At 36.6% G+C, this 288,358-nt stretch overlaps 1 non-coding gene and 1 pseudogene across 1 annotated transcript; both read right to left on the bottom strand.

The window, feature by feature from the left end:
• Positions 1–54,455: 54,455 nt before the first annotated feature.
• Positions 54,456–238,602, bottom strand: LOC125921567 (non-histone chromosomal protein HMG-14-like; annotated as a pseudogene).
• LOC125922179 (U6 spliceosomal RNA) lies at positions 66,627–66,730 on the bottom strand. Its single transcript, XR_007457616.1, has one exon. It is a non-coding gene; the product is annotated as a U6 spliceosomal RNA (small nuclear RNA).
• Positions 238,603–288,358: the final 49,756 nt, after the last annotated feature.

Here is a 288,358-nt window from a genome sequence, read left to right as displayed (position 1 = left end):
AAGTCACTTGGTGACTTCTGTGGTATAAGTCTTTTTTTTTTTTTTTTAATGAAATTATCCTGAGAAACTTTCCATCTTGCTTATTATGAACAAAGTGTTTGATTTGGTCTTTTGTCATTAGCAGAAAGTAATTATTCTGAAACCTTCTTCTTGTATCTCACCCAACCAGGGTTGGCCAAAGGATAAGCCTGCTTCTTATGCCACAATTTCCAAAATTCTGGAAGTTCTTTGAGGTAATGATGTGTGTTTCTAAAGTTCCTCTGTTCTACTTCAACTAGGTTAACTGAATGAGAACAACATCAATGTATTAATATCTTGTATATTAATGTATCAATCTGAATACATTTTGGAAACCAGGGGTTTAGTTTGCTTAGGGATTAGGACAATGGTCCAGTAAGCTTTATAGGGAATCTAAGAGTCAAGAAAGGCCAAAATCAAGGTACCTGGAATCTGGGTATTTTGAGATAGAAAGGAAAACACACCTAAAATGTACATACGCTTATAGGCTTAAGATTTCATTTTCTGGACCATTTTCCCTAAATTTAAGAAATGTATATAGTAACCTCATTGATCTAAGAGTGTTGAAATCTAGAATTCAGAGAAAGTCTGCATATTGCTTTGGCAGAAATCACCAGTGGAATTGTCTGTAGGTACCAGGCAGGGGGCTTGAAAATATGGATTGGATTTGGTGAGGCCAGTGGTGAACTGGAGACTATAGACCCAATAAAATATTTTTCCATGGAACAAATTTGGCTGGTGAACCAACCAATTCCTACTGCCTCCTTTCAATAATTGTTACTTCACTTGGATGGATATAGTTAGAGTAGCAACTGATTTTGTTTTCTTTTTCCTGAGCTGAAGGGTAGACTTCACAGGACATCCTACAATTTCCAAATCAATATTCACAGAATTGGAAGCAGTAAATGGCTTATTTTGTTCGTTTACTGGTTAAGTCCCTTTTATTGAATCTTCCACATAGCCAGATATCTCAAACATGATTTTAATCAGATGTAAGATAAGAGCATAGGATGCTATAATAACGAAGAGAAACTATTAGTTTACGAACTTGTGTGTTTGGAAGTAAAAGGTGTGCCTTGACTTTTTAAGAAGGCTACTTGGTACTATCTAGTATTTCATGTTCCATGAAGCTGCACTTCAATCAGTGTGGAAATACTTTTACTTTGCTTTCTTGGAGGCATATCCAACCTTGTCAGTCTCTTTCTTTTTTTCCTTCAAGCAATCTGCAGCAGATACATGGACATCTGAGCTGTAAATGTTTAGTAGCATAACCCAAAACCTAGCAGAGATATTTGAAGGAAAAACTATTTTACTGTAAATACTTCGCTGAGGGATTCTTCATGCATTTCCTTGGCTATTCCATCCAAACTCCAATCCATTTGTCCCCAGAACAGAGAGACAATTGCATGAAATCTCTTTTAATTCCATTGCATTCCCCCTCTCTCTCTCTTTTGGTTTTTACCAATGAGTGGTTTTCCCAAGATCTTACTTTAATGTCACTGCTTAATTAATTGCAAACTTTCTTTCCACAAATCTTTTCTTACAGTGGAAGTGTGCCTCAGCATTGCGGTAGTTAATATCGTCAATAAAGAGCCTCTTAAAGATGTTTTTGAAAGAATAATTCATTGTGATTCCCTTGTGTTTATTTGTTATTTTTGATGTTTCAAATTCTTATGTATAAATAAGTCTTCTACTGCACCACAATTTTTTTACTGATGTGGTAACATCATACTTTAGTAAATAAAGCCACAAGTGTGAGCTGTGTTGAATTAATCACCAGTTTAAGAGCATCATCAGCTACGAGTCAATGGAAAATGCCTAGATTGCAGTTTTGACCCTTTTTATTTTAATTTTTTAATTTTCCTATATATGAATTTCCTTATATACAAGTTTCACTTTGGGTTCCAACAATCAGTAAATTCAAGGAAATGTTTCTTCAAAACTCGAGACACCTGAACAACAAATAATCTGATTTTTTTGAGGTGTCCCTACCACGCTGGGATAATTGAATTTTTTCGTATGTGTCTGGTGCTATTGTATATATGGAAGATTGTAGTACATTTGGTACAGTGATTTTCCATGAAATCCCAAGGCTCTGCCAAATATGAAAGGTGTGGTGTATTAAATATCTTTAGATCTTAAATTAACTTAGTATTGAAACTTACAATTCTGGCACTTCAAAACCCCAGATGGGCTACAGAGTCTCAAAAAGTTTAACATTTTCTGACCTTCTGTGATTGAAAGAGAATTGGACTGGAAGCCAGAATACGTGGGTTCTCATCTTGGCTCTGTTACTAACCAGCTGTGTAATTTTAGACAAGTTAATTTTCTTCTGTGATCCAGGATCTATCCCATTATAAAATGAAGCAGTTAGGCTAAATCATTTCATAGGTCCCTACTGACCTAACCCTATGTTATTCAGGTAATCTCTGGGTTCAAATCCTAGGTATATCTCTTGCTAGCCAAGCCTGCTAGGGTAAATGAATTTCTCTGTTCCTGTTTTATTAATGGAAAAATAATAGTACCGGGTATGGAATAAATGAGCTGTACACACATCTTACCCCACAGTTAGTGTTCAATAAAGAGTAGATTTTATTATTATGGGTCTGAGTCTAGCAAATTGAACACTGAATTTGAGTCACATCCCTTGTATTTGAAGCCTGCAATCTCCAATGCATGTTACCTTGTAAGAAGTCAATTTTGAGAGAAATAACTACACTCTTCTAACCTCCTCCACTTAAAATTAAGATAGCAAACCAAAAGAGGTCTGAGTCTTTAAGAATCCATATACTATATAAACAAAGAAATAATAATCGCACAGTCCTTATGTTCTTTAACACATTTCTTTGTCAGGGTTTTCACATAGTGAAATTACATTTCATGGCAAAGAGGTTGTGGGAGGGTAGTTGGAAGCACAAATTGATCTGTAGATCTTGAAAGTTTTATGCTAAATGCCATGGCATGTCTAACTTAAACTAAAATTAACTCTGTCTTTATTAAAAATCAGAAACCTCTGAAGTTTTTTTCATGCACTTAATGTAAATGTTATAGAACTAGAACTAGGACTCTCAGGAAGAGGGCTTGGGTGGTCAGTTTCTACTTCAATGGTAGTTGTTGACCCGGGTTTCTGTGGAATATACAGAGTAAATAGCCAAAGATGCACTGAAAACACCTAGTTATGTGGCTTCTTAAATATAAATAATGCAAAAATTCTAAAATGGTAAATAATAGTCCCCTACTCTGGCCTCCAGTTCCAGCCCTCCACCCTCTGAAGTGATTTCTTCCTACTCCATTTCCCGACTTAGTTCCTCTGGTGTTTGCCGCAGCAACTTTATTGACCGTGCTACCAAAACTGCTGCTCAATATTCTAACTTTAGAAATTATTATTATTATTATTTTTAAATATTAAATTTATTGTGAAATTGGTTTCCATACAACACCCAGTGCTCATCCCAACAGGTGCCCTCTTCAATGCCCATCACCCACCCTCCGCTCCCTCCTACCCCCCCATCAACCCTCCGGTTGTCAGTTTTTAAGAGTCTCTTATGGTTTGGCTCCCTCCTTCTCTAACTTTTTTTTCCTTCTCCTCCCCCATGGTCTTCTGATAAGTTTCTCAGGATCCACATAAGAGTGAAAACGTATGGTATCTTTCTTTCTCTGTGTGACTTATTTCACTTAGCATAACACTCTCCAGTTCCATCCACGTTGCTACAAAAGGCCATATTTCATTCTTTCTCATTGCCAAGGAGTATGCCATTGTGTATATAAGCTACAATTTCTTTATCCATTCATCGGTTGATGGACATTTGGGCTCTTTCCATAGTTTGGCTCTTGTTGAAAGTGCTGCTATAAACATTGGGGTACAAGTGCCCCTATGCATCAGCACTCCTGTATCCCTTGGGTAAGTTCTTAGCAGTGCTATTGCTGGATCATAGGGTAGATCTATTTTTAATTTTTTGAGGAACCTCCACACTGTTTTCCAGAGCAGCTGCACCAGTTTGCATTCCCACCAACAGTGCAAGAGGGTTCCCGTTTCTCCACATCCTCTCCAGCATCTATAGTCTCCTGATTTGTTCATTTTAGGCACTATTTTTAATGTTTATTTATTTTTGAGACAGAGAGGGAGACAAAGCGTGAGTGGGGTAGGGGAAGAGAGAGAGGGACACAAAATCTGAAGCAGGCTCGAAGTTCTGAGCTGTCAGCACAGAGCCCGACACAGGGCTCAAACCCACGAATCGTGAGATCATGACCTGAGCTGAAGTCAGACGCTTAACCTACTGAGTCACCCAGGCACCCCTAGAATTTATTTTTAAATTTGCCTTCTACTATGTGAGATATAAATGTTCTCATTGACCCATCTCTGTCTCTGACTTATTGCTAAATGTACATTTTACTGGTCTCCATTCCTTCACTTCAACTTCTATCCACATAATTTAAATATTTATTTCTTACGACATCAATCATATAGAATACTTTGCTATTCACCCTGGAATATAAGGACATTATTTCCTTTGCCTATTCTCATCACTTTTACCTAGAAACTTATAATGACCTATGCACAGTCAAGCCTGATGACTTCTGCAATTTGTCTCTAGATTGATATTAAAATTTAAAAAAGGAAAAGTGTGCTTATTCTCATAATGAGAATTAAAACTTGTTCACTATATACCCAAGTCATCTACAAGGATTATGTATCTTTTCTTACAGTTCCAGGGTCACAACGTCTGTGACTCACAAAATATACCAGTCTTGGTATCAATTTCAAGTTTGTTTTTTTTGGTATATGTTTCACCAATCACCCAAACTCATGCTGCTATGTTATAGTTTTCCTTTTGCTTGGACCATACCTTGCTTGTATAGCTGTATTTCTTTTCCTGGGAGTTCTTATTACTTTATTCCTTTTCAGTTTCTGCACTTACAGGATTTTTCTTTTCTTTTTTATTTTTTTTAAAATTTTTTTTTAACGTTTATTTATTTTTGAGACAGAGAGAGACAGAACGTGAATGGGGAGGGGCAGAGAGAGAGGGAGACACAGAATCGGAAGCAGGCTCCAGGCTCTGAGCCATCAGCCCAGAGCCCGACACGGGGCTCGAACTCACGGACTGTGAGATTGTGACCTGAGCTGAAGTCGGACGCTTAACCGACTGAGCCACCCAAGCGCCCCACTTACAGGATTTTTCAAAGTGCTTTGGATGAATGTTAAAAGCCTGATATTCTCTTGGTCGGAGGTATGGTGGTTATTTCTCAAATTGTTATATTTATATGGCAGTATGAAGAACTGGGGTCTTAATGCTCTAGTAACTGAACAACAGCTCAGTAAGGCCAAGGGGCCAAGACCAAAAATAGGATACAAGAGCAATACTTGAAATCTGGGCTCCCCTTGCATCTTGTTGCCAAGACAACTGAGTACTGCCTTACCTGCTGTGGGTACCATCACCACTCAGCCTATCAGAAATCACTATAGAACTCTGAGCCACTTACTTCTAAGAGGTCAGAGGTGAAAATAGATTCCAGGAGACATCATTGTGAAACATTTGGTGCTAAAGCTATTATGATAATAGCAACATGCTTAGAGGGCTTGCTGTTAGTTCATAATACAGGTGTGCCAATATTTTGTCTCTTAGGACTTCTGAACTCTAATTACTTGGACACAACTGTGGGGCCATATTTACCTCTGATCTCTGAATTCTTTGGTTCCTCTTGAATCTTTCTAGAATACCTAAGCAAATGACCTCTGAAAAGAATGTGGGGATGGATTAAATTAAGACGACAGCTGGCTGAGGCATAATTGCCACCTGAATTCAAGGGACATTTAAACATATTAAGGCTGCCAGACAGTGTGTGTTTCAGACTAATATGTTGTGGGATCACTGGAGACAGACACCCTGGTTGTTTCCTGCCTACAGTGGTAGTGGGTAGGTGGGGTGGTAAATGGGCTTGGATGCATTCTAAAACTTTTCTCACCTTAAAAGCTGGGTTCAGGATCTTATTCGAATGACCACAGGTTAAAAGTCTTCATAGTTTTTTTTGCCCAAATAGTGTTTGTTCAATGGAGGTTTGAATACAGAAGTTCAGATTCTCCTGTGTTTTTTCTGAGGGAGAGTACTTGTCGGACAGTGTCCTACCAGATGGTAGGCTTTGGAAGGAGTAGTGTGAGAGAAAAGCATAGCACACCTACCAGTTAGATACATTGGACCACAATGCTGACATTGTAAGTGTGGCAGATATCAAAGCCAGATTATGCTAACATCCAATCCCTGCACACGATCCCCTTTGCCAGCTTTTTAAAAAATATGATGTTAAATAGTTTCAATGGAATTCTGTCAAGCTAACAAAGAAGATCAATAATTACTCAAGCCCCTAGAAGTAAAATGGCTCTCAATCTATGCAGGCTCTGTGGATTACTAGAAGGATATACCAAAATGAGTCCTGATTTCACCTAGGTCAGGGCAGAAGGTTTTCAAGTTGGACTTTGCTACCGCCACGGTCTTGTTATTAACAATTCCATCATTCACCCACAAATGGCTCAATTCCATGTAAAAAATGTGTTCTTCTTCTCAAAAAAAAAAAAAGTTAAATGGAATGAGGTTAGGCAGTCAAATGCCCTAGAGTCCTTTAGCACAGAAGCAATAGAATAGACCAGAATTTTCTTATAAAGGTGAAGTAAATTAATAATGTTTTCTGGGCAATAGATAGTTTTATTCATTCTTATTTTGCCTAGAGGACTCAAATTTTTTTTGCATATTTGAGGGACTTCCGTGTGGAAAAGGGACTTGATTTATTATATGTAGCGTTAGGGAGCAAAAGTCAGACCAAAGGGTGGCCGTTAGAATTCTCAGAGGCAAACTGATGTCCCATTTTTAACAAATGTACAGGATCAAGGACAGTCTTGTATGCAATAATTTACTTCCTGGTTTTCCCTTATTTTCTCTTCCATTTTCTCTGATTTTTCACTTGTTTAATTTAAATTTTATTTTATGGTATTTAATTGTGTACATTTTCCTAAGTAATGAGAGAGCATCAAATAAACACATAAATAGCCAGTGAATGAAACCAGCAGTATGGCAGATTTTCTCTCAGTATTAGGGGAAAAACAACAACAATGAAACTTACTAGTTGTGTGGCAGATGCTGTCGGTTTCCACACAATATGCCCACAACCACAATGATATAGGTACTGAGGTGATGCCCTTTGAGGGTTTTCAAAGATTTAGCAATCTTTTTTATGCTGATGCAAAGTTTTAAAGAATGTCCTATTCTCTACGAATTCTTAGTATAATGAGAAGGAAGAAAAATCTTTTGGAGTATAAAAGGAATGGAAAAAAGATACACCATCAAGATTCCTTCTTGGACATATCATTACTAATTTGTGTTGCTTCTGCTAAAAATGGAAGGATAAGACTGACTTTTTCAGTTGCTTCTAAACTGTCTGGATAACAATCACAAGTGATTATGCTTAGAATTTTGAAGACAGCTGTTTTATAGAGAACGTGTTTTACATCAGCTCATTTATGTTGCAGGCAAAAAATCAAATCGAGGCAGAAAAAGTTGAAGGACTTGACCACAGTGGCCACCAATCAGTAGCCAAGATGGGAAATAAATTTCAGCTTCCTGTTATTCAAGGTAATTTGCCATTTATCAGACACATACTAAGGTGTGGTCACTTTCTAGCTGGTTATGTACCTAAAATGGCTATTTTGATCAGTATTTTATAAAACAAGCCAAATCAAGGATTCACTGCTAATGAAAGATACGTAATCTCATTTCAAACTGGCATTCAGTGGACGCACAGTCCACAAATAGCCATGAGATTTGGTTTAAAAATAAATCCAGTCAGAGCCCTACCTTAGATTTAATCTCTCTATAATCCTGACATAATTATAGCATTTTCTGATACTCCTTTTGCAGAGATAGAACTTTTGCAGGTATAGAACTATCTGTCATCCCATCAGGTTTTCCTGTTTCTCCATTAGTTTTGAGTTAAGAGCCATTATAAGAAGCTCATGGCCCCAATTTACTGAGAGAGAATTCAGTGAAAGGCAGCTGCTGTTTTTGGAAAGAGGGATGCACTGTACAGGACAGAGACCAACCATGTATGGCTACTTGCATCCATGTGGTTTGGAGAAGCACCAAGGAAATGCTATGGGAGATTCAGGACTAAGAATAAAGGATCAAGCAATAGAGTGACACCTGCCTGGCTCAGTGGGTAAAGCACATGACTCTTGAACTCAGTTCAAGCACCCGTGTTGGGTATAGAACTTACTTAAAAAAAAATAAAGTAGAATAAAGGATCAAGCTATAGAAAAGAGAGAAAAAAAGAAAGCTGTAGAGAATAAAGTTTGAGTTTAAACAGTTGGAGATAAAGAAAAACAATTTTTGAAAACTTGAATACGTCATCACTTCCCCCAAATAGAATTACAAGAATTTAATTATAATTCAAAATGCACTGGGGTGCCTGGGTGGCTCAGTCAGTTAAGCGTCTGATTCTTGATTTCAGCTCAGGTCATGCACGATCTCACAGTTTGTGAGTTAGAGCCCCACATCAGGCTCTGTGCTGACAGTGTGAAGCCTGTTTGGGATTCTCTCTCTCCCTCTCCCTCTGCCTCTCCTCCTCTCTCTTCCTCTCTGTCTCTCTTTCAAAATAAGTAAGCAAACTTAAAAAATTTTAGCAATATAGGATGTCCTGTTAAATTTGAAATTCAGATAAATAATGAGTAATTAAAAAAATTCAAAATGCATTTACATTATAATTTTAAAGTTAGAAAATAGGTAGTGTTTAAGAATAATGTGAGATAAGTTTTTAAACTATCAGCTCTCCTCTAAATTTCAAATGTGAGAAACAACCATTCAACAGAAATTATGACTACTCGGTTTTTTGTTTCGTTTTACTTTTCTTTTTTAGTCTTTAAGTTTTATTTAGCTTTATGGTTTTAAGAACTGCTTTAGGTTTACAGTAAAATTGAGAGGCAGGTACAGATGTTTTCCAAATGTTCTCTTTCCTCACACACACATAGTGTCTGCTATTATCAACATCCCCCACCAGAAGGGTACATTGTTACCAAGGGTGAACCTACCCTGATATGTCGTAATCACCCAAAGTCCATTTTTAACCTTAAGATTCACTCTTGGTGTAGATTCTATGGGTTTGGACAAATGTGTAACGACGTATATCCATCATTGTAATCTTAGAGTATTTTCACTGCCTGAAAAGTCCTCTGTGCTTTGCCTATTTCTCTCTCCTCCCACTTCTATGTCTGGCCACCACTGATCCTTTTACTATACCAATAGTTTTACTCTTTCCAGAACGGCATATGGTTGGAATTATGCAGTATGTAGCCTTTTCAGATTGGCTTCTTTCACTTGGTGCATATGAGGGCCCTCCACCTCTTTTCATGGCTTGGTAGTCCATTCGTTTTAGAGCTGAATAGTAATGTATTGTGTGGATGTCCCACAGTTTATTTATCCATTCGCCTACTGAAGGACATCTTGGTTGCTTCCACGTTTTGGCAGTTATGAATAAAGCTGCTATAAATATCTGTGAGCAAGTTTTTGGGTGAATATGTTTTCAACTCCTTTGGGTAAATACTGAGGAGCATGATGGATAGATCATATGGTTAAAGTATGTTGAGTTGTATAAAAACCATTGAACTGTCTTCCAAAGTGGCTGTATTATTTTGCAGTCTTACCAGCAATGAATGAGAGAATTTCTATTTCTGTTGCTCCACATCCCTGATAGTATTTAGTATTGGCAGTGTTCTGGATTTGGGCCATTCCAGTAGTATATAGTGGTATCTCATTGTTACTTTAATTTGCATTTCCCTGACTACATATTTTCATGAGAGCATCTTTATGTGTGTGTGTGTGTGTGTGTATCCATATATATATTTTTTTTCTGTCATTCTTATGTCTTCTTTGGTGATGTGTCTGTTAAAGTCTTTGGCCTATTTTTTAATCAGGTTTTTTGTTTTCTTGTTGAGTTTTAAGAGCACTTTGTATATTTTGGGTAACAGTCCTTTATCAAATGTGTCTCTTTCAAAAAAAGAAAAAAAAAAGAAAAAGATAGGATATCACACTATCTTGATTAGTGGAGCTTTCTAGTAAGCCTTGAAGTTAAGTAGTGTCAGTCCTCCAACTTTTGTTCTCCTTCCATATTATACTAACTATTTTGGGTCTTTTGCCTCTCCCTATAAATCTCAGAAGCATTTTGTCAATATCCATAAAATAATCTGCTGGCATTTTGAGTGGGTCTACATTTAATCTAAAGATCGAATTGGTAAGAACTGACATCTTGACAATATTGAATCTTCATCTCTATGAACATGGAATATCTATTTATTTGCTCTTTGGTTTCTTTCATCAGAGTTTCGTGGTTTTCCTCATATAGATCTTGTATTCGTTTTGTTATATTTATACCTAAGCATTTAATTTTTGGGGGTGTCAATGTAGATGCTATTGTGTTTTTAATTTAATTCCACTTGTTCATTGTTGGAGTATAGGAAAACAATTGACTTGTACACTGACTTTGTATCCTAAAATCTTACTATAATCACTTATTAGTTCTAGGATTTTTTTGTCAATTCCTTTGAACTTCCTACATAGACAGTCATGCCATCTGTGAACAAAGATACTGTATGTTCTATCCCAATCTGTATACCTTTTTTTATTGCCTTAATGCATTATAAAGGATTTCCAGCACAATGTTGAAAAGGAGTGGTAAGAGGAGACATCCTTGCCTTGTTCCTGATATTAGTTTGAAAACTTTGAGTTTCTCAGCATTAAATATGATGTTAGACATGAGGTTTTTGTAGGTAGTCTATATCATGTTGAAAAAGTTTTCTTTTATTCATAGTTTACTGAGAGTTTTTATCATGAATGGACACTGGATTTTGTCAAGAACTTTTCCTGTATTTATATCATCATGTGATTTCTTTCTTTTTCTTCTTTCTTTCTTTCTTTCTTTCTTTCTTTCTTTCTTCTATTGATGTGCTGGGTTACACTGATTGATTTTTAAAAGTGTAATCAGCTTTGCATACCTGAGATAAATCCCAATTGGCTATGGTGTGTTATTCTTTCTATAAATTATTAGATTTGATTTACTAATATTTTGGTGAGGGTTTTTTCAGGTATGTTCATGAGAGATATTGGTTGGTAGGTTTTTCCTTATCTCACTTACTATTTCATAGTAAATTATGACTAGAGGAGAGCTTTCCCAACTTGACATAGACTATCATTTTCTGGAGTTGATATTAGGGTAAGTCTAGCATCTAAAGTAAGAGTTAGGAAGTATTCTCTCTGCTATCATCCTCTGAAAGAGAAAGTTGTATAATTGTAGAAAGTTGTATAATTTATTCCTTAAAGATACACAGGTTTTAAAAATGCATTAATCCCCATACTTATTTGATCATGAGAATAATCAGGAGTATGTGTTAAAAATTTAGGTTTCCAGAATGGACTCTATCTACTGATCAGATTCTCCTGTGAAGTTACTTGGTAATCTGCAATTTTAACAAGCATCCCAAGGTAATTTTTAAGATCTGACGTATTTGGAAAGCAGGGCATAAGGGAATGTTGCTTAAGAGCCAAAGTCATTGGCATAAGCTGTCTATGGAGGGAAATTACTTTGGCTGGATGCCTTGGCCCAACGTGACCCTCACTTCATTGGTCACCCAACATAATCTACTGGTCATAGTAACTTTCTCCCCAAATTCATAGAACATTAGTAAAAACCAAATCTGTTCCAAAATTCACCTTTTCTTGGTTCTCAGTGTTTTCGGAAGAACTGCATTAAAATGACGATCATTGTTATTGTAGTCACTCTTTATAGTCCCTCTTTAGTTAGAAAGAGAAAGTTAAATTAACTTTACAAGCCTCATGAAAGACTTTATTTTAAGCCACCACACACGGCTAATTAACAGCATATGTTGTGTGGAGTCCAGTGACTGCAGCCACAATAGATAATTTATATAACAATGGAAAGGAGAGTCACTTTGAGGCCAATTTCATTTCTTTTCTAGGGCTAAGAACAGAGGAGTAATTGATGCTATCGATGTGAGTACTTTCATTTGTTTTTGCATCTTTATCCATTTTATAGCAAAAAGACTACCACCTGCAAAATTTCAGCTTTTTTATTTTTTAAAACTAGGAACATGAGTGCTATAAAAGAGATTGTTGCTGTCATGAAAATTGCATGGGACCTATGAAGTCAAATTATACCTTATTCAAATTCCTGCTTATGCTTTCATTTGCTGTGTGGAATGGGGCTTTTTATTTAATTTATCAGAGCTTCAGTTTACTCATGATTATGACTGGGATTCTAACACCTCTCTACATGGAGAATAAATGAGATAAACCACCTGTGTGGGTTGAACTGTTCCCCAGTCTTCATTCTCTTCTACCGTGTGGTCTTACAATGTATAAGGGTAAGTGACATATACTGCCGACCCATTGATCTGGATTTCACCATGTGGATCATTTTGGTGGATGGAATAAAAGCAGATGTGGCAGTGTGTGTTAGTTTCAAACTAAAAGAGATTTTAGAGTTTACTCTTTCACTCCTGTGACCTGTCCTAAGAAGAACATAACCTCGGAAAACATTGCCCCTTAGCCTAGAATGATCCCGAATGAATATATGTGGGGAAGTCTTGTATATCTGAACGACTTTGAATCAAGGATGGCCCAACCAACCTACAGACCCAGTGGCAAGAAATACGAATACTCATAAATCACTGAGTTTGTGGTGGTTTGATATGCAAGGTTACTGTAGAAGCAAAAGCTAATTTACTATGTAATACTTCTGATGTACTAGACTCACAAAAGTATCAGATCTCCCCTTAAATATTTTATTTAGTACTGTTTTAATTTAAAATATAAAAATATATAGGGAAGTCTAAGTAGGTATAATCAATAAATGGGTGTCTACTGTTATAGGAATGCTGGTGGGCTACACATGAAAGTGCATGTAGGTACATGAAGGTACAAGTATTAGGAGCATGTAAGAAGTGAGTGGGAAATTGGGGCTTTAAAGGGAGAATCTGGCACAGACTTGATAAGGAAACTATAGAGAAGGATCAATAAAAATAATTAAGGGAGCTAAAAAAGGCAATTCTTTGAACACTGGAAAATAAAATTCAGTTTGGAAAATGTTCCATCCAGAGTTTACTTACTTTGCTGAGGTACCATGGCAGCATAAAGAATTTAAAGACTGAAGTTTATAAGCCCACTGGGGACATAAGACCCACAGTCATGTAAGCTAACACAGTAATGGTGTCACACACAACCAGCACAGTAGCAAATGAGAAAAAATATGTCCACAGTATCTAGCCAGTGTCAAACACAGAATAGATGTTCAATACGTTGTGGTTGCTTTTCTCCCGGCTTGACACAGAAATATTGATGGTTTCTTCCCAATCAGGGACAATATTCTTTTTTCCATTTGACTGTGGTTTTATATATATATATATATATATATATATATATATATATATATATATAGTTTATTGTCAAATTGGTTTCCATACAACACCCAGTGCTCCTCCCAACAGGTGCCCTCCTCAATGCCCATCACCCACTTTCCCCTCTCACCTGCCCCCCAACAAACCTTAGTTTGTTCTCTGTATTTTAGAGTCTCTTAATGGTTTGCCTCCCTCTCTGTTTGTAACTTTTTTTTTTCTCCTTCCTCTCCACCATGGGCTTCTGTTAAGTTTCTCAAGGTCCACATACGAGTGAAAACGTATGGTATCTGTCTTTCTCTGACTGACTTATTTCACTTAGCATAATACTCTCCAGTTCTATCCACATTGCTACAAATGGTCAGATTTCATTTTTTCTCATTGCCAAGTGGTATTCCATTGTATATATAAACCACATCTTCTTTATCCATTCATCATTTGATGGACATTTAGGCTCTTTCCATAATTTGGCCATTGTTGAAAGTGCTGCTATAAACATTGGGGTACAAGTGCCCCTATGCATCAGCACTCCTGTATCCCTTGGGTAAATTCCCAGCAGTGCTATTGCTGGGTCATAGAGTAGTTCTATTTTTAATTTTTTAAGGAATCTCCACACTGTTTTCCAGAGCAGCTGCACCAGTTTGCATTCCCACCAACAGTGCAAGAGGGTTCCCGTTTCTCCACATCCTCTCCAGCACCTATAGTCTCCTGATTTGTTCATTTTAGCCATTCTGACCGGCGTGAGGTGGTATCTCAGAGTGGTTTTGATTTGTATTTCCCTGATGTGGAGTGACATTGAGCATCTTTTCATGTGCCTGTTGGCCATCTGGATGTCTTCTTTAGAGAAGTGCCTATTCATGTCTTCTGCCCATTTCTTCACTGGATTATTTGCTTTTTGGGTGTGGAGTTTGGTGAGTTCTTTATAGATTTTGGATACTAGCCCTTTATCCGCCATGTCATTTGCAAATGTCTTTTCCCATTCTGTCAGTTGCATTTTAGTTTTTTTGATTGTTTCCTTTGCAGTGCAGAAGCTTTTTATCTTGATGAGGTAGGGCCAATATTCTCCTAATCTTTGTGTTCTCAGAACTTCACATAAGAGAAAAGTATGTATAGAAAGCACTCTTTTTCTTCAGAATATAAGCTAACAGGAAAGAGTTAAAAGTCTCTAAAATATGTCCTGAATTAACCAATGGCAATATCCACCACGTAAAAGTTTTAAAAATTCACTCTCTTAAATTATCACTAAGGGTGATTTATGCTTTCCTGTAGCTTTGTTTTTGACAGGTGTAACTGACCTGCTGGAAATTTCTGGTCCCTGATACTGTGATCCAGATACTTGTCAAATTAAAAGAAAAAAAAATCTATTTGTTATGGGGAAAAGTCCTTTAAATAAACACAAGATTTATTTGCTTGATTGATACACTTGTTTTACCTAGACATAAAAGGAACTAATGAGTCTGGTATTCTTCAGTCTTGTTCACTTCTATTGTATTAAAATTTTTTAATGTTTATTTACTTTTGAGGGAGAGAGAGAAAGAGAGAGAGAGAGAGAGAGAGAAAGAGGGAGTGGTGGAGGGTCAGAGGGAGAGGGAGGTCCAGAATCCAAAGCAGGCTCCAAGCTCCGAGCTGTCAGCACAGAGCTCAATGCCAAGAGCTGCAAGATCATGACCTTAGCCAAAGTCAGTCGCCCAACCGACTGAGCCACCCAGGTGCCACAGTCTTGTGAACTTCTAAAATAGAAGACCAAGACCTCAGGCTTCACCTTATGTAGGTCCTATAACAAAATTTACAGAGCATCAATTATGATTTGTGCAATACACTTCATTAAGATCTTTACAGGAAGACCTTGTGTGGAAAAATAAAGCACTGTGCCTCCTCTCAAGGAGATTACAGTCTAGGAAGGGAGGTTAGCAATATACACAAAGATCAAAACACAGAAAAGTAAGATAAAGCTATAAATGGCTTTCAAACAGAGACAGCATTTTGTATTCAAAGAGGGTCCCAGAGAAACCATGTACATGCAGCCAAATAAAGCCAATGAAATAAAGGAATTTACCTAAAATCAGTGCTTGGTTCATCGCTCAGAAACTTGGCCAGAGTTAAGTGGGAAAATTTAATCTTTAATAAGTACTTTCTTAATGGAGCCTCTGAGAGTCTACACAGTAAATACAGAAGAGCATTCTTGGCATACTTTAGCAGGGAAATGGGAGAGTAACCTGATGTACTAATGAATTCTTTAGAAGTCCTTCTAAGCATAGCTGTAGGTCTTGAGTTTAGAAGGCAGTCCTCTCAGCCGCCTCTCTCATGGAGCGGAGCCCCAGGAATCTGGAGGGTTTTTATCTTATCAGGTGGAGGGAGAAGTGTTCAAGGGTTTCCCAAATTGTGGGTCTGTCAGCCTGGAGGCTGCTTGTTTGTGAGGAATGAGCACTGCCTGCATCTATGCTGTGAGTAGGTTGCAGGGAAGATGCTTTAATGTTAAATACATTCAACATTTTCCCCCATTCCCTTTTAAATATCATTCATCTTCCTAAATTCAAATCGCTTATCTTTATCTTCTTATTTCAGGATTTCTCACATTGGAGAATGACAAATGAAACCACATTTGAAGAGCTATACCTATCATAGCCAAACAGATATTAAGCTTATGATGGAACAGATTTTTGTATATGCATGTCAAAACTCATTTATTTTTCATATCCACAAAGAACAGAATAAGGAAATAGGAATATAAGATATTAAGGTAATAAACTTTCCATAACCACTTACAAGGCCGTGAATTTCTCTTCTCCGAATTTAGTCTGCCGGCAGTGTTCCTTTCCGCATCGGTCTAACTGTAGCATAGAGGTGGCCTTAATGATAATTACTTGTTTCTTTAGAGGCGAAAACAAAAATAACAACGTCCACCCAACTGCATCTTAGCAGTGTATGCTGACTGACCTCGGCTGGTACGGGTTCACCAGACTTTACAAATCAGCTGTTAATCACAATTTCATTACTTAAAATGAAATTATATAGTTAAAATTAAATAAATTATACCAAAAACAAAGGTAATAAATTATCAAGCCACACTGCTTTCTGATTATTTCACTGCCATCTTAAGTTTATTTATACCCTTCAAACGTAGAAATGCTAGTTAACGCTGTGCACTGCACAATTCTTTCCAAACCTGAACTAATGATGTCATGTTGGTCGCTGGAGAACCGTCGCGGTGAAAGTACCTATCCCATGGAAATCAGCAAATGCTATGATAAAATCTTGGTTTATTGGTTTTGTTTTTTTTTTTTTTTTTTGATTGTCAAGACTTAAGAAAGCAAGGAAGAAAATGTTAATAATGAAGACTAGAGTTCAAAGTATTTCATGTCTAGTGCTGAGGCTGACAGAAGTTTCAGTTTACCTTAAAGGTAGGGCCAATATTTTTGCACAAAAGTGAGAATTGGCTTCACCGCACATCACATATCACAATAATGACAATAAGGTTATTGGGGAAAAAAAAAATCCCTGGATCGGGATGCAATTCCATTTGTCCAGTCATGGTTGAATTGCCCTAGAGGTTGACTATGCATAAAAGACTGGCAAAAATCACTGACAGCATTCTGTGAGAATCAACTGACGACACGGAATGTGTAATAAATAGTATTTAATATGTTCTTATTTTTTTTTTGAAAATCGTGTGCTATACATCTTAAACTCATAGTAAAATTCCATACACATGCATATGCACACATTTCTTTTTCCCGAGAATTCCTCATTAAATATTTACCAGCTGACCAACTGCAAAAGATTACATGAAAGAAAAATACAATTCCCTCCCATTCAAAATTTTGAATATTTGAATAAAATACTTCTTAACCAAGTCATTATCAAGCTGGGGAATTCTTTAGCTTTTTTGATATTGCGGAAAATAGGGCATAAGGAAAGGGGAAAAAAATCTGTGGATTAAAAACACCATTTAAAAAACACTGAACCAGTGACCCCTCAAGGTCGTGTTTAGTTCTTAAGTGACACTGGTGGCTCAAGTGTGAATGGACTGTAAATTAGATTTGGTACAAGTCTTTTTTTTTTTTTTTTCTCCCTAGTATTTATTGTCTTTGTCATGAAACATGGCTTTATTTTAAAGGTTTTGAATTTTGAATCCCACCCTCTCTGGTGTTTGAGTCAAAGCTTTTAAGCTTAGGATGGGATTTAAAAGGATAAAGGGTCTCCGTTTCATCCACTGAAAGGATGTGGGGAAATCTGACATTTGTGTTTGAGAGGAAAAAATAATTTTTGTCAAAGCCAAAACATGGTGTTAAGCAATAAATTAATTCTTTTAGGCAAGACAATCAATATAGAACTAAAGTAAAAAATGGTTTTCTTTATTAATTATTGATAGGAGTAAGGTCTAATACCTGGTCTTTATCTAACATTGAACAAGAATGCTGATTGACCAAGCAACATAAACATATCTACTAATTTGGGAGACTATTCCTGACATGATTAAACTTTGAATAGCACTCTTGGGGCACCTGGGTGGCTCAGTCTGTTGGGCATCCGACTTCGGCTCAGGTCATCATCTCATAGCTTGTGAGTTCGAGCCCTGCGTTGGGCTCTGTGCTGACAGCTCAGAGCCTGGAACCTGCTTCAGATTCTGTTTCTCCCTCCTTCTCTGCCCCGTCCCCTCTCGTGCTCTGTCTCTTTCTCTCAAAAATAAATAAACGTTACAAAATTAAAAAAAAAACTTGAAAAAGCACTTTTAATTAATGGTATTTGGGTTTTAGGGAAACAAGAGCCAAATTTACTGTTGCATTAATTTAACCCACTGTGTCAATTATCTATTGCTGGATAATAAACCGTCTCAAAATTTAGTGGGTTAAAACAATGTTTTATTATGCTTCACAAGTCTGGGGTCTGCTGCTCTTTCCTGGGATCACTCATGCTTTTCGTTCATTTGAAAGGTCACCTGATGGAGTTGGAGAACCTACTGTATCCTCATTCATATGCCTGAGATGGCTGAAGTCTGAGGCCTTTCTATCCATAGGGTCTCTCATTATTTTGTAGTCTAGCCTGGGCTATTTTTCACAGTGCCGTGTTTTTTTTTTTTTTTTTTAATGTTTATTTATTTTTGAGACAGAGAGAGACAGAGCATGAATGGGGGAGGGGCAGAGAGAGAGGGAGACACAGAATCTGAAATAGGCTCCAGGCTCTGAGCTGTCAGCACAGAGCCTGACGCGGGGCTCAAACTCACAGACCGTGAGATGATGACCTGAGCTAAAGTTGGACGCTTAACCTACTGAACCACCCAGGCACCCCCACAGTGCCGTGTTTTAAGAGTTAAGGTGGAAGCTTCCAGGCTGTTTGTGGCATAGGCTTGGAATCAGCATAGCATGACTTTTGCCCATTTTATTGGTCAAAGAAACCATAAATCCAGTATAGTCACAAGGGGAGAGGGAACAGGAGACTTCTCTTGATGGAAAGAGCTGCAAGGCTGTATAGTAAAGGTTCATAGGAAAGATTATGGTCACTCTCTGTAAACAGTCAACCTCAGTTACATCCCCTGGAAAATCTGTACAGGTTGCTTGATAATATTATTTTATGTGTGAATTTCCATTCTTAGGTGTATCTTAATGATTAAAGCAGCCATCCTACAAATGTTGCCTGAGAGTACATTAACTAATATAATTTTCAATCATAAAAATATATGGCATATTAAGGATGAATTGTTCTGGCTAATAGACAAGATGAAGACCCAATGGTTACCTTGATAATGTGTAAAATGCACATTTGCATTAATTTCAAGTCTCTGGCACTGATGATCATGGAAGGCTGACAGTGATTTTGTAGCTGAGTGTTCAACAGAGTAGAATGTCTTTTCTACCCAAACCCGTTAGATGTTTCTATGTTTGGAATGTGCCTACTATTACTGCTTTTTCTAAAAGCCAAATTCTCTGAACTTAAAAAAAAAAAACACGTTTATTTATTTATTTTGATGAGCAGGGGAGGGGCAGAGAGAGAGAGAGAGAGAGAGAGAGAGAATTCCAAGCAGGGTCTGTGCTGGCACAAACCGTGAGATCATGACCTGAGCCGAGCCGCTTAGAGTGTCCAATACTTAATCGACTGAACCACCTAGGCATTCCTCCCTGACCTTTTAAATAAGAGGAAAGTAAAACACAGTGTCATTGCATTGGCTTGCATGTATTTTGAATATTTTCTTAAGAAAATTTAAAAAAAACCCACAAAAGAGAAGTTTGGAGGTTCTTAGAGTTTTAAAGTGTGTGGTTGTGGTAAGAATTGTCATGGAAGTGATAGTATTTTTTTCCCTCAATAATTAATTCCTCTTCTTGACACTCCTTAAATCTTGAGTTCTAGATCACATTCCTGTGATCCAGGAAAATCAAGACCACTGAGGCAGAATGTTGTGTGGCTGTCACAAGGGAGAGAGAAGAGAACTGACTTCTTTTCTGCGAGGGAGAGAGTGCAAGAACTGGAAAAATCAGAATCAGATTCAGCCCTAGTGTCTTCTTAACCCTAAACTAGTGGGAAGGACATTTTAAAACAGATGTTTCGGTGCTACAGTTCACATGACTGTATGTGGGAGGATGTTATTGCAGGACTCTAGAACGTAGGTTTTTGGACCAGGCAGATTTGCCTTGTATGACCAGTTCTACCAACTGTAGGCACTGGGCAAGTTATTTAAACTTTTCTGGTCTACAGATAATAAATAATAATAATATTTACCTCAAAGGATAATTGTGAAGTTGAAGTAAGATACTGTCAGCGATTAGTATGGCAACTTTCTCCATTGAGCTCTAAATAGCTGGAAGCTACAGTTATTATTAGCTGTAATTAGATATAAAAATTAAAAAAAATATTTTTTTGGAGTTATAAGGGCAAATATAGCTTCAGATGAAACTATTAAATGGACTTATGAGACATTATAAAGCATTATATTTATGTATGTTTTTCAAATTGGTATTCCTTTTGAATATAAATCTGTAACTGTTCAATTTGTATTATTTTAGTAGAATTAGGGTAACAAAAAGGAAAATAAAATTACTGTACCTACTTCAAATTCTGAATATCTCCATTAACTTGAATGCAACTTGAGAGTCCTCTTCTATAAAAGGCATACACAATCTTACAGGGTGGGACAAAGGGTTATACAGAGCTCTCACTTGATTTTAGGTCCCATTCCTTTCTCAGCAAGAGATTTGTTCACTTTTTGTTCTCTTATTTGAAATATTCTTTTAGCTTCTTTTTTTAATGTTTATTTATTTTGAGAGAGAGAGAACGTGAGCCGGGGAGGTGCAGAGAGAGGGGGACAGAGGATCTAAGTGGACTCCGTGCTGACAGCAGAGAGCCTGATGCAGGGCTGGAACTCACAAACCCCGAGATCATGACCTGAGCTGAAGTTGGATGCTCAACTGACTGAGCCACCCAGGCACTCCTCAGATCTTAATTGTCCTCTAGCCGATGTTTTTCTTAAAGCATAGAGTTTTTTTCTACAGCTCTCCTACCTCACCTCACTTAAGAGTTAGCTTGGTAGCATGGGAACTTTCTAAGGCCTAATACAATTTCTGAATTTTCTACTATGATAGTCCTATAAACTTCATCAAGTATATTTCTGACCAGAAAGTTTCTCACAGATTCCTTTTATTTATATTTTTATTTCTTGGTCACTTTACTCCATGTAAAATGACACAACAAGAATGAAATCACAGCCTCTCAGAAGGTTTCTTTTGCAGAGGTGGTTTGTAAAAAATAGTAGAAGTGGCTTTTGAGTCAATCTGGTTATTCCATCTGAAAGTTTGGGCCACTTCCTCACTACAACCCCCAATCTCCAGGCATCTATTGACATGACTCAAAGTGCAGGCAGGAGATAATCTGCTAGGAGGGAATTTAGGGTTAATGTTCCTTGCAGAGAAATAGTGAGAATGGCAGTGTGGTGCTTGGCCAAGGCTCTTCAGCTGCTTCTTATTTAGAGGTGTCTACAGCAGAAGCTGAAAGGCATGTTATCATGCAAGGATGTCTAGTACTTGGGCAGGCATATGCTTGGAATTCACGTCCAAAGGTCCACATAGAGTTGGGGACGTTGGTATTCCCCTCAGTTCTGTGTTGAAATTTGTGTGAGTCTAACGAAGGAGGATTGTTTCAGCTATGTAGCGCTGCATAACAAACCAACCCCCAAATAGTGGTTTAAAGCAATGATGGCATTTCCTTTACTCAACTTTTTTGGCAACTTGAGCAGAGTTTGGCAGGAATAACTCATTGCTGCTCAAGTAGGTGTCGGAGCACCTCCGAAGCTGGGCGTTGGTGTGGCCTGAAGGTGTCTCTTTTCACACATCTTAGAATTGATGCTGGTTGTAGGCTGAAACCTTAGCTAAGGATGCTGGTGGAAACACATGGCCTCTCCATGTGGCTTGTGCTTCCTCACAACATGGTGGCTGGGTTCCAAGTGCCCAAATCCTAAAGAGCCAAGAGAGCCGGGAGAAAGCTATGTCCTTTCTGTGATCTAGTGTTGGAAGTCACACAGCATTGCTTCTGCCTTACTCTATTGTTCGAGACATCCATAAGCTACCCAGGTTCAAGGAGTAGATTCATGTAGAATCTACTTCTTGATGGGGGAGTGGCAAAATCATGGAAGAGCACACTGGACCAAAAGCTATGCTGTGACCAATTTTGGAAAATGCAATCTTCTGTAAAGACTCATGGGGTGGCAGAAGTTCATCAGGGTTAAAGAGTTTTAGAAGTACTGAGGAGATATTAGGCATGGAGGTTTCTCATGCAGCATCCAGGCACCAGTCCTGTCATGAGGTGGGCTTTTCTCCTGACTCTTATGTAGAAGATATCACAGGGGATCCAGTTGCAGAAACAGGAAAGGAACAATGCTGGTCTTACATGCACCACCCCAGGAAACCCTGACATTTTGGAGGCAGTGTTGTGAGTGTGGAATATTAGCTATGGAAATCTGTCTATCAGTGCTAATGTGTGTTCTTTTGGGTCACTGGCTTCTAAGGCCCAGAGCAACGCAGGCTAATGATAATATCCACCAATCACTGAGTAACTTTAATTCAGTATGGTGTTATGCCAAAGATTTTGTTTCTCAGTATCATGGCATTATTTCCCTTCTCCCTGAATCCATCTTCAAAGTGACTCCTTCTTCAAATTGAAACCAAAAATTATTTAATCCTTTTAAGATCAACAAACAAGTGTCTTTGTTACCATAATTTTATAGACATTCATAAGTAACCTGTTAAATTTCTTATTTGAACAACTGGCTTATGTTACAACTGCATTCTTGTCTTATCTCTTGTCCATTCATGTAGAAATGAGATATTCTTTTAACCAGTCCACTTCTCAAAAGAGATTTCAGGGGTGCCTGGGTGGCTCAATCAGTTAAGCATCCAACTATTGATTTTGGCTCTGGTCATGATCTCACAGTTCGTGCTGACAGCATGGAAACTGCTTGGGATTCTCTCTCTCTCTCTCTCTCTCTCTCTCTCTCTCTCTCTCTTTCCCTCTCACCCCCTCCCTACTTGTACATGCTCTAAATAAATAAATAAATAAATAAATAAATGGGGCACCTGAGTGGCTCAGTCAGTTAAGCATCCAACTTCAGCTCAGCCCATGATCTTGCAGTTGGTGAGTTAAAGCCCTGCATCAGGCTCTGTGCTGACAGCTTGGAGCCTGGAGCCTGCTTTGGATTCTGTGTGTGTGTGTGTCTCTCTCTCTGCCCCTCCCTTGCTCGTGCTCTATATCTCTCTCTCAAAATAAATAAATAAATGTTAAAAAAAATAAAAAAATTAAGAAATAAACATTAAAAAAAATCTCAGAGAAATTTGACTTAATTTATGCTTTGACTATTGGTGTAAGTTGACTTTCTAGTGCTTTCATTTTTGCTAAAATCCCAAAGCACCGAAGCTGTGTGATAACTTTTCATGGTTCTGATTTTCTCCACTTACCAAAAGCAGAGTCATTGGCAGATTTAGCAATCAGACTCTATGTCCCTATCAAGTGACCTCCTAAGTTTCAACTCCTTCACATTAAATATGTTGTATTGCACAATGCCAGAACCAATGCTGGATGCCTGGTGTCTAATTATTAACTTCACTCCTGGCCACTTCTGTTCACAAAGACTGCTGCTATAACTTTCACAGCAACTGACAGTATCCTGACCTTTACCCTCCGGTGACTTCTTTCCTTTAGTAATCTGTTATAAGGAAGCTTATCAAAAAGCTTTGTGAAAAACTGAGCAAATATAATTATTTGGTCCCTTATATAGTATGCTATAGTTATATCTTATTTAAAATAGAGGAAATTTGGGGCGCCTGGGTGGCTCAGTCGGTTAAGCGGCCGACTTCGGCTCAGGTCATGATCTCGCGGTCCGTGAGTTGAGCCCCGCGTCGGGCTCTGTGCTGACAGCTCAGAGCCTGGAACCTGTTTCAGATTCTGTGTCTCCCTCTCTCTGACCCTCCCCTGTTCATACTCTGTCTCTCCCTGTCTCAAAAATAAATAAAACATTAAAAAAAATTAAAATAGAGGGAATTTAATAGATTAGAGGCAGATTAGAGGCAGATCTTTTTTCCTTCTCTCTTTTTTTTAATTTTTATTTTATAAAACCTTATGCTATAGACATACTGGCTTGCCCTTAATCTGATTCTCAATCTACTTACCCAAGAATGAAAATTAGTTTTATCAAGTTGTGTTTCTTAAAGTCCTTTGGAGCTCTCATATTTTTATGATATGTGCCACACTAATGGCAGTTTTCAGGCACATAGATTGTGTGTTGAGGGAGGCCATATCTAGCACAGGGATACTGCACTGACCAGGAAAGGGGCTCAGGAGCCACGGTAACTCTGCCCTGGTGTGTTCGGCATCCTTAAGAAATAAGGTGCCTGAAGCAAAAGGGATTAACTATGACCAGAACAAAAGACTAAGCCTCGAAGTCAATTGACTAAGCCAATCACAGACACAACTGTGACTGATGAGGATAAGGTAGTCTCAGTTCCTGTCTGTCTGTTCCATCATGAGAGAGGTGGGGGGCAATGCTTCAGGCCGCGCCTCGAGTGCCCCCTGCCTCCTCCTGTTATAGCTCCACACTGCTGGGATCATAGAGGGGCCCTGCTGCCATTTCTTTGAAGCTGCCCTCCTCAAAATGAGAGCTTCTGCTCCACCCTGGGACAGGGCTTAGTATTATGTTAGATCACTAAGCGTAGGATCTGGTGGCACAATTGATAGCTGAGTCACTGAGTCGCCAGATTTGTCCCTGATCTCTCCCTTCTTCCTGACTCCCTTCCTTGGGTATTTATACCTCCTTCTTTCTCTTTTGCTTAGAACATTGAGAAACTAGCTTTGCCTTTTGTCTTTAGTTCTTAAGTTACGTAGCAGGTCTGTCATGGCTGAAGATTTGACCGCCTCCTGACAGTGGCTTAGGCGTTTACTCCATTTTCCATTACATCTCCCATTTGGAATTGGGTAGATTTTATTTCCATCTGACCTGCCCCTCGGTTGATTCTGAGCTCAGGGCATTGGCCTGAGCTGAGGTCTCAGGAGCTGGATGTGGAGGAGGAGGGGGATGGGAGCCATCCCAGGCAGGAGCTGAAGGGAATAGGATCTAATACCTGAAGAATTAGGGCTGAACTGGGAACTAGAGTGGGTTCAAGATATTAAGTCAAGAGCTTGAAGGTAACTCAAAACAGGACAGGTTTGGTAGACAGAACCTGGCCACATTTACACTCAGCGCACTGGAGAGTGAAGGCCACGTGGAAAACCATAGAGAGCTCTGCCTTCTGCTGCAATAAGCAGTGAAGGCACCTCCCAGGATCATACAGGTTAAGTCTGCGCTTCACCTTGTTCTGGTTGTGCGAACTTTGGTAAGTAAGGTGTTTCCTCTGAGTTTGCATTTCTTTATCTGTAAACTGACAATATTCGCTCACGGTCCACTGTGGATTATAGACAGAGAATGCAAAGTTACTCACAGACGTGGTCTGCCTAAGTCCTCATTATCGGGTCACTATTAGTGTAGCTCTGTCACCTTACCACCTGCATGGGAACTCATTCCACCTTTTTAGGTTCGGAGTCTTGCCCAGTGAATGAAACAGTTAGGTTAGATCATCTCTAAGTCCCCATCCAACTCAAGCATCCTCACATCTATTCTAAACTCCCACATGGCAAAGGAGTCTTGCTTTCCAAAACTATCTTATGGCCACCCAGAGGCTCTGGCCCAAACTCACAAATTAGATTAAATCCCATTATTTTTAAAAACCTCTTTTGAAACATTAAAGCCCACATATATGTTTAAATAACCTTGTCAAATTTGCTCTCCCTGCAGAGGGATTTTCATTATTCTTTTTCATTAAAATAAAAATCCCTCTGGTTGACTTTCTAAATGTGTTTTCGTTAGACCTTCAGCCTGTTGTTAACCATTTTCAACCTAATATTAAACTCTGTCCTCCTCAAGCTGAATGCTCTGCTACTCCCTGAGAAGTCACCCACGATGATGATAGAGCAGGCACTTAATATGCTAAATAATAATAATGTAAAATCTAAATGCGTAGTGATCACAGGCTGCCCATCAGGGGTCTGTCACTCACTTCCTTCATCAGTAATTTTCACTATAAAATTCTTCACTGAAAGGGGAGGGGAAAAAGCTTGTACAGAAAACGTCTGCAGGCTACAGGCTGTGGTAAATAGGGTATCTAATATCTAGAAAATGAATATGCATCCTCCAGAGAAACATATACTGAAAGGGGAAATGGATTCTCAGATTAGGAAGTTTAGTACCAAGGAAGAAAGGGAACTATTTTTCAAGAGAAAAGAATAGATGTAGTTGATTTCCTTTCTACTGATAAACTGTGCTTGGTAGAGTTTTCCTCTTCTTTATTTCAAACGCTTAAGTCAAAGGTTTCGTGTTCCTTTATGTTTCGTGAACCAAGTCATTCAGATAAGCAGCCCTTTGCTCTATCAACTAATTATCTTCTGATTTGCTTTGATCTATTATTCAGGCAGTAAATTCCAGCTTCATTGCACCCATAATGTAAAACCCAAATGTAATCACTGTTGCAAAAGGAGATAACAGGAAGCTGTAGATTTCAAAGAGGCATTTCCTTTGTTTCAAGAAGTATGGTATGTGCTACATACGCTTTCCATGTCATTCAGGGAACTGACCTTGCTGCAAACCCAATCTACATTCTACTGATCTTTTTACCAGAAAACCATTATTTATCATGCTTTGGAAATGTAAGTTATATGTGACACTATTCCTGTATGTTATGATATGCTTTTATGCATCAAATTAAAATGGCTTTTTCTTTTTCTTTTCTTTTCTTTTTCTTTTGAGTGTGGCTTATGCAATCAGTGCTTTATAGTAAAATCTTTATGTATGTTATCAGTCACCACAAATTCTGTTTTTGGCTCAACTGCATTGAGAAATATTTCTGCAGAATTTTATTTTTCCTAATTCATCTGAACAAATTTGGCTTATAAATTAGAATTTGCTTACAATCTATTAAATCCACATCAGTCCATATGTTCAAAGCCAAGAGAGCCATCTATGAGAATGATAAAGGCCACCATGATTACTTCTCTGTGAAAACACAACTCACTATCCATTTGGCTTTAGGAAAAAAATCAATTTTTCCAAAATCCTGTGCAAACAAGGGTTTAACATCTTCAAGTGATTCTATAAAGTAAAACATATTTTGACTACTGGTTTTTCTTTGAAATTTATTATTTTGTTATCTCCTCTCTTTCCCTCTCTTCTTTCTCTCCCTTTCAATATCCTTGCATATGTAGACTGGTGGACTATATTTTCATCCTATGCTCTAGATTGTTTCTGGGAATGGAAGGGATTCCGCAAGACATTAATTCCAAAGCGTTCAGATCTTGTATGGGCAGGCATTTCTCCTTCAGACACTGCCTGGGTAGCTTTTAAGATTCTAGGCACAGTAAGAGAGCAATCGATCTTATTAGATTAGCTCTTCATTAAGCAATGCTCTAACATACATTACTCAAGCTCTATCATTTGGTCTTAGAAATAGCTGATCATCTGCCCTGAATTATCTTTCTTTGTGGTTCTTAAGTAATTTACTCTCCACCATCTCCTTCCTTCCCACTCCCAGCCCCATGTAGCAACTTTTATTACAAATTTTATCTGGTTTCCTAAATTTATCTGCGTTATTATAGAGCATCAAGAGTTCGGTTCAGAATAAAATTGCCATTTTTCTCCTATGTTATTTTACCTGGCAACAGCTTTGGAGCAAGGTGACTTTTGGCCTCCTTTTGAGAGCTAGGGGTTTGATAATAATTAACTTTCTTGATAAGCAGAAGGCTGTTAGGAATTTGAAGGCCATGGTACCTGTTGTATAAACTGGCCAGCCTCCTGGTCACTTGTTTTTTTGTGAAAGGAAAGGAACGATTAAGTTGTATTCTGATCTTTTCTATTGTGAAAGTGTTCCTGGTTTATAAATTGAATTGGAAGGAACCGGTGCAGCACAAATGAAACTAGATGTTTGTAGTAGCTTGTGAGCTTTCTTAGTCTTTGGCTCCTAGGAGCAGAATTTATGACTTTGCAAATAAGGAGGTAGTTGGTATTTAAAGTCAATATCACTACCATAAAAATTAATGAGTGTTCAGATTTTTATACTATGGATAGCTCTTGCTAGTGACAAAACTCGACCTAATTCAACTGCTTTCCAAGTGCATTGCCAAGTGCTTTTGGGTTTGCCTTGTCTGCCTTCTTTATGTAAAAAAAAAATTTTTTTAATGTTTATTTATTTTTGAAAGACAGAGGGACAGAGCATGAGCGGGGCAGGAGCAGAGAGAGAGAGGAAGACACAGAATCTGTAGTAGGCTCCAGGCTCTGAGCTATTAGCACAGAGCCCGACGTGGGACTGGAACTCACAAGCCGTGAGATCATGACCTGAGCTGAAGTTGAATGCTTAACCGACTGAGCCACCCAGGTGTCCCTACCTTGTCTGCTTTCTTACTAGCAGGGATCATCCTTCTGGCTGCTTGACCCTTAATTCTCTGAACAACTTCATTAGTAAAATGGAAATAAGTATAGGTTCTGTGTATTAAGTTGTGGTAGGATGAAATGAGGCCATATGAGTAGATTAGGTGAGATAATATATGTAATATGTTTTGGACAGTTATAGCAAGCACTCAATATGTTTCAGCCATCACTATCAGCCTCATCATCACCATCATCATCGTCTAAGTCATTTAGCTCTTGAAGAATTTCATTTTGGAAAGAAATTGCTCCTCTGAACTTTAGTAATTAGAAGATGGGAGACTTGCTGGGAGTTGTCCTTTTGATCCCTAACATCAGTTTGGTCCATCTAATACTGTGCTCATAGTCAAGAGCACTTGTGAACTCTCCTAGGTAGAAGGAGAGAAATGCTGACAACTATGGTAGGGCTGTATGTTAAGACAAAAACTATCTTTATTCATCCATTTCCCCAATTTTCTTTTCTTTTTTTTTTTTATTTTTTTAACGTTTATTTATTTTTGAGACAGAGAGAGACAGAGCATGAACGGGGGGAGGGGCAGAGAGAGAGGGAGACACAGAATCGGAAGCAGGCTCCAGGCTCTGAGCCATCAGCCCAGAGCCCGACGCGGGGCTCGAACTCATGGACGTTGAGATCAAGACCTGAGCTGAAGTCGGACGCTTAACCGACTGAGCCACCCAGGCGCCCCCCCCATTTTATTTTCTATTGACTTGGCAGAAAGTAGCATAATGGTAGAGCCTTTCCAAATCCATTTGGCTCCACATTCACCTTCTAAATGGTTAGAGCATTCTTGGGTATTTTTATTTTTATCAGATCAACATTTCCTAATTGTACAGTCTGTGGAAGAGCTTATGGAGCAAAATGCAAAAATGCTTTTGATGGTGGCACTCGGTTTGTCCTGTTTTGACCACTTTTGAATGTTTTCAGGGCTCTATTCAGGAATCCTTCAGCGCATATTGCTGAGGTTTATCAGATTATAGAACGTATTCTTCTACTGACGGTAAAACAGGGGTTTTGAATGGTACAGCAGGGCTGGAATTTATCTAGCTCTGGCCACAAGACATCACATTTCCAGGTTGACACCGTGGAACAGTCCGTCTCCTGGTATTTTACCTTCCACTAACTCGGTACAAATGAACAGAAAGGAGAGGTTATGTTTGCAGAGTATCTACTATGTGCAAATAACTTTAAATAAGAAAAGTTAATATCTATTGCGTGTTTTGTGTACGTATTACATGATTCAACTTATTGAATCCTGAGATACGAAGTCTGTGAGGTAATTACTTATTCTTCCTGTTGCACAGAAGAGGACATCGAAACACAGAAAGTTACCTAATTTGCTTCGGTCACTCAGCAAGGAAGAGGCAGAATTGAGACCTGAAGCCAGGAAATCCAGCTCCATACCATCATGCTGGTTAATTCCCACAGCAAGCTGTGGTGTGCATGTCACTTTCTGATAGAGGAGGAACTGGAACTCAGGGAAGTGAAGTCACTTGCACTGGCCTCCTCCCGTCTACCACACTCAGATAAGGAGATAAGTGTCATGTCACGCATACCAGTTGCCAATTCTTTACTGGTCAGAGGGAAACAAAAAGCAGGTTTGGATGTGGTTATCCTGCCTGTGGTTGTTTTCCAGAGCCCTGCATGCTGTCCCCGGGGAGGTCCCATGAAGACGCCCAGGAAAGCTCAGGGAAGGTGTGAGAAACCAATGAGGCCTCTGTCTGGAAGCACATTTTAAAACTACGTTTGCAGTCCTTCTAGCACCCCTGCTGGCTGATTCCAAAGATGTACTGAGTTTGCTCTCTGAGGCTGCAATCCCTGCTGGGCCCATGTCCAGCATGCTGGCAAGAGAGGCAGGGTTAGCATTACCCATCATCCTGAGGGGTGCCAGCAGAGGAAGTTTTCCCCATAGATGGGACTGTCAGACTAACACAAAGGCAGAAGAGGGGGAAGAAGAGAACCAAAACAGGGAAGCAGAAGGTGGGGAAAGACAGGAAATCAAAGAGAATTAAGGAAAACAGGGTAAAGACAAGAAGCCCAGCACTGGAGGAGAGAGTGGCCTATGAGGGGCCCAAGTTTCTTGTTTCCCTGCTTCTGGGGAGAAAGCAGACTCCTTCCTCTCAGGGCTCAGACTCCTGTACCAGCCAAAATAAAATTCATTTGAAAAATTAAATTACGTCTGAGGAGTAAGCACCCCCCAAAAGGCCCTGGAGGTCAGAACAATCAGGATTTAAATTAATTGCTTAATGGAAAAAACATTTCTGAGAACAATGCTGATAATGGGCTAAAACTAGGGTATGTTTGTAACTCTTTGAAACGAATCGAATTGCTGGTTACAAGAATTAATGCTTATAGAGAAATTGTGATTGAAATCCCCGAAGTTAAGTATTAATTCCTTGAAGCAATTGGTAATTAGTGAAGAATTGTGCACTTATAGTCAGTATTCCATTCAGCACTTAATTATACCCTGTCTCCAATTGTTTTCAGTCGTCGCTTGTGTGTGTTAGTCTTGTCTCCCCGAACCTGATCATGAACTCGGTGAGAGCGGCGCTGGGAATCCCTCTTTGACTGGTGTATCTCTCCATCCCAGCACAGCCCTAAACATACACAAATACTCGGAAGTTGACGGATGCTGACTGGGATAAATCTTGGAGCTTAGAAAAAAGGTGGCCTTTTGAAGGGAAATGTATTTAGTTAGCCCAGCAGGCCCAGAGCAGAGCACGCTCCTCAGGAAAGCCAAAGAAGTGAACACAGGATGTCACTTGTGGTTGCATGTGTTACATGGAGTAGAGGATTTGAAAGGAGCCATCTTATTTGAGTGAAAAGAAACTGTAGACCACTTGAGATCAGGCGCGTGCTGTGGAGCAGCTTGATTTGGGTTTTGTTAATTCTACATTTTGCAAAGGCTGAAAACAGTCAATAGGCCTGGAAGGGGATCAAGAACAGAGGGCTCCCGTGTGGCCTGGCTGCCTCATAATTTAGGGGGAAACTCTATACTTTTCAAAAGCTTTGGCTGCCATTTGTTTATTGAAAAAGCAACTGGAAAAGCATGACCTTGCCACGTTCATGACCAAAAAAAAGTATTTACCATTATGTTCACTAGGGGGAAATTGGTTTCTCCATGTGGGAGACATGTAGTCACTTCTGCTCTTAGGAATATTCGCTCATATTTTCATGTCTTTCTGAGCAGGTCTTTCATTTAACAACATTTCATGTGTGCGCCTTTAAGGCAGCTCTCTTTGAAAGAATCTGAAGATTAGTCTCTGTCTCATATGTGTTCATTTTAATTTGTTAGGAAAAGTGGCAGTGGGGATGGAAGGCTGGGAAAATATAACAACTCAATTTTACAATAATTATAAGGTAACTAAGAGACGAGTGTGGGTATTCCTTCCCATCAGTTCCAGGAAAGACTGTTACACTGAGGAACAGCTCTCTATGAACTTCCTGTGTCTGTTTCTCAAACCTCTTTCCCATTGCTCTTCGTGTTACATGCTTTAATCCAGTAACTTCAAATTGCTAATGGCTCCCAGCATACGACACATTATTCTAGTTCTTTGCTTGGCCTAGAAGGCCCTTCTTACTTTCCTCTCTCTTATGTATCCTTTAAGACTTCCTCTGGGAAAACCTCCAGAATGTCCCTCTCCCTAAATCCTCAGATTTGATTGAGTGCTCTATGGATAGATCGCATGACTTGATGCCATTGCTTTCCATATTACATGAAAAATCTGATTCTATGTCCCTCTGTTCCAGCAAATCCACATCTTTCTTCTCCTCTTTCTTCTTTCTCTCCCCCCCACCCCTCTCTCTTTCTTTTTCTTCCCTCCAATGACTAGCATAGTGCCTAGCAGCACGCAGTGCTGTATAAATTTTGGTAGTCATTGCTATTGTTGTTATCAAAGGGCTGATAACAGACTCCTTTTGTGCAGTCAAGGTAAAGAATATTTCAGTTTAGGATTTTTCCAGATTGGGAAGGGTATAAGATTCTTTAATTCTGTGTGTGTGTGTATGTGTGTGTGTGTGTGTGTGTGTGTGTGTGTGTATTACATTATCTAGGACAAATATATGTCTTGAATATTTTCCCCAACAGGATTTCAGAGGAAATAGTGTTATTGGAATTGTTGGCTTTGTGGATGCTAGGATTCTCAAAAATTTGAAAATATTATTATACTTGAAACATGGAATTTTGCATTTAACCTGAAATTTTATACCTCGTGGAGTGTGAGACTATTTAAATGACAGAAGCTTAATAATGACTAAAGGATTCTTTTCAAATCTTCAAAATAGAGCACAGCCACTAACTTTTTCAGAAGGAATAAATGAGTCAAACAATGTAATATAATAGAATGAGTCCTAGAATGAGGTTTGCGTGCCTTAAATTTACCTTTAATTGTCTGAGTGACTATTCCAAGCTGCCTAACCTCTACAGTCCTTATTTGAACAAAACAAGAAAGGTTACCAGAAAAGATCTCAAATTCCACCTTAAATGCCCTGCAGGTGTTATGATACTGCATGAAACCATGTTAGATTATCTAGCACAAATGGAATATATGAATGCAAAGGAGGATGTGAAGAAGGACAGATTAGAATGGAGTGTGCCTCACCAAGGAAAACTTCTGGAGAGAGGTGTGTTCCTAATTCAGTTTTGAAGGAAGAAGTGAAGGGAGGCATGACAAACTAGGATATGAGGGGAGCTGAACTGTCTCTGTGGTTTTGCATCCTTTCATGTATCTCTCACCTGTGGGAAGTCAAGGAAGCAGAAAAGTACACCTGAAGTCAGGCTCAGATGTTCAGACCTTAGACACCAAGGGTAAATGGCAAAGAAGCTGCTCTGACAAGAGGAATGGATTTCCTGTGGTGCCAGGAGGCTTATGATGCTTTGGGGCTCTGTTTTCTCCCCTTACATCTTTTTGAGGAAAAAAAAGTATGTATCTGAATCCTCTGTATATGAAGTGTTATTTTCCCAAGTCTTTTCTCAGCGCCTCTCCCCTCAATCCTCATCTAACCTAACATCTTTTATCTGCTGTCCCTCCTCTGATCGCTCCCACTCTCTTTTTTCTTCCTCTTTCCCTTGCCTTTGGGGTGACCAGGATAAATGCAACAGAATGGGCTTAAAAATAAGTGTCCACTTAAAAATGCAATTAGCTAAAAATGGCTTTATCTTGTCTGTTCCTACATCTGTCATATTTCCTTTTATATTGTTGGTTACTTAAGTATAAACATTCAAACATATGAGGTGCTTTGAGTTGGGGTGTTAGTAGCAGTAAAATATGACACATTGTTCTAGGTTATAGGGAGGGATAGAAAATTATTATTTTTTTCATTGACCTGATCCATAGGGGAGAAAAAAATTATAGGGTCTCTCTGCCTTACTCTATTTCTTTCACAAAAGAAATTCAACATTTTCCTCTGTGCCCTTCAATTCCTTTTTAAAATAGGAACCAAAGAACAGTTACTCAATAATCACAACAATTTTTTTAAATTTGCATAGTGGTATTTTTTTGAGGGAGAAAGAGATAAAAAAGATAGGAAGAAACTATGTTACAATGGAGACAGATAGAGAGCTATAAATATATAGAGACCAGTGGGAGGGCAGGTGTGACAGACATAATGGCAAGAATGGGTGCTTTGTTTCCAAATTGATGTTGACTTTCATTCCAATATGCTACCTTTCTGCTGTGGGACGATTTACCCAATCTATTCCAACGTCAATTTTTCTTTTACTTTTGGGGAATAAAAGTACAGATTTTATTGGGTTACCAGTGAGGTTAAAATGCAATATCCATTCTGTAAATATGTATTGAGTCCTTGAAATGTGTACTTGTTTCTGTTATAACCGTTTGTTTCTGGTCCTTAGCTGAATACAATGCAATTACACGAGTATTGTAATCAATACTTCTTCTTCTGGTCACTGCCTTTTTCCATCTGTCATGTTTTGATTCTCATCTCATGAAAATGTAGGAGACCAGAATAGGCCATCCCACACTATGACTGTAGGGAACGAGAATACCCAAATACACCTTTTTGGTGTAAGGGATATTTTGAGAAAGAGCAGACACAGGAGAAACTCTGCAAACAAAGTAGAAGTTACCCTTTTGCAAGGATATCTCCCGTTTGTAAGGACATCCATTTGTAAGGATAACAGGAAGAGAAGGATGATTCTAAATCATAAAAGAACCTTAGCGTTGGAGAGGCACTTTCTTAAATCTTCATGAAAGGCCTTACTCTTGTCTGCCATACATTTTCCTGATCACCTTTCTGTAACTGGCCTCCTCCACAGCCTTTTTTCTTTGATTTAGCTGAAGATGGTATTTAAGCCTGAATTCTAAGCCACTTCCTTGAGAGTTCCTCACTTCTCTGAGTATCTCCATGTATATATGTGATATACATGTTACAGAACTTCTGTTTGTTTTTCTCTTGTTAATTTGTCTAGAGAGAAAGAGAGAGAGAGTGTTAAAGAAGGTAAACACACTCAAGGGCCTACAGGGAGATAGAGTCCCTGCATATAAATGAACAAGAAAAAACAGACACAGGAGACATGCTTCATAGGTTAAGTACTGCATCTTTGAACACAAAGTTTTGAAAGTCATGTTGCATTTTAACAAATGCCGTAATGACATTCTTTCCCTTTATATTGTGTGTGGATGTGTGGGGGAGGGTACAATATTTTGCAGGGGCTGCTGATTTTCTATGCTTGCTAGAGACAAGGACAGTACAGTAATGCAGACTGAATATCATTTGGTCCTTCAGTGGGTCTTTTGTATGACCTACTGTTTCACATACCTTCTTAAAATTAAATGTTGACATCTGGATGGGATTATTAATACAGCAAAAGTAGGTATCAGCCAATAAAAAGTTCAGGAATCATTCTGCATTCCATTTACTTCTATCTTTCAATTTCTAGTGATATTTTCACTATCTTTGAAGGCATTTTTATGGTAGAATGAATACCTGTGCAGAAATCAAAATAACAGAAATAAATGGAAGAACATCTGGCTGATTCAATCATGTTAAAATTTGAAGTCAAACTTGGCCTTTTAATATTTATGCCTTGAAAATATGTCCTTGGATTTTGTCTAACAGCATCCAGTATGATATGTACTGATTGAGTGATTTGGTGTCTTTTTTTTTAGTTGTTTAAATATTGTGGCTTAAATTTTTTTCGTTGTTTGAAAATAAATAAGTACTTGAAAATTCAATCTATCACTTCTTATTTTTCCCTTTAGGAAAATAACACATCATTTACATATTTCCTCATGTTTACATAAGGCTCAAGTGTGTGATTACAGTAAAGTTGTTAGAAATCAATGTTGTTTGGCTCATGTTAATGTAATATCTTTAAAATTTAGGGCAGTAGTAAGTCAAGGTGATGCACCATGCTTGTATAAAAATATGGAATTAGTCCCTCAATAATTGAAACTATGAATGTGAAAGTTCGTGTCTCTGCCATGATCTGTACTAGCTTCAGATGAGATCTAGAAACAAAGCTTAAAAATATAAATATTTTTTAAAGGGGAGAGAGAGATAGTGAGTGAGTGGGGAAGGGGCAGAGAGAGAAGGAGACAGAGAATCCCAAGCAGGCTCCACGTCATCAGTGCCGAGCCCAAGGTGGGGGCTGGAACAAACTGCAAGATCATGACCTGAGCCGAAACCAAGAGTCAGACGTTCAACTGACTGAGTCATCCAGGTGCCCCAAAAATATATATTAAAGAGAGGTATGAATAATAATTATAATTACCTCTATTGAGTACTTACTTTTTGGCAGACACACTCCTAAGTATTTACATGTATTCTCTCATTTCATACTGTCCACAAATCTTTAGCTATTTTTTATCCCTGATGAAAAGGTAAGGAAACGGAAGCTCACGGACTTTACATAGAAATTGCAAAAGTCTCCTATCTACTAAGTGGAAAGGCTGGGATTAAAATCTGTATTTGTTTGATTCTAAAACCTGAGACTTCTATTGATTAGGTTAATTGACGTTCTAAACATTTTAACTAGATAAAAAGAATTTCGTAACTTTGTTGGCATTTGTCCATAATTTAGTTAAAATACTTTTTTTAAGCAAAAAAGGTATTGATTTTATAAGACTTCATACCTCTTCTCTTTGAGGATAAATTGCAGCCGCTTGTCAGTATGGAGTTCGCTTAGAAGACTTGAAACTCCAGCTCAGAGAATCAACGAAATGTCTGGGACCATATCTCAGGGAAAGAGGGGGGTGTTGAAGGTCTACCTCCAGTTTGCAGACTGCCATCAGAACTGCCCTTCTTGACTTGATTTCAGCTTGATCCCATTGCTTGTCCTTCTGTCTCTGTGCCCTAATCATCCTACTAACCTGAGGATCTTGGACTATGTGTTGGATAAATGAGATAAGTGTTTCCGGTAGAAAAGATACAGTCTCTTAGCAAATAGTGCTGGGACAAGTTGACAAGCAACATGCAGAAGAATGAAACTAGACCACTTTCTTACACCATACACAAGAACAAATCCAAAATGGGTGAAAGAGCTAAATGTTAGACAGGAAACCATGAAAATCCTACAGGAGAAAACAGGAAGCAACCTCTTTGACCTCAGCCATAGCAACTTCTTAGTAGACATGTCTCCAGAGACAATGGAAATGAAAGCAAAAATGAACAACTATTAGAACCTTATCAAGACCAAAAGTTTCTGGGGTGCCTGGGGTGTCTCAGTCAGTTAAGCGTCCAACTTCGGCTCAGGTCATAATCTCACGGTTCTTGAGTTCGAGCACAGCATTGGGCTGTGCTGACAGCTTGGAGCCTGGAGCCCACTTCAGATTCTGTCTCTGTCTCTCTGTCCCTCCCCTGTTCATGCTCTCTCTCTCTCTCTCTCTCACACACACACACACAAATATAAAATAAAACATAAAAAATGTAAAAAAAAAAGACAAAAACCTTCTGCACAGCGAAGGAAACAATCAACAAAACTAAAACACAACCAACGGAGTGGGAGAAGATATTTTCAAATGACATATCAGATAAAGGGTTAGTATCCAAAATCTATAAAGAACTTATCAAAATAAACACCACAAAAATAAAAATCCAGTTGAAAAATGGGCAGAAGACATGAATAGACATTTTTCCAAAGAACACATCCAGATGGCTAACAGACACATGAAAAAAATGCTCAACATCACTCATCATCATGGAAATACAAATCAAAACCTCAATGAGATACCACCTCACACCAGTCAGGATGGCTAAAATTAACTGCTCAGGCAACAACAGATGTTGGCGAGGATGTGGAAAAAGGGGAACCCTTTTACACTGTTGGTGGGAATGTAAACAGGTGCAGCTGCTCTGGAAAACAGTATGGAAGTTCCTCAAAAAGTTAAAAATAGAATTTCCCTATGATCCAGCAATTGTACTACTAGGTATTTATCCAAAGGATACAAAATTGGTGATTCAAATGGGCACATGCACCCCAATATTTATAGCAGTGTTATCAACAATAGCTGAATAATGGAAAAAGCCCAAATGTCCATCAACCGATGAATGGATAAAGAAGATGTAGCATACAAACACACACACACACACACACACACACACACACACACACACACATACACACACACAATGGAATACTACTCAGCAACAAAAAAGAATGAAATCTTGTCATTTGCAACAACAGGGATGGAACTAGAGAGTATTGTGCTAAGTGAAATAAGTCAGGCAGAGAAAGACTTATATCAAATGATTTCACTCATGTGGAGTTTAAGAAACAAGACAGATGAACATAGGGGAAGGGAAGGAAAAATAAGGAAAATAGAGAGGGAGGCAAACCATAAGAGATTCTTAAATACAGAGAACAAACTGAGGGGTTCTGGAGGGGAGGTGGTTGAGAGGATAGGGTAAATGGGTGATAGGCATTAAGGAGGGCACATGTTGGGATGAACACCGGCTGTCATATATAAGAGATGAATCACTGGGTTCTACTCCTGAAGCCTAGACGACACTGTATGTTAACTAACCTGAGTTTAAATAATAACAAAATAGGCACAAAAACATACACATAGATAAATGGAATAGAATAGAAACCCCAGAACTAGACCCACAAAAGTATGCCAACTAATCTTTGACAAAGCAGGAAAGAATATCCAGTGGAAAAGAGACAGTCTCTTTAACAAATGGTGCTGGGAGAACTGGACAGCAACATGCAGAAGCATGAAACTAGACCACTTTCTTACATCATTCACAAAAATAAACTCAAAATGGATAAAGGACCTGAATGTGAGACAGGAAACCACCAAAACCCTAGAGGAGAAAGCAGGAAAAGACCTCTCTGGCCTCAGCCGTAGCAATTTCTTACTTGGCACATCCCCAAAGGCAAGGGAATTAAAAGCAAAAATGAACTATTGGGACCTCATGAAAATAAAAAGCTTCTGCACAGCAAAGGAAACAATCAACAAAACTAAAAGGCAACCAACAGAATGGGAAAAGATATTTGCAAATGACATATCGGACAAAGGGTTAGTATCCAAAATCTATAAAGAACTCACCAAACCCCACACCTGAAAAACAAATAATCCAGTGAAGAAATGGGCAGAAAACATGAATAGACACTTCTATAAAGAAGACATCCAGATGGCCAATAGGCACATGAAAAGATGCTCAGCATCACGCCTCATCAGGGAAATACAAATCAAAACCACACTCAGATATCACCTGACTCCAGTCACAGTGGCCAAAATGAACAAATCAGGAGACTATAGATGCTGGAGAGGATGTGGAGAAACGGGAACCCTTTTGCATTGTTGGTGGGAATGCAAACTGGTGCAGCCACTCTGGAGAACAGTGTGGAGGTTCCTCAGAAAATTAAAAATAGACCTACCCTATGAGCCAGCAATAGCACTGCTAGGAATTTACCCAAGGGATACAGGAGTACTGATGCATAGGGGCACTTGTACCCCAATGTTTATAGCAGCACTCTCAACAATAGCCAAATTGTGAAAAAAGCCTAAATGTCCATCAACTGATGAATGGATAAAGAAATTGTGGTTTATATACACAATGGAGTACTACGTGGCAATGAGAAAGAATGAAATATGGCCCTTTGTAGCAACATGGATGGAACTGGAGAGTGTTATGCTAAGTGAAATAAGCCATAAAGAGAGAGACAGATACCATATGTTTTCACTCTTAGGTGGATCCTGAGAAACTTAACAGAAACCTGTGGGGGAGGGGAAGGAAAAAAAAAGAGGTTAGAGTGGGAGAGAGCCAAAGCATAAGAGACTGTTAAAAACTGAGAACAAACTGAGGGTTGATGGGGGGTGGGAGGAGGGGAGGGTTGATGGGCATTGAAGAGGGCATCTTTTGGGTTGAGCACTGGGTGTTATATGGGAACAAATTTGACAATAAATTTCATATATTAAAAAAAAACAACGAAAAAAAACAACACCAATTTTAACAACAAAATAAATAAATAAATAGAATTAAATAAATAAAATTAAAGAAAAATAATGAGATAAGCCACACATTTTGTAGTTTTTGTTTTTACTTTATTTAAATAGTGCAGGTTACATGGGTGTAATGATGAACAGAATGATCTTCTATTAAAATACTAAAATATTAATATTTAAATTTTTCTCACTTTCTTATCTCTTTATTTTATTTTTTGTTACTTACTGACAGGCAAAATAAAAAGTAAGGAAACAAGTAAAGTTGAATTCTCCTGAATTAATGGTTATATAATAATACCATATTCGTCCAAACATAGTATCTAGAGATACTGCTTCACATATTTTTCCAGCAGTTTCAATCAAGTGTTCTGATTTCATTTTACAAAGGTAATGAGAGGAAAATCCACGGTTAAATCTGTAGTTTTCGTCTGTAGTTCAGATTAGTGCTCAACTGGTAAGAGTCACTTATATTGTTGCAAATAATGTTGCAAATCTAAAAAAACCTTGCAAAGACAGACCTCTAAAATGGCAAATACTAGTCGTGTTATTCAATTCTGCTTCACTGAGCTTAAAATAATGATCAGACTTGAACTGTCACTTCTCATTCCATTTCCAATTTCTTCTCTCATATGTATCTTCATACATACAATCTAAAGCCTATTCTCTCTGTTTAGTGGCTGAGGCAAGTCCTCTACCTTCTGCCTGGGCTCTGTATCCCCACACGCATACAGTGACGGTGCCAGAATTTTTATAGAGGTGTCTTAGTTTTGTCAACACTTTCAAGCTATGTTTGCTATGTTAGCACTTTCTCTTTTCTTAGTTCCTGTGTTTCTTTGGGGAATCCCCGGGATCAAATGGCGAGGGACTATAGCTACTGGTTTGCTATTTGCCTGGACTGAAATTCAAGTAGCTCCTCAAATCGTGGGTTCCTCATTCATAGAGGTCTCTTTTCCCATTTTTATTCTTTGTGTTTTTTTTTTCCCCACAGCAAATATTTACTGAACCCTACACTTGTTTTAAGCACATTATAGGTAATCTGTTTCTGATTAGTTAATGAACTTCTTTCAGGTTATTTAAACCCTGAAATATGGTTCAACTTACACTCTGTTCCCTTCTCCACAGCCGGAAGTTTCTTTGGCTACATTTAAGCTTCTGAGTCCATATCTTATTCCTATTAACATAGATTGCCCGGTGAGATAATCTCTATTGAACAATCATCTTGCTTTAACAGATTTAGATCTTTCACATTCAATTGCCTGGACTGTAGGGAAAAGGGTTTAACAGTATAGTCTTTTAAAAAAGTCAAGAGTAATAATAGCGCACACATTGAGGATCAGCTCTACATCAAAACGTCATCAGCACTTTATACCTTATCTTATTTAATCTTGACTTTGGGCAGATTATTGTCCGCATCTTATCAGTGAAGATACTGAAACCCACAGAGGTTAAAAATTATAAAATGTGTATTACCAGCATTTATTCATGGTTCTGTATTAAGCTTTTCCATGAAGCTAATTACACACGATCTTTTATTGTTCCTTAGAAGCTTCCTGCATTCGGCTTTTTTCCTTTCTCCCAGTTATGTTCTTTGAGGGTAGAGACCATGTTTCATACTTTTTCATTTCCTCACAGCACTCAGTTAATAATTTTCCTTCAAAAAATATTGTTAAATTGAATTATTGTATTTAGTCACACAAACTTCCCTCTACTTTGATCAGCATTTTGCACACTTGAATAGAGTAAATTTTTTCTGTATTCCATTGCTGATCCTTTTCCTGTGGATCAGCAGCTGACTTCAGGATGATACACTCTCCAACGGACCCTGTGCAAGATGGATTAGAAAAATGAATCACTGTTCACTCCCTTACTTTACTCTTATAGTAGGGAAAGGCGTTCATATTTCTTAATTTCTATGCCTTATTTTTCCAAGTCCACATGAGAAAAACATGAATTTTCTTTCCAAATTTTAGTGGTGGGTAGGGAGCAGAGATGGAAGAAATGCATTTTTAAAATTTTTTTAATGTTTATTTATTTTTGAGACAGAGAGAAACGAGCATGAACGGGGGAGGGTCAGAGAGAGAGGGAGACACAGAATCTGAAACAGGCTCCAGGCTCTGAGCCATCAGCACAGAGCCCGATGCGGGGCTGGAACTCACCGACTGTGAGATCATGACCTGAGCAGAAGTTGGACGCTCAACTGACTGAGCCACCCAGGCGCCCCAAGAAATGCATTTTTGAAGTGTAGTAACTCCATTGCTGAGATGGCAATCAAAGGTAGCCGCTGGTCTAAAATAAAGGATAGGGCCTCTTAGCTCCATTTGCCTTAGCTCTTGCATAAAGAACACTTCTGTTTTAGTAGGTCTGGGGACTTCATAGGACCCTATTGAGACCGTCACAAACTGAAGATCACAGCCCTATTATTACCAATGAGGATTTAGGGCTATGGTTATAGATAAGTATGTCCTGCTGATGAGTTAGCTAACCCAGAAGTATCAAACTCCACAGTGTCATAGAATCCTTAAGTAGGTTGTAATAAGGACTCAGCACACATTCCTGAAATGATTTTATAATTGTTTTCCATTGGGAGTTGTCAAAGTCACCCTTTGCCAGTATGACTTCCATTCCCAGCAGGCAGCCTGGAGGCAGTGGTATTTTCATTTTGGGGGTCATGACATCAACAATGTGACAAATTTTGAATCCTTACTCAAAAAGAGGAATCATTTTCCTGACAACACTCTGACTGTGGGGAATGAAAAAGAAAGAAAGCTGTAATGAACATATACCTGTGTCTCCATTCTCTTTTATTTTAAGGATTGACCATTGTTTCTACTCTTATCTTACTTGATAAGTCAAAAGAATAGCTATACTTTCAGACACAGAAGGAACAGCAAAGAGTTTAGCTTTTCTAGGTTAAGTTTCCATAGCAAGAGAAAACATGTGGACATTTGTTGGAAAATTTGGGATCAGAAAGCGAAATATTAAGAACAGCACTCCTGGTGACCAAAACCCAACTCGGCACTCTTTTGGTCATTAAAATCCAACAAAAAAATGTTATGGGAGCGTAAGTAATAGGGGAAAAAATGGGGTGGGGACAAAAGCAGCTTTGGGGATTAGAACTGGGGACTTTACTTGCTGTCAGGGTTCTCTCTTTGTTGCCATCTTGCCTGTCTGCTTTTTTCTGGTTGTTGTTCACATATTCTCTTGTTGCAAATCAGACTTTCTTCATGAGTCAGGGAACAGAGCCACAGCATAATTCCAGTTCAAGTCCCATTTCTACCAGTCTGTAGTTCCTTAAGTAACTATTCTAAGTAATTCCATCTTTAATCATAAAATGCCTAGTATTGTTGCCATTTTATGGATATACCTATTTCTCCATAATGAGATTATGAGTTCTATTAAGTCAGAGCCTCTCTTAATGTTATTTTAATTTTTTTTTTACCTCCCATTTCCTATAGTATAGAGGTAGATGTTCAGCACATTGTTTTATAATCCAAATCAATAGGTTTCTTTCCTCATTTCATAGATGCTTAAATTTATATAGCACTTCATAACTTGCAATGAGGTGTCATCTATTTTTAATCAACACTGATCTTTTCATTCCACATAGTGGCCTTACTTCATTACCCGGAAGTACTTGTGCATGTGGGACGAGGGGAAGCATACATGTGGTGAGTTTACTGTGTATGAGAAAAGACTCTCAGAATGGAAAGCTGGGTGCAGCTTCCAGTAGATCTAAACCCAAGTGGGCTTTGGAAGTTGACAATTCAAATTCTACCATTGCTACACTTACGTTGAGCATAAGGTATAGAGTTTTGGAATCACTATGTTGTACACCTGAAACTAATGTAACATTGTGTGTCAACTCTACTCAAATAAAAAATAAGTAAGCAAATAAATAAATAAGTTTCTACCATCTATTTTAAAAAATAGGTTGTTTACCTGCTATTGCTGAGAATCACATCAGGCAAATCTGAGTAAATTGTGTGATAGCATGTGGTTGAAGAGATTTTGCTTGTAAGTCAGGTATGATTAAAGGCTATGAAGACTCGCAATGAAAATTATAATGTCCACCAGCATTGATTCAGCCTCATTATTTAATGAAAATTCAAGCTGTGCTGCTATGACTCTTGCCTTCTCATCAGAAAGCCTCCTTCACCCACACTACTCAGAACAAACACCTCACTCACTGAGCTCAGCGGGGGAGGTCTGCACAGCGCTGGCAGGGAATTCCCAATGAGGGAATGTGAAAGAAGGATTCAATTTACTCAGTAAAAGGGAACACAAATGCCAGGGATTTGATCATCCATGACCTTGGTCCCGTCGCTTAACTTCTCTGAGTCTCAGTTTACACCTTTGTAAAACGAGGGGCTGGTTGAACAGGTGCTATTCACACATGTTCAGGCACAGAACATCTCATCTCAGCTTAAAGCTATATCTGCCCACTGAGACAGTTGTCAATGTTTTCATCATTTCATAGATGCATAGAATGATAATCAAATTAAACAAATTTGGCTATTTAATAGAGTTAGCACAGGTAGTAAGTGTGGGATGAAGAGACCAGCTCTGAGTTTCTACCTTCAAATACTCACCCCTTACTCTTACCTCAAACTGCTTCACTACCTGTAGTGGAAAGACGACGGGATTGCATGTTATCTTTTTGTAAACCTCAAAAATAATACAAATCCAAATACCTCGTCTTATCAAGTTCAAAATAACTTGAGTTAGTGTTGTCACTATTTTGCTCATGTAGGATCTGTTTTCATCTTCCGTATGCCAAGGATGATGGTAATAAAGGAAGAGACTTATTTTTGTATGATTTTTTTTATAGGTGACAAAGGCAAATTGGAAATATCAAAACTTCTAAAGGGTGAGAATTTAGAATTTCTCTTGTTCTTCATTTCTATTTCACTTTTTAAGTTCACTGTCAAGTCAGCACAAACACATATCTAAAAAGAAAACTTACTGGTCATGACATTATCGCATATGATTTGATAGCAAAATAAAACCAGAGCTGATGTTTTCTATTAGCTGCCAGCCCCGCCACATAAGCTGCAGATGTGGATATGTCTGGGCATGGGAGCTGCATTGGCTACAAAATTACATTCTCAGCAGTACCTGTGAACTTCAAAGGGAATGTCAAGCCACCTATCAATAATCCAGAAATAAGGTATTAGTCATTTACCGAATATTTTAATGGGAATGATTGCAAATAAATACACTTTACAGTCTCCATAAACAAGGAAACAATTTGGTGAAATGTGGCTTGTTTTAGCAGAGAGATTTCTTGACATGTAACATACTTCATAACAATGTATATCAATGTCAAAAACCACCCTGCTTCAATAAGTCATTTTACAGCTTTCGTCTCAGGTATTTTAGAATATTCCTGGCAAAGATGTTACACACCTCCTGATAAAAATGTTTTCCAAATGTGCTCAGGGGGATTCTGAATTTTGTGAAAGTTATACATATTATTGTTGTTTGTTACATGTTTCCTTTTACTGTTACTTTCATATCATCTTTTTATACTTCATCATGTATACAGAAAAGTGCACCAAACATTGTACTCCAGTAATTAACACAAAGAGATTGCTTCATAACCACCACCCAGGTCAAGGAAAATAACACTGCCAAGGGCGTAGAAGCCTCCTGTGGGTCCCCTCCACATCATGACCCTCCCTCCCTTCCTTTCAAAGATAACTACTCCCCTGACTTCTGATAGAATGGTTTAGTTCTGCTTGCTTTTGGAGTCATACACCATACCTTATCTTATGTCTGCTTTCTTGTGTTCAACACTGTGAGATTCATCCTTGTTCCTGAATGTGATTATATTTCATTCATTTTCATTTCAATAATAGTATTTCATTTTATGAACGTACCACAGCTTGTTTATGCATTTACTGCTGATGAACATTGGGGATGTTTTGATTTGGAGGCTATTAAAAAAATACTATGGACTACTGCTTGGAACCAAGATGGGATAATGGGATGGGATGAATCATTCCACCTGAAATAACAACAAAACTGGGCAAGATATCTAACTGTTTTCAAGCCTCTGGAGATCAGGCGATCAAGGGCAGTGATTCCCCCGAGATGGGAACCACATGAGATGGCCGTATGATCACCCTGGATTACTGCCTTGAGAGTTTCCAGTCTGTGATGCAGGAGGGAGATCCCAGGAGGATTCCCTGAGTTTGTAAGGGTGAGGATGGGACAGGAGAGAGTTGCATAGAGAGAGAACTCTGGGAATCTGGAAGGTTCCTTTTGAGCACTCAGAAGAACACTTATCAGTGCATACATGTGAGTAAACTACCTGAGGCAGGAGAAAGAACCACCTGAGTATACTGGGGGGGGGGGGGAATGGACAATACCTTGTACTCAGACAGGGGAAGCATAATACCTGATCCCTCCAGTTTGACTGGAAAATTTGATTCTTCACAGGGTACTGGGGTAGAGTACATTGCTTTAGGTCCCACCTAACACATCTTAAAAGCAATTACATAATGTGCAGACCACAGTGCAAAATGGAAATGCTAGATCCCATGTTCAAAATCATTAAGACTTTTGAATTGGTGAGAGTAGAGTGCTGAAGACTAGTACCTCTATAAGCACTGGGTCCTGCATAAGGTCACATGCTCAGGAAGCAGCCCTGTTTAGAAAGCAAGACCAAAAAGGATCAAGCTGTTTCCAAGTAACTTTGTCTCTTAAACCCTTGTAGATCATTGCTACTGCCTGCTATTTTTTTTTTCTTTCATACGATTCCAATTCATCATGGGCATCATAATTTTTGATTGAATACTAGATAGTATATGTGAAAAATTGCAGAAATAATTTGCAAACTAGAATCATGGTATCTACATCCATAGAGGATATGTGTTTTGTTTTGTTTTGTTTTGTTTTGTTTTGTTTTTTTCAATCTGGGACAGTAGAAAGCTAAAATTTCCTTAACGTATTTTCAGGGATTGAGCTAATTCAGTGATGGCTTTAGTTACAGCAAGGACTGATCTACTTCTGGCTCATTCTTACTTAATGGGGAGTCCTTCTTTGTCCATGCCCAAAGCTTGTAGCTTTTAAGAGGTCTTTACTTGTGCAGGCCCGGGAGTCCAATCTTTTATTTTTATTTTTGTCCCCTTGGTCCTGTTAGTTCTGATCAGCTTATTAGCCTTTAGCTACCTCTTCCTGAATTAGCAACTGCCCCTAGGGAAAACTTCATCCTCATCGCTACCCAAGGATGATTCTAAAAGTCAGTGTAGTTGAATTGAAGCACCAGCTTAATTTTTTAAGAGGAGATAGCAGAATAATTTTCATGGTTTCCACTGTGTTAGATGTTTTACAAATCTCATTTTTATATTTTTGACAACTTTATCAGGTAGGGAGTAGCATCCTCATTTCAGAAAGCTGGAATCCCTTTCTCAGACAGGTTAAATAAAACACCCAGTGCCACACCGTTAGTGAGTGGTAGGTTCACCATTTAACCTGGGTCTTGCTAACTGCAAAGCCTGTCTTCTTTAAACTGGATTCTCTCATTTAACATGATGCAGATTGCAGATTTTACAAGTAATATTTATAGTGTTATGGAGACTGCTAGAACTAAATTTAAAAACTGCATTTAAATGAGTAAAATAGCTGACAGTGTCAATTGTGGTCTTCTGTGATGCCACGCTATTTAAGGATTGATTTTAAAATGTATTCTAGTCGGTTGGTTAAACGATAAAGATTTCTGCCTCTGTGTGGAGGTAGATTGAATACTCAGAGGAAGAAGAGCCTTTTGCGGATACCTTTTCAGTGAATCGCACATACATGTGTGTGCACATGCTCACGTGTGTCTGGTGGAGATCAGAGAAGAAGCAGGTGTCTTGGAATCATTTCAGTCCATCTTTTTGCACTTATCCTCTGTGTTGGGTTGATCTGCTATTTGGAAATAGTAATAACCTGGAGATGCATTACACCTTTGTGCTGTGTTTGAAAGGCTTTGAAGGCCTTACTAAATTCCCAAGAGCTGTGGTTTTATCATAAACTCTGACATGAAATCCAATATGATCTTTGCACAAAAACTTGGCTCTACAGTATCTATCATTTATAAATGTAAGCATATATAGCCAGGCTGGTTCCCTTTTACTTTATGGCCAGTATTAGCATGTTACCACATCCAAAAGAAAAAAAAATACAAACCCAATTTTAAAAGCACTGAAGGTGTTTACAAATGGAGTAATACCCCTCATCACCCTGAAAACATGCCTGAAATTTCCCCTTAAGAATCTCTTTCTCTCCAAATTCCCACTCCTTAGAACAGATATCTAAAGCTCTGTCTCTCTTAACTTTCCCTCCTAGCCCCTCCTCTGGCCGCTCAAGTCTTTGGTATGAAAAGCTGAGGTCACCGCTTCATGGCCAGCAAGCTGAATATAGCCCAGGGGTATTTGTGGCCTTCATGGAGTGTTGAAAAATTTGAATTAGTTGCCAACCTTTGAAAGTCAGAATATGTCATGTTAAAATCCAGATACCTCTGCTTCCCTCGGCAATCCAGAAGATCTGGTGACCCCAGACTTTCTTCCCATATGGCACTTTCCAGTCTATGCTTTAAAACAGTAAACAGTCCCCACGTAGCCCATTCTGAGACACTGAAATTGGCAGCTTCTGTCAGAAAGAGGGCCAGGCTGGATTTTGCTTCTCTTCCTTGCATCCACCTCACTCAACTAAATATACATGAGATACTCGGGGGCTTATATTTCAAAAAAGGCTGAGAGAGGGGAAGTGTAAGTACTTACAATTTAAATGTTTCCATTACATAAAAGCCAACAAAAAGTGCAAGTGTCTGCCTTTTATAATAATCTATGTTATAGCGGAGGACTTAGGTGGTGGGGCCTCTGTCCTCTCTCAGATAGATCGGTGCATTGATTAGTACTCCCTGGGCGAGTTAGGGCAGGGCTTCCTGAAAGGGAGAGAAGCAGGGTTCACCTTTGGCAGTTTTCTGTCTAAATCTGTTTAGCATCCTCTCTATGATATGAAATTCTCCCCCATTGGAGTTGAACCTTTTCATGCCCTTATGTATAGGTAACATCAAGACCTCAATACTTCTGGAGGGTCTCTACAAAGGAGAATTTTCCTATGTTTGCACTCCACATACATAATGTACTGACTTGCTCTGAAGTTCAGCATATCATTTTCTGTCCACAGTTACACTTCTGCTGCATTTTACCAATTAAGTATCTGATGGGTGACTTTTTTCTGAAACAACAAGGAAGTTAAACTTAGACCCAACTGTTGATGAAGGAGAAAGACGCAGAGAACTATAAGCACTTGCCTGGGCCCTTGATAAGAGAAGTAGGAGATACATGGATGTTCTAGGTTAGCAAAAAGGGAATATAAGGAGCTGGGGATAGATAGCAGAATACAAAACATGCATACACATGATTTCCAGCATATGGGTCTCAGAGATAAACAGCAAAAACCAAGAATTTTTAAGGTTTGGAATCTTGTGGACATTTATTTATCAAGCTGCCAGAAGTTAGTGGGTTCTAGATGCAGACTCTGTTTTATTTTACAGAATTTGATCTTCTAGGCAACTATGTTATTACATTCACAATTCCCCACATTACCTACTTTTAAGGTATTTACAAATGTAAAAACATTGCTTTAGAATAGGTGTTTAGATTTAGCAATTTAAATTTATACCAAATTTATCATAATATAAGCAAGCACTTGCTCCCTGAACCATTATGATTTTGCTCTATAATCTATTTTATTTTTTTAATTAAAATGTTTTAATATTTAATTATTATTGAGAGACAGAGAGAGACAGAGCATGAGCAGGGGAGGAGAGAGAGAAGAGACACAGAATCTGAAGCTGGCTCCAGGCTATGAGCTGTCAGCACAGAGCCCAATGTGGGGCTCAAACCCATGAACCATGAGATCATGACCTGAGCCAAAGTCAGACGCTTACCTGACTGAGCCACCCAGGTGGCACCAAATATTAATTGGCCTTTAAATGCAATAATAATGATGCCCTTCATAAAAGAGTTGACTAATTCCTTGATATCTACCTCTGGATATAATGTGATTTCTAAAATATGAAGTAGTGTTTTATTGCACAGTACATAACATAATATTAGTGAAATATCCTTTCAGCATGATTGATTCTGGATATACAAAGTGATAAGAGGACAAATTCACTGGATACCTTTAAAACCAATGTTTTATGTTTCTCTTCCCATTGGCATCTTTCCAATCTCCTGCAGGCTGAAGACATTCTTCCCTCTGCATGTGATTCCTCCAGAATTTTGAGGAAACCTAGACGTGTTGATGTTATCTTCCAAAAACTGGGTCTTTTTTTTTTTTAAGTAAGCTCTATACCCAGTGTGGTTGAACTTGGTCTGAACTCAAGACCCTGAGATCAAGAGTCAAGTGCTCTATGGAGCTAGCTGAGCACCCCAGGGATTTTTCTTTTGCCCCATTTGGCTTCCTTTCCTAGAAACCTAGCTTAGTTCATTTTTTCCCCCTTTTCCTAATTCTTTTTTTATCTAATTATTTCATTCGGATATTCTACAGTTATTTCTTACTCTTTTCTTTTTCTTGATTTTCACATTCAGGGATGGTATTTCTTTTCTTTGCTTTTTGTTCCCTCCTCTTTTCTTTCCTTTTTTCACATTCATTCTTTCACTCATTTATTTACATTAATTACTCATTTATTTTTACTTATTTTGTATCTGTATAAAAAAATTAACTGCCATGGGTGCTGTCCCACAAATTTTTATTAGCCTTAGCAAGATATAGCCTTGAGGGTCAGAAAGGAACTGTGTATGATCAAAGTGTCCCCACCTGCATGGCCTCTGCCCACAAGGAAGTAGGGTCCAAGGTTCCCCAATTCTTCCCCTTCCAAGGATCACCTTCCTCGGATGTGCCATGGTATGCACACACCAGCTCCAGTGGACCTCTGGTGACTGTTTTCTGTTCTCTGTTCTGTGTTGCCCTAAGGATGCACTTGGTTCTGCGCTGCCTTTACTATAAGACTGTTGGGTGTTGTTGGAATTTAGAGAAGGTCGAGGATATGGCAGTAATTACAGCAAAACCAAAAAACATCTTCACCTTTGTGTTAGACATAAATGTACCTGGAAATGTACCAGCCTTTCTCCATCAGTGGGAACTTCTTTTCACGAGCAACGTTTCTTCTGAAGTCCTGAGTTCCCTTGTTGATGTCAGACTTTATTGCATAGGGTTCCGCACCAAGATATTTTAAAATCGTAAATTTCCCTAAGCTAATGTAAACTCAAAGAATGTAAATAGATGTGTGTATTATCAACATAATGTAAATAAAATATGTATCATCAGCATAATGACAGCCTCCTACTTTTGTGCCAATAAGAAAACTCTATTTTCATACTTTACAGAGTAAAAGTAAACTTTGTAATAGTTTAACTTAGTATCCCAGGACAGAGAAGTTTTATTTAATCAATGTATTTTCAATAAATCACTTAATTTTCTGTTCTAAAAAATAAAGCTGTTAGTTTTAATCATCAGAATAAAGTTAGATTTTTAAATTTTATTATTTATTTATTTATTTATTTATTTAATGTTTATTTTTCAGAGGGACAGAGAGAGAGTGGGGAGGGGCAGAGAGGGAGACAGAGAATCCTAAGCAGGCTCTGCACTGTCAGCACAGAGCCTGACGCAAGGCTTGAATTAATGAGTTGTGAGATCATGAGCTGAGCCGAAATCAAGAGTTGGACATTTATCCAACTGAGCCACCCAGGTGCCCCAATTTTTTTATTATCTTAAATTCCACAAAGTAACAATGAATCCAACTGGCTAAAAATATAACTCTAGTTCAGTTTTCAGTATTCCAATATAGCTCAATTTCATTTAAAGATTTTTTATGGTCACAAAGACATTAAGCATTATTTTTTAAAAACCCAAACTGTACCCATAATTCTAACAAAGCATTTTTACTTTTTTCATTCCATATTCACATGCAATTTGATTTAGTTGTCCTGATTGCTTGTTTTCTACTTTTAAAATTATTTTATTGTAAACATTTACACAGATGATGCAGTTAATATAATGATCATAATGGGTATATGGTATTCTATTGAAAAGTATCATTATTCACTTAGCTATTTCTCTGTTGAACATGTAAATGATTTCCACTATCTTGCTCTTTTATTTATTTATTTTATTTATTTTTAAAAATTTTTTTAACGTTTATTTATTTTTGAGACAGAGAGAGAGCATGAACGGGGGAGGGTCAGAGAGAGGGAGACACAGAATCTGAAACAGGCTCCAGGCTCTGAGCTGTCAGCACAGAGCCTGACGCGGGGCTCGAACTCACAGACCGCGAGATCATGACATGAGCCAAAGTCGGCTGCTTAACCGACTGAGCCACCCAGGTGCCCCTAATTTGCTCTTTTAAATAATGCTAAGATAAATGGCTTATCACATTGCTTAATAAATATTTATTGGGTGCCTACTATATCCCAGGCACTATTCTAGGCAATAAAATATAGGCATCAACAGATGGAAATTCCTGCCCTCATGGACCTTATATCCTGGTGAAAGAACACAGGAAATAAATGAGCGAATTATGTTGTAAGCTTGAAAGTGTTGAGTGCATTGGAGAAAAATAAAGCAGGGAAGAGGCTGGACAATACAGAGGGTGGCAGATGTCATAGTAGGATGGTTTAAAAGGCCTGATGAGAAGGTGACATTTGAACAAAGACTTGAAAAGGTGAGAGAAAAGTCTGGGATATCTGGCCGTGGGGCAGAAACATGCCTAGCATTGCTGTGGTCCCAGGAAGAGCAAGCAGTCCCCGTGAATGGAACAGTGGGAGAAGACATCAGACAGGTAACAGAGTCCAGATCTTATAAGGCTTTGACGAATTCAGTACGGCCTCTGACTTTCTTTCACTTTAGATGAAATAGGGAGCTATTGGAGAGTTTTAAACAGAGAAATGATATGGATTGACTTGTTTGCAGAATGCGTCTGACGGGGTAAGAATAAAGGCAGGGAGACCAGTTAGGAAGCTTTACAATTACTCAGGTAAGATGGCAGTGCCTTGGACCATGGTGTAGCTGAGATGCTTATAGGAAGTGCTCAGATTCCACATATATTTTTATTTTTTTAACATTAATTTATTTATTTTGAGAGAGAGAGAAAGAGAGAGAGCACGAGCACCAGCAGGGTGGGGGGAGACAGAGAGGGAAAGAGAGAATCCCAAGCAGGCTCCACACTGACAGTGCAGAGCTCAGTCCCATGAACCATGAGATCATGACCTGAAAATCAAAACCAAGAGTCTGAGGCACCCAGATTTTTAAAGTAGAGCTGGCAGGATATTTACAATGCCACCATCAATACAAATGCAATACAATACAATACTTCCTAAACATGCAGTGTTACATTCCCCACCCCACACCCCCAATTTGCTAATACTTTAAAATTATTCCAAAGTTTACATTTACTTTCACAAACTACCAAATCTGAACATTCTCCCACATATTTGTTAATATTACCTCTTGTATTGATGATCTCTTTCATCTTTACTTGGCTGAATTAGCAAATTTCGTAGGCATTCTAATTTCATATTTTTTCTGTTTTATTTCATAACTGAGATATTATTGGTCATTCTGAGGATCAGCGCACAAACATTTCAATTTGTATATAATTTTTAACATATGTGCTGAACATCTAAAAAACCATGTAGCTTTGATTCTTTTCAAAGTTATTCATGACTTTCTTTTTACTTTTTATTATTTATATATTATTATTTTTGAGAGAGAGAGAAAGATAGAGAGTATGAACAGGGGAGAGGAAGAGGGAGAGAGAGAGGATCTTAAGCAGGCTCCATGCTCAGCAAGGAGCTGATACAGGGCCTGATCTCAGGACCTTGGGATCATGATCTGAGCCGAAAGCAAGAGTCGGATGCTCAACTGACTGAGCTACCCAGATGCCTCTCTTTGTGACTTTCTAACTTAAAATTTAGAGACAAATCTTCCTTGACAGGATATTAAGTACCAATACCTTCAAGTGTTGATACGTTGTGATATTATAAGTCCCACTAATTCACAGTTTATTATCATGTACATTACATATTCAAATTTTCAACCTATCCCAGCACATTAACAAAGTTACTAGGAAAAGCAAGCACCAACCAAAGATGTTACAGAGTGCACAAAATTCTGACAAGAAGAACCAAGATCAAGGAGTAGGTTTTTTTAGGGAACAATCTACCAAAAATAACACAGGAATAAAAATAATTTAAAATATTGAAGACATATTAAATGCACAACTGAATTGTCATTTAGTATGCTTTGTGTTACAGGATAAAAAACTACGTCCATCTATGGAATGTTAAACTGACACCCAAGACAATCAAAACCTCTGGTTCAATATCCTACATTTTTCTGGTTGCACCACAAAATAAACTACAAATAAATGATTTATTTCACTTCTTAAAAAAAAGCATTTACACTTAAAAAATTGGATGAGGTGGGATTCTCTACTTCTTAAAAATGTTTCTAGAGCTACTAAAAACTTGCATTTACAAAACAGTTGGTAAAAATATTCCTGAGCTAAGGACCACTGATATAACATGGCATATGACATTAGTCAGACTTGGCTTCTTTCTCTCCTACTTCATCAGAGGCTGGACTCTCCTTAGCGTCTCCATTTTCTGCAGATAAGTCTTTTTTAGTTTTGTGGTTCACGCTTCCACCTGTTTTCCCTCTGCTCCCCTTTTCCTTTTTGTTTGCACTTTTTTGTCTGAAGATTCATCCTTTCCTGCTGCTTTTTTGGCTTCGTTTCCACTTTTGCAGAAGCAGGTGCTGACAACGGCGTGGATTCCCTCTTGTCCTCCTCCTTTGTTGCCTCCTTGGTGGAGTGGACCTTCTTCTTGGGCACCTGGTGGTGGCTGTGGTGGATGCCTGTGAGTGCCTGGCCACTGCCCCTCTCCCAGCCCCAGACCTTTATATATTAACATAATGGAACACACTTTACTTACAATGCTTACAATCTTGATGCGTTATATAATATTATATAATATCGCGTCCCTTATAGAATACCTGTCTTTGTTTCTCTTTTTCAAAATATGCTACAAAATAACCATGTGATGTTGTAAAACTGATCAACTGACCAAAACTGCACAACGTACTCTTTCAGTTTTGGTGTGCATTGGGGAAAAAAAAATAACACGAAATATTATAGTTTTTTATTCTAAAATGATATTCCCAGGAGGGGAGGATCAGACCCCCTGGAATTCAGTAGCAGCTGCCTTGGCTGGTGTTCTTTGGTTCCATCTGTTGTCACTGGTACGTGATCCTGGTGCTGGGGAGCTCCTGACCACCAGGCTTCACCTGGGCAGAGCCTGTACCCTGTCACTGTGGTCTTTCCTGTGTCCAGAATAGTAGGTGGCCTACCATTGGCACTTAATAACTCATTGTGGAATTAGTTTAATAAATGACTGGACACTAAGCTGAATCATTTCCCTTCCCCTGGCTTAATTTTCCCCATATGTAAAGTAAAGGCAAAGAAATGGTGATGCTAAACAGAGCTTGCTTGCATTAGCTAAGGTTAGTTGAACATGGCCAAGGTTAGGCAGCCATACCGAAATGTGTAGCCTTCCTTTCTACAGGGCTTAGAGAGCTGTGATTAGGCCATAGTCTCTAGTGTGGCTCTGATCAGGTTGGTAGTGGGCTCTACCCTGGAGCTCAGTATCATGCAGGCTCTGAGGAGGGATCCAGCTGACATTGGTAAAGTTCAAGTGTGTAAAATGCCAGGCATGACAAGATAAAAAGATGTGCCGCTGGTGACGAACAGGAGCCAAGAGGCGCAATAGTCAACTTCCATCAATTTATTTCCATCTGTTCATCTTCAGTTAACTACCCTGAGTTTATTTAGAGACAATTATCCATGGCAACAAACTACGGCAGTCCCTCTGAGCAGTTTGTAATTTTTCATAAAAAGACTCAACGAAAATTCAAAACCAAGAGACACCACTGCATAATTCCCAAACTAGTTATTGTTAATTACAAAATAAAATTAAATCTGCCGAAGGGGAGGTAGTGCAACGCACTCCGGTCTCTTATAAAGGCAGCCGGAGGAGGAAGTGTAAATTTTCTCCAAAAGAGACTATCATGTAGAAGATTATGGATGAAGCCAACAGATTATACTTGGCTACTGCTGTGGAAATCCTAAATTTCTTCACCTTAAAGCTGAGCAAAATCAGTATTCGTTACTGTCAATATACGAACAAATCAACGCATTCCCCTCATTGGTGCTTTAGAAACCATTTTTAATGGACATTTTTATGTGACTTTTTTTTCCACCTAAGGTATTTGACAAACTAGTTAGCTGGACAAGAATGTGATACACCTATAATTAAGTTTAATGTACCTTTTAGCAAATACTCAATCCAGTTTGAAGGTTTTACAAGCTTGAAATTTCCCATCTTGCTGGATATTTCAGTTGGGATATTTGCTGGTATCTCAGACTTTGTACCCACCAAGTCCAGCATTTCTTTAGCTCTCTTCCTCGTTCTGCCTTAAATTTCTCTAAGTGATAGGACAATTTCTCCAGGCATCCCAACTAGAAACTTCGATGTCATTTAAAATGTTAATACATGTCAGCATTATAAATCAAGATGACATTGCTCTTTAAAAATGTGTTCTTTACTAGGTTTCAAGTGCCCATTGCTTCTTTTCACTGCATGGTGACCACTGTCATGTGTGTTTTTATCTTACACGTTAATTATTGTAATAGTCCCCTAATTTATGGTTTTCGTCTACCTTACCACATCACTGATTAATCTTCCTAAAAATATTGATTTAATATTCTAAGCACTTTGCTAAAAATATTTCTCTAACTTAGTTTCCTACTTTCTGCCGTGGCAAATTATTTCAAAGTTTTGTTTTCTATTTGTTTGTGTCCATAACTCAGAGTATTTATATTTTACAGGGATGTTACAGATCAAAGAATCCACCTGCTCTTAGATACATAATAAACCTTATATAAAAGCTCAGCATATCAGGCAGATGAAAGCAGAAACACTGTAGTTGAATGGGAAGGAGAGAATAGCATGTGGGAGAGGTCAACCTGCCAGCCATTCTCTAAGACACAGGTGAAGATCACTTCCTTCCTGAAGCTTCCCAGGTTTTTACAGCTTCCAATGATGTGAACTCTCTTTAGTCATTGTGCATCTTATTAAATACCATATCATGATATTGTTTTTACAAATTTTGTTTTCTTACTTGCTTTACAAACTCTGAAGAGTGTTGATATAATGCCATGAAGAATATTGATTGATTATAAATGAAATATGAATCAAAATTTTTATTAGTATTATTTTTTTCAATCAGGCCTTCTGTTTTTTTCTCTACCTTCTCACCCATTTTTGGAAATATTATCAGTTCTTAAATGTTTGGGGTCTTCTCCAGGATAACTTCTCAGCTTTTTTTATCGACTGTTCAAGAAGTCACTCTCTCAGATATGGGTTAGAGTTAGGGTTAGGATTTTAGAGGAAGGGATCTTCTGCATGTCAAGTGATATATATGTATTTATTTACTTACTTATTTATTTATTTAAATATATATTAAAAATATTTACATATATTTAAGTAGTGAGAAGGCGATTATATACTGTAACTCATGAAGAGTCAAGGGGAGTACCTATGTATAGTTTATATACTTAGTCAAATGAAACTTTGAACATTATTGTTCTGACACATGTATAATGTATATTACTGTGAATATGTATAATACAGTGAAGGGTGTAAATGTTTTTTAATTCATGAAATGGGTATAGTTGCTATGAATCTTCCATATTTGAATTACTTTTTATGTTATTTCTCCTAATGCTATAGCCAGTTAATTTACAAGCAATGCACATTAAACACCTACTGCATGCCAGCTAGTGTTGGATATCCTATATAAGTTAATTTTTGTCTCTACTGTGCTCACAGTATCTTGTAGACACACACACAATGCACATCTGAATGCATGGTGCATTTACGCGAGATCAAGCCCTATGTACAAGGCAAAGCCAAAACAGGCACACAGCTATCACTGTAAACATTTAAAACTGAAGAAACTTAATATCAGGAATTGGTTACACAGGTGATAGAATCTCTAGGAATCCAAAAAGCAGATGGCAAGACAACAGAGAGGTTAGCGTCAGCAGGAAGCTCCTATCACCTGCTAGTGAGACGAGGGAGATGGACTGTGGTCCCACAGCAACTGAAACACAGTTGGCCTGTGCAACGGGAGCTGCTGTCACAGAGGAGATGGTAGCCACTGCCAAAAACACCACAAGACCCAGAGAAGGAGGAGAAATACCCCACCTTGCTTGCTTGTCTTGTCCTTCAGTCCTTGGTCACTGCCTTCCAATTGGCTAAGTTTCCCAGAACCCTGGGGGCAGAAGAGCCTGGAAAATATTTCCTCTGGAACCAAGCAGAGCCGGGGAAGGGGAGAAGGTATTACATAGGAGACTGATACTTTTTCAAGTGATGCATGACTGAGACAGGAAGACTTGTAGCTTTATTTGGCCACTCTCGACACTGAAATCCTACTGCATTTGTCGCTGGCTTCCATCTACTGTAGTGTTTTCTTTTTAATTTCTGAAAAGTTGTTTTAGACCACAAAAAGATGAAAATTAATGTCATTTTACAGAATGAACTATATGCTGCTGTTTATTAAATTAAGATGAGCATGATATGCACCATATGCACCCACCTCTTTTATAGACAAATCTGTGATTATTGCTATAATTCTACTGTTTTACTGTGACCTCCTACTAATCAACGACCCCCCTGATCCCCTGTGAAACCCTTACATAGGTGTGGTTAAAGGAAAAGTGTATAGCTCATATATGTATATATATAAAATCTCAACTGAAATGTAGATTTCTTGGGGTGATGAACCTGTGTTTTATTTGTGCATGTGTGTGTGTGGGTGTGTGTGTGCACACACATGCATAAGCAAGACTAGAGCCATGCATTTATTGAATGAATGAACCAGTCTGTGCTCTAGAAGGCAAAGGGGAGCAGGAGCAAAGACTGGGAAGGGCCTGGAAAGGGTGGGTGAGCTTTTGTTTGGGAAGAATAGATTCCAGTTGCAAAAGCTGGTGGTCTGTTCCCTCCCACCAGTTACTGGGAATAGATCATCAGAAGTCACAGTCCATTTCACCTCAATCAACCTCTTCCAAAAGGGAGAAGGGAGTTGAGAATGGAATCAATGTTTGTTTGCTGCCCTCACAATTGCAAGATAAACCACACTCCTTATGATCTTTAATGTTTCTTAACAGTCTTCCAAAATAGATTTCTTGTTCTTGTTCTTGTTCTTGTTCTTGTTGTTCCTCTTCTTGTTCTTCTTCTTCTTCTTCTTCTTCTTCTTCTTCTTCTTCTTTTGCATGTAATTTTATTTTAGTTTTAGTAAACACTGTACCCAGCGTGGGAGGTGAACTCATGACCCTGAGATCAGGAGTCATATACTCTACTGACTAAGCCAGCCAGGTGCCCCTGAGGGAGAATTCTTAAGCCTAATTGGCAGACTAGAGAATTGATACTATGAGAAGTTAAGCAATTTACTTAAGGTTGCATAGGAAGTAACTAGCAGAGTGAGATTTACAACACAGGCACGGAGAGCTGAAAAAATATTATGTAGTGTCTCTTGATTGCTACCTGGGATGCATGCCTACAATAGCTGAAGCTAGTTAGACCGCTCTACTGCACCCCCCAGACCAGACGTCTCTTGCCAAAATAATTATCCAACCCAATTGTTTGAAATGTTCACTGGGAGAGGAGACTATATCTCACAAATAAAGAGAAAGTAAAGCCTTACAAAGAAAATTGAACTGCAATTGGATAAGTATTAGTGTGAATAATTTCAATTCAAAGTAATACTGACTACCTTCAGCTGCAAATGAAAGAGAGGGTGAGCATGCAGAGGGGCTAACGTCATGAGAACAGGGACAGGCCAGACTCCCAAAGAGAGAAAAGGGAAATAGAACAGTGGCATTGTGAGCGCTAAAGACATATTTCAAGACTTCACAATCCCTTCTTAGACGTTCCTTCCAATCTTCAACTGTGGATAGGGAAAGCAAAGTAGTTCCCCCATTGTCTCACCAGGTCACCTACTCACTTCTCTGTTGCTAACATCACACTTTCAGTTGGAATTTGGTTGAAGAAGGGGTTCTTCTGCAAAAGATAAAAATGTTTAAACACCACAAATCCAGAATGTTATTGGTACTTGTAGAAAAAGTACTGAAATGGGGCCCTGGGGGACACAGCTATATTCTAGCTCTGTCTTCTTCCAGAATGTGGGAAAATCATTTAACCTCCAGAACCTCCCTTTATTCATTTTGATTGGACCAGGATCTAACATCTCATTAATTACAGTTCTTCTACCTCCTGCATCCTGTGATACCTGCAAAAGGAGATTAACTTTGCAGCACAAATTGATTCTTATCAGTCCTCCTTTTTTTGCCATCTCTTAAGGAATTATAAACTTCTGGCACCTGTAATATGAGGAGATGATTGAGCATGGTGAGCTGTGGTTAATTACAGGTTAGTAGCATTTTGAGGTGTGGCTGTGAAATGATATAAGCACATATTACTTCTAATTGCTTTATTCTCAGCTGAGTTATGAGAGCTTGTTCTAGGACTTCCCTCTTATGAGGTTACCACATTATTAAATTATATGGGACCAAGATATCCCCATCAGACTCATGCTAATGGGACCCATATAAGTTCTTCACCTTCAGGTCTACTTGGAAGTCTTGGGCTGAGACAATTACCCCTGCTTGTCCAGAGTGGAGGAGGGATCACAGGGATGGGACACAGGTAAGCTAAGGAGAGGGTACCTTTTTGTGCAGTGATTCATCAAATCTACCCAGCAGATACTGTGTCTGGGTCTATACACCAAGGTTTATAGAGCCTTGTCAGCTCCTTGCTTATATGAAGACTTTTTATTTTATCTAAGAATTTTATTCAGTGTGAAATTTCTTGGTAGTGACCTGCATAAATCCTAATGAATTTTTTTTTCCAGGAGCCACATTTATGATAGAAAATAAAACAAGGCTGCTGGTCCAGAGATGCAAATTTAATTATTTTTCACTGATTTTCTTTTTATTTACAAGAATATCCAGAGAGCCTATAATGGGGAATCTTTCTAGGATGTGAGTTTTAAGGGACCTTTTCACCTGCCTGGGATATAGAACACATAAAAAAGAACAAAAATGAAGTATGGGCTTAACTCCAAATGATCATGTTAGACAGTGTCTGCGTTTGGGGTGAGAAATGGTAGGATAGGATCTAGCTCACTGATTGGCTCCTAAGCCCCTCTCAGCCCTGTGACAACAAGAGATATACGCAAATCCAATGGCTTGTTGGTACTCCATTCATGCAACAATTTTTTTTTTTCAGTCTGTTCTATGTGCCAGGCATTGTTTTAGGCTCTAAGGACATAGTGTGAATGAGATATTTGGACAATGTCTCTGCACTCATGGATATTATTATGGGAAAGAAAGTAAACAAATAAACACTCAATTATTGCATAATGTAATGTCAGGTACTGACAATACTCCAAGGAAAAAACAAATGAAGTTGCGTAAGGCAATAGAGTAAGAGGGTTGAGGGTTAACATCATGCAGTGTTACATCATGAGTCCTGCCTGAGGAGATGACATTTCAACAGATATCTGAAAAGTTGGAAAACTGATAATGTAAATATTTGCAAAAAAATATTGAATTTTTCACTATTCTTATTTTAAAACTGATTTGACCACTGTGTTTCCACAGCTACAATATCCTCTCCCTTCTCAAATATTGGTATTTAAGGTCCAGTTGATACACTTTGGCTCTTGGTTCGATCTTGGGAAAAGCCCCCTTTTTGAGTCCAAAGAACCCTTTCTTGACTTTCACTATGCAACTATCAAAAACGTTTTCTCTGTGTTGGGAAAGATAGAATGAATCAATGTGACAAAGTGATTGCATGGGGCTTTTTACAAAATATAAGTCATCCTAGCAATATTTTTGCAAAAGTTTTCTTTGCACCGAAGTTCTTCTTCCTTCATTTGTTAATGTTTATACTAAAGACTAGAAAAAGTCTATCCCACTGTAATAGGCTCAAATGAGGTTACTGCCCATCATGCCTCCATAAGTGGTCTCTACAGAACCATGCTGAGTGTGGCAGGCAGAACCTCACATCTGGACGCGAGGAGGAGTGAATGGATACCTTGAACTTCCTGAACTTTTTTAAGGCAGCTTTTAGAAACTGGTACAAAATACCACATTACATAGCATTTATTATCTTAACCAGTTCTAAGTGTATAGTTCAGGAGTGTTAGATATATTCACATTGTTGTGCAACCAATCTCCAGCGCTTCTTCATGTTATTAAACTTGAACTCCACCCATTAAACAATAACTCCCCATTCTCCCCTCCCCTCAGCCCTAGCAACCACCATTCTACTTTCTGTTTCTATGAATTGGACTACTTTAAATACTGTATGTAAGTAAATTTATACAGGATTTGACTTTTTGCGACTGGCTAATTTTTCTTAGCATAATGTCCTCAAGATTTATCCATGTTGTAGCATGTGTCAGAATATCCTTCCATTTCAAGGCTGAATAATGTTCCACTGTGTGTGTGTGTGTGTGTGTGTGTGTGTGTGTTTGTATGTATAATATACATACCACATTGGTTAATCCACTCAAGAAGTAGTTTTATTGAGGAATAATAGATACAAAACCAACTCCACACATTTAAAACATTCAATTTTATAAGTTTAGACATATGAAGACAGCCATGAAATCAGTAGTACAATCAAGGTAGTCAACATATCCATGCAAAAGTTCCCTCATGCCCTTTTGTAATCTTCCCTTCTGTTCTTCTAGCTCTCTCCCTTCAGGCAACAACCAATTTGCTGTTTGCATATTTTAGAATTGTTTGTCACTCGGTATAACTATTTTGAGATTCATCTATGTTATTGCATACATAAACAGTTCATTCTTTTTATCACTGATTAGTATTTCATAGTACCAACACTCAACACTTTATCTATTCACCTGTGACAGATATTTGAGTTGTTTCTAGTTTTTGTAAATTATACATGCGTAAGTATTACAAGTATAAATACAGATACATGAATGTCATGAGTATTCATTTTTAAGTCTTTGTATGGATATTCCTTTATTTTTCTTGGATAAATATCTGGGAATGGAATGGCAAAATCATATGCTAAATGTATGTCTAATTTTTTAAGAAACTGTCAAACTGTTTTTCAAAGTCGTTAAACCATTTCATAGCCCTGCTAATAACATGTAGTACCTCCAGTTCCTCTACGTTCTTGCCAGTACTTGGTATCATCAGTTTTTTAAATTTTAGTCATTCTAATAAGTGTACAGTGGTGTATCACTGTGGTTTTAATTTGCCTTTTTCCTTAATGACAAATTAAGGTGAGAAAAAGAAAAAAAATGAGCATCTCTTCATGTGCTTTTTGCTATCTACATATTTTCTCTGGCGAAGTGTCTGTTCACGTCTTTGGTTCATTTTTTATTGAGCCATTTGTTTTCCTATTATTAAGTTTGGAGCTTTTACAAATATATTTTGGACACAAGTCTTTTAGCAAATATATGACTTGCAAAAATTGTCTCCCAGTCTGTGGCTTACATTTTCATTCCGTTAACTGTGCCTTGCAGAAAACAAGTTTTTATTTTGATAAAATCTAATTTATGTATTACTGCCTTCTATCAATGATACTCAAAAAATTTTTTTTTAATATTTATTCATTATTGAGAGACAGAGAGACAGAGAGAGACAGAACATGAGCAGGGGAGGATCAGAGACAGAGAACCCGAAACAGGCTCCAGGCTCTGAGCTGTCAGCACAGAGCCTGCCGCGAGGCTTGAACTCACAAACTGGAAGATCATGACCTTAGCGGAAGTCAGACGCTTAATCGACTAAGCCACCCAGGCGCCCCCTATCAGTGATACTTTTGATGTCATTTCGAAGAACTGTGAACCTATTCCAAGTTCATAAAAATTTTCTTCTGTGTTTTCTTTCAGAAGTTTTATAGTTTTAAATTCTACATGTAGATTTATTTTTATTTTTTATATAAAGTGTAGATTCAAGTTTTTTCTGTTGCTTTTTGGTTTTCTCTTGTTTTGTTTGTTTGTTTTCATTTTAGCATAAGCATGTCCAATTGTTCAAGCACTGTTTGTTGAAAGGCTGTTCGTTTTCCATTGACTTGATCTTGCCCTTGGTCAAAAATCAGTTTTCCATTTAGGCGCGTGACTATTTCAGGATTAATTTTGTTCCACTGATTTATTTGCCTATTTTTATGCCAATTATATAACTTGAAGAATAAAATTTAATTATATAATTTGAAGGCTTAAAACCAGAAAATTCTTTCAAAGTTGTTTTAATTCTTCTTAGCCTTTTACATTGCCACATGAATTTTAAAAGTAGCTTGTCAATTTCTTAGAAAATGCTGTTGGGGTTTGGAATGGCACTGTGTTGCATCTGTAGACCAATTTATCAAAAATTGGTTATAAAAATACTGAGTTTTCTGACACATAACATGGTATAGGTCTCTTTCTTTATTTTAAAGATTTTTAATTTCAGGGGTGCCTGTGTGGCTCAGTCGGTTGAGCGGCCGACTTTGGCTCAGGTCAGGATCTAACAGTTTGTGAGTTTGAGCCCCGCGACGGGCTCTGTGCTGACAGCTCAGAGCCTGAAGCCTGTTTCAGATTCTGTGTCTCCCTCTCTCTGCCCCTTCACCACTCAAGCTCTGTCTTTCTCTGTCTCTCAAAAATGAATAAACATTAAAATTTTTTTTATAAATAAAGATCTTCTTTAATTTCAGCAATAAGAATATAGTTTTAAGTGTACAGATCTTAAACTTATTTTGTTAGATTTATCCTTAAGTATTTTATAGATTTTTGATGCTATTGTAAATAATATTTTATAACTGAAATTTCTGATTTTTACTAATATAGAAAAATAATTAAATTTTGTATAATAAAATTTTATTCTGCAAACTTGATAAACTCACTTATTTGTTCTAGTAGTGTTTTTGTAAATTCCATAGAATTGTATACATAGACAATCATGTTGTCTGTGAATAAAGATAATTTTATTTTTTTCTTTTCCAACTGGATGCCATTTATCTATGTCTGTCTGTCTATCTGTCTGTTTGTCTTTTTCTCTTTGACTTATTGCACTGGCTAGGAGAGAGTGAATAGGGCTGGTAAAAGAAAAATATTCTTTTATTTTTCATCATCCTAGGGGGAAAGTATTCAATATTTCATGAGTAAGCATGGTATTGGCTTTATGTTTTTTTGTAAATATTCATAATAAATTGGGGAGGGTCCCTTGTATTCCTTTTGTGCTGAGAGTTTTTATCAGGAATGGATATTGGATTTTGTCAAATGCTTTATCTGCATTTCATGAGAAGATCATGTGGTTTTTCTTTTATTTTGTAAATATGATGAATTTTATTGATTGATTTTTAAATGTTAAAACAAGTTTCCATTCTCAGGATAAACCTCACTTGGATATGACATATATGGCAGGATATGATTTACTAAATTTAAAAAATAATTTAAATATTTATACACATGAAAAATATTGGTCTTATAATTTTCCTTCTTCTCAATGTCATTGTGTGGTTTTGGTATCAGTGAATGTTCTCATGGTAGAATTTCTACTGTTTCCTTCTTAACTCTTTAGTAGAATTCATTAATAAGATCATCTGAGCCTAGAGTTTTCTTTGTGGACAATTTTTTTTTTTTTGCTGTAAAATAAATGTACTTAGTAACCAGGAGGGTACTTGGTTTATTTTTTGATTTGTGTATTTCAAAGAACTTTTCCATTTCTTATAATTTGCTAAATTTATGATCATAAGTTGTGTGTGAAATCTCCTGATTTTCTTTTCAATATATGTAAAATCTTTAGTGATATCACCTCTCTTATTCCTAATTTTTATAATATGTATTTCTTTAAATTTTTCCTCTTCAATCAGTCTGGATATTTATCAATTTTACTGATCTCATAAAATCAGTTTTTTTGTTTGTTTTATTGGTATTCTCTATTGTTTTTCTGCTTTCTTTTTCATTAATTTACCCTCTGATGGTTCCTCTTTTTATGTTTTAATTTTCTAATTTTATAGGTGGATATGAAATCTTTCTTCTCTTCTAACATAATCATCTGGCCCTATGATTTTCCCTCTAAGCAATGCTTTAACTGAATTTCACAAATTTCAATTCATTTTCATTCTCATTCAACTCAAAACACTTCCTAATTTTCCTTTTGATTCCTTCTCTAACCCATGTGTTACGTAGAGATGTGCTATTTGGTTTGAAAATATTTGGGAATTTTCTCCACTTTTTCATTTTTGTTGAGCCTCAAACCTCATCTTCTGCAGGATTACTTTATAGAAGGCACCATGGACTCATCTCTCAGTATTCTGAAGCTTCTGTGTGACTGTTTACATTACCCTTCCTTCCTTCCTTCCTTCCTTCCTTCCTTCCTTCCTTCCTTTATTAAAGAGACACAGAGACAGATAGCATGAGCAGAGGAAAGGGGCAGAAAGAGAGAGAGAGAGAGAGAGAGAGAAAGAGAATCCCAAGAGGGCTCCATGCCTAGCACAGAGCCCAAGGGCCCAAGCTTGATCTCACGACCTTGAGATCATGACCTGAGTCAAATTAAAAAATCCGAAGATTAACCAATGGAGCCACCCAGGTGCCTCTCACTGTTTATATCACAAAAGCTTGTTTATTTATTTTAAAAATAGGGAAGGCTTCATGAATTTGCATGTGATCCTTGTTCAGAGGCCATGCTAATCTTTGTATCATTCCAATTTTAGTATTTATGCTGAGGATGCAAGCACTGTTTATATTTTAAGTTAAAAACAAGGGGTGCCTGGGTGGCTCAGTTGGTTAAGCATCTGACTTTGACTCGCCTCACGATCTCTCCCAGCTCGTGAGTTCAAGCCCTGCATAGGGCTCTGTGTTGACAGCTCAAACCTTGCAGCCTGCTTTGGATTCTATGTCCCACTCTCTCTCTGTCCCTTCCCCCACTTGCTCTCTCTCTCTCGCTCTCAAAAATACATAAATATTAAAAAAAAATTTAAATTAAAAACAAAAGGAGCAGCTGGCTTCTACTTCTAGCTATTCTTTTTTTTTTTAATTTTATGTTTATTTCTGAGACAGAGACAGAGCACGAGTGGGGGAGGGGCAGAGAGAGAGGGAGACACAGAATCAGACGCAGGTTCCAGGCTCTGAGCTGCCAGCACAGAGCCCGATGCGGGGCTCGAACTCACAAACCATGAGATCATGACCTGAGCCGAGGTTGGTCACTTAACCAACTGAGCCACCCAGGCGCCCCTACTTCTAGCTATTCTGGCTGCTATTTTTCTTTCCTACCAAGAAAATGATTAAAGCTGGAATGAATATGTGAAATAGATATTATAAGACATAAGAAAACAGTAAGTTTTTGAAGGCCCATGAAGGAAGTAGTTCCAAGTCAGAAAGAACTTGAGGACCCAAGGTCTTGGAGGGAAGTCATAGCATACACCTTTGGTGTCACACCAATTACCCCAATACACTCATGTTGAAAATATATGCGACTTTCTGCCTAAGATTTTGGTCTTCCTGAGGGAATTCATTTGTCTCATGTGTGGGGAAACTGCAAGCTCTGAATATTCGACTCTCCCAAAGCAGCCTCATCTAGTGATGGCTAAGGAGTTAGTATGGAATTAATGTGGCTTATTTTTTGTTTGGTTAACGTATCCCTGAGTCTTAATCTATATTTTCCATAGTTTCAGATCATACTCAGTGTGCCTTCCAGAACAAAATTAGATTCCCTTTGAAAGAAGATAAAAATCCCCCGAATCTCTACTGTTATTCTTTCCATTTTCTCTCTTCTCCTTCTATCCTTTATTCAAAACAGCCATGCATTTCAGGAAGGAAGACCAGATAGACTGAAAACCAATAAAGAAAAACAGACAACATAAACAGATCCACAAATTATCAGTTTATAATTATTATTAGGCACTGATTTAAAAAGTGATGTAACTACACACTTGATACAAAAGAGGAGAGTAGTAAGGAACAGAAATTCAGGACCAGAGAAAACTTCAAAATTAAAGAGAGACTAAAAGGAAGAAAATACAAAATAAAAGGTAAGAGACTATGGAATATGTGAAAAGGTCCAACACATGTTTAAGTAGAATGCTAGATGGAAAAGAGACAAGAAAATGGAAAGAAGCAATTTTTGAAGAAAGAATGGTCAAGAATTTTCCAAAACTAATGAAAGAAAACCCATAATTTAACAAGTTTACCAAATCCCAGGAAGGACTAATATAAAAAAAAAAATCACATCCCTGAAACTAAAATAAGGGAAGATAATAAATGTAGTCATAGAGGTAGTAAATACTCATTAACTTAAAAAAAAACAAAACAGCATGCCAGCAACATATTCCTCAGAAGAAATAAAGACATTGTGCAATTAAACCATTCTTTTTTAAGCTCAAGATCATATTAATAACAGCTTGTGGTGGTGATGGTGGTGGTGCTGTGTGTGTGCTCTTTTGCTACAATGGCAGAGTTCAGTATTTGTGACAGAAACCAGATGGCCTGCAAAGCTTAAAATATTACTATCTAGCTCTTTATAGAAAAAAATTCTGACCTTTACAGATATTTACTCTTTACAAAGTTAATTAGATGTGATGCCTTAAAAAAATCCTGTCATCAAATAGTTTGAAAGCCATGTTATTTTGTCCCTAGATAGGAGACTAAGGTTAAGGTAAGGGATCTGTGTTGTGGGGCTAGAATTAGATTCTGAAATTAGTGAAGTCTAAGAGATGAGCCCTAGTCATGAACTAGGAGATTCTCTGTTTCTGACTGGCTATTTTCTTGTCTGCAGCTTCTTCTATAAAACAGAAATAGAGTTGCCCTACCTGCTTGTTTTAAGTCTCATATCATGTAACAATTTACATAATGATAATAAAAGAAAAAATATAATAATGAAAATTGTTAGCATCAACACTGCATTCAAATAGGAGAAGATAGGGGTGCCTGGGTGCCTCAGTTGGTTGAGCATCTGACTCTTGATTTCAGCTCAGGATGACCTGATGATCCCAGGGTCAGGTGATTGAGCCCCCCATGGGGCTTTTCCCTGAGTGGGGAGTCTGCTTAAGATTCTCTCTCTCTCTCTCTCTCTCTCTCTCTCTCTCTCTTTCTCCCTCTTCTCTTCTCCCCCCACTTGCATGCATTCTCTCTAAAATAAAATAAAATAATAAATTAAAATAAAATAAAATAGGAATATATATATATGTATGTATATATGGTAGAATGTGAATATAAACCACAAATCTCTACCTAACTTGTAAATTGGTTCTTCTGGTTAATTTATTTCATCCATCTTTGTTGATCTTTTCCACAGTTGATCAGAGTAACTATATAATTAATTTGACCTTTAACAAAATCTCTCATGTTATCCTTTTGCTTCTTTGCCTCTCCTCCTCCATTTTTGGACTATCATGATCGGTGCCATTTATTGAGCACTTACTATGTACCATATACTGTATTAAATATATTATACTCAATATTTAATCCCTACAATAATAATATGAAGTACACATTATTATCCTCATTTTACAGAGGAAGACATTTATATAAAAATTATTTAAATATTGTTGTCCAAGTTTGCAAAATTCTTAAGTAGCAGATCTGAAGTTTAAATGCAAGTCTGTTTGAGTTTATAATATTATCATGCATCTTCTCTCTCTCTCTCTCTCTCTCTCTCTATTGCACCTGTGTTTAGTATTCATGGCTTATCCTTCTCTGTATTTTCCATTCTAGATAAGTGCTCTTCACAGAGAAAGCCATTATAACAATTAATAAAAATTAGTGAAAATTAGTGCTAACTAGTAATGATAAAATTTTAAAGTAAATAAATGAATACAATAGTCTATTTGGGCTAAAAATTACATAATTCTGTGGTCAGGATAGGTTTAGAAAATACTAGGTTGAACAGATTTCCTTAAAGCAGCACTTTTCAAAAAATTTAAGAAAAAATATGTGTTGTGTATCTGATCGATTTGATGTACTGTGGCATGTAGCATTCACGAAGGGTGTTTGAGCACAGAATTGCTTTTGGTAAACACCTTCTTGGACTTTGGAAAGTTTAAGTTAATTTATAAAAAGAAATGGATTTAAAAGCTGGTAATAAGCTGCATTTTTAAGTAGTGAAATATTAGATTTTATTCAGCAATCAAATGAATATTTTCTTCAATTTGGGCATTTTTAGAGCAGAGCATAATTTGCATGAAGTGACAATTTATAAAAGCAACATCGCTATTAAATTTGACCTTTTGACTTTTTGAACAAATTCCTCATTAAAGCCTATGGACTACGTTTTATATTAAATACAAAAACAAAGATATCCTTAATGAGGTGCTGGGAGAGGGACAGGAAGACCTAAAGCAGCTTAATTTGCTCAGAAATTGTGAGGAATGAATGGGGTACAAACCAGTAATTACCACTGTTTGGGGAAAAAACTTGAGCGAGTGATCATTCCAAGTCTGTGACATAATTCCATCTTGGATATAAAAACTCCAATGATATGAATTTATGCTAATTACCTCCCAATTTAATAGGATTACATGTGCTGGAGTAATTGGAAATTTATATTGAAACTTCAATGGTGTAATCAGTTATTTTGAGTAACAATATGATCATCTTAAAAACAAGTGATCAGGATATGTGTATTTGATTTCACTGATGACTGAATCAAGTGATGGTTTTAGTATTGTATGAGGTTAGCCTTAGACATTTGCTATATTGTGAGCTAAAAATGGAAAGACCACGTATGGGGTGGTGGTGAGGCCAAAACTCTGTATAGCAATAACAGTGTACAAAATCTGTGATAGCAGGTACAAATCCTATTTATATATTCATTCACTTAGTTTAATCAGATGTAGTCGTCTGTGTCTGCATAGCATGCTGGACCCAAACTAACTCTCCCTAGGTGCTTCTGATTTTAATTAGGGATGTATGTGCTGTCTTGGCCTCTACAAAACTCAATGATTTAGAGGGAGAAAGAGAGAACTAGAACAATGGATAGAATATTGCCTGTGGTGGTAAGCTTTATGGCAGAGTAAGACAAAACAAAAAGTAGAGGGTCGGAAAGACTTTCCAGGGGAAGTAATACCTGAACTATGACTTGAAGAATGAGTGGAAATCAATGAAGCAGAAAAGGGGAATAAGAAAGTGATAAAGCAAAGGCTTCGGGAGAAATTCCTAGGGGGGAGAAATGTGCTAATAGAAAGATATTACAGAGATGGGTATATTTGAGGATCTCCAAGTAATTCAATATGGCTTAGAAGAGAGTAGGTACTGTGATAGTTAATTTCATGTGTCAATTTGACTAGGCCACAGTACCCAGATTTTTGGCCAGACATTATTCTAGATGTTTCTGTGGAAGTACTTTTTAGATGAGATTAACGTTTAAATCAGCACACTACACTATAAGTAAAGCAGGGTACTCTCCGTAACATGGGTGGGCCTCATCCAATCAGTTGAAGGCCTTAATTAAAAAAAGAGTGACCTCCCTTGAAGAAAAGAGAATTCTAACACAAACCATCTTTGGACTCAAATGGCAACTCCTTCCTAGTCTCTAGCCTGCCGGCCTACCCTGCAGATTTTGGACTTTCCAAGGCTCCATAACTGCATGAGCCAATTCTTTGAACTCTTTTTCTCTATACATTTTATTGATTCTATTTCTCTGGGGAAATAGATTAATTGACTAACACAGACAAATATAGGAGAGAAGTAAAAGATGAAAGGCAATGGAGAATGATCAAATCATTTTTGTTCTTTTGTTCTTTTTATTTTTTACTGACATATAACACATACAGTGAAAAGTAAACATTTATGCATGTTAATTGTCTTTGTAGAAATTCATATGAACACTTACATGTAATCAGGACCTAGGTAGAGACATGGAACATTGCCACCCCCCTCTCCCAGATCCTATCCCAAATTCCCATGAGTAACCACAGTTGACTTCGAAGAGTTTCACACGTTTTTGAATTCTGATTGAACGCTTATACATACAAGCATCTTATTGCTATATACTTTAGTTTGCTTTTTCACATTGCTGTATAATATTTCATTGTGTTCATATGCCACAATCTTTTCATCCATCCTAAAGGTAGACGTTTAGGTAGTCTCTAATTTTTAGCTTATTTGTATAGAGATGTTACGCATGTTGAGTATATGTCTTTTGGTGAATACAGGAATGCATTTCTGTTGGTTATTATCCATAGAAGTGGAGTTGCTGGATTATAGTATATACTATATATCCTGTAGAATCACAGGAATGTAACTGATCAAACTAGTCTTTTATTTTATTATTTTATTTTTAATGTCTATTTATTTTGAGAAAGAGAAACAAAGTGTGAGTGGGGGAAGGGCAGAGAGAGAGGGAGACACAGAATCTGAAGCAGGCTCCAGGCTCTGAGCTGTCAGCACAGAGCCCAATGTGGGGCTCGAACTCACAAGCTGTGAGATCATGACCTGAGCTGAAGTCAGATGCTCAACCGACTGATCCACCCAGGCACTGCTAAACTAGCCTTTTAGATAGATCTTTCACATAGGAAGGAAAAGAATGGATGAAAGAATGATGAGAATAATCTAGGTGAGAATTGCTTAAGGCTTGAACTTATGCATGTAAGTGAGATAGAAATTAAGAGATGGATATGAGAGCTATTTAGAAGGGGAAATGGTTGGAATTGATGGCCTAATTAGACATGGGTGTGAGGCCAGGATGGCTTCCATGTGTCTAGCTGGGTGAATACCAGTGCCATTTGTGGAGAACATTTCCTAGGTTTGTGTATCAATTGGAATGCATTCTAATAATTATGTATGTTAACACCTACATAGAGTAAAAACAGTGCGGGGTTCGAGCTTATCTCTGTCATTTAGGACTCCTATGCCGTTGGGCTAGTTATTTCACATGTAAGAGACAGTTTCTTCACCTGTAACACAGGGATGGTAATATACATCTTCCATGAGTCAATGAGGTCAGGTATGTGAAACATCTATCTATTAATACATAGTGATTTTAAGTAATAGCCATTATTATTATTATGCTTTTTATTTGTTTAATTTATTATTATTATTTCATGCTTTTTTTCCTCCACTTATATTCTCAAATAAAGAGGAGACACCACCTTTTCCTCCCCCTCGACAATTTACCCTAAAATGTGAGCATTTAGATGTTAAGTAAAAAAATTGACGTTGTATGTACCAATCTCTAACAAGGCCCAATCATTGCCCGAAAGTAGCTTCTGATTTAAAGCAAGGTTTTTTGCACTGGTGTCTGATATAATTCTGTTTTTTGCCATTGCCAGACTATTCAATTTTAATGATATTATCTGCGATTTTCACCCCATTTATGAATATCTATCAATCTCTAGCTATCATCTATCTACTTTTATAAAGCCATTTTTCAGATTATATACATAAGGTTATGGATAATTAATATATGGTAATACGTATTAATAATAATAAATTATTATTCGCACTTATCACTTATGAGTATGCTTTCACAGTGTAATGAAAAGCCAGCTTTTCTTTTAATCAAGCTTATTGTAATAATAGGTACATTCATATTACAAAGAAATTTTTGTTGTTTCTTCACTTTTGCCTAAAATGGATTAATAAATTTTTGCATTTTTGGCAATAGAAATGGAATTAACTCAGCTTTCTGATGCAAATTTTGCAAACAGCATCTCTGTAATACATGAAATGGAGATTGATCCCACGTCTTGGAAAGAATGTTAGTAGAGCTAATGAACAGGTTGCTATGTATCTACAGAAGACAGATTTTTTTTGAGGTCACAAAGTCTGGAGCTGAAAAGAGCCAACAGGAATCAGCTGAGTGGCCACAGCTGTTGAACCAGGGACAGACCAGGTGTATATTGAATGAGAACGGAACTGCCACTAATACATGGATTCTTGCTGCTTCACCCACACATGGTAGGAAAGATTGGCATGGTTATTGCTGAAACCTGTCCTGGGATATTGATTTAGGAAGCCTGCAGGTTTTCTGAAAGCTTTACCAAATTTCCACCAAGTGCACTGAAGTTCATTGAATCTATTCATCCTAGTCTAGCTTTTCCCAGACAGATAGTCCCTTGTTCACCATCTCAGTGGCCTAGGGATACACCAGCTTCTGCTGCTAAGGCTCACTTTATAACAATCTATGTCCATGAAAAGTCTAGCCAGAGAGATTAAAAAATAGAGGAAATATTTATTCAATTTCTTTCAAGTCTGCTGCCTCATTTCTTGCCGACTGAATAATTTTGGGTGTTTGGCATGTGGACTAATGTAAAAGGACAAATCAGGAGGAGTCCCAAGCCAGTCATGTATGCATAAACCCTGGGAGCAGGGTTTCTTGACCCTAGTTGCAAAGAATTCCCTGGGGAGCTTTTAAATACTCCTGGCATGGCCTCAGCATGGCCAATTAAGTCACAATCTCTGAGGGTGTGTTCTGGGCACTGGGATTGTTCTAGTTCCCAAGAAGATTCCAATTTGCAGCCAGGTTTGAGGATAATAGCTGTTTTCTAAAGTGATTTAGAGGCGATGAAAAGCACCTTAGTGATCATCTAATCCAATATATGAAATAGATCAAACTAGCTCTGGTTAATCTGGACGGGAGCATTCTAGACTTCTGCCCATTTGCCCTCCTGCAAGGATCAAGGAGGCAACAATTCAGGTTATTGAGTGAAAATAATTATGGAGTTACATGCTTATTATTACCAAAGTGAGAATATAAAATCAGACAATTTAGTGACTGGTCTAAAGTAACACAGCCTATAAAAGATCAGCCATGCCTCCTGACTTCCATTCTGGTGCTCATTTCACTTTTCGATGTTGCTTTAGGCCATGTTAACATGAACTAAGTGGGTTTTATCCCTTAAAAAAACTTCTAGCATTATAACTATGGGAAATTTGACAGCATTGAGCTCAAGCACTTTGTAAACGAGGACTAACTTTGTATTACATTTCCAGTATTTGTAAAAATTGACGTTTTTATTCTGGATTTATTTCTGCCTAGGTCTGAATTAAGTTGCAAGACATACTGTAGTCTCTAATCCTGTGGAAGATTCTCGCCATTTTTTTTTAGAGTTAGTAATTATTTAAAAGGTCATTTGCACCCGTGGCCGTTCTTTTCCCACCTTGTAGGTGCCAAGGTGGAAAGGGCCAATGCCTGTGGTCACTGCAGAAGAAAGGGTGAGAATCCTTGGCTGAGGAAAAGCAAATGAGATAATGGAGCCGAATGTGAACTAAGGCAGCTGCCAGGGGTTCCCGTGATGAGCAAATGGACTCTTTTTTTTATGTAGCCTCTATTCACATTTTTATGTTTGATTTTGTCCTTTGATTGTAATGACAGGTTGTGGTTACATATTATTAGAGATGAATACTAAAGAAGTGACTAAATAAAAGGGCAAGAAATTGAGGATGATTGGTGTCATCCCAGCAGGGAGGGAAGGCAGACAACAATATCATTTTTTTCTTTCTCAGTCTCAGATGCTGCACGTACCTTACCCGCACCTTCTGAAATAACCTTAGAATCTTTGCTTTATTCTGTGGTGCTTTGGTGCTGCTGTCCGTCAAAGGATCGATCAGCAACTATGGCTGGTGGAGGGCTAATGCAGCTCTGCAACCCTGAGGCTATTGAACATATTTATCCATCCATGATATATACATTTTATGGGCATGCTGTGGCACTTATTACTCCATTTCTGAAGTTCTTCTCTCAAAGCCTTCATTCCTTTCCAGGATTCAGCCACAACTGAATCCCTTCTCAGGAGAGAAAACTAATTAGTTTTTACGTCTTGGGAATACTGTGTCTATCGAGACCAATTTGTGGTAGGGAGAGGAATTCTAGAAGTCTTCTGGAATTGGATATTAGAGGCTAAATCTTGTATATAGATACATTATCTAGGTCTCTGTAATAGATTTACTCTCAAATTTCAGATATATTCTTATGAGATACCTATATTTTGCATATACCAGGGGGGAAACTTTTTCCCATGGGAACCAGGAGTCACACACAGGAATGTTCACAGCAGTGAGGTTTATGATAGTGAGATTAGATTGAGAACAATCTAAAATTCCTTCGAGAGGAGAATCATGAAACTGAGATATAATGATACAGTCAAGTGCTATATGACAGCAACAGTGAAAACTACCACTATTTCCAATTAATTATCTTGGACAAAAGTCCAACAATATTGTGCATGAACTCATATGCACCACCGTGAAAGTATCAATTCATATGACCACTTAGGGAAATAATTTATTGTCTCCTACTGTTGGAGATATAATAAAGATTGTGGAGTGTTTACTATGTTCCAGCTATTTTCCTAACTGTACAAATACTATCTGTAAAGTTGTGAGGTATGTACTGCAATCTTAATCACTTTATATATGAAGGAACTGACACAGAGAGGTTGGGTACCTTGACCAAGATCAAACCATCTAACTGGTACACCCAGCATTGAGTTCAGGCAGTCCAGTTTCAGAGTTCATCTTCTTAACTGTTGTGTTATGCTGACCCTTCTAACTAGTAAATCCAGTAATCTCACTTATCGACATGCCCCATAGTAAAATTTTGCTCACAGTGTAAAGAGATAAGCATGCTTACAGCAATTATGTTGATAACAAAAAAATTAAAAATAAAAACCCTAAAAATCCATCAATAAGAAAAATGATGAATAATTGAGATGTAGTCATACAGAATAATAGTATAAAATAATGAAAATGAACTAACTGTATCATGCAAATCAATATCAAAATAACATTGGGTGCCAAAGCAAGGGCAGAAAATATATATCATATATAAGTGTATATGTTCAAATACACACAAAATTAATCAACATGTATTTACGTGAGCATTAAGACTAAAGTTTGCACATCACATTGCCACAGAAAACAGTGGCCAATAACTGTTTGAAAGAAATGTTATACTTCACTGGAATTTTTAAAAAATGCAAAATTAAACACATAGAGTAATATAAATTTTGTCTTTGCTTCTTGAATTGGGAAAATCCTGCGTGTTTGCAAGCGTAATTTTTAATGAGATAATTTGAAAATGTATATTAAAGGTTTTTTCGTGAATTTTCAAAAACAATTTTTTGTAAAAAGTTTGTGTGAAAAATTAGAGATGTACGCAATTTTTTTGAAATAAATTTATTTCTACAATGAAAAACTGGAAATAAAGTGTATTAGTTTACTAATGTTGCCCTAAGAAATGATCAGATTGGGTGCCTGAAAAACAAAATTGTCTGAAACTTCTGGAAGCTAGTCCAAAATCAAGATGTCAGCATGTGTGGTTTTCTCTGAGGTCTGTCCCGTTGACTTGCAGATATGCAGATTGCTGCCTTCTCACTGTGTCCTCAATGGTCATCCTTCAGTCCATGTGGTCTGTGTCCTAATCTCCACTTCTTATAAGAGCACAAGTCATATGGGGCATCTGGGTGGCTCTGTGGGTTAAGCTCCTGACTTCATCAGGTCATGATCTCACCATCTTATAGTTTGTGAGTTCCAGCCCCTCATGTGGCTCTCTGTTGTCAGCAAAGAGCCTGCTTCAGCTCTCTCTCTCTCTCTCTCTCTCTCTCTCTCTCTGCCTCTCCCCCACTTGCACTGTCTCTCTTTCTCAAAAATAATAAAATAAACATTAAAAAAAACCATCTTAAAAAAAGGACACAAGTCATATTGAATTAGGGCCCACACCAAGGATCCCATTTTAACTTAGTTACCTTTTTAAAGGTTCTATTTTCAAATACAGTCACATTCTGAGGTACTGGGGGGTAGGCTTTTGACTATGAATTTGGAGGGGACACAGTTCAGTGCAAAAAGTAAATTTTAAATAATCCAAATTGACGTAATATAAAATAATCTAATATAATGTAGCTAATAAAGAAATAAAAGGCATTAGAAGTTTCCTGAGTGACATGGAACAATGCACATGATATGTGAGGTGAAAATATACAAAATATGAATATATGTATACTGCAACTTTGTTTAGAAAGACTAGACAACAGAAAGATTAACAGAAGTTATGTCTAAGTAGCATCTTGGTTCTTTTTTCTTGTATATATTCAAGGTTATCTATAATGCATATTATTCTATAATCAGGAGAGTTTCTAATTTACTACATGGAGAGGATTACACATGAAAAGCAAGCATTGAGTAACATGTTCTGATTACATGTGTTCGTTTATTAATTCAGCTGATATGTATTGATTGGCCATTTTATGCCTGGCAATCAGGATGGGAGTGGAGGATTTGGAGGATACATAATTATTCCTTCTAATGTTAAATGTTTATGCATCTATATAGCTGTCACCTAGGTTTGCAAAGTTGTGACTCAGAATAAAACTCACACTTCAGAATTTTTTAGGGCAAGTCATCAAATTTTATCATGAACCTGAAGTACAGGAGATAGACATGTGGGAGGATACAAAACAGTAGAGGAGGTTCGTGACGACTTTCTTGAAATATGTGAAAGAATCCCATGTGGAAGAGCATGTGATTTGCAGGCTTATTTTAGGGAATGGAGCTAGGACAAATGGGTAGAAGTTTGATCCCATATATGGAAAAAATTCCTAAAAAGGTAATGTTCTAAAAATATCATAGCTTCTCTTGGAGGTGGTGAGTTTACTGTAATGATAGTGTTAAAGTTTAGTTTGCACTGGCACTTTACTAAAGTTTAGTAGAATTTTCCATGATAATGGAAATACTCTATGCTTCTACTGTCCAATATGGAAGCCACTAGCCACATGTATCAGCTTAGGAGCACTTGAAATGTGGCCAGTACAAATCAAGAACTGGATATTTATTTTACTTTATTTTCATTAATTTAAATGTAAACATCCATACGTGGCTAGTGACTCCTTATTGGACAGTGCGAGTCTAGCAGACCTCTTGGCGGGGGCACAGCTGATTTGAACAGTCAGTGAGTAACACAGATGAAATATGTGACAGTTGGAGGTTTCTTCTAGCCTAAGGTGGTATGCTTTTTTTTTTTTTTTGAACATGAACTTATGGGATAGTTCTTTTTTCTATGGAGCATAATAAAGGAAGTTACTCTGATTGGAAAACGCTGGTAAGCATGCCTTGGATTGTCTGAAGTACCTTAAAAACATGTTTGCCAAATTTGAAAGAGTGGTGAAGAGCAGAGTGTTCAATCCAATGTGAATATCCGGCAGCTGCTGAATGTTTGAGTTGTTCTAATTCAGCTGAAGATGAAAGAAGACAAACATGCTAGACATACAGTGCAGTGCAACCACAATTTTGGATCATTTATACAAATCCCAAAGTTATAAATTAGAAAACTTGAGACTCCAACAGTTTGGGTGACAGAACCCTTGTCTACTAGACTCCTATATAAACTTTTAGGAAGCCCCAGAGTTTAAGAGCAAATTCCCAAGCAATTCTAATTTTAAAAATGGTGAATGTCAGAGTGGGCACTGGTCATCTGAGGGTCCATCCATATTCCACGGTACCACGGCACCCCCTGAAAAAGCACAGGAACCAAGAAGACCCTGTGAACATACCCAGGGCATTAACGCACCTGGTACACTGACAGAGATCAAAGACCTAAAGTTCTAGAGACGTAGCTTGAAACTCCACTTAGTTTAAATAAAATGTGACAAAATATGAAAGAATGAGCAACATGTGGAGGTTAATTTCTATAGACTATCCATGTAACTGAGTAAGCAAGCAGTGACCTGTGTCTTTGACAAGTACCTATAATACGATGGACTTTGAAGAGAGAACCGCAACTTTACGACTAGTTGCCTGGGTTATCACAAGAATTAATGTCAGGAAAATCAATTCAAAAGTGACCTCCACCACTAAGGTTTTGTCATTTATGTGTCGTCACATTCTTCGTCAGCCTCAGTGTGAGTGACACTAACTGTCGACCTTTTGCTTTGCACTGAAAGGTCATTAGGAAAAGTCAAGCCTGCTATGTGTCCACGCACTTCTGAAGGCTGCTATTTTCAACATTCCATTCAAAAGGTTATCAAAGAATGGGGAGAAAAAATTAGGTAAAGGCACGGTGAACTTTTCATCTGCAAACCACACTGAGCACTTCCAACTGCCATCTGCTAGCTAGCTGTACAATCTAAAAAGCCTTCCTTTCAATGTAATCCAAAGACCATACCTCATTTCAATAGCAACAGTATGCTACCTTCGCCAATGTGTGACTGTGTATATTTCTGTACCTTGTATTTAGAAGGAGAATTTCCTGTTTTTCTAAGCATCCTCTTCCGATGGCTCGTCCACATTGAAGATATCTCAGCGAGCCTCTCAAACTGAACTGCTATGTCTTGAAAAAATGTGACAAATACAAGTAGTGAGTGCTATAAAGAGGTTAGGAAAAACGCTAGTAGATACGCATCAGAAAACCTCATTGTAATTTGGGGATATGTTTTAGAACCATGGTTAACCATATGTTAAGAACCATAGATATTACACATATAGGTATTGTGTGTATGAAAAAAATTGTTTCTGATTGGATATTTAAATTACAGAGAGAGGAACAGATAGTGAAATGATAAGTATTCAGCTTGTGGATAATAAAACCCGTGATGTAGTCATACTAAGGCCATTAGTACCAACCTTCAGAAAATCCTTTTACTTTCATTTCTCTGGGTGTAAAGTGAAAAATCTGCTTCAACCTATTTGACCAAGACAATGGGACAATATGTACATCTATAAATGTCTCCAAGTCCTGATGAGAAAAAATACAATCATGATTATAATTAAAGAAGGAAAAAAATGTGTTGCTATATACATGCATTGGCATAAATGGAGTTTTGGGTAAAAAGACCATTCAAGATTCTAGTTGGGCAATAGCATCAGCAACAGTACCTGATTTTACAGGTAGAGTATTATAAAACTCCAAATTCCTAGGTTTAGGAACATGCAGCTTCAAAGGAATAATCTCAACCAAAGACTGTGGGTTAGCTTTTTATGTAAACCTGTAATTTTCTTGAAAGCTGCTACGTTATGAATTATATACAGTAATAAGTATAGGTCTTTGATAATATGTTGTCCTATTTTGGGCTTTAATTTGTACAGCAGTGAGTGTATTTCCATAAAGTGCTCTCTCTATGTGAATACACATACTACATTCAAATGCATCCCTGGGAAGATACCTTTTTATATCTATTTTTAAATATTTCTACTGTTTACTAAAGCAACATAGTAACATGGAAGGAGTATCCTACATAGATTAAAGATGAAATTTATTTCTTCTATATTTCTGGAATTTGCTAGATGTTAGTTTAGGATTAGGTAGCTGGGAAAGCTGTAAGGATGGATTACCACAGAAATGCAGTGTTTTCTTTTTATCATTAAATAGATGCTACTGTAGGCAGTTGGTTTGTTGTTTCTTGGCTCTCCCAGAAAGCCAGTGATTTTTGTGTGCACTCTGTGGGCTAATTCTTAGTCTGACCCTGCTTTTTGGTAAGGTATATTTCCAACTGGTTCTTTGAGAAGGTCATGCACATATTGTCTTGTTGTCAAGTGTAAAGAACAGGTTCATCATAAGAGCCCTGTGGCTTTTAATGAGTTTTACCATCAGACAAGTATTTGAATGTTCAGTAGGCTTGTGTCTCATCATTACATTTTGCCTCAAACTTGGATTAAAGGAGAGTTGCAAGAAAGATCCTGGCAAAGCAATGATATTTACTTTGTGTATAAACTCCTGTAGCACATCAAACTCGAAAATAATATCATGTTTGTTAGTAAAAGCTAATTGGATCCCCACAAACTTCAAGTGTGTTCCTTTAATTTAGCAATCCCAACATAAATGGAGTGGTTATCAACGCGAGAGTGGTCTATTTATCCTGAGATGAGCGAGGGATGGCAGTCAGCAGGAGGGAGGGTGGTTTCTTAGTAGTACGTTCTGCTTGGAAGGAGAGATGGAAATACTGTTAAAAAATAATTTGCTTTTCAGAAAATTTAGAAAATATACTTGTCCAGCTTCAGGGATTTAGAGGTATCCAGGGCTGCTGGCAGGCAGGCTGGCTGAGAGAGAATGTAAAACATGGTGGAAGAGCAATGAAAAGTAGTCCTATGTCCCATCTACTGTGACTTCCTTATTCTTTCTTCTTCTCTGGTGGTCTTAAAGTCATTCCAAAATGGAGGAGTGAAAAGATGCTCACTTGCTGGAATGCTCTTAATGAGGGGGATTGCTCAAACATCTCCTCAGTCGTATGGTAACGAGGAACTCAAAGTAGCCAGAGCCTCTCCGTCTTCATCTATAATACAACAATTTGGTATGCTTGTGCTAGCCCAGACCATTGAAAACAGCACACTTGGGAAAGAAGAAAGTGACCCAGATCCTAGGATGAAAATACATAGTGAACTCACCTCAGTGGAAGAGTTCTCTCTTCCCTTTACCTCCAGCTGGTTCTGCTACAGACACCTAAAGAATCAAGGATTTTTTTTCTTTAGATAACATTATTATTGTTACTACTAAAATGAAAGCAATAACCACCACTGTGACTGCTGCTGATTGTGGTGGTTAATTTTATGTGTCAGCTTGACTGAGCCAAGGGATGACCAGATAGCTGGTTAAACATTGTTTTGGGGTGTGTTTGACAGGGTGTTTTGGGAAAAGATTAGAATTAGAGTAGTGAACTGGCCCTCCCCAATGTGGGTGGGGATCCTATAATCCATTGAGGGCCTGAAGAGAGCAAAAAGGCAAAGAAAGGTTGAATTCTCTCTCTGACTGACTGCTTGAGCTGGAAAATGATCTCCTGCCCTTGGTGCTCCTGGTTCTCAGGCGTTCAGATTACACCACCGGCTTTTCTGGGTCTCCAGCTGGTAGTGTATATATAGATCCTATTGGTTCTGTTTCTCTGGAGAACTCTAACGCAGCTGCCATTTATTAAATAAATGCACTATTAAGATCTGCATTACAGACTTTGCATGCATCATTTTAACCCTCACTACAACCCACATATGCAAGTCACCCACATTATAGGTGAGGAAACAGGTTCAGAAATGTTAAGCATATACAGCAAGTAAATGCTGGATCCAAATCAGTAGCTGTCAGTGTGGTTCAAATACCCAAGTTTAGTCATCATTGAGTCAATTAGTATATAAGAGGAGCTTACTCACCAGTGTAAGGAATTTCCGTTCTATAAATCATATATAGCAAGCTATACGTATAGAGCTCTTTATCTTAATCTCTTGTCTGAGCTTTTTTGTCCCTCCATGGGACAGCCTGGACAGCCCAACATGGGTAACACCAGTCATGGATTCACATGACCACCTAAGTCCCACATTGTTGCTCTGTATTTTTTTCACTTCATTTTAGTTCCGTTTCTCCCCCAAATTTCTCTTTATAATTAAGAACTTTGGCTTTATACTTTTCTTTTTCACAGGAATGACATACTAGCTCTTATTTCAATATCTTTTAATATCAGTTTATTTATTCTTTAAAAATTGAGGGCTTATTATATGTTGAGGAAACCAATATACATATGAACTAGTCCAAACCCTTAGGAAACTTGTAGGCTAATGGAACTTAACTACAGAAAAACAGCTAAATACAATTTAGTGTGATATAAAAATTATAATAATAGGCACATATCAATAAATTGTTAAATTAGGGTAGAGTTATCAGAGGTTTGTCTCTAGAGGGAAGAGTGACTTATTTGAGCATTGAACACCAAGAATGATTTAATTAAGTGAAGATGAAGAAAGATGGTGCTTTTCATAATGAGGAGGTAGAATATAAAAGGTACAATTAAAAGAAAACTGCAATTAATTCTGAATGACTAGAATTTATTTTCTTAAATGTTTATTTATTTTTGAGAGAGAGAGAGAGAGATAGAGCATGAGTGGTGCGGGAGGCAGAGATAGAGGGAGACACAGAATCCAAAGAAGGCTCCAGGCTCTGTCAGCTGTCTCCAGCAGCTGTCAGCACAGAGCTCCATGCAGGGCTCAAATTCATGAACCTCAAGTTCATGACCCGAGCCGGTCAGATGCTTAACCTGCTGAGCCATCCAGGCATCCCTGAATGACTAGGTTCTGGAGTGGTACAAGCATGTGAAGGATATGATTGAAGGAGTATACAGAGAACAAACCATGAAGGACCTTGGCGGTCATAATAAGGAGATGATTTTATCCAGTGGGCATTCCCCAGGCAGTTTTACATACTAATCCAGAAAATGAGTAGTAAGGGCTTGACTTAAGGCAATAAGCAAACCCATCTTGGCCTTGTTATCTGAACCTGTCAGGAACTTTTAGCACATTAGAAGTTGTCATCCCCCAAACTACATGATAGACTACTAGGTTCTAGCTTAGAAGAAGGGGGGTTCAGTAACAGCACCATTACTGGGGTCTGAGTGTGACCCATGGGTAGTGATTCCCTACAGACACAGTTTTCTTTGTATTCTAAACTCCCCGAGAAGGTTAAAAAGTTGTATCTCCCTAACAATTTGAGTTACTGACACTTATTAAAAACTTCTTGTGAAAAAATAAGGACATTTTAACCTGAAGCAGAAACTTAGTAGTTATTTTTGCCTGTATACATGCATGTGTGCATTCTAATTTCTATCAGACTTGGTCATATCCTTGATCTTTTGCAAAAGCAGAGTGATGAGTCTTACCTTGGGGAAAACCTAGGCTATCTTTCTTGGCCAATTGATACTGGAATAGCTTTTAGTATCCTGTCAAGTATTCTGGAAGGTGAATCAATCAACAGTGTATATTTTTTAAGGACATTTTGCTCAGTGCTGTGAAGTGCAAAAGCAGAATATTACTAGTGTCTCTACCCTCACGTTGCTAAAATATAATTGGAGAGAGTTAAAAAAAAACCAAATAATTAATAAGATCTTGAGACAATACCATTGTTTTAAACTTGGTAGTATAGGCTATGAAAGCCATTAAAGAGTAGGTCAAGTCAGGATATGCTTGACTAGTGGTGGGAATATATTTAGAAGGAGGTTCTAGCTGAGCAAAAAGGTGAAAATAAGCTTGGATATTGAGAGTGGAAGGGGCTGGGGCGAAGGTGCAGATATCAAGGACCTTTAACTACAGGCAGAAAATTTAGGTTTTTATTGGATACGTTGTGAATAGAATAATATATTAATGAAAGCTTTTGGGGGAAGAGGCGAACTTTTGCGGCAGTGTATGGATTCTCAGCTATGTGCATCATTGGACTTGGTGACTTTAGTGAAACCTCGCTGTCCTAGCCTGGTTCCCGTAGGAAAGCAGAGGCTGAGACCATGGTTTGCATGGAGGTGGTTTATGTTGAGAAGTCACTTTAGGAAGTAGGAGAGGAGACTGGGATGAGGGAACTAGGAAAGGAAGACAAGCCAATGCAGGGTACAGTACAAGCGGGCAGCAGGGGCTCATCAGCCTGAGAGCTTCTGAGGAGCTGTCTCCCAGAATGCTCACCCAAGGGATGGAAGAGGGAACACTGATTTGCAGTGACTCTTTGGGGATTGACTCCCATGCATTTGTGTGAGCACTTGCTGCTGAATCAGAGAAGCCCAAGAACAGATGTGAGAAATTCAGGTAGAGCTGAAAGTAGTTTATCGTGTTACACTTTCTCAAAGGTGGTGCCCTGAAAACACTGGAGTTGAAGGTGGGCCGAGAAGACTGACTCTGAGAAGAGCATGCGGTGTCTGATATATTTATCATTTCAGCCTGGTAGGAGCAAGGCCTGTAAGAATTTTAAACTATTACAAAATAAATTCCAATTTATCATTGGCATATTGCCTTTCTAATAACCGGTTAACAAAGTACCTAAAAATCACCTGGGTGTATCTTTCAATACAGAGCAGGTGTTCAGTACGATGCATGGAAGAATTCAGTTCATCGATTCATGTAAATAAGGCACTTCAAAATGCACTGAAAATTATATTCTTCCATATAGTTAGGGTAGCAATGGTGTCAAGGAGTGGAGGAGAGGGCTTCTTATTTTAAAAAATTAATTTATTCTGCTAACATTTATAGAGGGCACCAGGGGTAACGATAGCTTACCGTTAAAACAAATGATTTCAAATGATTTCAAAGTTATTTCAAAACAAATTAAAATAATTGATTAGTATTTAAAGTAATGTGTGGTTTATTTTTCCTTCTAAAACTAAACCCCTTAACTATCTCTACCTAAAATGTTCTATAATCTGGAGTGACCAGGAATGGCTTCATGTACAAATGGAAATGAAATTTTTAAAAAGCTACCAAAGAGTTATGCAAAGAATTAATAAAAGGATTATTTTGTAAAATTTCTAATCTGCAAATGTTTCTATATTATATTTGCAAGTATCATGGTAAAGTGAGATATTTTCAAGATGTAGGGTTCTATCTTTTCCATTTTTCTTTGAATGCTTTCCGTGTAGTGAATACATCAGCAAGCAAAAATTTACTGAACAGCTGCTGTGTTTGCACTTAGCACTGTTTGAGTGTCTGTTCCCATCTATGCTTGTACCTTCCCTTACCTGAGGGAGATCATTCACATACTAGGAAGTTCCTAGATGCCACATTTTAATCTTACAACACAGATCTTTGCCTCAAAAAGCTCCCATCATGCTTTGGAAAATCACCTTCTAGTTCTGGCATGTTTTGTACAGATCCTTTTCTGTACTGATAGCAGATGCGTAGGTTTTATGAACTACAGAGCCACGTATGTTTTGGGCAGAGAGTAGGCTCTGGGCCCTTGCTTCTCACCTCAATGGGTTATGAAAAACCAACTCTATTAAATTTTCTGTCAGCCACAGAGCTTTAAATCTGAGTCGTAACTTCTGAGAAATGTTTGTTGGTTTAAATTCTGCATTATTGTGTGGGTTTGTGAGCTACCAAGATTTCCAGTGCCTATAAATATAAGTAATAGCAGATTCTTTTTTCCATGGAGGTTAATTTTAATTTCAAGTCATTTTAATCCTCATAGCAAAAAATGGTTTAATTTTAATTTTTTTTTTCAACGTTTTTTTTTATTTATTTTTGGGACAGAGAGAGACAGAGCATGAACGGGGGAGGGGCAGAGAGAGAGGGAGACACAGAATCGGAAACAGGCTCCAGGCTCCGAGCCATCGGCCCAGAGCCTGACGCGGGGCTCGAACTCACGGACCGCGAGATCGTGACCTGGCTGAAGTCGGACGCTTAACCGACTGCGCCACCCAGGCGCCCCAAAATGGTTTAATTTTAATAAAGCAATTCATGACAGACAAAATATCACCAGGGAACCTGCTGAAAACGGATTCCTTTTTGTCACAGATTGTATTTTGTCAGGATTCTGGAGAAATTAGGAAAATGGGGTCAGAGCTGGCCAGTGACTGTTTACGTAGCATTGTAAAACTCTTAGTCACTCCATATAACATAATTATCTTAAACTTTATATCCCTTTAACAAAATTATATCTTTTCCAGGGCAGGCTCAAATTTTGATGTCAGAAGCCTCATGTTTAAGAAAATTACTGCTTGGCATATAAGAGGTCAGCCCCCAATTGTAAAGTGTGATGTAACAAACCAGCTTTAAATACAGATCTTCCCCTACTTGCATCCAAATATGTTCATAAAAATTGAATGTTGAAAAGTCAAGTGATAGATAAATAGAATTTAGTTCAAGGATAAAAGCCTCGTAGACCTACTTACCAGTATAGATAGCTTCTATCTTTTATCCTCAAGTTAAACTATGCACTTTTGAGAGAAGCTGTTTCTGTTTCTTTCCAGTACCTTCAGGGAGTTGCTTTTTGCATTATGTCCAAGTTTTAGGGTGGTTTTCTGCAAGGAATTAACCCAATAGGGTCTTAGTTTGTCAATTTGTACAAAGAGGCTCTCTTGCTGATGCATCTTCACAGTTTTTGAATCTGCCTTGAAGTCTCCCTTATACAGAGTATTTTGTGTTTTGTTGAATATTAACTATTTTCTAGACAAGAACAGTATCATGTTTATCTGCTGCTGTGGCATACAGTGGATGTTCAATATATTTCTTCTGAGTTTAGCTGAAATTAAATAACACTTACTTAAATGTATGTAATAGAGAAATGATCTACCAGACAAACCGAAGAAGCTTCAAAAATGCTAATTGAGGTATTAAACTTATGCCATACTAATTCCACAGCATAACACTATGTATAAGTCTTATCAGTACAAAATCCTCTCAGATGACCAATTTGTAAATTTTGGATCACTTAGTGTCCTTTTTATTTAACGTGATTCCATCTTTTTAAAACTATAATGATAGAAAATGAAGCATATAATTTTTTCAGGAGTTCAAAAGCCTTTACAAATGAAAGTTGATAGGAAAGGATTAAGGTAGCCCATGTGAACTAGAGAAGAGAGACAATGCATCCAAGGCCTCTACCGATTTAGAAGGAAAATTACCCTCTGACTTCATCAGTGCATCCTATGTTATTATTAATGTGTGAGACACATGAAAACAGAATTTGGGGCCATCAAGAAAAACTGTAGCTTCCTACAATAGTGCTATCAACATGTAGTGGCAAAATTTAGATTTTCTGCTCTCTGTGTTGTAGGACTTCATTTTAAATACAGGAGGTGTATATGCTGAGACATTTGAAAACATTTTCTTGCTTTTGTTACTGTGACATGCAAATGCGCATCCTGACTTCTCATTTGCTTTTCACTGATTAACTTTTTAAGGAAGGCATATGTCTTGGATATATTAGAATTAAATCATTGATCTAAAACTGCCTATACGTTTTGTGATCCAGATGTTTTGTGATCAAAGGTAATGTTTATTCACTCTTTTTTTTTTTATTTATTTTTTTTAACGTTTATGTATTTTTGAGACAGAGAGAGACAGAGCATGAACGGGGGAGGGGCAGAGAGAGAGGGAGACACAGAATCAGAAACAGTCTCCAGACTCTGAGCCATCAGCCCAGAGCCTGACGCGGGGCTCGAACTCATGGACCGCGAGATCGTGACCTGAGCCGAAGTCGGACACTTAACAGACTGAGCCACCAAGGCGCCCCTGTTTATTCACTCTTAAAAAGTTGGAAGCCTTTTGCAAAGTCAGCCTGGGTTAGTCTTTATTTAGACATGGGTTGAGGGGAAGTTTTAGCATTAAAAAAAGAAGAAGATAATGAGAGTAAAAGGCTCTTTGACCCGCAAATAATAGTAAATGTAAGGCTAAAATATCAAGGTATTGAATCCTGGTATGTGAGGTTAGAAAAACTGAGTATAGAAAAACTGAAGTATGATTATATCCTTTAAAATATGGAGAAGGTTAGGGGCCCCTGGGTGGCTCAGTCAGTTAAGCATCTGACTTTGGCTCAGGTCATGATCTCACGGTTTGTGGGACCCACACTGGGCTTGCTGCGGTCAGCACAGAGCCCACTTCAAGTCCTCTGTTCCCCGCTCTCTCTCTTTGCCCCTTCCCCTCTTGTTCTCTCTCTCTCTTTGAAAGTAAATAAATAAACTTAAAAAAAAAAGCATATGGAGAAGGTTAAAAGGCTTAAGACTGGAAAGTTTGCTCTCAACCTGGGCCCAAGAATAATGAACCATTCTTGCCTAGTATAAAGCCTTATAGACCGCTTTGTGAAATTGCCACTTGGGCCAACTCTGATGAGCTCAACTCACAGTATCAACTTTAGGCCACCATAGCGATTTGCCCCTTCCATAATACTTACACAATGAAGTGAACAGTGTGATGCTTTCATTTTGAGTTTTATGATGCATGTAAGAAGATAGCCATATTTGTATTCTCTATTTATGAGGTTTCTGATAGATATAAAGTCCTAATAAATTATTTCACTTGGTGAAAAATTATGAAAAAGAAGTAAATAAATCATTCAATAGTCAAAGACTTTTGAAAGGCTGTGCATGTTTCTCTGTTATTGTTAGCTTAGCTCAAACATACATCATAATAAAATAGGCCTTAATAATTTTATTAGTAAATCTTCCACAATTCACAAGAAACTTAACTATTAGTTCTCAAAGAGTCCCCCATGTCTGTTCTTTTCTCTTTCTCAAAGTTCTTCCATGATACCATTTAACTGACCTTTGAATGGAGTTTTGGTATAAGTTTTGAAAACATTTCTTATAAACTCTATCACTGTTTTTCATATTACATTGACAAATCTGGGTGTTTTGTTTTGGTTTTGTTTGCTGTTTATTAATAAGGATTTCGGTTCTAATCTGCAATTAAAAAATAAGTTAAGTTATCTGACAATTGTAGGAGGGTCCTCTTCTCTTGTTTAGAGCCTTCAGAATAACTGATACTTTTTTGTACTTCTTATGATTTCAAATACAGGGGGAAAAAACAATGTCATATTGTGATATTTTAACAGAATTTTTTTTTTCTTGTGAACACTGACCACTGCTGGAATGTAATTAAAATTAAAGTAGCTTCCAATTTAAGTTACGTAATCATGACCTTTCCCTACCCTTTTACCATGTCCTTTGAAGAAAAAAAAATTACAATTAAACTACATTTAGAAGAAAGTTCACCATAATTACGTCAAATCAAAGGGTATTAAGATACTATATTAAAGAAAGAAAATATAAGTACATTTCATGCAAAATAGTAATCAACTTCTTTGCCTCTCAATAAACAAATGTAAAACTTCCTTATTTATAAATATAAATATATGAAACTGGGAAAACCACTTAAAGTGTAATCTTAAATTGTTTCCAGAATAATTTCATGACTACACAGAGAAATTTTTGAAATGGATTTTATCAATTTGATTTGAGAATGTAATGTACTTAAAAACTCTGAAACTAGATTATAGTAGTCCAATTTATTCTATGTTTGGTTTAGTCTTGTTATACAAATAATAGGTGGAATTAATTAATCAGACAAAAGATATTTTTTGACCCTTCTCCACATTTAAATCCTAGGCACAAACCTCTGTTGGATTCTGTAAGGTTTTTTAAAAGAATAGAAAACTAAATTTCATTCAATCCTTATTTAGGCTAAAATAGTACAAACTTTGACCTAGAATAGATCATTATACTTAACACATATTCCAGGAAACTGAGAATATATTAGTTTTAAGATTTTAACTTGACAATCTCAATTTCTACTTCGATTAGTGATTGTATAGGTAGATAGTTAAGATAGATAAAAGAGAATCAACTTACTTTAATAAATTTATAATTTCAGAAGTGAATATAAGAGCTTTGCTTTTGGATAAAAATCAAAAGAGAAACAAACAAACAAATCCTACATTTAAAAATCTCGCTCAAGAACTAGGTGCACAAATAAGTCTAAAGTAGCTAAACTCCAAGAGGGACAAGCCCTTCCTAAATAAGTAAGCAACATGGGATGTTTTCATGTTTGGTTCCAACTGAGGAGAAAGGAGAAGAAAGACTATCTTTGCTTAGAGAAAAAGAAACCACACAAACTTTTGATGAATCTGTGTTGAATATTGAATTTGAATCTAGAATATTGCCAAACATCAAAATAATCCCCAGTTCATTGTCACATGCATGTGTTTTTCTCAAGTAGCCTTTTCTAAACAATAGCTTGCTTCATCCAAGTGTTCAACACAAGCAGCCAATAGATAAATTCAGCTATAAAGATGGAAGTCACACTCTTTCCATGGAAGTGCTACCCCATTGCCTTCAGAAATTCAGTTGTTTAGAAGCAAGTCACTAACTCAAACCCATACTCAACAGAAGTCATTATACAAGGGCAAGGATGCCAGAAATTAGATATAATTGGGGCCACCTTAGAAGTCTGTGTGCCATAGACCAGACCTTTATTGTTCTTGTAGACACACTACTAAGCATTAAATTACAAAAAAAAGGGGGCGCCTGGGTGGCTCGGTCGGTTAAGCATCCGACTTCGGCTCAGGTCATGATCTCACGGTCTGTGAGTTCGAGCCCCGCGTCGGGCTCTGTGCTGACAGCTCAGAGCCTGGAGCCTGTTTCAGATTCTGTGTCTCCCTCTCTCTCTGCCCCTCCCCTGTTCATGCTCTGTCTCTCTCTGTCTCAAAAATAAATAAACGTTAAAAAAAATTTAAAAAAAAAGAGAAAAAAAAAAGAAGTACAAAAATCAGGAAAATGTCAATGGAAACAGACTGAGAGAACCCAGATAGTGAAATTATGAATCAAGGAATTTAAACAGCTGTCAGAAGTATATTAAACTAAGAATGAGTGAATAGAAGGGACATTCCAGGAGATATTTTTAAAGCAGAAAAAGAAAAATCAACTGAAATCAAAGATCTAAAAATGCACCATCTGAAACTTTTAAAGTATACTGAATGATATTAAAAGCAGATTGAACACAACAGATAAAAGAATCAATAAACTTCAAAACAGGAAATAGCATTCATTTAAACTGAAACACAGATTGGAAAAAACCAAGACTGCGCAAAGGAAACAGAACCTCTGTGATATGTGAGACAATTTTAGGGGATGAAACATTTCTACAATTCGAGTTTTAGAAGAGGAGTTATACAATGGGACAAAACATAGCTTCAAGGAATATTTGGCTAAAATTTTTCCGTATTTGACCAAAACCATCAACCCACTTATCCATGAAGCGCAGAGAATAAATACAAGAAAAACCACAGCGAAGTACCTCATAGTCAAAATTATGAAAATATGAAAGGAAAAACTTAAAGTTGCTGAGGCAGGAAAGCAGAATCTATGTTACACAGAGGATAGCAATGATAAGAATGCTAGGAGATGATTACCTAATTACTTCTTAACATGCCTAGTTGCAGACATGCTGGAAATGAAAAATAAAACTCAAAAAAGCTAAGACCTCAACCCCTGCCAGCCTGTCATAAATAAGATCCCACATGGTAGAAGAGAGGTCATGCATAAACATGTAAAATGATTCTCACTGTGTCAGTAATCATTCAATTGAAATGACACGTCCTTCTTTGTGGATTTTTTTTTTTTTTTTGAGGAAAGAAAAGAAAGATCTTTTGAAGAAAGAACTTTTTATTGGATCTTTTCCTCCTCATGGAGGAACAAGTGAATATGGATTTAAGTCTGCTAATTACAATGGTAATGACTTGAAGGGTCGAGGGCACCAACAATAATTTCCTGTATTATCTGAGTGGGATTCTCTTCAGACGTTGTCTCCTCTTCTTCTTGCCTCCTCTCTTGTGCTGTGTTCTAGTATCCCTAACTTGTAAATTGCTGTCTTAAAATTGTATTTGTGTCTCTGCCTACTTTCTTTAGAATGGCTCCTCAGTTGGATGGTACATCCCTTTTGTCTATACTGTACTGGATCACCCTGATGGCCCATCCCATACCCTGTAGGCAGTCTTTGGCTCCTACTTACCCAAAACAGGAGTCCAGGTCTTGATATTGTCTTCAGTTGTGGTTATTCTCTGGATGAGAAAGTCTATACTAGTGATTACTTTTGAACTAGACATAAAAGTAAGTTCTGAACATTTTTTCCTGAGCCCAGTGGAAACCAAGGAAGAAGTTTAAGCATATATTCTCTCTACCTGCCTCCTCTGGATGATTTTAGTTGGTTTATTTATTTTATTTTATTTCATTTTTTGGAGGGGGTGTAATATTAGATTCTTGGACATGGTCTTTCAACAATTTAGTTTGTCTAAGATTTGTTTTTTCACTTTCTGTATACTAGGCTCTGTCTTAAGCATTAGGAATTAAATGGAGAACAGGACAGACGAGCATCCATGGTCTATAGTTCAGTGGGTGTTTGAGGTTAGGTGGGCCAATTTTCTTCTAGCTTTAATATTTTCAAGTAAAAGAAAAAATTATCAATCTTGAATTTTCTCTACCCTTTTACCAATCTTCCTCAGAGGATGGTGAATGGTTTACCTGATGGGGAGTTTAGGATTGGGTTCTGGGCATGCATGGATTCACTCTACTGGAACCACTCAGATTATAATCTTTCTGCTTGCAGAAAGCAAGCGCTCATATCTGCTCTCTGTCATGTAAAAGGGACATTTTTCACGTAGGCAGAAGCCCATAATTGTCCAACTGTGACAACTAGTAGAGTGAGTGCCATATATCTAACTCAGTGGTGAATTATATCATGACCATTTGCTCAAATACCTTAGCCATACCCTTCATTCCAGTGTTTTCTCTTTTTTGAAAGTCAGTAATAAAACTGACATTTTAAAATGTCCATCTCTTTGATTCCCGTGTCTATCTATCTTTCTTGGGCAAAAAAGAACAATCTATTTATTAAATCCTAAAATTTCAGTAGTGGGAATAGAGACAAGTACAGTATAATTAGTGCTATACTTAGTATATAATGCTATAGTATATAATGCTTAGTATATAATAGTGCTATAATTAGTATTCAGTATAATTAGTGCTAAGATTAAACGTAATAGAGAGTGGAGTAATAGCACAGAAAGGGCACCTCATCTGGACTAGGACTGTGGTGGACAGGAAAAGATTATTTTATGTGTACTCAAAGAATTCTCTGCTTTCTTCAGCTAGTGCCATGTGAAAGCCAGTGCATTCTGGGATATGTACTGGGACTTCATTAATTATGAAACCAGACCACTGAATATAATTTTCAAGTTTGTATCAGACTATGTAATTACACCTTACTTTAGAGCTATCTACTCACTTATTCAGCAATTTATTAAATGTATATCATATGGGATATTTTTCTAGAATGTAGGGATACAGAAGTGGGAAATTTTTTTTTTTTTAATCTGTAATTCAAGGGGGGTGGGTAAAACATTGGATTTCTGGCTGGTTTGAAAAAAATATTGTCCTTAAAACTTCTTTTTGTTTCTTTTTCTTTTTAAAAATTTTTTATTTATTTTTGAGACAGAGAGAGAGCATGAGCAGGGGAGGGGCAGAGAGAGAGGGAGACACAGAATCCAAAGCAGGTTCCAGGCTCTGAACTATCAGCACAGAGCCTGATGGGGGGGCTCCAACTCACAGACTGTGAGATCATGACTTGAGCCAAAGTTGGACACTTAACCGACTGAGCCACCCAGGCGCCCCTAAAATTTCTTTGAATAAGTAAGCCATGCTCATAAATCAGGACCTTTACGTTTGTTTCTTCTGCCTGGAACAATTACCCAGCTATCCATACAACTTGCTCCCTTATGGGTTTTTAGACTTTCTTGACACATCCAGTGTAATATTACAACTGGTCTATCCCACTTCCCTTGTTTATATTTTCTTAGAGCTCTTATCACTATCTGACATTTGATGCATCATCCAAACACCTTGAAGCTTCCCCTCCCCCCGCCTCAGTAAAATTCCAAGCTCCCACCAAGGCGTTCAAAGCCCCCACAATTTGCTCCCAACTCTATTTTCTCGCTGATCTCATCTCTTTCTTCACTCCTCCAGAGTGAGGTTATTCTGGGTAAGATCAAAAGTAGTTTGAGCAAATGAGTTTCATGCCAAGATGTAAAAGGATCTCACTGGCTCCTGGATTGGGGACAGACTGGGATGGGGTGGGAGGAGGGTGGCCAAAATGCGAACCAGAGATACCAGTTAGAAGGCTCTTGAATTAACCCAGGTGAGAGATGACAGTGGTTTGGATCTGGACGTTTACAAACTAGGGTCCAGGAAGTGGAGAGAAATAATTCTAGACATACTTTGAAACGAGAACCGACAGGATTTGCTGAGAGATTGGATTTAGAGTTTGGAGGAAAAGAAGAGTCAGGACTGACTCTAGGGGTCCTTTGAGTTATTGGAAAGGTGGTACCACATTTAATAGATGGAGAATACTGCAGGGGAAACACGTGGGGGTTGGAAACCAGGAATGCAGTAGCACCAAGCAAAGGTGCTGAAGAGGGAGTATGAGGAACATCTGGCTGGAAGTCTGAATTTGAGAGTCTGTGCATACAAAGGGTATTTAATGTTGCTAGACTGAATAAGATTGCCAAGAGAATGAGTGTCCTTAAAGAAAAGATCTGAGGACTGATCCCTATGGCACTTTGATGTTCTGAGGTCAGAGGGATGAGAGGCTGGAAAAAGAGAATGTAAAGGGAAATGAGAAGTGTGGTGTCCTGGAAGCCCGGATAGAAGAAATTCATTAAGTGAGAGTATCAAATTAACCGTCAAATGCTGCTGGTAGGTAAAGTAAGATGCATTAGTAAAAATGCATTGCCTTGATAACTGGAAAATACGTTTGAGCAAATGTCAGCAGGTTAAGTTAAACACCTGCTATCTTTTTGCCACATGAAAAGTAGGGAAGAAAATTTAGGTAAATACCCAGTGGGCGTAAGATTTATTGGTCACAGTTACATCTCAGGTAAACATACAAACATATACACATAAATATATGCATATACTTTCTTCTTATGTTATGATTACTGTAGGTTGACACCTGGAACTCTTAGTGCTCCACAATATAGTATAAGGTGATATCCTGTGGAAACTCCAGGGGCTTTTCATAGGACCCATGATGAGAGAGGGAGATAGGGTAGCGCAAACACGGTTTGTATTTTATCCACTCAAAACTTTCATTAGGCAATTTTCTTTTTTTTATTTTTTAATTTTTTTTCAACGTTTATTAATTTTTGAGACAGAGAGAGACAGAGCATGAACAGGGGAGGGGCAGAGACAGAGGGAGACACAGAATCTGAAACAGGCTGCAGGCTCTGAGTGGTCAGCACAGAGCCCGACGCGGGGCTCGAACTCACGGGCCGTGAGATCATAACCTGAGCCAAAGTCCCGAAGTCGGACGCTTAACCGACCAAGCCACCCAGGCGCCCCATCATTAGGCAATTTTCAAGTTACATTGTACTCATTGTTATATGTCATCTTACCAAGCTATACTGTAAAATCACATGATATTTTACCATATGGTACATTTGGGATTCCATTAATCAACGTGTCTCATTAAGGCATATTTTGTTGTTTTCAGAATGTGTTATGTGAGAATTCCTAAATAGAAATCTCCATAGAGAAATGTCTTTAGATGAGAAGTTCTGTTGATTATTACGATCAGCTTAATTTGCTAATAACTTCCTGTAAGCACATTTTCACACACTCTGATTCTATAAGTGGAAATGACTCTATTATTCTGCGAACCTACAAGGATGTTTCCTAACCTATTACTTTCTAACTTGTTTTCCCAAGTTATTAAAATCATGACCAGTTTGTGTACCCATAGCCAATACAATCTTATTTACTATTAATTTTGCTAACTCAACAGAACAGGATTGCACCTGACTGAAGTCTGTTCGATAGAAATCTAAAATCAAACACAGGTACAACTTGTTTAACCATTTGAATTTTGGGAAATCAAATCATTTTAATGATTTTTTTCCCCCTGTCATTCTGTTTCTCTCAAAAGTCATCAAATGACCCTATCTTTAAACACCTCTTCCTGCCACTAACTATTTGTTTCCCAATTTGTTTCCCAAATTTTTTATATTTCCCAAGTATAAAAAATACTTTTTTGGAGGGTGAAAATTCTCTCTTCCCAATATATTTTATAATAACTTCTCATGCATTAGTTTGTGTTCTTTAATTGTTTTATTGTATCTGCTATATGTTGCCAACTAGGCTTTTAATAAAGTTCTTGAGAGTCAGGGTAATAAAACATCCTAAAGCAACATACTAAAACATACTAAAGTACTAATTTTCAAACATACAGGGAACTTCATACTTCACAAAAAGGTAACATCATTTTGGGACCATTTTATATTTATATCAATGATATTTCTATTGCTTAAAAAAAGTCTTTGCAACTAGTGTTGGAATTGCTTGGAGAGAATAATTTGAATAAAATGAGTAAAGATATCTTTTTTTTTAATTGAAGTATAGTTGACACACAATGATCAGGTGTACAACATAGTGATTTGACAACTCTATAGTTATGCTATGCTCAGCCCAGTGTGGCTACCAACTGTCACCATACAATGCTATTATATACCATTGACTATATTTCCTATGCTGTGCCTTTCATCCCCATGACTTATTCATTCCAGAACTGGAAGCCTGTATCTTCCACTCCTCTTCACCCATTTTGCCCCTCCCTCCACCTCCATCCCTCATCCATCGCTAGCTTGTCCTCTGTATTGATGGGTCTGTCTCTGCTTTTTGAGTAAACAAAGCTTTTTATTCTTGAGTCACATTTTTTCAAAGATACAAAATTATATTATTCAAGCAAACACCCCATCTTTCTCATCACACTGGACTCTGAAAAACAATTGAGTGTTTATTACAATAAATATATCCTCAAATACTATTCTTCCTAAAAATGAAACCAGAATCTGCTGAAGCCTCTTCCACTCGACAGGAAATCAAGAGGACAGAGAAATGTGTTAAATATTGCCATGGGAGTGCAAGCCCCAAAATCCAGCCTGAAAGTCTCAGGACAAAAGAAAAAAACGAAAACAAAAACAAAAACAAAACCTGAACTTCTCAAAAAATAGTTTGCAAGGATAAAATAAAAGGTGATGGTGATAGAACCTATAAATCAAAGAATTTTTTTAAATCTTGGGAAACATATCAACTACTTCCAAAGCATAGATCTTTTGGATTCCTGATTTGAAAAAAAACAAGCAATGAAAAAATGAGACAATGTAATTTGAGCACTGACTAAATAGTTAATGATAATAAGAAATTATATTTAAGTTCCATTACTATGGTATTGTGGTTACATTTTTGTAAAGAATCTTTATCTTTTAGTGATTCAAAAGCTGCAAAAATTAAAAATAAAATGATACAATGCAAGGATTGGGCTCAAAGTAATCTGAAGTTGAAGAAACAGGTCAAGGACAAACCAAGCAAGATTGCCTATGGATTTATAATTGTTGCAGCTGACTGATGGGTGCATGGTGAATCATTATGCTATTCTCTTGTCTTTTGTGTATGTTTGAAATTTTCCATGAAAAGTTTAAATAATAAATATATGTCCTCGGTGTGCCTGGGTGGCTCAGTCAGTTAAGCGCCCTACTTCGGCTCAGGTCATGATCTCACAGTTGGTGACTTGGAGTCCTGCCTTGGGCTCTGTGCTGACAGCCTAGAACCTGGAACCTGCTTCAGATTCTGTGTCTTCCCCTCTCTCTGCTCCTTCCCTGTTTGCACTCTCTCTCTCTCTCTCAAAAATAAATAAACATTATTATTTTTTTAAATTTATGTCCTCAAATGAAGGGAGCATACCATAACTGAAAATATTTAATACAGGGGCTCCTAGGTGGCTCAGTCAGTTGAATATCAGACTCATGATTTCAGCTTGGGTCATGATCTGCCAGTTGTGATCTCATGATCCTGGGATTGAGCCCTGTGTCTGGTTCACAGTGACAGTGTGGACCCTGCTTGGGAGTCTCTCTCTCAAAATAAATAAATAAATAAATAAACATTTTTTTTTTTGAAGAAAATACTCAATACAATGCCCACTACCTCAGAAGGGAGTTTCCAAAGAGCATTTGTAAATATCCTCTGCATTAGAAGCATCATTAGATAGGTCACATCTCGTCTCCTGCTGGGAACCTCTCTTTCCCTTTATCCTTTCCATCCCCATCACAGGTGACTACTTTAGATTGGATTAAATGTGTTGGTACATAAAGATTTCTGGTGCATTTTTCACTAGATGAAGTTTTGCTAATCCTTTATTACTTCTACCTTCATATCCTCAGTGCTGGGCACATGATAGAGTCTTAATAAATACCAGCCTAATGCTTACTGGAAGAGAGGCAGTAGCTGTCTTCCCCCACTGTCACTTCTCCTGGCTCCACCCAAACTCTCCAGGGCTTCATTCATGGAAACAGTCTTTCACTTTATCTCTTGTTCTGATGTCTCTGTAGCAACACACATTTAGGTCATTGTCTTGGGTAAAGTTGCTTTATTATAAGTACAGGGATTTATCAGAGTACACACTAAGAGCCAATGGCTAACAAAAATTAAAGTTATAACAAATTAAATTATGCTCAAATTGAGAGTAAAATGATTTAATCCAGGCCTGTTTGCCTGCTTTTACTTCAGGTCTATGTGTGCCTGGCTCTTTTTATGTGCTCCATAATGTTTGCTGAATTGAACTGAATTGATTTTGTTGCCAGGGGCATATTGAGCCAACTTCTTCCATCCATTCCCACATCCCTTTGCAGGGTCATGGATACCAGCTGACTGTTTTATAGTTTATACATTCCTGCTTGATTTGCTCTATTTGACTTCTTAACCTCTTAGTTGTCCATCTTTACAAACTTTTCTTTTCCCTTTTACCAAAAAAAAAAAAAAAAAATAGGGTCTATATCCTATGATTGGAACTGGAGATACAGAGGTGAATGAAGTTACATGGGTAACTCCTTCAAAGGGCTCAAGAGCCCTTGCCTAGACTCTGAAAACCCTGCCACTGCTTATTTTCATTCAGTTGTCACTTCAGTCTAAGACTTGTATGCTCCTTGGGACACCTGGCTGGCTCATTCTGTAGAGCATATGACTCTTGGACTTGGGTGATTGGTCTGAGCCCCATGTGGGGTGTAGAATTTCTTTAAAAAAAAAAAAAAAAAAGACTTCTGTGTTCCAAACCGTGAGATTTTACTCTGTGCCTCTGTTTCAGGTTATTTATAAGACGTTAGGTAAAAGTGATCCCAGAATTATTCATGAAGAACTGCACTCATTGTCTTTGCTACACATAGAAGTAATCAATTATCCCTAACAGGAATTTGCTCTTTAAAAGCCACTTTTTGAAAAAAAAAAAGTCACTTTTTCTCTGACCAATGACATTTCTCTTTCTCCAATCTCCTTGTGACTAAATTTTGAACAAGTTTTAATGTAATTTAGTCCAAATCTTTACCCCAGCCTAGCTGTGCCACCCCCAACAATCATAGCAAAATATTGTTTTTGTTTTTGTTTTATATTTGCAAACATAATAAACTGAAATTATAAGAAGTTAGGAAAATAGAGACAAGTTTAAAATAGAAAATTATAGTCAGCCATAACCCCAACTTTCTTTTATGCAAAATTCCTCAAAGGACTAAACAAATCATGGCATTGTGATCCTATTAAACTCATATTTGTTTGGTTGCTTTGAGAATGTTTTTCTTTGTTATGGACTCTACCAGCTTGCCTGGTGTGGGAATATAAGATGTACAGTTGTACAGATCACAGAAACCCCTCAAGGCTCTTTTCACATTCAGCAAAAGACAGTGTTTACTCTTTAGGTGTGTTGTGAGGAAATTTTACGTATTTGTATTTCCGAAGTAACTGGACTATATATTTAAATTATAAAGATGTGTGTTTCATGATTTATGAACCAGAATTTAGGTCTTTGATCTTCCCAACTCGGCAGTGTTAAATAACATGGCTTTGGAAGTGAATTTTTTTTTTGTCTGTATTTAAAGACCATTTAAAAGATTTTTGTGGTCTTTTTTTCTCATTTTGCTTTCAATATTTTTTTTCAGAAAGTCATTAGTGTGACCTCATATTCACCTCTGCATTGCACGCTCCTTTCTAACATCTCACTATGCTGATTATCTCCTTTGAAAAAGTCTTCAGAATTGTGAGGGCAAATGAAGCTAATATCAAACAAGCCCCTTTATGGCCTCTGGGCACTAAAATGTTCGATACTTATTAGATAATGTTGATATGTTAAATAAATTATTTGAGAAAATCTAGTGTTTGTGACCCAGAAAAATGCACACAATAAAATGCCAGTTTTGTTTGTCTGTTTTTCTCCATATACCATGAATCAGAGGCAGATCTTTAAATTTCTATTTAAATTAGAAATTGGTCACAAGCACAAATGATCACTTCTGCTAGGAAAGGATTGTAATTTCACAGTGTATAATGAATTTTACAGTTGAAGGCATTTAAATGTGAGAAGAGAAGCCAGACTTGGTTACTTTTGTGATTCTGATTATTACTATTATCATTTAATTATTTCTGGTCAATATTTATCAGGAATTAGTTGATAGCTTTCTTTGCCAAATTTCCTTTGTTTTCCAAGATGCTAAGACTCGAAGACTTTGTATTTATTCATTCTGAAAAAATTACTTAAAAAAATCTTAAATCAAGGATTCATTTCATAGGAGTTTAAATTATAACAATGGCTTTCATGATTTTGATTGATTAAATATGAATTCCAAATTAGATTTTATACAAAATTTAAAAAAATATATGAAGTAATATTAGTAAAACGAAACTGAAGTCCTGAAAGGAGAGCCTTTGGGCCCTTTAAATAAATTTAAAGCTACTGGCTTGGTTTGGAATTGGAAGCGTTCTTCAGAGAATGAAAAAGATTCCAGAAAACTGCAAACAGGCAGTGTGTCTGTAGTATGCAAAAAGGAGAAGTAGGAAGATTCCAGAAACTCAAGGCTGCTAGCGATTGATGACAACCAGTAGGCAATACATACATGAATTCTTGGATTCAGCCATTTAGTAATAATTTACTGAACTCTGATGTGCCAGACATGGTATTTGGTGTTGCAAATAGAGAGATGAATGGAAACTGCCAATCACTTTTAAAGAGTTTATAACTTAGTGGAGATTACATACAAGTAAATAGGCAATTAATATGAATAACACAAAAAGGAACTCAAAAGAGCCTGAAGTGGAAGATTTTAATCTCTTAGCAGAAGTCCCGCTAAGAGATTAAGATGTGTGGTGGAGGGAGGCAGGACAAGTTGGGGGAGGGGAATGGAGAGAGCTATTGTGAAGGAAAAGATAGGGCAGGCCATGACCTGAAGGAAGAAAGAGCATGGTGTAGTTAAGAGGCGCTTTAGGCGTTCAAGAAAGATTCTAGAACAGTTTATTGAAGGATTATTAGGTATCAGTATGATTTCACAAAGAACAAATCAAATCAAGTTATTAATTCAATGTCCTTCTATTTATTTACTTATTTAAAACATTTCCTAACTACTACTACTGTAAATGGATGAGGAAAATGCAGCTGACATACATTTTAGGAATTCGGCAAGGCATGTAATACTAAATCTCTGTGGACCTGGGGCCCACGGGTGGCTCAATGTGCCCCACTGAGGGGGGGGGGGGCTCTGAGCTAAGCATGGAGCCTGCTTGGGATTCTCTCTCTCTCTCTCTCTCTCTCTCTCTCTCTCTCCCTCCACCCCTTACACCTGCTCTCTCTCTCTCTCTCAAAAAACAAAAACAAAAACAAAAACACCAAAAGTAAAAACAAAAACATAAATAAATCTCTACGAACCTGCTTGTGGACCACATGACTGGTTAACTTATCCAAAATGATGTTTTTAGTGGCTTAAACTAAGGCTGAATCCCTAGTCCTGTGAAGTTGAGTCTTTTTATCCAAAATTTGGCTAAAAATTTGTAGACTTTCTTTTTCAGGTCTAGAAATAATATAAAATATATCAAGTAATTGAAACAGTATCCATAAGTTCTTAGGGTGGAATTATGGATTAAATGTGACAAGATAAATTTTGAAAACAAATTTTCCTGATTATGAAGGTAACATATACTTATTGTAAAAAAAATTAGAGCCACATAAAAAGTTATATGCCAGGTGTCATACAATACACACACCCAGTTAACAAATATCTTAATTTATTTAAGTAGCTTGAAACAATCACTTATAAAACTTGATATATATACTTATGATTTTTATATGTATTTATATACATACAAACTCACTTTGTAAAATGAGATCCCATTATAATACTGTTTCTATTGTATTATTTTCTTAATTATTGTCATATTTCTATGTTAATAAATTTCTATCTCATTCATCCTGATGGTGGCTACATAGTATTCCAAAAGGTAGATATACCACATTTAATAACAATCTTCTCCTGCTAATATTTGGTGGCTTGTCATTTATTGTCGTTATAAAAAAAATTCTGATAAACATCCACGTATCCTTATCTATATGTACTTGCCTGTATATATCTTTAAATTTCTGAAAAAAGAAATGCAAGGCCAAAGGGTAAATCCCATCAAATTGTAGTAAATATTGCCAAGTCAACAAGATAAAATTTAACAGACACACCAAGACTCTGGTCAAGCACAGCAGTTTAAGAAGCACTATCTTTGAATACTATTGAAGGATTTGAGACAACGTTATATCACTTAAGTGATATGGCTGCTTCAGTCACTGTGTTTCAAAATTGGTAGCAGAACCTATGTATGTCAAGAGACACTTGGAAATGTGAAGGGACATTTTTGTTGTCACAATACTGGGGACATTGCAGACACTTCGTAGTAGACAATGCAGAGCCCAGCATGATGAAGAGTTGTTCTACCCAACATGCCAATAATGCCATCTTGGAAAAACACAGAGCAACTGCAATCATAGTTTGTAGTAATAGAATAGTGTCTAGGGATAAATAGAATGACATTAATATATTAACTAAAATATATCTGTAAAATTGCTTTTAATTTTATATTCTGAAGTTTAAGGTATAGATTGAGTAGGGCAAATACATTTGTTTTTATTGCCAACTCTAAAGCAATAGCTTAGAAAGTTGTGGTGGAAGAAACCCAGCAACCATGTGCCTAATCGGTGACCAACAAGAGTCAGGTTTGTGAGACAGCAGGTGACAGTACTTATGCTAGGTATTTGTCATTACCAACTGGCCTAAATGTACTCTGTTGGAAAGAAAGACCAGAATTCAAACTGTCTCATGATTCTATGTATATAATCCATTTTGTCAAAATGCTTCTTAAAGCATTTCTAGCTTTGAGCATTCAAAATAGAGGGTAATGATTCTCAGGTCTCTTATGGATGGAATTGTGTTCCCTCAAATTCATAGATTGAAGCCCTAATCCCCAGTATCTTAGAATGAGACTGCATTTGGATTTAGGGCTTTTAAAGAGGCAATTAAGTTAAAGTGAGACAGTCAGGCTGAGCCCTAACCCAATCTTACTGGTGTTCTTATAAGAAGAGGAAATGTGGACGCACAAAGAGACACCAGGGCTATACACAAAAGCCAAAGAGAGAGACCTCAGGAGAAATCAAACCTGCCAACACCTTGATCTAGAAACTGCAGCCTTCAGAGCTGTGAGAAAATTAATTTCTATCATTTAAGCCATCTAGTCTGTGGTATTTTGTTATTGCGGCCCTAGCAAACTAGCACAATGTCCTTATTAATATTTCACTATGTAAATTTAAATATAAAATTTCATTATGATGAAACAAATGGATAATACAACTTGCATTATCATTATACTTGGGACCATCCTTACATATACTACAGTTAAATTAAAGAGCTATTTCATATACTATGTTTGAGGCCCAATCTATCCAAAAACATGACCTTCCAAAAATATGACTTCCAAACCACCTCTTCAACTGTCTTTTCCTTCTGGTTTGAAATTTTCAATTAAAGTCACCTTTTTTGGATAACTGGAAAGAAACACACAAAGTAACCTTTATAACATATGCCATCAGTGAATATCTTTACTTCTTCACTCTCCATCCACCGGAGCAGAGGAATGGATGAGCTTATCAGATTAGCCAATTGCTCCAAAAAGTTCAAAAACAGGCAAATGTGTACATTTAAAGGAAGAAGTGAGTACAAATGAACAAGTGGTGAAAATAAGGAAGTGGAGATTTAAAAAAAAAAAAAAAGCAGCCATAAATTCTGATTCACTAAGAAACCAAATGAAGTCCTAAGCCTGTAGAGGAGAACAGTCATAACAGGAACTTGAGCCAAGTCTCTGAGAATGGTGAGGCCCAGCAGATGCAAAGAAGTCAAACATTTTTTTTTTTGATTATTAACAATAGAGTATGCTTCTCATACTAATCGTTTAGACTTCGACCATGACATTTTCTTCCTTCCTTCCTTCCTCCCTCCCTCCATCCCTCCTATCTTTCCTTTCTTTTCTTTCTTTCTTTCTTTCTTTCTCTTTCTTTCTTTCTTCTCTTCTTTTGTTTTCTTCCTCTCTTGCTTCCTTTTTAGAGGGGAGAGAGGGGCAGGAGGAGAGGGAGAAAGATAATCTTAAGCAGGCTCCACGTTCAGCACGGAGCACTAAACGGGGCTCAGTCCCACGACCCTGGGATCATGACATGAGCCTAAATCAAGAGTTGGATGTTCAGCCTACTGAGCCACCCAGGCACCCCTCCAACCACATTTGCACATAAGAGTTAGTCCTTTTGAAGCCTAAGTTATCCCGGAAAATGCTGTTACACACTGAGGCCGAACTGGGTATTCATTTCCTGATTAGCACCATTTTGTGACGCTGCTTATGGAACAAGTTTCACAACGCATTGCTTTGGGGTGCCCAGGGACATCCAGTGCTTGCTGCATTATCATGCAAGGCTCTAAAGACTGAAAGCTGCTTCCTTGAAAGTGTGGTCCCATCTGTGGACAGCAAGGTGTTTGTGTTGGTATTTCAACAGACAGATGGAAATGTCAGATGTACAATAAAGCAATTCAGAATTTCCTGGTATTTTAACTTGAAAACAGGTGACAATGCCTTTTATTTTTAACCCAATAATCTAGCAAGCCAAGGGATCATAGTCTGTTTGACTTTGCAAGTCTTTCTGCAAGATATGGCATATATTTGGGAGCACTGCAAGGTTGAGTAGACAAAGAAAACGTATTTAAAATTGCAGATGTTATTTCTAAATTGTTCATAAGTAACAGGAAACTGAAAATTGATATTTAACTACTCTGTAGGTAGCAGGCAATTTGCATTTGTAATATCAGCATAATGAGTTTAAGATGTGCATTGATCTCATTTTATTTTATATGGAATGTAACAAAGCATGTTAATGGATAACCTAAAAGCATATAAATCAAGGAAAAATACAAAATGTCAAAAAATCCAGAACTGTTGTAGTAATTGTACGTGTTTGAAACATCCCACTCGAGGTATCCCTGTCTATGGCAATTAATAAAAAAATGTATTTCCAGTGATGGAGAACTGAAGATTTTCCATGAGATACAATGGATGATTTCTTCTAGAGAAATGCCCCACAGTAAAATCTTATATGATTGATAGAACCTTAATTAAAAATGAGATAAGAACTATTTCATAATCATGTTAGTCTTTCTGTCTCAGAAATAGCTGAGAGACTTTGGCCATGTTGCCCTTTCTTTGTTTTTCACTTTTTCATTAATTGAATTTTTCAGATAGTCACAACTCACTTAAATATTCAAAGGGTCATTTTATACCATTAAGTCATGTGGGACTTTACTCATTCTTGTCAATTTTGAGAGGACTATATCACATTATTTCAAAATATTCTTATTTTATTATTTTGTTTTCCTTTGTAGTTGCCAATTATATGAAGAAGGGCAGAAATACATGATAATTGTGAGGATGGGTGCTGTAATACAAGTATGGCACAATGTAAGCAATCACAGATTATTTTTCTGTTTATAAATGGTATTGTTGAGGTCAATTCAGTTACTGCGAGCCTCCAGTCTATAACTAGGTAGGACCACTTATTTTTGTAGCTTACTAGTTGTTCTCTTATGCCTTTACCTGCACACACAACACCTCAAAAAACAACCAAAAGATAAAAAATGTAAAAATAAGGAAACTTTAAAAAGATGCTTGATCCCTTTAGTAATCAGAGCAATGCAAATGAAGTGTAATTGGACACCATTTCACACACTTTTAATTGGCAAAATTTAGGGTCTAATAATATGGTAAGGGTGTGGGGAAATAGCCTGGCTGGTAGGAGAATGAATTCTACCAAAACTTTGAAAAGCAATTTGTCAGAACTCAGTAGAGCTGAATATGCCCATGGCTTCTACTTGATATCTAGAGTAGTAAATGTCCAGATACCTACTCCAGAAAAATTCTCACAAATGTGCAGGAAAAAAATCATTTCAGTATTTTTGTAGTGGAAGAAAAATGAAAACAACCTACTTAATCATCTCTTAATAGGGAAATTAATAAGTGGATAATTTTAACTGATAAAGTGGAATATTGCAGAGTAAGTAAAATGAATCAACCATAAATTCATGTAGCAAAATACATGTATATCTAAAAAAGTCACTAGATTGAATGGTAAAAGGATATAGTTTTTTTTTTAATCTTTTTAAAATTTATTTTGAGAGAGAGAAAGCATAACCAAGTGAGGGAGGGAGGGACAGAGAGAGAGAGAGAGAGAGAGAGAGAGAGAGAATCCCAAGCAAGCTCCACGCTAACAGCACAGAGCCCAACATGGGGCTCATGAACCATGAGATCACCACTGGAGATGAAATCAAGAGTCAGATGCTTAACTGACTGAGCCACTCAGGCACCTCAATAAAAGGATATTTTATAGTGTGATGATATGTATATAAATTTAAAAAATATAATGACAGTATACATATTAAAAAGGTATATAGTTAAAATTAATACACATCAACATCAGAATAGTAGTTACCTCTGGGATGAGAGTAAGAAGGAATAGGAAGTGGGGTCAGAACTGTGTTGTAAGGTTTTACTTTTATATTTTTTATAAAGAGTGATCTGAAAAAAATATAGCAAAATATTAACATTTGGTAAAGTTGACATATAGATAGCCATTATATTATTTTCTGTACTTGAAATAATTCATGTTTAAAAATTTACAGTTAAATTTTAGTTAATACATTGTTGTATTTTGTAATTATACAAACACCATTTACACAAATGTCACTTATAAGCAAAATGCCATTGCACAAGCGGTTCTTTATCTTTTATGTGTATTAACTCTTGATCCACACAGGAACTCTGTTAGGTAAATACTATTGTTACATCTATTTCACAGACAAGGAAATGAGAGCATAGCCCAAGATTGCAGACTGTGAGCTACCATTTGTGTTCCTAAACATGACTCTATTGTCTCTCAAATTTAATAAATTCTCATGCATCATAAATTATATATATATATATATATATATATATATATATATATATATATACTGCTTGTATGCCTCTATACTTTGTCCTGGGATGCTTTCATCTAAGAATACATCTTAAATACTGCCATAAATTAATTAGGGACAGCAGAGTAGATAATAACATGATCCAAGGACTCAAAATGATGAGGTCTAATTTCTGATTCTGTCTTCACCAATGCCATGGTGAGTGAGTTGTAGAAAACCTTTTATTATTCTAAATATTGGCTTCTCCACTTTAAAAACAGTGGATTGAATCTATGTCCCTCCTGCCATGAAGATAAAACAATGGAATGTGTTTGGAAACACACTGAATAATGTACAATTTTTTAGAACCATACAGAATATTGTTTATTTTAATGTTTCAATAAAAATATTACTTATTTTTCACACACAATCTGAGAGAATAGTTTACACACTGTCTTGAATCACTATAAAAATGTAACTTCTTATGAATGAATTATACTTATTTAATAAACAAACATGCATAAAATTCTATTACCGATTTTTGGAGGGGGTCAAAAATTCTGCTCTGGTGGACTTTGACTCAAGCCCTAAAGAACAGCACTTACTTCTAACTTCTGTTATTATTATTATTATTATTATTATTTTAATTTAAATTCAAGTAAGTTAACATATAGTGTAATAAAAATTTCAGTAATAGAATTTAGTGATTCATCACTTCCATATAATACCCAGTGCTCATCTCAACAAATGTCCTCCTTAATGCCTCTCACCTCTTTTTTTTTTTTTTTTTTTAATTTATTTTTGGGACAGAGAGAGACAGAGCATGAACGGGGGAGGGTCAGAGAGAGAGGGAGACACAGAATCGGAAACAGGCTCCAGGCTCCGAGCCATCAGCCCAGAGCCTGACGCGGGGCTCGAACTCACGGACTGCGAGATCGTGACCTGGCTGAAGTCGGACGCTTAACCGACTGCGCCACCCAGGCGCCCCAGCCTCTCACCTCTTTAGCTCTACCTCCCACTCAACACCCCATGAGCAACCCTCAGTTTGTTTTCTGTGTATAAGAGGGCCATATGGTTTGTCTCCCTCTGACTGACTTATTTCACTTAGCATAACACACTCTAGTTCCATCCACATAATTGCAAATGACAAGATTTCATTCTTTTTGATTGCCACATAATATTCCATTGTATGCATATAAATAGATAGATATAGATAGATACAGATATAGATATAGATACCACATCTTATTTATCCATTTGTCCATTGATAAATGCACATAATTGCAAATGACTTGCAAAAGATTTCTTTCTTTTTGATTGCTGAGTAATACTCCATTGTATATATATACCACTCTTCTTTATCCATTCATCCATCGATGGACATTTGGGCCCTTTCCATACTTTGGCTATTGTCGATAGTGCTGCTATAAAGATTGGGGTGCATGGGACCCTTTGAATCAGTATATCTGTATGGATAAATACCTAGTCGTGCAATTGCTGGGTTGTAGGGTAGTTCTATTTTTACTTTTTTGGGGAATCTCCATACTGTTTTCCAGAGTGGCTGCACAAGTTTGCATTCCTACCAGCAGTGCAAAAGTGTTCCTCTTTCTCTGAATCCTTGCCAACATCTGTCTTTGCCTGAGTTGTTAATTTTCACCATTCTGACAGGTGTGAGGTGGTATCTCATTGTGGTTCTGTTTCTATTTCCCTGATGACGTGTGATGTTGAGAATTTTTCATGTGTCTGTTGCCATCTGGATGTCTTCTTTGGAGAAGTGTCTATTCATGTCTTTTGCCCTAATTACTTCACTTGACTATTTGTTTTTGGGTGCTGACTTTGATAACTTCTTTATAGATTTTTGGATACTAACCCTTTATCTGATATGTCATTTGCAAATATCTTCTCCCATTCCATCAGTTGCCTTTTAGTTTTGTTGATTGTTTTCTTCACTGTGCAGAAGTTTTTATCTTAATGAGGTCCCAATAGTTCATTTTTGCTTTTGTTTCCCTTGCCTTTGGAGACATGTCAAGAAGAAGTAAGAAGACCCAGGTGTGGCTGAGGTCTAAGAGGTTGTTGCTTGTTTTCTCCTCTAAGGGTTTTGATGACTTCCTGTCTTACATTTAGTTCTTTCATCCATTTTGAGTTTATTTTTGTGTATGGTGTAAGAAAGTGGTCCAGGTTCATTTTTCTGCATGTCGCTGTCCAGTTTTCCCAACACCATTTGCTGAAGAGACTGTGTTTATTCCATTGGATATTCTTTCCTGCTTTGTCAAAGATTAGTTGGCCATACATTTGTGGGTCCCTTTCTGGGTTCTCTATTCTGTTCCATTGATCCATGTATCTGTTCTTATGCCAGTACCATGTTGTCTTGATGATTACAGCTTTGTAATACAGCTTGAAGTCGGGAATTGTGATGCTTTCAGTTTTGGTTTTCTTTTTCAAGATTGCTTTTGCTATCCGGGGTCTTTTCTTGTTCCATACAAATTTTAGGATTGTTTGTTCTAGCTTTGTGTAGAATTCTCGTGTTATTTTCATAGGGATTGTATTGAATATGTAGATTGTTTTTGGAAGTATTGACATTTTAGCATTATTTGTTCTTCTAATCAATGAGTATGGAATGTTTTTCCGTTTTTGTGTGTGTGTCTTCTTCAATTTCTTTCATCAGCCTTCTATAGTTTTCAATGTATAGCTTTTTCACTTCTTTGTTTAGGTTTATTCATAGGTATTTTATGGTTTTTGGTGCAACTATAAATGGCATTGATTCTTTGACTTCTCTTTCTGCTGCTTCATTATTGGTGTATAGAAATGCAACCGTTTTCTGCACATTGATTTTATATCCTGCAACTTTGCTGAATTCATGGATCAGTTCTAGCAGTTTTTTGGTGGAATCTTTTGGGTTTTCCACATAGAGTATCATGTCACCTGCAGAGTGAAAGTTTGACTTACTCCTTGCTGATATGGATGCCTTTTATTTCTTTGCGTTGTATGATTGCTGAGGCTAAGACTTCCAACACTGTGTTGAGTAACAGTGGTGAGAGTGAACATCCCTGCTGTGTTCCTAACCTTAGGGGAAAAGTTTTCAGTTTTTCCCCTAAGGATGATATTAGCTGTGGGTCTTCTGTATATGTCTTTAATGATCTTGAGGTGTGATCCTTCTATCCCTACTTTCTTGAGAGTTTTTATCAAGAAATGATGCTATATTTTGTCAAATGTTTTCTCTGCATCTAGTGAGCAGATCATGTATTTCTTATCCTTTCTTTTCTTAATGTGATGTATCACATTAATTTATTTGCAGATATTGAATGTCTTTGTATCCCAGGAATAATCTCACTTGTTCTTTTAAAGTATTGTTATATCCAGTTTGCTAGAATCTTGTTGAGAATTTTTGCATCCATGTTCATCAGGGAAATTGGTGTGTAGTTCTCCTTTTTAATTGGGTCCTGGTCTACTTTTGGAATCAATGTCACGCTGGCCTTGTAGCATGAGTTTGGAAGTTTTCTTTTCATTTATATATTTTGGAACAGCTTCAAAAGAATAGGTGTTAACTCTTCTTTAAATGGTTAGTAGAGTTCCCCTGGAAAGCCATCTGGCCCTGGACTTTTGTTTTTTGGGAGATTTTTTATTACTGATTCAATTTCTTTTCTGATTATAGGTCTGTTCAAATTTCTATTTATTCCTATTTCAGTTTTGGTAGTCTATATGTTTTTGAGTTTGTCCACGTCTTCCAGATTGCCCAATTTATTGGCATATAATTGCTCATAATATTCTCTTATTATTGTTTGTATTTCTGTGGTGTTTGTTGTGATCTCTCCTCTTTCATTTGTGATTTTATTTATTTGTGTCTTTTTCTTTTTGATCAATCTGGCTAGGCATTTATGCAAAGAATCAGCTCCTGGTTTCATTGATCTCATCTACTTTTTTTTTTTTTTATATCATTGATTTCTGTTCTTATCTTTATTTTATCCATTGCTGGTTTGGGGCTTTATTTGCTGTTCTTTTTCCAGCTCTTTAGGTGTAAAATTAGGTTGTGTATTTGAGATCTTTCTCTATTCTTTAGAAAGGCCTGGATTGCTATATATTTCCTTTTTATGACTGTCTTTGCTGCATCCGAGAGGTTTTGGGCTATCATGTTTTCATTTTCTTTGGCTTCCATGTACTTCTTAATATCCTCTTTAATTTCTTGGTTAACCACCATTCTTCAGTAGAATTTTCTTTAATCCTCAAGTATTCTTTTCAAATTTCTTTTCAAATGTCTTTTCAAATTTTTTCTTGCGGTTGGCTTCCAGTTTCATAGTGTTGTGGTCTGAAAATATGCAAGGTATTATCTCGATCTTTTTTTACTTGCTGAGGGTTGACTTGTAACCCAGTATGTGATATATTCTGGAGAATCTTCCATGTACCCTCGAGAAGAATGTGTATTCTGCTGCTTTAGGATGAAGTTTTCTGAATATATCATTAAGTCCAGTCCAATGTGTCATTCAAAGCCATTGTTTCCTTGTTGGTTTTCTGCTTAGATGATCTGTCCATTGCTGTAAGTGGGGTGTTGAAATCCCCTACTATTATGTTATTATTATCAATGAGTTTCTTTATGTTTTTAATTAATTGATTTAAATATTTGGGTGTTTTTACCTTGGGGTCATAAATATTTATGATTGTTACTTTTTTCGTGGATAGACCCCGTAATTATGACATAATTCCCTTATTCATCTCTTGTTACAGTCTTTATTTTAAAATCTATTTTGGGGGCGCCTGGGTGGCTCAGTCAGTTAAGCGTCCAACTTCGGCTCAGGTCACGATCTCGCAGTCTGTGAGTTCGAGCCCCGCATCGGGCTCTGGGCTGATGGCTCAGAGCCTGGAGCCTGTTTCCGGTTCTGTGTCTCCCTCTCTCTCTGCCCCTCCCCCGTTCATGCTCTGTCTCTCTCTGTCCCAAAAATAAATAAACGTTAAAAAAAATTAAAAAAATAAAGAAATAAAATCTATTTTGTCTGATATAAGTTTGGCTACTTATATCTTTTCTTTTGACGACCATTAGTATGATAGATGTTTCTCCATTCCCTTACTTTCAATCTTCAGGTCTTTAGGTCTAAAATGAGTCTCTTGTAAGCAGCATATAGATGGGTCTTGTTTTCTTATCCATTCTGATATCTTATGTCTTGATTTGAGCATATAGTTCATTGAAATTTAGAGTGAATACTGAAAGATATGAATTTATTGCCACTGTGTTGCCTGTACAGTTGGAGTTTCTGATGTTCTCTGGTCCTTTCTAGTTTGTTGTTTTTGGTCTTTTTTGTTTGTTTTGTCTTTCTTCTACTCAAAGGGTCCCCCCCTTAAAATTCCTTGCAGGGCTGGTTTAGTGGTGACAAACTCCTTTAGTTTTTGTTTGTCTGGGAAACTCTTTATCTCTCCTTCTCTCTTGAATGACAGCCTTGCTGGGTAAAGAATTCTTGGCTGCATATTTTTCTGATTCAACATGTTGAATATATCCTGTCACTCCTTTGTGACCTGCCAAGTTTCTGTGGATAGGTCTGCAAACCTAATCTGTCTTCCCTTATAGGTTAAGGTCTTTTTTCCCTTGCTGATTTCATAATTCTTTCATTTTCTGTGTAATGTGAATTTGACTATGATATGCCTTGGTAATAGTCAGTTTTTGTTGAATCTAATGGGAGTTCTTTGTGCTTCTTGGATTTTGATGTTTGTGTCCTTCCTCAGATTAGGAAAGTTTTCCACTCTAATTTGCTCACATAAACCTTGTGCCCCTTTCTTTCTCTCTTCATCTTCTGGGACTCCTATGATTCAGATGTTATTCTTTTTAATAATCACTGTGTTCTCTAAGTCTGGTAATGTGATCTTTTCCCGTTGTTTCCCTCTTTTATCTGATTCATTATTTTCCATAATTTTATCTTCTAAATCGCTGATTTGGAGCTCTGCTTCATCCATCCTTGCTATTGTGGCACCATTTGAGATTGCATCTCAGTTATAACATTTTTAATTTCATCCCAACTATATTTTATTTCTTGTATCTCCATAAAAAGGGATTCAATGCTTTTTTCAACGCCAGCTAGTATTCTTATTATCTTGGTTCTAAATTCTAATTCAGACATATTGCTTATATTTGTGTTAAGCCCCTGACTGTAATTTCTTCCTGTTCTTTCTTTTTAGGTGAGCTCCTTTGTTTTGTCATTTTGAAGGAAAAAACAAATTAATAAAATAAAAATGAAAATTAAAAAATTAAAAACAAAACAAAAAATCAAATAAATAAAGCTGGATCCTATGTGTATTGTGGTCTACTTGTTGAAAGAAGCTTGATAGAATAGAGAAAAAAGGGAAAGGAAAGAAAAGAAAAAAGGTTAAAAAATTAAAAATAAAAAAATGTCTAATAAAATAGAGTAAAATGAAATAAAGAAAATTAAATAGAATAAAAAAGTTTTTAAATAATGTAAAAAAATAAATTTTTCTCTTTCTGTATCCAAGAATGACAAAGAAGGAAAGAAAGAAAGAAAGAAAGAAAGAAAGAAAAGGAAAAAAGAAAACAAGTAAAAACAGAATCAAAGAAAAGAAACAAATAAATGAAGCAGCAAACAGAATGAAATCTGAATAAAGTTACATACAGTTTCCCCTAGAACTGAAACTATGAAGTACTCTATAGTGTGTACACTAAGCAGGTGGAGTGACTTGTGCTGATCTTCTAGGGGATGTGCTTGGGGGGTGCATTTGGGTGGGGCTTGGTTTAATGGCTCTGTTTTCCACTAGGTGGTGCTGCTTAGCTTACTGGAATGGATCAGTGTAGCTAGCATGTGCATGCACGGGAGAGGTGAAAATGACTACCCAGCTCCCTAGTCTCTGGCACAGGAACTTTGCATGGACACTGATGGGAGATCAAGCACCCCTCCTTTGTCTTAGGCCTTTATCTTCTCCCTACCTCTACCCTGTACATGTCCAAGGTGTCCTCTTGCCAGGCAGCACCTCCCTCCAGAATTTTATCTCAGATGGTGTTGTCTGTCAAAACCCCACATTTCAGAGACCCCCTGCAGCTTGGATCTGTACCAACTCTCTGAGGGAGGGTATTGCTGAGCAATGGCTGGTGCCATCTTGTCCACACAGCAGCAGAGGTCCAGAGATTGTGGCAAATCACAACAGATAGCCAGCACCAGGTTTCATGGCACTCTGGCGTCTGTCCCAATACCAGCAAATGTGGCTGCTCTCTGGGGTCCACTGGGACCTCTGCTTGTGGGGAGTCCATATGGCCTCTACCAAATGCTCACCAAGCAGGGGAATCGCTTCTCCCCATGTGGTACATGGACTCCACAGTCCCCAGTGCCTGCTCCTGGGGATGCTCCTTGCTTCCTTACCAGAGCACCACCAGGCACTGAGCTCCAGAACTTCATACTCTGATTCTGTTTATAGAATCCTGGCAGAATTGACACCTTCTCCCTTTCTCTCTGTCAATGATTTTGGAGAACAAATTTCTTGTTAAGTCCCCTGTGAGTGTTTTCACTCTTTCTCTCTCTCTCCAGCTACTTTTGGAGGAGTGCTTTTCTTGCATGATCCTGATTCACCATACTCTCCCCTTTTCTCTCTCTCTGTCTTCTCTCAACAAAAACAGCTCCCTACAATCCACAGCTTTTCTCTCTCCAAGTTCACCTCTCCACACAGTGTACCTTCTGAGTTCTGTGGCTCGAGTTATGCAGATTTGTTCATCGTCAGATCAATTTCCTAGTGTTCAAAATGGTTTGGTGCTTATCTAGCTTTGTTTCAGGGATGAGACAAGCTGAGGGTCTCCATGCTGCTCCACCATCTTAACTCTGTCCCCTCCAACTTCTGTTTTGTGACTCTTGCTTTGCTATGTTCACCAGACCCCATGATTTCTATTGTTTTTTAACGTGTATTTATTTTTTTGAGAGAGAGACAGAAAGAGAGGCAAAGAGAAAGGGAAAGACAGAATTCCAAGCAGATTCCATGCTGTCAGCTCAGTCTGATTCCCAGCTCGACTCGATCTCATGAATCCTGAGATCATGACCTGAGCTGAAATCAAGAATTGGACATTTAACTGACTGAGCCACCCAGACACCTCTGATTTCTGTCTTGAAGATACAAAAATCTGTCTCCCTCTGAGCGCAGTCAGAATAGTTGTCAGAAACTACAGTACACAATATTGATCTTTTTCCTGTGAATGAAGCTCAGAACTAACCAGGAGTCAATTATTGCCTACACTAAATTGAAGTTGAAATCACTGGGAATTGCAGGGAAATGTAAAGAAAATGTGTTAATGAAATCAGGAAATAGTAGATTTGGGCTCTCACAAAGGAAATAGCAGAAGCTTCATGTGGTAATCCATATAAATCCAGATGGCAAAACCTTATAAAGATGAGCTTAGATAACCAAATCAAATTAGCTGAGATGTGGAGTCACACCTGGATTTTTAGCATTCTGCTATTACTTGTTCTTTTTGTTTTAGCTTTTATCCTATAAGTGACCTTACATTGTTACTTTCTCAATTTTATTTTTTGACTTGCTTTGTTCTTTGTCTTTTCTCCTGAATCTTCAAAAAGAACTTAAAATGGCAAGTTCAAGAATCCGCATTCTTTAGTTTTCCTTTTGAATTTTTAAAACCCTGTGGTGATGCTTGCCATCCAGCTGTTTTTAAGTTAAGAATCCTAGCTATTTTTTTTTTTTTTTGCACTACATAGATTTGTAGAAACTGCTCCTTCTTACTGATCAAGTTAGGATATCCCTGCTTGACAAGTCTCATGTGGGAAAGACAAATGTATGGACTAACTCTGATAAGTTGGAGGAAATCACGAACTTGAGGCAGTAGAGCTGGAATGAGGACCTATTATGGTAGCCGTTCTTAGGTAAACAAGAGCTATAAATGGGCATAAATATTAAGGTTATTACAGAAAAGGTAACTCAGAATAGAGGTAAACCCAAGATGTGCTCACTTAGGCTGAAATTAAAGCAGGGAAGGTCTGGTTTTGTAGAAGTTCAAGTGACTTTGAGGAGGTTTTTCTGGATTTGAAGTTTGGATGATAAATCAGAGTTTCAAACAGAAAAGTGCCTTTCTTTCTCTGGATGTTGTGATACCAAGAAGGTAGGTTCAGCCTGAGGCTGAGGAAAGAAGTCTCAAGCATGAGGTGGATCTGTTAACTAGAAGAGATAGTAACTTTTTGGGCACACGCAGCTTGTGCCAAACTTGATGAATAACACATACCTGTGTACTTATATCTTAATATGCATGCAGTCTTCACTCCAAGCTGCCCTAATAAAAATGATCATGCCTCCTAAAATGCATTATAACATATTCAAAACTCTGAATTATTTTTGGAATATTTCTTTCTGAGTGATATTCCAAGTAAAAAATCTCAACTGTGTACCTGCTCCTGTGTGTTCTATAGAGCAGAGATACTCCAAACTGATTATCAAGTACTCTGGGGAATTAACAAAAAAAATGTGGACAGATACATGGATAGAGAGATAGATGAATGGCTAGATTTCTGGATCCCTCCTCAGATTTACCAAATTGGAAGCCTTAAGCATAAAGTCCTGCAATCAACAGATGATTCTGACCCTTGGCCAAGCTGGAGAATCATGTAGCATTGTCATGGAGATTGTGAAGGAAGCATATTACATATACAAATAACAACAGCAACAACAGCAACAAAGCAAAGAACTGAGAATTCCAGGGCCTTAGTCTTTAGAGAAATGACCTTCTCTTTGGCCAAAAATGGTAGCATTGAATTCCCAGGAGAAGCTTCCATGGGAATTGCTCTGGTGAAGTCTTCTGTTAGAAGCTACTCTAGGGTGCTGGTTCCATCCTTTGGCAACCAGACTGGCTGAAGGGAAACAAGGGACAGAGAACTAAAGAGCTTCATTTTCACTCAAAGTCTATTACTGATGACCCTGAAAGGTACTAAGGACAATGTTGTGAAGTTCGTTCAAGGAAATAGGGTAAGAATTATAGGGTTAGCTCAATAAAGGCATGCATGGTAAGGATAGACCAAAGATCACACTCATGGTAAGGTGTGACCATGTTAAGAGTGTAACTCCAAGGATAACCAAAGGGTGATCTTTCCAAGTGTGCTAGGAGAGCTCTAGGCCTGAAGCAGAGCTTACATAGCTAAAGATAGGTGGCGGCTATGACCCTACCTTTTCCTTCATGGGAGTCCTATATTTTACTCTGGTAGGAATGCTTATATCTCTTCCTTGCTTCTGATGCCAGAGGTAAAGCATATTTTCTGACTGGCCTGAGATATGCTTACCCAACTCTTGCCATGTCTCTAGTCTTCTCTACCTCAAATATATCATTACAATATGAACAACTTTTCACATATAACACAACATCATCACCTCTTCACACACTACACCATCTCTCCTCACCTCTTGTTAAAAACTTTAAGCATGTAGTTATAACATCTAAATTCTAAAAGAACTAATTCATCTAAATTCTAAAAGATGGGCATCTAAATTCTTAAGCAACAATTACAAGAACAAAGTGTTCATTTTCTTTTCCTACACAGTATGTTAACATGTTGGTATGGTGCAGTTACAAAAATACATCCTTTCTATAAGCCAGAGGCACTTAGACTATTTTAGGGGCACCTGGGTGGCTCAGTTGAGTGAGCACTAAACTCTTCATTTCTAGTCAGATGATGATCCCAGGATTGTGGGATTGAGACCCACATCAGGGCTTAAGGTTCTCTCTCTCTCTCCATCCCTCTTTCCCACTCACACACACTCTCTCTCAAATTAAGAAAATAATAATAATAAAGTTTAAAGTCATACTTTGGGCAGACCAGAGACACTTAACTTTAAATTCCCCTATTGCTTTCTAATTGTGTGACAAGTTACTAAATCTATCTGAACTTTAACTATAAATTGAAGATTATTCTTACTGTATTAGCATTAAATGGGACAAGAATATAAAATATTTAACACTTAGGCATCACTCAACAAATATTAAATATCTTTCCTCCTTCTATCTACATTTACAAATATCAGAAAATTGTTTTTTTTTCCATTTTTTTAATGACTTCCCAAAATGTCCAACATCCTAGATTTAGAATCAAGGGTAAATAATGAGGGATCCTTGAGCTTGTAGGGGTTCTATTTATTGATTTCAAGTGTCAATAATTGTAGGCATGCACATTTATTGGCAAAGGTTTATGTCTCTTTTCAGATTCCAAAGTGGTCTTTGACCTACATACCCACTTAAGATGTTGGAAATCACAGTTTTATTTGCATTATAAATCATACCAATTTCTCCCCTATGTTGGAAATCCCCTGTCGGTGAGCTTCATGGTTCTACCTTCAAATTTCTGTGGGCATATGTTATCAAAGCACATTTCATAGAGTAGGTGTGAGATCAAATGTGATAATGTATAGAAAGTATTTTCTTAAGCTGTAAAACTCTATGTAAATGAAAGACATTATTAGTATTAGCAGCAATCTGTGCTGTATTGTTGCCTTTGTGGCTGTGGGATATCTCCTCCTGATTTGTTATGATAAAAATTATCATAACGATGACAACATTAATCACAATTACATCGCAATCTTATCACAATGCTCACAGCTGAGCAAGTTAATTGAAAACTTGGAAAAATCTAATTGTGCCTATTTATAATTTTTCTTTGGCACCACTTCCTATGAATTTAGAACTGAAGTTCTTTCCTGTGAGCACAAATCTTTGATGCCTTCTAATATAACCTCTGTGTTTAGATGAGGCAACTGGCCCTTGATTCCCAGCTATGGTTATGAGAAAGTGAATTGTCCATAACCATTCAGCTAGTTAGTTGAAAGCACGAAAGAAGATGATCAGGCTGTTTCTCTGCTCTCTTTGATTGGTTATAATAGTAATTTGAATAATTTTTTTCAACTTTTTACAAGGAATAATGTTTAAGGTAAGTTCTGCTTTAAAATATTTGTTGTGGTAGTTAAGGAAGAGAAGTAATATTGTCAAGGAAAAAAAAAATCTGCCTTCCATGGAGTATCTCTCTTTAAAGTATATTTCAATTGGGATGAGCAGAAATCTGCTTCAATTGTATGGTGTTTTCCCCAGTAATAGCAACTTATAGCTCAAATACTGGTGTTTTAGTCCAGATGTTTTGGTACGGACCTCATTGAAGCTAACTTAAATAGAAGGCTATATGGAAGAATAAGAAGCAAATCTCAGCCAGGCCTCACTGGAGACAATCTTTGAGAACCTGGAGGCCTGCAGTACCAGAGCTTTTGTTGGTGTGTCTGTTTTGTTTTCTAGTCAAGAGAGGATACCAGCTTTGTTTCCTTCTCGTTATTGTACATGTAGTCAAAAATGAAAAAGACGGGCACCTGTGTGGCTCAGTTGGTTAAGCCTCCCACTCTTGATTTCAGCTCAGGTCATGATCTCACAGTTTGTGAGTTCGAGCCCCACATCAGGCTCTGCACTGATAGCATAGAGTTTGCTTGGGATTCTCTTTCTTTCTCCCTCTCTCTCTGGCCCTCCCCTGCTTGCATTCTCTCTCTCTCTCTCTTTCAAAAAAAAAATAAATAAATAAACAAACGTTAAAAGAAAATGAAGGAGCAAATCTGAATCTATATGCAGTTTCAGTTCAAATACCCAAACTCATGTTCTAGAGTCTTTATTTATGTTTGAGAGATAGAATCTGATAGCTGAGCTAATGGATTGGCCCCAGGCTCTGGTCTTTCCAATGGCTGGAGGTAAAGTATTATTTTGTTCTATTTATTCAACCAAACCACATTGTTAGTAGAATTAATACAGTGTTTAGAGAAGAGAGAGCTGCCTCTAAGAGGAAACCTAAAACTTAGAACACCAAAATTCTGAAATTCTGACTCTGAAAATTCTAGGGTTCCGTTTCTTTTTCAGAATTATATTTGGGACATATATTTTGATATACAATCTAGCTGTGTAAAGGCCTTTAAAAAACAGATATGGTTCTGTGCACTCTAGGATATATAATTGTTCTATTTCCAATACCAAGGAAATATAGAAAATTCTGTTTCCCTGGGAAAAAGCAATGATCTAAGAAGTTCCTGGGAATTCTAATTGACTATGAGGGAGTCCAGACTTTTATTTCTGTTTAATAGAGAACCACATGAACTAATTGATATAACCCAGTCCCATGAAGGTTATTTCAGGCTATTTTCTAGTTTTTGTCTCTACCTTCCACCCCCAATGCCATTCTTAAGTTAGGGCATAGTATTTACATGGTTACAAAGTATCCATAGAATTTGGGGTTATTCTCCTTTAAGTATTTTCTGAGAAGTTGCATATTTCTTTTCATTTTAGCAGATTTATATGATGTCATTTTTATCAGTTCATATAACTTCTTTAGAAATGCCATCAATCAGTACATATTTTTGAGTGGTTACCATATACATATTTATACATACGAATCCCAAAATATGATCCTAATAATGTGTAACTATTTAGCATTAACTAAACATATAAAAAGCATAATAATCCAGTATATACTGTTAGCCTTTCTTTTATTTTTTTAAAGTAATGGTTATAGTATTAAATATCTTTATTATAATCTTAAAGTCTCAGATTTTCTTTTTTCTTTTTTCCCTCTCTGCTCAGAGAGCAAAACATTACAGAGATAAAAATTAATCTAAAAAGTAATTATCAAAACAGATATTTTACTGTGTGGTTTATATCTTTATTAATAAGAATAAACAACGATATTTAATTCTGTAATTGAGACTGACAGCTAGGAAGCTCAGGCAAGGAATTTCTTTTTTTTTTTTAATGGAAAGTCTGAGGAGAAAGCAGTGATTTATTTCAAGGAGGCAGCTGAAATTTTTAAGAGAACAAAGGAGAAAATCATTTTGGCCACAGAATCTAGTATAAGTTTCCAGAGAAAGCTGTTTTAAGTTTACCAAGATAGGACAGGGAGGGACTAAAGATTTTATTTTATTCATGTAAGAAGGGAAAAGTAGATTTTTAAGTATACTATGAAAAAAGAAACATGAAATTTGACTCAAATGATGCAATAAGTAATTGATACAGAGTCAAAGAAGATTCTTAGATTCCAAATGGGGAAGTAGATGATAAAATGTCAATTTTTACTGCATATTTATAAGGGGCAAGCATTTCAGCAGGGACTGTGAAGGACACAAAAAGGAACCAAATGGGGAGACTTTCATCAAATTGTCAATAGTCAAAAGGAGATATGAGACATTTATAGATTTGGAATAAATGAATGAAAGTGGAAGTCCATAAAAGAAGTACATACAACGTGCTATGGAAGTTCAGGAACATAACTTCAAAATGGAGAATTCAAGGATTTTTTTTAAGCATTTATTCATTTCTGAGACAGAAACAGAGCGTGTGCATGGGAGGGGCAGAGAGAGAGGAAGACACAGAATCCAAATCAGGCTCCAGGCTCTGAGCTGTCAGCACAGAGCCCAATAAGGGGCTTGAACCAACCAACCGTGGGATCATGCCCTGAGCTGAGGTCCGACACTTATCTGACTGAGCCACCCAGGCGCCCCTAAAGGCTTTTTTGTTTTAAATGAGGGAGGGAGATTACCATAGACTTGAGTATGGAAGATGGAGAGTCTGAGCATGCAGAAGTAGAACTAGTGTGAAAAAATATTCCAGAAAACACACAGACACAGAGGACACATAAAGATACATACATAACCCACCACACAGTCGTGTTTATATCTGTATATAGCAAGGACAGTCAATATGTATTATAGTCAGAAACAAATAGCTTGAGGGAAGAGGCTACTTTGTTTATCATTTTATCTTTTTTTTTCTGGTACAAATGTGGGCTCAAAAAATGTTGCATGTTGCCTAGATGACTGGCAAGGCCAACGGAGATGAAATAATTTGACCAACAGTTATTAAAGAAAGAATAACAACAAAATGAAGTAAATGCCTTTTATGTGCTAAAATTTTTATATGCACTTCTGGGGAAAGCACCTATATTTTATTTTATTTTATTTTTCAATATATGAAGTTTATTGTCAAATTGGTTTCCATACAACACCCAGTGCTCATCCCAAAAGAAAGCACCTATGTTTTAAAAAAAGCTAACTATTAAAGCTTTTTGCTTTTTTGAGATGACACAAAGCATACCAGTGGGGAAAAATATCTTCATCCTTTTTATTTCAGACTGTTACAAGAGACAGGAAAAAAAAAGAAGAGAATGTCTAGTTTCTGCCTATTTTTCTGGGCTACTTAAGTTTCAGATTCAGAGTAGATATACTTCTGTTTAGAAAAGCACATAAATAAATCCTTAGAGATAAAGATAAACTTACTGGGAAAAGAGTTTGAAAAATAGAGAAAGAATCAGGAAACATGTTTTGAGCTGATACTTGATAGAAAAAAATGCTGCTGAACAGATCCATGGGTGGGCATCCCTTAAGGACTTAAGAAAAGAAAGGTCTAACATGCAATTTTAATTATGTACATTATTGGACTGTAAATTTCTTCCCTGACCTAAACTTTTAGAGAGTCTTCTAAACATACAAGTGCATTGGGTGAGTGGATTTGGTGAAATCTAGGAAAATTTGTTGTGTCCAACACCTGAGTCAAAACAAAGATAAAGAAGAGATTGATATGTGAATAAAGAAGAGACTGAAATATGGAAATGAAGAGAAGCAGTAACTCAGAGTGAGATGAAATTATGAGAAACTAAATCCCTAGGAGTACACAAAGATCACAAAATTGTGTAGCTTTGCTCAGAGGGAGTGAGAAGAGAGAGAGAGAGAGAGAGAAATTAACAAGGTAGGGGTCACAACTTTTTTGTAGCCTAACCTTGGAAGCGATAGCCCATCACATCTGCTGCATTATCTTTACTAGAAGTGAGTCAATAAATTCAGTCCAAGGGCAGGGAATTATATAAGAGCATAAATGCAGAAGGTAAGTTTTTTGGAAGCAATCTTAGAAGCTACCAGCAACATTTCCCTTACAGGCAAAGCAAAAAATCATTAAAAATTTCAAATTTAAAAATAAATGGACCTCCTGTATTATTTCAGGCACTGCTGTGCTCTAAGGGATGTAAAAATGAATATGATACAGCTTATGGTCTTGCTCAAGAGGTAGGGCTGTGTAAATGTGATCAGTGCTAGAAAAGTTATAGGAGTTGCGGGAACAGGAAGAACTTTATGAGATGTGAGAAAGGTCTTCACAAAGGAGGCAAAACCTGTACTGTGTGTTGAAGGAAAGGGACGAGGTTGATAAAGGTGAGATAATGCACCTGTCAGTACGTGCCTATGAGAATCTTGCTGGGACTACAGGTATTCTGAATGACAAAGCCTGGGTTCTGAACTGGGGGCAAGACATGAGGCTGGATGGAAGAACCAGAAGACGTATTGTGAAGGGCATGTGGAGCCATACTAAGGGCTTTGGACTCTATCCAGTAACTGGAGTAGAAACACTGAAGGATATGACCAGATATACACGGAGTAAAGAGCACTTTAACCAAAGCTCAGTGTGCACTGCCTTGCCGAAAACAAACAAACAAACAAACACAAAAAAACAAAAAACAAAAACAAACAGACCAAAAAGGAAAGGAATATGTCTCATCTCCAATTACGCAACCTCTAAGACTCCCCTGTCAGAATGACTATGTCATAATCCAGGTAGAAAACTCTCTGAGAATTCCTGACTGCAATTCAAATCACACAGCTCAGTGACAATGTACCACATCTCAATGACATGTACTTTCTCACAAGCACCGCCTTTTGTAAAGTAACTGGAAGAATATGATTCATGGTTACTTCCAGAGAAGAACGAAAGAAAATAGTGGTGCTCCTGAATAATGCTAACCATGATGCAGCCCAACCACAGCTTTATTTAGCTTGCTAAATTCAATGAGTCTCTGCACACTTTAATTACTTTCTCCATTGCTTTTCTTCCTTCATGGTGCAAACTCTATGCCTTCTACTTGTTAAAGCCTCCTTTGAAACTCATTTCTCATTTTCCCCCAATGATCCTTAGGCTTTCTGTATAAAAGTGAAAGAAAGCAGTGAGGCGTATAGTCAGTGATACTCAAAACTAGATGAGTCACCCTCAAGGAATGTCTGGACGGCATTGGGAGAGCTCAGCCATGTGCCACAGTCCACAGTTTTGTGAAAATCCAAATAGCACAAAATCTACTGGAGCCCATAATTTCTGCTGTCTAATCTTACTTTTCCATGCCATACTGTCAGAATCCTCAGAACCCAAGGGACTTACCAATATTTACTGACCTTACACCATCATCAAAGGGTGATGACACTGCCTCTAGAGTATATTTTGACCTTTGGTCAAATAGTGCTCAACTGAGTAATGAAGATTTAGACAATTTGCATGTGCCTGGATTCCCGAAAACATTAAGCCTTGCTCCAGTACTTTTCAGAAAAAGAACCCAGACCACTGGGTTACAATTACAAGAAGTGAAATCTGAGTCATCCATATACATAGAAACTATATGTCTCTTATCAAAAATACATAAATAAATAAATAAGCAAATAAATAAATAAATAAATAAATAAAATTTTCTCCATGAAATTTTAACTTCAGAAACAAATAAAAAAGCTGTGATTATCATCAAAAACTTTTGTTCTAGATTACTAAGTTTTACAAATTTATCTACCAGAAGATACTTTTTTTCTTCTTATGTTAGATTAATTTATAAGCAGTCCAGCAAGAAGTTCAGATATCAGAGGCAAAAAATAATTCATTTTATTACCTACTTCATCTTAGCTGGGATCATGTAGGGTTTTATAATTATCATTTAATTATGACTGAGAAAAGGCAAGCTTTGGGAAAGATTAAAGGATCTGGCATGGCCCTTCCGAGAAGCTGATTGCCAGGGTAACTTAGAAAGTATGTATTACACAAATCTGAGTGATGACAGACAGAGGAACTAAGTGACACAGAATGAAGTGACAGAACCCAAAATTAGAGAAGACACTCTCTAGTCCACTGTGGCTTATATTGTCAGGTTTAGGAATGTTTTTAAGACAAAACATTAGCATTTTGTCATCAGATATATGTTAATATAGATACTACCAGAGTTCTAAAATTGTGAACTTAGAAGTAATTAAGAAAATAGAGCCAATTAGAGCACTCATAAAATATCAGTAAGATATTTTGCTATTTTGGAAAGCTGTAATGCCCCAAACGCTTGTGACCATGTTATGGTAGAGAAATGGAAGTATATACAGAAAAAGGAACAGCCAAGTACAGCCAATTCTCACCATAAGGAGTGAATCATTTAATGTATCATTGTTGGATATTTTACTACCAAGACTTTTTTTGAGAAAGAAAAAGGGCGAAGTTGGTTCTCCACAGATATATAGTAAAGATGTGGTAAAACGCAGCTAAGCAGAGTCTTCCCCCATTCCATGAGTGGACAGCTCTGAAGGCCACCACCAAAGGAAGCAGAAATAAACTGCTTCTCCCAAGTCTTTTGTCTTGGGACTTGGATGTTCCATTTTCACTTTCTTCTTGTTCTCTCTACTTACAGGATTTCTTTAGCCTTGCACGTGCCCAGTCCTTCAGTTAGAGTTATTACTAGCAGTAGTAAAAATATTCCTACTCATGACATGTACTCCGTTGTTTCATTTGAACTTCTTACTTTATGCATTAATTTGGATTTGAATACAGTTCTGGTTCCACTTCCCGGTTTACCACTTTATTTCTCTGCCTTGTTCTTGGCCTCAATAAGAACCTCATAACTCTTTGAAGATGGAAGAGCTAAAATTTCTGAATTTTTTCATTCAAATAAGAATATTCTTCAGGTAATCTAAGAGGCTCTCTAATACTCCCTTACAATTACTGCCCAGAGAATCTCCTTTACAGTCTATCCCATAGTTCGGGGATGAGCCACTTTACCAGCCTCTTCTGTATCCCCTGGCTTCCTGGCTCACCTCAGCCTCAGCTAACATCTCTTCAAAGCTTCTCCTTTCTTCTGTGTCAGTGTCTCTCTCACGGTCCCACACCTATTTTCTCATGTTTTCTCTGAACTTATTTCTCCAAAAAAGTAGTCAGCAGCATGTACAATTCTCTACATCTCCCCTTTTTGCCATTTGGATCTTCTAACTTCTGGCATGACTCACTCCTCTTCTTCTCCTTTTTCCCTAAAATGTCAAGTACAAGTTCCCTGACTTCTAGTTCCCTTCTTTAACAAGATGTAAACATATTTGCATTTTGCTTAGATTTGATATGGCTTTGGGTTTCTCTCAAATCACTTTTTCTTAATCTTCCATAATCTTTTTCTTCTTGTTTTATAAGGTTTAAACACTCATAAGGCACACATAATTAATTTCTGTTAAACAACTGGCTTAAACCAAAATCATATTTATTTCTTCTAAATGCACACTTGGTAGATTTAATTTAAATGCAAGCTGCAAATTGACAGTTGATACTATTTGCAATATAAAAAACTATTGGTAATATAGAATGACAAAAGTATAAAGTCATAAGCAAAAGCACTCTGAGTAAAAATATAGGATATGACACAAACTTTATACAAATTATGAAAATATATTTTCTAATAAGTGACATAAGACTTAGTCATAGACTTAAAAGTATCAGTTATTCACAAGTTGGTTACTTCATCTTACTTATGTATCTATATATCATAGAAGTGCAAGGTTTGAAAATAAATTTAAAAAAATAAAATTTTACCTTTTAATGAAAAACGTTTTTTGTTTTGTTTTGTTTTTGCTGCACAAATACTCAACTTATGATTGAAACAGATATGAAGCCACACAGATAATTTTTTTTTAGTTAAAATGAAACAATTTCTACCATTGCTTTTGATACTTGATGAACCAGAAAAGGCTTACATGTAAGAAGTTGAAAAAAACATGTAAGAAGTTGAAAAGTATTGCAAAATGTTCACTTCTTTCTTAAAATGGGAGGATACTCTTCCCCACCCCTCAAAATCTAGAACTAGTCTAGAGGAGATCATAGAGGAGATCAGTCCATTGTCTCTCCGGTGTATGATCAGATATAGCTCACAAAGTTCATCCTTGTGTCTCAAATTTACATTCTTTGGCTGACAAGAATATTCAGAGAAAGTTTCATTCATCCAGTTATCTACAAAGACTGTGCGGTACAGTTCTGCCCTACTTTCAAGAGTTTTCCATGTGACTTGGGATTTATTCATCTCTTTTCTTAGTCTCAGGCCCAAGCAGCAAAGGAGACATTTTATGATTTCTTTTGCAACATAATATATCCAAGAATAGCCACATTTGAAGTCAAACATATTCTCTGGGACCTAAAAGAGGTATGTACAAATGGTTCATGTGATGAAAATGTCTGCCAAGTTCATAGACCAATGTTGTGTGGTCGTGCCTCATTTTCAAAGCATTTCTGCCAAACCTGGTTGGTTAATTTCTTGACAGCACTCCTGCAATTTTCCTTTAGTTAAATACCTTGTTTATATGTCTTTACAGAGTTTTCTGAAATATTCTTAAGTGAAATAGTTTTTGCTTAATAAAACTAACCAATTTTTGACCATCACTCAGGACTTCTGTTACTTCATCTTCAAGAATATTTGACCTCAGCACCTTTTTGGTGTGAAGAAAATAGTATGTTGTGAACACATTCATGACATACTTTTTTTCCCAAGAAAGACATAAATTTCTAATGGAGTACCATCAGTATAGATACCAAGACAGTTCTTCTCCAAAAAATGAAGAAAAAAATATTTTGCCTTTTGCATTTGGGTGACGGCTTTTTGCAACAGGCAAAGAAATATGAATTTCACTATCATTTTCAAATTTCACAGATGCTGAAATATAACATTTCCTGATAACATCTGTTGGCAACTCAACCTATTTAGAGAAGCTATTGGTTTCTAGTTTATGACACAAAACCTCTTTAATACATTGTGACATGTCATCACTAAATTGACTTATCACAGAGTTTGTTATTTGAATTTTTTTCAATGTCTTCATCATGAGCTTTATCAGAATTATGTTAGGGTAGATCTCAAATTCTTGTTTTCCTCTTTATACCTCCTCTTCAAAAACACCACATTGTATATCTTCAGACATGCTTGTAATTCCAAAAATTTTAATGAAATATAGAATCAATATTATTGATTAATGAAATATAAAATATCAAAGGGAATAAAAATAGCTATATGGGAAAATTGCAAAAAATAAAAATAAAAATCATCCCATTACAAGTAATTTCTAATTTATGCAATCTATGTATTACAATATGGCCAGCAACAGAAAAGAGGTAAGTGCACCTGAGTACATCATAATTTTTTCTTCATAGTGAAAATTTCCCTCCAAATTCCGTTACACTGATAGAGCTTGTTCATGCCTGTAAGTCAGTTGGCGATGTGTAATAGGAAATTGAGGAAGGTAATTTGGAAAGGAGAGGTTATTGTCATTAACCTAACATCATCCCCTTCTTCCAACACAGAAAGCACTAATTGTCAAGAGCTTCTCATGCCAAAACCGGAGAATGGAATCTAACAACTAAAGACAATTCTACTGTTTGCTTCTATATGGGGTCAATAATGGCATTCATAGTAGAACTGCCTGGTCACCATCCATTACTGTGAGCACAAGCACTGCACAGTTTCAAAGCTCAAAAATCATGCTTTTTCAACAAAACTTACTATCTGTTGTAGAACCTCTATCAATATCTTGTAGTACCCTAGAGTTCTACAGAACCTAGTTGAGAAACCCACTTTAGGAAGCCAGACTTTTGCAAAGCTTTTACACCTTCCCAGTTATCTATTGCTATATAAACAACCACTCTAAAACTTAGTGGCTTCAAACAAAAATATTCAACTGGAAGGGAATTTGGCTCTACCTCTTGATGGGAGGAAGAGCTAAGATTCTGTAGCCATCTTTAGTCAACCATTTACTAATTTTAACTCAGGCCCCAGATTTGTAGAATTGATTTATGTTTTGAAAACGGAGAAGAAACTGAGGGTTGGAGAATTTGAGTGACTTGCTACCAAGGTCTTTTGGTTAATTAGTGACAGAGAAGCAGAAAGAATTATATATAAATCCCTTAATTCTTTAAGCAGCAGATCCTCCACTTGTAGAGTACTTTTAAAGGGAATACTATATCCCGAATGTTAAATTCTACCAGGATGACATTTTAAAGATTCTTGTTTATGCACATTAGTAGCTTTTGTGCACATGAAATCTTTTCTCAATTTAATGTTTTCTTTTCTCCATCACCAAGTCTCCTAATGTTTTAGTCTCTAATGTTCTAGAGACATGTTACAAAAAGATACTGCACATATAATTGTTTTTGTAGTGATTTTGTTCTAGTGATTCTATAGCACAGAATCACTGTTTACCCTAGTCTTCTGAAAATTAACCTGTAATGTCAAGGAGATATCACAAATATTTGGCTATTGAACACATTTTACTCATGAAAACCCATTTAAATATCAATAAGCAGAAGTTGAAATGTTAGCATCTGTGGATCCACACATTTATTTTAAACTAGTTTATGGAGGGGAGGGGGAGACCAAAAGGTGTTTTCTAGGCTTGTGTGAATCCCCCGGGGAATGAGGCTGCCTTCTTTGCGCCTCCTCCTAGTTTTCTACTGTTTTCCTTCTTACCCAAATCAGTTCTTTTCGTCTTTACTTTTTTTCCAGTTATATTGTGCTACTTTTGGTAGTTCTTCTGGAAGTTTCTTATTTTGTTCATAGACAGAAACTTGATGCTTTTTTGATCAGTTCCTAGTGAATATTTGTTTAGAATTGTCCATTTCGTGGATAAAAAAAATTGTGGTTTATATACACAATGGAGTACTACGTGGCAATGAGAAAGAATGAAATATGGCCTTTTGTAGCAATGTGGATGGAACTGGAGAGTGTGATGCTAAGTGAAATAAGCCATACAGAGAAAGACAGATACCATATGGTTTCACTCTTATGTGGATCCTGAGAAACTTAACAGAAACCCATGGGGGAGGGAAAGGAAAAAGAAAAGAGGTTAGAGTGGGAGAGAGCCAAAGCATAAGAGACTCTTAAAAACTGAGACCAAACTGAGGGTTGATGGGGGTGTTGTATGGAAACCAATCTGACAATAAACTTCATATATTGAAAAAAAAAAAAAAAAGAATTGTCCATTTCGTTCCTGATGATGATGGTGCTAGACAGGTAGCCATTTTTCTGTATTTCTGAATTGTCCCCTAACATGTGTAAAGGCCTTGTGCTTTATCTTTTCTAAACTTTGGCATGGTTTTCAGTATGTGTGTACACATGCATATAAAATGCCTTCATCTGCCAAGTGAAAATGCACACAGTACCCTTCCCAGATATTGCAATCTAGTAGAAACAAACTACCAAATTCTGCAGCAAAATTAGAACTTCTTTGCCTAAAGGACTTTACACTACATTTCTTTGCTAGAAGGAAATTTGTAAAAATAATTATAACTGAATGATAGAGCTTTTTATTTCTGAAGCAACTTTAAATAGGCCATTGTCACTGATTGGAACATCACCCACACAACTGGCCTGGTTCACAAAGCAATTTTCTGGTTATAATTTTATAATAGTTCATGTTAATTTCCTTATAGGAGAAAATTTACTGACTAGCTAATTAGTCTCCCTGTAGTTCTAATTTTCATTTTAAGGTAATATGTTATCATTATGGTCAAGTTTATTGTAAATGTGTTGCTCTGATCCTGATCACCTTTGGGTTTACTGGCAAAATCAAGTTTCCTGGCTTGTAAAGCTATGGAATAAACTCTAGACTCCTGTTTTTTCAACTATTCTAATGGCCATCATTATTAGAATCACCCGGGAGTGCTGTTGAACTGGCAGATGACTTACCTCCTTCCCTCATCCATTGAATAAAACTCTCTTCTGAAAGAAGCTAGGGATTTACTTCTTAAACAAACTCTCCTGGTGATTCTTATACTCAGAAAAGGATAAAAATTACCACACTCTATTCTGTTGACTTCACAAAGGAAAAGGGAAAAATATATAGTAAACTTTTGTTATGTTCAAGGCATTAGCATAGAATGCGGGGAACACATGATTGAATAAGGCAGAGCTCTGTCTTCAAGAAATACATAAAAATGACATACCAGAGGTCAATTATCTAGATACTTCAGTGTCTTTTTGAAGAAAATTCTATCAAGGAATGGGAAAAAGAACAAATAATATTTTTGTTTGTCAGGGAAAGATCTTCTAGGGGTAATAAAATTGAAAGTTCAGAGTCAAGGTCTTGTGGAATAACCAGATTCGAAGCATTATAGATTACAGGAAGACCATACTGCTTCTAATGTAGACAGAAAAATCTCAAGAAATATGGAAGCAAACTATATAGTGGTAGTAGCCTTAAAGAGTTTGAATAATTTCCTGGGAACATAATTAGGTATAGAATGGAAGAAAAGGATCTGGCCTTGAATTCTGAATCAATAAGGAGTGATGCTAGCCATGAGGAGTTGTTAGAATTACCAGGAGGATTTTCCAGTCACCCACGTCCCACATTCTCACCTGCCTCAATGTGAGAATAGTTATCATATACAATGAGATGAACTGGGAAAAGAGATGTTGTAACTTAGTAACATTTTCTTAGGATTTTTATACATACCATTTGAGATCTACTGCTCTAGTAAATAGAGTTTGCTTAATATTTAGGCTGTAAACACTAAACTATCTGATGCAGGTTTCAGACATATATGGTATAGGAAAAATTGCTTAACTATAAGGTAGGAAATTCTCACCATGGTTAGTAGTCAAGGCCTACATTATATTTTTTTTGGTCCTTAATGGGAAAATCTAGGAAATAATCTTTCTGAGCCTTGTGTTCTCCCCATCAACAATGCTTAGAAAGATTTAGTTAACAAGATGACAACCATGGCCAACATCCACCATTAATGTGGTGGTACATAACTGAATTGTAGAATAGCATCTCCCAATAAACTAATTGTCTCTGAAAGTCATATTTTAGTTGCATAGATCCATAAGGTGAAAGCAAATCTTACAGCAAATCCTGTGTCATGCTCTGTGCTCATAGTGCAGAGCCTGCTTGGGACTCTATCTCTCCCTCTCTCTCTATGCCTCTCCACCACGTGTGCACACTCTCTCTCCCAAAATAAATAAACATTTTTAAAAAGTACAATATCCTTTTTTAAAATGTGAACAATGAAATTTGGGTACAATTCATAGAAACTATAATGATAGCTAATATTATATAGTACTTGTATAAAAGATATCAGAAATTACTCTATTTTTATATGTTAATTTATTTAATTATGAAAATAACCTTAATTATTACCATTATTAATCTCTCCATTTTACAGATCAGGAAATGAAGTCATAGAGGTTAAGTAATTTGTGCAAGATCACTTGGTACCAAACATATTACTCACTGTCCCACTTGTATTACAGCATCCCCAACTCCTCGTCATTAAGGTCAATTAAATCTGCAAAAATGTCGATTCCTCATTCATGCCTGTTGGTCTCTTAGTGCACAGAGTCTGAAGTAACTGAGGGACAGCTGTAGCCTAAGACTTAATAGGACTATGAGAACATCCCATAGAACATCACACTTATTTACTACATACATGACATAATGTTAATTAAAATGGATAAGAGAGAAGTGACAGGTATGTTGAGGGCACAGAAACCTCTATAGCTGACACAGGTAAAGAGTTTCTTTGCTGCCATTGAGGCCATCTATTTTTCATATGAATCCTTAATTGGTAATAAATCACCATCAGCTTTTCATTGTCTTTTTAAAACTCATCAATGGCCCCCAACAATAACCATCAAACTCTGTTGCCCTTATAAACACAATTCACTTCATTGCCCTACACATTGCATCTACTACTGCATTTCCTCTAGTATATTATTTCAATTCACAACCAGTAACAGTTTTAACAACTGTACTACTACCACATGCAAAGGGGCTATATCTGTACATTGGCCACTAGTGATAATATTCTCCTTGCTAGCCTAGTTATCAGATGGTCCAGATTCAAAATCTCATTTTAGAGTTGCTTTCTCAGACCCTGAAGCACCAACTGTTTCAGAATGAGTTGTTTTGGAGGCAGCTTCAGAGATGAACATTTGTATGCAGGACATTTACTGGAAAGTTCTCCTAGGATCAACACCTAGAAAGGAAGGGAGTAAAGAAAGCAGGATGGAGCAGAGGGCAAGATTTAACTGCAATGGATTTTTGCAAGAGGCTTTCACCCATACTACTGGAAGCCCTCTTATTGGAATGACCCTTAAAAGTTGCCTGAGATTGGTGAAAGGTTTATGTTCCAGTTATTAACCAGTCATTGGATTTTCACTGCTCTTGGAAATGCAGCATGACTTTGGGTAAGTTGTGAAGATATACTCACCAACACTCTGAGCAGCTTGAGAACAAGAGTTTCAGATCTGTACAGGTAGTACATTATGGGATTCACTGTAGTTATTTTGGTTGCTATGTCTCTTAGATAACTTTCACAGTAAGCTGAGATAGTTGTCTTGGTTCTGGTGGTGGAGATAATAACAGAAAACAGAAATGCCCCCTTATTAAATTAAACGTTTAATTCTTTATGATGACTCAGTGAGAGCACATTTGGAGGATGCCCTATTATAGACCAGGAGAGAGACTCATCAGTAAGTAAAGGAATTATGGTGAAGAGGACTCATCAAAGAAACTAGGGATATATTATGGCTCAGGAATTCTAAATTGTGTGACCCTGAGAAGATGAGTTAAATTCTCTGAATCTCAGTTTAACAAACAATAAAATGGGAATAATAATCCCTTAATTGCATGATTGTTGTAGTGCACCTAGTTATAACTGCCATATGGTATAAATTCAATAAATGTCCTTTCCTTAGAAAAAGATGATAATTTCTTCTCACTAAAAATCCTTGTTGATTTGAAAAGAATTATCTCTGTTAATACTTAAGTCACTAAAAATAACCAGTTTAAGGGGTGCCTGGGTGGCTCAGTCAGTTAAGCGTCCAACTCTTGATTTTGGCTCAAGTCATGATCTCACAGTTTTGGGGATCAAGCCTCATGCTTGAGACTCTCTCTCTCTCTCTCTCTCTCTCTGTCTCTCCCCACTCGCACTCCCTTTCTCTCTGTCTCTCTCTCAAAATAACTAAACTAAAACAAACAAACAAAACAAAACAAAAACAGTTAAGAAAAGGTAATGGAGTATGAAAATGGTAGTACTCCTCCATTGTTTTATATAATATTCAGACGTCCATTGATAAACCTAGGAGTGACAAAAAGTTCAAATATACTATTGTCATAGTTGTATCTAACAATTAGAGAATTAAGTTCACCTTTCTGAGGGAGACTGCTGTTCCTAATCTTAGATGGAAATTCTGGAGCTTCTACTAAACATTTTCAACATTAGCTTCCTCCCTCCTGTCCCCTTCTCTTTTGGTGTCATACCTCTCCTCTTTCTCCCCACCTTCATTTCTCTCTACCACTCCCTCTCCCTCTCTCTCTCTCTTTCCATTCCTTCATTACCCAGTTGATTCTGTTTCCTCCACCTTTATCTACATCATTCTGACTGCTTTTAAAATGAATCTCCCCTCCTTTCTGATCATAAAATAATACATGTTTATTGAAGAAAATAAACAAAATTTATAATACATCCATCACCAAAAATGACCACTCCTACACACTTGGAGTTTTCTTTTTCTAGTGTTTGATTGTTCATTTGCATTCTGTCTCCAAATTGAGCTTTCCATATGTTTGATCATTCTTAAAAAAAAAAAAAAAGTTATATTAGCTTTTCTTCACTTCATACATAGCATTTTTCACTATTATTAAATGTTCTTTGAAAACATGATTTGTGAAATGTGTATAATATTCCTTCTTAAGTGTATAATGTAAATTATTTAAACCAATATTGGACATAAGCATTATTTCTAGCTTTTTTTATTATAAATACTAAAGACTTGAACATCCTCAAATATAATTTGTAAATTTTTTATAACTTTGACTACTAAGCTAAAGGACAGAAATATTAATATTTTTGATTCAATTTTTTCAAAGTCCTGCAAAAGTTGGTGTTAACTTTCACCCTACAAAGTTTAAAAAGTACTTTTTGATAATGATTATATTTCTAATTCATTAAAAAGTAGGCTATATATTTTTTAATATTTTCTATTTATTTGTAATTACTGTGGATCAAGTTCATGATTTAAATTACTCCTTTTGATAGTAATTCTATTTGCATTTTTTGTTTCTGTTTTGCATTCAGCATGATTACTTAGTTTCACTACTTAAAAAACCTATTCCTAATCTTGTATTCTCATTACTATTATTAAAATTAAATAGTTATTACTTTTCTTTCTTGGGAAATCACATAAAGAACTGGATTTTTTGAATATAGGTAACACTGACCTCAACTTGATGAGAAATGAATACAATTCCATTTTAGGCCAAATAGTCATTCTAGAATTAATGATGGGCTGAACTATTGAAGATTGATTTTATTAGACCACTTCACCATAGATTATTCACCAGCTCAAGGATAGCCTGAGCATTTTTATGCTTTCTGCATATGGTGCCAGTATAAGATTATTTTTCTAATGTAATGCATAAGGTGATGTGGTATAAAGTTTGTCAGACATTATAAAATAGATTTGCTGAATGCTACCAGAAATAAGGAGAAATGTATTTTTCATTTCTTTCATTTTTAAACAAATAGCAAGGCCTAGTTTGTCATAGCTGTGAGAGTTTCATGATGAGTCTTCACTCTTAACTAGACCTCAGTGCTCCAGTTTTGCCCAAACTGCACGTAGAAAACCTCAAACTGCAGTTGCCTACATCTCAGGATAAAGACAAAGAGAGGAGGAAGCATGGATCACTAGGATTATGGGTAGGGCTCATTTCAGTGAACTACCTAAAAGCTGCAGAGAGGTGAGTGGAAGGGATGAGAGTTCTTGGTGCAATGAGAGGAGAGAGATTTCTATCTTAAAAAAAGAAGAAAGAAGTAAGGAAGGAGGAAAAGAGGAAGGGAGCAAGGAAAAGAACCTTCATGACAAGAGTTTAAACATAGCTCTTAAGCTGTAATGGGAAACACTCACATAAATGGAGAACAATCAATATCTTTTCAACGGAGGGGAGGATCCATGTGGCTGAAAGAAGAGAACACAGCTCAGAACAGACTCCAGCTTAAATGAAGGTAAAGTTTTGTTCAAGCTGCAAGAATTTCATGTTTTTTCTTTTTGTTGCTTTCTCTCCCCTTTTGTCTTCTGTTCTGTTCATGTGCTGAGCTTAGTTTGAATCGATATCTTAGGAAAAGGTTCAGTGTATGGAAATGGTCATCAAAAACTAAAGAAGTGCAGAATTCCCCTGGAAAGCCATCTGGCCCTGGACTCTTGTTTTTTGGCAGATTTTTTATTACTAATTTGATTTCCTTACTGGTTATGGGTCTGTTCAAATTTTCTATTTCTTCCTGTTTCAGTTTTGGTAGTGTATATGTTTCTAGGAATTTGTCCATTTCTTCCCTATTCCCCATTTTATTGGCATGTAATTCCTCATAATATTATCTTATTATTGTTTTTATTTTGTTGTGTTGGTTGTGATCTCTCCTCTTTCATTCAGGATTTTATTTATTTGAGTCCTTTCCTTTTTCTTTTTAATCAAACTGCCTAGTGGTTTATCAATTTTGTTAATTCTTTCAAAGAACCAGCTTCTGGTTTCATTGATCTGTTCTACTGTTTTTTTTTTTTGTTTGTTTTTTTGTTTTTTTTTTGGTTTTGATAGCATTAATTTCTGCTCTAATCTTTATTATTTCCTGTCTTCTTCTGGTTTTGGGTTTTATTTGCTGTTCTTTTTTCAGCTACTTAAGGCATAAGGTTGTGTATCTGAGATCTTTCTTCCTTCTTTAGGAAGGCCTGGATTGCTATATACTTCCCTCTTTTTTTTTTTTTTTTTTTTTTTTTGCTTTGTACAAATATTTTTTTTTTAATATGAAATTTATTCTCAAATTGGTTTCCATACACACCCAGTGCTCTTCCGAAAAGTTGCCCTCTTCAATACCCATCACCTACCCTCCCCTCCCTCCCACCCTACATCAATCCTCAGTTTGTTCTGTTTTTAAGAGTCTCTTATGCTTTGGCTCTCTCCCACTCTAACCTCTTTTTTTTTCCTTCCCCTCCCCGCATACAGAGAAAGACAGATACCATATGCTTTCACTCTTATGTGGATCCTGAGAAACTTATACTTGCCTCTTATGACTGCCTTTGTGGTGTCCCAGAGGTTTTGGGTTGTGGTGTTATCATTTTCATTGACTTCCATATACTTTTGAATTTCCTTTTTAACTGCTTGGTTAGCCCATGCATTCTGTAGTAGGGTGTTCTTCAGTCTCCAAGTATTTGTTACCTTTCCAAATTTTTTCTTGTGGTTGATTTCAAGTTTCATAGCGTTGTTTTCTGAAAATACGCACGGTATGATCTCAATCCTTTTGTACTTACTTAGGGCTGATTTGTGTCCCAGTATATGGTTCATTCTGGAGAACATTCCATGTGCACTGGAGAAGAATGTATATTCTGCTGATTTAGGATGAAATGTTCTGAATATATCTGTTAAGTCCATCTGGTCCAGTGTGTCATTTAAATTGCATTGTTGGTGGAAATGCAAGCTGGTGCAGCCACTCTGGAAAACAGTATGGAGGTTCCTCAAAAAACTGAAAATAGAACTACCCTATGACCCAGCAATTGCACTACTAGGCATTTATCCACGGGATACAGGTGTGCTGTTTCGAAGGGACACATGCACCCCAATGTTTATAGCAGCTCTATCAACAATAGCCAAAGTATGGAAAGAGCCCAAATATCCATCGATGGATGAATGGATAAAGAAGATGTGGTGTGTGTGTGTATATATATATATATATATATACACACACACACACACACACACAATGGAGTATTACTCGGCAATCAAAAAGAACGAAATCTTGCCATTTGCAACTAGTGGATGGAACTGGAGGGTATTGTGCTAAGTGAAATTAGTCAGTCAGAGAAAGACAAAAATCATTTGAATTCACTCATATGAGGACTTTAAGAGACAAAACAGATGAACATAAGGCAAGGGAAACAAAAATAATATAAAAACAGGGAGGGGGACAAAACTGATGAGACTCATAAATATGGAGAACAAACAGAGGGTTACTGGAGGGGTTGTGGAGGGGGTTGGGCTAAATGGGTAAGGATAATTAAGGAATCTACTCTTGAAATCATTGTTGCACTATATGCTAACTAATTTGGATGTAAATTTTGAAGAAATAAAAAATAAAACAAACAGAAAACCCAAAAAACTAAAGAAGTGCAGATTTGAGTCCTCACCAGCTAATAAGGAGATCTTACACTTTCCTTATCATGAGCATAAGAATGTGGAGAAATCTGAGCAAAGCTCTCTAAGGTCTCCTTTTAAATAGTGCTCCCAACTGATGTTTGAAAAGCCTAGAATTATTTATTTCATATTGTATTACTCATCACCTTCTCCATAGCTTCTTCATTTAAAATGTATCAATCCCTGAAGGTTAACAGAGTCTCTATTATTGTGAGATCTTCAATTTGGTCAGTGAGGTTTTGAATTTCATCTAGAAAAAGTGAAATCTCCTCTTACTGGTGCTTCTGTACTAATTCACACGTTGGTTATATTATTTTGAAGTGGAACTATTTTTTTCTCAGTTTTGTTGGAGCCCCTTAAATGTTCCAAAATTGGGTAAAAGGCCATCATGCAAGCATTGCCCAGGAGGTGGCCAATTCTAGTTTGTGAATCAATTCCTCATTTACAGCCTATGGATTCCTAAATATCAGGTTGGATGTTAGGAGAGGATTTTCTGGGACCCCTGTCAGTATTCTTTGAATTGTCTCCATCCCCAAGTGTTCTACCCAAGGAGGAGTGATGGAGAACACCTATCCCCCACATCAAGTATCATATGTGTCCCGTGGAGCTTGGTGAACTAGTGTCTGACTCACACCTGTTAAGTCTAAAGGATAAGAAACTAACTCCTCTGTTGGCAGTCTGGTGGGTTCAAAGGACTGGTAATTCTGCACCTCCAGAGTTTGTCTGGACAAGGGCTGCCTGAGCAGGGCCTGCCTCCCAGATGTGGGCACTGCATAAAGGAAAGGTGACCATACACATGTTCAAGAAGACTGAAAGGCATGGACAATCCCAACAGCTTGGCTTAAGATACAGTGTCCATTACTGCCAGAGGTGCTGGGGAATGAATGGGCGTTGTCACAGAGCAAGAGAGGCCTGGGAGCCTGTGGGACCAGTGCCCAGCCCGGGAAGGCAGGGCAGATTCCATGGGGAGGGCATCTGTGCAAGCGTTCAGCCAGGAGCTGTCAGTGGGGATTTTACACAACTGTGGATGTCTGCAATTCTTGGCCTAGAGTTGAAGACCGAACAAAGTTGCAAATGTATAAAGGTAGGTGGAGAGTTTGCCCAAACAACTGAAACGGCACCTAAAGAGCACTGAAGACATTCTTTTCCCACTTCACAGGTGGCTAAAATCAGCTCTGTCTTCTTTCTGTGAAGAGTTTAGTGGGTGGAGAGAGGGTCAGCTGAGATGAGGGGCTTGGGACTGACTGTCTTTTCCTGCTAAGGAGAGGACATAACATTTTGAAGAACACAGTGTCATAACAAAGCCTGAAAATACTATCTTTTGCCCCAGATTTAATCTATTAGTGGAGATGCAATCTTTTGAAATTAAAAATACAAAATTTAAATTTGAATGTTCTCTTGTGGTATAGTACCATCTTTTGACTTGTAGTCTGAACCACATTCTTTCACTGGTAATTATGCATTGAACTATGAAGAGAAAGGATATAAAACTAAGAGTACTTCCCACCACTAGGAAACACTTGGCCTTAAGTAATCACGACATTTAAATGACTCTGGTAAATCTTAAAATAAAACGAATCACACCTGAGATTGTGATGAAGAAAATGTTTTAAGTCTACAACCCAGTAATAACTAACTACTCTGGTGACTGAGACAGCTGGAAGTTTTAGATTTTATCCACTTGCCTGTAAAAAAGGTGTTTTAAAAAAGGCCCCCTTCAGATAGCAGCAAAAGCACAAAGAAATATCCTATTTATTCTTGCTTCAACTTGGCTTTAAAATCAAAATCCACTATAAAAGCTCTATATAGACACCAGCATAAAAGTCTGTGAAGTCAAAGCAATGGTAATTCTCTAGGATGAATCCTATGACAATACTAACATTACTAACAGCACTAGTGACACAAAACAATTGTAGCTAACATTTCCGTGTGCCAGACGGTATTGTATTCAATATTCATATATTAACTTCTTTAATCTTCAGATAACCTTACGCATTCAATACTATTGCCATACCTCTTTTATAGAACAGAAAAATGAGGCTTAGTGAGCCATATAACTTTTCTGGAATGTCAAGTTTAAAATTCCCATAATTTTTTATACGTACAAGTTCTGCCAGGCATAGTTCTGATTTTTTTCTATAAAAGAAAACAATTCAGTATTATCATTCTGTGTGATACCGAGTTCAGATAAAGTAACGTATAAGAAAAAAATTGTAAGGTGATGTACAAATGTGTAATGACATCACCATCTTATGATGTAGCTCCAATACCTGAGTTTAGGGCTGCTAGGAAAGGAACAATATGAGAATCTGACCAAATACATCAATCATTCTAAAGGAAGAAAAAGGGAGCAAGGATCTTTGATTTTCTTCTAGGCTAAAGTTGCTGTCAATCTGCAAAGGTTGTGGTGATGTTTTTGGTATTTATAGTTGACAGGCTGATGCTACTACCGATAGGCCTACATTAAACTCTATTTCTTTAAGCTTAAATCCATCTACTCAAGTAGTATAGCAGCGACTCTACTGAATGCCTGTGAGGGTGAGAGAATGACCATGATCTCAAAAAGTAGGTGTTGATTATACACCACTCTTCAGGACTGGTCCTGGTTGTGTGTGCCCCTTCTCAACTGTCCTAGCCTCTGATCTGACCCTGTCTTGCAGCCTAGAGGGCAGTGGAGAGACCTTTGCAGAAAACTAACAGTGAGGCCAACAGATGCTTGGGTTAGTGCACATTTAGGGGAGGAAATGGGAGGGGAGTGGACAGAATGACTGTGAGAGTGGTAGTCTGTAGGTATCTGGAAAAATGGGGTAAAGTTTATATTTATAAAGCATGAAGGTCCTAATGGGAAGTAATTTATAAATGCGTGTCTTCTAACACGTTTGGGACTTCTCTGAAGATTAGGTCACTCATGACCACAAAAGAGACATTACGTTTGGTGTAATTAACAGACAATTAACACTAAGTGCATTTTTGTAGCAGAGGGAGTTGAGAAATGTTTAGCTTTGTTTATTGAATATATATTATGTGCCAGACTGTGTGATATGCTAGAGATTAAAAAAAAAAGATGCTTAAGATTGGATGGACTCTTACTTTCCAGAAATTCTAGTTAGCTATTTTAGCTCTTGTAGAAAACTCAATTACACGCATTTTTTTTAAAAAATACAGAACAGTACTATAAACGTATTTTCTCTTCCTTCTGATTTTCTTAATAACATTTTCTTTTCTCTAGCTTACTTTATGATAAGAATACAGTATATAATACATATACAAAATATGTGCTAACCGACTGTTTATGTTATCAGCAAGGCTTCTGGTCAACAGTAGGCTATTAGTAGCTAAGCTTTGGGGGAGTCAAAAGTTATACACTGATTTTTGACTGTGCAGGGGCAGCCGGCACACCTAACTCCTGCATTATTCAAGGGTCAACTGTATTTCAAATGGACCGCGTGGGTGAAAGCCACACTACTAAGGGCCTAATGTCGGTATGGGTTTCGTTCAGTTTGGAGCCTCTGCTCCCAGTGAAAGTGGTGTGGATCTATGCTTCCAGCTCGATTCTACAAAGAACCCCACATCTTACAGCAGTAGCGTGAGTAACACAGTTTTGTTTGTGTCTGTTCACACATCTTCCTCCTGCCAACTTTAGGACAGTCTCCTTTTATACATAATGCTTTATATACATCTTTTCTGCTGCTTCCGAGCAGTGGCAGACTGTTTTGTGACAACACAAACACAAAATCTCTCCTTCCTTAACTCCCAGATGCTGCAAGGCTTAAAAGAGGCTGGGGGAAAGGTAGCTGGCTGTCTCCATCAAAGGAAAGAGACATGATCTCGAAACTAGTCAGGGAAATGCTGCAACAGCTGGCCAACTATTTTTGTGATTTAAAAAAAAAAAAGAAGCTCCCTTTGTACTATTGGAGAGGTATACTCAAGCATGTGTGTCATCACTATTTATATGTGACCTCGGGTGTCGAGGGGCCTTCTCTGCTGTGTAAATTTGCAATTTTAACATCTGCAGCTTCCGCATACCTGCTTTCTTTGACTCAGCTTGGAAAGACAGACTGTTACTGGGCCATATCACTAGGTAACCAAAGAGAAGGGGACAGAGTTCAAAACTCCTTTTCTTATTAGACAAAAACACACTGTTAATTGTTCTGCAGCTTATTACTTGGATTGTATGCTATTTGTCAAAAGTAGTTTCTCAGCTAATTGGTTACTGAGATCACTGTTCTAGGTAAACAATGTCATGAACTCTAACACCAACAAGAACAAAATCCCTGAAGCTTTAAACAAGGATGCAGATAAGTCCTATAAATGGGTTTACCTAGTAGCAAGACTATCTAGTAGTAAAACTAGATAGCTATTGATTTTGTCTACATCTCTCATTGCTTATGCTCCTATTCCCCATTTTAACAGCCCTCTCCTGTATGTTATGTGGTCTACAAGGCAATATAACAATGTTTAAGACAGTGAGACAAAATTTAAATGTCTTATATATGTATATTATTGAGATGTGGTTCTCAAATTAGGCAAAAATTAATAGTCTCAAGTTTAGACTTCCCTTACAGAGAAAAGACAAAAAAATCCAGAAAGTTCAGGAGATATTCATGATTTCTCTTTCCTATAGAAGTTTTCTAAATATTTATCTACATGCGTCATGTTTTGTTTTGTTTTGTTTTTTAATCTACACTTGCCCTTTTCACTCTAGTCTGGCTTCCTCCTTCAACATTTGCTGAGATCATTTTCTCAACTGTTACCGAAGCCCACCTAATTGCCAAACACCACTTGACCTCTATACAGTGTCCGCAACTGTTGTCAATGGGATGGCCTTGAAAGTCCCTCTACTTCTATTGCATTCTTCCAACGGTCTCTTATCTAACTGAAGCAACCGCACATGTGAAGTCAGACTGTGGCCAAAAGCTATGTGACGGGCAAGTTACTTAAAAACATGTGTCTCAGATTCTTCCTTTGTAAAATGGATGTAAGAGTAGCAATAGTAGTAGTAATAGTAGTAGCAGTAGTAATAATGTCTACTTACAAGGCTCTTATGAGTTGAATGAGCTGATCCATGTAAAGGGCTTATGACCATGCCTGGCAAATAGGAAGTGTTATCTTACTGTGGTTTGTGCTATTACTTTATTTAAAGGAGTTTGGTGTTGAAGAAATATTACTCTTAAAAGGTGGTCTTTTTCCCTTGAGCATTGTACCTCCTTCTTGTCTTATACTTTTACCTAATTTATCATGATTCACAAATGTGACCTCTTTCCTCCTGGGCTCTACTGCCATACCTGTAAGTTTGCCAGCTACCCTCTCATGGATGTCCAATAGAGAATCAAATGCAAATGCCAACACTAAGCTCTTTCATTTATCCATCCTTTTACTGTCTCCAGACATTGTGCTTGGTCTAAGAGCACTGTAGGCCCAAGAGCCCAACAATTTTCTGGGTGGAATATTCTTAGATCTTGATGATTTTTTCCCCTTGAGACTCTTGGGTATTGCTCTACTGTAGCTTGGTATTGAATGATGTTGCTGACAGTGTGTTTGAAGACAATGAGTATTTTTTTCCTCTGGGTGACTCAGAGTTTTTTGTTTGGTTATGTTTCCTTTTTTGTTTTTTGTTTTGTTTTGTTTTGTTGCACAGATGCTCAGAAGATTCTTTATTTTTTATACATCTTTGAAGGCCAGTAATTTTACTAGGATACATGTTGGTGCTCATCATTCTACATAAAATATTCTTTTTTTGAGGCATGGTATGCTCTTTCAATTTGTAAATTCAACTCGTTAATTTCTAGAACATTTCCAAATTTGTATCATTAAATATATATATTTTATCTTGGAAATTTGATTTTCTTCTTCAGGATACTTATATTCATACAGTATCTCCTCTGACTATCTTCCAGATTTCACACTTTCTTTATAAACCTTTACATTTTTATTTTGCTGAACCTTCTTAATTCTTTGTTTTCATCCATATCTACATAAATGTTGCTTTATTTATGTCATGATCTTCCTTTCTTTTCTACTTTTTCTATGGAAGCCCATTTGTGCATATTTTATATCCTCCTGTTTCATCTGAGTTATTGTATCTATGCCATGACTCTTCTTGATTTGTTAAGTTATTTAAATTCATGAAAGCGTGCTATTCTGTAGTAATATTTTTTTCTGTCTGTGATTTATTTTTCCTATTCTTTCCCTTATTATATTTTCTAATGGTTTCCAGTTCCTTTTTCTAAAAAAAAAATTATTCTTCTTCATCTCTGAAGGTGATGAGTTTTAACAAAACGATTTAATTACAGAATAACCATCGGAAAAGTGAGTAGTGCAGGGTTCCCAGAGAGCAGGAATTCTCCCCAATTCACATGGAAGTTCCTTATGACACAGAGATGTTTGAGCTTCATGAACTGTTTCTCTCCTTTCTTCAGCTAGCAGGTTTACAGTTGCACAATTCAGAATCTCTTCATAAACAGCATGTGCAAGTTTCTGCCTTGTGCAAAAGCCAGCTTTCACCCTCACCTCCCTTGATGTGCTGGGTGCCACTTGAGAGCTCAAGGAAGAATCTATTACCAGTTTCCATGAAATGTTTTATTTTTCCTGATATGGATTCTAAGCTTTTGCCTCAAGGTGTACTTTCTTCTGTGGACAGTTATGTACTCATGGCTTGAGATCTTGAAATCATTCACTCTAATCATCTTTTCATACCTGTTTGACCACCACTACATAGTTTCTCACATGTAATAGTTTAGGTTATAAATATCTTTCATTTCTCTTAAGATAGGACTTTTATTTCTGTTTTTTGTTCTTTTTAACATGTTTTTAAGAGATGAGGGAGAGAGGGCCATGTTTTTCCACCACTTAAAAACTGGAATTTAACATATATATTTAGGTCTAAGCTATGTTAAGAAATACTATCTCAGAAGGACAGAAAGATGCTTTCACCTCGTTTTGTTAAGATCATATTTCCAGTCCAATTCCAATGTATACATTTGTCATCCGATTACAAATGCACAAAGAAACAATGTCACTGCAACAGACAATTGCCAATATTTTGAACAATAAAAAATTTGGCATTGAGAATTTTTGAGCATGAAATCAGGATGCTTAACTGGATTTTAGACTGTAGATACTTTAAGGAATTACAGGGTCATGTTTTCTAAAATAGCTATTTAAACAAATTCAATTGCAAGTAAAGAAGTCAATTGGTACTCAAAGGTTTACATATTACTATATACTAAGGGGTGAGCTAAAATAGCAGCAAAGCAGGTGCATAATTTCCTGCAGTGGCAAAGGAGTTTTCTTTTTGTTAGACCAATATAGGCATTTATAATGTGAAGATCTTGTGTGAGGCAATAGTTTAATGCTATTCTACGGCCAAAGGGAGTTCACTTTGGATTTCAATCTCAGTTATGTCACAGAGAATTTGCCCTTTCCCTGGCTTTAGTTTGGCATCTATTTCATATTCATGGATGAATGCAGAAAAAAATAGATATATTTAAGGCAAATACTATGTTTTTATGTCCTCCATTTATGGGCTTGGAAGTGAGTGACTCTTGACGCTGTTGTATGAGATCAGGTACCCCATGCAGGATCTATGAGAAAGAATGAAGGGGAAAAAAAAGGGAGGAAATACTATCTGATCATTTGTGAAAATGGAGAACGATATTTGGGCAAAAAACGGATTTGTTCTGAGAGCTATTGCTTTGTGAGCTCCTATGTGTTTAGAACCCACACAGTTATGTGGAAAAAAAAAAAACTGTTCTTATCTGAACATTTCTTCCTTATCAACAGCAGAGGGAAAATTTCTTGTAGGGCACCTTATACCGACCATGAAATTTCTACAAGATCAAAGTTCAAAGTGTACTTCAAAAAGCATGGCATGGTTTTCCGAGGATTAGCTTTCACCCCTCTCAGACTGATAGATTCTTAGAGGGTTATTGTGAGAAGGAACGTAGACAAAAACATGCCCAGCAGAAACTCTGTCTGGGGACAAACTGTCTCAGGAGATTAGTAACAGGCGACTTGGAAATTTTAACCTCACGGTCAACAGCTTCAATCTACCCATAGTCATGAATGGCTAGGAAGTCATCAGAGTACAAATGCTAACCAGTTTGTTAGGAGAAAAAAGGAAAGTGATCCCAACCTTGCTCTTTGAAAGTCTTTGCATCACAAGTCCCACTTTGAAAATAGGAGGATATTTGTACACATACACAAGCACACATGTTCAAGCAGACATAAACACACAAACACACACATTCACACAGCATAGGGATAGAACTGGAAGAACGTTTGCAGGTATATTAAAAGTGTTACTGAGCGGTAGGATTCTGGATGATATTAAATTTCTTCTTTTTGCCAATTCTGATTTTCTAATGTTATACAATGATGCATATTCCTTTCTGTTAAAAGAAAAAAGGTTAAAACAATTTTCCTTCTCAGGCTTAATTATTATAAAATTAAAAGATAGCTCTGTCATTTTCTCCACCTGTTTATCTGTTTTGATCCTTTTTTAAAAGTACTTTGGCCAATAACTCTTCCAAGAAGCATTCAATCTTATCTCAAGTAGCTGTCCAATAGCTGATCTTCCCAATTTCCTCATTATTTAGTACTTATGCCTCCAAATCAGGTATCAGAATAGGCTAAATTGTCATACCCCCAGAAACTTCCAAGGAACTATTCACATATTCTTCACACTCAATATTATTTTATTTTGGGAAAATTAATATTTTCCCAAATACTTCAATATCCCTATTTAATGCCCATCAGTATTGCTTATGATTTACTGCCTTCAGTCTTTTCTGTCCCTTTTGTCAGTGAGACTCTGCTCTTTAGGCCTGCTGCCACTCAGCAGTTAGTTTTTTTTTTTTTTTTTCATTGTGGAATTCCCTTTGTTAAACACCTGTGTTGAATCTCCTATTACCTGGATCTCATCTTTTCTTTCTTGGCATTTTATGTTTCTTTTTTTTTTTTTTTAAGTTTAATTATTTTGAGAGAGAGTGAGAAGGGGAGGGTTAGAGAGAGAGAGAAGAGGGAGAATCCCAAGAAGGCTCTGCACTGTCAGCATAGAGCCCGACATGGGGTTTGATCCACAAACCATGAGATCATGAGCTGAGCCAAAACCAAGAGTCAGATGCCTAACTGACTAAGCCAACCAGGTGCCCCAGCTTTTTATGTTTCTTACCAAACTATCCAAAGCAATTTCTCTTCTTCATTGCTGGCTGATGCTTGATTTTGTTTGTGAAACCAACCTTTATTATTTATTATTTATGGTTGAATTCAGTTTTCTATTCACTGCAGAGCAAAGTACCCTAGGAGATACAGAATTTGAAAGACTGTAACAAGAAGTCTTGAAGTAATTTGACTCCATGCGTGGTTAATCCAGTGGCTCAACGACATCATCATGGATACAGATTGCATCTACCACTTGCAATTTTGGTATCTTCGATCATGGTCACAGTTGTATTAACAGCACTAGGCATCACCAGCATCCAGAGGAAGAGAAAGACACATTTTTTTCTTATGTGGGGTCTTAGGAACTTTTTCTCTAGGAATAATTATTTTATCCAGAGAAGAATCTTCTAATGCTTACCTGTGACGAGGAGTGTTCAGGTAGTAGGGCAGTAAGATGATGCGTGTTGAAAGCTTTCCTTTCTAATGAGGAAAATAAATTTGAGAGTCACACAGTTCAATATATAAACATTCACTTACATCCTCTGTTTTCTTCCAGTACTTCACCCCAGCTGTTTATTATACCTAGTGTTCTTCATTCCAGAGCCTTTCATAGTGAAGTTTTGTAAAGAATAGATTCCTGATCATCAGCCTGTAAAAGAGTAGATTATTCTCCTAATTGTTTGAGGAGCAGGACCTTTGGGGTCCACCATTTTGTGTAAAATATTTGTGCGTACATAATTTTTAACTTCTCTGGGATATATTTCCAGAAGTGCAATTTCTGGGCACATGATTATTTTAGTCTTTAAAAAAACTGCCAAATGATTTTTCCAGAGTGGTGGTATCATTTCATGTTCCCATCAGGAATATATGTGAGATGCGTTTTTTTTGTATCCTCATGAACTTTTGGTATTGTCACTCTTTAAAATTTTAGCTATTCTAATATACATGGAGCGATATATCTCATCATAATTATAATTTTCATTTTCATAATGGCCAATGATATGTATTAATGTCAATATTTTATCAGTTCAAGTAAAGCATAGAGACTTTATCACCCGTTCCAGCCATTTTCTTGTCCCTTTTATATTACAATTGTTTTAAGTATTTCTCTATATACATTAGAAACCACATCAGACAATAGTATAATTTTTACTTCACCTACCTAACAAAATTTAGAAAGTGAAGATGAGAAGGATAGTATATTACATTTAACCATATTTCTACTCTGTCCTTTGCACTTTCTTCATATTTGATGTTCAAGTTGCCCTTCTTTATGACTTTATTCCTGTTGAGGAACTCCTTTTAGAAATTATTTTAGGGTAGGCCTGCTGATATCAAATCCTTTTAGATTTCCTTAATCTGGGAATGTCTTGATTTCACCTCCATTTCTGAAAAATATTTTTGCTGGTTAGAGAATTCTAGGTTAACATTTCTTTTCTTTCAGCATTGAAAACGTGCTGCTTCCTTTTGGCTTCCATGGTTTCTGGTGAGAAATTTGTTGTTATTCAAAATGTTCTTGTATAGATAATGCATCATTTCTCTCAGGGTACTTTCCAGATATTTTCTTTAATTTTCAGAAGTTTGACTATGGATTTATTACAGTTTATCTTGTTTGGGGCTTGCTCAGCTTTTTGAATGTGTAACTTTATATTTTTTGATGAAGTTTTAATTCATCAAACATTATTTCTTTGAACACTTTTTAAAATTTAGACTTTACTTTTTTAGAGAAATTTTACTAAAATTGAGGGAATTGAATATTTTTGACCCCCACTTTCTTTCTCCTTTCATCCCAGGACTCTGGTAACACAAATGTAAATTCTTTTGTTATGGTCCCCTAGGTCTTTGAGGCCCTGCTTTGTATTTTTTCAATCTATTATCCCTCATTTTTTTATACTGAGTAATTCCTATTCATTCTACCTTTGAGTTTATAAATTATTTTCTCTATCCCTTCCATTCTGCTGTTGGGTTCATCATTGAGCTTTTTATTTTGATTATTTTGTTTTTTATTTCTGAAATTTTTGTTTGATTATTGTTTATAGCTTCTATCTCTTTGTTGAAACTTTCTATTTTTTCATTTGTTACATACACTTTCAAAACTGCTTAACCAACCACTTCTGTGATGGCTGCCTTAAAATCCTCATTAGATGTTTCAGTATCAGTGTTATGTTGATGTTGTGTCTGTTGATTGACTTGCCTCATGCAAGTTCAGATTTTCCTAGTTCTTAGTATGATGAGAGATTTTTTTTACTCCAACTTTGGGCATTTTGGGGGGGGGGTGTGACCCTGGATCTCATTTAAATCTTTTAATCTTTTGGCAAGAAGCCACTTTATTTACTGTTTATGTGTAAAGTGAAGGTCTGGTAGGGACGAAAGCTCAGTTCACCATTCTACACTCCACTGACAGTACCATGGTTAGGGAAGCAGAATGACAACTAGCATCATCCTGTGCCATCTCAGTCCACCTATTTCTGTTGTGTGTGGATAGAACTTCAGTTTTTCATTTGGCACCACTGACACTAATCAGGTGAGGGGAAGTAAGAGGTTGACTTGCCCAACCTTGCCAATGTTGTATATGGGGCCAGAACTTTAGCTCCCCAACAGTCCCACTTAGTCTGCAGGGAAGGGGCAGTTTCTTCTTTGGTGTTTGGCTGGGTTAGGGTGTATATTGTCAAAAAGGTTTCCTGTACTTCTAGGTTACCCTATCTCTGGTTCACTGGTTAGAGGATGCAGGCTTTTCTTGGGGGTTTCTTTCTTGTCTGTGTCTGTTGGCAGTTCTGGGTTTCTCCAGTGTCCCATCTAGGGTGTATGAAAGGCGAAAAAAAAACAAACCAAAAACCAAGGAACTCATTACCATCATGACCAGTCATTCTAAAAGTCCTATGATCCCTACCCAAAAGAAAACCCAAGGAACTCATCACCAACATGACCATGCCCTTCTAAAAGTCCTATGATCCCTACCCTATCCCTTTTACCTTTCAGAGTCTTTTTATGTTTGCTTATTGTACTATATTCATGATTTTTTAGTTGTGTGAAGGAAGACTAGCAAGAATGGGCTACCTCATCCTGGCCAGAACCAGCAGTTCTGGAGTTCACATTTATTTTATAATATTTTCCATTCAGTTGACATGCAATATTGAATTGTGTCACCCATCCATCCATTTATTCTTCCTTCATGCTATCTTTTTATCCACAATACATTCAGTGCATGTTGAATACTTTTGTGTACTATTTTGGAAGCACCTGGGCATGGCATGGGAAACAGGACTACCAAGACTCATCAGCTCCCAGACAAACCCATACTTTATTACAGGAGATTATTGAAGAAATGAGTTAAGTTCCACATAGGAAAACAAAAGGCACATCATTATTGTGTTAGTTTATATGCATACTTTCTGTTTATAATAACCAATAAACATAGTCTTGAAGGGGAAGATTACTTGTAAAATGTACACATGTGGCACAGAGGACTGATGTGACAGATTCAAAGTTCTTCCATCCACTGGTTTTGATCATTACTGTGTAGATTCACTTAAGTTATCTCTTGCTATCAGACTTCTACATGAGTCGTCCCACCCCACTCCCCACCTCCAGTCCTGGGAGTATATTTTGAAGTTCTCTGAAAGCTCTGAAACATCTGGGAACTCTTATAGTGAGGATTACAATCCATAAACAGTATTTATAAAATGCTTGTTCTTGAATATCTCAATTCCTTGATGATTTTAGTTTCATCGCTAACAGATTTTTTATTGTAGCTTTGGTGTCTCCCAAAGCATGGGGCACAGGAGGGATCACCTTGCTTACTGTACTTCAGTGACAGCTGCCACCAGTCACAGACAATTATAAACTCTCAGGTCAGATATAGTAAGTCAACCAGAGTGTCATAAATTGCATATGTGAATTGCCCAGGGGCCCCTGATTAAGTCTGCAGCAGAGCTGAAAATAAAACCCCTGACTCTTCCCATACAACTGCCTTGCCTTTCTGAATCAGTTTCAATACCCTGTTTTTTTACTGTCCTGGGTATTTCCCTTTGCTATTCTCTTCAGCTGTCCCTTCTAATCTCTGCAGGCTCAGTAACAATTTCCATTTTTTTCTGACATTATTAACAGGTGGTACCAAAGGTACATGTGTCATTAGGCCGTGGACATAGATGTCTTCTTAATACATTCTCTCTCCTATTATTATGCTGCTAACATACACCACACCACACTCAAACACACACACACACACACACACACACTTTTTCTTTGTATTTTTTGTATGTAGTATGATAAAAATCCTACCTCTGTGTTGTGCTTTCAGGAGACTTAGTCTCTAAAGGTGGTCCTTAAACTGTTCTATGACAAAAAGCTCACTTCCTACAGTTCTTGAAGATTGACAGTGTGCATTAGTACTATTAAAAATATCCTGTTTTGTTTCACCCTGTTTTTCAAACATCCTGACCAAGATACTTTTTTATAATATTAAAAATTGTTTTCTATGAAAGTATTATTTTTATACAGTATAGTGCATTAATCTCAGGTTAATTTGTCTAGTTTTGTCAAATGTAAACTTCTATGTGATCTGCATTTCCTTATCAAGATACAAAACATTTCATCAGTGCAGAAATTCCCCTTATATCCCCTTCCAGTCAGTCAATCTTTGCAAGTTCTGATGAATCCATGAATCTGTCTAACATTGTATTATTTTTGTCTTTTTCATATTAATGTAATCCTGCATACACAGTCTGTGTCTGGTTTCTTTTGATCAGCATAGTGTTTCTGAGATTCAGTCATTTTTTATATTTCAGTAGTTCGATCCTATTTCTCAATAGCATTTCATTGTACATCACAGTTTGTTTATAAATTCTCTTCTTGATGTACAAAAAGATTGTGTCCACTTTTTGGCCATTATAAATAAATCTGTTATGACCATTCTTATGCAAGCTTTCTGTGGACATATGCTTTCCTTTCTTTAGGATGAATCACTAGGAGTGGATGCAATGAGTCATAGGATACATGCATGTTTAACTTTTCACAAAACTGCGAATTCATTGTCCAAATTGGTAGCACCATTTTACACTCCTACATGGGTTTGAAGATTTATGACCATAAATATTTAAAAATATTTTTTGTCGAAAATCTGGTAACAGACAGAAGTATACAGCATGAAATGCTGATATAGATGTAATAGAAATGGGTATGGTAAAAAGAGATGAGAGAAACAGGAGCCTGCTTTTCTATGGTCTGATTCAGAAAAATTCAATTATATGTCCTTAGTTTGTTTCAATCATGACTCAAAATGTGGTTAAGATGCAATTGATCTCTGGTGGCTGAGAGATTTTAGGTATTTCTTTATATTTCTATAGTGTCCAGATAGTTTCACTGGAAAATGTTCCTTAGTTTAATTATAGAAGCTATATAGAATTTAGAATTATATGCAAAATTTCTAGTCTAGTTTATTCCTATATAGTAGATGGGCAGTTATTTTAGAAATTCATATTTCAGTTTTATATTAAAATAGCAGGTACCGAATGACACTAAGAGATTGGATATTGAAAGTAGGGAAATTTTGTTTTCATTTTTATGGGTTAAAATTCCATGGTGTTCTTACAATGAAGCTTGAGTTTTGGAAACATTATTTAAATCTGAACTCTTTGCAGGGCTACTTGGTTAATAGCATTTTAGACAGTTCTGTTGAAGCATTTGAAAAACATGTTTGCTTGGGAAGATCACTTATGTATAATAAATAATCATACGTTTATATTTTGTGTAAGAGAATGTCTCTTTACCCAGACACTAAAGTATAGTAGGCCAAAGAAGGGTTCGTTGAATGTTTTAATTTTTAAAACTTTTTTGGCTCAGTATACAGAATGAGAATATGATGACTCACAACTACTAAGTCACTCATATCCACTTTGCTTGACCCCTAAAATTATCTAAACATTTTATGACATATTTTCTATTTATAGGTGCATATAATGGTAGAGTAGGGAAAAGCTTTAAAAACATCCCGTTAAAACTTTCATTTGAGGCTTAAAATTTCCTCTAAATCATCTTCTCCACTTGTTTACCTTTAACAATGGGAGGATGTGCTTCAATGGGCCTGGAGGGTCTATGTAATATATATTTATGGAATGTAAATAAGCTTTGCTATTCTTTTCTCACTCGTATTGGTCATGCTCCCTTTTTTATTCCAAGACAAAAAAGAACAAGAGAATGTGCATAAATGGCAAAAAGCACCCTTCGTATCTTGTTCTAAAGCTCAAAGAAGAGAAGGCTGTTTAATGCCTTTCAAGGTGGAAAGCACAGGTTAATACAGATGGAAAGCACCATGGTGTCTGCCCCTAAAGATCATAATGCCACCAAGATGCCTTCTTTGCTGAGATTCCTTGGTGTGTGATCATCTGCAGAGTATCATTGACGTTGACTTCACACTACATTTATTGCCATTTGGTCACAGCCCACTCCCCAGTTGTCAGATACTGCATCAGACTGTTATTGCTATTGTTTTAATTTGTTATTATTGTAATGTAGTATTGTGAAGTGTTTTCTTCTTAGAGAGAACAAATGATTATTTTAGGAATCACAATGTCTCACCAACTCAAATTAATATTCCAAATAAATGCATTTTCTTGTTTTGAAGTAAGACTTATTTTAAAGGAAAGTGATGTGAGTGTCAGAGAATAAGGAATCTGTCTGAGAATTTCCCCCAAAGTGGTTTTGTTAATAAAATCAGAAATTCTCTTTCTCCAGATACAGTAACCACTCATTGCTAAAATTATCATGAGCCCCTTATTATCCTATAAACATTTAGATTGCTTTGGAAGGGACAGAGGGTAAAGAAAGAATGAAAGCAAAGGCTACAGGTTGCCATTTGGTTCCAGTTGAACTTTGCTTGTGTAGTGTGGGCTGGGGGATACTCAAGCCCTGTGGTAGAGAGAAATCAAAGATGCTCCCTAAGATTCTGAGCCCCTGGTGCACATGTCCTATATAACTGTAGAGATTGTGACAATAATTCATTTCACTGGTGTGGTGATTAAGCTATGCAACGTAGCAGAGTTTAAGAAAGGGAGACTGTCCAGGCAGACCCAGCTTAATTACATAGGCCCTTTAAAAGTAGAACATTTTCTCCAACAGAAAAGAAAGTCAGAGACCCAGTCTCAGAAAAGAAAGTCAGAGCTACCCAAGTAGCTCCTTGTGTGTGAGCTACTTATGGAGGCCACATAGCAAGGAACTGCGGGCACTCTCTAGGAGGTAGGAGTCAGAAACAGTCAGGAGAAAAACATGGACCTCCCTCCTAGAACCATAAGGAAATGGATTCTTCCAGCAACCAGTGAGCTTGGAAGGGATTCCAAGACCCAGATGGCAGCCCCACACGACCGACACCTTGATTTCAGCTTTTCAGTTGAGACACTCCATAGAGTCTCCAGCCATACCACACCCAGACTTTTGGCCTATAGAGACTGAATGTTGTTTTAAATTGTTCATAGAAAACTAATACAATGAGATAATCAAGATGAGTTGGTTAATTTCTCCTAAGATGATTAATTTTATTAATCAGAACTTTTATTTAAAACAGGAAATCAAAAGTGATATAGAAATATTTAGGTTTTTTTTTTAAACTAAATACATGCTTATTCACTTTCCGATTTTTGCCATAGGATAAATGGATTCTGCAACTAAAATTCCAGTTGTCTTTATCTAAAGCACACTTGTAATACTCCCTCTATATTTTCTAGTTTTGCATTCTTTCAAGTGGAGCAAGACCGTAAAGGCAGTTGTGTAACAGTCTGATTACAGAATCATTTTAAGTGTTGTGATTCTTCCCCCACCCCGGCCTTCAATATTTTCAGTTGTTCAGATGGATCATGCCCAGTTCCATAGCAATCACCTAAAGATTTACCTTTATTAAGTTTTTCAAGAGTGTGCAACTTAATTTTCATTAATCTGACATTTTTCCCTACTGTAATTTAAGCATTTTATATCACAGAGTTAAATTATTTATTTTTAGCAACACATGAAGCTGGCATATAAATAAATGGGTTTGGAAACAAATGTAGATAACTGGTATGCATTTAGGTACATTAGTACAGGCACCTTGGCCTATTGGCTATAGTGTTCACTGTACTGCAGCTCTCAGTAGAAAGATAGTGTAGAAGGAATGGAAAATGTCACTGATTAAGTTAACTTTTACTTCTTTTTGGCAAGTAAATGAAGCAGAGGTGGCTTAGGATACTTTCTATTAAACACACATGTATAATTATCAATACCATATTTATTGTTTTATGAAGACTCATCAAAATTAGAGTATAATATTAGCCTCCCCAAACTCGGCTGCCCAGAGGCTCTGGATTATTTAAACATAGACACAAAAACACTTTGGCAATACAAAAACAATTAAATCCTGAAAGCCAAGTGAATATTCATTTTCACATGTTCCTATCTCAAGCACAGGCAAGCCTGCATTTGAATCGAACTCTCCGGCTCTGTGGTGTTGGATGTTACTCAATCCTTCTAAAACTCCATTTGCTTCTCTCTAAAATGGGGCAATACAACCCCCCAGGCTTGTTGGGGAGGTGGGGGGAGATAAGCTAACCTGAGAAATATCTGCCATGTGTTAGATGCTCAGTAAATATTACTTCCTTTCCATTTTGGGCTTCCGTGTTATGGTAAAATTGTCTATAGTATTTCATTTGCAAGGCGGGGGCTATAACCACCTGTACTTCTAATTCTTCCATACTTTGAGATATGGCCATTTTCTGGATATACAGGGAGAGCCACTTATTTATAAGTGTCATTAGGCATCTTCTAAGATTTGAGATACAATCCCTAAATTTAGTACCGACAAATCCACAATACTATATGGAACTTGTTTCCAATTTTAATTTTTTTATTTTTTAATGTTTACTTATTTTTGAGAGAGAAAGACAGAGCATGAGCAGGGGAAGGAGGGGTGGGGTACAGAATCCGAAACAGGCTTCAGTCTCCGATGTCAGCACAGAGCCTAATGTGGGGCTGGAACCCATGAACCACGAAGCCATGACCTGAGCCAAAGTGGGATGCTTAACTGACTAAGCCACCCAGTGCTCCAATTATTGCCAATTTTTAAATGATTATTAATGTATCATCCTAATAATATAATAACAAGAAAATTTTTAAAAAATTGGAAAAAACATTACCTACCACCTCCCTACCCTAATATAGCAACTGTTTCTATGTTTCTGGATCCATTGGGTTCCTTGCTCTCTTACATAATAGTAATTGTAGTTTTTAAAAATATATCAATTGTGACTTTCTGCCCACTCTTCATCAATTTATGGGACCCCCTTAATAGTATCTTCAGTTAGAAAATCTATAGATGAGCTGAACATTATTCCTGTTGCTACTGTTGTTTTCAGCTCCCCTCTTCCAGATCTCTTCCATCGTTCTTGCTACCAAGTTTGGGGCATACATTTCTGGAGGGAATTTCTAGGTAAGATGCAGAGCACAGCATTCAATTGAGTGTTTTTCTCTGCATGCTGAAGTATACACTTAACATGCCACCAAGGATTGGTTTTTGTGTGAGTGTTGGTTTTTTGTGGATGTTACATTTCTAAGCCTAATTAATTAATGATGATATAAATATAGCTAATTTTTTCGTTTATTTATTTTTGAAGGAGAGATAGAGTGTGAGTGGGGGAGGGGCAGAAGAAAGGGAGACACAGAATCCGAAGCAGGCTCCGGGCTCTGAGCTGTCATCACAGAGCCCGATGTGGGGCTCGAACTCACAAACTGCGAGATCATGACCTGAGCCGAAGTCGGACGCTCAACTGACTGAGCCACCCAGGCACCCCAATATAAATATATATAACTTAGTTTTGCCATAATTTGATCACCATGTAGCCAAAGTTGTCATAAAGTAAACGGGCTCTAGATAGCACATATGTTGTATTGGTGAAAAATGTATGTGGTATGTGACCAAGTCTTGTAAACATCAACTTGTACCAAAAGAAAAGCTTACTGCTTGCTGATGCTGATTTGATATCTCCAACAGGCCATTTGCCTCCCCTTGAGAGCAGAGCATCCACAGTGCTGTTGGATAGAGCTTGTTTCAGAAATTGAGATCTGTCTTTCTCTGTATGGCTTATTTCACTTAGCATCACACTCTCCAGTTCCATCCACGTTGCTACAAAAGGCCATATTTCATTCTTTCTCATTGCCACGTAGTAGTCCATTGTGTATATAAACCACAATTTCTTTATCCATTCATCAGTTGATGGACATTTAGGCTCTTTCCATACTTTGGCCATTGTTGAAAGTGCTGCTATAAGCCATACAGAGAAAGACAGATACCATATGGTTTCACTCTTCTGTGGATCCTGAGAAACTTAACAGAAACCCATGGGGGAGGGGAAGGAAAAAAAAAAGAGGTTAGAGTGGGAGAGAGCCAAAGCATAAGAGGCTGTTAAAAACTGAGAACAAACTGAGGGTTGATGGAGGGTGGGAGGGAGGGGAGGGTGGGTGATGGGTATTGAGGAGGGCACCTTTTGGGATGAGCACTGGGTGTTGTATGGAAACCAATTTGACAATAAATTTCATATATTAAAAAAAAAAAAAAAGAAATTGAGAGGCAGGGCAAGGGTTCTTGTCTCACCAAATGGCATGCCTATAAAAAGCAGATATGGAAGTGAAGATATTCTAGAACTGGGAAGATTGGCACTTTCAGGAAGATAGGAAAGATGATGAGGGTGAAGTGAAAATGAATTGGGAAGTCAAGAATGAAAGGAAAAATAGATTATAATATATCACTGAAAAGTAAGAGAATCTCAGAACAAGTTTTGGTTCCATCCTCTTTATTGGCATGTGGTAATTTACTTGACTAGTGAGGCTCCTAGCAGAGGCTAAGGGTCTCAGGTCACACCTGTTGCACTGAGTGAGGTTCATGATTTATGTCTGTGTGACCTTTTAGGGCATGCTGCAGAGACACAAGTTCTACCAAAATGAAACATAAATATACTTCCCCTCTTCGACACACACACACACACCACCCCAAAATCTTTTTATCTGTGAGCTTCAAACATTTGTGCTGGCACCTGTTAGTGCAGCTGTAATGCCTTTACAATAGTGTCTTTTGCTAATAAAAGATGAACAAAGTCAAGCCCAAACTCAGCCGTCTCACAATTTAAGTTTTATTATATTATCCCTCTCCATTGCTTCATTTATTAAAAATATGTTTTGACCATTCACTACATGATCTTCTCCATTCTTGGAAAGCAATAGGAGCAAGGGAGGTGTGGCCCCATGGAACTCAACTTCTAGTTGGGAAAAATAGGGAACAAAATTTTGAAAAGTGAGCAGATAGTATGTGTGGGGGCTAGGGAGTGACAATGTGGAAAAAAGTTGCTTTTTTAGATGGCACAGTCAAAAAGAACTCTACCTGATCAAATATAATTTAAGTAAATAAGCAAAAGCAAGTTCAAGAGCAAGCCCATGGAATAGCTCTGGAAAGAGTATTTCAGGTCAAAGGCTCAGTGAGTGCAAAGGCTTTAGCTGAGTGTGTGCTTCATGTGTTTAGGGGAAGAGTTAAGAAAGCCAACATGGCTAGGAGGGGATAAAGGAGCTTGGAAGACAAGGGTAGGACACGAAGTTAGGGAGGTAACAGATCATCTACAATCTTATAAGCCAATGTAAGGAATTTGGATTTTTTTTTTAATTTTTTAGATTTTGTATGTTTCTCTGAGTGAGGAAAAAAAAGCCATTGAAGGTTCTGGCAAAGGGATATGAGCTGACTTAGATTTTCACAGGTCAGTCAAGCTGCATATTGAGAACAGAAGGTGAATAGTGTTAGTACACACATGTAAATATACATAATTATTTCACATATTGTAAAAAACTTTAGACTGTTACCATAAATCCAGGATTCTTCATTGACTATTAGTTCAGTCATTTCCTTATGGGAACTCAGGGTCCTAATAAGAAACAAATTCTAAGGTCAAATAGAAGACTTATTCACTAAGTTCTCAGTTATATTACATAAGGAATATGACTACCATTCAACAAATAAATTTGAGTGTGGTTTGAATGTCCTTCTCCCTGAGTTTCCATAGCCTAGATCCAGCCCCATGCTGAGTGAAAGGTAAACTTTGAGAAACATCTATATTCCTAGAGCATCACTGGAACTTTCTGCATTTACTGCCTGAGAAAGATTATGCCTAATGCTGTGTTGGATAAGGTACCCACCACCATGGCACTGAGGGTTTTCTTGTGAATCTAGGTCTCCGTGCCTGGACCGAGGAAAAGAGGACATAGGAGACAGTCCTGTCTATTCAATGCTGGTATTTTCCCCAGAACCCACAGGAGAGTGGGGTGTGCAGCCCTACTCAGGACGACTTCAATAGGAAATGGTGGCAGGTAGCAGGTAGCAGGTTATAGCATGGGAAGAAGTGAATGGGACTGGAAGGAGATGCAAGGTATTTGAGAAAGGGCCTCCACAACCCTACAATCCACTTCATTCCCTCCCTCTTCATCCCTCTTTTCCATAATTAAAATAGGATAGCTTGTTATTCACTGGCTTTCCTTATTAGTGTGTTCCTGTCAACCTTCCCTAATCCAACTAATCTAATAAACCTATACACGGTGATGGGATATAATAAAGCATTTTAGGTGGCTTATGCATATAAAGTTCTCTTAGATAACATTTACTTAAATGTAAATCCAACCTCTGTAAATATGTTTCAACCAAAGAAGTGATTCGAATTTGAAACCCCATGGTAAAATGGTTAGGGGATAGGATTTTCAAAAGTTCTTATTTTGGTTGCAGCTGCCCTGATCAATCACAGAATACTTCTTCAAAGATCCAAGTGAAAGATTTTTAAATGTTATATACTTGATACTTCCTTGAACAATGCAGGGGTTAGAGGTGTCAACCCCCCACAGAGTCAAAACCTACATATAACTTTTGACTCTCCAAAAACTTTACTACCAATAGCCTACTGTTAACTGGAAGCCTTACTGATAACATAAAGCCAATTAATACATATTTTGCATATTTTATGTATTATATACTTTATTCCTTCAATAAAGTAAGCTAGGAAAAAGAAAATGTTATTAAGAAAATAATAAGGAAGGGAAAATACATTTACAGTACTATACTGTATTTATTGAAAAAAATCTTCATATAGGTGGACCCATGGAATTCAAACCTAAGTTGCTCAAAGGACAAATGTAGTTCATAAGAATCACCTAGAAAACTACCCAAATAGCCATCATTCAACTATAAAACAATTAAAACAGAATACCTGTTAATAGGCTCAATAGCATGGATGAATCTAAAATATACAACGTTGAAAGAAGTCTATCAGTTACCAAAAAAATACCGTGTATTCCACTTTCATGTGGTTTAAGAAAAGACAAATTGTGGTATTTTCCTCTGGGTGTGTTATTACCTGAAAAGCAGCAGAAATATCTTTTTAGGGCAATGGAAATGTGCTATATCTTGATTCTGAATGGCAGTTGCACGGGTATATTCATATGTAAATATGCATCCAGATGCACACTTGAGATTTCTGTACTTTACTGGTATGCTACAGTTTTAAAAATTACTTGTGGTACTAGCTAAAATAGAGATTCTGAGTTCTCCCATGGGTATTCTGACTCAGTAGCCTGGTAGTCCCAGAAATCTATATTTTTATTAAATCCTAATCTAAGGACCACATTTTCAAAAAACACTGGGCTTAAAGAGGGACTCTATAACTTCAGTGAGAACTCAGGGCTAATCTGGGTTATTGAGTCCTTCTAATTTGACAGTTTGTATTATTATTTATGAGCTTATGCTGTTTTCACTGAATTATTTTTATTATGAATCAAATCATAATTCTATTACTAAATTATTTTTTTTTCATTCAAGTCAGGAAGAAGAGAGAATTTGGCGATGGTATGGAATTCTTTAGGTTATTTCCCGACAGCTATCAGAAACCATGTCCTTATAACCTCTCCATCCTCCACCCGCATTCCTGCCTACAATTCCTGTGCCCTGTTGAGCATCAGGTCTTGAGCTCAAATCCAAGAGATATAGTATAAGGAGCCAAATTTTGAGACTATCTATTTAAATCAATCGGCTTTCATGTACCAATTGTAAACAATGCTGGGTTTCAAAACGCAACTATATTCCAAAACTTTTAAAATAACTTCTTTTTGTTTAGAAATTGAATATGTATCTTTCCCCTCACAATTCTCCTGGTAATTCTCACGGGATGCCATTGTGAAGTTAAGTAAGAATTCAAATTTAAATACAATTATTGCAAGATTTGCATTCAAGTCTACACAGCACATGAATTTCATTTTCTTCATTTTCAGTTTGGTTACAGGCAATTCAACTCAAGATACTGTAATCACTTTGCTGAATTCCTTTGCTAAATGTTGAAGGTGTTCAAGCATGGTTGTTGAGCTAAAAAGAAATTTGAATTTACAGATATAATGGCTAATTTTATTCTCTTAAATCCTCTTTATACTACATAAATAATGTAGGTAAAAAGTTCTTTGAAAATGTATTATGTCTGTTTGATTTTACTAAAAATACATTGATTTAAATGGAAATGCATTAAATTTGAAACATAATGCAAATGTGTCATTGAGAATATAGAATATACTGATTAAAGGCCCTGTTTTTCACAAAAACTTAAAAGAAAAGAGAGAGGAAAAGAAAGAGAAAGGAGAGAGAGCAAGCACAGGTAATGAAGATTTTAAATGTACTGAATTTATGTTGAGAGCGTTCATTTTTAATAGATGTGGTTAGCAGAGTAAGCATAAAGTACTGGCTAATTTCATAACTAAGATTGCAACCTTCTGGTCAAATGAACTCAAGATAAAGGCTTAGCTTCATTACTTTTAGTAACTATGAAACTTGTGTCAAGTTTCTTAATTTCTTAAAATAATGGTACTTATATTAAGTTTGCTGTAAGTATTAAATTGGATAATACTTAGAAATGGTAAACACACTGCATGGTACATTGAGAATGTTCACGAAAAGTTACCTGGTGACATGGTGATCATGATGTCACTTCCAAGTAATGGTTAACGTAGGGTATGAATTAAGACAGAAGCATCCTTTTTTAGTGTCAAAAGGACAGCACCTAATTCAAGATGACGCTCCTGAATTTTACTACTTTAGCTCTAAAATATTCTATAACGTCTCATTTCAAAACACAAGAGGGTGCATTTCTAAGACTTATTTTATTTTATTTAAAAAAAATTTTTTTTAACATTTATTTATTTTTGAGACAGAGAGAGAGAGAGCATGAACAGGGAGGGTCAGAGAAAGAGGGAGACACAGAATCTGAAACAGGCTCCAGGCTCTGAGCTGTCAGCACAGAGCCCGACGCGGGGCTGAACCCACGGACTGTGAGATCATGACCTGAGCCGAAGTCGGACGCTCAACCGACTGAGCCACCCAGGTGCCCCTCTAAGACTTATTTTAAAATCATAGCTAACAAGGAATTTTGCCTTTCTTGGATTTACCACTGACCTAATATGCTAGTATGTATATGAGGCTCATAAACATATTCGATATTCTGGATGACAATTTACTTTTTTACTAACAGATTTTAATAACTAAGGTCCAATAGCAAAACTGAACCAGACAAAAAATAAATCTACCCAAACTAAACCAGACTAGAATAATTCAAACTCAGCCAAACCTGAGAGTCCAAATCACAAAGGAAATGGTATAAAATTGAAAGCAAAGACCATAAAATGTTTAGCAAATTCTTAAAAATACCCATTTATAATTCTGACTCTCATACTCTCTCTACCTAGGATAGCTTGGAGAACTGAAACTAATGGTGTTTCCAAAGGAGAGTTAATTCAAAGACACAATGTTAAAAATAATACAGCCAAAAATCTTTTAATTGCCCTTGCAAAGCACTATGAATTTTTCTATTTCTGTAGTCTGCTAGAGGGGAAACAGCTACTTTATAGAGTTGTGTTATTGCTGTGTTCTTTTTTAAAATTAGATGCAGAATGTTTAACTGACCCTTAAATTTATGTCAGTAAGCCCGTCAATAAACATTTTTTCAAACTTTACAAGGTTTAAAGTGCTTTACTGAGTGGTTGGTAGTTATTCAGAAATGAAAATCAAAGGTTACAGTCTGTTGGGGGAAGCCACATCCCCGCGAAATGATGAGCAGTAAGACAAGGTAGCATAGGATAGATCAGAACTGGGTGATAGAGATCAGAAATGTCAGTGAGGATCGGACCTGGGAGCGTGCATTTCAAGAGAGTTGGCAGAGTTGACAAAAACAGAAGTCTAGACAGGTAGAGAGGAGGGTGAAAGCAGAGCAGAAAGCAATTCAGGTTAAGGAAACATGACAAGTATGAAATGATTGCTCTGGTAGACATCCTCTGTCTCGTCAAAAATCCAGAAACGATTAAAAGCAGAGCAGTAAAACAGCGCTCAGTTAAGTAAGCACCTTATGGTGCACAAAAAAGTGTGCGAACTGGGAGTCTCTCAATCCCAAACTGCTATGGCCCTCGGAGTCCTGCCATAACAGGGCGGCTTATAAAGTGGACTGAAGAAGTTGTTAAGCCTTCACCGGGACTGGTAATTTCAAGGAGGGTTTCTCGGCAGCAGAGGCTTGTGTAAAATTATCTTATACCATTTTAGGAAGATGACTTAAGTTTCTTCTATGATTATCAGAGGCATTTACAAGAAATAACCTAAGTGAAGTTTCCTTCTATTCATAAAATACGCTAGATTTAGTTTTGCTTAAGTGGCTTAAATGGTTTTGTCTGCTTGGAGGATTTTCAAGCCCGGTCTCAATTTTATTTTATTTTATTTTAACAGCCTCTAAGCCACAGCAGCCCATGGATAAAAATTGGAGCAATTTTTTCGTTATTCTGTTTCCACAGTTCTAGCCCTCCATCAGAAAAAATGCTGGGTTTCATTCAGCCTTGTACAAATTGCACACTCGGCTTTGCATTCTCAGTTACCTCTGAGGGTCCTAAGAGCCTGTTCCTTGGGGGCTCACAGGGCGCCCTCTGCTCCCACATAGTGCCTGAGATTTCCTGTTCCCTGCAGGAAGGATGAAGAGACCTTTCCTGCTGTTTTCACTCCAGGCATCTCACTACTGTCCCAAGCACTGACGTGTCCCGGAGAGCAGGCTCCTTAGGAAAGGCCCGGGGCTCCACCTCCCACAGCCCCACCCTGTTCCGTGAAGGCTAAGATGCGGAATGTCTCAAAAACCAGATGCGCGCCACTATCCCCTCCAGTTTACACTGCACAAAGTCACGGGCAGGGTGGTGTCTCGGCATTGTGCTGTCCACTCTACTACACGGGCAAGCCCCAAAATAAGACCATCTTGTGCTCCTTACAGGGATCTTGGTGAAAACATATCATTCCTTCTTTTTCTTACCATAATTTCTCACCTCAGACCCCACGCATGGATTGATGACAGTGGGGCTAGACGACAGGTCAAAACCATAGATCTGAAACCCTTAGGGGCTCACCGTGCAGAAAAATAACCATTCTGCGGACAAGCTATCGAAAGAACATTATTTTCTGAATGCAGCAGTAGTAACCAGACAAATTTGTCTTAAATGAAGGCAGACGTTTCCTCCTCTCAATTTGTCACTTTTTGAAGCAAAGCCAGGCCGGCTTGGGTGCTTTATGAACATAATGTGGGACCCCAGGTTGTGCTGTGGCTATGTGCCAGGAAATGTGAGCTCGGGTCCCAATGCCACCTCACAAGCAGTGTGATCTTAAAGGTCATTGTATGACTTTGGGTTTCAGATTCTTTTTAATCTGAAAAAAAAAAAAGGGTTGGCTTAAATGGTCTTTCCCGCCCCCCTAAAATTCTACACATCTATACATATAGTAAAGACCATTAGATTCCAATGTGTTTGAAATGACAATTCAATCTAAATAAGAACAGTAGTTCTAAGTGGGATCCTTGAAATTCATGGTCAATTTAGCTCTCTTGATTTCATATGTAAAGTATTATTATGAAACACATCCCATGAATGAGTTTTAGTCTGCAAACTCTGGAGAACAAGAAACAAAAACACCTTAAGGTCTCTTTACATCCACATAAAACTGCCTCCAAACCTCTCCTTTGTTTATTCTTCTCCCTCTGAAAGAAAAATTCTATTTTAATCAATGTTGAGGCCCTTCCTTTCAACAAAATGGCCCTAGAAGCTGAGAAGATTATGTAACTTCTGAAATATGGGCAGGGCCTTCAATCTTCCCCTGCATTATAATGCCCACTGCTATCCCCATTACCTTTAACTTCTGAGCTACTCATGACTGTCTCTGCAGAGGCTGGTAACTCTGTCCAGGGTCCAGCCTTCCCACGTGTAACATGCTTCCATCCTCTCTGAGATCTTGCCTTCTCCATAGGGCTTTGCTACAGAGCAGATCACAAGTGCCCATAAGTGGCAGGGCAAACTAACCTTTGTTTATTCATGATTTTGAGGCATTCTTTCCTTTTTCACTCCCTATGCATAGTCTCTTCAATATGTGTGGCATTTACTGAATAAAAACAATTAGGCTGTTCTCTGATTTCTCTCCTGTGAAATTATCTAAGGCAATGAATACATAGGCCTGGTTACCTGCTTACTTGGGAGGAGAGGAAATTAAGGAAAGAGTGGATACACATTAATATCCCAGTAGACTATCTTGCTTACATCTGCTGGCTTTTGAGGTAAAGGTACGGGATTCGGTTAACATAAAGCAAGGATGAAAACTAGCACTGGTTCAAGTGAATCAAACCAGGTTAATGGGTGCTCTTTTGTTGTTTTTAAATTTGACTCTAGGTCAGGTGGATAATCCTCTCTAGCTCATATTGCCACAAAGAGAAGAGAAAACAAGATAAGAACCTCCAAGTCTAACTGAAGACAATTATACCGAGTTCTTAATTCAAAATCACAAGTGTAAATTTCTGAATGATCATAGTAAACTGTCTAGATCTGCCTTTTCTCTATCCAAGTACATTTTTCTCCCTGACCCATGAGTGCTCCCTGCTTGCTTCCATATTTGAGTTTTGGATTATTTTGCTCAGAAACAGTGTCCCGCTTTGGTGGGAGGTGCATTAGGAAGGCTATTGCTAAGGTTGCTCCAACTATCGTTTCTTTCATGCCAATGCCAGGTGGGACTGTTCTCCCTGTTTCCAGCTTCCATTGCCCTCTGAGTTTCTGCTTCCCTTATTCTAGACTACCCAGAATACCTTTTAACTTCTGGGTGATTTGGTCTCAGGCCTGTCTGAAAGGTTCTGCCTTTGACTTGCATATGTTTCTGAGCTCTGACCCAGGGGCTGCTGCTAAAAGGGTCTTCCTTCATTCCCTAACCCAGGATTCTACCCACATACAGGACGCAAAATGGACTTGAGTACTACTGTATCCAAAGTGACACTATCCACAAATCCTGTGTTCGTGCAGTTTCACAGAAAGGTTTGTAGGCATCACGCACTAAATATTAATAAAAACACAAGAAGTACAGCTTGCAAAGTGAATGATTATTTAGAAAATCTGATAACCCAGATTTTCTCTAAGAAAGATTTTCCATTTGCCTGGGCACCTGTCCACACATATTCAAAAAACAGGAGCAAGATCAGCTTTGTGCTTCACAGAAAAATAATTGGATGAACTTTTTGATGATTACACATTTGATGGCTCTGGAACATTGTAAGCAATGTAGAAAAGAAAGCACCTATCATTTTGTTAGCAGTATGTCACTTTAGTTGTAATGTGGCTCTAGATATATGCTGCCACCTACCAGGCAAGCTCCTGGGAAGACAAAGAATCTCCTGAAGGGCGGGATTTCTAATAAGTAACCTCCTTTCATCAAGGTCACTTGCCACATAGTTGGTCACCTTGGGAGAAAAGGAACAACAAAGAAAAAGCAATCAAAATACCTTGTCTTCTTCCAATCTTTCATCCACAAATCACAACAACCCTGATTAATAATAAATAAGTACCTTATAATATTATAATGGAGATTACAGAAATGCTGAATCAGACATTACCTAGTTAGTCTCTCAAGACTCAGTTTCCTGCTGTCTATACATGATAAATATCTGTAGGACAACAACCTACCTTGTAGAGTTGCTGTGAAAGATAAATTAGACCCTATCAAAATTAAAAACTTTTGCTTTGCAAAAGACACTGTCAGGAGAGTGAGAAGACAAATCACAGAATGGAAGAATGTATTTGTAAATTACATATTTCACTATCTCACAGGGATTTTATCAAGAATATGTAAATAGTTAGAGATAAAATGCATGATACTAGACTTGACATAAAGGGGTGTCACCACTTTTAAATTGTTTTTCTTATCCCAACTTCTTTCCTTGGGAACGTATCTATAATACATCAACTATCATAAGGCTCCTCATTTAGGAACCAGAAGTAAAATATTTTAACATTTGCATAAAGGATAGGATAGGAAAGTTGAATAAAAATACTGTAGACAGACTTTTTATGCTTCAGTTTTTTCACTGGCATACAGTTGATTTTTCTTTGTGGTGTAGCGTTTTATTAATTTTGACAGAGTTACATATTTATCAACACAATCTTGATGCAGGACCATTCCTTCATACTAAAATTTCCCTGTGCTGCCTCCTTGTAGTCAATTGCACACCCCAGTCAACCTTGGCAACCATTGATCTGCTCTCTGTCTCAGTGGTTTTGCCATTGCTGAATGTCTTATAAGTAGAATCATACAGAATCAGACTTTTAGTTCTGACATTTACTCATCAAAAAGCATGTTGTTGCATGCATCAAAAGTTGATTCATTTTTGTTATGTTGTATGGATTTACCACAATGTATTTTCCCATTCACTGGTTGAAGGATATTTGGGCTGCTCCCAGTTTTTGGCAATTTCAAACAAGGCCTCTATCAATATTCACATACAGGGTTTTTTTGTTTGTTTGTTTGAAGTTTTATTTATGTATTTGGTGGGGGAACAGAGAGAGAGGAAGAGAGAGAATCCCAAGCAAGCTCCAAGCTGTCAGCCCAAAGCCTGACACATGGCTGAAGAGTCAGATCCTTAAGTGACTGAGCCACTCAGGCACCACCTCATATAGGTTTTTATGTGAACTTAAGTTTATGTGAACTTAAGTTCGGGTAAATACCTAGGAATCAAATTGCTGGGTGATATAAGTGCACAGTTAACTATAAAAGAAACTTCCGTACTGTTTTCTAAAGTAATTGTGACATTTTGAACTGTCACCAGCAACGTACAAGAGTTAAAGTGGTTCTAGATCTCTGGCAGCACTTGGTATTGTCAGGTTCCCCCTTCCCCCACAGCATTCTAACAGGTATGCAGTGGTAATCACTGCAGTACTAACGTAAATTTTCCTAATTAAGAGCAATGTTGTGCATCTTATCATGTACTTGTTTGCCATTTATTTATATTCTTTGATGAGATGTCTACTTAAATATTCTGCCCATTTGTTTGAATTCTGTTGTTATTGTTGAATACTGAGAACTATTCACATATTCTAGATAAAACCCTTGTCATATATATACTTTACAAATGTATTATTCCATTCTGTGGTTTGTCTTCTCACTCTCCTGGCAGTGTCTTTTGCAGAGCAGAAGCTTTTAATTTTGGTATAGTCTACATTATTTTGTCTCTTTTATGGTAATACTTTTGGTCTATTAGCGAGGGTTCTCCAGAGAAACATAAATAACAGGCTGTGCATATATAGACAGAGAGAAATATTTATTTTAAGGAATTAGATCATGCAATTATGGAGAGTGGCAAATCCAAAATCTTCAGGGTGGGCTGTCAGGCTAGAAAACCCAAGAAGAGAAATTCAAGTCCAAAGGTAGACCTCCCTGTTGGTTGGGGGAGGTCAGTTTTTTGTTCTATTAAGACCTTCAACCGATTGGATGAGGCCCACTCACATTATGGAGGGCCATCTGACTTACTCACAGTCCACCATTTAACTATCAATCTCATCCACAAACACTATCAGGCATTGAAGAGGGCATCTTTTGGGATGAGCACTGGGTGTTGTATGGAAACTAATTTGACAATAAATTTCATATTAAAAAAAAAACACCATCACAGCAACATCTAGAATAATTTTTGACTAAATATCTGGGCCAAGTTGACCATAAAATTAGCCATTACAGCATCTAAGGATTTTTTCCAAACTAAATAGCATAAGACACTTTTATGTCTTCTTTTAAAAGCTTTATATTTTTAGGGGTACCTGGGCGGCTCAGTTGGTTAAGCGTCTGACTTCAGCTCAGGTCATGATCTCATGTTCCATGAGTTTGAGCCCCACGTCAGGCTCTGTGCTGACAGCTAAGAGCCTGGAGCCTGCTTCAGAGTCTATCTCCCTTTCTCTCTGCCCCTCCCCCACTTATGCTTTCTCTCTCTCTCTCTCTCTCTCTCTCAAAAAACAAACATTAAAAAATTTTTTTTTAATTTTAAGTTTTATATTTTTAGTTTGGGGAAAAAAACTCAGTTTAAAAGTTTTAATTCCAAAATATATTTTCAATAGCAACAAAATCCCAAACATACAAAATCTAACAAAATATATGCAAGAGTCTCATGATAAAAATGATAAAACTTTATTGAGAGACATTAAACAAGACCTAAATAAATGGAGGAAACCTAAATAAATAAATATTCATGAAAAAGAAGAGCTGACATGGTAAAAATATGAATTCTCCACAAATTAATCTATGAAGTTCTCACAGCCTCAACAGGGTTTTATGCTTATTTGTTTGCTTTTTTCATGGAACTTAAGAAGCTGTTTCTATAATTTACACTGAGTATAAAGAAAACAGAGTAGCTAACATTACATTACTATGCAGAAACACCTTTATAGATGGTAAGACTTATGTAAGAGCTTTATTGAGATAGTCTAGTATTGGTTCAAGAATAAAAAAAGTGCCAATGAAACAAAACAGAAGGTGCAGATATAGAATTATATAAATATACACAGGATAAAAATGTGGAAAAAATGTAGTGGTAAAAGAACAGACAATTCAATATATGGTTCCAGACTGCATGAGTGCACACACACACATACATATACACACATATATATGTACATACACATAAAAATATATGTAGTATATATTGGTTATGTTTTTCTGGAGAACTCTAACACAGAAGTATATGCAATAAAATTATAAAGGGATTCACAGGGATGATAAGAAACAAGATCATGATATCCTCTGGTAAGAAAGGAAGAGCATATAGTCAGGAAGTGATGCTCTAGGAGTTTCAAATCTATCAATAATTTATTCTTAAGCCATGAAATAGGTACACAGATATTTATCATATTGTTCTTTTTTCCTATTTTTATGTCTAAATATTTTATTATAAATTTAAAATAATTTAGGGACGCCTGGGTGGCTCAGTTGGTTGGGCGTCCGACTTCAGCTTAGGTCATGATCTCACAGCTTGTGAGTTTGAGCCCCGCATCAGGCTCTGTGTTGACAGCCCACAGCCTGGAGCCTGCTTCAGATTCTGTCTCCCTCTCTCTCTGCCCCTCCCCCGCTCACGCTCTCTCTCCTTCAAAAATAAATAAACATTAAAAAAATAAAAATAAAATAAAATAAATTTAAAATAATTTCAAAAATAAAGCCAAAGGGCACTTACAGAGAATAAGTATGGGAAAAACTTTTGCGTATCTAAAGAGAAAATTTCTCAAGTGAATTTTAAGAGGAGTTTGGACTCACAATCAAGATCTAATAAAATCATTTAGTACTGATACTTAATGGCTTAGATTATCAAATATTTCATATTACCGTGATGAGACAAGGTGACTCCAGTAAAAAAAAAAATTTGGTGCTTGTTCTGTCACCAGATTCACTGAGATAATGACACCATATCAATACACATTATATCTGCTTCAAGTACTAACAGCCAATAGCCTGTAATTCTGCTGATTACCTAGTTATCAGCTTTGTATTATTTTGTCCAGTGATGTTAGTCTCAGAGAGTAGTGCTTTGCTGGTGTGGCTAAAACTTAGGTTATCTCTAGCCTAAAAGTGAGCAAGAATTACCACTTTTTTTTTTTAATTTTTTTTTAACGTTTATTTATTTTTGAGACAGAGAGAGACAGAGCATGAACGGGGGAGGGGCAGAGAGACAGGGAGACACAGAATCGGAAGCAGGCTCCAGGCTCCGAGCCGTCAGCCCAGAGCCCGACGCGGGGCTCGAACTCACGGACCGCGAGATCGTGACCTGAGCTGAAGTCGGAGGCTCAACCGACTGAGCCACCCAGGCGCCCCAAGAATTACCACTTTAAATTCCAAATCAATTATACTTTCAAACTATTAATTAAATGATTGATGAACCCCTTCCTCTAGGGTTCATGGTCTGAAACTACACTGGTCTGAAACGTAGGGAGTTTTCCAATCCATAGCAGTTTGTTTGGAGTATGCTCAGCACAGGAAAAGGATTCATAATGAAGAATGAAGTTGCTGGTTCACTGTGTTTCATATTTTTCATGTTCGTCCACTTTCTCTTTTACTATTTAGGGAAATTTGTATGGAAACTAATACATGTGGCTTGGGACAGTGGCATCTGCCTGTACGTGGGACATCCACATCAAAATTGGCCAAATGATATTTCCAGGATAAAATACATACATAAACTTTTCCTTTATATTACTTATTCCCAAATGTAAGTATATGATTTTCTGGTGAACATTCTCAAAGATTCATGAGTTGTCTATGATATATTTTGAGTGCTCATTTTGATGTTAAATTTAAAATATTAATATCAGCATATATCACCGTATATCTAAGTGCTGCCCCACAACTTTTGTGCCCATAGTGGGTTTTTTTAATTTATTTTTTCCTTTTTGGGTAAGTAATCTTTCCTCCCAACTTGGGGCTCAACCTCACAACCTCAAGATCAAGAGTTGTACGCTCTACTCACTAAACCAGCCAGGTGCCCCTAGGCTTGATTTTTTTTTAATCATCCTATGAGCACTAAAAGAAGGGTGCATGAGTTCAGAGTACATGGTAAAAATCAAATATTTCAAGGTGGTTTTAAGAGAGAAAATGTGCCATAAAGATTGTGCGATAACATGGCAAACTAAAAACCTTGAAGCTGTGCTAGAGTAAAGCATACTCTGTATTTCTCTGTAGTTAGCAGAATTGTTAATATAAAACAAAGACTTTTAAGTTCCAGATTGCATCAGTAATTGACATAAATGCATTTTAATGCATATTTCAATAATGCAGCAATGCTAACTTTACCTTTATGTGAAGAAGATAGGTCTCAATATTTATCAATTAACATCACATTTAAACTGGCATTCTGCAGCTCACTGGTAGATTTCTGACTACAGATGAATCCTAGTTGAAGTCATTCACACCACACTGTAAGAAATTTTATGAAAACCATTTTCAATAATAGTATTATGGAAGTCAAACTACAGATGTTGCTTAAGCATGAAACTGGACCTGAGGTTCTATTTTTCTACAGTTAAAACAAATATCAACTATCTACTTAAACAAAACAGGACCAACCATTACAATATATGGATGTTGTTAATTTTAACTTGTAATATTCTTTGTTTTTTATAATTTAAGAAGTCCATGCATTAAACTAGGTACACATAGCTTTAAGGCTGTATCAATTGAATTTTGCTCTAATGTGCACGGAATTAAGGTCTTAATACGATTTGGAAATAATGACCAAGTATGTGACTGTCACTGAATATATATATTATTTAATATCTACAATGTGTAACACTAAGCCAGGTGATTTAAAAGCTAAATTCTATGCCAAATCCACCAGTAATTTTTTTTTCTTTTTGTTTTTCCTGGACATTCCCTTACCACTAATCACTAGGTAGTATTCTAGAGTAATGAGTAATCATTTTTCACTTCAGGTGATTTAACCGTCTTATCCTAGAGGCAGAGCTCTCCAGTAAGAAAATATATCAATAATACTTGACTTCATGTGTATAGTATTTATAGTCTTCAAAGCATGTGTACCCATCTTCATATATTTACACCACTCCACTCCAGGGAGGTCTCCAGGCTGGATTCACACTCATTATAAGCACCCCACAGCATTGCATTAGTCTCTAACTTGTAGTACCCATACATTGGGGATTTGATGAATGTTGTGTCTCTTCCTAAAAGTTGTAAGTTTCTTAAGTTTAGGTATCATGCTGTATTGATATTTGAGTCTCCAGGGTTTAATGTTGTACCTGGACTATTTTGGATGTTTAATTAATCATATTAATTGATTAATATTTAATATTAATATTTGATGAATGAATTAAATTGGCAAATCTACAAAACTCTGTGTGAATTTCATAATTGTACATTTCTCAGGAGGGTTCTGGTTATACTAAACATTTTAAATAATGATATGTGTTTTGTGGATGTCACTATTCTAAATTGCCATTATTTAAAATAAATAATAAATATATTAAAGTAAGTTAAATTATTTAAAATTAAAAGTCATTGATTAATTAACCTTCATAATATGACTACATATGTTAACACTTTTTTTAATTTTAGTTTTCCCTGGAAATGAACTTAGCCCAATATTGGTTGTAGGAGATAGATAGATAGATAGATATAGATACAGGTAAATACCATATACAGCTAATATTTTTTATTACTCAAGTCAATTCAATAAACTGTTGAACACCTACATTGTACAGTATGTTTTATACTAGAAACTATCTGCATGACAAAGATGTATACTATGTACTTACAAACAGCTTAAAATTTAATAGAGAAATGTAGGTATGACATCACTGGGAACAAAAGTAAGGGTTAAACTAAATATAAAGGAAAAAACTTGGATGCACAGAATAATCTGAATTGGGTGGTGGGTAGAGGTGGTAAGAAGGAATAGTTTCACAGATGAGGGCCTTAAGAATATTTTTGCATCAATATAAAGTTATTTTACATTAATAAAAGATAACAAGATGTAAGATTTTATATTATATGTTACATAAAATAATATTAACTGTCAAGCTGTGGCTTGACATAAAGCATTGTTTATTTTTCTCTTTCCAATTGTAAGTCTTCAGTGTACGAAACGTCTGAATGCATTTCTGCACTTTGGAATGCACTTTTGGAATACCAACACACGTGCAGTTATTGCCTGCATGCGATATGCATGTACTGAAGTTCGGAATTATTTTACAAGCAAGAATAGACTGAAAAATTTCTCCTAAAGTCAAGAGAAAGGATTCATATTCGGGGTTTTGGAGTCCGAGGCTACAGATCTAAATTCCGAGTAGAAGCTTTGATTAGTTTACCCAGTCTTCCAGGTATCAAATCAATATTTAACTTTTTTTCTAACATGTTAAAAAAACAGGTTTTACCCTTGTTTTCATCCATAGGTGAATCAAAAGTGCAAATTATAGACATATTATCTCAAGTAACCAAGAGGTAATTTTCTTTAAGAATTAAAATGGCTTTGTAAAAATATGTAAACAGAACATAAAATCACTGTATTAGAGTCAGACAAAACAGAAAGGAAGTAAAAACTAGCCATGATTCCACTGCCCCAAGATAACTACTAGCATTTTGCTGAATAGATTTCCAGTCCTTCTTCAACAGACATATGTAGCCACACTGAGACTTACTCACATTAAGACACACCCACCCATATATGTAGATTACTATTGTAATATGCATTGTTCAGTTAAATTACTTTTTCACTTAAAATAAATCATGGACATCATTTGGAGTCAAATTGCTGCACAGACATTTTCACTCTTAATATATTTTAATTTAGTAATTGTTTGACAATTTATAGCTTTTAAGAGATTCTTTAAAATCATTCCTTGCTGCAATGTTGTAGAAGTAACTAAATTTCCTCTGGTAGTTATGTGGATTTATTTATATATATAATGTATTAATTCCATCTGGAGATTTATAATAGTTCAACTTTTGGACTTACTGCCCCAATTTTTGGCACAAAATAATATACTGAATAACCACTAGTTCAAAACACTAAATTATTATAAATATTCTATTTTGGCATTCTCTATTCAGTGACATGAAAATGTTTATTTCTTTAACAATATCATGATATTTTATGTACTGTAAATGTATAATACATCTTAGTATAAAAGAATACATCCTCTGCAATGATTAATTTCTTTTCTTAATGGTGGTTAAAAGTTCATACTTCTAGGTAATCTTTAGGATCATTTTGAGGTGAAGAATTTAAATGACAATGTGGAGAATTAACACCATTCTTTACCTGTTATTACTAAGTTAAAAAAAAATTTCCAAATGTGTTTGTATTTGTTTTCAAAATTTCTTAGCACCTACTGAGATGACTAACTTTTTAACATTAATACAGTAGCACTGCTTAATGTGAAAAATTATGAATAGATTTTTACATTTAAATTATCTTTGTATTCAAGAAAAAAACCCTCCATTTGGTCATGATGTATTATTAGTTTTAATGTCATGGTCGGTTCTGCTTGCTAACATTTTATTTAGGATATTTGCTTCTATATTAGTAAGTGAGTCTGTTTTATTTCTTTTACCTTGTGATGGTGTTGATTAGTTCCGTCTTGGTAAAAAGAACTGGGAAGATCTCTATATTTGAATATATGCTCTTAAACTCCCGGCTAAATTTTCTCATCTTCCTCAGACTTCCAACAGTTTCAAGTTTGAGAAAAAGATATTCTAAAGCAGTAAGAGATGGAAGTGTAATAAATCCAGTTGGTTGGCCTACCCAGTTCCAAAGTCTGTGTACTATAACTTCTTGTGCTGCAAAAGTTACAAAATGAAATAGCCCAGGTTCTCCTTAAAATTAAAGAAAAATAACTAAATTTTTATTTCTTCCTTTAGAAGAGAGCCTTTCAGAATAAGAGGGAGAGAGAGGGAGAAGAGAGAAAGAGAAGGAGAGAGAGAGAAAAGAAAGAAAGAGAGAGAGAAAAAAAGAAAGAAAGAAAAGAAAGGAAGAGAAAGAAAGAAAGATAGGTTTATATTATTTTCGCTGGCGTTTGTAAAAGTTACATTAAATGAGCAAGAAAAAATAGATCTGGGTTTAAATGGAGTTTAAAGTAACCAACTATCCCTGTGTTGCAGATGTTATAAACTCTGTGTGTGTGTGTGTGTGTGTGTGTGTGTGTGTTTCTTCATTTTTTCAAAGCATTTTTGTTTACATGAGACCCAGATTGGGGAAGTCTGCTTCAAACTGTGAGAGATGTTTTAAAATTTAGTATTACTTGGCAATTAACAAAGTTAAAAGTGTGCTTTTATAAAGCTTTACACAGGGCCAGCCTCGGGGGCTTACAGCTCTTTCCAAAACATCATTTCAGAACCGTGAAGATGGAATGTGATTGAGAAGAAAAGTGTACATTTTGTAGTCAGACTTGGATTTGCATCCCAGTTCTGCTACCTTTGTAGCAGACTTTGTAACTTTCAATAAATTGCTTAATCTTTCTCAAACACAATTCTCCATCTATATATTTAAAAAAGCATAGTATCTAACCATGAGGCTACTGTACAGATACAAGAATACATGTGAAAACTCCTTTTACAGTATCAGGCTCTCACTGTATATTCAATAGGACTGGACCCTCCCAGCTGGATTTAAAACCTGACATTTCACTTACTTAGAGAAATAGATTTAACTTACATTTCCTTTGATGGCTTGATCCACTACATTCCTTTAATAAATCTTTAAGTGATATCAATTATTTACATATTTGAAGAGACCTGTTTATCAATCTTTCACCAAAAAAAAAAAAAAAAAAAAGCCCTTCCGAGGGGAGCTTAGGGGAAAGTAATGTGTTAGAGAGGGCCTGCCTCCCTGTGATTTGAGACTTGGGAGCCAACAGGACTGGTGAGGTATCCACAACAGATATAAGAAGACCTAAGAGCCAGGGAAGAGAAACTTGAGAAAGAGGAAGATGAATTTTATTTACTCCATAGTTTTTTCTAGGGATAATACTGATAAAAAGTCACTGGTTTTTTGAAATGAATCCTTCATTTGACCATTATGCAGTGAGTACAGTGTAGAATAGACTAGGAAGATTAATTTTTCCAAATCCTCCAAGTAAAAGAAAGTGCTGAGCACTTAGTAGATTCTCAGTGAAACGCAACAAGTAATTATTATGATTCAAATTTCCATGAGCAAGAGATGTAAATGCGTGCTTTCATTTTTCCCCCTAAAAATTCCTTATAATGATTTCTTGCATAGCCAAGGAATTATTCTAGCCAGTTTTTTTTGTTGTTGTTTTTTGGGTTTTTTTTTAAATTTTGTTTTGTTTTTTTTCTAGCCAAGGACTGTAAGAACTAATTTGCCTTCCCAGAATGAGTTGATAATGAAGGAAGGATGAAAATCTAGGTCTTTATATTGAATTTCACCTTATGGCCCTTGAAAATAGCCTTTAAAATTAGAGCTCAAACAGTGAAACTTTTCAAGTGGTTTTATTGAAAGACACTGTGACTTAAAATAATCTCCAAGTCCATCCAAGTCCATTTAAAACATATCTTGAGTCTTTGGATTCAACTCCTTAAATTATAATGATGTTTATTTAAAACCATATTAAGTATAATTATCATCTTTGACTGCTCTTGAAGTTGGGAGTAAAATTCTCCTACTGCTGAGATTATCATCTAGTGTTTCAATATAAAAATATAACGTTGGAAACCATAAAAGTTATTAGGGATTATTTATTTCAGCACCTCTATTTTATAGACAAGGAAACTGAGACTGACAGGCAGTAGTTGACTGCATTGAGGACATACAACTGACATGTTTACAGCCAAGACATGGCTCTCAGGCTTCTGCTTTTTCCATAACACCTTGGTTTTCCTAAACTTCAGCCATTCTGTGGGTTGGATAATATAAATTGCCAATATTATTCATTGGTACTCTAGATGACAGATTTAGAAATTAAATCAAAAGAAAAAGAAATCAGGATTTAACTACCTGTTTTGCTAAGGACCACTTAAATTTAAACACCTATATATATATGTGTTACATACAGGCATATTTTACATACATACACACAAATATATAGTTATAGTGGAATAAAGAGTTCTCTCTTTTGATAGCTAGGTGCATTGAACAGGGTATTTATGCTCATTAATCAGTTTCCTTATTGATTAAAAGGGAATATGATTCTCACCCTGGTTTTCTAATTAAGATCACAATAGATCTTGTAGGAATGAATTTATGTATGAATATGTATGAATATTCTTTGTGATAATGAAGAGAATAAAATGAAGTAAGCATTGCTAAGAGGGTTATTTAAAAGGGAGCCAGGAAGACATCAAGGAAGTGGGGTTTATGTACATCTTCTGTCTCAACTTCTTGGAATCTTTGCTGAACTCCGTTAAAAGCCAAGACATCTGCTATATAGTCAAATGGACATGAAAAGACTTTCCACCTGACACTAGCCCTAACAACCAATCACATATAGATTAGTGTAACTGTAGCTATACTAGCACCAATAACATTTTGTTCAAAACAATTTATGTAAATTCCCTCCTTCTTCTTTACAAATTCTAACCTCCTTTGTCTCCTCAAGCACACTTTCAATTTTTCCTGAATTGCAATCCCTAAGATCCTAGATACACACATATTTTACTTTGCTGCATGCAATTTTGTCTTTCATTGGTCACCATTTGTAAATTTTATTTTATTTACTGTTTAAGTGTTTGTTTTTGAGAGAGAGAGTGAGAGAGAGGGCATGAGCCAGGGAGGGGCAGGGAGAGAGGGCGACAGAGGATCCGAAGTGGGCTCCACACTAACATCAGCAAGCCTGATGTGGGGCTCGAACTCACAAACCTTGAGATCATGACCTGAGCTGAACTCACACGTCCAACCGACTGAGCCACCCAGGTGCGCTGCCATTTGTAAATTTTAAACTGTGAAGCAAATATAAAGGATTACTGGGTCCTCACACATGGTGTGTTCTCACATGGTAAATTCTAGAGTAGTGAGAGGATTGAGAAGTACTTGCATATCTAAGGTTATGAGACAGTGTTTAGGCTATTTTCCTCTGCTCACTAGAGGAATAGTTTGCCTATTTATTAGTCAAAGTAATTAACACTAAGCAACCACAATAAAAAGGCCTTCAGAAATCTTAATGGCTTAGCACAAAAGTTTACTTCTCCTTCTTACAAAATGGGTTGTAGGTTGTTGGGAGTATTTTGATTTAGAAAATAGGATTCACCTGGCCAAGACACAACCATCTCAATACATGGCCTCCAAGCCAAAGGTTGTAACGGCTCTTAACTGTCTCAGCCCAGAAGTAATACTCATAATTCTTCTGCATAATCCATTGGCCCCCATATTACTGCAAGAGGAACTAGAAAATGTTGGAGAGCACATGGAAGATTTGGTAAGCACCATCTGTCTCTAGCACATCTATGGACTATATTAGAATGTGTCTCTTCACTAACTTTTGATGTCAGAACTTCATGAGATGGAGTCATATATTCAAGGCCCTACAAAAGTAAGGGACAAATAAATAGAATCACAAACAATCATACTGGGCAAACCCAAAAGAGAATGATATTCATGATACTGGATTCTAGCTCTGTAGCCACAAACAAGGAATAATATGCTTATTTAATTTATATTTAATCACCAATGTATATGTATACAAAACATAATCCATAACATAAAGTCATAGTATATAATACATTATATATATAAGAAATTATATCATAGAATCATAGAATGTAATAAGCACAAAGCATAAAATGTAACTTCCTTGCTTAAAATACTCTGCAGGCTTTCCACTGAATCTACACAAGACTTTATACGAAAACTAGGAAAGACATCTTGTGGTCTGCCTCTGTTTTCTGACCTTGCCTCATGCTACAGTCCCCTGAACTCATACTTTAACAATTTTAGACTTAATTCTATTCCTCAAATATAACATGTTTATTTCTGTCTCAGGAATTGCATGCTTCCTGATCATTATTCCTTGAATGCCCTCCTCTAGATTTTTTTTTGTTGGTGACTCTTTTTCATTCATTAAATCTCAGTCCAAGTACCCAAATCCTAACCTCCTTTGTAAAGTTTCTACTACACCTTGTATCATGTTACTTTGTTTTTTAATCAATAGAATTTGTTCAAATTAATAGATTTTTGTGCCTCATGATATAACTACCTGTTTAAAACTACCCAACTGATTGTCAGCTTCATTAGGATAAGGACTATATTTTACAAATCTTTTCACTTTTTCCATAATATCTAACACATAATAAAAAGTGAAGAAATACTTGCACTAAATTTGTCAGCTAGAAGACTATTCAATAGTTTAGGTGCTTGGTTCTAACCTCATAATAAAAAATTATGTGAAGTAAAAAAGGGGACTTGAAAATTTTAAATGAAGCAGCATTACCTCTACCTGTTGGCTAATTTTCCTGAGCTGTTCTCCTTCTCAAATCTCTGGATAAAAAGTAATGGTCAGTCAATATAGTCTAAACCTATAGTCAAACTCACTTTGTGTGTCTAAATCTAGCAATGTAAAAGTCACAAACAGCTAAAGATCCTCAACTCATCTGGGAAGAAAAAAATTGCTCAGAGTTCAACCGAGTAAAGAGTGTCAAGTTGGTACTGTGTAGATGGCTAATTTGAGTCAGTATTAATTGAAGGGCTACTTAGATCATTTAGGCTAATAATTTCCAATTAGAATTGGTATATGATATAAAGGGAGAAAGAAGGAATTAGTGTTATGAAGCCAAAAGGGTCATTGATGATACCAAGTAAGAGAGGCTGAGATATGAGTGTCTTTCTAGAAATGAGAAGCATTGCCTGTGGCCTCCCAGAAAATTCCTAGTGCCTTTGAAAATTTGTGTAAAAGAATGATTCTAAAATGGAGGTTTTGTAGTAGCCATGTCTTGGAAGAGAAGAGACAAAAGGCAATAAAGAAATAGAGAAAGATATATGCAGTATAAAACTTTAAAAAGCAAGTAGATGATTGGTACTTTTGGATTATTAGCTTATAAATGAAATCAATATACAGTTGACCCTTGAACAACAAGTTTGAACTGCACAAGTCCATTTCTATGTGGATTTTTTAAAATGTTTTATTTATTTATTTTGAGTGAGAGAGAGAACGCATGCAAGAGTGAGAGAGAGAGAGAGAGAGAGAGAGAGAGAGAGAGAATCCTGAGCAGGCTCCATGCTGTCAGCGCAGAGCCTGACATGGGGCTGGAACTCACGAATCTCATGACCTGAATCAAAATCGAGGGTTGTTGGCATTTAACCGACTGAGCCACCCCGGCACCGATATGTGATTTTTTTTTTTTTTTTTGATAAATACAGTGCAACACTGCAAATGTATTTTCTCTTATGATTTTCTTAACATGTTTTTCTCTAGCTTACTTTGTGGTAAGAATACAGTATATAATACATATACAAAATATGTGTTAATTAACTGTTTATGTTATTGGCAAGGCTCTGGTCAACAGCAAGCTATTAGTAGTTGAGTTTTGGGGGAGTCAAAAGTTGCACATGGATTTGTGACTGTATGTGGGAGCAGAGGTCAATGCCCATAACTTCCAAGTCATTCAAGGGTCACCACTACAGATTATTGCATTCAGAACTTCCAAAAGCCCACTGAGATTGGAAAAAGTTTTAATTCATCTTCATGTAAACTACTGTATGTAATCTCATGTCTGTAAGCTCCATTCCATGTCTATGAGCATAGTTGATCCTAACAGATATAGTGTCAATGTATTTATACCTAATAACTTGAGGTGTATGTTACAAGAATTGGCCCAATGCCTTTTTAATTAAGAATTGCATATGTAAATGATATATGACTGCAAAGAAAAACAGTGTTAGTTTCCATGAAAATTCCTTGAATTCCTGGGATAGTTTAAGTAAAGCTGACTTGCAAAAGCTTTGCTGTCAAGTCAGGTGTAGGAAAACACCTGTAAACTATTGGAGGAAAATGGATTAAAAGTTAGATGAATTCTGAGCTCAGATTACAAAAATAAAAAAAGTCAGAATTCTAATTAGCATATATAAATAGAAACATATGGTCCTTAGTTCAAAAGACTGTAATTGTATGTTTCTTTAACATAACTACAAAATATATAGGACATAAATAAATAAATCACTAAAACTTTTTTCCCCTTAAGTAATTTTAATGGCCATATCCTAGCTTTAAATAAGAGATTTTCAACTCTATTATCCTCATTTAATTGACTGGAAAAATGGAGCTTCAGAGGAACTGAGTGGCTTGGACAATTGATAATAACCAAAGCACAGTTCTCCTGACTTCCTGTCTGGTGCTCTTCCATCATTTTACACTGTATTCCCCAATCTATCTGCTATTGATCTTATATTTTAGAACCTTCTTTTAATTCTGAGATTAAAATATATATATATATATCATATATATCATATATATATATATGATATATATTATAGTCTTTATAATATAACTTCTAAAAGTTGTAAGTTAATGCTTAATGTGGGGGTGTGAAGATGTATTTCACATATCTCTCTGGGGAAAACATGCTGTAGATGACAATTTTGGCAGCCATGCTTTCGAATCCACTTTATTGGTAACACCGAGGCATTCACCAAGACAACTTTTTCCCACAGCTGCTTCTAGGCAGTGACTGAGCACAGTGGGGAAGAGGGGGAGTACCAGAGTCAAACCCTTGCTTGTGGGACTCCTTAATGGGTAAACTTTGTCTCTAATGGGGAAACTATGGACTCCTCATTGGTCTGATAAGAACATTCCCAGAAGTAGGCTGCAATCTGAGGCTCTTTCTTTCCAATCCTTTCTTCCTCTCCTCTCTCAGAGGGATCAGACATGCATCACAGTCAGAAGGCTGTGGCCCCATAAATGAAACTGGCAAAAGGAAGATTAACAAGGGAAAATGGAAATTTATTAACATGTGCATATGTATACACATGGGAGTATCCAGTGATGAGTAATTCAACGAGGAGGTTGAAATTTGGACCACCTTAGGCTAAAAAGGGAAAAGGAACTCTGGGCTTCTGGACAAGTGAGGCAAGTTGTAAAAAAGTGACCAAGTGAAGTATGATAAACCAGAATTGCTTAGTAAGGTGCGTCATGTTAATTTAGTGTATTTTCCACTGATACAAGTTATAGGGGTCCTCCTCTTCCTGGTACTACACAGAAAGATGTCTTTACAAGTAGACATTTCCCTTATAAATGTAATTTTTTTTATAAAAGGAAAACATAACCCTGTTTTTAGAGGTGTTCCTATATCTGCTGATTCTTAGTGGCTTTTGGTTTAAAATAATCCATGTGCCAAAAAGGTATATCTTGTTGTGGTATGTTCTGGTACCCTTAGGGGGAAGCAGTGTCTAAAAAGACAGTGAAACTAGCTGTTTGTTACCAAGCTGTACTGATGCTAGGCCAAGGGATAATGAGAAACTGAGAACTGTTAACAAGAATCAAAGGCAAAGTCTGAGAGCTAAGGGCTTCTTTGCATGACAAAAAGGACCTTATTTCCTATAATGGAAGAGGGAGGCACAGCTGAAGAGAAATGTGAGAACTGATAATTGGGGTCACAGAGCTTAGTAAATGCTTTTCTAAGGCAGGACTGTTATGTCAAAGCAGGTATGGTCATCTGGGTGTATGCACTGAGACCTTGGGTTCTGAAGGCCCTCTATGAATTCTCAAAACCGGTACAGTTGTCCCACTACTTGGTAGTATGATCTAGAATGTGAGAAGACATAATAGTGACCTCTTTCTCTCAAGGCAACAAGTTTCTGCTATAGGAACTGTTTCTATCATCTATCTATCTATCTATCTATCATCTATCTATCTGATCTCAAAGTCAAGCCAATACCTATTATTAAATCCCAACATAATTGGAAACATACATGGCCTAATAAGGGAGAAAAGACATTATACCCCAAAGAAGCTGCAATAATTAGTTTGCATATACCTACAGGAGCCATAGTAATATCCCAAGGATTTGATTTTGGGGACCCTTGATCAGAGGCCTTAAACACAATACTGTACAAGTAAGGATTCATTGCTTTGGGGGTCAGGTTTTTGGGACAGAGGATATAATAACCTAGCAGGAACCACAAGAGGATTAAATGACAGGTTACTAAGGTGACTCTTAAAAGCCTGGAGGAAACCATGGAAAGCCTAGGTTTCCTTGGCATACAGAAGATGAAGGAATAAAAAGATTGAGAAAAGTGTTTATGCTGGTTTCAATGCATTCTGTGAGCCTAGAAAACCCACCACAGGTTGTTTCCTGAAAAGACTACCAGAACCACACCATTCATCACAGCCATGAAGAATGTGCTTGTGAGAGGATGTCAGCATCACAAAGCTGTTCTTTTATGGCTCTTCTCTTCAGGATAGGGCTGACAGTAGGATAGGTGGTTACAGAGTTGGGTTCTTAAGTGAAACGGGGATCTGGCCCCAGAGTAATGGAAGCCAGATGACTGAGCTTAATTGATGCACACTGGGGACTACATTATCATAGGATGTAGAAAAGTCAGAGGGAGAGCCAAGGGACACTGACCTGCCAGCAGTTGTGAAGATAGTTAATAAGACATGATATCCCCAGGTGCATGCCATTAGAAAGCCGCATAGGGTCCTATTTAACACTTGTAATCAGAAGAAGGCAATGATGTTGAAGGAGGATGATGAGGCAAATTACCCTAATAAAAAGTGGTGATCCCCTTGTTCAGGTCCAGGTCCTAAACCAATATTCATATCTGGAAACTACTGACTGAAGAAGTGCCCAAGTGCCTACATGGAAGGACCCTACAACACCATGGCAAGTATATACTCTAAGAACTCTGTCAGTGCTAAGCCAAATGGGCTTGAAGTATTTGACTCAGGTGACCATACACTGAGGAACATGAAATATCTAGACATTTCAAGGACTATTGCACATAGAAATGGGCTGACATTGACACTCAAAGATCCAAAATGTCATCATTCCCTCCCTAATAGAGTGAGGTATATGGAAGCCAGGTAATGAATGGATTTCTAGTGAAGTCAATCTCTTAGTGGTCCACTGGGTCTATGAACACATCCCATGATCATTTCCAGGTCTCGAGTATGTAATCAAGATTGACATGTTTGGTAGTTAAAGTAACTACCACATTGGGTCACTGGCCTATGAGTAAAAGCTAGTGAAAAAGCAATATCACACCCAAATGGAGTTGGTGTAGATTAGTGCTACTATTCAAGACCCAAAGGATAAAAGGGTCATGGTTTTGATCATGTCATACTTCAATTTCCTTTGCCACTCAGACCCCTGCAGAAAATGGACAAATCCTGGAGAATGACCAGGACCTTCACAAATTCAATCAATTCCACTGTGCTGGATGTAGTATGATTCCTGGAACAGATTAATAGGGTCTTGGGAACATGGTTTGCTGCCATTGACTTGGCAAATGTATTCTTTTCTATTCCAATCAGAAAAGAGAATGAGAAACAGGTTCTATTCGTATGGAACAGATAATATTCATTAATAGTTCATTTTCAGGGCTATGGTCATGCTCCCAGCTTCCATCATAATATTGTCCAAAAAGATCTGGACTATCTGGATATCCCACAAAAAATCACATCTATATAGTCCATGAAAGATATCATGTAGATGGGGCAGTATGAACAAAACGTGGCTAGTAGAGGCATTGGTTTAACACATGTGCACCGTGGGGTGGTAGATAAACGCACACTAAAGTTTTTTTTTTTAAAGGCCATATGGAAAAAGTGTTTTGTTAAGTTTATTTATTTATTTTGAAAGAGAGAGAGAGGAGGGGGGAGGGACAGAGAGAGGAGAGAGAAAGGATCCCAAGCAGGCTCTGTACTAACAGTGTAGAGCAGAAGGCAGAGTTCAGTCTCATGAACCATGAGGTCATGACTTGAGCAAAATCAAGAGTTGGATGCTTAACTGACTGAGCCACACAGGCATCCCAGCACAGTGAAGTTTTTGAGTCCAATGGTCAGGAGTGTCCCAAGACATTCCCTTCAAAGTAAACTTTAAGTTTTTGAATCTCATACCCATGGCTCCAAAAAATGAGGTCTAGTCAGCCTTTTTGGCTTCACAGGGCAACACATTGTATATCTAAACATTGTGATCAGACCCATATACTAGGAGACACAAAAGGCTGCCTGCTTTGAGTAAGGAGCAGCCTGAAGCAGGTCCAGGCTAAGGTGCAAGTAGCCCTGTCACTTGAGCTTCTTGATCTGGTGAATCAATATTGTTGGAGGTACCAGTGCTAGGACAGCTTGTAATGTGGAGTGTATAACAGTCTGTAACAAAAGAATCCCAACTCAGCCCCTGGAAGCCAGAAACAAGGACATGTCATTTGTAACAGAATTATTTCACTTTGGAGAACAGGTTCTGCCTTTTGACTAGGTCCTGGTAGAGATGGAACATATGACCATGAGATATTAAGTGATTATCTGGAATGCCCAACAGAAAGCCCATTTGGGCATGGTTGCTATGTACTAGAGACAAACAGATGCACCAGCAGTCCATCACAGGATGGAAATAGTGCATCTGCTATTATACTCACATAGGACTAGAGTGTACAAGTAAATTGCACAAACAGGTAACACAGATCCTTACGCCACCTATCACCATAACACACGTACCTCTTCCCTAGAGCTATCTGGAATGAGAGTCCCGAATAACCAACTGAAAGAGAAGGAAAAAGTCCCAGCTTGGTTTAAGAATGCATTGGATCATTATATGAGTATAAGCCAAAAATGGGTGGTGGCTGCATTGCAGTAATATTTTGGAATGGCTTTGAAAAAGAACAGAACAAGGCAAATTTTCTCAGTGTGAAAAGCTGTGAATGGTTCACCTGATCCTCGCCACTTTGGAAGGAAGATACCTGGAGGTGAAAACACAATGGCTTCCTGACAGAGGTCAATGGCCTAGTTAGACATTTAGGGGCCTGGGAGAAAAGGACTAGAAGATTGAAGATGAAGAAGTGGGGGAGAGAGAAATGTTGGTGGGTAAATGGGAGTAGACACAAAGTATGAAAATTTGTATTCATATAACACCCCCCCCAAAAGCATCCACATTGGAAGAGGCACTGAAAACCAAGCAGACAAAAGGATTTGATGAGTTGACATTAACCAGTCCTTTCCAGTGGGCTTCTTCTTAAAAAAAAAAGGAAACATAATTGTGATGGGTGGGTTTGGGAGAAAGATCATACACTCTGAAAAAGTCATATATAATTCTGTTGCTCAAGACCATTCAGTAAGTTTTGCAGGATAAATTTTTGTGGGATGGGGTAGCAGGGAAGAGGAATACTCTGAGCTGCCAATGACAGTGTCTGGAAATGAAAGTCTAATTTAAGAGTAAACTCTTTGCTGGCCCATTTGGCAAACAAGCCTAAAGACACACAATTCAACAACACTATCAGTAATAAACCAATGGTTTGTGTCTATCTGCCTGACTCCTATGCCCATCTTGTCTTTGGTTCCTAATGTGGGGTATTATTTATTAGCCCCTCATATCCAAATAACTCACAAGATGGAAAGTAAAATATGATTTAAGAGTGCTCAGAAGAGTAATTTTTGAGAAAAGGTAGCCAATAGTTCATTTTATTTCTCTCATTATTATCTTGTAGGTGGTTGAATGTATCTTTCCTTTCCCCTCTCTATTTAAAATTTTATTTTTAATGAGATGGAGATTTAAATTATGCAAAAATCATATCTATGTCTACATTTATTAAGTTTTAAATGTCAGAACACTGGGCTCTAACAATCTCCTTAGAGCAAGGAAAGTGCAGGGTATGCACTTCGCTGGCAGTAAAGGTAAAGAGAATCTCCCACATTCCCCAGAACAGTCACCAGCACTATGCCAGATAAGACTCCAGCAGAGTGGGGGAGCTGGTTTCCCAGTCACCATGAGCATTTATTTGATTACTCGCTCATGTACTGCCTTTAAGGACCTTTTGTATATTTTGTTTGTTTTATTTCTACAGTTAAACTGTGAGGTTCCTAAAGTCAGCAACCATATGTTACATATACATATTTGTTCATATTACAATGGAGGGTGTTTTAGAAATCACCTAGTCTCTCAGTTTTAAAACTTTTTCTTAAAATCAGTAAAATGTATTTTTTTAACCAGGAAGCCCATATGTAAAGCAAATCAAAGAGAAGCTATTTCATTTAAAGGCTGGGGACACCACAACTCCACACTGTCTTCCCTGAAGCAGCACCATGAAACTCGCAAAGTTCTGAGCACTACAGTTTGATGACCATTGATCGAGCATTCCCTCCCCATTCCAAAGATGAAGAAATTTAGAGATGTTATATGTCTACCAGTGTTGAGTGGTAAACACAATTGCTGAATAGATTAAATGTAACTATTGTTTAATTCACTGCTCCTGAGTTTATAATGGCATATCACACCTTTGAAAATAGCATAAAGAACCTAAACTTTAGAGTCCAACAAATCAGGGCCCAAGTTGGTTAACTCCTCCTTAGTCTCTTCATTTGTGAAATGACACTTTTGACCCTGTTTCATAATACTTGTTCTTAGAATTAAATTAGAAGAAATATAATACCATCTGTTGAAGGGCGTGGTCATATTAAAAGTTTTTTTTTTTTTAAAGCTTCCTTCTCTCAATTAGTTTAGTTTTAATTTTGCCTCACATCATGTCATAGTAAACACAGGCTGCAGTTCTGGAAAATCTAAGAAGTTGTAGAGAGTAAATGAAAGGCATTGGTGCGCCCTGATTCTCAGTTCCCTGTTTGTCAGTTTCCTTATTAGTAGAATAACAAGGGCATGGCATCAAGCACGTTATGGCAGATGCTCTCTTAATAAAATGTTGGTGGCTTATTAACCATTTGCCTAAATGGTAAAGTATTGAATTTTCCTATTTCATAGTCTTATAACAGGTACTATACAAAAATGGAGCTAAGGCCCTGAAGAAAAAAGTTAAATATGTTTATGCACAACACTTGAATGAAGAATACTTGTGGATATTAATTTCATTTTCAAAGTATATCTTGGGGGAGTCTTCTCTAATTTGCAAATGAAAAAAGAATAAGAAAAAACAAAACAAATAAAACTCTAAAGCACCTGATCCACTCTGAAGTTTTTGGAAAGGTTCTAGAAAGCCATTAACACCTTTCTTTGTACACCCTTAGAACTTTCACAAACATCAAGATTATTTTATTTACATTGAAAATGTTTTTCATTAATAAAAAAGCCAATTCATCTGTGTCAAAAATGTCAACAAGGAATTAATTTAACTGTGTTACTCCTAAGTGCTTTCCAACATTCAGTAGGAAATATCTAGACTAAATACAATTAACACACAATGCATTACCTCTTAAACTTGAAAACACCTAATGGCTTACTGGAATAGTGTGAAGATACCTCCTACTAAGAAAAAGAAATGGGCATCACTTCAAAATTACATTTTGTGTAAAAGATTAAAAAATCAGAAGCAAATATTTTCTTTCAAGAATGTGAAACATTCAGTATTCTGAGTTCCACAACTGCAATTGGATATAAACAGTTTAGACTCACATCACAAGAACTCCTTTGTGCAACAAAGTGAGTGAGCTTCTCCATACCTTTGCCTAAGGAAAGTTTCCACTTATCCCCTGGAAATGTATCCAGGGAAGTGGGAAGTTTGCTTATGGCCTAAGAATGGACATTTATCTCCATCCATGCCCATGTTCCTTTCTATCTGGTTCCACATAACATAATATATTGCCAAACACCAGTAAACTGGAATTTCCACATTGTCTTGACTTTTATAGTGACAGCTTGATAGTTCAGAGTTGGAACAGGTTGCTACGGCCTCTGTGTGTGTACCTGTGCGTGAAAATGTATGTGTATGTATATTAAGGAGAATGACAAGCACATGAGAACTTCTTTGCATAAACTCATTCTTTTTAAAAAAAATTTTTATTTATTTATTTTGAGAAAGAGAGAGAAAGAGAGAGAGAGAGAGAGAGCAAGCACATGAGCAAGTGGGGGAGGGGCAGAGAGAAAGGGAAAGAGAGAAAATCCCAAGCAGGCTCTGCACTATCAGCACAGGGCTCATCTTACAAATTAGGAGATCATGACCTGAGCCAAGATCAAGAGTCAGATGCTTAACCAACTGAGCCACCCAAGCATCCCTGCTCAAACTCATTCTATCCCCCCACTTTCTCACCATTTTTCTCCTAAAGTCCCTCTTTAAGGTTGGTTTTTTTATCTATTTTGTGGAAATATCACCACTGTTAAAGACAACAGAGTCCATGATCTATCTTCCTATTGTTTTTGCAGCTTCTACCACCATGGATGTCAGCTAATGTTAATGTGGTTTTGCTCTATCACTTGGTCTTCATAGGATACTGACATGGGTGATGGGTGAGCTGTTTCCTCTCTCAGGGGAGGAAACATGAATACAAACAATTGGTTCTTCAAATAGAGTTTTCATCACCAGCAATGTTATTGCTATCTCTCCCCCTAAAGCACTGGCTTTCACCCTTTTTTGATCATGATCCACATTCAGATTCAGTGTACAGATACCTATGTATATGTAGTGCTCACTCTATCCTACTGGCAGTGGTTGTCTTGAGTTCAGATCAACACATTCTTGAGGGACAATCATTTTCATCGAGCAATAAGTCTACTTATCTTTAAAAAAAAAAGATACTGGACAAGGGGCGCTTGGGTAGCTCAGTTGGTTAAGGGTCCGACTTCAGCTCAGGTTATGATCTCACAGTCCATGAGTTCGAGCCCTGCCTCAGGCTCAGTGCTGTCATAACAACTCAGAGCCTGGAGTGTGCTTCAGATTCTGTGTCTCCCTCTCTCTCTGCTCCTCCCCTGCTCATCCTCTGTCTCTCTCTGTCTCAAAAATAAATGAAAACATTAAAAAAAAAGGGGGGGGGCGCCTGGGTGGTTCAGTCTGTTGAGCGTCTGACTTCGGCTCAGGTCATGATCTCGCAGTTTGTGAGTTTGAGCCCTGCGTGAGGCTCTTTGATGACAGCTCAGAGCCTGGAGCCTGCTTCAGATTCTGTGTCTCCCTCTCTCTGGCCCTTCCCCACTCATGCTCTGTCTCTTAAAAATGAATAAACGTTAAAAAAATTAAAAAATAAATTAAAAAAAATGATACTGGACAGGACCAAACATAGTATGCATAAAAACGGCAAGCTGGAGGTCTTATGACCCTTAGGTCCAACTTGTATTGTCATAATGATTCTATGCATGGAGTATACAAGATTAGAGAGATGAGGCTGAGTGTGTACAGAAAAACTAAGTAGGACATCAGCTGTAAAATTCCTTAAACCTTTATCCTAGCTACTTATATAGCCCCTTCAGTGCAGTGATTACTTACACAGACTCCTGAAGGGTACATGACTAGTGACCATTTTCTAGAAAGAGCAATTTTATCTCAACAATACCAGTTTTCATCAGGCAGTCTTGACAATTGGCTATAGGTGCTTGGTCTGATACACAGTTCTTGGACAAGTTCTCAATTATCTTATAATATCGTTATCTTCCAATAAATTTCATGAGTTAATGTAATAAGGAAAATTGATGAATCCTCAAATCCTCAGGAGTCCTGAGTTTAGAGAAAGGACCATAGTCTATAATAAAAATTACAAAACTGTTCCCTTCCTTTACAAAAAACTATAACAAAATTTAACAAAATGATACTTTTTATTCACACATGGTATACTTTGTGTCCATTTGTCCATCTCATTTACAAATTTTTGGTTGTAATTTACTTCATTAATTTGGGCTCTCATGAATATGTTTTAATCCACAGTGTGATTGGTAGATCCTGAATATATTTAAAGGTAAATGTAGATTGTCATTTCAAAAAATCATTTGTTCCTGAAAATATCTAGTCAAAACTACATGCAGAGTACATATTCCTCCAATCAGTGTGACTTTTACTCTATTCCTTGAAAAATTCTACCCCAGGCTTAACTATGCCAAATATACATCCACTTCTCTCCGTGCCGGGTAACAAAGTCTTTCCACACTAACTGAAAAATGCCTCGATTTGACCCACTCTGCACAGTGATTCTCATATTTCTACCTTCTTGGGGGGAAGGAGGGTTCAATACATTTTGCTAAACTTGTTTTCTTCTTTGTTTCCTTCTTTATTTAGGAACTATAATTGAAAACTAAAGCAAAAGGGTAATCATTTACTGAAGTATTTAGTAACAGATTTAATTATAGACACACTGTTTCCCTATATTTCTTTCTCATTTTATGGATTACCAAGACGATGTTCATTACTGGAGACCTAGTTAGTGAAATAGACTACAGCTACATGGCTGGGTGTGTTGTGTAGAGTCATGGAATAGGAGTCACGATATGTTTCAGTAGTAAGCTTTCCATCTAATATCTTTGTGACTTTTATTAATGCTATTGGTTTGAAGTAAAGCATAGGTTTAAATCGTTTTACATTATATATCTCTTCTAGAATCAAGGAAGTGTTAAAGGTGATATGTAAAGAGGTAAGCGTGTGCATTTAAAAAGCTAAATTGAATTCTTAAAGTTAAAATCCTTGTCTATAAAAGGATATTAAAAGTAAAGGGATATTAAAATGGAGGATGCTGTGATTACTTTGAAGAATATAAAATAAGGTTTTTATTGTAGGTCAAAAGCAATCACATATTATCAGTTTTGCATGATCATAATTATGTTTTAATTATTTAATTAAAATGTTTAAACTTGGAAAAGCTGTAGAAAAATATTTGGTGTTGCCTTTACTTAAAGTTATGTGTACCTCAGTATAAGGTGAAGTACCTAAGCAATCTATTTGTACTTGGATAAATATCTTCAGGAATAAATTAAGTGTTCTCAATTAGCAGTAATGTTCTAAAGGTAGATTCCATTCATATAGACACCTATCTTAGTTCAGGCTGATCTAACAGAATACCATAGATTGGGTGGTTTAAACAACAAATGTTTACTTATCACAGATCTAGAGCCTGGAAGTCCAGGATCAAGGTGCAGACAGATTCAGTATCTGATGAGGGTCTTCTTCTTGGTTGCAGTTGACTGATTTCTCATTGTATTCTAACATGGCGGAAAGAGGGAGAAAGAGCTCCAGGTTCTCTTTTATAAGGGCACTATTGTCATAAAGACTCCATTTATAACCCAATTACTCCCTAAAAGCCCCACATTCTAATACCATGATATTGAGAGTTGGGATTTCAACAGATTTGGGGGGGGGGTGGATAAAAATGAGGGAAACCATAGATTTCATAATGTAAAAAAATTGCTTATTCAAAGCCTTCCTGTTTCTACTTTTTCATCCAGGTGCATCATTGCAAGGAACTACTAACCCAGAGGGTACTATCCCCACTTTTAATCTCAGTGTAGTAGCAATTTATTGGTGACAAAGTTGACAGGATATTTGAAAATAAAGTTGTAATAAAAGCTTTATGAATATGATTATTCTTTTAGAACTTTGGATTCTTTTGAAAAAATGGGGATGTTAAGATGAATGCATATGGGATGGTACTAAGAGAGCTGAACCCCAGTGGCTATGTGACACTGTGTCCATCCCTCACCAGCTATGTGACATTGTGTAAATCCCTGTATTTCTCTGTCCAAAAGTTTTCTTTCTTGTAGAATGAGTCTTGGACCATTCAATCTCTAAGGCGCTTTTCAGTTTTAACACTTTATATTTTAAATATTTATGAAATCCTACCTCTGAACACTTTTTCCATGTATCTCAGAACATTTATTCTCTTGATAACCTTGTGGATTATTACATTTTTGAGAGGCTAGAGTGGTATGGCAAGGCAAAGTATGTTGTTCAAGGCTATGTAATCTTCAAAGGGCTAAGCCTAGAATCTATTCTGTTGTATTCACTGTGATTTTTTTCAATAGATAATGATGCATCCTATATTGAATGTATAAACTACAATACCAAAGTTCTCAAAATATTACCTACATTTCAGAACTATAGTCTTAGAAATAGAAGTCTTTTCAAACCTGCCACTGCATATTAAAAACATCGGCCTTGTCAAGGCAATAGGAAAACAATGCAGCACATAGAGGAAAGAACAATGATGTGAACAATTCTTCAATGTCCTTATAAGCCAAGGCCGATCAATATGTAATCAATTTTTTAAGTTACATTGAGTGTCTGGGCTGGGTTTGGTCTTCCCTGGCTCCATGGAGCACTTGGCATGAGTTACTGAGGCTTTCTGATAAATTTGGGCAAGTCTCTATGAGCTGAAACACAGCTCTTCAGGTAGGGCATGAGAAAGGGCACTGAGAAAGCTTTGGTTTCTAAGTTCATCCAAATTTGCAGAGCTCATAATCCTTCCTGATTTGGGGGATCAACACAGATGCTAGAATTGGAACTCCCCAGGCAACTGGATCCAGACTGCTGACATACCGTATTAGTTTCCTGTAACTATTGTAACAAGTTGTCACAAACCTGGTGGCTGAAAACAACACAAATTTAGTCTCTTACTGTTGTGGATGTCAGAAATTTTAAAATCAAAGTTCCTTCTGGAGGCTGTAAGGGAGAATCCATTTCCTTTCCTCTTTCAGCTTCTGGAGGCCGCCTGCATTCCTTGCTTTTTGGCTCCTTCCTCCATCTTAAACTAGAGATGTGCATTTCAATTCTCTTTCTCATTCTGACTCTCTACTACCTTTCTATCAGGCCCCTTGTGATTATATTGAGCCACCTGGATAATCCAGGATAACCTTCCCCATCTCAAGATCCTTAATTTAATCACATCTGCAAAATCCCTTTTCCCATGTAAGGGAACATATTCAGAGGGTCTAGGGATTAGGCTGTGGTCATGTTTGGGGGGCATTATTCTGTCCACCACACATACTAAACTGAATAGGGCCATCTGGGTCTACTCTACTTTCCGAATCAGTGTTTAGTAAGTTTTTAGCGGGTCTTCAATTAGATAAAAGCAGATCCCCAGTGGTCTACAATAATAGCATCTGGGCCATACAAAGGGATAGACACAGAAGGATAGAGCAGAAACTCTAGGGGGCTAATGGATGCAACACTGAAGATGACGGAAGATAAGCACTTTAGGTGGCCACTCAGAAATTAAAGGAGTCAGTAAGCTTTGATACTGCTCACATATTCTTTAACCTTGAAGCCAATTCAACACAAAAGCACATCAAGCCTCCTGTGGTTAAGGCATACTTCAGCCACAGGGCACACACTGGCTGCCCCTTCTGCCTGGGACATTATGTCCTTAGATATTCACATGCTAATCCATTTACCTTATTCAAATCTTTGTTTAAATGTCACTTTCTCAATGAAGTTTGCTCTGATCCTCTTAACATTGCACACTGTCCTGTACCCCTCCTCATGTTGACAGGGTAATCCCTGTTCCCACTTTATTTTTTTCCATAGCACTTACCCCTTTCTTATAATTATATGACTTATTTATATGTCTACAGGGCATTATCTTCTCCTGGCCCTCGATCTACAAGTTAGGTTCTACGAAACCAGATATTGTTATCTGGTTTTCTTTTTTGCGGAAGTATCCCAAGTGCTGAGAATAGCCACTGGCATATAATAGGAGTTCAATAAAGATTTTCAATGAGTTGAAGGACTAAAGATAAACCTCAGGTACTTAAGCTAGGTATATTCTAATTGGCTTATTTTCAACTGTACCCGTTTTAACTATTGAAAGTTTAATTAACTGTTCCAATTTTAACCGATTCCTAAACTTTAGCTAACTGTTTTTACTCTTATGTTGGACTTGTAGATCAATATTTGGAACTCATAAAGAATCAGGCTCAGACTCATGTCTCCAGTTATTCCAATCCTGGCTATATCCAGAAAGAAAATTCATTCTAGCTCTGGCCTTGCAACCCAAGACTGGTCCCAGTTTGCTTGGCAGATTCTTGACTGGGCCCATATAGCCTGAAATCAGGATTAGTTATATAACAATTTCTGTAACAAAGGCTTCTCTAAAGTAGTTTCATATTGGTTCCACGCATCTGTTGGTGTCCAAAAGGAAAGAATTTGCTGTCCAAAAGTAACAGAATCTGGCTTTAAAAACATTATGAGGGGCGCCTGGGTGGCTTGGTCGGTTAAGCGTCTGACTTCGGCTCAGGTCATGATCTCGCGGTCTGTGAGTTCGGGCCCCGCGTCGGGCTCTGTGCTGACAGCTCAGAGCCTGGAGCCTGTTTTGGATTCTCTGTCTCCCTCTCTCTCTGCCCCTCCCTGTTCACGCTCTGTCTCTCTCTGTCTCAAAAATAAATAAACGTTAAAAAAAAAAAAAAACATTATGAAAAATATAACTCTCCTCTTGACTATTTCCTAAGGATTCTAGCTTTGTTTCCTTCCTTGGATAAGAAGTGCAAATGTTTTTCATACCTCCAAAGTGATTCATTTCCTCTGAGGCAATTCTGCAGAAAAAGTAGGATCTCATGGGTTTGCCAACATGGGTTTGAGGTCAGTGCTAAATTTATGTGAAACAAACCCTGTGTGAGAGGGAACAGTACTAAAGGTGATGTTGTAATGCCAATCTTTCAAACATGCTAGTAACAGATACTGATGTTTGCCCAATTTGATGGCCTGCTAGCCTAGCACAGTGATTTGTTGCATCTTTTAGGCCAAACAATCTGTGCTACACATACTGTGTTTTTAAAATGTAACCAATATAAATGCATAGTTCTTTTGACATCTACCACATCGTAAGATATTTGGGGTGTTAAGAAGTCACTAAAATGTTAATAAGCAAGGGGATTGAAAACACTTAATTTGGCATGTCATGTGAATTCTCAGGAAGTAAAACTGTGCTGCCTGAGCATAGTTATAAACCCTTTCTTTAAGTCTCCCTCTGCTAGCTTCACCACTCTGCATGCTGAGCTCACCACTTGCATGTCAAATTTGCTGAAGAGAACAGGATGACAAGGCTCGATCCATGTCTGCAACAGCACAGCAGGTGCGATTTACTTGGATGAGCCAGAAACCGTTCTCAGCCAAAGAGATGTCTTATTAGCAAGCATGAAGGGATGAAACACATTCAACTAAAGCATCCTTTACAGGAAACATTTTGTAAGAGCATCAGAAGTCCTCTATATTCATCATCGATTCCTTTATCTAGAAAATCATTTTGCAGCTTAAAAATATTTATGAAATAAGACTTGACTATAGCTCTCTAGATAATTCAGATCATCAAAACAGTAATAGTTTTAATTCAAATGAAAATATATGTGGAGACATCATATTTATATTCTAAGCCATTATTATGTATGTAGTGGGTCAGTTAACCAATGCCTAATGCCAAACTGGAGACCAAGTTTTTGTCCTAAGACCTTTCCATGTTTCACTCATGTCATCAAATTTGTTATAATTCCAGTTTTTCCGACACCAGCTTACAAAATGGATTAGCTTAACGGAAAATAGAAAACCTCCATGACTGCAGAGAAGAACATGGGTATTGACAGGAGACTGGAGCTCAGCAGAGTCTCTCAAATGTAACCTTCTCCCAAATATCTTCATCTCTTTTGTTCCCTAAATTTTCCAGGATTCTAGATAGAAGCCTCAGATGCTTCTCTAAACTTTTTCCTCCATTACCCCATATAAATAATATCTTTTACTTGGCTATATTCGCCAACTTTTCAAACTTTTTTTGTCTAACCACGTCTTAATTCTACTCATGGATCCTCAGGCCTAATTGCAAGTCACACATGCCTGATTCTAGCCTCCTTGCTAGTGTCTTGAATTGCAGTGACGGCTAACCATTTGCCCTCTCCACAAACTCTGCCACCTCAATCTACCCTATATATCTTTTTTTTTCAGTTGGAATATCAGTGACTTTGAGTATTACTTGGTACTCCATTTTGTGGGAAATATTTTCTTCCTATGAATTTGATAGCGCCATAGTTTTCCACCTACTTTCCTCTCTACTGCTTATCAGCTTCCTTTGCAGACTCATCCTAGTCTATGGGCTTTAAATGCTCTATCTTTCAAATAACTGTCCTTGACTCTTCTCTTCAGACTCCACGTACTCCACCTGGTAATGTTCTCCATGCCCACAACTCTGATTTTGGTTGCTACATTTCCTGTCACATTTATTTCTCTAGTTCGGTTCTCTCCTCTTATCATGCATACGGTTGGTACTCAGTACTGCTGCTTAATTGAATTACGCCTCAACATTATCACATGCTAATGTGAACTATCTCCCAGTCTTAATCTGAGCCTCCTCTGAAGTTTCTTATAGTAAATAATATCACCACCATGTAATTGCTCAAGTTGAAATCCTGAATCTCATGCTTGCTGTCAATCACCCACTTTCCTTCTGTATCAAGTCTTCTTTATCTCTTAAATATCTCCTACATGGTTCCAATTCTCTCCTACTCTCTACAGCCTCTGTAGTCTATGCCAACATTATTCCTTGCTGGGATTATTGATATGGCCTCCAAACTGGTTTCCCTATGTGCACTGTTTCCTCACACTCTATCTCTTTCCACAGAGCATTTTTCTCTTTTCTAAAGAAATATGTCAGGTCATTCTTTGCGTGAAATCTTTCATTAGCTCTTTATTGTTCTGAAATGAAGATCGATATCCTTAACATGGCTTTACAATGCTTTGCATTGTATAATATAGCCCTTGACTATTTTCTGCTTATACCACACCTCTACTTACTCTCTAGAGGCACCCCATCTGCCTTGGACTTCATTTAGTCTTCAAAAATTCTGCTCTCTTTCCTATATCAGAACTGTTGCCTACGCTCCTTCATTTGTCTGGGACACCTTCCTACATCCTTCTTTTTTAAATGTAGTTTCATTCATCTATGAATTCTTAGTTTAAATGTCACTTCATCAGGAGAGCCTTCCCTACACCACACACACATTTGCTCTAATACCATCCTGTATCTCTCTTTAGCACTTTTCCATTCAACAATTACATTTGTATTGATGAATATATATAAAAATAAATAAACTCTGTGAAAATATCTTATTGTACATCTTATGCAATGGTGTATTGTTAGTGCATGTAAGCATGTATGGTATATAGAAGTCTCTCAACAAATTTGTTAAAATAAAGGCCAGAGGAATCCACTTAATATTGAACTTTCATTATGTCCTTTCATTATGTAATAAAAACAAAACAAAAAAATGCCTTCCTACTACTGGCTTTGAAATCTTAGCATATGGGTTTTCAGACCACATAAGCCTGGGTGCCTTATGCTTTACAAGACCTGGCCCCATAAGTAGTGTGTGTGTATGAATATGTTCCTAAAGCAGAGTATGGGAGATGATGTGAAATAAGTTGCATATACAAGATTGGCTCCAAAGATGTATTCACCCAAGTTCTATGAGAGGATGTAATTTGGAATCGTGAAACTGAACAAAATGATATAGAGCAGAATACATTTAGCCATTTTAGTACCATTTGGGTATGAGCTCTGTAAGTGAAAATCTAACTTATTCTCAGTAAGTCTGAAACAAATAACTGTGGGAAGTAATGATGTGCAGTGATTGTGTGGGGGGAGTACTTTTCAATTACGATGACTAGGGAACAGAAAATATAATGCCATGTGGAAATTCACTTGAACAAATAGAAGTATTTGAAGCAAGAGAAGCTTCTAGGAGATAAAATGTCTTCAGCAAAATAAGGAAGGTTTGCTAGAGTCATTATGGTGTACTATATTTTAGTCACATCCCACCTCTTACTCAGTGATTCTGAAACAGCCCATAACAGAGAACACATATACAAGAAAGTTAATAAAATCAGAGTCTTGAACAAGAGGAGAAAGCAAGTAGATGGGAGGTTGAATCATTCAGAATTCTCAGTTGCAACCAGGAGAAATAGACCCTAGCTGATTTAAGCAGAAATAAGCTTAAAGGAACTGTAGAAATTATGTGGTACAATACTCTCAATTTTTAACCGACAAAATTAAGGATGGTTTCAACTACATCCTTGAGGTCTTATGGCTCAATTATATTAATGCCATGAGTCATGATTTTTCTTTATGCCATCTATTCCTTTCAATGTGTTTTTTTTTTACTCCTTTAATAATTTCTTGTGTGTGGCTCTTGAGTGTGGGTACTTATATGAATCTACTTTTACTTTTTCCTGTTTTCCTGACAGAACAATATATGATAGGTAAATGAGAAAGGTTTAGGAAAAAAAGACATTATATTTCACTGTAAAAGGTAAGTGCAAATTAATCACTTGTGTTTTCAAGTAAGAAGATGGTTGAGTGAATTTCTCTAACCTTTAAAAGTTTATGAGAGAGGAATGCAAACATTCAATTGGCATTTTCTTGGCATGGTCTGCTTTATTTGTCAAAGCTTTGTCATTTGTAATACTGACAAAAGAAACTTCTGCCAATAGAACTTTGATACTGTACAAACATGTTTATGTGTTGCATATTTAAATTTGTGTTCACAGAGAAATATCATCATATATATAAATTCTCTTTGACTTGTCATGAAAAAAATTTCCTTTAACTACCCCCATGCTTCTATGTGCAATATAATAAATTCTTAGTTGTGAATTTGAGTCAGTAACGTCAAGTATAATTTTTGAAATTAGTTTATAAAATAGACATTGTCCAAAGAAAATAAGCTCATTTCTGCCTTTCACCCAAGGGTCCTTTCTGAACCCCCAAGCATATGGTCCATTATAATTTAAAGAATTTAGCACTAAGAGACTTGGTATTTATATGGTCTGTTTATTTGTTAGTTAAATAGAGATTTTTCAAAACCTCCATATACATGGAGGTGCCTGGCTGGCTCAATTGGTTAAACATCCAACTTTGGGTTTCAGCTCAGGTCATGATCTCACAGTTCATGAGATTGAGCCCTTCATCGGACCTTTGCTGACAGCATGGAGCCTGCTTGGGATTCTCTGCCTCTCTCTCTGCGTCTTCCCAACCCTCTCTCTCTCTCTTTCTCTCTCTCTCTTTCTCTCTCTCTTTCTCTCTCTCTCTCTATCAAAATAAATAACATTTAATAAGAAAGAAACATATATGCATGGTTACCTCTACCTTTGTTTGGACATAGGAAATCTTTTAGTGAATTAGGTTTAAGATCAATCAAATAAGTCAACTATTTTTTTTATTAATTTTTTGACAAGGTAAATGATATATTCTTAAGAGTAAACCCAGAAATTCTAAAGAGGTGATTCCTAAAGATATTTTTTGCTAGTATTTATATAAAATACTGTCTTACATGTGCTATTTTATTTAATTTTTGCAGCAAAATTATGAGGACTTACTACTATCATCCTCTTTTTCTAATGATGACCCTGAGGCTTATAACAGATAAGTAGCTAAAGTCAAACAGCTAGTACAGAGAGGAGCTAAGAGTTGAACCTCAAAATGCATGGCTTTGGGGTTCAAGTATATAATCACAAAATTACCTATCATTTCCATTTTTTATATGTCTTTAATTTCAGCAGTTTTAAGACTTGGTAGTCAAATATTTGTCAAATATAACTTTTATGAATGTTCTGGGTTGGTAATTACTATTGTTCTTAATTGAAATATTGAACTAGTGAGACTAAGGAAGTAGAGATGATCTCACTAAAAGCACTCAGAAAAACCTTGGCAATGTTGGTGATTGAGACGGCAAAATGTGTGTGAAAGTTATACAACATTTTATAGCAACACAAAGGATAGTGTAGAATCCTATATAAAAATTTCAATTTCTCTAGATTGCCAAAGTATCTGCAGTTATTCTATATTATATATTTCTAGTTGATTTTCTTCAAAAGTGGTTTCACACCACTGAAACTTCCAAAGCTATTTATTAGGCAACACATGAGCCTGTATTTTTGCTCTATTAAGAATGCTTCTCAAATTGATAGTAAGTTTATTGCTGTGGTGACTACTAAGGGTCTGAATGTTTGTGTTCCCCCTAAATCCATATGTTTAATTCCTAATGCCCAATGTGATGGTATTAGGAAGAGACCTTTCAAACAGTGACATACAATTAGTGCTCTTATACAAAGCGTCCAAGAAAGCTCCCTTACCCCTTTCACCAAGTGAGAATACAGGGAGAAGTTGGCAGTCTGCAGCCAACTTGACCCACACCTGACCAGCCTGACCCTGATGGACTCCCAGGCCCCAGAACTACAAGAAATAAATTTCTGTTGTTTGTAGATTACCAAGTCTATGGCATTTTGTTATAGAGGCCTTAACAGATCACAACAGTGACTTTATGTACCTTACCACATTCCCTAAAATTATGTCATATTTTTACAATTGCAGAAACTACCTTTTCCAATGTCATTTGAATCCAACACTAAGATTTCAGGTACAAGTTTTTGCTGTGCTGCCTGAGGCAACTCACTATATAACCTATAGGTTATACAAAAATGATGAACCATCACACATGTGCTTCACACTTGCCACTTGGGTACACGATACACAGTTATCCACCAAGCCCATGAAAAGAGGGTCTGTGGGTCTTGCTATGGCCTACAACAGAAATCAGTTACAACTGACAGTTCATAAAGATATCACTTCACATGGATCCTATGCTTTCTTATAATGTTTCAGCACATATTTGAGAAAATAAGACCTTAGGAACTTTCTTCTTCCTGGTTTGTAAATGATCCATCACTAATTCATTCAGGTCCTTATTGTCATTCAACAAATGATGACTGAGCACCTACGCTAAGACCCCAAACCTATTTGTTAACACTTTTTTTTTTATTTAGTGAGAAGAATGACTTGAATATTTTTGGATGCTCTACAGCATGCTGTCTGAAGGATATATTACACAAGAAAATGCTAGTAGGGCAATTGGTTGATCTGGGGAAGAGTAAACATAATTCCATTATTACAATATAAATTCATTGCCTTCAAAATGAAACAGAACCTTAACTCTTCTTCACAACTCTTTTCTGTTTTCACATTTATCTGTCTTTCCCTTTTTATCTTCTTTAGTAGCTAATGACCCCAAAACACGGAGAAGACCTCAAGTTTTATTTCTCAGAGAATCAGATACCATCAGATGTAAAGTTCCTGCCTTGAAACTGACAAGTACACCTGCATCTTCACCCATCCATACATTGACCTCCTCTTTGTTACAGAAGATGATGTGTCCTTCCTTTTGCTGAGGTTCATCCTTTCACTGGTGCTCTGGTCCTACCACCATTTGCTTCATCGCAATCTTTGCACAATTAACCATGCCCTATCTATCTGGTATGTTCAAGTTTTACCCATTGCCTCCTCCTATTAGTATTTAAACTCTGGCATGATGGCCCCTCTTAAAATACACATGAAAACTAAACCATGTTTATCTCATCTCCCACCATATTACTTCTCTCTCTGCCTCCCTATCTGTATCTCTCTCTCTCTCTCTCTCTCTCTCTCTCACACACACACACACGCTGAATTTGTTATTTCCACACTCATTATTTTGATTTTCTTAACCTTCTATAAACTCATATTGCTCTTGCTTGGTAACATGCTGTGCAATACATCCTCTCAGTCATTAAGTTACCACTGACCTTCATTTTGCCTCGATAACAGCAATAGTGCCCAATTAATCCATGCATCTCCTCTTTCCTCTCTACAAGACTTTCTCTACATTGAAGCTGGAATGATATTTTTAAAAATGTAAATCACATCATGTTAATGCTGAGCCGATCCTGCTGCTTTTAGGAGAGGTTCCAAAACCTTTTGGTTACAAGGTCCTCTACAATCTGGTGCCTGTCACTATTGCCAACCTCATCTCTACACCTCACCCCCCTTTTCCTCTGAGGTCTAGTCCTATTGAACTTTTAGTGCAATATGTTCTTCTTTACCATGAGTCTTTCTACATAGTCTTTTTGTTGCTAAGAGTCTCCTATTCTTTTCACTCTTAGGTCTCGTCATTAATTTCTATGAAAAGACACTCTAGCTTTCAAAGCTGGTGTTTGATGCCCTTCCAATGGCTTTCTATCTCACCTTGCATTACTTTGTTATAGCACTTATCACACTGTATTTAATTATTTGTTCATTTGTTTGTGTTCCCCATTAGACTGTAAGCCCCATCAAGTTTATTGCTCAAGAATGCAATACTTATGTCTGAATAAGTGGATGAATAAATCATGCTATCCACAAGTAATAAATTCCGAATGAAGTAAATATTTAAATGTGCAAAATAAATTTGCTAAACTACCAATAAAGGATAAATATCCGTCTGTTTTGGGCAATGTGAAGCCTATCAAAACCTACAAGGAAAGGTATATATTACCAATAAAGCAACTGATTGATAGAGATCAGTCATCATAAAAGGAACCAATACATGGCAGTAAAAAATCATAAACAATATTGAAAGCCAATAACAGCTGGGGGAAATATTTGCAAAATATATAAAATAACTAGTAAATATCCATAAAATTTTAAACAGCTCTTAAAATATGAATATGAGAATAATAAATCCTCCATTAGAAAAGTACACCACAATATGAAATATATATTCTAGAAGAAGAATCCTCAAAGCAAACTAATGAGCTAGATGCTATTATAATTCTCTTATTTATCTCATAGAGGAGAAAACTAAAGTCACAGAGAAGTTAAAAAACTTTTCCCAAATCACACAGTAGTGGTAGAGCCTAGATTTAAACCCAGACAGTCACACACTTAAAAGCTTTGCAATTTCTTGATGCTGTTATGATATCGGAGAAAATACTTAACCTTGCTAGGAACAAATTGATGTATCAAAGTGAAAGACTTGCTTGATTATATTGGGAAGTTTATACATCATTAACAATATGAAGAGTTGAATAAAGGGACTTTTATACACTGCTGGTAAGAAATTAAATAGGTCCAAAGTTCCTGGAGAATGTGCCTTTGCTTTGACCCACTCATTGCATCATGGATGATTAGTTCAAAGATTTAACGCCAATTACATTCATTGCAGCATTGTTTGTAAGAATATAAAACCTGTTACATAAATGACTAAAAATAGGGGACTGAACAAATAAGTTATGCTAAATGTATAAAATGCAGTTCCATGAGAATATAAAAGTAATATTTAGAAGACTAATGATGAGAAAGTGTTACCAAGATATTGCAAAACAAAAATATACAGTAATATCCAATATTATAAGATGAAAAATATTTTAAAACTGAAGGTTATGCAATAATTAAATAAAACAATCATTTCTGGCTAGCAAACTTAGAGGTAACATTTTCTTATTTTGTTTGATTTCTGGATTTTTTAAAAAGTTCTATGTTGAAAATAATGTATCTAGTCAGAAAAATAAATATGGTTAAGTTCTCAACTTTAGGATTTGATTTCTGGTTTTGGGGTTTGCTAAGCTTTTTATGAATTCTCCCTGGGCCTTGACTTCCTTTTCTGAAAAATGAGGCTACTAAACATACCTCATAAGACTACTGCAAGGATTCAACAAAGTTATGAATAAAATACCAAGTGTATAAAATGTGACCAAAACATCCAAATTCCCTTTTTTATGGTGCTTAAGAGACCTTGACACAGTACTTAAATTTGTTCAATCAATCTCTAAAATTTCTACATTCAGTGGAATTAGAAGATAAGCCAGGGGCTGTTGTGATGTTGAGGGTACAAAGGAGGGCCATTGGGGATCTGGGTCAGGTCTGCTCCCAATACAGGCAATCAGTGATTCAAAATATGCTGCCTAGCATATGGTTTACACATGGGAGCTTGAGCCAAGTAAATGCCAATTTCAAAGCAGCTTAATCTGGAGGGTGCTGAAAGGTAGCCTGAATTTTTAGTGAGCAGAAGTATTGAGAGAAAAATAGGTGACTCTGTTCAGAGTGATGAGTTTAACTTGGAGCATGTTTTCAATGAGTGCCTTAGGCTATGTGGAAATTTGGTCATTCTTCTCAGTAGAAGACTCTTGGAAAAGGTCTGCCAGGATATCTGGAATTCAAGACACTGACTCAGTCCCAACAAATTATTTAGAGAACTAATCAGAAATCTAAGACATTTTTAGGGTAACCAAACATGGCAGGTTACAAGTAAGCTCCTATCAGCCATATACATTGGGTTCCAGCCTTCGATTTCACTGATGGAAAAAGGATTCTTGGATTAGGAATGCCATGGCTAAATCTCTCAACTTACATATTGGTGGCCTGTGGTCTACCTCCTGTCTAACAAATACATCTATTATATCTGAGAGATGTATTTTGCTTGGCTTACAGATGTTAAACAAAATTAAAAACTTAGTTTCCAATATTTACATATTGGGAGATTCCATGGTGAAATTTAGATTTTGGCTTTTTATGAAATATGCAAATAGCTGCAATACTGGGGCTTTCTTTTATTTTTAATTTTTAATTTTTTAATTTATATATGTGTGTGTGTGTGTGTGTGTGTGTGTGTGAAACAGAGCATGAGTGGGGGAGGGGCAGAGAGACAGAGAGACAGAGACAGAATCTGAAGCGGGCTCCAGGATCCAACTGTTAGCTGTCAGCACAGAGCCTGACACTGGGCTCCAATTCACAAGCACTGAGATCATGACTTGAGCCAAAGTGGGACACTTAACCGATTGACCCACCCAGGTGCCCCTAGGGCTATATTTCTGTATTGCAAAAACTGGCTGGGGCTTAGTTACTGCCTCCTTTAGATGAGGCATGGGGTCTCCAATTGTTCATACTCCTCGCCTTCCCTTCCCAGCCTGCTTTACTTATAGTCGTTACCTGCCTGTCCCCTTAGTGATTTGTTTGCAATCTCTACTAGTCCATTGTGCTGCCTGCTTCAGAGGGGATGTCAAAGGATGTTAAGACTGATGTGTGTATTTATATTTCCCTTTGGTCTAATCACAAAATTTCAAAACCAGAGAGGTAAGTGGAGATGTGGTTTGCAGGTATGGTCTGGCTTACTGTGCTCCCAAGTATGCAGAAGAAATTACAAAGTGGTAGACAGTCAATTTGAAATTAAGAGCTCATTGACCATTTACACCCAGAGGAAGGAAAAAACAAAAACAAAAACAAAAACAAAAACAAAAACAAACAACACTCTGCTCTCCCACAATTAGAAATGTTTTAGTATAGGGGCATCTGGGTGGCTCAGTCAGTTAGGTGTCCCATTTTGGCTCAGGTCATGATCTTGAGATTCATGGGTTCTAGCCCTGCATCAGGTTCTGTGCTGACAGCTCAGAGTCTGGAGCCTGCTTCAGATTCTGTGTCTCCTTCCCTCTCTGCCTCTCCCCCACTCATGCTCTTTCTCTATCTCTCTCTCTCTCTCAAAAATAAATAAACATTTAAAAAATGGCAAGAAATGTTTTAGTGGAAATAATATTTTACAGAGAGTGTAATTTACCTTTTAGATAAAAGCGTGAAAGTAACTTACATGTAAGATATGTGTGAATTTATGTATAACATTTGTACTTGCCAAGCTTTAGTTTTCCAATATGTAGATAAAGGCCTTTGAAATTGAGACTCTACAAGATTCCTTTCACCTCTCCATTCTATTATTTCATGTGAAAGCTTGCTATCCTTAATTATGAGCTATCATATTCTCAACAGTGTCTAGCCTCTTAGCTCTTAAAGGAGGATATATGGATATGATCCTATATCAAACCAACACAGCGGCTTCCTAATCAGTTTTCCTGTTATAAGACTAACAACATTACTAAAGTGAGCTCTTTATCTAGGAATCTGAGTCTATAGCTTTCAATAAAGAAATTCATGGAATTTGCTAGATATTGTTCAGCATTAGTGTCCGATGTCAAATAACAAGACCCACTTCAGCACTTATTTTGTATGTGCTGTAAATCAAGTTTTTCAGCCAGGTAGTTTCCATCCAGAGCATGTTTTGTTAGCATTTTTCCTTTGCGCAGTACTCAAAATTTTCTTATATCATGGCAAGTGTAAGAAAACATTGCTTAGGTTGTGTTTATTTTCTATCATAAATGTGCTGACAGATGTAGTTTCTATTTGGTCTCTTTCAAGGCACCATTTTATTACAGCAAGAAAATGTACATTTTAATGCTGTCTAGACAGAACTTTTTCTCCAAGTCAATACCAGAAGTGATCTAAGAGGTGCTGCTCAAGGTCTAACATTATGTGTGACTTCCCCAGTAGGCAATGTAGTAGAGCTTAACTTCCAGCATTCAAATCCTGGCTCTACGCTTTCTTAGAGGTATAAAACGGGCCACACCCAATGTCTCTGAGATGTATTCCTTATTGTAAATTGGACTGATGTTAAAATATATTAGCTAATTCATAGGTTTCTGTGAGTATTAAATGAGGTAAGATATTAAAGAGTTTAGTTCAGAACTAATACTGGCTCTTAATAACAACAATACTGCTAATACTGGTGCTAATATAAAATTACAGAAACTTACCAATAAAATGCATTTTACTTCTAAAAATTGTCATCAACAGATGTGCCCAATATATAAAACAACTTTTTTTAGTACTCTTGAGTACCGTAAGGAGGCTTAATAATGAGATGCATCTGCCTCAACTTTCCTTAGGCAAGTCCATGACATCTGGCACCTTGCTATTCAAAACTCTCTAGAGGTCATTCTAAATTACAAATTATGCTAATCAGATCGTCTTGCATAGTCAATGAGCTGACGACAAGGATGAAGAAAGCTGATGATTATTATTGACCAACCACGACTGACTCTGAATGAAATTAGAAAAAATAGACACATAGGGGTAGGAAAAAATTTAAGGTAGCTTCAGTAAATGTAGAGAGAATTCAAGGCAATAATTCTTTTAGAATTATTTAGAAATAATTTCTAATAATTTAGAAAATAACACATTTTCTAAAAACTTTACTTCTGTACTTTCAAAAGAATTTTTGAAAATTACATAACTTCTTGTACATTTATTACCTGACTTCTAAAGATTATCACCTTAAATTTATATAGTTGAAAATGCAATAATATGAGACACATTGTAACTATTGAAGTTTATTGAATATAAAACTTTTATATTTTTCTTCTAAATTAATCTAGTCATCCATATACTTAGCAAGTTCACATCACCTTTCATTTCTTTAAAAATACACAAACTGATTTTTCTTAATCAGACAGAAACGTCAGTGTCCTTTCTCTTCTTGAACTCATATTTCCATTCTATGTCCAAAAAGAATGTTATCTCTAAATAATGTTTTTGATCACCCAACAATACTACTCTGCAGGAGAATTTTATATGCCAATTAGTTACTATTTAAAAATTTTGGTAATTAAAAGTTTCTGATATTTTTTTTTTGATTTAGCTATGTTACATTTATTATTAGTGCAGAATTTGTCAAAATAGGATATAGTATGAGGGGTTCCTGAGTGGCTCAGTTGGTTAAGTGTCCAACTTTGGCTCAGGTCATGATCTCACGGTGAGTTTGAGCCCCTCATTGGGCTCTGTGCTAACAGCTCAGAGCCTGGAGCCTGCTTCAGATTGTGTCTCCCTCTCTCTCTGCCCCTCCCCTGCTCACTCTCTGTCTGTCTCTCTCTCTCTCTCAAAAATAAATAAACATTTAAAAATAGCATATAATGTGAGCCATATTTTAATTAATATCAAATATATACAGTGAAATATCATTGGGAATACATTCCTTAATGATTAATGCACTTACATATGGATTAATAACTATGTATTGCTTATGGAGTCAGATTTTAATATCAAATTTATTCTAATTTTCCATATACACATATGAAAACTTGTTCATACCAATATATAAATGGAAATTTGAAGATTTTTTTTACAAAAATAGCGTCATTTAATTCTTAAAACTCCTTTCAGGTTATATTTTAAAATTCACATTGAAATCTAGCATCAAAAATAATTTTTAGTGATAATTTTTAGTGATCTACCACCTACACATAAGTTAGGTCTTCCTGAAATTTTTTAGACAGCAAAGAATTGCAAATAATCTAGCATGCAAAATGATTTATTACCCAGTCACTAGATTTCTGGCAAGTAAATAAGGGGTGTCTGAGTGGCTCAGTCAGTTGAATGTCGGACTCCAGCTCAGTTCATGATCTTGCCATTCATGGATTCGAGCCCATGAGCCCGCACTGGGCTCTGTGCTGACAGCTCAGAACCTGGAGACTGCTTTGGATTCTGTGTCTCCCTATCTCTCTGCCTCTCCCCAGCTCATGCTCTGTCTTGCTGTCTCTCAAAAATAAACATGAAAAAATTAAAAACACAAAAAAAGAAAGTAAACCAAAAATGTTATCAAAAGTTGTCAAATGACTATTTCACAACATTATACCCTTTTACTTGGAAGTATGTTGTTTAACATGATATATGCAAGCATTTTCCAAAATGTGAAGTAATCACAAAGAATATATCTTTGCCAGTAATTTTTAAATAGCATGGTTCTACATTAACATGCACTTTAAGTACACCTTGCAGCTTCAGACACAGCTGAAACAAGGATGTATTAGCGTACTCACCAAGCTCTTCCTTACTACCTGAGTGGAACAAATGCAGAGTAGGGAGCAAATTGGTATTGCACTACTTTTGATATTTTGTATGTATATTCTCATTGCTTTGCATGTTCTTGCTCCCTTCATTCTTTACTGATAATTCAAGGTTATAGAATCAAAATTACGCAGGTTTCCCAGTCTACAATTTGTTTTAATTTATAATATCCTGACATTGACCATAATACACAGATTTTAATAACATACTTACACCCTAAACATAAATATGTATAAGACTGTAAAGGACATGAAGCACTATGGTGCCTTGATTAAAAGATGTTTGCCACCAATAATTTTAATTATTTATTCATGAGGCATTCAGAGACTTCTATATTCTTAAGGAGCCATAATAAAATATAGAATGACTTGAGAGGTACACTTTTCCTTTATACAATGGAAAGAGAGTGATTATGAAAGGGAACATGGGATAGAAAAGGGAATACTTCACTGTCTATGGTGCAACGTAAAAACACAGGGGAAATTTAGAAGCTGAAAATTTGTTCTATTAAAACTATCTGGGAGGGACATTCAGTTTCCAGTTTGGCATGTCAGACATTAGAAGTTGCCACTTTATCCTCAAAAGCAAAGCAAACTGAAAAATCAATAACTATTCTTAGATCCGACAGAGAAATGGGGCCATAGGGCTAACTGCTGCCCCCCAAATTGGAAGGACAGAGAGGTAGACACAGAGAATTACAACTTACCAAAGCAGAAACCCAGGAGCAGAAGCATCCATAGGAACTAGTGTTGGGATAGGAAAACCTGAACTGTAGTTGAATCACTGGAGGCTCGGTGGGTACATGTGACAGTTAAAAACTCCAAGAGTACCCAGTTATGGGGGGAAGACATTTGTGAATTTCACCTCTAGGAGTTCTGCTAAGTTCTCACAGTGAATAACAAAGAATATATTCTAGTGCTTCTATCAAGGGAAAGAAAAATAGACCATTCTGAAATGTTCCAGAGTATCCTGTTCTTTTTAAAAGGGCTGGCCTCTAGAGAAACTATTTTACCTGAGGTTAATATGCTGGGGCTTTCTTAGAGTCTAACCTACATGGAGAAAGAAAATACTTAAGTCCAGCTGGCTCTACCCTTTTGCATGAGGGAAAGGAAATACACAACTCTAGACCACGTTGGCTATTCTGTTCTACCTAAGGGGAGTGTGAACTGAGAGCACAAGCCAAGGTCACAGTCTACGGCCACATGCTTACCAAAAGACTGAGACCTAATCATAGGGCTTCAGAACACTTTCCCTCCCCACCCCCTGCCTCACCATTATATTATTAAAGGCCCATTTACCATAGTTCCTCTTATCTAGTGCATCATGTCTGCCTTTCAACAAAAAATTACAAGGCATACTAAAAAAGCAAAAAACACAGTTTGAAGAGACTGAACAAGCATCAGAAGTAGTTATATATGGCAGAAATGTTGGAATGATGACACCAGGAATTTAAAAATAACTATAATGAATATGCTAAGGTCTTTAATAAATAAAGTAGACAATATGCAAGAATTAGATGGATAATGTATAAGCAGAGATATGGAAATTCTAAGGAAGAATCGAAAAGAAATGCTAGAGATCAAAAATGATGTGACAGAAATGAAGAATGCTTCTGTTGGGCACATTAATAGACTGGAAACAGTTGAGCAAAGAATCTGTGAGCTTGAGGATTCCCAAGATTCAAAAGCAAAACAGAAAAAGGGAAAAAAACAAGCAAACAGAACAGAATATACAAGAATTGTGGGACAACTACAAACGGTATAAAATATGCATAAAGCAAATAGTAGAGGCGTGCCTGGGTAGCTCAGTCAGTTAACTCTCCAACTCTTGATTTCAGCTCAGGTCATGATCTTGCAGTTCTGTGAGTTCGAGCTCTTGCTTAGTGCCTTGCACCGACATTGAGGAGCCTGCCTGGGTTCTCTTTCTCTTCCTCTCTATCTGCCCCTCCCCCACTCTTGCTCTTGCACTCTCTCTTCCTCAAAATAAATAAATAAACTTAAAAAAAGTAAACACTAGAAAAAGAAGAAGAGAGAAAGGAACAAAAGCAATATTTGAAGTGGTAGTGATTAAGAATTTCCCAAAATTAATGTCAGACACCAGACCACAGATCCAGGAAGATCAGAATACGTGAAGCAGGATAACTTCCAATAAAAACTAAATCTAGGCATATCATATTCAAACTTCAAAACACTCAAATATAAAGAAAAAAATTATTGAGAGAATCACGAGGAAAAAACACCTGCCTATAGAGGAGCAAACAATTATAGCTGACTTCTCAAAAACCAGGCAAACAAGAAGAGAGTGGAGTGAAATCTTTCAAGTGTTGAGAGAAAAAAATCACCAACCTAGAATTGTGCACCCTATGAAATTATCCTTCAAACATGAAGAAGAAATAAAGTCTTTCCCAGACCAACAAAATTGTTGGAATTTGTTGCCAATAGATCTGCCTTGCAAGAAATATTCAAAGTTCTTCAGAGAGAAGGAAAATGATATAGGTCAGGAATGAGCATCTACCTATAATGAGAGCATCAGAAGTTAAATAAGTGAAGGTAAAATAAAGCTTTTATTTTTCTCATTCTTAATCATTAAGAGTTTGTTCCAAATAATAGCAGCAAGAATATATTCTGTCCTTCCTCCCCCTTCTCTCTCTATATCTATATCTATATCTATATCTATATCTATATTATCTATATCTATATCTATATCTATATCTATCTATATCAACTTCTCCTGCCCTGGGAAAGAGACTGTTAAAAGAATGAAAAGAAAAATCATAAATTGGGAAAAAAAATATTTGCGAAAGACACAGTTGAAAAATGACTTATCCAGAGAGAGCCAAAGCATAAGAGACTGTTAAAAACTGAGAACAAACTGAGGGTTGATGGGGGGTGGGAGGGAGGGGAGGGTGGGGGATGGGTATTGAGGAGGGCACCTTTTGGGATGAGCACTGGGTGTTGTATGGAAACCAATTTGACAATAAATTTCATATATTGGAAAAAAAAAAAAGAAAAATGACTTATCCAAAAAAAAAAAAAAAAAACCAAACCTGCTAAAAATAAAAATAAGAAAATAAACAACCTGAGTTAAAATTGGCAAAAGACTTGAACAAACACTTCACCAAAGAAATGGTAGGTAAGCATATGAAAAATATGTCATTGGAGAACTGAAAACTAAAACAATGAAATACCACTACACATTTATTGTAATGGCCAAACCAAGAACAATGATAACACCAAATGCTGTCAAGGATGTGAAGCAACAGGAACTCTCATTCATTGCTGGTGGGAATGCAAAATGGTACAGCCACTTTGGAAGATAGCTTGGCAGTTTCTTTTGAAACTAAATCTAATCTTACCATATAATTCAACAATCATGCTCCTTGGTATTTATCCATATGAACTAAAAACGTATGTCCACACAAAACCTGAATATGGATATTTATAGCAGCTTTATTCATAATTTCCAAGCTTGGAAGCAACCAAGATGTCTTGTAGTAGGTGAGTGGATAAATGAACTGTAAAATATTCAGAGAATAGAATATTTTTCACTACTAAAAAGACATGAGCTGTCAAGCCATGAGAAAACATAGAGAAATCTTAAACACATATTAAGTGAAAGAAGCCAATGTGAGAAAGCTCCAGACTATACAACTCCAACTACCTGACGATTTGTATAAGGCAAACTCTAGAGGGAGTAAAATGGCTAGTAATATCTAGTGGTTGGGTAGGAGGGAGGGAGTAATAGGCAGAGAACAGAGGATTTTTAAGGCAATGGAACTATTCTGTGTGATACTACAACAGTGAATATTTTTATATCAAGTGTAACAAATGTAGCACTCTAGTGCCAGATGTTGTTAATGGTGGTGGGGGTGGGGGAGAAGTTATGCATGTGTGTGGATGGCAGGACATCCTAGAATATTAACCTCATAGGATTATGCATTGCTCATATGTTGACGACTACTAAACTATGTTATAGAGTGTATTTCAATTTTGCCTGGGAGTTCAATGACATATCTCCCATATGCCTGCTCTTTGACGAATAGAATGTGGTGGACTCCTTAGCAATCAGTTTCAGTCTCTGCCTCAGTTGAGAAACAATGGAATCACAGCTTCCCTGGGCATTATAGCTGCTATCTCAATATCCAGAATGACTGTAGGAAATCATGTAGGTCATCTCATGGAATATCAAAACTCTGGTTAGCATGTTTGAAGAGGACTACAATTTTAAATATTGAATGGATCCAAAGAAATAATATTTTGTACTTAAAGGATTCTTATTTTTAATCCTTACTTGAGAAAACATGAATTATATTTACTTAAGTCACTAAAACTACAACTTGAGGGAAGTTTTCTATTCAGTTTTCTGAATATTAGCCAGGTAAAAACACAGTTTCAGTCAACTTAAAACAAAGGTGTAATTCAGAAATCTCAACTGAGTGAGTTGACCAAAAATATGAAGTACTCATTTTTTAAAAGATATTTCTTGAGAGGTCTGCAAAAATTGCAGAGTCAGAACCTCAGAAAATTCTTTTCACCATAAAACCAAGAGAACAGTGGCAAAAACTATGGGGAACAGCTTTTTCAGAACTCTGTAAATTAAAGACTTACAGCAATCTGGAGGAGTGTTTATTCAAGAAAAATAAACTTTGGCATTTTAACTTGCCCTATTCCCACTCTTCACTCTACCAACTCCCCAAGTAGCCTTGAAAGCCAACAATCCGCAATCATACTGAAAACCAGCTGCCGCTAGCTAGTGAGGGAGAAATGGGGTTGGACCTCCTTCAAAGACCCATTCCAAGAGAACCATCATTATTTGACTGTCTGATGGCTTCCTGGAAGACCCCACTAACAAGACTCTATTTGACCAGACTTAAAGCTTACCCAGTGTGAACAACTCTTTCCCTGAAAATATTTATGGACAAACAAAACATAACCTAGTGACAGTTTTTTAACATCATGATTACTTGAGGTGGTGGGTAACAGTTGGGGTAAAGAATAGGCTAACCAAAAAGGAAAAGCTGGGTAATAAGATGTCCCTGGGGGACTTAAAAAGCTCTGACATATTCTTGGGAATCTAGAAAGCCACATGCTTAGGGCCCTGAATATGATCAGGTAAGACCTAAGAATGCCCTTAGACTTTCATCTCTGGCTGACCTTCAGGCTCTGTAGACACAGGAAATAAAAGCTGCCCATCTGAGTGACAAGGATGTGCTCCCACACATGCACAAAGCTCCCTAGCAAAGACTTGGAGAATTCCTGGTTCCAAGAAATTTGTCAAATCATCAGCTGACTAATAAAGTAACCAAGCAGAGATTTAAGTGGCTATATATGAAAAAAAAAATATATATATATATATAGACATCACAGAATAAGTTCAGAAAAGTTGCTAAAGAAAGAACAACAAACTATGGAGAAAGTGGAGAATCTCATTTCTACAGTTACCAGTTACATTATTTGAAATGTCTAGTTTTCAACAACAAAAATATTATGATATGTACAAATAAACTAGAAAGTATGAACCATACTCAAGGAATAAGGCAATCAATAGAAACTGTTCTTGGTGAAGCCAGGATGTTGGACTTATTAACAAAGACTTTATTTATTTATTTATTTATTTTTAATGTTTATTTATTTTTGAGAAAGAGATACAGAGTGTGAGTGGGGGAGGGAAAGAGAAGGAGGGAGACACAGAATTGAAGCAGACTCCAGGTTCTGAGTTGTCAGCACTGAGCCTAACGCGGGGCTCAAACCCATGAACTATGAGATCATGACCTAAGCCGAAGTTGGACACTCAGCCATCTGAGCCACACAGGTGCTCCTAGACAAAGACTTTAAATTAGCTATTTAAAATATGTTCAAAGAACAAAATGAAACCATGTCTTAAGAGCTAAATGAAAATAGGGAAATGACTTCTCATTTAATAAAGAATACCAAAAAATATTTGTAAATTATAGAACACAATCAAATAGAAATTCTGAAGTTGAAAAGTACAGTGACAAGAATAAAGAGTTCACTAGAGGAGCTCAACAAATTTTGGCAGGCAAAGATCAGTGAACTAGAAAATAGGTCAATTGAGATTATCCATTTAGACAAATGGAAAGAAAAAGGGGTGAAGGAAAATGACAGCCTCAGAGATTGTGGGCATCATGAAACACACCAGCATATTCATGGAAAACTGAAGAGGAACCAGAGAAAGGGGCAGAAAGAATATTTAAATAAGTAATAAAAACATTAATCTACACATCCGAGAATATCATGAACTCACAGTAGGATAAACTCAGAGATCCACACCTAGACACATCATAAAAGAATATCTTTCAATGAAAATTATATTATAGAGAATTATCTAATTTTTTATTTTTTTATAAAATGTTTTTAAAGTTTATTTATTTTAAGAGACACAGACACAGCATGAGTGGGGGAAGTTCAGAGAGAGAAAGACAGAGAAAAAATCCCAAGCAAGCCCTGTGCTGCCAGTGCAGAGACCAATGTGGGGCTCTATTTCACTAAATCATGAGATCATGACCTGAGCCAAAACTAAGAGTTGGACGCTTAACCGACTGAGCCACCCAGGTGTCCCAGAGGATTATCTTAACTTCTAAAACTACTAATATATAAAGCTTTTTTTTTTTTCAATGATTAAGGGTCTAAAAACACATTCAATAAATAATGCAAAATGGTGCTGGTGGTTGTTGTAGAGTATCAGAGCCACAATTTAATTTTGAGTAATAACATATGATTTATTTTATGTTGCTTAATTTCTCAATTTTTCTTTTCTCTTTCCTGTTCTTATCTGTTAAAATAGGGAATAAAACGACAAGATGGATCTGAAAGAGGATGGGAAAAGGTCAACAGAATAACAGCCACTTGTTCATAAACTTCCAAGTGGGATTTAGTCACCAAGAAATTGTAATTCAAATACTGATGTTAAATGAGAAAATTTGGCACTCTTCTCTCAAGACACACTGTGACATTTACCATTACTTAATAAGTTTGAAAATGGAAGGTCAGCCTGAGACAGAATGTTTATGTCCTCCTTGGTACTCCTTTTAAATATGAGTAACACTACATGCATATTGATTCCTTGGGTTTGGCTGCTTATTCTCAAGAAATGACTTTATCTGGGTAAGTGAAGCCAGGTACAAAATTCAAGAAACATTTTTTTTTCAGCACTTACTATTTACTTGCGATACAAGATAGGCAAAATCTTTATTCTCATATAGATTATATTCTAGTAGGGAAGACAAAATATAAACATGTTGTAGAGTAAACAGGGTAATATCAGATGGAGACAGATAGGATCAGATACATAATTTGTGGTACTCAGTGAAAAATAAAAATGGAAGGCCCTTGTTCAAATATTAAAAAGAATTTCAAGATAGCAACAGCTGAACATAAGCCAAGTGAGAAAACATTTTAATGATAGGGTCCTATGTGACTGCACCGATTGCAGGCCTATAAAGCCAGGCCTGGAGATAAATACAATGAAGAAAATAATACAGGTTAGAAGGGTTTGGTAAAATTAGATAAGCTGGTTAAGGAAGGATCATTAAAGTTTAAATGGTTTAAATTGCTAAAAAAAAATATTACTCTATCCAAATAACTGTATATACTGTGTTGTGTGTTTTTCAATGTAGGTTATAGATTTTAAAAATGTAGCTAGCAAGACATAGTTTAAATGCAAGTTCTCATTAAACTAATTCAACATAGTACTTTTATGGAGGAATAAACTCAACCTTTGAATTCAGCAAGCTCTGAGTGCTCTTTAAAAAACTAGCACTTGAAGTGGCTTTGGGGAAGAAATAAGATAATCTTAATACATGGTCCTTGAATATAATACTCAAAAAATGCTAATTAATAGTAAAAGCGAGTATTATTGATATTTAATTTCTTATAGATTTTTATTCTTGGGAGAAATTTTACTTTCTTCTTCCAGTTTTTCTTTTTTTTCCCCTTTTTAAATGTTTATTTATTTTTGAGAAAGAGAGGGTGGGGAGGAGGAAGGGGCAGAGAAAGAGGGCGACAGAGGATCCCAAGCAGACTCTATGCTGACAGCAGAGAGCCCAATACAGGGCTCAAATTCACAAATTGTGAGATGATGACCTGAGTTGAAATCAGACGCTTAACCCACTGAGCCACCTAGGTGCCCCTACCAGTTTTCCTATAGAGATATGTGTACGTATCTTGACTATTTATGGCCACTCATCAAACCCTCCCTGGTATATAGAAGAAATACAAGACACTGACAAAACAAATAAAATGTTTGATTACCTTCATTTTGTTTGCTTTTGGTACTTGAGGATTGGTGATATTGTAGAATTTCCACTCAATTACCAATATTTAGCTGGATCCTCTCTGAAAGAATTTACTTGTTTACCTGTGGGAAAGTTTCAAAATCTTGGAGCTCTTATCCTTGTACTATTTTATTGTTCCCTCTTCTCTGTAATAAAGTGAGGGAGGAATATGATCGATCTATCATCTATTATCTATCTATCTATCTATCTCCTACTGGATTGTTTCTTCTATGTAGAACCTGACTGATAAATGTTTTGATAGTATGAATGATTCCTGAGGAAGAGAATCTTAAGGATGAGTTTTCTGACATGGTTCTGAGTTTTCTGAAATTGGTTCTCTAATTAGACTTAGACCTAAAGGCACTAATAATTCTATTTACAGTAGTAAAATGTACACTGGTAGTCCATGCCATGATGTTGCAACAGGAATATAAAAATATTACCATTGAATACTTCTAATCAAATCCCTATGTAGGGCAAAGTTTTGGGTGATCATCTATTTGACACTATAGAGAATTTTAGCAAACTAAGAAGTGTCCTGAGATTGCTTGCTTACTCCTAATGGCACTGGATAAAGAAAATGATGATCTTAGAGTCTTATATTCTCATTTTAGTTTCCACATCAATGATCTGAAAGTTTCTCTGTATGTCCTGAAAAAAAAAAAAACACAAAACAAAACAAAAACAAAAACCCATGATCTCCTGTAGCCATAATACAATCCAGGCAGAATGACCCAGATTCCAGGAATGAAGGTCTGGGTCACCCCACCAGACAAACAACCACAAGCAGCTGAGATGCTTGCTGAAGGCAAAAGCAATATGGAATGCATAAATGTAAGAATGTTGTTATAAATAGAACCTATGACTATGTTACCAGTCATAGGAATGAGGACTGTAATACTGAGTATTTTTTTTTATTTTATGAACATGCTTGTGTGTGTGTGTATATAGTATATGCAGTAGCCAAATTACTTATTCAGTCTACATGTTCTTCCTACTCCTTCCAACTAAGTAATTTTACTTTTCATGGCATTGAATACCTTTTTTAAAACCGTTTTTAAAGCAAATGACAACCTAGTTTTTAAAAAAATTAGCTTGTTTACCAACAGAGTAAACACTTTAAAATGCCATGTAGTATTGGGGCACCCGGGTGGCTCAGTCAGTACCCGACTTCGGCTCAGGTCATGATCTTGCAGCTACTGGGTTCAAGCCCCGTGTCGGGCTCTGTGCTGACAGCTCAGAGCCTAGAACCTGCTTTGGAGTCTGTGTCTCCTTCTCTCTCTGTTCCTCCCCTGCTCACGTTCTGTCTGTCTCTCTCTGTCAAAAATAAAGATTAAAAAAAAATTTTAAATGTCGTATAGTATTTAGAAAAAAACTATTTCTTTCACTCCAACTACTGCTTCCTATGTGTATGTGTGTTTGCATCCATCTGCTCATGAACTGGGAAGGACCTTGCTAATACTAGAGCCTTTTGGGGGCAATTACTTCTAGATTTTTAAAATCATGATTGAGGGATAGGCAAAAGACTCATATGTCTCTGCTGGGGTTCTTAGATTTTCACATCTTAGGAGGTGATCTTTAAACTTCACAAATCTTGACAGAAGAGGTTTTAACACCTCATCAGACAGTCTGCCCAATTTAAGTTGAGTCTCTGGGGCCTGAAACCACAGCCAGGGGACTAAGCTTTAAGGACAAGGGACAAGGGTAGAGGCAAATATTATTGCCTTTTGGATTCTTCAGAGATTCCCTACATTTAGAGGGCTGTCTACACCAGCTGAGGGTCCCCTTCCATGGCAAGTAATGATCAAGGCCAAAGAAGAAAGCTGATGTGGGAGTTGCTCTCTTTTTAAGAGGTACAGAAAATCCCCATCTGCGTCCTCGATGTGACTTTTTAATGTAATTAAGTTAATGAGGCAGCGTGGGTGATCCCTTAACAAGAACTACTATGGGAATTTGCGTGTAGGGCTGTTCCTGATATGGCAGCAATGCTTCTTTGGAAAAACAGTCCCTTTTCCATTTTGCCCTTGATTTAGATGAATCACAAGCACCGAGAACCTCATGGTTTGCAGGGATGAGATGGTCATGCTTTTTAATTCTCGACAGTCAAAACCACTTGGGCTCACTTTGTGAACACAGGCTCATAACTTTACCCTGTATTCATGCCTTTCTTTGTAGAGGGTTTCAGTGATTTGGGGCATATAAAAATGTGTTTTGGTTATTCAGTAGCAAATCTGCACTCTCCAGTGATTGGGGAAGCCAATGTGTATGTTACAGATGAAAAGTCTCAGACTAAGTATGTAAATGATTGAGAGCCTTCTTCTGGGACTCACTTTACAATGGCAGCCCTCTTTTCTAGCATTCTGAAATGTGGCACATTTCACTGGTCCAAAGGCACTCTGACATTTGTCATTAGATTTTGAAAGGACTGCCATGGGCAAGACTTTCCTATCCTTAATATATTTTTTTTGTATGTGGTTTTCCCTAATGGTTACATGAGCTATTGTCTCCAGAAACTTGTACTACTTCCAAGTGAATGTGACCTTTCTATAAGCCCTCAGGAAAATCTGAATAAAAACATTTTAACTTTGCACCTTGCTGTTCTCTGTTTCCTTCTAAAATTACCCAAAAGCTGAGAACTTCCATTCAACACCCACTGTGTGCAATTCCTGTCCCAGACTAAGTCCAAGCAGAAGGGCAGACAGTGTGAGTGGGTTCTAGTGTCACTAACATTTGGATTCCTACAGAAAAATTTTAATTTCTGCTTGCTGCATACATACAAATCCTATTTTAGTGCAAGTCTATAAACCTTCATTCAGAATCTAATGATCAGTCTCTATCTTTTTAATTTATAAATATTCATGGAGTTCTTTATAGCACATGCTAGGCAAGGCACTATTCATAAATAGGAGTTGGCTCTGCACGCACACATAAGATCTGGTGAATAAATCTGTAAATTGCCCAGCTTATGTTCTTTGGGCATGGGGAACTATTTCATCTCTCCCTATCAATTCATCTCCCATCTCTTCAAGTATAACTTTGAGATAATGTTTCATGAGTCTATGGCCATTGCAGAATTTTTAGTGTCATTCTTAAAACACCTTTGTCTATAAATATATCTATGCTATAAAAATATCTATACTTATAAATGTATCTATGCTATATAAACAGTAAGCAACTGATAATGGTTCCTGGTACATAACAAGCCTACAATGAATGTTCTCTATGTTGTCCTTAAAGCCTCCCTGTTATAAACTGTTTGTGGTGGTAACTAAAAGTATTGGTAATAGAAAATATGGACAGTGATGGTCCTAATGACCACTGAGAGTAAAGAGTAAAGAGGAAGAGTATGTGAAGAGAAACAGTATGAGGGTAACATGTTCTCCAGAAGGATGACCTTGGGGGTCCTTTATGTGAAATCCCAGTGGGAAGCATGGTAAATTCTATGAATGACTTGCCTATATTTTCTCAATTTAACAATACGTGAGTATTTATTTTTATTTACTTTAAAATTAATTTAATTAGTAATATTAGGTAGATGTATTACATATCATCTATGGTCTTTTTTACCTTTACAACAACCTTACCAGGTAGGGTGAGCTTTTTCAGTTTCCATGCGAGGAAACCAAGACTCCGAGAGTTGTGCACGAGAAGGCATAGCTTTTATTTAGAGCAGGTGGCTCAGACCTTCTTGCTACTACACTGTGCTGACTGGTTGTAGTCAAAAATTAATTTTGACTCATAGTATTATCTTTTAGTAAACATTAGCACAAATTTGAGGATAACATTTTTAAGGTTCCAAATTCCATTTAAAGTTCCATATAAGTTTCAACTCACTGTCAACAATGGCTAGCTCGGAATAAAGGCTTAATAAGGGGTTTTTGTTGTTATTGTTGTTGCTAATTCACAGTGATAGTTGGAGATTCTCTATGTCCAGTGTGTTCATATATTTATACCCTGTATTTATGCCCTATATTTGGTATGCTAACCATGCTTAAGAATAAACATCATAGACAGCCTTTCTGTTTGTTTTTTAATATTGGCAGGAAGACTTTGGAGGAAGTGGGGGAGAAAAAAACTGGAGGTGATGCTAAAAAGAAATGATGAAGATTTTTCTTTCAGGGTCAAAAAATTTATGTAGAATATCTTATAAAGATTTTTTTCCAAGGGGCTCAGTAATAAAGTCACTAGCAATGAGAAGACCCTAAAATGGTCAACTTGTAGGAAGTCAAGCCTTTGCATCTAACCCTAGAGCAAATAAAGCCATAGAATCCAGTTTATAAGGTGGCACAAGAAGTCTTATTAGACCAGGTACAGGTACTTTCCTACCTTTTTATTATCTTTGAGAGAATTAAGGGTGGCAGTCTTGTTGAAAATATTCAAGAGAAATGGAGTTGAAGTTGCATCATTTTCTTATAATTAAACTTCTTTCATTCCCTTGTAAGAATGGTTGCAGCATTTTGGCATCTAGTACGGCCAATTTTCCAGATGCACTTGGCGAAGGCTTATGAAATATAGAGAAACTAGAAACTATCGAGTAACTCAGGTTCTTTGTGACAAGGGCTTCTCCCACCATACACGTGCAATGCCATGACTCTACATGTGCCTGTTAGGTCCCTAAGCATGTAGCCATTTCCTGCCTTCTCTCCATATGTTCATCTATGTTAGTGAGACACACTTAATATAGAAAATTCAACTCAATCCATATAATCCAATTAAACCAACATTAATTGGGCTATCATGGTTATATATCAATGCTTTTATAAAGGAAAAGATCAAATGCCAGAAATAATCCACATTAAGGTGGGAAAGTAAAGTTTACAACAAAATTGTAGATTTTGATCTTTAAGAAAGTACAGGCAGATTGCAAAGATGGTGACATATACTTGATGGGTTATTTTTCATTGGTTGTCATTAGCTTCCAAACTAAAATGGCAGCAATTTTAAGATGTTTTATTCCTAGAGCTCAGCAAGCAGCATGGTCATGCCTTCAAAACAAAGAGTGCATTTGTTCTGGCTCAAGGGTACTTAATTAGATAATAGGAATCGCAGGCAATGCTGTGACTAAATAGGGAAACTGAAAAATCTGTAGTATTGAATCTCACATGAAGCTCTCCAGGCAGAGAGATAATTTGAAATAAGTTGACTCCAATTTAGAATCAATCAACAAAAACACACTGAATGCCTATCACATGATTAGAGTAAATTGTCTGAATGGGATATTTCTAAGTGTGTCAGACCACTAACTTTATTTTTTTATTAAGTTTTTAATTTTAATTCCAATAGGCTGTTAACATACAGTGTTATATTAGTTTCAGGAATACAATATAGTGATTCAACAATTCTATACATTACTCAGTGCTCATCATGATAAGGGTACTCTTTAAAATCCATCACCTGTTTCACCCATTCCCCCACTCACCTCTGCTCTGGTAACTGTTTTTTTCTCTATAGTTAAGAGTCTGTATGGGTGCCTGGGTGGCTCAGTCAGTTCAACATCTAGCTCTTGACTTCATTTCAGGTCATGATCCCAGGGTCATGGGATTGTGTCCTGCCTCGGGCTCTATGCTGAGCATGGAGCCTGCTTGGGATTCTCTCTCTCCTTTTGCCCCTCCCCCACTCAAACACACACACTCTCTCTCTCTCTAAAATAAAAAATAAAGTTTTTTTAAAAAAGAGTCTGTTTCCTGGTTTGTCTCTTTCTCTTTTTTTCTTTTTCCTTTGCTTATTTGTTTTGTTTCTTAAATTCCTCACATGAGTGGAGTCTATGGTATTTATCTTTCTCTGATTGGCTTATTTCACTTAGCATTATACTCTCTAGCTACACCCATGTCATTGCAAATGGCAAGATTTTATTCTTTTTATGGCTTAACAATATTCCATTATATATATAAATAGACAATGTTATATATTGTATATATACATATATAAATGAATATTAAATAGGTAAGTTGTATATTATATGTACATTATTATATATATAAGATGTATATTATATGTATATTAAGTGTAATGTATTGTCCAAGACCACAGTTACCAATTATTTCTACCAATTATCAAACCCCTGGACAATATGGTCATACTTGGACACATCCAAAGTATCCCAAAGTACCATGTACATATAAATACATACTGAGTCCTTCTCTCTATTTAAAGTGTAAGGACAGTAAGGAAAGAGTATGGAAACATCCAGTTTCCAAGTTATTACTCCAAGCTCAATTTTCATTTTATTTTTTTCCAAATTGTTGACTTAGACTTGTTTTTTGGTCACCTCATCTGCTGAAAAGATGTGTCATGTTGTAATTTGATTGAAATGGGGATATAAATATGCCTTTGATTTTGAGGTCATAAACATATCATATTTTAAAAATAAATTACTTTTAGCAGAGTGAAGTGTTGATTTAATGTACTTGTATTTCCTGCAATGACATAGTAAATTAAATCAACCATTCCTATGTCCATCAAATATAATAATCTAACAGAAGAATGCCAATTCTGATCATCATAGAACTTGACAATTCTCTTCAGTCAGGGGAACAGCGGTCAGAGTGAGGTGACTGACAGGGAGCACACAGATGGAGTAGAGCAGGAGAAAGGGAAGCAGAAAGAAGTGAAAAATTAAGACAAAGTTTGTGGTCTCCAAGGATTCCTAGGTATTCTAGCGTTAACAGTTTTAAGAAATGGCACCATGGATCCCCAGTTCACTAGAAAGAATGATGAATTGTGATTATTGTGACATCTTTTCCTCATTGATTCCAAACAAGGACAGTTTTATGTCTCTTTCCTGATTTTTGTGGCTTTCTTGGGTTAGTTAAGACTTCCAGTACTAAACTTGAGTAGAAATAGTGACAGCAGGCATGCAGGCATTCTTGTCTTTTCTTTGCCTTAATGATCATGCCTCTAAATTTTCACCACAAAATTTGATACTTCCCATTGTGTTTTTTATTTTTTTTATTTGTTTTTGTTTTGTTTTGTTTTGTTTTGTTTTGCTGTTTTGGTAAAACAACAGAAGTTATTCTCAGTTTGGAAGTCATGTCAGGGCCGTGCTTCCTCTAAAGGCTTGAGGGATGATTCTGTTCCCTACGTCTTCCAGATCCTGGTGGTTCCAGGCAATCTGTGCCTTTTCTCAGCACTGTTCTGATCTCTGCCTCCTGGCCTCATTGCTTCCTCCTCTTTTCTCTGTCAGATCTCTCCTATTCAGCTCTTTAAAGGATACTCTTATCCTTATAATATCTTATAAATCATTGGATTTAGCACCCATTGACTAATCCATGATAATTTCTTTATCTCAAATCCTTAACTTGATTTTATCTGCAAAGACCTTGTCTCCAAATAAGGTAATATTCACTGGTTCCAAGAATTAGGCTATAGACTCATCTTTTGGGGGACAAAATTTTGTTTCAATTATTAAAGATTTTTCCTTTTGTCTTCAGTCTAGAGAAATTTAATGAGTGTAACCACAGGAGGCATTAGAGCAAAAGTGCCACAAACATCAGTTGCAGAGTCAGATGTTTTCTGGCTTTCTGTTTGCTGCCTGGCAAACAGCAATCATCACAAATATTTAACAAGTACCTACTATCTACCAGGTATAATTCCAAGTGCTTTGTCTTTCTTAACAACCTCCTGGGTAGGTCTTATTATCCCACTTTTCAGATGGGCAAATTCACTCACCACAACAGGTCAGTCAATATTAACTGTCAATATTAACTGGTGAAGCCAGGACTCACTCTTGTGTAGTTCAGCTCCACACACCTGAATTCCCCTTGTCAAGCTATTTTCAGATGGACCATCTAGCTGTGTGGCATTGGGCAAATAATTTAAATTCCTTGAATCTCAGGTACTTTATCTATAAAATGCAAATAATAATTTTGATCTCACAGAATTGTAAAAATTAAATGAAATAATATGAAGTTCTTGGTACCATGTCTAGAAACCAAGAGCGGTCATGATATCGTGATTAAATATGATAGTATAAATGCTTGGAGTTTTGGGGCACCTGGGTGGCTCAGTCGGTTAAGAGTCTGACTTCGGCTCAGGTCATGATCTCACGGTGTGTGAGTTCGAGCCCCACGTTGGGCTCTGTGCTGAAAGCTCAGAGCCTGGAGCCTGCTTCAGATGCTGTGTCTCCTTCTCTCTCTCTCTGCCCCTCCCCCACTTGTGCTCTGTCTCTCTCTGTCTCTCAAAAATAAATAAATGTAAAAAAATTTTTTTAAAAAGAAAAAAAGAAATGCTTGGATTTTTGTCAAACTATTCAAAATAGTTTTTCAGTATTTAAGTATATGTTACCGAGATACTTATTTGCATTTTCCCACACTATTCTCTTAAAAATTTGCATATTTTTCTATTGTGTTAAAATATACATAACGTAAAATTTATGATTTTAACCATTTTCAAGTGTACAGTTCAGTGGCATTAAGTGCTTTCACATTGTGATTCAACCCTGTTGGTTTTTAACAGGTATTCTTCATTCCTTCCTTCTGACTTTGGTATATTTTTTAAAAATCAAGAATTTATGTTTTATCAAGTGAATTTTCTCCATCTATTGAGAAGGCAAAACAATTCTTCTTTTATATTCTGTTAAATCAACATCTTTTTAATTATATTTTTAATTTAAATGACCTTGCATATTGTAGCTCAATATTTTCATGGGGGAAATTTATCCATCATACAAATGTGCTGAATTGCCAAAGAATTTTGATCAAAAGTGTAGATTAAAAGAAGCTCATTTTAACAACATATATCAAAGAAAAAAAAACTACAACTCCAAGTCAAAGTTTAATAAAAACTTAATAGATCCTTTTGTTTACTTTTTAAGAATCATTATTATCCCTCAATATGTTTTTCCACCCACTAAGCTCATAGTATTTCTAAAGAAGCTGAGAATTACCAGACGTTGGTTCTTCCATTTTGGTTGACATTTTGGATCTTCCTCAAACTGCTAATCCAAAAGTATGTACAAGACAATACTAAGTGATCTTGGTGGGGGAATGTTAGAACAGTTATTTTAGGACACTTAAAAGTAAAGCGAGATTTCGTTTAGTTAAATTTTCCTAAAAATGTACAACTATAATTTATTCTAAGGGAGAGAGCCATTCAAGCATGACCCTGACCTGACTATTACACTCTCAGCAGGAATAGAGAAAATCTAGTTGGAGGGTCTTAGCTGCCAACTGGGTGCCATGCAAAATAGACTCTCAATCATTAACAATTCATAGAAAATCTAAAATACTAATTGGAGCTTCCAAGAATATTTGAGGAAGAAAAAATAACCCTACTGGTGGATGCAGACGTGGGCCAAATTTGTCCTCCTTTCCTTAAGAAAGGTTAAACTGCTCCAGAACTATTTGATTTGAAAACATAAAAATAATTTTGAGTAAGTGGATGTATGCGGCTGATTTTCAGTCAAATCATATTCCCTTGAAACACTATGGTTGAAATAGAAATGTTGACAGCCTATTTACCAGTTAGGCCCTGGTGAATGAAAGGAAAACATATGTAATCCAGTTTGCTAACATGATGAAGTTATCATCATTAAGCAGTTGGTAAAGAAACAAATCTATTAGGAGATTACACCTCCAGCCCTTTAATGAAACCCAATGGTCATATAAATGGGTATCACAGGGTTCTGCCATTGTGTACACTGAGAGAACCCAGCCAGAAAAGTAACTACTGCAATTCTGGCCAGATATTTTTAACAAGCAGATTTTTTTTTAAATCCTTTCCTGGCAACTCTCTTAACTGGCTGTTTTACGAAGCCCTGATTCTGTGATATTTTCCCATTTAAATCAGATTTAGGGGGTGAGGTGATGTGTTTTTTGTTGCCCTATTTCAAGCCAATACATATTTTAACTCTTTGCTGCCTTTAAAAAAAAATGTAGCTAATACCTGAGGGAGGCCTACACTAAAGGATAAGACCCCTCAAGAAAGGGGTAAGCATCCCTGAACCAATTTATGTGGATTCCAGATTTCCAGGTGGATCGATTGCATTCTGAAATCTGCTGCTTTTGAGGACATTGCAGCAGCCAAAACATATTCCTTCTCCTGTCGTGGCACAATCCAACCAAAAAAAGTTCTGAGGAAAATGGAGTGCAGTGATCCCTTAGTGACTAATGCGCACTAAATCAAAGTATAGCCAAGATAAAGGACTACTTGTTTAAAAGTCAGATTGGTAGGGTACTAGAATTCTGTGTTTTGCGTTAATATCCTTTTGATATTTTCACTTTATAACATTAAGATAATTATAGAATTAAAAAAGAATAGCCAAATTATGGGAAGAGCCTAAATGTCCATCGACTGATGTATGGATAAAGAAGATATGGTAGAATATTACTCAGCCATCAAAACTGAAATCTTACTATATGCAACAACATGGATGGAGCTAAAGAGTATTGTACTAAGTGAAATAAGTCAGAGAAAAACAAATAACATATGGTTTCATTTATATGTGGAATTTAAGAAACAAAACAAATGATCATAGGGGAAAAAAGAGGCAAACCAAGAAACAGACTCTTAACTACAGAGAACAAATTGATGGTTGCCAGAGGGTAGGTGGGTGGGGGGGATGTGTTAAATGGGTTATGGGGATTAAGAAGTGCCCCTGTTGTGATGAGCACTGGGTATTGTGTGTGTTGAATCACTAAATTGTACACTTGAAGTTAGTATTACACGGTCTGCTAATTAATTGGAATTTAAACAAAAACTAAAAAAAGAATGTAAGATTATACATATTAATGATAAGATGATATTAAATGAAACCATATTTATGTTATACCCACATTATTTTCACTTAATAATAAACACACTGTAAATTTTTTCCCATGCAGTCCATGTTACTTGAGTCTTTGTGGAATCAGATGATCCAATATTCTTAATAATGTAACTACTCCAGTGGGCAAACCTACATTTTAACATTGCTCTTAACCTGTATTAATCCATCACCTGTTGTTGGAGTCCAAGAGTTTTTTTTTTTCCCTTCATATTATTAAGTCTGCAATGATAATTATAGTAAAATCTTTGGGCATATCCACAGATTTTGTTCTTGTACTACTCCTAATGGTATAATTATTGTGTTGAGGGGAACATACATATTTAAGGTTTTAAATATATAATGGGAAACTGTCTTCTGGAGGTGACTACTTGTTACATTTGCAACTTGGCTTTAATAACGTGACTGAGATGGTTAACTGTCCTCCAGAATATATGTGTCTCCTTGTTTTCTTCAGTGACAGAAACTCCTCTGCCAAGCTATCGCTTAGTGTTGGCTATTCAGGTAGGGACTATATTTCTCATCCTTCCTTGGAATTAGATGTGATCATCTGACTTAATTCTGGCAAATGACATGCACACCAAGTGACGTGTGCAATTTCTGGGCTATGTCCCTAAAAAGAAGCTACTTGCCCTCCACCTTCTCTTTCCGGTTCCCCAGGGCTGAACTAAGTCATGGGGAGTCAGCTCAGAGCAGGCAAAATTTTCGTGGAATGACGAGAGGGAAGTTTTCCACATCTCAGGGGCAGATCACAGAACAGAACTGCCCTCCATCTCAGACGTTTCTCTGAGGATGAAATACACTTTCTGTCTTGGTATAAATCACTATTAAATCAGCTGAACTAATACCCTAAATAATATTACTACCCTAGCAGATGGACGAACCTGCAGTGTTTGTAGGTTTGCAGGATAGAAGTGAGAAGAAAGAAAGTAATGACCGATCTCTGAAAGCTGCTATATTTCCTGAAACCACACATTTGTGCCATCCGCTTTGTAGCCGTTCTCCAGCAGGACGTGCTTCATGCCTGTGGTTATAAGTGACAGAGCAGGCTGAAATCCAGATCTTCACAAATGAAGACTCACAGAAAATCTGCCCTGTGCCCGAGTTTGGGGGAGATTGCTATTCTAGCTCCAGAGTTTCTCTCCTAAGATCTCAGTTATGAAGTCTTTGTTTGATAAAGTTTTTAGATCTCAGCTTGAATTCCTCTGGCTACATGTTATTTAATTTGTTTCACATTCCTACTCCTGGTATACATCAATGAGACCACTCATAAAATAAATGAAATAAGAAGAGAAAGGTCACTCACCATCCCGTTGTTCCCAAGGAGCCCTCCACTCTGATTTCAGTTTGTGGGTCAAAAAGACCACTGAAAGGATGTTCCTATATTGCGACTTCTTTTATAAAATACACTTGTCATAATGGGATACACGTAAAATATCCAGGCAATGTGAAATAGGAGAGATGAATTTAAAAAGAAAAATGGGATTTCAAAAATTCAGGGAAAGAAGGGATAAATATTAGGATTTTTACAAGTGACAGAGTGCAGATGCTGTACAAACAGATCCATACACACCAGCATTTACTCTTTGTGAGAAGACAAACAGTGGGTTATTCGGAGCTAGAAGTGAATTACTATACGCGTTTTTGAAAGGCATATAAAGCAAGTAGTCTGGATTCAAGACAATTATTTGAAAGCATTTAAAATGAATCTGTTAGGGGGTGCCTGGGTGGCTCAGTCGGTTGAGCTTCCGACTTCGGCTCAGGTCACGATCTCACGGTTCATGAGTTCGAGCCCCTCGTCAGGCTCTGGGCTGATGGCTCAGAGCCTGGAGCCTGCTTCTGATTCTGTGTCTCCCTCTCTCTCTGCCCCTCCCCCATTCATGCGCTGTCTCTCTCTGTCTCAAAAACAAATAAACATTAAAAAAATTTTTTTTAAAAATAAAATGAATCTGTTAGAAACAATAACTGTGAAGGAGAGGGAATCGTTTGTTGAAAATCTTGCACAATCAGTATTAGGGCTATTTTTTTAAAGAAGGAGAAATTCTAGTACTTACATGCAAATATGATAGACTGTTTGCAAAGATGGCTGCAACAATTTCTCTCATCTCTATTAAATGCCTTTTATTTCAATAGGACGTTGGCAATTCCTCTCATAAAGAGATGGAGTCTATTTCCACTCTCTTTGTTAGGCACTGGCTTTGTGACTTGCTTTGACTAACAGAGTGGTAGAGTAACATGGTATGACTTCCAAGTTCGGAACTCAAGAGGATGTCCAGCCTGTGTTCTTCCCTCTTAGAAACCAGATACTATACATGAAAGCCTGGGATAGCCTGCTGGCGATGCCATATGGAGAAAACTGAGATGCCCTGGCTGGCAGCCCCAGCCAGTTGCCAAGAATGTAACTGAAGCCCTCCAGGGCCAACCAGCTGAGCTTCCAGCTGACCACAACAGCATGAATGAGTCCAGCTGATGCCATAAGAAGCAGAGATGAACCATGCCAGCTAAGCCCTGCCTACGTTGCCAATCCCCAGTACTATGAACAAATAAATGGCTATTTTAAACCACTAAGTTCTGGGGTGGCAAATCATTCAGAAATAAATAATAATACAGTCGCTAACTTTTAAATTTATTTTACAATTCCTCCTCTTATGCTTCTAGCCAAACAAATCAGTTGAGATAAGGGTATTAATTTACTTGGGAGGCCTGGGTGGCTCAGTCAGTTAAACGTCCAACTCTTGGTTTCAGCTCAGGTCGTGATCTCAATGTTTGTGGGCTTGAGCCTCATGTTGGGCTCCACAGATGGCAGTGTGGAGCCTGCTTGGGATTCTCTGTCTCCCTCATTCTCTGCCCCGCCCTGCTCGTACTGTCTCTGTCTGTCTCAAAATAAATTAAAAAACCTAAAAACAAGGAGTACTAATTTACTTGAATGAAGGTGTTTCACTGTTGCTTAGGGAAAAAGATCCTAGCTTCCTGAATAGTTTCACCACCAGTTAACTACACTGTCACTGCAGAGGCTCCCTCCTTCCTTATAACATAAATTGGAAGTTTTGATCTCAGTTTATGATGAGTGTTTACATGAGTGACACTGTATAAAAGACACATGTATTGGTCACAATGATATTTCTTAATAAATGGGAACATATGTGTACTAATGATGGAAAACTTACCCTGCAGATGAATGAAGGCTAATGTACTTATTTTTAAAAATGTAGTTGAGTCTATCTGAAGATAACTGAAGCTTGCTCTGATCTACTGACTGATTAAACTTTTTGTTTGATATGGCATTGTGATCCTTTGGATCTGAAATTGTTTTGGTCTGGCCTTGGGATGCATTGATATTTCCACAGGATGATTTATGATACTTACTAAGAGATTCATTGGTAATATCAAGGCTTAAATTAGAGTCAATTTGGCAGTTTTCCAATTTGATACTTGCTATACACAATGAAAAACTCTTTAAGGGTAGAAAATTATTAAACAAAAATAGCATCTGATGGTCCACACTGTATTTGTAAGACAAGTGGAAAAATTTCCTTTATAAAAGGTTATAAAATAACCCATCAGGCAACTCTGTTGATGGAAACAAAAGACTCAAAGCAATGTTCTTCAGCGTTGTGGCTCCTTAAAATAATATAGTAATATTTGCCGGTATACATTCCCATGTTCACCTCTCCATAGAACTATGAGAGGTAACAAGTCAGGTGATTTTGTGTGGGTGAAATGAAATAATGGTCATAACAATTAATTTTTAAAAACCTATTACTTCCTTTGTGTTTATATGTGTTCCATTGTTTGGAATGAAAGGAAAAATGTGAAGAAATGCTCATCACTTTCTGAACTAATTGTGTTTAAGTATAGGTATTTGCAAAGTATCTGTACTTCCTGTTTCCCATTTAGTCTCAAAATATTCAAGCTAGATTCTATTTTAATCATGCTTTAAGTCATTCATCAAAAATAACTTGATGAGCTAAATGACTAGTCAGTTAGTTTGAAATTTATATTAAATTTCTATGTGTTTTATTCTCTCTAGTTTTCTAAATTTTTATTTGGGAATAATTTTAGCCTAACAGCATAATTGCAAAAATACTAAAAATTCTTCTTTCTTGTAGACTTTCCCTAGACTTCCTATATTATTAATATTTTACCCACTTTCTTATCCATCTCTATTTAAATATAGTAGGGGGATAGAGAATATTTTACTGAGTTAGTTCAAAGTAGTTGCATAATATGATCTCTTTCCCCATAAATACTTCAATGCATGTTTTCTATAAGTAGGGCAATCTCTTTCATAATCACAATAGTTATTTAAATTATGGAATTGATGTCTTTTGGTATACTCTTAGTTTTTGTTTTTTGTTTTCCAAATAGTATATCTATTCTTTTAGGAGTATTTGTCTGTTGCTCATTCTAAATTCAGACTTCACACAGACCTTAGAGTTCATCAAGGCATAAACTAGTCCATTTGAAACAATTATTTTAGCTTATTAAAGATTAATTTACATCTTCTTCAAAAATTAAATAATAAAAATAAATTAATTACTTTAGTTAAAAAGTAAATTCATTATATTGGCACAAATTTATTGAAGGCCTGCTATGTTTGAGGCACCTTGTAACCTTGTATTTTATATATCTTATTTATACAGAATAATACATAATACTTAACAAGTGTAAGCACTGTGTTCAGCACACTACAAGAATTATCAGATATAATAATCAAATGGCAAACACTTATGAACCATTTCCTATGTTTCAGGTACAGGAGTTTGTGCTTTACAATGTAACTCTCATTTAATCCTTGCAACATTATGATGTGGATGCTATTATTATTCCTATTTTACAGATGAGTAACCTCAGACCACAAAGAAATTAAGCCCTTAAAGACAATTATTATATCTATCTGAAGGACGGGAAACCTTAAACTTAAATAAAACTTAAATAAAAATTTGGGCTCCGTGCTGAGAGTGGAGCCTGCTAGGGATTCTCTCTCTCTCTCTCTCTCTCTCTCTCTCTCTCTCCCTCTGTCTCTCTCTCTCTCTCTGTCTCTCTCTCACTCTCTCTCTCAAAAATCAATACATAAACTTAAAAAAAAACACATTTACATGTATTAATTTCCTCAGGCTGTTTGACAATTACCATGAGCTGGGTTACTTTAAGTAGTGAATATATTCTCTCACAATAAATCGAGGTGTCTGTAGGCCCATGCTGCTTCTGAAAGCTTTAGGGGAGAATCTGCTTCATGCCTTCCTCTTAGCTTTTGGTGTTGCTGGCTGACCTTGGTATTTTGTGGCTTGTAAGGGCATCACTCCCATCCTTGTCTCTGCCATCACACGATATTCTTTTTTTGTATGTCTGTCTGTGTCTTTTTTTAGGACTACAGTCATACCGGATTGGGGACCACCCTAATGACCTCGTCTTAACTTAATTACATTTGCAAAGACCTGATTTCCAAATAAGGTCACATTCAGAGATGTCAGAGGTTAGAACACCAACATACCTTTTTAGAGGACACATTTCAAGCCACAGCATTACTCATGGCCATTCAGCTCATTAATGGGACTATAAGGGTTTGACGACAGGTGTGTCTGACCCCAAAGCCCATGTTTCTAACCATCCTTTTCCATGCAGCAGACAAGATCTTAGTCAACTTCAATTCTATCAGTTAGTTAAAGTATTAATGACCATGGAAGTCATCAAAACAAATGAATCTAAAGTTTTAAAAATAATAAATACATAATATAGATATTAACTGAAAAATACACACAGATAACTTTTAATAAGGGGAATATTTGATTTTTGTTCTTTTGAACCATAAATATGATATTTATTTTTTTAACTGAAATAGACTTTTATACACAACAGCTCATTTGTTTATGCTGCTACCAAAACAAACATTCATTCTTAAAGAAAATTTCTATCAAAAATACTTCAATTGTTTCTGCTCATTAAAATCACTTTATGTTCTTTAGTTAGTAAGAGAGTTTGCTTTTATTTATATAAGGATTTGTACTTTCATTTAAATTGTGTTAAAACCTATATTTTTACTAATTTTAATATTTTCTTATATCTGTTTTATATTTATATAGATGTAATTTTTTTTACTGTATCTTTCCACACATTGTATGACTAGTCATTTTACCATATAGCAGAACATTAAATAATTATTTTGTACTTGTGTATCTAACTGTACTCACCTGGTAATTATATCTAATAATTTTAAGCACAATTTATATTGTTCTAAAAAACCAAGTGATTAAATGTTATTTACTTATTCAGTTTCTCTAATTTGAGGCATTGAGTTTATTTTCATATGTCTGTTAGAAATACCTGCAGTATGCTGGAAAGCCTTAATTTTAACTAAATAGTTCAAACTACAGCATGAACCTTATTTCAGCTTAGTCACATACAGTACAGGCGTCCATGTATGCATTACCTTTGCCTTGAAAGAGCATCCTAATTGGTTCCAGCATGTTTTCTTCCAGTGTAATGTATTCTGCATTCCAACAACAAAATAATCCTGGTAAAGCTCAAATGTGGTCAAGTTACTCACTTTCTCAGCATCATTCTGTGGTTTGCCATTGCCTATAGAAATACTGTTAGCGAATTGCTTTGAAGAACAACAACAACAAAAAAATAACAAACCAAACAAAACCATAGCAAAATGGTATTTAGTAGCAAGAAGCTGACCAAAGGAATGTTTTGAGTAATACAGAAACAGGGTAAAATGACTTAAGCACCATGAATCAGAGTCACTAGTTCACATGTGAATATTTAATCATTTATTTTACTAATTTTATCTTTATTTTGTTAGAATTTTTGCATCTATTTTAACACATGAGATTGTTCTGTAATTGTCTCTTCTTGCTGTGGGACAATTTTCCTTTTTAAGTTTATATTTGCTTAGATGGATAGATAGATAGATAGATAGATAATAGATAAATGATAGGTAGATAAAGATAAAAAATATATTTTGTCTATTTTATTACCTTGCTTAGTCTTGCTAGACATTTATCAATTTCATTAGTTCTTCCAAAGGACCAACTTTTAATTTTTTTTTGTTTGGTTCTTTTTCCTATTATGCTTAAACTATCCTCTGGATTTTTTATTTCAGCCTTCATGATACTGTTGGCAATAATCTTCCTCCTTTAAAACCAAAATTTAAGTATCATCATTATTAGGTTTTACAGACACACATTTCATGCCTGTCACTCTTATCTGTGTGACCTTTGGGCAACTTAAACTTTCTGGGCCTAGAACTCCTCACCTTGAGACAGGTAATTCTAGTACCTATTTCATAGAGTGTCTGTGATAATTAAAATAATAAAGTGCTTAGCACAATGCTGACACTCATTGATGAAGGCCTGTCATGGGTGATGGTGATGGTGACGATGATGATGATGGGTTTGAAGACGATGATCATGTTAATGACATGATGTGCCTATTTAAGTCAGGCACAAAATATTGGCTATTTTTCTTGCTGAATTGTCTGGATTAATAATTCAATGATCCGTTCTATATGATTTCCATGAATGTTTATGTATAAAAGCTTATGAGCAAAATAAGACGTATCTACAGATAAATATTTTGTGTAGTTTAAATGTTCTACATGATGACCTATTTTAGGCAATTAATTCTTCACATGTATTTCCAAATAAATTTTAATGTCATAGTTTCTGTACTTATAGTTTATCTTGGGATTAATGAGGTAATGTCTAAAAAGAACTGTGAACTCTTTGGAGAACATACAAGGTCAGAGTCCAAATTGTGTCAGGACTTATGATTGTGTTTATAAACTAGAAAGATACCTTTTCTGCCTCATAGGATGTGGGTTGTCAAGTACCCACTACCATATTTGAAGAGCTCTCACTATAAGGAAAGAGAAATCAGCAAAGACACATAGATTGATGGTAAGAAGGAAAAATGGGACCTATTAAGAAAGAGTGAAAGCAGAAAATGCCAAAGTGAAGCGTATTTGAAGAAACAACAATGCGGGGCGCCTGGGTGGCTCAGTCGGTTGAGCTTCTGACTTCGGCTCAGGTCACGATCTCACCATCTGTGAGTTCGAGCCCCACATGAGGCTCTGTGCTGACAGCTCAGAGCCTGGAGCCTGCTTCGGATTCTGTGTCTCCCTCTCTCTCTAACCCTCCCCCGCTCATGCTCTGTCTCTCTCTGTCTCAAAAATAAAATAAAACATTAAAAAAAAAAGAAATAACAATGCAATAGGGTCATCTTAATCAGTAGCTGCCTCTGACATAGTGTTCATCGCTCTCTTCTTGAAATGCTTTCCTTACTTTGCTTCCAATATAAAACATTTGACTGGTTGTCTTCCTCTCATCTCTGGCTATGCTATCATGGCTCTGTTGCTGGCCCCTGCTCATCTCCCTGGCCTCTAAATAGGAGAGTGTTCCAGCATTCAGTCATTGACCGTTTCTTCTACCTACACATCCTCCTCTAAGGATTTCATATAGAATTATGGATTTAAATATCAACTATATGGTAATGATTCCCAAATGTATTTTTCTGGCTTGGACCTCTCTTCTGAAATGGAAACTTGTATATCAACTGACTATATCACATCCCTACTTGGATGGCTAAGATGATCTCAAATTTAAAATGTCCAAAACTGAGCTTTGGATAGCTTCAACCCCACATGGTGCTGGTCCTTCTTAAATATCCTTTTATAGTTTTTGACATTTCGGTACATGGTCAATCCATTGTTTTCCCCTTTTGCTCAGGCCCTAAACCTTTTAGTCTTTTCTAGTTCCTCTGTTTTCCATCACACTCCATATCCAGTCTACCAACGTGTGCCGTCAACTCTGTCTTCACGATATATCTAGAATCTGAGTACTTCTTAACATCACCAGTTCTATCTCTGAATTGTAATAATAGTTTCCTAACTAGATTCCATGATTCTACCCTTGCCTTTTCTGTAAGCCCTCAAATAGTAGTGTGGTTGACAGAATCCAGCTTTCATTGGCATTTCTAGCTACATATCATTTGGTATCTTATAATGTGTCTCTAGCAGGACAGTATCACACCAGAACTGCTGTTTGGAAAATGTTTAATTCTCCTCTGCAGATGGCATAACCTTGCTCCAGAACCCCAGAGCACTGTGTTGTAATTTTCCCATTGGTATTTACATAAAACCTACATAGCATCTTTTCTTATTACATATAGACCTAAGACCACAGGGTCTTGCAGATTAAATGGCCCAAACATTAGTGCCACTTACACCAAAATCTCGAAATCTTGACCTGCTACAGAGCCTTTTCCTATTTGTTACTCAAACTTTGCAGCTTTTCATGTCACTGTATAATAATAGCCAGAGCAGTCCTCCAGGTGTGGTCCACCAATCATGACAGCTCCTTCTTTATGGTAGGAGGTGTGAGATGCATCAATTATCCTTTTCTTTGGAAGGTATGTTTTAGAGTGCCACAAACCACTGGATTCCTGAAAATTTTATTAATGTAATAACATCTTAATATCTCACCCTCTGAAGTTCATGAGTCTTTCTACGGCCTCCAACATATCTGACATTTGTTGTTTATCTGGTGTTATTAGTATGACGCCACCAGTATAGTGGACCAATGGGATATTCTGCTGGATAAAGAACCAACATCCAACATCCACAGAATCCAGTTCTATATGTTTCCTCCTGAATTCTGCTATCACATATTTTCTAGGCCCTACAGTTCTTTCACAATATTGCTCCTTTCCTCCCATAAAAAGCCCAGCACATCTCTGGACTTGTTCTGTAGTGATTTAATCTACTTGTTGGTTTACTGGTCAGGGAGGAAAGTGGGGAAAGTTTCTGAGAAGCCAAGAGTTGTCTTGTGAGGGCAGCAGCAAAGGTCTTTGAGAAAGGTGAAGCACTGACCTTAAGAAGAAAGAGTGATTCACTGCAGCAGGCTTAGAATATTTAGCAGATTTGGGGGAACCAAGATTAAAAAAATTTTTTTGACATTTATTTATTATTGAGGAAGAGAGACAGAGCATGAACATGGGAGGGACAGGGAGAGGAAGAGACACAGAATCTAAAGCAGGCTCCAGGCTCTGAGCTGTCAGCACAGTGCCCAACGCGGGGCTTGAAATCACAAACCACGAGATCATGACCTAAGCCGAAGTTGGTTGCTTCACTGACTGAGCCACCCCAGCACCCCATGGGGGAACCAAGATTTTTAAGTGCATTAATCCCAGGTGTTCTCATCATATGTTATAGTTGCATGGCCACCTTGTACTGTAAATTCACCCTCCACCAGTGATAAGGTCCTTATTCTCAGGACAGCTCTAATATCTAACTCTAGCCTCTTCCTTTTCAGATCTCTCCAGAAACAAACTTTGAGATGCAGAAGAGCCTGGTTGGACTTTTACTATTAAGTATTTTAAAGATCAATACCTCTGTGATGAAGACAAAAAAAGGAGGTTTGGCAAATTGTAAATGTGGGTTACAGAATAGTCAGAGTATGACTTGAGTTCACTTCACAAGGAACTCCAAAGCTGAAATGTCATTTTAGAATTGCCATAATTTGAGACAAGAAAGTTAAGTATTTGTACCCCCAATTCAATCAGGCACTGGATATAGGCTGCTTAGGTGAGGAGGCAACATGATCTTGGAAAAAGCATATTTCTTTATTAAAGGCAAGCTTCAAAGAAGTTTTGAACTGGAGAGGTGTGGGAAATATCCATAACCAATCCCAAATTTGGAATCAATATTGTACTGATTTCTCCTTACCAAACATAATTTTTGATTAATCTGGAACTTTTACTGGGTCAAGTGAATCTCTATCTGGGTATCAACTATCATCAATGCAAATAAAAGTCATAGACTTGGAGGAACCTAAGAAATACCTAGTAAAATTCTTAAGTAGAACTTTGAACCCTAATGATAACATTCTCAACACATCTCTGTACACTTGCATTGTTGGAATACTGGCTTCCAGTTTCAGTAGTTCTGACCACTTTGAAAACTTTCCCTTTTTGTTAAGGAGTCTTTTCCTCCATGTCACTTTTACCTTCTCTTCTACTTCTTTTTTTTTTTTTTACTAAAAAAATTGTATTAATGTTTATTTATTTTCAAGAGAGAGAGACAGAGCATAAGCAGGGGAGGAGCAGAGAGAGAGGGAGATGCAGAATCCAAAGCAGTTTCCAAGCTGGAGCTGTCAGCACAGAGCCCAACGTGGGGCTTGAACTCACAAACTGTGAGATCATGACCTGAGCCAAAGTCGGATGCTTAACCAACACTGTCACCCAGGCACTCCCTCTTCTATTTCTGACATGAAAAATCATAAATCAAATTCTAATGAAAGTGCTCCAGACACATAAAGATAACTATTATATTGTGCCCATGCTGTCCCATTCACTGACTCCAAAACTGTTCATGTGGCCTAATTTTCGCCATCATGGTCTGGTTACTATCTTGTGACTTTACTCCAACTTGTCAATTTTTCCAAATGTTACTTTTAGAACTTAATACAGTGCTCCAAGACACTCACACAGAACATAGGACTTCCCATTTTTCAAGACACTGTACTTCTATTAAGACAGTTTCATATTTTATCAGCTCTTTTGGCTGCTACAAGGGACATTTTACTCAGTGCTTGGAAACTGCTATATAGTTGTTATAATTAAAATATGAAAAGCAATGCTTTATTTTATTAATTGATATGAACTTTCTTATTATTTTTTTTCCTTTTTCTCATCTTCCAGAAAATTATGAGAGTGAGATATCACTCTACACCATTTGTAAGAGAGAAATAAGTGCAAATAGAAATGAAAAAAAAAAAAAAAAACTAAAGAGAAGTAAAGACAAAGAGGTGAGAACACGGCCCTGGGTGATGAAGGAAATAATTTATGAAGAGCCCAGTTACTATACTGGGTTAAGAACTTTGTATTTTTTTTAATTAATTTTCCGGGGAAGGAATATTATCGAAGATCACAGGAGAGCAAATGAATAAAGAAAGTCCAGAAGCAAAAGATGTTAGTTATCTTACAAACATGGTTTTGGACCTAATAAGGTTATATAATTATGATTGAAAATTTCACAATTTTTAAAACTCTGTATTGTAAGATTTTATGCATCATACCATGAACAAAATACATTTTTTTCTTTTAAAAGAGCCAACAATACTTTCCCGCCTTCTTACCCTTTATTTCTGCAAAGAACTCCATATTATGTGTGCTGGAAGCCCAAAGGTTGCAAGACAACTCCATATAACATCTTACTGAGTTGCCATAAATTTATAGGGATTCTGAACCTGTTGTTCTTGAAACAAAAGAACGGTTCAATGACTTACAGTTTATCACCTGACTTAATAGACGACTTCATTATCTCTCTTCCTCTAACATATTTTCCCACTATTGCAACAAATATCCCAATGTCAAAGAGGAATGCAGAGACAGCCAAGTTTTGCATTGTAAAAAAGTTATGATCTACAAATGAATGGCAAATCTTACAGGGTCTGGAAAGCCAGAACACTTTAACAGATGCCAGCAGAAGTTAATAATGTTAGCTTTCCCTAGGACTAGAAGAATCTGTGTGAGAGTAATTTAGGATTATGGACTGTGGGACTTACATGATTTATAAGAACATTTTACTAGCAAATGCTGAGAAGAGGAAGAAAGGCATGCTTTGATAGGGAGAAAAATCCTGAGTTAAGACCTTGTTGGCAGCAGCATCACCATGAAACTGCTATTTTCCTTTTATTGTTATTTAATGCTCAATTATTTAAAATACTTAAATGAGAGTTCATGTGCTGGCACAATATACCAGTGAGACATTAATTGTATATTTTTAAATGGCTAAAATTGGAATTTATATTTTAAGCATATGGCTATATTTATGAAGTTCCCTTGTAATCACTGTAATGCTAACTCTCTCAATTGATTTTCATCTGTCAATGACAAATCATTTTACAGACCACAGTTAAATCCCACAATAGCACTGACTGGTAGGTAATAACATCTGAGCTTTGATTTATTTTGTTCTTTTGTGTTCTACAAACGTATATTAGTCAATTTGCTGAGGTCTCAAGCAGTTGACAGAATGGCAACTTTCCATACAGTTAGAGGAACCAAGGCTACTTCTAAAATATTTCTTATAGGATGTAAGTGATCAAATACAGTATACCTATAATAGTAAGATCTAAGTTCTAGTTTCATTCTACCATCAATTAGGGAGTGATAGACTACCATTTTTAATTATTCCAGCCTCAGTTTTCCAAACATGTGGAGTGGAGTAGGCGCTCTCAAGAGCCTCTTTTTTAAGATGTCAGAGTTCTAATCTGTTATATATATTCATATATATAATAAGAAAATTAGATTCAGAAGAAGATTTGGCACTAGACACAAGAAATTGCAATTTAATGCTAATAGAACCCAAATATGAGTTAATACGAAGAGAAGCATCTTACTCACATTCTAGAACAAAGCAACTGATTTCACTGATGATCATATTAGAAAATAGAGGCCAGGTCTGCCCTTCCACTGGAAACAACAAAACAAGTAAAATATATGAAACAATATGGATATGAAACGATAATGTTCAAGATATTAGACACAAACAAATGAAACCCAATGATATCTGTGATATGGAAAACAAATTACTTCCCTAGCTAACTCCCTGGGGAAAGGTTCCAGGCCACAGTACAGGGAAAAAAAATCCAGGCAAAGTCTATTAGTTTCCTTTAGTTGAGGTGATGAAACTAGAAGTCTGTGAAGACCAAGGCAGTTATAACTTTTAGGCACCAAAAACATAATCCATAAAAGAAATAATTAATAAGCTGGACTTAATTAAAATGAAAAACTACTGCTCTGAGAAAAACAAGGTCAAGAGAATGAGAAGATGCCACAGACTGGGAGAAAATATTGGCAAGAAACACATCTGATAAAAGACTGTTGTTAATCCAAACACATAAAGAACTCGTGAAACTCTAAGAAAATAAACAACCTAATAAAAGAATGGGATAAAGATCCTAAGAAATACCTCACAAAATAAGCTTTATACATAGAAAATAAACACATAAATAGATGCACTACATCTTATGTCATCAGGGAAATGCAAATCAGAAAAACAATGAGATACTACAACATACTTACTGCAATGGTCAAAATCTAGAACTTTGATAACCCCAAATGTTGGTGAGGATGTGGGGTAACAGAAACACTCATCCACTGCTGGTAAGAATGCAAAATGGTACAACCACTTTGGAAGGTAGTTTGGTAGTTTCTTACAAAACTAAACATGCTCTTGCCATATGATCAAATAATCCATTCCTTTCTAGTTACAAAATGAGTTGAAAAATTGTGTTCACACAAAAGCCTGCATATCAATGCCTACAGCAGCTTTATTCATAATTGCCCAAACTTGAAGCAACCAAGATGTCCTTCAGTAAGTGAAATTATAAATATACTATGGTGCATGCAGACAATGAAATATTATTCAATGCTAAAAATAAATGAGTTGTCAAGCCTTGAAAAGACATGGAGGAATCTTAAATGCATATTGCTAAATGAAAGAAGTCAATCTGAGAAGGCTACATGCTGATGATTCCAACAATATAACATTCTGAATAAGACAAAACTATGGAAACAATAAAAAATCAGTGGTTGACAGGGGTTGGGGGCTGGGGTTGGATGAACAGGCAGAACACAGAGGATTTTTAGGGTAATGAAATGCTCTGTATAATTCCATAATGACGGAATTATATGTATAATATATGTATTTATTATATGTACAATAAATGCCATTATACATATGTGCCACACCCACAGAATGGATAACACCAAGAATAATAATGTACAGTATGTACTGTGGGTGATTATGATGTGTCAATGTAGGTTCACTAATTATAACAAAGGTACCACTTTGGTAGTTGATGTTAATAATATGGGAAACCATAAATGTATGAGAAGAGGGTGCATATGGAAAATCTCTATGCATTCACAATTTTGCTGTGAACTTCTAAACGTTCTTAAAAATAAAGTCTTAATAAAATAAAAAATAAAAAAACATAAAAACCTATCCAAAACTAACATAGATGTTAGAATTAGCAGAAAGTATATTTTAAAAGTTATTAAAGCTGTATACTATGTATGCAACAAGCCAGAGGGAAGATTGATAATGTTACAGAGACATGGAACATATAAAGAAAAATTAAATGAAACTCGTAATGATGAAAAGTTCAATGTAGGTGATAAAAAAATTACACAAGTTGGGATTAACATTGGATTTGACATTATAGAAGAAAGAATTATTGAATTTGAAGATGTAATATAAGCAAAGAGATAAAAAAACAACTAAAACATATGCATAAAAAGGTATCATTGAGTTTTGAGGCAACTTCAAAAGAACAAATATATATATTTTGACTTTCCAAATGAGAAGAGAGAAGGAGACAGCAAAAGGAATTGAATAATTTTTTTTCAAATTGTGTGAAAACTATAAACCCAAAGATCAAGGAACTCAAAAAATCTAAGCACAAGGGTTATGAAGAAAGTTACTACAAGGTACATCACAATCAAATTGCTTAAAACCAGTGAGAAGACCAGACAGAGTAAAAGAACACATTACTGTTGAAAAACAATTCTCAACACATCTTTTACATTTCTTCATACTTTATAAGCAAAGTATTAACTGCCCTTAATTATGGACTACTTTTTTTCAAAAATGTTCAGATAGTGAAAAGCTTCATCTCTATCCAGACCAAAGAAAAGTCAGTCATGCTTTATATTCATTAGAGAAGAGCTGGATTCCCCAAGTTCAGGGCTCCTCCTCTATAACACAATACATGGCATGTGTAGCTGTCACTTCTTTTGTCACATCGTATTGTGGGAGTTGAGGCTCATGTACTGGCAAAAAGTTGCAAATAATTTGGCTACTTCTACTGGTGTGAACAATAAATTGTCCTTGGTCTCTGACACCTGAATCACATGTTTTCTAAAATTATCAATGAAAATACAGGGGGCAAACATGTTATCTTGTAAGTTGGATAAAATCTCAGACCCTTCACAGTTCTTGATAATTTTGTGATAAGACTAAGATATTGACAGAGATGTGGTTTTCCAGAAAAGGAAGGTTGACAGTTTCATGGGCCACTTATCAGGACTTAAGGGAAAACCAGGAAATAAATAACAAGCATATTGACCAAATTACACGGTTAATTGGGCAATAAATGTTCTTCCATGTTATTGCCTGCTAATGGGGAGCAATTGAGGATGTGGTTGAAACCTGAGTACCAGAAATTAGATGAAAAAAACATTGCCCAAAAGGTGCCCAAACCCTCCTCCAGTGAGTCCCTTATTTCCCTGGCAGTTAACCTCAGCTATGCACACTATAACACCTAGTATTCAGATTCATTCTCAGTAGACCAAAGATTTGGCTTTTTTATTAAGAGTTACAGAGATGTGGGAGGAGGCAAGATGGCAGAAGAGCATGGAAGCATTTTGTGTGTCTCGCGTCCATGATATACAGCCAGACCAACACTAAACCATCCTACACACCTAGAAAACTGATTGGAGGATTAGCACAATGATCTGCACAACCTGAACTACAGAATTCAGTACGTACATGGCATGGAGAGCTGAACTCGGGGAGTGAGAAGCCGCAAAAGGCAGAGAACCACTTTTGTGGGCAGAGAGAGGACTCAGACTGGGGAGGGGGGAGAATATGGAAAAAGCACCCTTCCCCAAAAGCAGCTGGACAGAAAGTGGAAAATTGGAAACAGCCACAGGAACTAAACTAAAAAGGGAGAAAGGAGAAAGGAGAGGGTTTAAATTCCATTAAGACTGTAAACAAGGGGAGCGCAAAAGCTGCAACTCTGCAGCTCAATACCTGGAGGTGCTCTGGTGGTAAGGGCGGTTCTCCGGCCACACAGCATTTCCACTGGTGGAAGGATATTTGGTAGAGGCTGTTGAAGTCACCTGGTCCCAGCAGACCCCAGAAGGTGGCCACATTCGCTGGTGCTGGGGCAAGGACATTAAGGGTGAAGCCTGGTGCCAGATGTGTGTTGTGATTTTCCATAATCCCTGAAATGCTGCTGCTACACTGTCTCGCAAACTTTTTCTGGGGTGGGCTGGCACCAAGCCGCAGTCTCAGGACTCCAGCAGCAGCAGGTCCAACAAGTGTTCCTGGGTGCAGCCGATATTCAGCCATTGCTCATTTGGCCATTGCTCAGTGAGACCCTCCCACAGAGGGGCAGAACAGGTCAAACCCGCAGTCCTTCAGAAGTAAGGGGCGGGGGAAAACAGCTGCATCTGAGAGAAAACTTGGGAGAGAGGTACTGCCCTGGGCCTGGTCATGGAGAGTAAAAAAAGCAGGGAGTGGACAAGAGCTGAAGACAGATGAAGGGTGTGTGACTGCTGATCTGGGAGAACAGACTGGGTAGCCGGATGGCGACATTTTCACCGCTCCCGCGCATGCGCATACGCACCTACAAGCCCAGCAGCAATCGACCCCAGTAGGCTAGCAGCGCCATCTAGTGGGGAGTGTAGCTGTTATACTGAGCCTTACCCAAATGGGCCAACCTCGCTCTTCAAGAACACAAGTCTCACCCACAGTTTAATTTGTAGACTATAAAGAACTACATAGACTGACTTCTAGGGGGAAACAAAGCAATTTCAGTCCTACTTCAATCTGTTAGCAGGTTCATCTATTCAGTTCTCTTTCTTTTTTTTCTTTTTTCTTTTTCTCTTTTGCAATTGTTTTCTTTTTCTTGAATACAGAAAGAAAAAAAATCATTTTTATTTTTAATTTTTATTAAAAATATATTACTTTAATTTTTATTACTGTATTTTTTACTTTTGTGTAAATTTTTTTAAATTCTACTTTAGTTCCATCATTTTGTTTTAGTCTTCTACAGTGTATTCTTTTCAAATTTTCAAACCATTTCCTTTTATTATTTCTTTTTCTTTTTCTTTTTCATTTCTTATATTTTTCTTGAATGCAAAAAGAGAAAAACTTCATTTTTACTTTGAATTTCTATTAAAATATTTTAATTTAATTTTTATTACTATATTTTTTGCTTTTATGTAATTTTTTTCAAATTCTATTTTACTTCCATCATTTCATTTTAGTCTATGACAGTGTATTCACTTTTTCAAATTTTTAAACAATTTATTTTTTTCCTTATTTTCTTTTTCATTTCGTTTTTCTTAGATACAGAAAATTAAAAAGTTCATATTTATTTCTAATTTTTATTAAAAATATTTTTCTTTAATTTTTTTCTACTATATTCTTTACTTTGTGTATATTTTTTCAAATTCTATATTACCCAAATCATCACATTTTAGTCTACTTCAGTGTATTCATTTTTTCAAATTCTCAAATAATTTCCTTTTTTTTTCTTCTCCCCCCCTTTTTTTTCTCTAATCTGTCAAACCACTTTCAACACCCAGACCGAAACACACCTAGGATCTAGCATCATCTATTCGATTTTGTGTGTGTGTGTGTGTGTGTGTGTTTAATTTTTAATTTTAATATTTTTTATTTAATTTTTTATTTCAATTTTTCTACCTCATTAATTCCTTTTCTCCTTTCAAAATGACAAAACGAAGGAATTCACCCCAAAAGAAAGAGCACAAAGAAACGACAGCCAGGGATTTAACCAACACATATACAAGCAAAATGTCTGAACCAGAATTTAGAATCACGATAATAAGAATACTAGCTGGAGTCGAAAATAGATTAGAATCCCTTTCTGCAGAGATAAAAGAAGTAAAAAATACCCAGAATGAAATAAAAAATGTCATAACTGAGCTGCAATCACGGATGGATACAGCGGTGGCAAGGATGGACGAGGCAGAACAGAGAATCAGAGATATAGAGGATAAACTTATAGAGAATAATGAAGCAGAAAAGAAAAGAGACAGATTAAGGCAAAAGAGCATGATTTAAGAATTAGAGAAATCAGTGACTCATTAAAAAGGAACAACATCAGAATCATAGGGGTACCAGAAGAGGAAGAGAGAGAAATAGGGGTAGATGGGTTATGTGAGCAAATCATAGCAGAAAACTTTTCTAACCTGGGAAAAGACAAAGACATCAAAATCCAGGAAACACAGAGGACCCCCATCAGATTCAACAAAAATCGACCATCAACAAGGCATATCATAGTCAAATTCACAAAATACTCACACAAGGAGAGAATCATGAAAGCAGCAAGGGAAAAAAAGTCCCTAACCTACAAGGGAAGACAGATCAGGTTTGCAGCAGACCTAGCCACAGAAACTTGGCAGTCCAGAAAGGAGTGGCAGGATATATTCAATGTGCTGAATCAGAAAAACATGCAGTCAAGAATTCTTTACCCAGCAAGACTGTCATTCAAAATAGAAGGAGAGATTAAAAGTTTCCCAGACAAACACAAATTAAAGGCGTTCATGACCACTAAAACTGCCCTGCAAGAAACTTTAAGGGGGACTCTCTGAGGAGAGAAAAGACAAAAAAAAAAAAAAAAAAAAAAAAAAAAAAAAAAAAACAGAAAAGAAAAAAAAAGACCAAAGAACACTACCAAAAACTCCAACTCTACAAGCATCATAATGGCAATAAATTCATATCTTTCAGTACTCACTCTAAACATCAATGGACTCTATGCTCCAATCAAAAGACACAGAATAACAGAATGGATAAGAAAACAAGATCCATGTATATTCCCAAGATCCAATAATCTAAAGACACTTTCAGATTGAAAGTAAGGATATGGAGAACCATCTATCATGCTAATGGTCAACAAAAGAAAGCCAGAGTAGCCATACTTATTACAGAAAATCTAGACTTTACAAAAAAACTATATCAAGAGAAGCAGAAGGGCATTATATCATAATCAAAGGGTCTATCCACCAAGAAGACCTAACAATTGTAAACATTTATGCTCCAAATGTGAGAGCACCCAAATATATAAATCAATTAATCATGAACATAAAGAAACTCATCGATAGTAATACCATAATAGTAGGAGACTTCAACACCCCACTCACGGCAATGGACAGATCATCTAATCAAAAATCAACAAGGAAACAATGGCTTTGAATGACACACTGGACCAGATGGGCTTCACAGATATATTCATAACATTTCATTCTAAAGCAGCAGAATATACATTCTTCTCCAGTGCACATGGAACGTTCTCCAGAATAAACCATATACTGACACAAATCAGCCCTAAGTAAGTACAAAAAGATCGAGATCATACTGTGCATATTTTCAGACCACAATTCTATGAAACTCAAAATCAACCACAAGAAAAAATTTGGAAAGGTAACAAATACTTGGAGACTGAAGAACATCCTACTAAAGAATCAATGGGCTAACCAATCAGTTAAAGAGGAAATTAAAAAGTATATGGAAGCCTTTGAAAATGATAACACCACAACCCAAAACCTCTGGGACACAGCAAAGGCGGTCATAAAAGGAAAGTATATAGCAATCCAGGCCTTCCTAAAGAAGGAAGAAAAATTTGATACACAACCTAACCTTTGGCCTTAAGGAGCTGGAAAAAGAACAGCAAATAAAACCCCAAACCAGCAGAAGACAGGAAATAATAAAGATTAGAGCAGAAATTAATGCTATCAAAGCCAAAAAAACAGTAGAACAGGTCAATGAACCCAGAAGCTGGTTCTTTGAAAGAATTAACAAAATTGATAAACCACTAGGCAGTTTGATTAAAAAGAAAAAGGAAAGGGCCCAAATAAATAAAATCAAGAATGAAAGAGGAGAGATCACAACCAACACAACAGAAATAAAAACAATAATAAGAGAATATTATGAGCAATTATGCCATAATTATGGCAACAAATTGGCCATAATTATGCCAATAAATGGGCAATCTGGAAATAATGGACAAATTTTTAGAAACATATACACTACCAAAACTGGAACAGGAAGAAATAGAAAATTTGAACAGACCCATAGCCAGTAAGGAAATCAAATTAGTAATCAAAAATCTGCCAAAAAACAAGAGTCCAGGGCCAGATAGCTTTCCAGGGGAATTCTACCAAACACTTAAGGAAGAGTTAACACCTATTCTCTTGAAACTGTTTCAAAAAATAGGAATGGAAGGAAAACTTCCAAACTCATTCTATGAAACCAGCATTACCTTGATTCCAAAACAAGACAGAGACACCACTAAAAAGGAGAACTATAGACCAATTTCCCTGATGAACATGGATGCAAAGATCCTCAACAAGATATTAGCCAACCGGATCCAACAATACATTAAAAAAAATTATTCACCATGACCAAGCAGGATTTATACCTGGGATGAAGGGCTGGTTCAATATCCACAAAACAATTAACATGATTAATCACATCAATAAAAGAAAGGACAAGAACCATACGATCCTCTCAATAGATGCAGAGAAAGCATTTGACAAAATACAGCAACCTTTCTTGATAAAAATCCTCAAGAGAGTAGGGATAGAAGGAGCATACCTTGAGATCATAAAAGCCATATATGAATGACCCAATGCTAATATCATCCTCAATGGGGAAAAACTGACAGTTTTCCCCATAAGGTCAGGAACAAGACAGGGATGTCCACTCTCTCCACTGTTATTCAACACAGTATTGGAAGTCTTAGCCTCTGCAATAAGACAAAGAAATAAAAGGCATCCAAACCAGCCAGGAGAAGGTCAAACTTTTAGTCTTTGCAGATGACATGATACTCTATATGGAAAACCCAAAAGATTCCACCAAAAAAACTGCTAGAACTGATTCATGAATTCAGCAGTTGCAGGATATAAAATCAATGCACAGAAATCAGTTGCATTCCTGTACACCAACAATGAAGTGACAGAAAGAGAAATCAAGGAATCAATCCCATTTACAGTTGCACAAAAAAACCATAAAATACCTAGGAATAAATCTAACCAAAGAGGTGAAAAATCTATATGCTGAAAACTATAGGAAGCTTATGAAATAAATTGAAGAAGACACAAAAAAATGGACAAAGATTCCATGTTCCTGGATAGGAAGAACAAATATTGTGAAAATGTCAATACTACCCAAAGCAATCTACATATTCAACGCAATCCCTATCAAAATAACACCAGCATCTTCATAGAGATAGAACAAATAATCCTAAAATTTTATGGAATCAGAAAAGACCCTGAATAGCCAAAGCAATCTTGAAAAAGAAAACCAAAGCAGGAGGCATCACAATCCCAGACTTCAAGCTATACTATGAAGCTGTAACCATCAAGACAGTATGGAACTGGCACAAGAATAGACACTCAGATCAATGTAACAGAATAGAGAACCCAGAAATGGACCCACAAACATATGGCCAACTAATCTTCGACAAACCAGGAAAGAATATCCAATGGAATAAAGACACTCTCTTTGGCAAGTGGTGCTGGGAAAACTGGACCGTGACATGCAGAAGAAAGCACCTGGACCACTTTCTTACACCATACACAAAAATAAACTCAAAATGGATGAAAGACCTAAATGTAAGACAGGAAGCCATTAAAATCCTTGAGGAGAAATCAGGCAAAAACCTCTTTGATCTTCTTACTCAACACGTTTCCGGAGGCAAGGGAAATAAAAGCAAAAATGAACTACTGAGACCTCATCAAAATAAAAAGCTTCTGCACAGTGAAGGAAACAATCAGCAAAACTAAAAGGCAACCGACAGAATGAGAGAAGATATTTGCAAATGACATATCAGATAAAGGGTTAGTATCCAAAATCTATAAAGAACTTATCAAACTCAACACCCAAAAAACAAATAATCCAGTGAAGAAATGGGCAAAAGACATGAATAGACACTTCTCCAAGAAAGACATCCAGATGACCAACCAACACAGGAAAAAATGTTCAACATCACTCATCATCAGGGAAATACAAATCAAAACCACAATGAGATACCACCTTACACCTCTCAGAATGGCTAGCATGAACAACTCAGGCAACAATAGATGTTGGCAAGGATGTGGAGAAAGAGGATCTCTTTTGCATTGTTGGTAGCAATGCAAGCTGGTGCAGCCACCCTGGAAAACAGTATTGAGGTTCCTCAAAAAACTGAAAATAAAAGTACCCTATGACCCAGCAATTGCACTACTAGGCATTTATCCACGGGATACATGTGTGCTGTTTCAAAGGGACACATGCACCCACATGTTTACAGCAGCACTATGAACAATAGCCAAAGTATGAAAGAGCCCAAATGTTCATCAATGGATGAATAGATAAAGAAGATGTGGTATATATATACAATGGAGTATTCCTCGGCAATCAAAAAGAATGAAATCTTGCCTTTTGCAACTAAGTGGATGGAACTGGAGGGTATTATGCTAAGTGAAATTAGTCAGTCAGAGAAAGACAAAAGTCATATGACTTCACTTATATGAGGACTTTAAGAGACAAAACAGACGAACATAAGGGAAGGGAAACAAAAATAATATAAAAACAGGGAGGGGGACGAAACAGAAGAGACTCATAAATGTGGAGAACAAACTGAGGGTTGCTGGAGGAGTTGTGGGAGGGGGGATGGGATAAATGGGTAAGGGGAATTAAGGAATCTACTCCTGAAATCATTGTTTCACTATATGGTAACTAATTTGGATGTAAATTTTAAAAAATAAAAAATAAAATAAAATAAAATAAAATAAAATAAAATAAAATAAAAGTGTTACAGAGATGTGCAGCTACCTTTGGGATGAAAGAAGGGAAATTAGTGATGACTAAGGGTCAACCAGGCAAAATGTTAGCAGTTTGGCTGGTTCTGTTAGGAGATAAGGGTGTGGTGCCCAATGTTTGTTAAAGAATGACAACAAACATATTATTTTATGGTTCAGCCTGTCCTGTCGTCTGTGTGCCAACTTTCAATCCACTCAGGGATGACAGTGAAAGTCTCAAAGTTGTTTTCCCCATCGATGCTACTGCTATAAGGGTGCTATGGCCCTTTCCCTAATACACACAGAGTCCCACAGAAAAACATCATCAGACTGGGTTTATAAAACCAGGAGAAGAGAAACAGACTCAACAGAATATAGATAAATTCTTATCTTTACCTCCTACCACCTAAAAAAACTCTTTTAGGCTTTGTTAAAAACATGTGAAAACTTAGAGATGTTATCATGATAATGGAGTACTTGAAACCACATGTTAAAAAGGTTTCCTTAAAAAAAATTGTCTCTGTGCAAATCGAATCAACTCAAACTAAAGGAGCAAAATCCTTGGCCCCATACTGAATGCCATGTGGCTGTTGCTGCGGAATCAAGAGGTTTCCAAAGTTGAAATAAATGGTATCTATAAAAGAGATAGAGATTTGGATTGAGTGAAAATATTATACCTTAGTTGGTTGAGCTGCCCCACAGGAATCCAGAAGTAAACGTGCCTTCCTTTCTGGCATGGAGCTGTTCTCTCCCTCTCTCTAACATGTGATCCCTCCTTCCACTATCCCAAACACAATTGTTTTAAAGAAAAAGATGATTAGGGATAGGGCTAATGTCTCCCTAACCTCAAGAAGAATGAGGACCATATATATCTGTCCAATTATGCCTCAGAAATTTGGGAAACAGGGGCTCTAACTTTTACAGCTTTCTTGGATATAAGCCCAAGTCATTATTCTACCCTGTCCCATACCAGAAGGAGGTGTTGGATTTAACTGATGAGATTTGAACAAACTTTGCAGTGGGGGATAGATGTTGAAGTAACTCTGTGATATGGCTCATTGGATTGGTTCAATGTACTTTTGTAGTTTCCACTACTTAATATATAATTTGTATTACTTACACTTCTTGATCCAACAAATGTTAGAGGGGATTCTTAAACCTTAAACTTCCAGAAAAAATATAGGAAAAACTTTGGTGATCTGGAGTTATGCAATTTTTTTTTTACTTTTTAATGCTTATTTATTTATTTTGAGACAGAGAGAGAGTAAGTGGGAGAGGGGCAGAGAGAGAGAGAGGGAGAGAAAGAATCCCAAGCAGGCTCCGTGCTGTCAGCACAGAGCCCAATGGCAGGCTTGATTCCACAGACCATGAGATCACGACCTGAGAAGAAATCAAGAGTCAGATTCCTAACCCTAGGCAATAATTTTTTAGATTCCTTGCCAAAGTATGAGCTATAAAAGGAAAAAAAAAAAGATAAATTGAAATTCATTAAAATTAAAAATCTCTGCTCTTCAAAAGGTATCATGAAAAAAATGAAAAGACAAGTAACAGATGGGGAAAAATATTTACAGAACAGATATGATGAAGGACTTGTATATAGAATATGTAAAGAACTCTCCTAATTTAACAATTAAAAAAAAACAATTTTTAAAAGAGGGAAAATATTTGAGCTCTACCAAAGAAGAGACATTGATGGCAAATAAACATGAAGAAAGCTTAATGTTATTAGTCATTGGGAGTATGAAAATTAAAATCACAAATGGAAACCATTTCATACTTATTAGAATGTCTGAAATGAAAAACATACTGAGCGGGAAACCTGGGTGGCTCAGTCAGTTAAACGTCCGACTTCGGCTCAGGTCTTGATCTCACAGTTCGTGGGTTCGAGCCTTGCATCGGGCTCTGTGCTGACAGCTCAGAGCCTGGAGCCTGTTTCAGATTCTGTGTATCTCTCTTTCTCTGCCCCTCCCCTGTTCATGTTCTGTTTCTGTCTCAAGAATAAATAAACATTGGGGCGTCTGGGTGGCTCAGTCGGTTGAGCACCCGACTTTGGCTCAGGTCATGATCTCGCAGTCTGTGAGTTCAAGTCCCGTGTGGGGCTCTGTGCTGACAGCTCAGAGCCTGGAGCCTGCTTCAGATTCTGTGTCTCCCTCTCTCTCTGCCCCTTCCCTGTTCATGTCTGTCTCTCTCTGTCAAAAATAAATAAACATTAAAAAAAATAGATAAGCTTTCTGCAGTGACCCATGGTTATACAGCCCAGGTAGCAAGACAAAATCATTAAAAAAAAAAAAAAAAGAATAAATAAACATTAAAAAATTTTTTAAAAAAGATATAAAAAAATATACTGAGCATTCCAAGTATTTGTAAGGATGTAGAACAATGGGAACTCACACTGCTGGTGAAAATGTAAAATGGTACAAACCCTTCAGAAAACAGTTCCACAATTTTTAAAGAAGTTACACATACACCTACCATACAACCCAGTTATTTCCTTCATAGATATTGATCCAAGAGAAATGAAAACATATGTTCATACAAAGGCTTGTCTGAAAATGTTCATAACAATTTATTTATAATGGCCCCAAACGGGAAACTGGAAACAACCCAAACTCAGGTCAGTAGATCATCTCAGGTGAATGGGTAAACAATGGTATACTAGTCAGCAATACTATTAAGTGATAAAAGAAGACACTATCAATCCATACAACATACAAATCTCAAATAATTACACTGAACGAAAGAAGCTGGACAAAAAAAGAATGCCTACTATATAACAATGATTATATAAATTCTAGTAAATACAAACTAACTTCTATTGATACAATCCATGGTTCCCTTGATGCGGAGGCAGGGTGGGACAACAGGGATAATTTACAAGGGGACACATGGAATCTTTCAGGGATGGTACTCACATGCACGATCTTGATTGCGATGGTGGCTTTATAGGTGTTACATAAATGTCAAATTTATCAAATTGTATGCTTTAAATATGTGAAGTTTACTTTGTGTCAATTATACTCAAATGATTTTTAAAATAATTTAGAAGGATATTCGTTTATCCCTTTCTTCTTATCTTTGTTAATTTTCCCTAATCTTTTTCTGCCACTAATTAATCAAAAGATTGAGGTTACAAAATGTATGGGTAATAAAATTATCATTTTATAACATCTATTGTCTGTATTTCAGACACTGCATCCAAGGACTTTACATACTTGGTCCTGCTTTATCCTCATAAGAACTGTATTTAGATCAGTTTTACAAAATTGAGTCTAACCATCCTACATTTCTTTTCCAATCTCAAGATAAGTAATTTACTATGATCTTGTCTTCTTTCTCATCAAACTTCCAACATTTACACCTAAACACACACACACACACACACACACACACACACACACAGCTACAACCATTACATTATCATCATTGACCATTTACTGGAACTCCCTCATCTTGCTTCCAAATCTCCTAACCTACATGCATCCATGCCTCTATATTCTATATCTCTGTCCTTACCAATTGAAAAGCATTGGTTTTATTGAAGGCCAACTTCCCACTTTCCTCCCGCATCTCATCCCCTGTTACTTTTTTTTAAGGGCTTGTCTCTTATAGTTCCTACCTATACCATCTGCATTTTAATTTCCCCGACTGCATTTTGTGGATCATTCCCATCAACGTGCAAAATGTGGTGCAACATATTAAAAAAAAACAAACCTTCCTTTGATGCCACATTCACCTGGCCATTTTCCTGTTAATCATTGTAGTGAAACTTAAAAGAAATTGTCTGTATTCTTCCTGTACTATTTATTCATCTCTCATTTCTTTCCCTATTTCTTCACTTTGCAGTTACTCCCATATTCTCTCTGAGTCATCCTCCTTCTCCACTTTAGCTCTGCTTTTGGCAAGGTTACCGATGATGTCCATGTCACCAAGTTCATTGGCCACTTCTGTCCTCATGTCTCTCATCTCTTACCAACACCCCCAATGCAAACTGCACTCCCTCCCTTTGAAATACCTTCCTAGGCTCCCATAGTATGAATGCCTCATGTTCCTCCTATCCCATGTGCTAGTCTTTTTGGGGCTCATTTCCTGCCTTTTTTTAACTCTTCTCAGCCTTCACCTTTCAGAGAATCCCAGGGTCTTTTTCTCTATCTACACATTCTTTCTCTAAGTGATATTCTTCAGGCTTTAAATCCATCTTTATGCTGATGATATTCAAAATGTTATGTTCCCCACAACTCTTCCCTTAGGTCACAAAATGTAAATACAAGTGCCTGCTTAGGATCTCTACTTGAATGTTGTACAGGTGCTTCAAATTTAACATGTTTGCAACAGAATTTTTGATTAACCTTAACTAATCCTCTCCCTCATCTGTTTTTTCTCCAGAATTTCCCATCACAGTAAACTACACCAGGTCCTATTGAGTGGTTCAACTCCCTCACTCAGTTTTATGCTTGATTCCTCCATTCCTTTGACCCTATATACAATACATTAGTATTTCTGACCAATTCCACCATCCAATAGTTCTAATATATCCTGACCACAACTGCTTCTCTCCAACTCTACTATCAACACCGGTTAACACCATCCTCGCTTTTTATCTTGGCTAACACAACAGCACTTTTCCTGATCTCACACCTTCAACTATCACCGTCTGATAATCACTTTCTTACACAGTAGACAGCAATCTTTAAAAAAATGTAAATCAGGTTATGCTATTCTGAATGACTTCCAAGGGCTTTCCCAAGTCCTCTGCATTAACTGTCTCTCTGCATGAAAAACTCTTTCTAGTCACATGAATGTATCTCTCTCCTTTAAAGTCTCTAATTTTATGCCACTACCACAGAGAAAGTTTCAACGAAACCTAAATCACTTGCTATCATATTATCCTGATTTATTTTTTCCAGGACTCTTCTAACTATTGAGAATATTATTTATTAGTTTTTACATATTATTTCTTTCATATTATTCTTCTGTATTTCTTCTATATAAAGCTATATTATATGAACAAGTTTCCATGTAAACAAAGAGCTCAGACAATAGGAACGTGAGAACTTTGGAAGCTAGTTAGTAAGTCAAAACCTTTAATAGACCTGGTAATATAATTCAGTTATATCTCTCAACTCTTTGCTTCATTATCTCCTTCTGAACATATTGTCAGAATAGATCTTTAATCTCTGGTGGGATAGGCTTGAACTGACATAGAACAGAAAGAAAAACAACTAAGATTCTTAACGTCTTTTCTCCCAAAAGACTATGATATATTTTTCTCTTTTCTTTCTTTTTTCCTTGCTCAGTCTGTTTATTTTTATCTCTAAAGAGTTCAAATCTCCCTTCATTTTTGGTTGAAAATCATAATGATTTTTTGGGGGAAATAAAAAAGGTATGCACATCACATTTTCACTGCAAACAGAACATTACCCAAGAAATACTAGTTTACATTTTTGCTTTCCGAAAGAATTTTTAGCAGCAAATGGGCCTGAACTGAAACGCATTTCTCAGATGACAAAGCAAAAGTTAACGTATAGATTTTGCTATATCCTGTTGAAATGTTCAAATAACTGTCTCTTTTGAAAGAAAGGATTGTTTAGAGAATAAGTACATTTTTATTTTCCAGATCTCCCCTCTCCGTTTCTTCAAATCCCACTAACATTCTTATTAGGGTCACTGAAGGAGCAGCTAATGGGTCAAAATAGAGAATAAAACCTTTGCCCAAACATTGGTCAATGATGTCAGAAATTAATGGGCAGGCTTTCAAATCACCAAACACCTTCCTTCTGTTATAGAAGTCATCTGAGATTACTAGTCATAAGGGGAAAAATTTATACCTGCTTCCATTATGCTTTTTGAATAACTCCTTTCTGACTGATGGTGGCATTATAGTTATTTCTTGACACATCTGATGTGCCTATTCAACAGTGAGTTCCTGAAGGTCAAGGGAACTGTAACCTATAACCTATAAATGTTAACCTATAACATTTTAGCAAACATTCATTTGCTCAGTAAATAATCTAGTATACATATATGATGAATGAATTTTAACCTAAAATACAATATAGTATTTCTTGCTTCTTTTTACCCTCAGGTAAGAGATTTACATTGTAGACTGTTTGGCGTCCTGATCATCAGTATTATCAATTCTGAAGACTGGGTAATAAGATGGAATTGTTAGAAAAACCAATGGAATCATAATCATGTTATCAGTTCTTGCCATATTATTTCAGTCTGCATCAAGATTAATTGTTGAATTTCAACACAGGGAGAAATCTTACAAAATATGTTCTGATCTGTATATTTGTTGTGACATTTTCAGGAGAAAAAAAAATGAATTCCAAAAAGGAACTTGCATTTTTAAAAACTAATGTATTTCTGAGCTTCACTTTACAATGTCACTATGGAATCTATGAAATATGCAATCAATATTATCAAATGTAAATGGAGTATCTTAAGTTGAATATTTTGGGGGAAAAAGAAATGAAGCTATCATTATATTTCCCTCCATTCAGGCAGCTATGAAGGTGTAATGAGAAAAAAGGATCATTAGTGCAATTTTTAATCAGGGTTGTATCATTGGAGAAATCTGAATATATATTTTATACACATTTTATAAAAGATTTGAGGTCCAAGGGCTATTACAGTCTTTTCTGCTGGAAAACGAATGGGTAGATATAACAATTAAATAGAATTTGTTACCATCTTCAGATGTATACATATCAATTAAATGTGTACACGGAAATCATAATGACTTTTATAAAGAGACTTTTGGATACTAAATATAATTATTATATAATGATTAAAAAATTAGGACAACAAATATTATATTAAAGATACATACATACACCCACATAACCTCAACTAAGTAAGATCTGCAAACAAGGATTTCAAATGTTAATGGTATATTTTTCAGGGAGAAGGGACTTATGATATTGTGGGATAGTTTTGGTCTCACTATATAATTTTAAATATTTTCCATGTTTTACATAAAACTATGTATATTTTATAAAGAGAAAAAAAAGAGCATTCATTATAAACAGAGTGGAATGCCTCCAAATTAAATATATTACAGATTATTTAACATGACAAATTACACATGAGACATGAATGTAACTAAATTCATTTAAATAAACTTTATTGAATGGATGTAATGTGCTAGCATGAGAAAAGTAGTAATAATAGAAACATGATTATATTTATTCATATCCAGTGAGTAATATGGTCTTATGGAGTTCACAATTCAGTGGGGAATAACATAAAACTAAATATCTATTACTTTATAACTATGCTTTCCAAGCAATAACTAATACTTTTAAATATCCACAAGTGAGATGACATATATTAAAAGTCCTCAGTACTGTTGGATGCTACGGTTGAGTTAGCAGTCATTGAAAGGTTGCAGATAAGTGACAGTCAGAAATTCTATACCTTAGTTGCCAGAGTCACCTTCAGGCCATCCACACCTGCCATCTTTCTTTGTGAAGGAGTAACTCAGGAAGGATGTTTTCATGAGAAAGATGCCTGTATTTAACCAAGGCACTTCCATTATTCTTTGCTCTCATAAATGAATGAGTATATGTAGAAACACAAGACTTTGCCTACCCCTTATCTTAGCCTCAGCTGATAGCTTGGGCATATAAATAGGCTGGTCTTCCCTGTAGGAGTGGGGTGTGGGTAGTGGGGGTAAACCCAAGAGAGTTTTCTAGCACATTATGTGGAATAGCATATTTAGCCAGTTTCTTTTGGCAATATGAGGTCTTAAATCAAGTGTATGGAAATGAATATATTTTCTCTAATCTAAAGAGTCACTTTGGGTTAAAGGTCCGACTTCACTAATCTTTGTCTCTTAACTCCACTTTCTCCATCTTTTACACTGGAAAAAGAAATGTAGTGTGATGTGTTGAGGATATCATATTTGCGGAATGGATATAACAGGCTTGCGATATAGACGGTGTTAACTATAGCTAGTAACAGGCCGATAAGAAACAGTGAAAATATTGGCTATTAACATGTTTTTGCTTGAAATAATGACTTCATGCTTGTGGATCTCAGATTAATTACACTTAATATTTATAGTTTGTTTTACAAAGGAACGTGGATGCTTAAAGTACAAGGAAGAGAATATGACACCTATTATTTTGCCACCCAGAAAAAGCCTTTAAGAGCATTTGATTAGTATCTTTTCTCTATATATCCACATACATATCCATAAATCTAAAGTTTTTTAATGAAATTTTGATCTTCTATATGCATTGTTCAATAAAATATCTTTTTAATTTAATAACATGGCACTAAATATTAATTTACAAAAGGCTTTCTGGTTAGCATAGAATTCTGTTTTATACATGTACCATCATTTATTTAACTAAATGCCTCCTTGGGGGGCATTTATATCATTTGTTCTCTTTTTTCTGGAAGTGTTGCCATGAATATTCTAGTAAATGTTTTCTGTACTTTATTTTTTTCCCAATAACCTATTAAAAGTTAGGGAAGGAAAAGTAAGATAAAAACAGAGAGGGAGGAAAACCATAAGAGACTCTTAAATTCAGAGAACAAATAGGGTTGCTGGAGGGGAAGGGAGTGGAGAATGGGTCAAATGGATGCTGGTCATTAAGGAGGGCACTTGTTGGGATGAGCACTGAGTGTTATATGTTAAGTGAATAAATCACTAAATTCTACTCCTGAAACAATACTATATGGTATGTTAACTAACTTGAATTTAAATAAATAATTTTTTTTTAAAAAGTTAGGTTACAAATGAAAATTTTAAGTCCAGATTTCCTTCCAGAAAATTTGAAGTACCATATAATTCCACTTACCTGTATGACAGTATCCAGGCCTTCCCTTCATTACAAGATCTTGATAATACAGAACCTTTAAAAATTTTAAGTATCTTTACCAAGTGGATACATTTAAGTGGCATACCACTTAAATTTGCATTTTTATTATGAAAGCTGCTAAGCATTCTTTCTTATATTTAATGGCTATTTGTTTTTCATCCTCTGGGAATTACTTATGTGTATTAATTCACTAAGCATTGTTAAAGATTTAATCAGCCAGAGACCACCAGGCACAAATTTGAAGTCTGACAGAACCAGATTTATTGACCTGACGCAGCAAAGGAGGGCACTGGGGAGGAATTATGGAAGGACACATGACAAGAGGGAGAAGGGAAGCATCTTTTGTAAGGTTTTGGTTACCGCTGAATGATTCATAAATGTGTCTAAGGGAAGAGGGCATTCATTTTGATTAGTTGCTACTTTTAAGAGAGATTAAGAGAAGCAAGGATTAACTATGAATTGGGTGCTGTCATGAGGTGACAGCATTTTAGCAATTAGATGTCCCCACTAATAGATGAGAAAAACAAGAACTTCTGGGAGCATCACTGGTGAGCAAACAGAAATCATGTGAAGAGAGGTTTTTTATGGCATTTTACTGCATAGCTTTGAGGAAAGTTTTTCCATTAATTTGGAGACTACCTTTGTCTGTGTCCAACCTCCTGCCTAGGTTGATTAATGTCAGAGCTACCTTTTCCTTCTTCGGTCTTAGTTGATATTCGATCTTGCAGTGCCAGACAGGTTTTTAAACTTTCAAAATAGAGTTTACCAAAGTTTAGGCTGTGTATGTCATTGGTTAATGGTGCAGAATTTTCAATTACACATTCCTGAGTTGGAGGTTTGGCATGCCTCTGTACTGACTGCATAATTTTAGAAAAGATATTTAATCAGGGTGCCTGGGTGGCTCAGTTGGTTAAGCGCAGACTTCGGGTGAGGTCATGATCTCAGGGTTTGTGGGTTCGAGCCCCCCGCGTCGGGCTCTGTGCTGACAGCTCAGAGCCTGGAGCCTGCTTCAGATTCTGTGTCTCCCTCTCTCTCTGCTCCTCCCCACTCACACTCTGTCTCTTTCTCTCTCTCAAAAATAAACAAACATTAAAAAGAAATTTAAAAAAAGAAATTTAATCACTTAAGTCTTGGCATTTATATCCATAAGAAGGAACTACCACAGTACTATTACTACTCATCTTGTAGGTCTATCGAGAAAATTAAATGTAATTATTTTTATGTAGCACTTGTCAAAATGGCTGGCATAATGTAACTGCTCAAAGAATTGCAAATAAAAGGGTAGTTTAATAAGGGTTTTCCATGAAGTAATTGATGGACATGATTAATGAAAAGATCATGATTGGCATGATTACATATGTCTGTGCATATAAAAATTGAAGGATATCAGTCTGAGTGGAAGTTGCTAATGAATATTCTATAAATTGGCAATTTGGTTTTTGTTTAATGATTCTAGATATTTGCAAAGGAAAGAGGAGCACAAATTTGTGGATTTAGATAATCTTACAGGCAGAACTCTCCCATTAGCCTACCATAGAAAAAATTGAAGAGATCAATGAGAAATAGACTGAGATATTGCAGCCTAGTTCCTATTAAAGAAGCAAGAGCATACCCAGAATGTTCCCTGGAAGCAGAGTGAGGTTCTTCATGGCTCTGGATATAAGTTAAGGAACTTAAAGAGCACACACACAAGAGAAAAGAAATGTTTCAGATGACAGATTAATAAGTTGAGAGGCAGAGGTATACAAGAAAGGAAAAAAGCTTTGAGGAGGCCAGTGTTAAAATGCTAATGATCAGGTTTAAAAAGAGAAACATCTCAGATGAGGAAGGATATCAATCCATCATGATAGGGAAGAGACACAAGAAATCAAGTAGGTGTGGACTCAGAGCAAAAGTAATGAAAAGCAGATGGGTTAGAATTAAATGTGCTGGCACAATTGATGTAAAGCACAGACACAGCCAGTCTGCTGTGGGCTATAGTGTACAGTGATCTGGGATGGGGAAGAAATTGTGCACTCCGTGCTAGAAAAAAGTTACTAAATCCAGTCAATAAAACAACTGAAAGGCCACCTAGGGGGGCCTAGAAAATATCTTTGTAGTAGTTAATACAAACCAGCTATTCTGGCTGCCACTCCAACACATGACCATGGGGAGACAGTGGCCTCAGTAACTTCAACACTGCAAATCACTGAGGAAACCAAGTTAATGAATGCACCAATCAATCCGGCTATCGTCATGCAGCAACAGGGACACACAGTCTTGCTGCCAACTGAATAAAGCATAGAAAATGTTAGAGAAGTTGTGGATAAAGGAGGGTGGATAAGTGCAATTTAGATGTACTTGCTGCCTTTTTCAATAACTGGACAAGTCATAGAAAAAAAATACCTAAATGAAAATTATGCCATTAATGTGGGATATCTGGTCAACTTTACCATGGGTCAGCTTATTTTAAAATTTCTATTTTTAAAATTGAATAGGTCAACCTTTCTCAACAGTGAGTCATTGGCAGAACCAAATTTAGCTAAATTCAGGCCACTGAACACCTGCTCCCATAATGTCTTTCTTACATGATTGCAGGGGAAGGGGTGTGTTCTTGTTTTTAACCCCAAATCTATCCTTTTTGTCTTATTTAACTTTTTCTTTTTGGTAAAGCTAAGATTATTCTGAAAGAAAGAAAAACTATCCTATCTTAAGCATGTTAATAGAGACAACAGAGCTCCGGAATCGGTCTCATTGTAAAAATTTGAAACTGACCGTTTGTCGTGAAAAATTGTAACAACATCATATTATTTTGGACATTCTTCCTTTGCCCCAATCTAACCTTTCAGATATGAACATAAGCACTATTTACCTTGAGCAGCCATGGAACAATTGTTCAAACCTTAGTTATAAATTTCTGAAAGTTTTCACCACGCTATTTTCAAGTATTTGCAATCCAGTGGTAGGCAAATATTCCTTGGAGATTTACATATAATACATATACGTAAACAAATAAATATAATGTGTATAAAATTACTCTACAAGAAATATATGTGTATATATACAAATATATATATATACACACACACATATATATGAATATGTATGTGTGTATTTATGTATACATATTTATATATGTATGCAGGTATGTGCGTGTTTGGCATAAGTGTAGAATAAATTTGGAAGACATAAAATTTATTAATTTAACACAAAAGTTTCACTGACAAAATTCAATGTCAAGCCAATTAAAAATATATTAGAAAATTTCCTTATTTAGGAAAAAATGTAACTTCATTTCAATATTGATTTATTTTATACTATATATCTCAATAAAAAAATAAAAATGATTTAACATTCCAACAGTCATTTGAGGAATTGCCTTACCTTGTTGTGACCTACACAAAGTCATAATTTTAAAAATCATTGTGTTTGTAAAGTGAAATCACAAATATTCATTTAAGTGTGAGACATCTGCTTTAATTTTAGAAGCTTTGTAATTTAACAAGCAAAATAAGATATTCTAACCACACTGGTCTTTGCAGATCACATAAAATAATTTGAAAATATTTTTCTTAGATTTTGGGTAAAATTAAGAATTTATATCCCATGAGCCGAAATAGGTGGAACCGAAACAAAAATAAAATATAATAAATGAAAAACTGAAAACATATATTACATTTGTTGATTCTGCTTTAGTAAGCATGCTCATCATTGGTGTATATTCAGGCTATACATTCCATTATAATGTACATATATGTACATAGTAAGAAGAGATTGTCCATGGACACTTAACAGTCATACTTAACAATGATTGTCAGTTTGTATTGTCTATATTCAACAAAATTAAGAAAAAAATAATGGAACAGAAAAAAAAAACTGCGAAGGCAATTGATAGAAGAATTGTAAACAATTTTTATATAAAAAGTTAATGCAAGTGTGCCTGGATGGCTCAGTCAGTTAAGCGTCCTACTCTTGATTTTGGCTCAGGTCATGATCTCATGGTCTGTGAGATTGAGCCCCAGGTAGGGCTCTGCACTGATGGTGTGGAGACTGCTTGAGATTCTCTCCTTCTCTCTGCTCCTCCCCTGCTAATGCACACACTCGCTCTCTCTCTCTCAAAATAAATAAATAAACATTTTAAAAAGTTAATGAAGAATTATTTTGAAATAAGACGTAACTATAAGCAGGACAGAAATATAAGAATCTCAGGGCACCTGGGTGGCTCAGTAGGTTGAACACCCGACTTCAGCTCAGGTCACGATTTCACCATTTGTGAGTTGGGGCCCATATAGGGCTCTGTGCTGACAGCATTCTGTGTCTTCCTCTCCCTCTGCCCCTCCCCTGCTCACACTCTGTCTCTCTCTCTCTCTAAAAAATAAATAAACGTTAAAAAAAAGAAACATAAGAATCTAGTCCTTAGATTTTTCTTAATCGTTGTCAAATATAAATTCAACAATATATCTTTCATGCTCTGAAACATTATTTTTGCTGGTTCAACATTTTTATCTATATCCTATCTTGATTCTAAAAGTGATTATTCACATTTAGAGAGCATTGAGAATAAATGTCGACAACAGGGAGTTAATGTATACATAAAGAAAACGAGAGACTAATAATTCATTTGCTCAATATATTTTCCCAGCAAGTGACAGAAATGAAATTTGAGCTCAGGCTTCTCTGACCCTTAATTTTTTCTTGGTAGATCCCAACATTTTAAATATATGGATCTCTATAATCATAAAAAATTGCAGATGCTAATATAGTTTAGAGATTAAGAGATTGGCACTGGCATCCCATCCTCTGGATTTGCATATTAACCTTCCAGTCAATAGTTGCATGGCCTTACGTAAATGATTTACACTCTCTATGATTCAGTTTTCTACTATCAAAAAAGAGAATAATTATACCCTCAAAATATTTTCATGAATAGAGACTAAATAATTCATGCTAAAATGATTGGTAGTCCAGTCTTATAATTGGGAACACTACACAACAGCTTCCATCTTTTTTTTTCTTTTTTGAGATATAATTGACATACAACATTATATTAGTTTGATATTATTTGATATTTGTGTACACTGCAAAATTATCACAATAAGTCTAGTTATCATCTCTCACCATACACAGTTACAAAAAATATATTAGTTTTTCTTGTGATGGTAACTTTTCATATTTACTGTCTTGGCAACTTTCAACTATGTGTTACATTATTTGCTATACTCAGCATGCTGTACATCACATCCCCATAACTTATTTATCATTGTGTGTCTGTATCTCTTGACTCCCTTACTCTGTTAAACCCAACCCCAAACCTTCCTCCCCTCTAGTAATTACTTCTGTCTTCTGTATGTATGAATTTTATTTTGTTTGCTCATTTGTTTTCTTAGATTCCACATATAAGTGAAATCATATGGTATTTTGTTTTTTGTTTGTTTGTTTGTTTGTTTGTTTTTCCTGACTTACTTCACATAGCATAATTTCCTCAAGGTCCATTCATGTCGCAAATGGCAAGATTTCATTCTTTTTTTATGGTTGACATGAAAGGGCTCTATAAATTATGGCCTTTATTATTTTGAGGTACCTTCCCTCTATACCCACACTGTTCACAGTTTTTTTTTAATGTTTATTTATTTTTGAGAGAGAGAGAGAGACAGAGCATGAACATGGGAGGGTCAGAGAGAGAGGGAGACACAGAATCTGAAACAGGCTCCGGGCTCCGAGCTGTCAGCACAGAGCCCGATGCCGGGCTCGAACTCACGGACCGCGAGATCATGACCTGGGCTGAAGTCGGACGCTCAACCCACTGAACCACCCAGTCACCCGAGAGTTTTTATCACAAGTGAATGTTGAGTTTTGTCAAATGCTTTTTCTGTATCTATTGAGATGATGTAATTTTTATCCTTCATTTTTTAATGTGGCATATCACTTTGATTGATTTGTGGCTACTGAACCATCCTTGCGTCCCAGGAATAAATCCTACTTGATCTACATGTATGATCCTTTTAATGTATTATTAACTTTGGTTTACTAATATTCTTTTTGAGGGCATTTGTATCTATTGTTAAGCAGGGTTATAAGCCTGTAATTTTCTCTTTGTGTTTTCCTTGTCTGTTTTTAATATCAGAATAATGCTGGACCCATAAAATAAGCTTGGAAGCATTCCCTCCTCTTCAATTTTTTGGAAGAGTTTGAGAAAGATAATTCATCTATGAACATTTAGTCATACTCACCAGTAAAGATACATGATCCTGGATTTTTGTTTGTTGAGAGGTTTTAGATTACTGATTCAAACTCCTTACTAGTAATCAATATATTCAGATTTACTACGTCTTCATGATTTGGTCTTGGAAGACTGAATGTTTCTAGGACTTAGTCCATTTCTTCTACATTTTCCAACTTGTTTACCTTGCATATTCTTGTTGATTGCAGTCTCTTTATGATCCTTTGTATTTCTCTGGTATCAACTGTAGCCTTTTCTGTTTCATTTATGATTTTATTCATTTGAGACTTCTCCTTTTCTTCTTGGTGAGTACACCTAAAGGTTTGTCAATTGTGTTTATTTTTCAAAAAAAAAAAAACCACAGCTCTTAGTTTCATTGATCTTTTCTATCGTCTTTTGAGTCTCCATTTTATTCATTTCCACTCTAATCTTTTTTATTTCCTTCCTTGCGCTAATTTTAAGCTCAGTTTGTTCTTATTTTTCTACTTCCTTCAGGCAGAAGAGGTAGGTTATTTACTTGGGATCTTTCTTGAACTATGAAACTTGAGCTATCAACTTCCACTTTATAACCACTTTTGTTGCAACACACTAGTTCTGGTATATTGTGTTTGTATCTATGTCTGAAGAAACTTTTTTCTTCTTCTTTAATCCATTGTTTGTTCAGGAAGTATTGTTTAATTTTTATGTGCTCATAAATTTTCCAGGTTTCCTCTTGTTATTAATTTTTTATTTAATGCCCTTGTGGTAAGAGAAGATACTTCAGTATCTTACTTTCAGTCTTCCTGAATTTACTAAGACTTGTTTTGTGGCCTAACATATGGTCTATTTTAGAAAATTTCCCAACATGTGCACTTGAGGAGAACATATATTTTGCTATTGTTGGATAGAATGTTCTATACATGTCTGTTAGGTTCATTTGTTCTATTGGGTTGTTCAAATCCACTGTTTCCTTATTGATTCTCTGTCTGGATGACCTATTCATTGTTGAGAGTGATGTATTAAAGAATGCAACTCTCACTGTATTCCTTTTATTTCTCCTTATAGCTCTGTTAGCTTTTGCTTTATATATTTAGGTGCTCTGATTTGGGTGTATAAATATTTATGATGGTTATATCTTCTTGATGGATTGACCACTTTATCTCTATATAATGACTTTTTTTGTTACTTTTTTATCATATTTAGTTTAAAGTTTATCTGATATAAATGTAGTCTGATATAAACATAGATGATATGAATTGTTTTCTTATCATTTGCTTGAAATGTCTTTTTTCATCTGTTCACTGTCAGTCTATGTGTACCTTTAAGACCAAAGTGAGTTTTCTGTAGGCAGCATATTGTTGGATCTTATATTTTTAATCCATTTAGCCATTTTGATTAGAGAATTTAATGTTTATATTTAAAGAAATTACTGGTATATAAAGGCTTACTAGTGCCATTTTGATAATTTATTTCTGGTTGTTTTGTAAATCTGTTGTCCCTTGTTTTGTATCCTGTTGTCTTTTTGTGTGTGTGTTTTCAAGTCTTTTAGCATCAGTATGCTTTGACTTCTTTATGGTGTTCTTTTGTATAATTATTATGGGACTTTTCCTTGTGGTTACCAAGGCCTGTACATATAATATCTTAAAATTACAACACTCTATTTTAAACTGATAACAAATTAACTTCAATAGAATTTTTTTTTTAACGTTTATTTATTTTTGAGACAGAGAGAGACAGAGCATGAACGGGGGAGGGTCAGAGAGAGGGAGACACAGAATCGGAAACAGGCTCCAGGCTCTGAGCTGTCAGCACAGAGCCTGACGCGGGGCTCGAACTCACAGACCGCAAGATCATGACCTGAGCCGAAGTCAGCGGCTTAACCGACTGAGCCACCCAGGCGCCCCGTTCAATAGAATTTTTAAACTTTATACTTTTACTTCTCCTCTCCCTCACATTTTAGATTTTTACTGTTATAATTTGATGTTTTTCTGCTGTAGAATAATAGATATTTGTAATTATGATTATTTTTTATATTCTTTTTAAAAATTTTAGAATTGGTAAGTAAATTTTGTTTCACTATTACTGTACTGCCAACTCTAATTATGACAATGCAATTACCATTACCAATGAGATTTACGCTACTTTTTTTGTGCTTTTATCATGGTAATTAATGTTGTTCTACTTTCACTCAAAGCACTCCTTTTAGCAATTCTTGTAAGGCAGGTTTGTTAGTAACAATCTCTGTCAGCTTCTATTTGCTCAGAGAAGTCTTTAGCCTTCATTTCTGAAGGACAGCTTTGCCAGGTATAGAATTCTTGGTTGACAATTATTTTCTTTCAATATTGTGAACATGTCATCTCATTCTCCTGACCTAAAAAATGTCTGTTGAGAAATCCAATGACAGTCTTATAGGTGTTCCCTTGTATGTAAGTTCTCTTTTTTCTCTTGTTACTCTTAACATTCTTTTTTTAATCTTTGAATTTTGACAACTTAATCATAATATGTTTTGATGCAGAGATATTTAGTTTCAATTTATTTGCAGTCCTGTGAGCTTCATTGATCTGGATGTCCATTTCTTTCCCTAGGTTTAGGAAGATTTTTCTTTTTTTCTTTTTTTAGTTTTTTTTAATGTTTATTTATTTTTGAGGGAGAAAGAGAGAGACACAGAGCACAAGTGGGAGAGGGGCAGAGAGAGAGGGAGACACAGAATTCAAAGCAGGTTCCAGGCTCTGAGCTGTCAGCAGAGAGCCCAACGTGGGGCTTGAACCCATGAACAGTGAAATCATAAGCTGAGCCCAAGTTGGATGCTTAGCCAACTGAGCCACCCTGGCACCCCTCTTTCCTTAGATTTAAGAAGTTTTAAGACATTAATCTTTCAAATACACTTTTTGTTTATTTCTCTTTTACTCCTTCTGGAATTCCTATAATGTGAATATTGTTCCTTTTCATTTTATCCTGTAACTCCCATAGCCTTTCTTCACTTCTTTTCATTCTTTTTCATTTTGCTCCTCTGACGGGGTAATTTTTAGGGTCCTATCTTCCAGGTTGCTGAGTCTTTCTTCTGCATGGTTGAGCTTATTTTGAAACTCATTCCTGAATTCTTCAGTTCAATTATTGTATTTTTCAACTCTAAGATTTTTTTGTTTGTTTCATAGTTGTTATTAATTCAGTTGTTATTAATGTCAGATTTCTTCTTTTGTTCATGCATTGTTTTCTTAATTTTGTTTAGTAGTGTGTGTGTGTTTCTTTTGTTTTTTCTTGTAGTTCACTAAACTTAAGAGAATTATTCTGAATCCTTTGCCTGACAGTTTCTTTAGACTCAGTTAATGGAGCTTTATTAGTCTCTTTTTTTGGTGTCATATTTACCAGATTTTTCACGAATCTTGATTCCTTATATTGGCATTTGCACCTTTGAGTAATTGGACTCCTCTTCCAGATTTTACAAGTTTGCTTTGGCAGAGACAGTTCTTCACCAGTCAGGTTAGTTTGGGTTTGGGGGTGTGTCTGCTGATAATGTCTTGGGGCAGGTAAGCCTGCTACTTTGGTCTATATTTTGGCAAGACATCTGTCTAGGCTCTAAGGACAACAATGAGAGGGTGTGCTCCTAGCAGAAAACTGTTGTATAAATCTGCTGGCTTGGTTCCCTACCCAAGGGAGGCTACAGGATAGGCTTTGTGTTTCCCTGGATCCTTTCCCTAGATAGTCAGGACTGGGTATTATATTCAGTAATAGTTGGGGCTGTAGATTAGCTTCCCTGCCCTGGACGAACAGCAGGACAAGATCAGGGCTTGTTTAACTCATTGCGTAGGGACCCAAATTAGGTCGGAGTGTGCACTGAATTCCTTGTCATATGAGGCCAACAGTCTACAGAGATGGGAGAAGATATGAGCTATGTTTTCTGTTCAAGTACCACTGTATGTAGGGCTGTTGAATGCATTATGCAGCTTAGTGTGTGCTGTTTGTGTTCCTTCGTTGGATAGATGGAAGGCTGTATTCATTGATAAGCAGGGCTATGGATTCAATTCTCTGCCTAAACACAGCAGGAGAAGCAGCGTGAAAGCCAGTAAAGCTCTTTGATTATGGTCTTAATTCAAGCTGACTTGCACTCCAGTTCCTGACTGAACTGACCAGTGGCTTTGCTCTGCAAACTGTCAGTTCTACCTGCCCACCTCTTAGCTCAAGCACCCTTGGGCTGCTTCTAGAAGTTGTTGCCAGACCTTCCAGTCAGGTGGAGATAAAGTTACTAACCAAGCAAGTGGAGTTATATTGCAGTTCTCTTACCTGGGTGGAAAGGGGCAGGGCCCCTCCAGGCCCCAACTTCCCAAATAAGCTTTCTGGTTGAGAGTGGCCAGGAACTACCCACAGCCATGGCTATGAATTAATCCCTCTGCCTGTGCATAGCATGACAATGCTCCGTGCCTGGTACAGGGGTGATCATCTCTGCCCACCCACCTCTCAGCTGGGCTGCACAACTTCCAGAGTTGTCACCAGTCCTTCTGGTCAGATTGGATTGGAAGATGCTCTCCACAGCAGGTGGAGTTGTGAGCAAACCTGGTTCTAGTGCCAGCAAAATTCTTTCTTCGAGTATTTGAATCAGGCACATTTGCAACCTGCCAAGTTCCCTGGTCAGAGTGAGCCCTGGACATGGTTCTGCAACTGAACAAAAAACTGTTGGTTGGGATTACTACCCGGGCACTGCAGGTATGAATTCCACCTGCCAAGATCTGTGTGCTGGTTATTGCAAGCCCCTTTCCACTTCTCTATCAGTCAAATTCCCAGTGTTTGAGCCCCTGCTGAGTTCCCTGCAATCCTCATGGTGCATGATCAGAGTAGTAGTACCAGCAAAGTTACCCACAATGCTGGGGGTGGGGGTGCTGGTTGTCTCTTTGGGTTCTTTTCCCACTAGAGGAACCAAAGCTCGGGTACGACCTCTCCCCATGGTGATGCACTAGTCTGGGGGAGGGGCAATGCCGTCAATATGTAACCTCTTCTCCTACCCTTCTAAAGCAGTCTGTCTTGGCCTCTGTGGTTCAGGGAGGTGCTTCAGTCTCACTCCCATATTCTTGGATTCTCTGTGATGTCTTATTCTTGAATAGTTGGTAGTTGTTCTTCTTGTGAAGGGGAGGAAAGTCAGGACCAAAGTATGTCACCCTCTTGATCCACAGGCCTACTATTAAGTTTCAAGTAATTGCTCAATTCTTGCATAACATAAGCTATTAGCATAGCTTATCATGTAGTGTGCCAGTATTGAATTTCCATCTGAGGGGTTATTTAATAATGGCATTGAAATAAAAAATGAAATCTGTAAACCCTGAGCAATATCACTGCTTTTACATGCTCTGCAGTCTGTAATAGGCTATTAGATAAAAGATAGTAATGTATTCTGGAAGAGTAGGCGCATTGACAATGAATAAAGGGCATGATTTTATTCTTACTTCACAAAGAATGATGTCTGTATCTTTCTTAAAAGAATTATAGTCTTCAAAAGCTGCCAGACTTATATTCTATTGCAGCTGGCACATAGCTCTTGTTCTATGCAGTATCTTAAGAAGCAAAGCCAGAAGTATTTTAGAATATATGGAAAGATACCTGGGAACATATATATTTTAAAATGTTAAGAGTACCGAGAATTATAAGGTAATATTATTAACATCTCTATATCTAATGGAGAACAAAGAAGGGAAGTATTTATTTAATAACATTTGTAAGATTTAGTACATATAAATTTTAAAAATGTGTTTTCCACTAATAAAACAAATGCAATACAAACGTTTAATTACCTATGTGTGTATATTTCTTAGTTATTCAAATATTTGAAACTGAGACAATTTCTAATAAATATTGATGAATTTTACTGTTCTAAATGCTTGACAATAAATAGACTAATAATTCTCAAAGGAATTGATTCTCTCTGATTTCTCTAAGATCTGCCAAGCACTCAAATGCAGTGTAGATAGAATTTTCAACATTTCCAAAAGCCAGAACCACTAGAACCCAAACCAAAGTCAAGCACATTCTAGCTCTGTGGCTGCTTTTACCCTAAAACAGCCATTTTAAAAGAGACTTTTAAAATGATACTTTACTTTTGTTTAAAAATCATAATGTGATCTTAAATTACTATAATGACACTCCAGTGATTTGCAAGAATTTAAGTGTCACGAGCTTCCTGTTTATACTGATCATTTAAAATTCCTACCTGATGAAGTAAAAAAGAATCATTGAACACATTTTAAAAATTTAACAGGAATTTGAAATATTGACAAAAAAAAAAAAAAAAAAGTAAAGTACTGTCCATGCCCTTTACCAGTACAGAAACGATTCTGAATGTGATACTCCCCTTTGATTCACAAAAATCATTTGGAATATCCTAACTATTCAATTTCACTACAGCTTAGTGATGTCTTTCAGCTTATGCTATTGTAGGGCAAACTGTCTTTTGACAGTTTGAAGCAGCTCAACAAATACTGGCAGTCAATGTTTTTAACTGGATCCGAAGAGGGAACAAGTATATTAAAAGGAAAAATAACTATTTTGCTCATTTGAAGACAGATCATTGGGTTTGTCAGAACACAGTCCCCCTAGTTTGAGAACAAAATCTCATTAAAAAGCAAGGAAAGGCATTATTGAAGCAACTTTTTTAAAACAAAAGAAAGGTCTCTTTTATTAAGGTGTCACACAGACTACAAAATAAGAAAACTAAGAGAGGATCTGTCTGAATTTTAAAAGGAAAATTAAGCACAGGATCATGGTTTGCCCATTTATCACAACAAAAATGTTATTTTAGCAAAGTATCAGAGACAATGACCTTGTTTCCATGCAAAACTTGGAGTGAGTTACTTTATAAATTCAGCCAGCTCCATTTACAGCAACAACTACAAAAGGTTCAAAAATGTATTCTGCAAGCTTCTTGAAGTTGGCTGATACATCTGGTACATAAATATTTGTTCGGTTTGGAAATATTACATGTATTATAGATGCAAAGCCAGAACAAAAGCAGTTTTAAAGAAAGTTGGAAATGAAGATCTATTTGTTCTCTTGCAGGTTTAGCCTAAAGGTGGGATATCCTCAAGTTCCTATAATATAAGATTTGTTTCAAGTCATGGTTTATATGGAAGGTAAATAAATATCAATTTCCTTTTCTTTTTTGTTATCCACATAAAGGGTATTATCACAACTCACCAGGAAGGTTCGTTGCAGGTATAAAGGATCACCTTTGAAAAAAAAATTATATGTCACTCATCACATGATATATTCCATATGTTCATAATAGAATATTTCATTACTATTATTCAGCATGGAGGGTTTATTTTTTTTTTAATTCTATAATGAGACAGTTGTTAGAAATGACAATTGGCACAGACCTAATTCTGGGCACTAATCCCAGAACCAGTATCAAGTTGTTTTATTATACGGGAGAAAGTCATTTTGCCTCTCTATGTTTTTATTTCTTCATTTGCAAAAACAATTTTAGCAGAGTGTTGTATCCAAAGAATAAAGCGAATTTAAAATTTTGTATTTGTTTGTTTAAGGAACTAGTGACAAATAACCCCTCTATACGTCTATTATAGAAGTTGATATGGCTGGGGGCTTTGTGTTTGGTAGTTTAAAAATGGAAGAATCCGTTAATTTTTTATTGTGTTTTATTTTCCCCCACCTGAAGCAGAAGCACTTGGCAAAAGAGGAAGGAAAGCTGAGTTTTCCTGTGCCCTTTGCCCTCACCACCATTCCCTATCCTGCCCTACCAGGTTTGAGTGACTGAGGGGAAGCTCCAGAATAAAAGAGAAGACAGGCAGATAAATAAGAGGTGTTCATTCAATGCTGAGAGAATAGGCTATAAGACTTGCCAGTGGAGGGTCCTCCTTTGGTGGCTTCCTCCCACCAGCACTGCGCTGTTAGCTCCATACTCACAAATGACTCATACCTCACACCACATGCTTCAGAACAACAGGAGTGAGCAGGCACAAGATACAGTTGTGCCGGAGGGAAGAGCATCCCCTGGCAAACACCTGAATAAGATTACCCTGATGGAGATTGAAGAACAACATGAGTGGCCTGGGATATGTTTCTGTGGGAAGGCTCTAAGTATCTGAGTAGATGTTGAGGAGGACAGAGGGGGCACTAAGGTCTTGCATCAGGATATAGGGGTATAATGACCAGCATTTTATTTTCATTTTAATGAGACCTCATTTGTACCAGAGACTAGTGAGATACAACGCAGACTATAAAATTATTCTCAGCTGGCCATAAGGAAAGTTTGTGGCTTGCCAAAACAGTGCCCCCAAAGGTGACAGAACACTTCCAGTTTTAAAGAGTGGCATAGAATGCAGGACAATGTCCTGCTCTTAAGAGTTTAGTATCTCATGATCTTTAGAGGGAAAAGAGTCCTAGACATGATACAGAGACCTGAGCTATGGCTTTCAGTTTGAGGAACTGGTCCTTTCCTCCCAGTGGGCCTCCTCCCACACTGCCCCCAAGCCTTTGCTTCCTTCTCTGTTAAATGAGGTACAAAGCTCAAAGATGAAGATCCTTTTATCACTATAATTGTATTACTCTGTTGAACAAGACCTAGTAGAAGAGAGCCTTATTAGGACAGATAGGAAATAATGACCAATAATGCAAAGCCATATATAATGAAATGTTAAACTGTCCTGAAGACGAAAGAGTATTTCTAAGAGTTCAAATCAGTTTACCAGGTTGAGATCTTTGGAGAGCCGGGATTGTGTCGAAGTCATCTTTCAATCACTGGTACCTAACACTGGTTCCTAGCACACAAAATATAATTAAATAAATCATTTCAAAAACACAAGTAGATAGGGGTACCTGAGTGGCTCAGCAGATTAAGTGTCCAATTTAGGCGCAGGTCAGGATCACACCGGTCATGAGTTTGAGTCCTGCATATGGCTCTGTGCTGACAGCTTAGAGCTTGGAGCCTGCTTTGGATTCCCTGTCTCCCTCTCTCTCTGCCCCTCCCCCCCCTCTAAATTAAATAAACGTTAACAATTTTTTTAAATGGATAAATAAGATTAATGTGTTTCCATAATTATTTCTATTTTAGCAAAGTAACTTCATTTTTTAAAATGTCTATTTATTTATTTTGAGAAAGAGAAAGCATGTGCGTGCATGGGGGAGAGGCAGAGAGAGAGAAAATCTCAAGCAGGCTCCCCACTGTCACTGCAGAGCCTGATGCCTGGCTTGATCTCACAAACCTATGAGATCATGACTGTAACCCACTGAGCCACCCAGGCAACCCAGCAAAGTAACTTTAAAAATCTAGATCCAACAAAAGCAAACTAACATATAGTAAGTACTTACCATGTTCCAGGAACTGTGCTATTTTTATATATGTTTAAGCTTCACAGCTTCCTTAAAGTTTAGGTACTATTGTTAGTATCTGTGTTCATCAGGATTCTCCAGAGAAATAGAACAACAGAAGATACACATATAGGAGTAGATTTATGATAGAAATTGGCTCACATGCTTATAGAGGCCAAGAAGTCCCCACAATCTGCTGTCTGCAAGTGGGAGACTCAGGAAAGCTGATAGTGTAATTCAGTATGAGTCGGGGAGGCCTGAGAACCAGGGGAGTTGATGGTGTTACTCCCAGTCCAAGGCCACAGGAGAGAACCAGGGAGAGCCACTGGATAAGCCCTGAAGTCTGAAAGCCAGAGAACCAAGAGCTCTGCTAAATAGACATAGGGTGATGATAATTTTATGTGTCAACTTGACGGACTAAGGGATGCCCAGAGCTGGGACATCCATTTTCTCCTGCCCTCAGAGAGCTCAAGAATAGAGAGCAAGAATTTTCCTTTCTTTCTTCACCTTTTCGTTCCATTCTGGCACTTTAAGGTATTGGGTGATTGATGCCTGCCCATGTTTGTAAGGTTGCGTCTCTTTACTCAGCCTACTAATTCAAATACTAATGTCTTCCAGAAACATTCTCCCAAACACACCCAGAAATAATGTTTTACCAGCTATCTGGGCATCCCTTAGCCCAGTCAAGTTAACACATACAATTAACCATCACCATAGTCCTATTTAGTTGATGAGGCAGCTGAGGCTAAGAAAGGATTTGAAACCACATCTGAGCCTGAAGACAATAATCTTTATATGTTACTTGTATTCTCACTCCTGGTGATAACTTTCATTTGACTTACACATCTGAATTACACACACACGTCTGAATACTGAATTGAACTTACCTACTTTAGATAAATTTCCCAACCATTCTCCATTTGTAAGCATTTTCCTTCAATGTAATTCTTATAGAAAGCTTATCACGACATGGTATAGTTTACCACATTGTAGGAAAACCCTTATTTCACACATAGTCCTATCCTTTGAATCTAAGCTTGACAGGAAAGTACAATTAAATAAGAAAAATAAACACGGTTCCCTCATTTTCCTGTTTCAGCATTTACATGGCTATCACAACTAAAAAAGGAGATTGTTTTCAGTGTCACATCAATTAATTCCAATTTCTGTGCACTGAATGAATCGCCTGCTCACTGAGAGGATTGTATCTCCTTAGCTTCAGTTGTAGAAGAATTTGCTTATAAGGGAGAGGATGGTGAAGACATTTGTTTGCTCCAATCAGCCAATGAGGAAAATTTAAAAAAAAAAAGGTGTTTTCAGTATAATGATGTTTTTAAAAGAGAGAACTTAACCCTTAAAATAGGTCACGCTGTATAAAGAATCGTATCCAAAAGCCATTCCTACAGATGCAAAATTCCTTTAGAAATAGTCTTTAAAGACAAAGCTTTGGTAGATTGGTAAACAGAAAATCATAAATCTTTCTGGAATTATTTCACAAAGGCTTTAGCCTACAGATATTTATCCTACTTTATCTTTATTTGTCCTCCTTATTCTAAATTTTTTTCCTTATATCCAACACTTTCAGATGATTTCTCTGGTAAACATGGTGGACTTGTGAGGGAGAGAGTTGAAAAAGGTTGATTTTCTGAAGTCCTATCATGAGTTTGTGTGTCTGATGTAGATTAGCTTATCAATTCTAAGGTATACTTATATCTTCAGTAAGAAGAGTTGTCTAGCATTCTCCAGTGATCACTTTAGTGTAATAAAAAAAATTGTAATATGTTAATAATCTCTAATTGAATATGTTTAAGTACATCTTTTGGAATTATCAAGTTCATAACCTAGACTGTTTTTTTCCATGATTTCTCTAGACCACAAATTCTCCAGTTTATGTGGAGTCAAATGTTCTAAAGAACTCTTTGTTAGGTGGTTAACCAGAAGTAAAGCAACTTAAAATATATTAGCCAATAATTACCATATATTGATCTCTAGTTAATCTGGTCTCTTTCCATTCATACCAAATGAAGTGACTTAATTTGCTTAAGTAAAAAATTATGATTAAAATATCTATGAACACCCTGAGGAGGGTCTCATATGGCAAACCTCCTTACTTACACAGCTAGGGATTCACCTTATACTGCTAGAGTATACAGAGGGGTATAACCTTTGTGAAATGTATATCCCATGCATAAAATGTCTTTAAAATAGTAATATTCTTATAGTAATATTCTCTGCTGTCAGTAGGAACCCCACTTCAGATCCTCTGTCTCCCTCTCTGACCCTTCGCTGCTTGCGCGCGCTCTCTCTCTCTCAAAAATAAACATTTAAAAAGATAATACAAAAATAAAATAAAATAAAATAAAATAAAATAAAATATGTTGACTAAGGAAATAATCAGAGATTAAGTTAACAATTTAAATATGTGCACATTTATATCTTCAATGCAGATCATGCTTTAGGACACTTGGTTTCATAAATCCACCTACCTTTCTGTCAATTTCACTTAGCAACTGTCTTGTATGTTTCTCAAATTCATTATGTTCAGAACTTGACTATCGATATTTCCCTTATAAATTCCTCCTTCCTTGGGGGCGCCTAAGTGGCTCAGTGGGTTAAGCCTCCAACTTCGGCTCAGGTCATGATCTCGCAGCCCGTGAGTTCAAGCCCCGCCTCGGGCTCTGTGCTGACAGCCCAGAGCCTAGAGCCTGTTTCAGATTCTGTGTCTCCCTCTCTCTCTGACCCTCCCCCGTTCATTCTCTGTCTCTGTCTGTCTCAAAAATAAATAAACGTTAGAAAAAAAAAATCCTTCTTCTTTAACATCTTCACCTTACTATTTGGTTCTTCATTTTGTCACTTTCTCAATATAGTAAATTGGAAGGTTTTCTTTTACTTTTCTTATCCTCATTCACCACATCTGGCCCAAGTGCTATTATTTCTTTCTCCAAAACACAGGTTGACTCTATTTCTTTCTGGCTCCACTTCGACTACTCTAGTGAAAGGCACAATCATTTCTGACCTATGTTAGTAAAAGCCTCCCCACTGGTCACTTGACTTCTACTATTGTCTTCCTCAAAGTTATTTTTGCTTAACAGCCAGAGTAATCTTTCACATTTGGAGAGTACTTTCCTACTTCCTACTGGAGTCTTTTTGCATTTAATAGAACATGCAAAATCAAAAAAGAAGAAGAGGAAGAAGAAGAAGCAGAAGCAGAAGAAGAAGAAGAAGGAGGAGGAGGAGGAGGAGGAGATGAAGAAAATGGAAGGAAGGAAGGAAGGAAGGAAGAAAAGAAAGAAAGAAAAGAAAGAAAGAAAGAAAGAAAGAAAGAAAGAAAGAAAAGAAAGAAAGAAACAGAGAAAGAGAGAAAGAAAGAAAGAAAAAGAAAGAGAAAGGCCCATAAAGTCCTTTGGAACTAGTATCTGCTGGCTTCTCCAACCTTACCTGACTCTAGTCCTCACTACCACATCTTCCTGCATTTCAGACATAGTAGTCTTCTTTTGGTTACTGAAAAGTTCTTTCTTGTCTCAGAGTCTTTGTACTTGCTGTTTCTTCTCCCGGAATTCCTTCCTCTCTGTCTTTTCCTATTATGTTTTTTTTTCCTTTTAAAATGTTTTCATGTATATATTTTTATTGGTTGAAATTATTAAAATTTAAATAAAAAATTTTTAATGTTTATTTATTTTATTTTTGAGAAAGAGAGAGAGAAAGAGAGTGTGTGAATAGGGAAGGGGCAGAGAAAAATAGAAACACAGAATCTGAAGCATGCTCCAGGCTCTGAGCTGTCAGCACAGAGCCCGACGTGGGGCTCGAACTCATGAACTGTAAGATCATGACCTGAGCTGAGGTCAGATGCTTAACCAACTGAGCCACCCAGGTGCCCCATTCTTTTGCTCCCCCTTTTCTCTGGTTATTTGTTTTTTTTTAATTAGTTTTTTTTCTCAGTTGTAGGAGTTCTTTATATATTTTGGAAGTTAACACTTATCAGATATATGGTTTGCAAATCTTTTCAACATATCAACAAGTGAAGGACAAAAATCACACAATTATCTCAATAGATGCAGAGAAAACATTTGAAGAGCTTCAATATCTTTTCACCAAAAAAAAAAAAGTATATAAAGAACTTACCTCAACACAATAAGGCCATGTATGAAAAGTCCACAGTTAATAGAAGTCCTGGCCACTGCAAATAAAATAAAAGGCATCCAAATCAGAAAAGAAGAAGTAAAATTATCTCTATTTGTAGAGAACATAATCTTATATGTAGAAAATCCTAGATTTCACAAAAAAAAAAAAAAAAAAAAAAAAACCAAGCCAAACCAAACAAACAAACAAAAACTGTTAGAACTAATAGACAAAAATTCAGTAAAGTTCAGGGTATAAAATCAATGTACAAAAGTTAGTTGCATTTCTGGTACACCAATAATGAACTATCCAAAAAGGAAGTAAAGAAAATAATCTCATTTACAACAGCATAGAAAAGAATTAAGATACTTAAGAATAAAACTAAGTAGAGTAGCAAAGAACTAGAATACTGAAAACTATAAAACAATAATGTAAGAAATTAAAGCAGACACAATTAAATGGAAAGTCACCCTGTGTTAATGGATTAGAAGAATTATTGTTAAAACATCCAAAGCAATCCTCAAATTCAATGTAATCCTTGTCAAAATCCCCAAAACATGATTATTTATAAATCTTTTATGGATGTATGCATCCATTTCGCTTGGAGAAATAGAGTCAAATGACTGGGTCTTGTGGTATGTACATGTTTCATATTTAAGAAACTGACAAATTCTTCCAAAGTGGTATCAGTTTACATTTCCACTGCAGTGTATAAGTGTTCCAGTTCCTCCACATCCTTTCCAAAACTTGGTAGGGTCAGTCTTTTTAATTTTAAATTTTGAGGGCACTGCCATTTTATTGTGGTTTTAATTTGCCCTTTCTTATGACAATGATATTGATCATCTTTTTACATGCTTTGTTTTTTTGCTAATTTGTATATCTTCTTGAAATAGTTCAAATTTGTTGCTCATTTATTTTGTAATTTGGTGGTCTTATTATTTTATTATAAGAATTTTTTATATATTATAGACATGCTGGATACAAGTCCTTTGTCAGATATATGTTTTGAAAAACTTTTCCCTCCATCTTTACTTTGCCATTCCATTTTTAAAAATTTTTTTTATTATTATGTTTCTTTATTTTTGATAGGCAGAGACAGAGCATGAGTGGGAGAGAGGCAGAGAGAGAGGGAGACACAGAATCCAAAGCAGGCTCCAGGCCCAGAGCCCAACGCGGGGCTCGAAACCACAAGCCATGAGGTCATGACCTGAGCCAAAGTCGGACGCTTAACCAACTGAGCCACCCAGGCGCCCCAACCATTTCATTTTTTAAAGTCTCTTTTAAGAGCAAGAGTTTTAATTTTGATATAGTTGAATTTTTAGACTTTTTATATGACTTGAAATTTTTGTATCCTCTTTGCCAAACCCAAAGTCAGAAACCTTTTCTATATGTTTTCTTCTAGACTTTTTATAATTAGAGCTCATACACTGGGGAATAAAATCCATTGTGAATTACTTTTGTGCATGGTGTGAGCTCAGGACTGAGGCTCATTATTTTTCAATTTTGCAATTTTTCTAGCACAACTAGTTGAAATAAATCTTCCCTACTCAGTGTGCCTGGCATCTATGTCAAAATTTCATTGGTCATATACATATGGTTTTATTTATGAACTTTTTATTCTGCTCTATTTGTTTATATATACCAATGTTACATAGTATGATTTTTCTGTGAAGAAACCTGGCAGACATCATTTTCATAAAATGATCAAATTTAAAATCACAAGCAATCAGGTAAACTAATATCTCATACCTTCTGGTAGATTACATTGAGGACAGGACATCACTTGGTAGTATTCTTGCCAAAAATTCAGAAATCAAATATAATCTTGAGGAAATATAATAAAATCCAAATGGGGTGTTGCAAACTACAAGATACCTAACCTGATAATATGAGAGCCATGAAAGACAAAGACAGACTAAAGAGCTGTTCACATTTTAAAAGTTAAAAGTTAGAAAGAACTGAATAGAATGTGTGAACCTCAATAAAATCCTGGAACCAAATTTCTACTTTTGCTGTGAATGACATTATCGGGACAATGGGTGAAATTTGAATATGAGCTTTATCTTAGGTAATATTCCTATATTTGTGTTAGTTTCTTAATTTTTATAATTCTACTGTGGTTATGTAATTCAATGTCCTTGTTAGCAAACACACTTGCACACACACAAGAAAGCAAAAATGAGACAAATATGGTCAAATATTAACAACTGGGAAATCTGGGTATAACCAGAGTGCTTTGTAGTATTGTTTATGACTTTTCTATAGGTCTGAAATTATTTCAATATATGAAGTTATAGAAAAATGCCATGATACCAAAGAATAATGAGTCATAGATGAAAGGTTAATTATATACCACTTTTAATGAAAAAAGCAAGGTTTAAAACTATATATAGTATCTCAGTATATATTTCCTTAAAATGTTCAAAAGAAAAATATTAATATTTAGCTCCAAAGGATGGGGTTGTGTGTGATTATAACTTTTCTTCTTTATATACTTCCATATTATCCAAATACTACAATAGATATGCATTATTTTTATCATAAGAAAAAAACTGTTAAACATATTTTATAAGTAATTACATAGTTTAAAGCCAAATATCTCTTGAAACTTAACATGTATTCTTTTTTTCCTTTTTCCTCTGATAATTAACATGTACTTGAGCTCCATTGAAGACTGTTTTAACTCTTAAAATAACTTGTTTCTGTGACGATAGTCACAGCCCATGCAGCTTTCAATTCCTTATAATTGTAATTTGGGGAAAGTGAGAATGGCTAATAATTAAGTGCAGAAGAGTATGAGTGAAATGGATTTGGGTTCCAACCTATTTACTAGCTGTGTGATCTAAGACAAATAATCTAATTAAGTTAAAAGGAAATCATTAGGGTGGGCCCTAACCCAATATAACTGGTGTCCTTATAAGAAAAGGAAATTTAAACACAGACAGGTACAGAGGGAATACATGTGAAGAGATATAGGGAGTAGATGGCCATCTGCAAGCCATAGAGGGATGCCTGGTACAGATCCTTCCCTCTCCAGTCTCAAAAGGAAGCAATCTTGTGAGTACCTTAATCTCAGACTCCTTGCTTCCAGAACTGTGACAAAATTAATTTCTGTTGTTTAAGCCACCCAGTCTATACTTTGTTATGACAGCCCTGGCAAACTAATACAAGGCAATAGGGAGCACCAAACAAAATGAAACGAGTAAGACCAGTAATATTTTGTACCTGGTACAAAATAAACTTAATAAGTGGCATGTGTCATTATTGTTTTTTACAATATAGAAGTTCTTATGGTTAACCACAGATTTTTTTTTCTAAATGATTAATCTTAAAATAAAACATAGTTGCATGTCTTTTAAATCAGAGACTGTGACCTGAAAAAATGTCTCAAAATAATAATTATATATTAAGTGTGACCTTGGAGTTAACCTAGTCTAGCTTTTCTTCCCTTTATTTTACTGAGAACAGAAAGATTATATAATTTTTGTCCAGGTAGAAAGCAACTCAGAGGCAAAATCATTTTTTATTGTATAGATGCCCAGGCTTTCATTCAAGAATTATTTTTTTTCAAGAATTATTTTAAAACATAATATGTCACTAATATGTTACTTACAGTTCTGTTTTATCTTACCAAATTGCTGTTTGGAGAAATCGTGGTGGTTTTTTTTTTTTTATCTTTTCTTCTTCCTACTCTTCAAAATTAAGCTGTATTTCCCTATTTCTGTATAAAAGGAACATACTTAAATTGCTCTAATTACTTGTATATAGGAAATATTTCTGTCTTTTGAGTAGAAACATCATACCTATGAGACTTCCTTGGATTCCAGCAAGTGTTAGGACCAATCCATCAAAGCTGAAGTAGTTATGTTTATTGATAAGGAACCTGCCTGAATCCAGTTTAAAAAGCTGGGTCAAACCAGTTAGCCACACTGGAGTGCACTGAAGTAAAGGCTTGTGAGCCCAGGCAAAATCTACGGCAGCCTGAAGGCATGCAGGAGTTTGGGGTTGGGGTGGTATACTAAATTTAATTGAGAGGCAACCAAGGTCGTATCTGGGAACAATGCCATGTTGTAAGTCACAGACCTGTAAGTCTCGGAAACATGTGCTAAAAAGAACCACACAGATTGGAAGGCAGCATACATTTCAAGATAAGTAAGTGAGGATCTGATCAAACTATTGATCTATTCTTTCTCTACTCTGCTAGCCACTTCCAGCAATTCTGATTATTCATATAATGAAAGTAAGGACAAAGCAGAGAGAAAAACAGACACAGAAGCAAAGAGTATTTATTGAACTAGTAAGGTTGTTCTAGGTTCTCCTTCTCAGCATGACCTCCTTTTCTAAGGTTGGGACCACATGACCTTAATTTGCAAGATCAAGTCCACCAAAAATCAAGAACCAATTCTGAACATAAACAGGAGAAATCTAAGAAACTTGACACTATTGCTCAGTATTTTTACTAATGTGGTTGGTCAGATCCAAACCATGAGCTATACAGACCCAATAACTGAGACTTTGCCTTGTCCCTCTGGTTAACCCCTGTCTCAACTTGTACTTTGGACTTTGCCTTGTCCCTCTGGTTAACCCATGTTTCAACTTGTACTTTGGACAAGTCTTCTCTCTTGATTATAGTTAAGTATATAAGTAAGTATAGTAAACATTCCCAGGTTTAGAATTCTACTTAGCTTACCAGTCTTCCAGGAATGGTAGTCTTAGACCTAAAAGCCATATCTGTAAATAAGTTCTGGTTTCCCTGCTACCTGAGGCCTCCTGAGTCTCTGGGTTGTGCTCTGTTTGTCTATCACAAGGCACCTGTCACTTCAGTCGGTATTCCCTCTAATCCTGGATGTTGTCTTGAATAAGCTCTTACTCCATGTTACAGGTTTTATTTTAGGAGGTATGCTGACAGGCCTTCCTCCTATCACCTTCACCTGGTTCATTGTTCCAACTCTTCCAGGGCCAACCTCTGGTTCCACCATTTTTTTCCATACCCAGATGGGTATTCCCCTGCTTTATGAGTGATTTGGTTTCAGATCTTTGTCAGATTATCCAAATAAATGGTATCTTCAGCCTCTGGGAAAGCACTGAACTTGGAAGTAATGGGAACATACACTAATATACCAGTGCTA

Source organism: Panthera uncia, chromosome C2, assembly GCF_023721935.1.
Source record: "Panthera uncia isolate 11264 chromosome C2, Puncia_PCG_1.0, whole genome shotgun sequence".
Classification (NCBI taxonomy): Eukaryota; Metazoa; Chordata; class Mammalia; order Carnivora; family Felidae; genus Panthera; species Panthera uncia.
Note: the sequence above shows the minus strand (reverse complement) of the source record. Positions and strands in the feature narration are given on the sequence as shown.